This window comes from Schistocerca americana, chromosome 1, assembly GCF_021461395.2.
Source record: "Schistocerca americana isolate TAMUIC-IGC-003095 chromosome 1, iqSchAmer2.1, whole genome shotgun sequence".
Taxonomy (NCBI): domain Eukaryota; kingdom Metazoa; phylum Arthropoda; class Insecta; order Orthoptera; family Acrididae; genus Schistocerca; species Schistocerca americana.
In genome coordinates this window covers 1,040,465,730-1,040,716,566 of record NC_060119.1, presented here as the reverse complement: position 1 = coordinate 1,040,716,566, position 250,837 = coordinate 1,040,465,730, and the positions used below count along the sequence as shown (strand labels likewise).

General features: G+C 42.6%; 1 protein-coding gene across 1 annotated transcript; it reads right to left on the bottom strand.

The window, feature by feature from the left end:
* Positions 1–47,618: 47,618 nt before the first annotated feature.
* Positions 47,619–195,335, bottom strand: LOC124549402 (phospholipase B1, membrane-associated-like). Its single transcript, XM_047125242.1, has 8 exons — positions 195,314–195,335; positions 150,032–150,239; positions 119,591–119,804; positions 102,455–102,681; positions 97,652–97,814; positions 75,929–76,083; positions 62,692–62,857; positions 47,619–48,128 (listed from the first exon to the last, which is right to left on the bottom strand). Exons 2-8 carry the CDS (start codon positions 150,233–150,235, stop codon positions 47,950–47,952), a joined length of 1,308 nt encoding a protein of 435 aa, XP_046981198.1. The 5' UTR covers positions 150,236–150,239; positions 195,314–195,335; the 3' UTR covers positions 47,619–47,949.
* Between the last annotated feature and the right edge of the window lie 55,502 nt (positions 195,336–250,837).

The window sequence follows — 250,837 nt, the reverse complement described above, 5'->3', positions numbered from 1 at the left end:
TGATCCGTTTCGACCAATCGAATCATCAGAAATGAAATTCCTCCTCTATGTTGCGGGATTTTCATTGTTGGGTCATGAAATGAATACCGACGTTAGACAAGAAATAAATGCTGAAGATATTATAAATATAATTGAAAACGCCGACTGAAGTGGAAAGATCATGTGCAATGTATGTCTAATCATAGAACAACTAAAGCGACGGTACAACATAACGCAACCGGCAAGAGGAACGTCGGACGTCCATTCGTCGCTTATACGCTTGGTGTGAACAATTCTGAAGTAGAACAGGCCAAAAGTCCTAATCCTTGAAGACGATGATGATGATGATACTGCACTCGTGATTAAGTCTAATTCTCGCGTTTTCACTTGTCCCACGATCTAGTAACACCTGATGGTGTAATTTAGTCCTGAGATAGCAATTAGATCCAGTTTATCACGATGTATTTGGTTAGTTAGAAAGTTAATTCTTGATTAAATTTCTTTTGTATTTCATCTGTATGTTGACATCTTGTTTCCAAACTGATTATAATCTAGTAACTTATTCCAATACTGAAGAAGGGATTGAAATGCTATTTTCCAATCCACTTTGTAAATTATTATTCTCTCACAACAAAATAAAAAATTCTAATGGGTTCAGCAATGTAATTTTTCGCCGTTGCCTGTTACCTGTATCTTAAAACTGGCATAAATGTTTGTGTATCCATACATACCAATGCTGTATAAGAACTCTCATCGCAAATTTGTTCAAAACAACGTGAGTTCGCGCGATGGCAATATTTAATGCTATTTCCTTATGAGTTTCACAACATAGTCAGATTTTATGTAAAGCCTTAACTTATTGTGGCTAGTTCGTAGTTTCTCGCAAATCCCTTTCCCTCGTACCGCCCGAGTCAAATGCCAAGTGATTGTTCGAACAGGCTCGATACTTAACGAGAGCTGTGGCGTATCAGGGAATCTGTAGCTCCGTCCATTTATCCCCAGGTTGTAGTCTTCAATGTCAGCAGTTACCCCAGTGTTGATGCGGTAGAAAAATCATATTAAAAAGAGTGGCAGTGTTCGAAATACCGTTGGTATAAACATCCTGTGAATACATGGCGTAACTCCACAAACCAGTTTATTATCTCTTATGGTTACAGAATATCATGACTTTTGTCGAATGTTCGCGACCATTTAACACGTTCCGTCCAGTAACTTTCAGACAGTCCAAGGCTCGCTCTGAGAGAAGAAGTAACAAGTTAGAATATAGGACAGGTAGTGCGTACGTACATCTACCCGCCACTTTTTTTTTAGGTACTTGTCTTCTGATTGGTTTGCACCGGCCCATCACAAATTCCCGTCCCGCGCTAACCTCTTCATCCCAGAGTAGCACTTGAATCCTACATCTTAATTTATTTGTTGGATGTATTCCAATGTCCGTCTTCCCCTACAGCTTTTAGCCTCTACTGCTTCCTCTAGTACTATGGAAGTTATTCCCCGATGTCTTAAAATGTATCACATCATCCTATCCTGTCTGTTCGTCACTGTTTTCTATATCCTCCTTTCTTCCCCGATTCTGCGGAGATCCTCCACATTCCTTATGAGTCTACTTTATTTTCACGATTCTCCTGTGGATCGCCGCTAACGCTTCGATTCTCTTCTGTTCCGATTTCCCCACTGTCCACGATTCGCAGCCACACAATGCTGTTCTTCAACGTGGGTTCTCAGAAATTTATTCATCAGATTAAGACTTCTGTTTGATACTAGTCGACTTGTCTTTTTATGTTAACCTTCATCGGTTATTTAACTTCCAAGGTAGCATTATTCGCCGGCCGCTGTGACCAAGCGGTGCTAGGCGCTTCAGTACGGAACCGCGCTGCTGCTACGGTCGCAGGTTCGAATCCTGCCTCAGGCATGGATGTGTGTGATGTCCTTAGGTTAGGTTTAAGTAGTTCTAAGTCTAGGGGACTGATAACCTCAGTGCCATGTTTTAGCACTATTCCTGAACTTCGTGTGCTTCGTCATTATCAATTTTGATGTTAAACTTCTCGCAATTTTCATTTCTGCTGCTTCTCATTACTTTTCTCTTTTTCCGGTTTACTATCAATACATTGTCCGCGCTTATTAGACTATTCGTTCCATTCAACAAATCTTATAATTCTTCTTCACATTCACTCAGAGCAGCAACGACATCAGCGAAATTTATTCATGCACCATTTCACGACAAATTTTAATCCCGCTCTTGAACCCAGCTAATTCTCCATTTCCCTGCAAGGCGGTAGCGATGAAAATCCACAACGTTTCAACAATCGTTACAGCACCAAGCATATTACCTTTGAGTATTCGCTTCGGTGATGTGATGGTTTACCAAATACGTGTCTTTCGTGAGCAGATTGGACGCCCAGACAGCATCAGTCACAGATGCAGAATTAAAATTTGGGATCTAAAACGTGTGAAAACTCTTTGTAGATGTTGTAATCTTCAGCCCGAAAGTTGGTTTGATGCACTCTCCACGTCAGTCTATTCTCTGCAAGCGTCTTAATCTCTGCATTACTAATGCAGCCAACGTCCTATCTACGAGTATTTATACAGTGATTCTGGTAGGACACGGAGAAGTGTAGGTAGTACCAAAACGTGTTACAAAAAATTTGGATGAGTCACTCTCAAAACATACGACATGCGTTATGCATTCAATTAATTACTTGCACATTACTGGCTGTAGATCCAATCTTACTGAGTGACAGATTCTTGTCGCTACAGACAGTGGTTGTCTCTAACGTTATATAAACTATGTGTGAAATACAAAACGGTTGCACGTGTCTTTGCTGCGGCGGTGCTACACGGCGACCGCGTAATCACCAGGAGGAAAGTTTCCCACTCGTCAGGTGGGATAACACCTCGCAGGTCGACCGCAACCTTCAGCGTGCAAACACATTAAGAGGTGTCACCTCCGCGGCGGCACCACTGACCAATGATGGCTGCCATACTGATATGGATGCACATTTCAGTTTCGACACCAGTGTTTTCCTGTTCTGCGGACGGATTTTTTTCTAATGCATAGCCATCTTTTCAATTTAATGTTGCGGGTTATTAACTTCTCAAACGTATTTTCCTAGGCATGTCATATCTTTGAGGTGGGTTCCAAAGTAAACAGAAGTGTATTCCAAATTACGAGCAGGGATATTTTCATTTCTGATAGTCACGAGTTGAAAACAGGTTAGGCGTACTGACTTTTTTTGTTGTTTAAGTTTTATTTGTCATGAGCGTTTGTTGCTACTTGAATTATTCTTCTTCTTTCTTCGATTTCGGCCTCTATGGACCACATGAAGTAACTTCCTACTTATGTTGTCGTCTTTCCTGATTTTCCATCTTCCCCGTATTTCTTGATTCTCCACTGAGTTATTCTTTTCCTTCACCTGTCCATACACTGATGCGTTTTCCGACCCTTTCCTGAAAACTCCCGAACTTCACATTATTATTTCGAAAAGTTAGTCCGCTTAGAATTTATGCTTTCGTAACGGCGATTTCTGATAAAACTTTTTTTTCACTTCCATGAACCAGCTGATGCTCATTTTGAGATTTTTGTCGTAACAGCCAAGTACCTATTTAAAAGACTTTTTGGGTTTATTAGATCAATGCAACGAAATTCGCCTTTTAGCCCAGCCAACGAAGATCAAAAAATGTCGAATCGTGGAAAGAAACAGCGAATTTATTTTGCCTACTCACGTCACACAAATGGTCATGAAGTACAGGAGAGATGTAGTCTGTCTTCAAAACGAAAAGCGAGGAGCCCTTCTTGTTGGGGAAGTTGTCTTTCCCGAAATAACGCTACAGCTACCGTAAAAAATCACTAAGATGTCATAAGCGTTTTGTGGGCTAGTATTATTAGAAACTCGTATCCCTGTTTCATGCAGTCTCAATTCAATTCATGGAAAATAATTACCTCTCCGCATTTCTGCCCACTTTTGCCAGTGATTCAGAAGGTGCATTGCGAAGGTTTGGTATAACTTTAAGAAACACCCTATAGTTGCTTCTTGTGACGTAGTGGGGTAGAGTGGGGAATCACCTATTCCCTCTTCAGTTTGCAGACCTATAAAGGAGGGAGTCACATGGGCACAATCCGGTGACTTACCTTCTCACACGCTTCTACCTTCAACCCCTGTCTCTCCACCCTGATATGCTACCAGAACACAATTTATCCCTTAATACCGCTCTACTACACTTAAATGTGTTACCCACATTTTACATTTGTTCGTAACTCACTACATTTAAAGGTAAACATCAATTTTACACCATTTAAAAAGTATTTTTAATAATCTGTGGTTTTCCCATTTCCTGCGAGGAGGAAATTATTAGTCCCAGAGAAAAAATTAGTAGGACATTTTTTGCAGTAAACTTAATGTAGTTTAATTTTGTACTGGGAAAAATTTTCACTTTTCCAGTTATTCAAGATAAACATAACGTAGCGATCTTTGAGAGCACCACACTCACATCTCATCGGTGGGGATTTTTTTAGTTTGTTGTTCGTGATAAGCTCCCCTACCACTGTACAAAAATTTGTTACTACACAATTTTACTCCTAATTTCCCTCCGTTCACTGGACTATTTTCCTGAGAACATCAGATAGTTTTTCAGTCTAGGTGTATATTTCTTCGTTACTACGTATTGCCAACTTTTCTTGGATTGAGTTTCATGACAGTGTTGTATCAGTGAATTTTTGTTTTCAGTGAGACTGAATTTTTTATTGGAAACGTCCTTCGTTAATTGATAAGTCACTTCCGTTTTACGGGCTGTATTTTATTTATTTATTTATTGCTTCTTTATCTGCACCGTCCGGATGTGTTATTTTCCCTAAGTACATAAATCTATCCATTTTACTGGTTGTATCATATCTCCTAATTAGGGATTTTAGAGCATCATCATTGCTCGTTACAAATTCTATTATTCTCGAAAGAAACTCGTAATCCAGTCTCTTCCGCCATCTCTTTCAAAAGGTTGGTTTGTTCAGATGCTGTATCGATGTTTGCGGAAAATATTGCTAAATCGACTGCAAAGGGTAGCCAGTTGCTTGACATTCGACATTTTACAACTCAGTTTGATCTCCTAGATTCCTTTTTATTGAAGGTTAAGATACCATTCCCTTATTATATTTTCCAAAATGCAATTGAAGAGCAATGTCATCACCTTACACCTGTTTTTATTTCAAATGATTTCTAAATTACATCGTCAGTTACCAGCTGTTCTCTTAAATAGACATTCCTCTGGAAGAAGCATCCGCCCATTGTAGTTGATGTTCTCTTTGTCTTTGTGTGACCGTTCGTCTATTCTGTAATGTTGGAATTCTTTATGTAACGCCTCACTTGTTTTTTACTGTTCTCTGTGAGCGTGGGTTTGGCTGGAGGTGTGTGTGTGTGTGTGAGTGGGGGGGGGGGGGGGGGGGGGGCAGAGGGCTCAGTACGGGAAATTATATGATAAGACAGGTACGTCTGAGATCGGAATCGTGTGATATTTCTTAATTGTGAAAACAGCTTCCTGACAGAACAAAAGCTCGTTTTCAGCTAACTTAATTAGAGACGAAATATAAGTCTATTTAAAGAAGGAGTGGAGCAAGAAGACGGTGGGGGAATTTGCTGTTTTGGGACGGTCGGACGTGAATCAGAACCAGGCTGTTTGTGAATGGTTCAAATGGTTCAAACGGCTCTGAGCACTATGGCACTTAACATCTGAGGTCATCAATCCTCTAGAACTCAGAACTACTTAAACCTAACTAACCTAAGGACATCACACACTTCCATGCCCGAGGCAGGATTCGAACCTGGGACCCCAGCAGTCACGCGGACTGAAGTGCCTAGAGCCGCTCGGCCACCGTGGCCGGCTGTTTTGAATGATTTCCCACTCTGTCAGTCTTGCAACTTCAAAACTTCCCAGAAGCAGTTGTTAGTAACACTTATATAATTGGAACAGAAACCAATGGGAGGGTTTGAGATGTAAATGTAAATCGGTTTTCGGACTTTAAGTATAGTCTAGAAACATGTCATAATAGCTGTATGTGGCCGATCTCAAGTCATTTAGTGCGCCTGTGTTGACCTCCAGGAGAAAAGTGGTCTACCTTGACTTGACGTATGTGTCGGCTCCAAACATTAGCTTGATACTGTCGGATTTTTTTTTTTAATTTTTAATTCCTGTTGCTGGGTTCGTTCAGCAGTTATGTATATAGCGGACCAGTAAGTTGTTGGATTTCCAATATTTTTGTGTACTCAGAGTCATACCGTGTGAGGTGGTGCAGCGGTTAGCACCCTGGACTCACATTCGCCAGGGCAATGGTTCAAATCCACGTCCGATCATCCTGATTTAGATTTACTGTAATTGCTCTAATTGTTTCAGGAAACTGCTAGATGGTCCCCTTTGAAAGGGTACGGCCGATTTACTTCTCTATACTCGAAATAATCCGAGCTTGTGTTCTGTCTCAGATGACACAAGTTGGAGGGACATTAAGCCCTAATTTTCCTGACTTCTTCTTTTTTGTATTCAAAATTATGAGACGCACTATAGTAAAATAGAGAAGCAAGAAGTGCTTCTCAACTATCGATGTTTGTGTAACCATTACAAATATCGTTGAATATGTATTAAAAAACTGAAAACTCTTCGTTTGTCTCATATTTCGATTTTATTGTATGAAAACCAAATTGTACTACCATTTTTAGCACCATGGTACTTTGTAAACGAGCTTTCTATTACATCAATCTGTTAATATGTAGTGGTCCTTACACTTATCGTTATAATACACTCATGCTCATAAATTAAGGATAATTGCAGAATGTGGTGCCACATAACGTGGCACTACATAAAACTGGCGCTTGTAGCATAGGCACATAGCGAACACTAACACGACACAGATCTGTAAGTCCACGGTATTGGTGATAAGTTGAGAAACCCGTCCCGAAACAGACGTCCTACAAAACACCTCTGTTTCCTGCGCATGTACCCCGACTTCAGTATGGGATATGATCACCATGCACCTGTACACAGGCTGCACAACGGGTTGGCATACTCTGGATCAGGTGATCAAGCAGCTGCTGGGGTATAGCCTCCCATTCTTGCGCCAGTGCCTGTCGGAGCTCCTGAAGTGTCGTAGGGGTTTGAAGACGTGCAGCGATACGTCAACCGAGAGCATCCCACACGTGCTCGATGGGGTTTAGGTCTGGAGAACAGGCAGGCCACTCCATTCGCCTGATATCTTCTGTTCTACGGTACTCCTCAACGATGGTAGCTCGGTGGGGCCGTGCGTTATCATCCATCAGGAGGAAGGTGGGACCCACTGCACCCCTGAAAAGGCGGACATACTGGTGCAAAATGACGTCCCGATACACCTGACCTGTTACAGTTCCCCTGTCAAAGACATGCAGGGGTGTACGTGCACCAGTCATAATCCCACCCCACACCATCAAACCAGGACCTCCACACAGGTCCCTTTCAAGGACATTATGGGGTTGGTATCTGGTTTCTAGTTCACGCCAGATGAAAACCCGGCGAGAATTACTGTTTAGACTATACCTGGACTCGTCCGTAAACATAACCTGGGGTGGCTGATGGCTCTGAGCTCTATGGGACTTAACATGTATGGTCATCAGTCCTCTAGAACTTAGAACTACTGAAACCTAACTAACCTAAGGACATCACACAACACCCAGTCATCACGAGGCAGAGAAACATAACCTGGGACCACTGTTCCAATGATCATGTACTGTGTTCTTGACACCAGGCTCTCCTCTGACCAGAGGTCAGTGGAATGCATCTTGCAGGTGTCCGGGCCAATAAACCATGTCTGTTAAGTTCTCTGTAGACTGTGTGTGCGGAGACAACTGTTCCAGTGGCTGCGGTAAGGTCCCGAGCAAGGCTACCTGCAGTACTCCGTGGCTGTCTGCAGGCACTGACGATGAGATCTCGGTCTTCTTGTGGTGTAGTACACTGTGGACGTCCCGTACTGCAGCGCCTGGACACGTTTCCTGTCTGCTGGAATCATTTCCATAATCGTGAGACACACTTTGTGGCACACGGAGGGCCCATGCTACGACCTGATGTGCTTGACCAGCCTCCAGTCGTCCTAGTATTCTACCCCTCATAACGTCATCAATATGTGTTCTTTGAGCCATTTTCAACCCACAGTTACCATTAGCACGTCTGAAAGCGTCTTCGCGCTTAGCCGCTGCACCGTACTCTGACATGCACCAACACACCTCTGCGTATGAGGACTGCTGCCAGCGCCACCGTACGACGACCGGAGCTCAAATGCACCGCTTGGTCATACCCCGAGGTGATTTAAACCCGCAAACCACCAACCAGAGCATTTTTTCACCATGTATCAGCATTATCCTTAATTTATTAGTTTTAACTCAGTTCTTATCTTGATGTGTAAAATTACCATAAAAATTATTGTTACGTTTGATCTTCAGCAATTGTTAGGCTGTCTCTGTTGGATGCTAATGATACGTTGTCATTATTACCGCAATTTTATTCACATGTCGTCCACTCGTGGATTGCTGTAGGTATCGATACAGCGTGTCTGTGACAACTCTGGGCGTCTTATTAGTATATTTCTTTGATGTACAGCAGCCATTTGGGTTACCAAACGCCAACGGCGTCTCCTCTAATACGTATCAGTACCACTAGGGGTATTATATGACAGTTATATATCCATCTTCTAATATCTTTTCCCTTAGAACTTCGTTTGCTTTACATTTAGCACGATGTAACATCGATGTTTTGTAGTTTTGATATATGTATCTGCTATTAAGACCAAGATGGCGTATTTTTATTAACATTAGACTGTCTGTCAATATTTATTATTTACTAGCTATACGCCGTCATATGGTAACATCGTACACAAGCTGGTTTAGTTTCCTAGCTACACATATTGCTAGGAAACTAGCAAAGTTCTTTAAATATATCAACTATTTATTCATAGTTACCATGGTCACAGTCGGCGACCTCATATTCATCTCCCTTATTTCCTAGCTACCATTTTGGTCAGGATGGCAACAGCGTCTACTCTAGTATTTACTAGTATAGCTAGAAGGTACTGTGTAATACATACACATCCATCTTTTAATATCTTTTTCCTTTTTTTAGTACTTGGTCTGTCATTGTAATGAAATGCCAGTACCTAAAGACATTCTGCTTATATCTACTATTTAACAACTATACATCGCCACCACGTGGTAACGATGTTTTTCAGTTTTCCAGCAGCCTGTCTCATGGGTCTTCCACGTAAAGGTGCTGAAACTCATCGACTCGTACCGTTACCACGACTACAGTCGGCGTCACTATGTGTACTTCTGTGATTTCTTAGCTGCTATCTTGGTGTCTACATTACTGTGACAACGGCGTCACTTCGAGTACATACTAGAGCGTATTGCTTAGCAGTTACCCGGCGATACTTATACTTTCTATATTTTTCATCACTTAAGGCAGTTATTTGTTTTTGGTTGTCACGTTATGCCAGCACGTACATAAAAAACAAATATTTCTGTTTTGTTCATTTGGTTATCGACTTGAAATCAATAAGAATGACGTCTTTGTAATTCGCACCATTGCCACTAGGTCCCACTTTATCTTCTCTCAGGCTGCAAGCTCACTTATTTTAACATAAAAGAGGCTAAGTGTCTGATGATAAGTAGCTATTATCTCTTACATATCCGCATTTACGCTAACTTCTTTAGTAAATTTCAGATAACGTCGATATCTCACATTTTTGAGGCATTTACCATTGGAAGTGGCTGACGTAATCCGTTTTCGGAGCGAAATTTGCTCACAATTTAACCCTTAGCCCTGCAGCCATCGCCGCGCGGGGTAGCCGCGCGGTCTCAGGCGCCTCGTCACGGTCCGTGCAGCTCCTTCCATCAGAGGTTCGAGTCCTCCCTCGGGCATGGGTGTGTGTATCGTCCATAGCGTAAGTTAGTGTAAGTTCGATTAAGTAGTGTATAGGCTTAGGGACCGATGACGTCAGCAGTTTGGTCCCATAAGACCTTACCACCAATTTCCAAAGTTTCTGCAGCCATCATCATCAGTTAACGATCGTGCTGCCGCGTGATCATCCGAGATACTTTCCTCTGCCGCCATACTCATCAAACTTTCTGTAACTCTGCTGTTCTTGTTCTCACAGTGCTCATTTTCTGAAGATGACTTCAACACGAAGTTGAAATCGATCATTAATAACATATTATTGCGATGTCTTAACCCGATACAAAAGAAAACTTGGGCAAGGCACTGATAGTTAAAAGGAGAAATGTGATCATGTTTGCGTTGTAAGTAGGCTGTTTATGTTTTCTAATTGGCAACGTTACGTAGCGCTCTGTATGAAAATCACTGGCTGTGCTGTGTTCAGTCTGTGGCTAGTTTGCATTGTTGTCTGTCATTGTAGTGTTGGGCAGCGGCAGCTGGATGTGAACAGCGCGTAGCGTTGCGCAGTTGGAGGTGAGCCGCCAGCAGTGGTGGATGTGGGGAAAGAAATGGCGGAGTTTTGAAATTTGTAAGACTGGATGTCATGAACTGCTATATATATTATGACTATTAAGGTAAATACATCATTTGTTCTCTATCAAAATCTTTCATTTGCTAACTATGCCTATCAGTAGTTAGTGCCTTCCGTAGTTTGAATCTTTTATTTAGCTGGCAGTAGTGGCGCTCGCTGTATTGCAGTAGTTCGAGTAACCAAGATTTTTGTGAGGTAAGCGATTTGTGAAACGCATAGGTTAATGTTAGTCAGGGCCATTTTTTTTGTAGGGATTTTTGAAAGTCAGATTGCGTTGCGCTAAAAATATTGTGTGTAAGTTTAAGCACAGTCATGTATATTTGTTCAAAGGGGACGTTTCATATGTCGACCCTTAGCCGAGGATACCTCACTGGAATCTTCGGATTTTTTTTCTTGTAGTTTGTGTAATTAGTGTAGCTATTGTTTATTGATAGCGCGTAATTGTAGAGAGAATATCCTTTGTAGTTGCTTTTTGTTGTGGCATGCATGTAGATTTGCACCAAGTATTTCACAGCTGCGCTTGCAATTAACTAGATATTATTTTCAGTGCTATGTTAATGTGTTCTCTTATTTTTGCTCTTCAAATTGTGTTTTTCTGTGTTATCGCGTGAAATATTGTGACAATAATGGCGTGTGAAAAACGTAATACTAGGCTCCAAAGTAAACTGAGAAATGACAGTGGAGACGAAAGCAGTGTGTTAGCGCCACCATGTAATGAATTAACTAATATTCAAACTAGTAATTTGGTAACTGTGCATAGGGAAATGGAGCGGGCGTCAAATAATGGTGTAGACAGTGAAACAGGTAGCGAACAGGGAAGCATTATCGATCGATCGGTCGGCAACAGTTCGCCTCAGGAATCGGGAATGACAGAACACAATATTGCAAATACTGTAGACTCAGGTTTTGGGTTCTCACCGTTTTCTCAAATGAGTCAAGACACATTTTCCGCTTGTCAAAATGTGGAAGTTGCCGGTGCAAATTCACTGCTGAAAAGCACTGAGGAACATGTTTCAGACACCAGTGCATTGTTATTACAATTAATGCAACAAATGGGACAAAAGCTTCAAAAGTTAGACACAATGGAACAAAATCAGAGACAAACACAGCAAAAGCTTCAAAAGTTAGACATAATGGAAGTAAATCTTCAAAAGTTAGACACAATGGAACAACACCAGAGACAAACACAGCAACAGTTAGACGCAATGGAACAAAATGTTCACACCACGCTTGAACAAACACGTGAAGATTTAACTACTGAGTTACATAAAATCGAATCGAAATGTCAAAAAGTCTGTAACGACGTAAAAACACAAATTTGCGAGCATTTTAAACCTATTTTTTCGCGGCATGAAAATGCATTACAGAATCACGAAGCAGCCATAAAAGAACTGCAAACTATTGTTCATGAAAGTCATGAGACCTTGCAAGCTAAAATGGACTCAGTTGCATCTACCGATTCCATTACGCAACTTGCAGAAACTCAGGAAAACTTAAAGGACACAGTAGATAGACACATGGAGGAAATTAGTTCATTATCAGAGAAAGTAGTTGAACTTTCGGATCAGCTAAATAATTTATCTACGAAGGTACATGATAATCTGAATGACACAAAACCAGTAGTCTTTAATGACACAGAAGAGTGCGGACAAATTAGGAAATTCAAACAAAATCAGAATCAAATTGATACGCAACACCAAAGAGAAATCCGGGAAGTACAAGATCAGCTGACACAGGTAATACAAGAATTTCGTATTTCAGAGGCCACTCGCGCTCCAATACGGGAAGAGGGACATAGAAATACGGAACAGCCACAAAATAATAACTCAGGGCACTTCGGAAAATATGAACCAAATTGGCAAGGTACATCGAATTTTGAGATGGAACCGCCGAAACGACGTAACAATGACCGACATGCGACTCGCCGACATGATGATTTTGACTATAAGCTGTTCATTACTACACGTAAATTCAAAACATTTAAGAATTCTGGCAACGACATTCATCCACAAGCATGGCTCCATCAGTTCGCTCATTGTTTTCCTCCCAACTGGTCCTTAGAGCACAGATTAGAATTTATGTGTGGTTATTTAGAGAATGAACCAGCTGTAAGAATGCGATCAGTCATTCACGATTGCCACAGTGAAGGAGAATTTTACCATGCCTTCCTCTCAGCGTATTAGTCTCAAGCTACACAAGACCGAGTAAAACATAGCACCATAATGATGAAACATTTCGAACAATCTGAATTTTCCAGTCTTGTGAAATATTTTGAAGACATGTTGCACAAGAATCAGTACCTGTCAAACCCATACAGCCCCTCAGAACTTATCCGCATTAGCTTAATCAAATTACCTGAACCTCTACGACATATTATTTTGGCAGGACGTTGCAAAGACGACATTGAAGCTTTTCAGGGACTCTTACAAGAATTAGAAATTGACACTGACAATCGCGGAACGCGAAAACAGGAACACAAGAATTACAGGTCACATCTGTCGCAATTCCGCGATGAAAGAAATAATAACTGGTCATGACAAGGCTATTCTCACAACACAAATCGTGACCAAAACAGACACCAGCCGTATGACAACCGTTGGCAGAGTAGTAATAATTACAGGGAAAGATCACCTCTCCGCGGTAGTGACTATCACAGAGACAATCAAAGAAAAAGACAATTTGGGAACCCAAATAATTATTATCAAGGGCGACACAATACCTTTAGACGCAACGGTCCAGCGCGCAGTTCCGATTCAGGGAGAAATTCTCCACCACGTGACCGACAAGAAAGAAACTATGGAATCTACCGATTTGACGACAGACGATATTATCGTAACGACAGAGCTGAATTGCATCAGAACTGGCGGGATTTAAACAGAGCAGAGCCCTCTCGACAAGGTGAATTTGTAGAAGCTAGGTCTCCAAATCCCAATAACGACGCGCGCCAACAAAGACACAATAGGCAATGACTCATACCGCTGGCAGCCACATAACGTACTTGTGAAACTGACGACGCAGCTGCCGTAGTTAGTAATTACGTAAAATTAGAAGACATTAGGGACATCTTCCTCCAGGAGTACGACGTAAAACATAACAACATTGCATATCCTGTGATTCACATTACAGTAAATGACGTAAAATTTACGGCAGTACTTGACTCTGGCAGTCCCGTTTCAGTAACTAGTGAAACAGCCTTTAGCAAATGCAACAAATCGAAAGATTGTCCCACACTTCCGTTATGTAAGATTAAAATTACAAGGTGCAATCTTTGGAAAAAGTGTAGATGTACGCCAACAAACCAACTTAGAATTCTTTTCTCAAAGCCACAGCTTCTCTATGAACTTTCTTATTGTTCCATTATTGTCGACGTAAATTATATTGGGAGTAGACTTTTTGAATGAATACAAAGCAATCTTAAACTTTCACGATGCTGAAATAAGTTTAGAGAAAGAAGGTGAACCAATTGCTTTGAAATTTGAAGATTGGCTCTCAAACCATGACGAGGAAATTAACCGGCTTTACCTTCTGCTAGACAACAGTTCGGAATTTTCGACGAAACTTGACACTAATAATCATTCTGCAAGTACTGACAGGGATGATATCGACGACATATTTGATACGGATGAGTTAATTCAGAATAAAATTCAAACAATTGAGAATTGTAATGACACTGATAGGCAAGACCTTTTTGAGATTTTACAAGCACATTCCACAGTTTTTACTCACAAAACAGGCACAATCAAGGGATTTCAATACCAATTTCGTGTTCGTGAGTATACTAAATTTTGTGTTAGACCATACGTAATTCCAGCACATTATAGGGACCGTGATAGAACTGAAATACAATCTATGCTTAATGAGGGCATTATTGAGCCTGCAGTAAGCTCATACAACAATCCATTACATGTTGTTGAGAAGAAAAATGGATTGATCAGACTTGTCTTAGATTCGAGACAAATCAATACTATCATCATTCCTGAAACAGACAGGCCGCAAACGATGCAAGAACTTCTTCAAAATTTTAATGGTGTAAAAGTGTTGTCTTCTACTGATCTCAGATCCAGCTTTTATCAGATCGAACTTCATCCAGAACGTAGAAAATACACAGCTTTCCTTTGTTTCGGCGTTTGTTATCAGTTTCGGAAACTTCCTTTTGGTTTGAACATTTCTTCGGCAGCATTCATTCGCAGGCTAAATTCCATATTACCTGAGTTCTTAAAACGTCACATCACTTTATATGTGGACGATATTCTGATAGCAGAAGCCTCATGGGAACAACACAATCGCATTCTCAACAGCGTGTTACATATTTTTGCAGAATCTGGAATTACAGTTAACTTGGAAAAGTCTGAATTTGGTAGGACAAAGGTGAAGTTTTTGGGACATATTATTTCTTCTGAAGGTATTCAGCCGGAACCTGAAAAGTTAGAAGCAGTAAGAGCCATTCCAGTTCCATCCGCAAAAAAACAAGTCCGCAGTTTTCTAGGTCTTGTAAATTTTTACCGTCGTTTTCTGAATATGCAAATTCTAGTTACACCAAAACTTTGTTCTCTCACTGTAAAAAATACTATTTGGAACTGGGACGAACAAGCACAGTTGGAATTCAATTCTTTGAAAGAAATGCGCCAATACTAGCTCATCCAGATCTGTCACAAGATTTCTACCTTAGCACGGATTCTTCTAAAGTCGGTCTTGGTGCCCATTTATTTCAAGAAGCCATAGAAAATGACACTATTGTTCAGAAAACCATTGCTTTTGCTAGCCGAGTGCTAACAAAATCTGAAAAAAATTATTCCATTACTGGATTAGAAGCTTTAGCTATCGTTTGGGCATTTAACAAATTCCGTTTCTTTCTTTCTGGTAAGCACGTAAAAGTATATAGTGATCATTGTGCATTACAATGTCTTATGTCTTCAAAATTAAATCATGACAGGTTAAAACGTTGGGCATTGTTTCTGCAAGAATTCCGCTTCACAATAGTCTACATTCCCGGCAAGGAGAACATTGTTGCGGACGCACTGTCACGCGCACCGGCTGGGCTTGAGAAAAGTAACACAGAAGGCAACCTCGAGAAAAATTTCAGTATTCTTTACATTCAGAAAGTCGCCTTTGAAAACTTCATCACCACATCTTTAAAGGACATTGCTCATGAACAAGATAAAGATCCGATTTGGAAAGACATCAAGAGCAAATGGCATGAAAAGACACACACACAGATTCGGCATTATTACCTGGTTAGAAACAACATACTCTTCAAACGCTGCACTGTTGATGACAAGCTATGGGTACTTCGCATTCCAGACGATTTTGTTAATAAGCTCATTTGGTACATTTATTTCAGCTACGCACATTTTGGTCCACGAAAATGTTATCATATTCTTCGAACGACTTGTTATTTTAACAATATGGAAAAGAGAATTCGAAGAGTCTTGTATATTTGTAAACTTTTTCAAGAGGCGAAACCATCTACTGTCTCACATCGTGCTCCGTTGTTTCCTATTATTCCTTCTAAATTAAAAGAATTTGCTGCTGTTGATCTCTTGGGACCACTTGTCAGAACATCTAATGGATTTTCGTACGTTCTAGTCGCTGTTGAATTTACTTCAAAATTTGTTTCTTTCACTCCGTTACGTAAAGCCACTGCACGGTCTGTATCCAACGTCTTTGTTAAAAATTTCTTTCGTGAAGTTGGACACGTTAGTAAAGTCATTTCAGATAACGGACCGCAATTCAGATCTGCTGTTTGGTCACGCATGCTTCGGAATCATAAAATCAAACCTGTTTTTATTTCATTGTACTCACCACATTGTAACCCGTCTGAACGGATTATGAAAGAAATCAATAAGCTTTGCAGACTTTATTGTCACAGAAAGCATCAGCATTGGGACAGATATTTACACTTATTTCAAAACGTGCTGAATGAAATGCCTCAGGACCCCACTGCTTTACCACCTACTCTTGTACTAAAGAATGAAGAACCACCGAACAGAATCAGAGAGCTTGTACCTTTCCCGAATACACGTAAACTTCGACACAAAGACATAATTGATTTGGCTATTATAAATATAAAATCTGCAGCAGACAAAAGGAGAAAACTACATGGTAAAGCAAATGCAAAGAAATTATATATTGGTCAGAAAGTTCTCATTAAAGCTCATTCATTGCACATAAGAAGAAACACTTGAGTCACAAATTCTTTCTAGTTTACAATGGACCTTACAGAATCCGACATATACCACGTGATAATTGCGTTGAAGTTGAAACTCTGCGTACTAGGAAGAGTAAAGGTTTACACCACATTTCAAATGTAAAACCGTTTATTGAAAGATAATCTGCTTTTTAACTTTGTCTTTGCCATAAAACTTTTCACTTCACATTTCTAGTATGCTTTGTCAGACTTAAGAAACTGTTAACATGCAACAATGTTTGAAGTTAAATATCCAGTCTAGAACCTAGGGAACATTTTTAAACAGAAATTACGAATGCATTGTTATAGTGAACAGCCGACACAGTGTTGTGTTTGTACATTCTTGCTTGTTAGTTGCACGATTACGTAACGACTATCAGGCTTACATACTTAGGACATATACTGATACTGCTAATGAGATTTTAACGCAACATTTTGGTTTACTTGAAAATACATTCTGGATTTAAAGTACTTTCTGTGAGATACCAGATGACACAGTGGTTAGTTTATGTCACAACTACACGGTTTTATCATGACGCTACTAATGAATGACAATTTACAATGTTGTTTTTGCGGTGTATCTGTTTTATATCTGCACAGTTTTTCTGTATTATTCTGGAAAGTAAAACATGTTTTAGTAGTAACTTTTGTGGTATAGTTACAATGAGACTGCCTTTTCCGTAGCACAACAATACATTACAGCACAGTACTTTCTTCATCACGACAATAAGCGTAATAACTAAGATATCTATACGCAAAGCATTTCACTTTCGTTTATGATGAGGTAAGTACATTGACTTCAGCAGAACTTTGCTCACAGAGGACGATAACTACGACAGTTCCACAGAATTATCTTATAGCAAGACGCACATTTAGCGCTACAGGACACGTATTTGAGTGATTAATTTTATACTTAAAACATTTATTTTTAAAGATTTTTGAATTACAAAGAAGGTTTTCCGTGATACATTTCATTCCATTGCTGTAATCTGTAACACCTGAGGGTATAATTACATTAATCCACAGGGGGGTACACGCTTACTTTGTGTACCATGTGTTTGGCAAGCACAAGGAGCCCTAGCTAATATGGTATTTGCTTATACAACTTTGCACATCGGTACCATATTTCTCTAACACACAAATTACACAGCTATCTGATCATTTAACTGAGAGATAAACTTTTTTTACTATATCAGTGACACATGTTTATGCAACTACACAGTTGGGTAACTTCACACTTATGTAATTGTATTTTGTCTGTAATTTGTGAACTGTTCATATTTTTTCAGAACCATTGTGATACTATGAGAGCTTTGAATGATGTATTTTTAAGGTACGTTTGAGGTAGATGACACTATTGAAATGAGCAGAGAATTTTTTTTAGGTTTTGAAATTATTGGAGGAAGCTACGACGATTTTGAGAGTTGACTGAGGTGTTATGATGTTATTATTACGATGACTATGTGTATTATGCTGTTGCAGTATGTTTATGATCAATAAAGGAATAAGGTATGGAATAATGAGTAGTGGTTAGGGACTCTGGTTTGTGAAAAAGGTTTTTGGAAACCAAGAATCGTACTTTAAGAGTTATGAAGTGTATGTAAATGCATGAATGTATTACAAGGCCGACGAAAATTTTTTGGACTCTGTTATATCAATAGGATTTTGTTTCTACAGATTTGTAACGCAAATTCTTGACCTGTGAAATATTTTTATATGAGACTGTCACTGTAGTGTAAACTGGTGTCATAAATATTTCGGTAAGAAAGCCAAGTGACCTTGACATAATGCGTCTTGAGCGGCCAGCTGTGTCAGACGGCTGGAGAATAAAGCCATTAGTGTGTGCCTTTCAGAGGCACAGGTGGAGAAGAAAAAAAAAGAGGCCATTATCCTCGCTATTGACATTCCTTTGTAGAAAGCATCACAAATACGACATGCTCAAACTTGAAAACATATTATTATACTGTGGAGCTCTTAATTTATGATATTTACTAAAATGCCTAACGAAACGATGAGAAACATTTCACGGCTATTGTCTTGCTAGTTGAGAGAAATGCCATATGGTTTGCTTTACGTATTTATTTACTCATTTTGTTTAATATCTAGTTTCTAGCTGCACTGCAGCATTGGTTAAAACAGAATTTTATAGATGTACTAATACAAATATTTTCTGTCTACAGATCCAATAAATACTAATTTTGTAATACACTTCCCAAAAAATGAGGGAGAACAAAGACATTTCCCTTCACAGGAACTGCATACATAATTTACTTTTCAAGTACTTGGTAATTTTTATGGTAGAATAAGTTGTGGTGCACCACTTTAATTACATAGACATTAAGATGTGATTATACAGTTCCCTTATCTGGATTGTTGTCTTTGGTGTACTATTTTTACTGCTTGAGCTATATCATGTTTAGATATAAGTTATTGCATTTGCTGCTGCTGTTTGCCAGGCATAATGCTACTGAATTTGACTTTGTATTACGCTGTTAAGCCAGTTTTACTATGGATTTATTTTTCTTGTTTGCTGCACAGTGCCTTATATTAGTTGTAATATTGCAATTGCTTTGCCAATTTGAATTTTTTGTCATTGCTGTTTGTGTTAATTGTTTTGTACTGCTGCATTGCCTCGTCCCTTAGTTTAGCATCTGAGCTCAGTAGATTTAAGTTAGCTTAAGATGGGGTAGGCTGTATAAGAGAACGAGTTGTGATGAATTGGAAGAAATACATTGAGAAGCTATAAGAAATGGGTTTGGCCAAAAAAGTATTTTTGAAAGAGGATATGAACAAAAAAAGAAAGGTTTCAGGATAACAGGTTTAGGTAGGATTTTCTTGGAAATAAATGATGAGGTAAGATAAGGGAAAATAAATAATGAGGTAAGAAATGTGTGAACATATAAATACAGAAAGTATGCTTAGATAGAATTTTTTTGGTGGAAACAAATGTTGAAATAAGAGGAAAGATATATGGAATGAAGTTTTGGTGTGGACTGCAGTACTAAATGTCACACTGAAAACAAACCCTGTCCTGTATTTTTGTGTTATTACACTATGTGAATTTGTGTTTTTCCTGCCTGTCTGTGTTTAGCTAATAAGATTTATGTTCTAGAATTTTTCTGATAATATTTTATTTACTTTGAAAAGATGTTTAGACATTATTTATTCTGTTTTGTTGCTCATATGTGAAGGTGATGTTTCAAAAGTTATTCTAATCTTTTATGTATGTACTTATGTCATAATTTCTGTAACACTGATATATATGTTATTTCGATTCTTTTGTAAAGCCCATATTACTACAAATGTTACCTGTATTGTTATGTTCTTTAATGATGTATTTTGTACCTTTGTAATTGTATTCTTATGTTATAAAATTGTAATTGACACCAGTTCATCAAATTAAGTAACTTGTAAGTTCCATTTCACTGCACACATTTCTGTTGGTCATAGCATATGGACAATATGTGAGAAGTAGGGACTGTTAGTGTTTGCACATGTGTTAATAATTCAGCAAGGGACTGGATAACAGCATTGCTGGTTCTGAGGACAATTCCAAAAACTTTGTGAGTGCACAAGTGGTGGTTGATGGACTTGCTATATTCTCCGCAAGACACTTCGATGGTGATTGTGCACCTGCACAGTCGCAACAGATGGCTGCTGGCCATCTCTACAAGGACTACAGTCGGTCTGCACCTTTGATGACCCACCAGTACCATTATTTCTACAAGGACTGCAGTGGGTCTGCACCTTTCATGACCCACCAATACCATTATTTCTACAAGGACTGCAGTGGGTCTGCACCTCTGGTGGCCCACCAATACCATACTCTCTACAAGGACTACAGTGGGTCTGCTCTGTGATGACCTACCTACCAATATTCTTCAAAACGTCGAATGACTCTGCTGTGGGTTTGCTCTGTTGTGGCCCATTACCTGTCAGCATGTCAAGAGTCAGCACTGTCTTTCCGTTGGAAGGACAACACTACTTCTTCAAGACTGCATGGAAATCCACTACTTCCTTGTGCATTGTCTTTTACTGCTCAGACTTTGAGAAAAGAAACGGCAGTTTTACTGTGATGAATGATCAGGACTGTCTTTATGGACTGTGAGAAAATTTTAGCTTTTGACCAACATTGTATTAATAAGTGTGTGCATTTGATATCTTTCTTACTGTAATTATGAAATTTTTTTTCAAATCTGTATTGGCCAGTGCCCAAAACAATTTGTAAAATTTTTTGTGGGGAGCATGGGTGCTATGTAAGTAGGCTGTTTATGTTTTCTAATTGGCAACGTTACGTAGCGCTCTGTATGAAAATCACTGGCTGTGCTGTGTGCAGTCTGTGGCTAGTTTGCATTGTTGTCTGCCATTGTATTATTGGGCAGTGGCAGCTGCATGTGAACAGCGCGTAGCGTTGCGCAGTTGGAGGTGAGCCGCGAGCAGTGGTGGATGTGGGGAGAGAAATGGCGGAGTTTTGAAATTTGTAAGACTGGATGTCATGAACTGCTATATATATTATGACTATTAAGGTAAATACATCATTTGTTCTCTATCAAAATCTTTCATTTACTAACTATGTCTATCAGTAGTTAGGTCCTTCTGTAGTTTGAATCTTTTATTTAGCTGGCAGAAGTGGCGCATGCTGTATTGCAGTAGTTCGAGTAACCAAGATTTTTGTGAGGTAAGCGATTTGTGACATGCATAGGTTAATGTTAGTCAGGGCCATTTTTTTTGTAGCGATTTTTGAAAGTCAGATTGCGTTGCGCTAAAAATATTGTGTGTCAGTTTAAGCACAGTCATGTATATTTGTTCAAAGGGGACGTTTCAGCGTGCCCAACACTACACTGAGCCATCACACCAGATGTTGGTCTCTTATGACGACGGCAAACGCAGCGTGGTGACCTCACTTTTCCTCAGAGCCTCCACCGTGCATCATGATGTTAAATGTCAAACCAGGACACGTATGGAAAGATGACATAGTTGCCTCTCCTGTGTCCAGAATTTTCGTTGGGTGCAACACTGTCTTCACGCTTCTCTCTTTCCCCGTGCCAAGGGAAGTGGTAACACTTGTAGTCTGTGTGCTGATAGTCTGTGGTGCTCCATACATTATCGCTCACCGAGCGAAGTGGCGCAATTATTAGTACACTGACCTAGCTTTTGGGAGTCCGCCGGTTTAAGCCCGAGTCCGGCCATCCTGATTTAGGTTTTTCGCAATGTCCGTAAATCACTTCAGGCAAATGCGGGTGTTGTTCCTTTGGAAAGGCACGGCGACTTCCTTCCCCTTCCTTCCCTAATCTGATGGGACCGATGGCCTCCCCAAAATCAATCAACTATTGTCTTACTGTGAATGTGGATACACGTCTTTCTTAAACAAGCCCATTTCCTGGTAAGGCAGGGAAGACAGGAGATAATTGTTAGAATTTTGTCAATACTTTCTGTACAGTAAGGTTTTAGGGGTATTTTTATGCAAAATCCATATATATTATAAAAATGGCTCAATGTGTGTGAGTGTATAGTGGTATGTTGCACATCTCCTCTTAAACCACTAGACTTATTTCAAACAAACTTGGTACATGTATCCCTAACTGTCAGGCAACAGTACTTGTGAGGGTAAGAACTACCTACCTATCATAATTCAGGAGATACCGTATCATAAACAATGAGATGCGTGAAAATTGCCGCATACTGTATAACGTTTAAATTTATTACTTGTTGATACTATCTTCGCAACAGGTATTGCAGACAGTATCCACATATGCCACTAAACGCATCTACGAAAGTACATCATAGTACTACACATATTTCAGGAGATGTGACGTCATAAACACTGAGACGCTTGAAAAACTGCCGCATTGTACATGACTTTTAAATTTACTACTTCCTTGCTGCTAACTCAATTCGCAACATATATGACAGGCAGTACCCATATATGCAGCTGAGCGTTGCCATTGCAGGATTTTCTACACGATGTGTCCCCTCGCTTATGTCCCACAAATGTTCGATGGTGTTCATATCAGGCCACCTGGGTCGCTAAACCATTCACTCAAATTTTCCAGAATGTTCTTCAGACCAGTCGCGAACAATTGTGGCTCGGTGATAGGACGCATTGCCAGCCATAAAATTCCTGCATTGTTTGGGAACATGAATCCATGAATGGCTGCAAATGGTCCACAAGTAGCGGAACATAACCATTTCCACCAGTGGACCCAGTCCATTCCATGTAAACACGATCCACACCATTTTGAAGCTACCATCAGTTTGCACAGTGCCTTCTTGACAACTTGAGTCCATGGTTTCTTAGGGTCTACGCCACACTCGAATCCTACCACCAGCTCTCACCAACTGAAATCGGAAATCATCTGACCAGGCCACGGTTTTCCAGTCGTCTAGGGTCGAACCGATGCTGTCACGAGCCCAGGAGAGGCGCTGCAGGCGATTTCGTGCTGTTGTCTAAGACACTCGTGTCGGTCGTCTCCTGCCATAGCCCAATAACGCCTAAGTTCGCCGTACCGTCTTAATGGATACGTTCGTCGTACGTTCCACGTTGATTTCTGCGGTTTTTTTCACGCAGTGTCGGTTATCTGTTAGAGCTGACAAGTCTAACCAAACGCCGCTGTTCTCGGTCGTTAAGTGAAGTCCATCGGCCACTGCGTCGCCCTTGGTGAGAGGTAATGCCTGATATCTGGTACTCTCAACATGCTCTCGACTCTGTGGATCTCTGAATATTGAATTCCCTAACGATATCCCAAATGAAATGTCCGATGCATCCAGCTCCAGCCACCATTCCGCGTTCAAAGTCTGTTAACTTCCGTCGTGCGACCATGATCACATCGGAAACCTTTCACATGAATTACCTGACAACAAATGACAGTTTCGCCAATGAACTGCCTTTTTAACCTTGTGAATGCGATACTATCGCCATCTGTATAAGTGCATATCGTTATCCCAAGTCTTGTCACCTCAGTGTTTATCATTGTATGAGACACAGTTCAAGAAATGTGACGTCATGTACACTGAGAAGCGTGAAAAAAATGCCCCATCATAGGTAAGCTTTTAATACATTTATTCTTTACTACTAGGAAATTCCTAGAGTCGAGTCATCTGGCAGCGCTTGTGACAGCTTTGAAATGCAAAGCGCAAATGGCTGCAGGCAAAAAGAGTAGGCATTGTCATAGAGACGTTTAGAAAATTGCAATGTACACACGTGAAGCAGCTGGACATATACATTTTTGTACATTATGCATATTTCTTTGTACGACTACTTCGTAATTTCAAAGATGTTTTCACGAATACATGGAAATGAAATTTATTCTATCTTAAACTACAAATACTGTTCATTTTTTTTTGTTTTCATTTCTGATAGAAAACTAGCAAACTGAACGTGTGGGAAATGCTGAGCTTCTTACTTAGTACCTTATAATGTAGCACTATTACAGATTCAATGTGGATTTCTAACTTCATATTCAGCTAGTGTAAATATAATTGACTTGACGTTATTTACAGTCACACAAATTGTAATAATTTAATAATTTACCACATAAGGGGCTATGTTGTTACACAAATAGTGGGCTACAACGCATTGATCAAAAATGCTATAAATTTGTAATACTTATTGTTGCTTTTCTGTTACAAGTAATTTCTTATCAATATTATACAAAAGTTTTCTAATTTTACAAATTACTGGTAATCTGACATTCTCAAGAATCCCTCGTCTGATACATGTATTTCTACTTCTTATCAGAAATGCAGTTTTCGCAAGAGTAATATTTATCTATGTTTGCACAATAATCATGAGCTTAACTCTGCATGTAGTACACCGAAACCGCGCCCTCCTTCTGTGTCAGAGCGCTCCCTCCTACTTTGTCTTCCCTCTTCATCTCCTGCCCCACCCGTATCCTGCCTCTTGGTGCGCCCCGTGCCCCCCCTTTCTCCTCTTCCTCCCCCCATCGCCCCCCCCCCCCCCCGTCTACACTTTCCTCCCCTCTTTTTCCCTCCTCTCAGGCCTCCTGTCCCTCAGCAGGTTCCTACCAGCAGTTTTCATTCTAGTGCGTCGTTTCCACTGGTTTTTTAAGTGTCTCTCGCTCTGTGTGTTTTATATTGTGGCAGACTTAACTTTTGTGTGACTTCAGTGTATTTTAAGTGCCCCAAAAATAGCCGGCTGTGTTCTTTTAATTTTATGTCGACTTTTTTAACTGCCCCCCAGTGAATGTTCCTGTGTTAGTGTATATTTTAACTTACATTCTCTGTATACTCTGGTTTTTCATCCCCTTTTTAGCCCTTTTTATGTACGAGTTCCTTTTTTTATATTTTTTGCAAAGCCACTCGACTGAAGGCCGGCAGACTGTGCTGCTGCCAGCTCTCTCCTGAGGAAAAAAGCCTGGCGTCAGTTCTCAGCGGGATTCATCAGAAGAAGAAGCATTCTCCTGAACATGGTGAACAGTTGGATCGCTGAATATCGAATCGAGTTGATTTTAGGATCCGGCAGCAAACCAGAAGAGACTTTCAATACTTATTACGCTGGGAAATCCTATGAAGTCACTCCAAACAGAGTGTTTTCAGAAGCTTTACTTTATTTACACGGTGAGTTTCAGTATCTCATTAAGAGCCCTGCAGCTTAAAAACAACAGGTATACGTGTATACATGTAGCGTGTGCCAAGGTATACCGTAAGTTGACATTACAGAAAATGAAGCCTAATAATAACAGTTCTTAAAACCTATAAAATGCAACATCCAGGCTTCATTCGTTTGTGCGTCCGATTTATCATATTGTCTATTTATTTACTTTCAATGTTAGGAATGTTCTATTATAACTCTATTATGTAGAAATATTTAGTTTCGATGGTAACTAGTATGTGTAGATATTCTGCATTGTTGTGATTTGTGTGCACAGGTAGTCCTCTTACTGCTGCACATTGGATTTTGTAGTTTTTTAAGGACTTTTATTATTACGCTTCCTTCTCTATACTGTCAGTTAGTGGTATACCTGGATGTGCCCTGCATGTATATTGGTTGTTTTTAACATGCAGAACCCTGAAGATGACATTTGTGAGAGTTGGTCATGTAAATAAAACAACAACTTTTGGAAACATACGGCTATTTGGCGACTTTTCTTTGACAAAAATTTTTAATATTCTTTATATCAGAAATATGACACGGACAGAAATGTTGAGGGGGACCAAGGGTTGATTGGAGCAATTAGGTACAAATGGATGCTGAGCACAGTAGATAGGCACAAATGGAAATTTTTGCGCAATATACGTAGATTAGTCGAGAGACGCCCGTATAACCAGTCACCAGACTCACAACAGCAACAAAAATAGCCATTTCAAAACTACTCGCTTTTTACTCTGTCACCGGTTCTTGGAGCATTTTGATGTATTGTTAACATATCCTACTTACATTCCACGTCCTTATGAGATACATCTAAATAATCTAACGAAACCATTTTTGGAGGACAAGAAATAAAATCTTAATGCACTGGGTCAGTTTCGTCAGTCGATAAGAAATTATCATTCTGCATAATGGCGCTGTCATTACAGATCGAAACGTAATAAAGCCATGGTCGGACATTTTAGCCAAATCCCTCAACTCCCCGGACACAAATACCGATTCTATGCACTGAAGAAGGGGAGGCTACAGTAGCTGCTAAAAGTGTCTTTCGCCCTGCAGGACGTCGGACATGAAGCGTTGCCATTTTTCTTAAAAGTAAGTAAAGTAGTCGTTAATCCTAAGATTGTTTTTAACACGACAGTGCTTTATTAGGCAAGGTCCTGTCGGATGTGGTATGCCGATGCCTTCTTCCGACATCTGAATTGACTTACCCAGCCAGTTGCAGAACGGACCTACAGTTGTACGTGGATTCAGAGCCGCGGTGTTACTCGGCAACAGACACTGACAGATGTGCAAGAAGTGATAAGTGGCAGAAAAATATCCTGTCGTTGACTGGGGAACGAACCAAAGACCTTTAGATTTGTAGTCTGGTACTTCACCATTGTTTCTTTAAATTAGTTTTATTTATTATTCGGTATAGCTTACATAATTCTTACACATTCTGTATAACTTACATAAGTACTATCTAACATAAAGGATATTGACATTACCATTGTTGTTAATAAAATTTATTCTTAAGATAATGAGTAGAAAATTAGTAAATTATTCTCTGTACGAGGGGCGTTCAAAAGGTAATGCAACACTTTTCGTTCTCCGATAAATTTGGTCTAAAATGCCAAATTTGCTGTGGGAAATCGTGAATATTCTCGCTTCAATCGTTATAGTTTTATGAAACTCCAATAGGTGGCAGCTCTATACCTAGCCTTCAAAACTGCGTTACGGAGGCGCGTTCCTAGCAGAGAGCTGTCATTAAGTTTCTTTTGGTGGAAGAAATGTAAATGTCGTGTGACTAGGTCCTCCCATCGGGTAGATCGTTCGCTGGGTGCAAGTCTTTCAATTTGACGCTACTTCGGCGACTTGCGCGTCCAAGGGGATGAAATGATGATGATTAGGACAACACAACACCCAGTCCCTGAGAGGAGGAAATCTCCGACCCAGCCGGGAATCGAACCCGGGCCCTTAGGATTGACAGTCTGTCGCGCTGACCACTCAACTACAGGGAGCGGACCTTTTGGCGAAAAAGCAGTGCATCGCAGATATTCATAGGCGCTTGCAGAATGTCTATGGAAACCTGGCAGTGAACAAAAGCACGGTGAGTCGTTGGACGAGATCATCACCGCGTAGCCGCCCGGTGTGGCCGTGCGGTTAAAGGCGCTTCAGTCTGGAACCGCGTGACCGCTACTGTCGCAGGTTCGAATCCTGCCTCGGGCATGGATGTGTGTGATGTCCTTAGGTTAGTTAGGTTTAATTAGTTCCAAGTTCTAGGGGACTGATGACCTCAGAAGTTAAGTCGCATAGTGCTCAGAGCCATTTGAACCATTTGAACCATCACCGCGTAAGTCTTGCAAACCTGTCTGATCTCTCGCTTGCCGGCCGGCCACACACAGCTGTGACTCCTACAATGTTGGAACGTGCGGCCACTCTCACTCAGGGTGATCGATGGGTCACTATCAAACACACCGCTGCTCAACTGGAGGTCTCCGTTGGTAGTGCGACACACTCGTCCACCAGTTGGGGTACACAAAGGTGTGTTCCCGGGTCTTAGACCTTTCGGCTTTCATCTGTTTGGCCCCTTCAAGATGCACTCTGCGGGAAGCAGTACGTGGATGATGCGGAGGTCATTGATACAGCAAGACGTTGGCTCCCACGTCGGATAGTAGAGTAGTACCATGTGGGCATACAGGTCTTCTCAGGAAGCTGGGGTAAGGCCGTCGCACTGAACAGAGAGTATGCTGAAAAATAGTGTTTTATAACCAAAGATTAGGAAACGATGTGGAGTATTGGAATCCTGAATAAAGGCTACCTGCTTTCAGGAAAAAAAGTATTGCCTTACTCATGGAACACTCCTCGTAGTTTCTGATCTGTTGAAATTCATGTTGCTCTCACGTTAGGTACGCCCACAGGTCCTGTTCACTCTTTTCTTCATTTGCCAATATGAATTTGTCACCGTGCCGCACAATCTACCAACGCAGAGGTATTTGGTCATCGATAGCTTCAATGTTTGTGCAGAGCTCACCGTCAGTTAAAGTTTGTTCGTTAGTGTCAGTACATGGCCTTCAAAACAAAGATGAACTGTAATAAGAACAATACTCGGTGAAAGGAACTTGATAAATTGTCACAGGATTGAAACTTCCTGACAGATTAAAACTGGGTACCGGACCCAGATTCGAACTCGGAACCTTTGCCCTTCGCGGACAAGCAAAGCTGTGAGGACGGGCCGTGAGTTGTGCTTGGGTAGCTCATACGGCGCCGGCATGGTAGCTCAGCGTGTTCGGTCAGAGAGCTGGCTAGCCTCTATAATAAAAAAACTGAGTGAAGGTGTCAACAACGAACTTAAACGGATGTTATCTGACGTCCGCTCCGACCACATACAACGAACAATTACGAAAAAAATGGGAAAAAAGAGACAGAGAGAGATGGTAGAGCACTTGCCCGCGAAAGGCAAAGCTCTCGTGTTCGAGTCTCGGTATGGGACACAGTTTTAATCCGCCAGGAAGTTTCACATCAGCGCACACTCCGCTGCAGAGTGAATATTTTATTCTGTCACAGAATTCATCGTGTGAGACTACGTCACAAATCTCGTTAGTCTGGCAGAATTTAGAGTACAGCAATAGGCATTACGAAAACACTTGTACCTCTAAACGGAGACAGAAAATAAAAGAGACATATCTACTCATTTTTTCCACTGCCTGTTCAGTAAATAACAGTACCCCTGAGTCTTCCCAGTGAATATGCCTCGCGCCGTACGCGAGCAAATGTTCGCGGATGTGTTATAGTCTCCACCAGTTTTCAGGTGATACCGCCTCCTGGATCGCGTCCAGTTGTCACACAGGTAACACTGGCCAAAACGCTTTGGCGTGGTTCCTCCCCGCCGGAGCCGCCTGCGCTGACAAGTGAAGCGATGCGGCCTCGGTGCTCGTTCGCAGGAGTACGAGAAAAACATGCAAGCCGCGGCCGTGACCGATTTTCCGTGCAAAGCATGCGAACTAGATTCCTGTCTGTGCCTCTCGCGCTGTGCACCTTAGGCCGAGCCAGGCACCATTCGTCATCGCGCTACTTCACAGTACACAAACTTATCGGAAAATATTGTAAATATTACATTTTTTGCTAAGTACTGTGTTATATCACATCGACTGGTATTAAATACACAACTGGCCATTAAAATTGCTACACCAAGAAGAAATGCAGATGATAAACGGGTATTCATTGGACATATATATTATACTAGAACTGACATTTGATTACATTTTCACACAATTTGGGTATATAGATCCTGAGAAATCAGTAACCAGAACAACCACATCTGGCCGTAATAACGGCCTTGATACGCCTGGGCATTCAGTCAAACAGAGCTTGGATGCCGTGTACAGTTACAGCTGCCCATGCAGCTTCAACATGATACCACAGTTCATCAAGAGTAGTGACTGGCGCATTGTGATGAGCCAGTTACTCGGCCACCATTGACCAGACGTTTTTAATTGGTAAGAGATCTGGAGAATGTGCTGGCCAGGGCAGCAATCAAACATTTTTTGTATCCAGAAAGGCCCGTACAGGACCTGCAACATGCGGTCGTGCATTATCCTGCTGAAATGTAGGGTTTCGCAGGGATCGAATGAAGGGTAGAGCCACGGGTCGTAACACACCGATTCCATATTCTGCTAACAGGCATTGGATCTCGACCAACGCGAGCAGCAATGTCGCGATACGACAAACCGCAATCGAGATAGGCTACAATCCGACCTTTATCGAAGTCGGAAACGTGATGGTACGCATTTCTCCTCCTTACACGAGGCATCACAACTACGTTTCTCCAGGCAACGCCGATCAACTGCTGTTTGTGTATGAGAAATCGGTTGGAAACTTCCCTCATGTCAGCACGCTGTAGGTGTCGCCACCGGCGCCAACCTTGTGTGAATGCTCTGAAAAGCTAATCATTTGCATATCACAGCAACTTCTTCCTATTGGTTAAATTTCACGTCTTTAGCACGTCACCTTCGTGGTGTAGGAATGTTAATGGCCAGAACTGCAGAAAGCAGCCTGTCTGTGGGTGCAACGACGGAATTAAATGTGAATGCTAGCGAAACAGTATGACGGTCACTCTGTGTTGCGGACCAGAGTTATTTTCACCTTGGAGCGGGAGTAATTACTCTGTGCAACACTAATTACTCTTTGCTGCCGTGCGACTCTGGATTATGATAAGCGGTGGAGTGAGGGAGACAAATGTAAAAACTATTGTTGTGGTTCAGCCACCTTTATTTTTTGTGAATATAAGGACCGGCATTGTAAACAATCGGCAGAAGGAAAACTAGATGTAAAGAGAAATGTAAGTAAAACGCTGTAGTTAAACTGGAAAGTATATTCAGCAGTAGTTCAAACTACGAGCTATGTTTGGTGAACATTATTTTGATTAACACCTGAGGCTTATACAGGATTTTCCCGTAAGAGCGTACAAAAATGTAACAGGATATACAGAATGCTCCAGTGAAAAAAAAATGGTTCAAATGGCTCTGAGCACTATGGGACTCAACTGCTGTGGTCATAAGTCCCCTAGAACTTAGAACTACTTAAACCTAACTAACCTAAGTACATCACACACATCCATGCCCGAGGCAGGATTCGAACCTGCGACCGTATCGGTCGTGCGGTTCCAGACTGTAGCGCCTTTAACCGCTCGGCCACTCGGGCCGGCTGCCCCAGTGAAGAATTTGAGGTAGGGAATCTGGGGTCGGAGATGCCAGCTTAAGGAGATACGGAAGTAAACTTGTTTACGTCTTTATCTAACATTACTGTTTTCCAACTTATTCACAACTAACAAGCCTACTAATTTACTCATATTGTGCTATTTATTTAAATTTACAATTTTTATTTCCTGCAAGGATGCAAGGAGGAAGAGCCTGATTACTAGGAAGTCTAGCTGGCCGTCTGAATGGCCACTTGTTCTTGAGGTTCGTGCAAAGAGTTCTACCTGAGTTGTTGGAGAACGTACTCTTGGCTGTTTGTGGGGAAATATGGATACGACATGACGGTGCACGGCCTCACTTCAGTATGGATGTCCGCAACCATCTCAGGGCTGGATTTCCTGCTCGCTGGATCGGAAGGGAAGGTCCTCCTGTTCCATGCCTTGTGAGTCACCTGACATGAATCCCCTTGACTATTTCCTATGGGGATATCTGCAGTCGCTTGTATATGAAACCCCAATGGATACGAAGATTAATTGCCAAAATTGTAGCTGCCTGTGATGTGGTTCGAAATACATCATGGATATTTGTCAGAGTGCGTCAGAAACTTGTTCACCGATGTCATTCTTGCATTGAGGTTGATGGCCGTCAGTTTCAGCACATTTTGTAAGACACAGTACAAATGGTATGTTCATTGTATCAATGATGGTATTAGCAGTTAGCTGTAAGTAATGTAAATAGAAAAGTGAACAATAATGTGATTTTATACCTATTGTCTCCTTAAGCTGTCTTCTCCAACCCCAGGTTCATTGTTTCAAACTGTTCAGTGGAGTGCGCTCTATGTCCTGTTAAATTTTTACACGCTCTTACGAAAAAACCCTGTACCTTCAGAGTTTGGTCTTTTGCATGACTGAAGCGGATGTGAATTGAGTATAAGGATACGAACCTTCAAACATTACACGTTCAATCACTTGTTAAAGGAACTTTCGACGAGAAGAGGATAATGTGTACTTTACTTGGAGAAATCTGGTACCTTGTACCAACAGGCATCGGAAAACTATATTTCAATGAAATAATGTCAGAGTAGTTTATGACTGACTGCATATTTCAAGTTTCAGCAGAAGAACCTCCGATGCCGTGAACGAGATATCACCGTGCAGAATATGCCGACGATTATACAGACCTTCAAAAATTTAAAGCAAGAACGTTTCTGTCTACCGATTCTTAATTACTTTCATTGAAAAAGTATCAAATAGAAAATCAACAACAGTTACAGAAAGAACTTGAACCATGTTTATCATAAGAAATTCGAAGACTAATATAGACAGTTTTCGTATGCTCCTTCTCTTCTGCAACGACTGGAAAAAGACAAGGTTAAATTCAAGTGCAAAGCTTAAATTCAGTCGCGGATTCGTTAATGCTTTTCTCTCATTAATTTTCACATTTAGTGTAGGTATTTAAGTACAACATTCTAGGAGCAAAAGAAAATTAAAGAGATTTGTTCAATTTGTCTCGTTTCATATCATCAAAAATATATTAGAAGTGGCTTCCTTTAGTCAGAACCATAGATTTCCCAAGATAAGATAGAATAGAGTTTCAAATGGTTAAAAAGAATATTGTATTGTTCAATGCAATTTAGTTTTTTATTGTAGTATGTTAATTCGTTACTGGTAAATTGTGTTTCATGTGCACAAATTTTGGACCGAAAGAACGAGTGCTGTGCCCAGTGGTCCATCACAAATGAATTTCAGTGGCGGCGATCAAAGACAAGGCGGCCACACAAAAATTTTATTAAAGTGTGCAGTCTGTAGGCCAGTTGTACGTAGACATTCAACAGAAGCATAAAGTAGATCCTTTAACTAATTATTTGTGGCACTGCTATTTCATGTTATAGTACTGATATGTCATGCAAACAAAATGGGAAATGATTGACAAATAAGTACGCAAGCTATTGACGAAGCAGAATTGAGCGAATACTACTCCTGCCACTAGTCAAGCTGCAGCAGATCCACTAGCTGATATTTAATAGCAACTATCGCTGATATCAACCAAAATTAATGATATGGCTGCTAATCAGGAAAACACGACCACCTTGCAAGATTTTTTTATAAATATCGGGACCAATTTCAGAAGTAGTTAAAAGTCATGAAGAGTTATGTAGGGAGCTAAATGGACTTGAAATATTGCAAGAGAGTTCCTCTCACGAGTTAAAAAAAGTGAACCAATGGATAACAACGTTAAGTTTAGACAGCAGGGTGTAGAATCCACCAAGGAAATTTCAATGAGACTATAAACCATTTATCTAAGGGTAGTGAAAAGCTAATAGAACAAAAGTTTAACAAGCACAAACACAATTCGTCGTCTGAAATCGACGAGAGTGTTAATACGAAGGAGAAGCAATGCAGGAAAATTTCGTCAGTATTAATTCTTTTGTTGACTAAATACCTATCACTTATTTGGAACAACTTGATGGATGTCTTAATTATTGTTAACTACAATCAAATTTACGGATGATACACGTCTTATTTTTTCGCATTTGCAGAACGTATTTGATGTTGAGTATCACCCTGTGAAACACAAAATATGTTTCCGCTGCGGCTCTAAGATATATTTCGGTTCATACCTCTCGTATCTATTGTGGGTCTCTGTATTCGAAAGGAAAACCCTGTGTTGTTAGCTATTTCTGATGCTTCTTACCTTAATGCATTTCTTAATTGTATTAGTTCGCGCAGCTATGTCCATCGCAGCTAACCTACGTAACACTTGTTCGCCTAGACCGCTTTCGACTGCATCTTGGCCTTCCGACAGCGTTGCAACATGCTCGGCAGGCTGAACTTGGCCTCATCTGTAGTGTCTGCAAACTGAGGATTGAAATGTGTCATTACATCTTTAATCGGAAACAACCTGCAGAACCGAACACATAGAAGATGGTGAGAAAGCTAAACGCATGAAGAAGAGAAAATTTGTGTGTATAAAGGTTCGGTCAACTTAGAAGCAAGAGCGGTAACATTAAGAATGCAACGGGAATTCCACTTTCAAATGCAGAGCAGAGGGTGGATAGTTGTAAAGAGTATATTGAAAGCCTCTGTGAAGCGGAGGACTTGTCCGATGACTGAGGGAAGAAGAAACCGGAGTCGACAGAGAAGAGACAGGAGTTCGAGTGTTAGAAACAGAATCAGAAAGAGGTTTGGACGTCTTAAGATGAAATAAAACACAAGGGATATATAACATTCCACTAGAATCCCTAAAATCATTGGGGCTGACTTTTGGAAAAACATCATCCACACAGTTCCGAAGACTGCAAGAGTCGACAAGCGCTAGAATTATCACACAATCAGCGTGACAGCTCGTGCATCCAAGTTGCTGGCAAGAATAATACACCGAAGAATGGGAAACAAAACTGAGGATCTATATGAAGACGACCAGTTTGGCTTTAGAAAAGATAAAGGCACCAGAGAGGCAATTCTAATGCTGTGGTTGATAATGGAAGCAAGACAAAAAAAATCAAGACACGTTCAGTGGATTCGTGGAGATGGTAAAACCATCCGACCGTCTAAAACAGTGCAAGATGTTCGAAATTCTGAGAAAAATAGAGGTAAGCTATAGGGAAAATCGGGTGCTATCCAATATGTACAAGAACCGAGAGGAGACAACAAGAATGGAAGACCAGATCGAAGTGCTCGATTTAAAAAGTGTGTAAGGGAATGGTGTAGTCTTTCACACCTATTGTTCGATCTACACATCGAAGAAGCAATTATGAAAATAAAAGAAAGGTTCAAGAGTGGGATTAAAATTCAAGGTGAAATGATGTCAATGGTAAAATACGCTGATGACATTGCTGTCCTCAGTTAAAGTGAAGAAGCATTACATGGCCTGCCAAATGGAATGAACAGTCAGATGAGTATAGAATATGGATTGAAAGTAAATCGAAGAAAGACTAATGAGAAGTAGCAAATACGAGGAGAACGAGAAACTTAACATCAGAACTGGGGATCACGAAGTAGACGAAATTAAGGAATTATGCTACCTTGGAAACAAAATAACCCGTTACAGAAGGACCAAAAAAAAAAAAGCCACTGTAATGGACGCTGCGACTTTTCGAGCCCTGGTTCCTAGGGAGCAGCGGTGATCATCTTCACTAATTTCTAATACATTTCTTGTTCTTCTTGTCACCAAATTACATCAACTGACACATTACCATTAATTTTTGCAAGAAAAGTAAATAATTTGTCAGTACAATCATTTACTGTAAGAATAATGAAATCAAGAATACCCAAACCAGTAGATTTGACAGCAGACAGGATTCTTACAAATCTGAAACATGGGCATAACAAACTAATTTCTCTAATTTCTATTGGAAAATAGTATGAGCAAAAACCAGTCATAACAGCATTGATCAGGATTCGGAGGCAGCCTGTGGATGAATGTAAAAGTTGGTCGAAGAAAAGAGGGAAATAAATCAAACTGTCCAACAGTAATTGACCGCTACAGTAAAATAATGGGTGGGATAGACCTGAGTGACTGTACAATGTGTATTTACAGGATCTGCACCAGAACCAGAAAATGGATTGTAAAAACTAGTTTTCACTTCACAAATCTCGCAATTGCAAATAGTTGGGTTGAGTTAAGGATTGACTGATTTAAGAATAATGCCCAAAAACGACTATTCTGTAGTATATTGATTTCAAACTAAGAACTCTAGAGCATTCGATAAGATGCCTAGAGAAACAACATTCTGAAGAAGAAGGCGAGTCCTCAACTGCTAAAAAGATCACTCATGCTCACTTGCTGTCCCCATTTGTCAGAAACGACTGAGTTGAAAAATAGCGTGAAGTGTAAGAACACTGGGTCCATGAAGAGGACCAAAATTAAGTGATAAAGGCTGTTTTCATTTCCTCTAACAATACAAAACAACTATTTCATTGTGCATTATCAGAAATAAAACTGTCACAATTTAAGTACTTTTTTAAATATTTTAGTAAGTCTCTAATATAAGTGACATCTCCCAAATACGGCTGTATTATATAAAGCAAACTAGAAACAAACTACTAGTACTTTTATCTTTACATTTTTTATTTCTTTCTTACGCTTACTTATGTGTCACTCAGACTTGATGTCCATTGTAATGGACACTCCTGAAGATCATATTTTTTTAATTCCGAAATTTTTGTGAATTTCCTTTCACTATCTTTTGTCTAACAGGTACATAATATCTGTTTCAAATAATCTAATGAAAATTGCCACTAGGTCTCAGGAGGATAATGTCCCTTCAATTTCTTTTTTAATGTCTTCAGTCATAATTTTAGATTTTGTGAATGAAAAGTGTATATTGTTGTAATGCATTGTTCTTGGATAAAATAACACTGGAATACCGAAATTAAAAAAAATTGGTGTACCTCATAAAAGTTTTAGAACATGTTCAAAGTTAATACCATTTATATTAGAAACTACTGAAAATATGTGCAATATGCAGAAAATTTAATATTAAAGACCTAAAAGATATGAAAACAACGTCGCTGGAATGTGAAAATATAAGGACTTGTGGAATGTACTCCGACTGCTACATCGAAAACAGTACCTCGCTATATTGTGATGAAATACGATCACTTATTCGATAGCGTAGTGTCTATTAGTATAGTACAGCAGGGTCTAAACGCATTCTGGTCCAAAATTACTAAAAACAAACAGATATTACCTTTATTTTCCGATGACGTGCTGACACTGCGATGAACACCTTTTTTTAAGCATGTAGTGCAATCTTATGGGAACATTCAGTCACCTAAAACAAATGATGCACTGAAAGTACATGATGTACAGAGCACCTCACAATTAGGCACAGCAGGTTTGGTTATTCTATGTGTTATAAAAAATAAAATTTCGATGTAGTATATGTGCTACATGGGGACTGGTGAGGATAAACGAAACCGAAATATTCATACAACTGTTATGCGAGCTTCAGAGCAACCAATGTTATTAACCATAAAATGCTACTGCTCTATTCCTAACACGACGAGTACGAATGTAATTTCTAGTTGACGGCGAGAGAAAGCGGTCTAAGTCACTGCAATTGCTTCAGTAGGCACTTTTCTCTAATTTTAACCGTGTGTTCGGTAAAAGTTGTTAGGGAACTAACGTTTATCGTCTTAATTTCTGTTCCCCTGGATTTATTTATCTATTTGTCTGATAATAACATGTTATTGTACTTCATTTTAGTATATCATGCCAAAATCAATTCTTTTTTTCATAATTGTCGATCAATACTGTTTCACTACTGCTGATTTGCACACCTTGCATCCTTTTAATTCGGCATGAATATTGTTCTGGATCTCAAAAGGCAGAAGAGCCATGTTACTTCCCATCTCCACTGTTTTATTTATCGGGGTCAGGGATTTTCAGCTGCCTCGAGATGACTGGGTGTTTGTGTTGTCCTCATCGTTTCATCATCAGCCATGAAAGTGGCGAGATTGGACTGAGCAAAAGGTTGGGAATTTGTACGGGCGCTGATAACCGCGCAGTTGAGCGCCCCACAAACCAAACATCATCATCATCACGTTTTACTTGTTCTGTGTAACTGTACGTATATGTACTACTGTGACATTTTATGGTGCAACAGACATGCTTCTACTGGCCTCACCGATGCTGTTGGCCTTTCCGTGCATCGTTAGCAATACGAACGGATAAAGGTAATGATGCTGATGGCACACTAACCACAAGACTGTGGGGAAGTCGCGAAACCAGACTCTCGAAGCGTTTGAGATTTGGTATTATATAAGGTTGCTGAAAATTAAAAATTTGGTGAGAAAATAATGGATGAGAATCACTAATAAGGAGAGAGAATAGGACGATAGAACATTTTAAAATAATCAAGTGATATGTGGAGTCGTAGAGAGAAAAAGCCTGTTTGACAATATAGAGAAGGGAAAATAAACAACGATTTGTGATCGACGTTGGGTGTATTAGCAACTCTTAAACGAAGAGACTGACCAAAAATGAAAATAAAAATCATAGGAGATTTCGTTATTTCGTTAAGAAACAACGAGCAAGTTGTAGTCGATGCAACTTTGATCCATTTTTATGTCTTTCTGTGGTATTTTATTTTTAGTTTCATTTGACTAATAGCTGCAATAATGGGCGAAAACCAAAATTTTTAATTATCAAGTTACGACAGTTGTTTGGTAAAGAAGAAAACTCCTGTGAAGCGATTTGTGGTTGAATAGGTAAAACTTGAAATATCTAAAAAAGTTTCGCAGTTTGAACATGTTACAAGATCAATGTCAGCTACAGGAAAACGAGCAATGCTGTGTATAACTGAATTATTAGGCGATGGAGAAAAAATTAGATTAGGAAATGGAACAAATGGCTCTGAGCACTATGGGACTCAACTGCTGAGGTCATTAGTCCCCTAGAACTTAGAACTAGTTAAACCTAACTAACCTAAGGACATCACAAACATCCATGCCCGAGGCAGGATTCGAACCTGCGACCGTAGCGGTCTTGCGGTTCCAGACTGCAGCGCCTTTAACCGCACGGCCACTTCGGCCGGCCGGAAATGGAACACTTAAAATAGCCTATGAGCTTTGTTATTTCGGCAGCAGAATAACAGGTGATGGTAGACGTATAGGACGTATAAAATTCAGACTGCTATAGCAAGAATCTCGTTTCTTTAAAACAGAAATTTGCTGACATCGAATAAATAAGTGTTATAAACATTTTCTGAAGGTATTTGCTTGGACTGTAGCATTATATTTAGATGTATATAGAAGCAAAACAAAGGCGATAGACAGTTCTGACAACAAGAGAATATGTTTTGAAATGTGGTCTTATAGCAGAAGTACGCTGCACTTAGATTAGTAGATCAATAGATCAATTCACTACCGAAAAGGCACTGCATCAAGTACTGGATGAGGGAAATTTATGAACCAACCTGTCGAAAAAAAAGGGGGGTAGGATCAATTCGTAGGAAGAGTCAAGCAGCTATCAAATTGGTAAAAAGTACGGCGTTTAAAACTGTAGATGGATACCAGCGCTTGACTACAGTACGTAGTTTCATATGGATGTGAGCCGTAGTGGTGCAGAGATGAAGGGACTTGGACGGGATAGATTGGCGTGAAGAGTTGCTTCAAACCAGCCTGCGGAGTGAGGAGCGCAACAAAGTTTCTGCGTAGCGCAGTCACAGAACCCATGTCACCTGTGGGCAATTCACGATGTACAGCCACTCATACATAAAATGCTTGTCTGCTCTTGGGCTGCATATATTAGAGCCTTAGCAGAACTAAACCTACTGGAGGCGATTTATTTTTGCAATACTCGAAACAGAACCAAATTTTCCACAAAGTAGCTCACTGTTTAAAATAGCATCCGAACAAGCGTTCCACTCGATGTAGCTGCGATACACAATGTCGTCTCAAATGCAAGCTATCTCCATTGACAGAGAAATGATTAGCACCTACATTAACATTATAAATAAAATTAACAAATACTCGGTGCCCAACTGGCCACACCTGACCACCAACAAATCCAGATACCTCAAGCGGTAAGTGCGTCTATTAAGGGATGAACACGACGGTTCAGATTTGACATCTCAGGTGTTCCTTTGAAACAGTATGTCCTTTGTGTCAACACTCGATTGAGGATATATAGTGATCCGTCAGTCCCGCATCTGTCCATCAGAGAGAGCGGGCACTCCAACTATAACTAATAAAGTTGGCATAAATTAAGGCGTAAAATGCTCGAAGAAAACTGATCTATGTTAAAACAGCTATAGTCGCTTCTTTTTAGTTATATTTTTGTAGCGTAAGCGGCTCTGAAGACACAATAATTTACACACGGTATTAGTCTACTTGCTAATAAAATAGTTTTGGTTCTTTGAAGATCGGGTTTTTGTTCATCAGTCCTTGTGATTCCGATGCCCTTGTTCAGATGACAGCGTTAGCAGCGTCGATGAAGTAGTGAGCTACGTATGGCATCATTCATTGCGTGAAGTAAATAACATAGACCGTTTAAAGAACAGTTTTCTTGAATTGGTCGCTATAATTTCTCAGACACTAAGTGTAAAAATGGCTCTGAGCACTATTGGACGTAACATCTGAGGTCATCAGTCCCCTAGAACTTAGGACTAATTAAACCTAACTAACCTAAGGACATCACAAACATCCATGCCCGAGGCTGGATTCGAACTTGCGACCGTAGCGGTCGCGCGGTTCCAGACTGGAGCGCCTAGAACCGCTCGGCCATATCGGCCGGCCACTAAGTGTAAAATTAAATTATTTGACTACTACGCCTTCATCACTATCACCAATACCGACACTATTAAGTGCATCCCATTTATCTTCATCACCGGAAGCTTCCAGGGAGACATTAACAAGTCTAGCAGCCTTTCCTCTAACTTTTTAAATAACACTCAGTATTTTTTTACTTAATAATACACTTCCCCTCCTCAACACCTGATTAAAAGTGTACCCAGTATTCACGTAAACATGGCGGTAGGAAAGCACAGTAAATCTCTGTATCAGACCCAGCAGTGCCATAAAGGGCTCTCCGCTGCTTCCACTTCCCTCCTCTTCTTCCCAACCTTCCCCTCCTCTAAGCAAGGCTCCTTTCTAGGAAACAGCTCAGTAAGAGAGTTTGTAAGCCAACACACAAATATTCAGATATCTCAATCACGACACAGTATTTTATCGACATAAAAACTTTAACAGCCAGTCAGTATGTACTTGCAGACTATGTTTTCCTACTCGCGACATTATTAAAAGCCTAACAGCAAATTTACTGACTCCCCTGCACTAACACAAAGAGCGGGTGTGCCTGGGTTGTAAATTGTCCAATTTATGGAGTTGCCAGTAAACAAATGGAAAAAAACAAGAAAAGTGCTCGCTGGTCATTCAGTGAACTGTTCTCAGTTGTAGGTTTATGTAAGTACAATGTACATAAACGAAGAGAAGGAAGAAATGCACATTAGGAGTGCAGGAACTGCAGTAAAATTATTTACTATATGGTTTTATGTAGTACATAACTATAGCAGTTTTAAACGATATATTGTTTACAGTAAAGGAAGTCCTTGATTAAAAACTGCTTGCTCATAAATTTTCTTTTATTTTGGTTGAAGGTGGGCGTAATGATACTCAAACAGAGGAACTCTGCAGGGAGCGATATCCTAACAATTACCCACCCTCCTGACGGTTGTTTCCTCCTCTTGCTGCGCCACTTCAGGCAACGGAAAGTTTCAACAAGAAACAATGCAGTCGTGGTAGAACTTACACTGACGAAACAACCGAAAATAGTGTCCCCGCTTCCATTGCAGTGAATCTCCACATGAACACAGGGCGGCTTTAATAGGAGATTGGCATTCCTAAACCTAGTGTACATCACATTCTAACACGTCACCAGATACATCATTAGCAATTACACTTACACCAGGAATTGCATGTGAATGATTTCCGGAATCGTGTACAGTTCTGTCAGTGAACACAGCAGAAAATCCCCACCAACCACAGCTTCTTCGATGCGGTTTGGAACACCAGCTCTACATAACACTTCCTTCTCAACCGGTTTCAGTTTTAGCAATCATCATCACGGAGGGCTGTAAAATAAAGATACAGAAAAACATATATAGTATATATAGACAGGCTATTAAAATAAGGAAACACGTGTATGACGAAAAATCATCTGGAAAGTACTTAAAAAGCTGTACATCCATGGAACAAAAATACATTAAATTCAAACAGAATACAACTGCTCAATAAAAAAGTACATAAGCTCAATATCCTTCAAAACACTATCTACCATAAGAAAACGGTAGTGTGTAGTAGTGTGTAGTAGCTATTAACAACTAGTAACTTCAGACTTACAGAGGCATATATTACAGAGTAACTGTCAAAGACAACATTGTCGAAGATTACAAAAACATTTGCATCTTTCAAAATGTTGTCTCTGACGTTTCGTTCGTAATATATGCCTCTGTAAGCCTGAACCTACTATTTGTCAGCAGCTAAGAATCAAGTACTACACACTACTGTATTCTTATGGCACATAGAGATATGAAGCTTATTGAGCGTATGTGTATTTTTTGGAGCAAGTTCCATACTAGACACCCAGCTGTGTTCTGTTTGAATTTAATGTATTTTTGTTTAATTGGTGTACTCGTTTGTAAGTAATCCAGATGATTTCGTCAAACATGTGTTTCCTTATTTTGAAACCTTCTCCATGTAACTACGAATTTTTTTCTGTTTTTTTATTTTATAACTCTGCGTGATGGTCACTGCTAAAACTGAAACCTGTTAGCATAAACGTGTATATGTATATCTGGTGGTTCAAAATTCTTTTCTTGAAATACTTGACAGCCTAAACCGTTATCTACAAAATGCTTTAATACCTCGATGTTCTTTTTCAGAGAAATGTTCCTTCTCAAAGAACAGGCAGGTAAATACACAGATTGTGCATTATGCTCCTCGAAAACTCACGATGTCTTAGACTGGTGGAGCATCAGCGTCAATAAGGAGTTGATGTTTGGTGTGGGATGCTTGGTGCTACAATTATTAACCCTAATTTCATCACCGAGCGAGGTGGCGCAGTGGTTAGAGCACTGGACTCGCATTCGGGAGGACGACGGTTCAATCCCGCGTCCAGCCATCCTGATTTAGATTTTCCGCGATTTCCCTAAATCGCTCCAGGCAAATTCCGGGATGGTTCCGTTGAAAGGGCACCGCAGACTTCCTCCCCCATCCTTCCCTAATCCGATGAGACCGATGACATCGCTGTCTGGTCTCCCCCCTCAAACAACTCATCCACCCTTATTTCATCAATTATAAGCTAAACGACAGGGATATGCCAACTTTCTCATGCGAACTCTTCCTCGTCTCCTGGATGAAGTGACGCTAAGAACCAGAATGCTTATGTGGCACTACCATGGTGGATGTCCATCACATAACGCCTCATGTGCACATCGCGTTCTGAACTGAAGGTGGAGGAACACTGGACTAGCCTGCTCCGTCACCTGAATTAACCTCTCTGGATTTTTTTCTTTTAGAATATTTAAAATACGATGTCTGTCACGATATTTCAACAAACAACTAAACAGAACATGCAGGAAGGTATCGTGCTTGCTTGTAATTCACTTCAGCAGGTAACCTTAGAAGCAGTGATTAACGCCTTCAACCAATGCATCAACCGGTATATCAATGTCCGTGGACATCGGTCTGAGTACCATTGATTGTATTATCTAGTGTTTGGCCCACAATTGACTGTAATATTATTAGGATTAAAAATACCAGTAACTGTGTCCCACTGTTACGTAGAAATTTGAAATCAGGCCTATCGATGCCTAAAGTGTTCCTCTGTAACGGTGCAAAAGCGTCAATTTTGCATTGATTCTAATGCCATTTTGACGGTGTCGTTGAATCTATTTCAATACGTCATCTTCTACTTTTGGCCAGTTTGCATTCAGTCCTCGATTTGCACATTTAGTCTTCCTCTTTTTTTCAGTTGTTCTTTGCTAGCCCGCATCTCGCGAATGGTGTTTTTCTCTTGGTGGAGGACCGAAGTGCCGTTCATGTGCTCTGTTTCCTTGTTCTTCTCCGTATGCTATTACTTTCAATTTATAGACCACATCATACTAATAGATTTGGTTTTTTTCCATTACGGAACTAGCTACTAACAAAAATTTTGCACTGTTGCCAGTAACACAAATTACTTTCAATTCAAGTTCTTGGCGCTATAGGCTGCAATGACGCATCATTGGCTAGACAGCGTTCTGGTGTTGTGATGGCAGAGCGGTGAGTTTACTTTCAGAGGACGTCATGTTTCCAGGTAGAGAAGGAATTAGCATATTTCATCACAATATAAGAGGTATTAGAGATAAAGTTAGTGAGCTGCTTATAGATGTTGACTCTAAAATTATTGGTATGTCGGAGCACCACTTAAATAATTTGACAATTCAGAGGCTTGCTTTAGCAGGATACAGATTAGCTGACTGTTTTTCAAGAAATTCCCTGTGGGGAGGGGGAGTGGCTATGTACGTAAAAACCAATATTCCATTTGAGTCCATAAACTTCTCACGGCACTGCGCTGAACAGATATCTGAATGTTGTGCAGAGGCAGTCGAATATAGTGAAACTAAACTTCTAATTGTTGTTGTTTATAGATCCCCTAACTCTGACTTCAGAGAATTTCTGCTAAAGCTAGAGAGTGTTCTTGATTTACTTTGTAGGAAGTACCAGAAATTAGTTACATGTGATGACGTCAGTATAAATTTTGCATATGATGGTGCAAGAAAAAGGACGTTCGTAGATCTCCTAAATTCATATGATTTGATGCAGACTGTATTTTTTTCCAAGTAGGGTGCAGGGGTACAGTAGCACAGCCATAGACAATATGTTTATTCTTTCTTCATTACTAGTTGCACAATCTGTTAGTAAAAGGGTGAATGGCCTTTCAGACTATGATGCATATATTTTAACACTAAAAGGCTTTCGTAGTCAAACAAATGTCACATATAATTCAAACTATGTAGGAAGTTAATCCAACAGCAATAGAGAGTTTTTTAAACCTTGTCAAGGAACAAGAGTGGCAGGTTGTTTATAGTGCTGATAACATACGCTTTCCTTAACACATTTCTCATGCTCCTTGAGAGTTGGTTTCCATTAGAAAGTTCTAAACGGGTTACTAACAGTAATACGCAGCGCGGCTGGCTGACTAGTGGGATAAGGATATCATGTAGAACAAAACGGGAATTACATCAAATGTTAGAAGTAGTCACAATCAAGCTACAGTAGCCCATTACAAACAGTATTGTAAGATGCTTAGAAATGTTATTAGAAAAGCAAAGAGTATGTGGCATGCAAATAGAATAGATAATTCACAGGATACAATTAAAACCATGTGGTCAATTGTGAAGGAAGTGTTTGGTCAGCAGCAAAAGGTCTACGATATAAAGTCAGTTCGTAGTAAAAATATTTCTGTTACTGATAAATCAGATATATGTACAGTATTTAAAAATCATTTTCTGAGAAATGCTGGTGAATTAAATAAAAATTTAGTTTCTACAGGGAATCATATAATTTTCTTGGCAAATGCGTTTCCAAGATTGATGTCTGAAATATTCCTCTGTGATTCCGACAAGGGGGAGATTGAGTCAATAATTAAATCACTAAAAACTAACGAGCCTCATGGTTATGATGGAGTGCCTACCAGAATATTAAAGTACTGTGGCATATTTGAAATTTTTCCTTAAAGAGTGGTCAGTTTCCTGAACGATTAAAGTACTCAGTAGTAAAGCCGCTTTATAAAAACGGATAAACGGATAATGTAGAGACTTTTAGACCTATTTCTATGCCATCAGTGTTTGCTAAAGTTATTGACAAATCTATGCATGTAATGATAATTGATCATTTTATATCACGTGATTTGCTATCAAATGTACAGTTCCGCTTTAAAAGTCGTTTAAAAACTGAAAATGCTATATTCTCTTTACTCTGTGAGATTCTAGATGCGTTAAACAAAATGTTTCGAACACTGGACATATTTTTTGATTTAACTAAGGCATTTGATTGTATTGTGTGGTGTCACCGCCAGACACCACACTTGCTAGGTGGTAGCTTTTAAATCGGCCGCGGTCCGGTAGTATAAGTCGGACCCGCGTGTCGCCACTGTCATTGATCGCAGACCGAGCGCCACCACACGGAAGGTCTAGAGAGACGTACTGGCACTCGCCCCAGTTGTACAGCCGACTTTGCTAGCGACGCCACACTGACAAATACGCTCTCATTAGCCGAGACGATAGTTAGCATAGCCCTCAGCTAAGTCATTTGCTACGACCTAGCAAGGCGCCGTTACCCTTTGTTATATTGCTATTGCACTTGTGTATCATCAAGAGCGATGTTCTACAATTATGGATTAAAGTTAAGTATTCCAGAAGCTACGTACTTTTCTTTATAGCATTCATTACGTATCCTGTTTCAGACCTCACGCCAGCCTGCGTGAGTTTAAGCGCGTGCCTTTCGGCTTCCTCTCATTGTGTCTAGGCTGTCTTGTCCTGACACAACATATTGATCACAAAATATTGCTGCAGACGTTGGACCATTACAGAATGCAAGGAGTAGCTCACAACTGGTTCACCTCTTACATTAGCAACAGACAGCAAAAGGACATTATTCACAAAGTTGAGAATGGCTGTGATGTCGGGTGTGAGTTCGGTATGGTCAAGTGTCAAGTGGGGGGGGGGGGGGGGTGCTCCAGGGATCAGTGTTGGGGCCACTCCTGTTCCTTATTTATATAAATGATAAGCCCTCTAGTATTACGGGTAACTCTAAAATATTTCTATTTGTTGATGACACTAGCTGGGTAGTAAAGGATGATGTGTGCAGCATTGGCTCAGTTTCAGATAGTGCAGCTCATGACATAAGTTCATGGCTTGCAGAAAATAAACATAGCTAAATCGCAGAAAGACTCAGTTTTTAAAGTTTCTTACACACAGTTCAGCAAAACTTGTCGTTTTGATTTCACAGAACGGGCATATGATTAATGAAAAATGAACATTTCAAATTTCTAGGTGTTAAGGTAGGTAGTAAGCTGTCGTGGAAAGCCCATGTTCGGAATCTTGTTCAAACACTTAATGCTGCCATTTTTACTATTCGAACGGTACCTGAAGTGAGTGATCGTTCGGCACGAAAATTAGTCTACGTTTGCTTATTTTCATTCGCTTACGTAGTATGGTATTATATTTTGGGGTAACTCTTCCCATTCTGAAAGGATATTTTTAGCTCAGAAACGGACGGTTCAGGCAATAAGTGGTGTTACTCCCCGAACGTCTTTTGGACCCCCGTTCACGAGTCTGGGTATTTTGACATTGGTCTCTCAACATATATATTCCTTATTGTCATTTCTCATTAACAATATTAGCTTATTCCCAAGAATAAGTAGGTCTCACTGAGCCAACACTTGGCAGAAAACAAAGCTGCATTTGGATCGGACTTCCTTAAATCTTGTGCTGAAAAGTGTGCAGTATACTGCTGCATCCATTTTCAATAAGCTACCACTCGAATTCAAAAATCTTAGCAGTAATCCACGCGCTTTCAAATCGAAACTGAAGAGTTTCCTCATGGGTCACTCCTTCCATTCTGTCGAGGAATTCCTTGAAAAATTAAGTTGATTCTTATTGTATTGTTGATTGACTTTACTTAAACTTATTAATTGACTTTTTTCGGATTCATAAACATTTTATTTCTATCTGTCATTACTTTTATGTTGTAAATTCATGTACTGACACGATCCATGACCTTGGAGATTTGCTCCTCAATTTCGTCCTACGGAACTTGACGTGTAAATAAATAAATAAAAACGTTAGCAAGCTTGTGAATCCCTGCAAGTCAGGTTCACCACTTCGGTGCACTGGTGCTGCCAGTTGAATCCAGTGCTGCCAGAAAGAAGTAGGTTTCCCACGACATTGAATATACGAGCATTTTTCTTAAAAAAAAAATAAGCCACAGGATATTATTATATTAATTTCGAGTATAAGACGCACCTGAATTTTTCAGGCAATTTTTCGAAGGAAAAAGTGCATCTTATAGTCAGTAAAATACGGTATGGTATTGTATAAGGAAACAACGACATCAGATTGCGAGACAAGGAAAGAAAATAAATTAGTCCAACAGTTGAAAAGTACTGTAATTATTATGACAGCATATTTGGCACAGTCATATAAAACACCAAATTTCTGTCTATTTCGTGAAGACAGATTTTGAAATATGTTACTTTCAGTACAGGTAGGAGTTTATACATTTTTACATCACACAACTCTGCTCTGTGTGTCGAAATCACTCATGCCAAGAAAGGCGACCGGAATTACCGGAAACTTTACCGCCTATAAAAAAAATATAAATTACACTTCCTACATCGGAGTCTGCGTGAGACTCGGTCAGTAGCACTACGTCACGTGGCCAAACAAACCAGCGTTCGGCTGCGTCCATCACCGCAGTCACCGGCCGCGCTGCCGCCGCCGCCGCCGACGACTGCTCGCCCCCCGCCTGCTGTTCTCGTTGGTGTAGATGTAGGGGCTCTCCTGCGTGGGGCACAAGAAGCGCGAGAACGTCTCCTGCCACTCTACAGACTTGTTGCCTACAGGCTCCATCAGGTTGTTCCACAGGGCGTTTGCAGCTGCCAACACAATCAAGAAACTTTACAGTTTGGGGTGACAGTGAACTAAAACGTAGTCCGTAGCCGTTGAATCTGCTGTTTAATAGGAGTACATCCATTAAGTAAGTGAAGTGACTCGCCCCTCCCCCTTGGTGAGATTTGGTGACATGTGGTGGGAGCCCCCACCCCCAACCCCACCCCCACCCTCATCCTGAAGTTAGGTTTACCCGGTAGTCGGGTAGAATACATAAAAATGATTTTTTTGAACACTGATGAAATCACTTTAGTAAACCCACCTTTTATTTATTATGTGTATTGAACTATGTTTTTAACACATAATTAAAACATTATTTTAAACACGCCAGTCTTGAATAGTATTGGGACAGACAGACAGGCAGAAACAGACGGACAAAAACGCTCCCGAAAATAGTATTAACTGTTTCGATAACTAACATTTTACTGGTATATACTATATTCACTAAACGTCGCTGAATCTTTATATAGTTCGCAGATGGAAAACAATATTGTTTGTACCTTCCTTTGAACTGCACCATTACGTAGCTATGCAATCCCTTGAGTTATATCATCACTAAGAGAATACTTGTCGGTGAACTTCGGCTTATCTTCCTTCCACCAACGATTAAATTCTTGCTCAGACGTATGTTTCAACTCGTCGTCATACTTACGGATTTAAAACATTTGATACAAATTCATGTTGAACACAGTAACATCTGTTTAATATGCGTTGCAGATTATCACGACTGACTCACTGAATAATGCTCAGTGATTTTAACCAGTGCGACGGAGAACTCCCTGAATGAAATCTGACACTTGCGTGGCACTTATTTCAAATCGAGGAATTCCGGCCATGCACATATGCAACGCATTCACTTTATTTCACAGAATCCGTAAAGATTGCTGAGTACTTTAATATTGTCTACACTCAGCATTAATTATGCAAAGTGAAATGTTGTCCATTTTAATAATGTATATTCTCTCAGTTAACAAGTTGACGCGAGATTTTCATTGCCTCTTTTAAATGAGATTAGGTGAGATTTGTCGGATCCCGCACGTCACCATTCACATTTTGAGGTCACATAATTAATGGACGTCGCCTAAGGAGCCAATTTTTTAGGTCCTGAGTCTGTTACATTACAGCTTGGCTGAGAGACTTCTTTCACTACACAGTGTCCTTTGTCATTGTTTTGCCCTATATGTGTAGTTGCCGTAATTTGCTCTCGTACCCTACGTTGTTAATTACGACACTTCTGACGCTTTCCACGTTCATCTTATGGTGTATACTTGCGAGTTTAGTCAGTCTATCATCACCTTTTAAGAAGTTACGTAGTTAATCAGTTAACTGCTTGATCCTGGGACATCGTAAGATTCTCTCTGGTATTGTGAAGTGGGAAGTTCTGAGTAAAAACCTGTTCCTCCTTTCTCCCCATCGTATACTATGTATTAACAGCATTTTACAAAAACATGTTTTGTATTAAGTACGGAGTATCACCTAAAGATGCACCTACAATGGTGTTAAACCGGTTGTTTTGCCGAACCAAAGAACCCCTATACAGCTGATCTGGCCTTGAAGAGTTTTCATTCATTAAAAAAAATTACCTTGGAGATTTTTCTGGTATTTCTTTACAGTAACAACTAGAGAAATATTAAAGAACTTCATTCATCACGTATGACAGCTGGATTAGTCATCAGTTCGAAGACAAGGTCGCTGTAGCTCTCCATGCCACTGCATACAAAAACTTCAAGACCGGCGAAGTGTTACAGAAGTTGGAAATTTACTAATGACCTCAGCGCGAGATACTCTTGCTAGTTACAACAAAACTCTGTCTCGAAAGCTATCAGAAAATCCGAAGACATTTCTGTAGTGTGTAAAGTACCACCAGTAACATAGCTCAAGTAGGCTAAATATCAAATTGCGAATATCGTCATACATTCTGACAAATATTAGAGACAATTTAGATACAGAATATCGTGCCACTTGGAGGGTATACAGTCACGTTTCTGGATCAGGTGGGGTGCGTTAATAATGTGTGTGTGTGTGTGTGTGTGTGCGTGTGTGTGTGTGTGTGTGTGTGTGTGTGTGTGTGTGTGTGTAAGTGAGTGAGTGTTATATTTTTGACATAAATTGTAGACGTGGAAAAACTTTTTAGGTAGCCATTGCTCCGATTCAAAAATGTTGCAGCTTTCCTTGAAAGTGGAATTTGACCTCAACAAGGCCAACAATCGAAACTAATAAATAGCTACATCAGACAGTTAGTAATTTCGAATTTATTTTTATAATGTAAAATAAAATGCATTAACCTCATCTTCGCAAAATTGTTGCTCGGTGAGATAACGCTTTACTAAGAAGCTTTTAAAAATGTCAGGTGATTTTAATTTGATCTGCGGCAGGTGCGTAATGACTTCAAATTTCCTGGCAGATTAAAATCATGAAGCCTCCAACCTGGGACCTTCACCTTTCTTGGGTAAGTGCTCTACCGACTGAGGTATCCAAGCACGACTCACAGCTTCATGTCTTCCAATACTTCTCCTACCTTCGAAGCTTCACAGAAATTTTCCTGCATACCTTGCATTAGCTTCCGGAATAAATTTTCAATGTGCAGCAGTTTGTGCGCTGATTTCAAACCTATTAGCTGATTAAAACTGTGTGCTGGACTGGGATTCGAAGCTGGGACCTTTGCCTTTTGAAGAAAAGAGTTCTACCAGCAGAGCTATTAAAAAGCATGACTCACGACCCGTCCTCACCGCTTTACTTCCGCCAGTATCTCATCTTCTATCATCCTTCACAGAAGTTCTCCTGCATACCTTGCAGTGCTAACACTAAGGGAAGAAGGAATATTTCCAAGACTTGGATTCGCAAAAACCTATAAGATTGCTTCCAGAATGAATCTTCATTTTGTGGCAGTGTGCACACTTCCTGGCAGATTAAACCTGTGTGCCGGCCCTGTACTACGAGCTCTATGGGCTGGACTGAGCTACCACTGCAAGGTGCAAGGACATTACCACCCGCCCCCCCCCCCCCCCCCCCCGCTTTGCAGCAGAGTGTATCCTGATTTGACACTTCCTGAGAGCTTAATAGTATATTCAGAAAGGTGAAGGTCTACAGTCATGTTTTAGGCATCTGCTGAAATATGTTAATAACATTTCACGTTTGACATAAATGGGATGATGATGATGTTTGATTTGTGGGGCGCGCAACTGCTCGGTCATCAGCGCTCGTACAAAGTCCCATTGTTTACACAGTCCATTTTTTTTTCACAATCCAGTCTAGTCACTGTCACAAATGATGATGATGATAAAATGAGGACAACACAAACACCCAGTCCCCGGACAGAGAAAATCCCCAACCCGGCCGGGAATCGAATCCGGGACCCCGTGATCCAGAGGCAGCAACGTCAGACACTAGAGCACGAGCTGCGCACTGACATAAATGTGCTTTCTGTTGCTGAAGTATTTTTAACGTATGTCTTACGCATGTAAATGTTGTCAGTTACACCTTTTACGTATTTTGCTTACAATTTTAACTATTAACATTGTAATACATTACTTTCTCATTGTGTATTGTTATCTTCTTCTCCACTAAAATGGTGTTTGATCAGGTTCGCTGATGTGCATACGAATATTCTCATTTTGGCCTAGGACGTAGTAGGATGTAATGTCAGCCCCGTTTTAGCATGTGACTTTAGCAGAGCACATGTGTTTCATACAGTAACAGGTCAGATTAGATGTGCAAATACTGTAAGCTACACCCATTGTGTATTTTGCCAGATATTTTAGACCTGAAAACAATATCGTGACACATGGCGTTAACAATGCGCTGCTGACTTATTTTTTGCATACATTTTAGACGTGAGATTTCTTTAATTTATGCTGTTCATATGTTTTAGACATGGAAATAAATTGTGTGTGTGTGTGTTGTTGATGGTTTTCTTTAGACGTGGAATTTCTTTAATTTATGCTGTTCATATGTTTTAGACACGGAAATAAATTGTGTGTGTGTGCGTGTGTGTGCGTGTGTGTGTGTGTGTGTGTGTGTGTGTGTGTGTGTTTGTGTGTGTGTGTGTGTGTGTGTGTGTGTTGTTGATGGTTTTTTTTTTTTTTGTAAATAAACTTTAGACGTGGAATTAACACTACATTTATAACCTCTGAAAGTGTGTTTGTAGTGGCACAGATTTGGGGGCAGGAGCTTTATTTCTGATAAATGATTCAGGATATCCTGATATTTTCAAACACGGCCAATAACATTCATGTCGTTCAGACGTTTTTGAATCTCATGCCAAAATACTCCGTTCCGATGAAGCTTACCTACTTTCACACATAATACAAGTCATTTGGGTACCTTTGAACATGGTGAAAGAAACCTTCAGATCGTTCAGAAATTTTTGAAATGTCCGGCTGCATATTGGTTGGCTGTTTCGTTTTAATGGATCTTATTTTGAAGTTCCTGCGAATGTAATGTCATTGAAATAGGGTTTGGCTTGTAACGTCACGATTGTTACATTCATGAAAAAAGGGTCCTGGATTGTCACATCATGATAATGACGTCATAGAAAGGGGCATGGTTTATGATGTCGTGGGTAGGGCACTGACCTGCGCAAGTGACGACACAAATATTATGAAGTGCGCCAGGTTCTCTACAACCACTCTACTAACGTGTGTTATAACATCAGTGGGTATACACGTCCTCAAGAAATAAATTAACTAACGGCTTAAATTTCTAATCATTGGTACCTCAACTTTTACTTTTGACGGTATGGTAAACCACAATCATAAAACAGTTACTGGAAGTAGTAGATGAGTACTCTCCCTCTTGTTCTTCCATCTCAATTTAGCTATTATAATATAAATGGGCTTTGTATTGTCATATATTGCTGTTAAACGGTGTCCTGGCATATACTTTGTAAAATACACGGTGATTCAGCTAAGCTGTTTCCACCCAGATGAACTGTGACAAAACCATCATTAGACAACGTCCCACACCATTAGAGAGCCTCCATATGCTTTAACGTATTGTTGTTCTTCCGGTCCTGAGACTGGTTTGATGCAGCTCTCCATGCTACTCTATCCTGTGCAAGCCTCTTCATCTCCCAGTACCTACTGTAGCCTACATGCTTCTGAATCTGCTTAGTGTATTCATCTCTTGGTCTCCCTCTACGATTTTTACCCTCCACGCTGCCCTCCAGTACTAAATTGGTGATCCCTTGATGCCTCAGAACATGTCCTACCAACCGATCCCTTCTTCTAGACAAGTTGTGCCACAAACTCCTCTTCTCCCCAGTTCTATTCAGTACCTCCTCATTAGTAATGTGAACTACCCATCTAATCCCCATCATTCTTCTGTAGCACCACATTTCGAAAGCTTCTATTCTCTTCTTGTCTAAACTATTTATCGTCCATGTTTCACTTCCATATATCGCTACACTCCATACAAATACTTTCAGAAACGACTTCCTGACACTTAAATCAATACTCGATGTTAACAAATTTCTCATCTTGAGAAACGCTTTCCTTGCCATTGCCAGTCTACATTTTATATCCTCTCTACTTCGACCATCATCAGTTATTTTGCTCTCTAAATAGCAAAACTCCTTTACTATTTTAAGTGTCTCATTTCCTAATCTAATTCCCTCAGCATCACCCGACTTAATTCGACTACATTCCATTATCCTCGTTTTGCTTTTGTTAATGTTCATCTTATAACCTCCTTTCAAGACACTGTCCATTCCGTTCAACTGCTCTTCCAAGTTCTTTGCTATCTCTGACAGAATTACAATGTCATCGGCGAACCGCAAAGTTGTTATTTTTTCTCCATAGATTTTAATTCCTACTCCGAATTTTTCTTTTGTTTCCTTTACTGCTTGCTCAATATACAGATTGAATAACATCGGGGAGAGGCTACGACCCTGTCTTACTCCCTTCCCAACCACTGCTTCCCTTTCATGTCCGTCGACTCATAACTGCCATCTGATTTCTGTACAAATTGTAAATAGCCTTTCGCTCCCTGTATTTTACCCCTGCCACCTTCAGAATTTGAAAGAGAGTATTCCAATCAACATTGTCAAAAGCTTTCTCTAAGTCTACAAATGCTAGAAACGTAGGTTTGCCTTTCCTTAATCTTTCTTCTAAGATAAGTCGTAGGGTCAGTATTGCCTCACGTGTTCCAACATTTCTACGGAATCCAAACTGATATTCCTCGAGGTCGGCTTCTACTAGTTTTTCCATTCGTCTGTAAAGAATTCGCGTTAGTATTTTGCAGCTGTGACTTATGAAACTGATAGTTCGGTAATTTTCACATCTGTCAGCACCTGCATTCTTTGGGATTGGAATTATTATATTCTTCTTGAAGTCAGAGGGAATTTCGCCTGCCTCGTACACCTTGCTCACCAGATGGTAGAGTTTTGTCAGTACTGGCTCTCCCAAGGAGATGGTGTGCCCCATCGCTCGTACACCGACTGTAACACCACGTTCGAATGCACTTAAATTATGACAGCCATTGTAGCAGCAGCAACCGATCTAACGACTGCTCCACACACTTGTCCAGACACTTGTCAGGATTTATCTGGCCTGAACATGAAACAGATTGTTGTTTGGTGTGGATCTTCGTGATTTCATACCTGAATAAGGAATTAAGGCACTTCGGATTGTATGCAAACGCAGTGTTGCTGCGCCGCTACACCAGTATGAAAGGAGCACAGAAGTAAGTTACCCTTCAAACTGTGTCGTCCGCCTACGCTGAGTGCTGGTTAATTTGAAAACAATAAATCTGTACCAAAAACCAAGACAAACTAAGTATGCCACTTCTTTATGGAGGATGCAGAAGGAATGCTAAGAGAATAGCTGAGCTGTACGCACAAAGATATCCCGACAGACGGTAACCGACAATAATGACAATTCAGCGAGTGTCCAAAAAATTGTTATTGTAATTGCACTTGTATACTACACAGAGAGTAAGGAGAACCCTTCCAAGGATTAGAGCGAATGAAATATATGTTGTGGGAGCTGTTGCACAAAATGAGCATGTTCACTTCTGAGAAATTGGGAGTGCCTCTGGAATAAGTCAGCTCAGCATTCCTTGCATTTTACACACGAACAGCTTTCATCCGTATAATGCGTCACTTCAGCAGCATATTTACCAGCGGGATTGCCAAAGGCGTTTACCATTCCATCTCTCGGTTCTGATACGACATCAAGTAAGCACGTTCTTTCTTCAGAGAATTCTCTTTACCGATGAAGCTCAAGTCATGGGAAGTTTAATATAAGAGATAGGCATTATTGCGTCACAGAATCCACATGGCTGAGGCAGGTTGAATTTCCAACGCAATGGTGTCCGAGCATTTGGTGCGGTACTACTGGAGATTATGTGGGTGGTCCTAACATCATTGCAGACACTTACATGCAGTGGTTCCCATCCTGGGCTTAATTACCACCCTGAGGTGCAAAATGGAATTTTGTTATGGCTAAGAACAACAGGTTTGGATTGTTTTCAGCCGTGAAACTAAATTACACTCAAAGACAGAAAAAAGACGACACACTACGAAAGAGTTATGTAAATTGGTCACAAACTCATATTTGTAGAGGTGTCGACAGTAAATGCAAAATTGTAAACTCTGGCCGCCAATAGTTGAAAGTGTGAAGCTGCATCACAGTTTCACCGCGCAGCTGGCAAGGATACTAAAAATGGGATGTGTCGATACCACGACGTCAGGTCTTTGCAAATTTGATTCAGTTGGGCGGTAACTATGCTTTTCAGAAAGGTGTGTGAACAATATAAGCAGACGTTAGCACTTCAGAGAGGACATGTAGTTGGGCGCAAATACGCCGGTTGGAGTAATTACGACTCACTCGACATTCGAACAGAAGCGGTGTCACTGTTTTATGATGTTTGCAGGAATGGGTGAACCATAACCGAACACAGCGTCGAGAAGGAAGCAGTCGACATAGAGAGGGCAGTCGCCAGGGTCAGGATTCATCATTATCTGGCGTGTCCGCCCCGATAGCTGAGTGATCAGCGTGACGGATTGCCGTCCTACGGGCCCGGGTTCGATTCCCGACTGGGTCGGGGATTTTCTCCGCTCAGGGACTGGATGTTGTGTTGTCTTCATCATCATTTCATCCCCGTCCGGCGCGCAGGTCTCCCAATCTGGCGTCGAATGTAATAAGACCTGCACCAAGGCGGCCGGACCTGCCCCGCAAGGGGCCTCCCGGCCAATGACGCCAAACGCTCATTTCCACAATCAGATGTGCAACTGGTGCTTCGGTGACCACACGAATCGTTACTACTTGGCTCACAGAAATGGGGCTGAACTCGCAGCGCCCCTTGTGTACACTAAAAAGCCCATTTCCAATTGTGTCTGGCATATTCGGCCAGGAATCTCGTTGACTGAATTAGAATTGTCTTCCGTGATGAGTCCCGCTTCGAAGTGAGACCCGTGACCAGCGAAGCGTATCTGAAGACGCGCCGAAGAATGGTGTCATAGCAACCTGACTGCTGTCTGCCATACTGTCTAAAAACAAGGTTTGGTGGTCTGGGGTGTTGTTTCATTTCACATCAGGACCCGTTTGGTTGTCATTCGCGACACTCTTACAGCAAATCAGTACGTCGACGATATTCTACGGTCCCGTTTTGTAGCGCTTCATGGTAAGCCATCATGGGCTTATATTTCAGCAAGATAATGCCCGACCGCACACGCCTTGTCTTCGTGTTTACCAAACCATACCTTGGCCAGCAAGGTCGCCGGATCCCTCACCAATTGCGAACGTTTGGATCTCTACGGGCAGGACCCTTTAACCAGCTTGGAATTTTCACAATTGAACAGAATTTGATACGGTATCCCTCAGGAAGACATCCACCAACTTCATAAATCAATGCCAAGCCGAATAACTGCTTGGATAAGGGCCAGAGGTGGACTAACGCGTTATTGATTTGTTCCATTTGTGGGACTCTTTCTCGTAAATAGATGATCCAAGTTTTCTGAAAGTGTAGTCGTTTGTGTGTCTCTACATGTACATCTCATGTACAGATTTTCATTACATTCGGATAATTCCATTGCTGTGCGGCATTTTTTTTCTTGGAGTGTATTTTTAAAATACATTAAGGAATCACCAATTTAGTATTGGAGGGCAGCGTGGAGGGTAAAAATCGTAGAGGGAGACGAAGAGATGAATACACTAAGCAGACTCAGAAGGATGTAGGTTGCAGTAGGTACTGGGAGATGATGAAGCTTGCACAGGATAGAGTAGCATGGAGAGCTGCATCAAACCAGTCTCAGGACTGAAGACCACATCAACGACAACAACAACAACATTTTTAAAATATCACTATTGTCATCATTATTTCGTAAGAATGTATTACTGATTACGTAAATTACCAAGAATTTCATTTTTTTCTAATACTAGCATTAATGTCTGGGGCAATGTGATGAAGGTAACAGCTGGTGAAATGAAGTTATAAACATTCCCGCAACAGCAGAGAAACTGCTTCATGATTCACATCGCAACAGTAACCGAACAAATTGGCAATACAACACAACAGTAACTATATAACAGCTACTACGCTTCTGTAGAGCATAAAAAGCGCTGTTGTTGTCAGTAGAGTGATTAGACACAAAGTATTGGCAGCGTTCCATTTCCATCGTGACAGTTTCGCGTAATTACACGAACTTCCGCAAAAGAGAGCAACCAGTTTCGAGTTCAAAACAGACAAATCCCAAGACCTAAGTACTGTAAATCCTCTGAAACTACTAACCGGATTTTGAAGAGTGAAACGTACCTGAATTCACCTCTATTATAACTACAAATAATAGCACCAGAATTTATCGTAGTGCTATTTGAAAAAGCGACGCTGATACTGCTGTCTCTATAATTAACGTAGTTACTAAACGAAATTGTAACTCACTTAATTAGAACATTTTCACAATTAATTTGAGTGACAGAAGAATTATTACGTCAATTTTTGCTGGTGGGACATCCGCAGCAGTTTTACAGGGTGTTTGAGGAGGAAAGGTCAAAATTTTACAGAGTGATAATACAAGGAATTATGAGAAAAAAATGTGATATGAACATAGGTCCGCAAATGCTCCGTTATGGAGGTATGGATACTGAAAGGAACTTAAATTCTGCAAAATTGATGTGCACTACGTGAACGTATACGCAATACAACTGAACTGTAAAGTGATTTTCTTGAAAACAATGTTACAGAGAATACAGTTACGTTAGGCATTATACAGTTACGTTAGGCATTTCTACATAATGTTTATTTACTTTGCATTTAGTACATAATGCATTACAACATGCATTTATTCAGTTCAAAAAGATGTACCACGTCTTTTACAAACGGCTTTAGCTCTTATCGGACAGATGTTGTACAGTTCACAGAACAGCCTCGAATATCCCACCATAAACGTGAATGCACTTTTGCACTCTAGCGATAACATGTTGTATTGCTTGTTCAATTGCCTGTGGTTAGTTCCTAATCAATTCAGCAGCGTCCATGATGCGACGAGGCAGTTCATCTCGTGTATTTACTTAGTGCACCTCTGATTTCATCCAACCCTATAAGCAGAAATCTAAAGGTGTAAGGTCAGGTGATCTTGGAGGCCGGTTAATAGCACCGCCGCGGCCAATCCAGCGATTAGGGTAGGTGCGGTTGAGATGGTCCCTCGCACGTAAGGTACCATGTGGAGGGACACCGTCAAGTTGAAAGTACATTTCAGTTCGCTTGGCTAAAGGACCGTCTTCCAATAGCTCCGCAAATGAATTTTCCAAAAAATGCAGGTACCTCTCGCCCGGACCTATCAGAAGGTTACCGATCACGCCGCACCAAACATTTATGGCAAAACGAACTTGGAAATTGCTATCCAAAGAAGAGCGTGTATTTTCCCGTGATGATTATTGCGTGTGTTGTTTGTTCCATGTCGTGGAAACTGGGCTTTGTCAGTGAATAGTAAGTCTCAATTACCCAGTGACAGATTTGAAGTCGTTGGGCATTGTCGCCAACGTGGAGATTTTCGTCACGCTCTATGTGAAACGGATACAGGTTTCCCGCATGCAATGTTTCCCACACACGTGTCTGTGGGACATGCATATGCAGGGACATTCTTCGTAAGCTCGTACTAGGACTTCGCTCAACACTTGCGATTATTTCTTCCTGTTCTTGCAAAGTTTGTTGATGTAAACGATCAGACGAAAAATGTCTGCTTGGAAGAGAGTCTGTTGCACGCAAAGTGGTAAACACTTTGGTAAACAACCTGCGATCAGGTAATCGTCGAGTCGGAAAGCGCCTGTGGTATTCTTCTCTTGCAGCGGTACCACTACCGTCGCAGAAGCCATAAACATACACCATATCTGCTTATTCCTCATTACTGTAGACGTGTGGCTTTGTTAACATCGCTTGTACGAACACAGCTAACACCATACACTACACAGCTAACCGATCCGTCGCCGGTACACTTTACAGTGCGGCTTACACGGCACAACTGCGCAAACAACGGGTGATTGTACTACGTACATCACATGACCATCATGCGTGGTTGGTTGCATAGCGTAAACATGACATATACCCGTGCATTTTTTGGAAGAAAATCACATTACGGATCAGTCGTATTACGCATACGTTCACGTTGTGCACATCAATTTTGCAGAATTAAAGTTTCTTTCAGTACCCATATCCCCATAACGAAACATTTGCGGACCCTGGCGAGACGTCAGGTATGAGAAAAAGCATTGCACTACACCTGACGAGAAATTTAAGATGCTAAGGTTGGGAAGTAAGATGTCGAACTCGACATTTTCAAAGGCTTTTCTGGAATCTAATAATAGTATTTTATCCATCTTCAGAAACTGTAGTATTACATAATGAAACAAGAAGCAACCAGTTGCATATAACAAATTTAATTTCTTGATCGGTTTCGGGCATTTAGTGCCCTTCTTCAGAAGGCACTAACCTTAAGAAGGGCACTAAGTGCTCGAAACCGGTCGAGAAATTGAATTTCTTATATGCAACTGGTTGCTAATTATTTCACTATGGAATCTAAGGAGCACATGGTAGTCGCATCTTGTGCAACCCAGGCACTCTTCATTTCATCTGTTACCTTTATTGAGGCAGATGTTGTGCAGCGATGTTTACGGAAACCTGACTGGTATTCGTCTAGTACCTTTCATGTACTTAGGTTTACAGTGCCAGGTTTCTTATGCCGTGTTTACCACAGTGTGGCCTTTAGCGCCACTGCTCGGTTCTCCTTCGGCTGGCAGACGGGACGTTTTGGCGCAATGTGCAAGTATTTGGTAAGTTGGTAAGTTAACTGCAGAGCGGTAGCGTCGTCTTTCAGGTGTAGTTTCTCTATTTATGATACTTGAGCAGCGGTTCCATTGTTGCAGCTGGATGTTGTTTGCGTAGTGTCCCACAAAAACATTTCGATCGGTTGGTCCTTTCGTAAGTGTAGTTACAAATGCCTCTGAGCACTATGGGACTTAACTTCTGAGGTCATCAGTCCCCTAGAACTAACATAAACCTAACTAAGCTAAGGACATCACACACATCCATGCCCGAGGCAGGATTCGAACCTGCGATCGTAGCGGTCGCGTGGTTCCAGACTGTAGCGCCTAGAACCGCTCTGCCACTCCGACCGGCTGTAGTTACACGATACATAGTTTTTAGCCTACTGTTTGCAGCTTTCTGCCTCCCATACAGTGATTAATCTGGCTTTATTCGATATATTTAGACTCCGTGATCTTTCGCCGGCACTTTCAGGAAAAGGGTGACTTAACGTCAGTTAGATTTGAAAGATGCTTGTTGCGCGGACACATTGGGTATCAGTCTGAGGAGCCATGTACGACAGAGGTGTTGCCTTCTAAGTTGACATAGACACTTCGACCTATTATTTGTAAGTATGGTCAATGGAGTGATGAGACTTAAATCTTACATCGTGCCTGTTGACAGCGCTGAACAGGCGTGAAGTATAGGTCAAGTGGAGGACAGGTGGCGCCAGATACCCGAGTGTGTGTAGTTCCTATGCGATCTGGAAGAGGTCACTAGCTGATGGACACTGAGCTGCAGTCAAAATTCTTTCTTTATTATTTGCAGTTCTTTTTATTTAATTTTCTAATTGTTTATTAATTATTGCTATAATTGTGCTTAGTGATGAGAATGAATGAAGGTGCGAATATGAAATACCGTTTTATGTACAGCTTTTACACTACACATTGAAGTAACTGGTCTCTAAGGAATGTTCGAGAATAACGTGTGTGTTAGTCATTTGAATCGGGGAATTTATTATAAACTATTTCATCAGTTTGTGGCACTGGGGAAATGAGATCATGATTTCCGTGAGGTAGTATTGTTAAGATGAGGTTAATTTTATATTTTTGGATTTTAAAAATTGATTTATGTTAATTTACTGTTTAGATTCAGTGACAAACGTTGATTGGTTCCGTATACACGCATGGGATCGAGCGGGTTTGATGCTGCTTTCCGATTGGCTCTGGTGTTTCTCTGTCAATCAGAAATTACAATATTTGCGCGTATTTTGAAAACTAGAAACTTCTTTTGTGTAGAGACACTAGTAGAATCGGGGCTTGGAACTCATAGTGATCAGATCTATTGATAGGTGCTCCGATGACAATTATTAATATTGTCATATTTAGATAGCAATATGTCCGATAAGTGCCATGAAGTATGGAAGAGAATTCGATTTAATGATGCACGGTATGAAATTTACAATTTTTGTTGGCATTTTAAATAAATACATTCAACGTGGCGTGTTGCTTACTCGCGAACATGAATATTTTGCTACGTGAGTTTGATTATAGCAATATTTGAGCGAGATATTCTTAAAGGTTCTATCCATTTTAAAGTTTCTGCGAAGGATAACTAAAGGCTTGGTAGTAACTGGTGTACGAAAGCTTACAGTAATAGAAGGAAATTTTACGCATATAAATACTGTCATGTAACTATTACTATCCTTTCACACGCAAAACAATTTTTAGTTCGACTGTTTGTTTCGAGGTGTATAGCTGTTTTTTTTTCGATAACTTTTTCTGGCTAAGAACACCATTTCAGTAACTTCAAGGAGACGTGCGTGTGAGAAGACATTCACCACAAGGTGAGTCGAATTTAATTCGCAGCAGCTCCGCACTGCTCCGCCGCAGTGAGTTTATGGACCGCAATTATCGTTTTTCTCTGTTACTGTTAGTTTGTTTATGGTCTTGCAGTTTGGAGATATTGTTTTATGTTAAGTCACTGATACACCTACTGAGGGAGCTGATTCCCTGAAATCTTGTAGCATAAAGACTTCAATCAACGAATACTTGTACAGCTGTAGTGGACGTTTCACCCATGAACTGTTTAGGAGGTATGTGAGGTGAACAGCTCAGCGGGTCCATCGTCTGTAGTTGGACCGATGAAAGAGAGCCTTTGTAAAGATCTAGTCGGGGCAAGGTGAGTAACTGAGTAAGTAAACTAAAAGACATATTTTCAAAAGGTACTCCATTCTATTCACTAGCCCATTTAACAGAAATTTACATTGTACCCATTCTCCGTCCATAGGATTATGAATGCAAGCCAACTCACCTAGAGCGTCACCTTTCTGGCTCAAGTGGAAACAGTCCTGCGACAGAAAGGTGAAGTCGGTTCGAGGACCGCTGGAGGTGTTCACCGTCAGGAAAGAAGCGTTCAGCAGGAACGGCTGCGCTACCACAGTGAAATCTTCCAGTCCCGCGTACCTTTTATCTATTGCCTGTTAACAACAAGAGAGAGAAACATTAAACTGCACACATCTTAGCTCGGTAGTGCATCCTAGGACACGTACATAGAGCATTGTGGCTTCAACTACAGTTTCTTACCCAGCTTACCGAATATTCCACTGCTTTCCATATCCTACTGAGGGGAATCTCTCAATGGTTGCTTCTGTCCCATACATCAACTCAGCTTAGAATTAAACTCAACTATCAACATGGTAACACTTTTGATAAGATACCAGAGAGAGAAGTTTACAACGTGTCGAAAACTTATTATGCCCAATAGTTCACGGACAGAAAAGCTTTCCATTGTAATACTCAACTGTTTCATTTTATGTCAAATAAATGTGATGCACGATTAGAAAATGATCGTCTTGACTCCCACCGAACGTTGACGCAAGTCAGTTGTAGCGCAGCTATCATCGTCAGCGGTTTACGTATGTGGAAAAACACTCAAAACCCGTTTTTAATTTGAACGCGTTCTTACTATTTAAAACTAGTTTTTAATGAGCCACTTCGCCAAAACGCGTTTTGCCTAGTTAAAACTAGTTTTAACTCACTTTCGCTTTTGACCAGCAGTAAACTCTAGTTGTAACTAAGGCTATCAGTATCAACTAGTTTCAACGAGAAAAAGAATTAAGGTGGCTTCAGATTCAATGCACGCCACTGTAGAAATCAGTGACAATATAATTATACCGATTCCTGTTATTGACAGAGCAAAAGCAGATCTCCCCTATATTATTAGAGTTGTTCTTCAGAAACATGAACACGGCTTGCACAAGATTGGAACGAAATATGGGATACTCGACAAATTGTATTGCAGGTATGTATTTCTGAATTGATTTCAATAATTAAGGACCAATATCAGACATATTCATTACTTCATTGATTTAATGCTCTGAAAATGTTGCTAACTATTCAATTAATTAATTAATGTTTTAAGTTTTAATACATAAATTGTAATATATTGTATAATATGTATTAAGTACCTAATTGCCTTTAAAACAAGCTAATTAAATGTTCTCTTCGAGGTCCGAATTCGACGTGCCCAAAGAGAAATTCTTGCTGCTGGAAGACATGCCACAGACAAAGGTATCATTAAGAACTGCTGCCAAGATGGCAGCATGTATTTGAAAAAGGTGCTTTTATAGGAAAAAAGAAAACCTTTGTAACTCAAAATTTCATGAAAGTTTGCCTTGCAATAAGAAATAATCGAAATATAATTGTTAATTTTTTTCGTACGTTCCTCTTTCATTAAGGCTGTAGCAACTTTTGTCAAATATATGAGTAATTAATATACTTTTATTGTATGATTATTTTGTTTCCACTTCCGTAACTAATACTGTTAATGTGGCTTTGTAATATTCCTTCAGTGTATGGTTATTTTTTTATTGCTGTAGATATGTTAATGACTTAGATGTATGATCAATATTCTCAATAAATATTACATTACACAATACAAAGATGCTATTTTTCATTGCAATCAACATGCAGTTGCTCTTAATTTTAATATTTACCGCTAAATAATTTAGTGAAAACTAGTTCTGTCAAGTTTAGTTAGAACGCGTTCTTACTAGTTGATACTGATAGCCTTAGTTGCAACTAGAATTTACTGCTGGCCAAAAGTAAAAGTCAGTTAAAACTAGTTTTAACTAGCCAAAACGCATTTGGACCAAGTGGCTCAGTATAAACTAGTTTTAAGTAGTAAGAATGCGTTCTAACTAAAAACGGGAAAACGGGTTTTGGCTGTAGAGCGTTCATCTTGATCATAACATCAATCAGAATGATAGCAGCAAATTGAGGGAATCGTCTCAAACTACATTCTTCCTCGGGTATAACATCGTCTGATTGTAACACTCGATACGAATACTACTCTAGAAAACACAATGAACGTGTTCTTCGCTAATGAGCTCCCAGTAGGTGTGTCATCAACCAAATTTGTCGCCTTTTTTAAGGACAGCATGGAGCTGATAATATTAAAGATAAGGTTAAGAGAAAACTGGAGCGGGATCATAGCGCAAGAGTTGGTCAGTAATTCAATGTAGAATAAAAATGTTTAATTTTCCATTTAAACATTTGATTTTATGTTAGGAGATGTTGGAATATTTCTGGCAAATAGCAGCGATCTTGACTGCTACGTTAACCCGTTGTTCCAAAACCTCCACATAATTTCTATTCGATTACGATCGCATAATGTAGCGGGCCATTCAAGGTGAGATAAGATACCAGAGCGTTCTCCAAACTAGGAACATTGCTTGCAACCCAGTGAACATAGCTGTTGGCACCTTGGAATACAGGGGTGTCCACCGCTTACTCATCACGAAGTCATATAAGAAACGGCAATGCTTGCTCATCACGAATACTGTATTTATATAAACACCGCAGCCCGAATAAGTGGGCCTAAGACATTACACAAAAATGCCACCGCAACAATAAGAGCCACCTCCGTCCTGAACTGCACTCTCCATTGGCTCAACGCCTCATTGATCATGGAAATGGCGGGAACCATCTCAACGCTAACTCAAGAGAGGTCTAGACGTATACATACTGTCTACGGATAGGGGAGAACATACGCTGTGATATATTTGTACTGGATGTCAGTTTTTAGTAATAAGCACGATTGTTTTAGCCACACTAGGGCTTTCAGGTCCACTCTTACATCTCACTAGTCACCCGTATTGATCTGACATCACAACGTATATACGAGGATGGTGCCATAAGTACCCGGCCTGACCGAGAGATGGCAGCGTTGTTGAAAAATATCTCTGTATTAGAAAGTATACGATCTATGAAGCATATGTTTCAAGGTGGAAGACGCCACATTGTTTAGTACTTTTTGGCAGCCATCGATAGTGAACGTAGTCAGTGAACTTGTGAAAATGGAGAAAATTGGTGATTGTTATGTGATACTTTTCTTTTTTTTTTTTTTTTGAAAGGCCTTAGCGCAACCAATATTAAAGTTGAGCTAGTTTCTACTTTTGGAGAGTCTGCTCCTTTGTTGACTACAGCAAAATATTGGGTAGCTAAGATTAAACGAGGCAGTATGAGGTGCCAAAACGAGATCGCAGTGGTTGACCAACTAATGTGACGACTCCAGAAATGGTGAAGAAAACCCGCAAAGCGGTACTGGATGATCGTCAACTGAAAGTGCGTGAGCTAGGAAACATAGTGGGCATTTGGAAAAGTGCGGAACATCGCATATTATCTGAAAATTTGGACATGAGAAAACTGTGTGCTAGGTTTGTGCCGCGTCTGCCCACACTCGAGCAAAAATATTGTCGTGAAGATGTTCCAATTGAGTGTTTGGCGAAGTTTCGCAGCAACAAAGCTGATTTTTTACGCCGCTTCATAATCATTGATGAAACATAGGTCCATCACTTTACTCCAGTGACAAAAGAACAATCAAAGCAATGGACACAAATTGGAGAACCGACTCCACAGAAGGCGAAGGCCGTTTCATCTGCAGGCAAGATCATGGCGTCGGTTTCTTGGGATCCACGTGGAATAATTTTCATTACCACCTTGAAAAAGGAAAAACTATCATCGGTGAGTATTGTAACGTTTGGGCGAAGAAATCAAGCACAAACGGCCGCATTTGGCCAAGAAGAAAGCTTTGTTTCTGCAGGTCAATGCACCAGCTCACACGTCCGTGCTTGCAATGGCCAAAACTAATGCATTAAAGTTTTAATTGTACCTCATGCACACTTTTCGCCAGATTTAGCCCTCTCGGGTTATTTTCTGTTCCAAACTTGAAAAAATAACTCGGTGGTCGAAGATTTTCAACGAATGAAGACATGTCGGCACTTAATGGCTATTTTGAGGAGTTAGACAGTTCTCATTACAAAAAGGGCATCGAAGTTATTGAACATCGCAGGAAAAAGTCTATAGAGCTGAAAGGAGATTATGTTGAAAAGTAAATACATTTCTTCCAAAATTTTTGTGTTTTCTTTGTTGGGTCGGGTACTTATGTGACCACCCTCGTAGTACATGAGCAGTAGAGGAAAAGGGGTAAATATGGGCACCCCCATTTTTTTTCACTTAAAGGTACCTTCTTTTGTAAAAATTCTAATTTTACACTTCTATTAACAACTATATCAAGTTTAAGAAATGATGAGAGGTGAAACAATTGTTAGTATCCATTACTTCTGTTCGAAAACAAAGATTTACATAAAGCTTGTAAAATGGAACTTAAAATGAGAGGGTGCAAATACGGGCATCTACAAAAAAGGTGCAAGAAATCTTTTGAAATATCTTAATAAAATGGTTTAAAACAGTACAGAATGGTAGATTAATGTACAAAAAGCAACTTCCGTACATTTATGCATGAAATCTGAAATTATTTACAGCAATCGCAAAAGTAGCTCCTTCAGCGCCAGCACAATCTACGTGTGCCCACATTTGCACATAACACATTTAATCCACACCTCTCTTCTCCTGTCTTGAGAGAACTTTTCATCACAAAAGATGCAACTTGCATCGCTTGAGACTGCTGTATCCCCATCGTTCACATAAAGGTCATTATCGCTGTCCACAAAGTGAGGGCTGCAGGAGCCTGAAGAATCCGATGATGAATCAGAGAGTCTTGTGGAACAAATTTTCTTTTTTTGAAGGCCTTTGGATTTTGCACCTCTGTTCGCATGGCGGCCTCTAACCCCAGAAAAACTCAACGACTTCTTCTTGACAGCACTTTTGTCAAGCGACTTTATGAACTGGTCTTTGTACGGCGTTCCAGTGACGTGGCAGGCGGTTGCTGCTTTTCGTCCCGGCGTTGTGGTTCTCTTCTTGGGGACAGGAGATATGTCGAATGGTGAAACTGCATTTGTTGAAGTCCATGGAGAGCTTCCCTGTGTTTCACTGGCTTCATCAACTGGCATAGCTAGATCTTGATGTACTGTACATCAGGATAACCCGAAGAAAAAGCAGATGATGTCGATGGTCCAGAGAGGAGCAAGTAGACGAACACGTGAATCAGAAACATTAGTCTATGTTCCACTGTGGAGCAAGTTTTTCCTGCAACCAACTCAGCAGCTATGAAATCAGAAGTAACGGTTCATAGGGATTACCCAGTTACTTTGAATCTGTTTATTGCTATGTCAGCTGATTGAGTACGAAGGTAAGCTTGGCCAATAACCTCCATAACGTCGTAAGATGTGAGAGGACGCCCATTGTGATGCAACCATACTCTCACTGCCTCGCTGTACTACGTTTTCAGAGGTCCCATATACGTCTTATCTAGAGGCTGCAGTTTTCTCAATGAAGTGGACGAACCATTCGGTGAACAAATTGTTTTGAACCCATCCTGAACGACGGGTTCTACGAATTGCACCAGGGGCAGCCTCTCATTAGAGCTGCTGGTTCTAGGGAAAATTATCATTGGCGGGACATAATGTCCTGAAGCGCTCATACATGCGATAACTGTGATTGTAGCCCCTCTTTCTGCAGACGTTAGAGCTACCATTTGTTTCTTCCCTTTCATCTCTATCACTTTTGGAATTTTGCTCTGGGCAATGGGCAGGCTTGTCTCGTCCATGTTATACACTCGGCCTGCTGGACATGATGTTTGTTGAAAGTATCTGCCAATAAATCAAAGAAAACCATCACATTCTCTTTATTGAAGCCTAAGGCTCTGGCACAAGATTTGCGAATTGACAGCTGATCCTTCAGTCTCTCAAGAAAAAGGTCAGCTCAAGCTCGTCCTGCTTCTCCTCCTTTGAAAGGGGTTGTCGAACTATTTCCCTGGTCAAGTAAAAATGCCATTCTTCTCAGATCCGCCAAAGTGCACCCAAAGAATTTTTGCTCCCTCTCAGTGAGATAAGAAACTAGCTCTTTTTTGAGGTCTGATTTTTAATCGGTTTCCTTTGTCTCTTGAACCGCTTGCTCAGGGATTTTATCAAGTTTAAGAAATCTCTGCAAAGTGGTACGAGGCATTCCAAATGTTTTAGCAGCACCTTTCACAGAAGCCTCCTTGCTTTCACAGCTGCTATGGCACGTACCATCTGAGAGTCATTCCACTGATGCCTCTGGTTCTTACATTCATAGCGCTTCTTCGTCCTCGGCATTCTGCAAGGACGAACAAAAGCACTAGGGTCCGTTATCGCAATTTCAAAATTCTGTTCGTTTGTTTGTTACTGCGTGAGCTGTATATATGAACTTTAAACAAAATTCGACTAAGCGTATCCCCGTAAAATTATTTAAATTATTTTACATAGTTTAAGAGAAAAGGTGGTGTAATTACGGGCCGTCCTTAAATATGGGGCCAATTTTTACACCAGCCCAATGGGTCCATTTTCACACCAACCGTTCTTAAGCAACGGGGCCACCATCCCGTCTAACCTAAAAGCGTGTGTAACGCAAAACGTACTTCTAAATGTAGCTTAGGATTCCGTTATTCCGGATATCACTGAGAAATTCTTATAAACTGATCAGAAGGACATAAAAAGAAGACGATTTCATATACCTGCCAAACGTTTACAGTCCTGAACAAACACCGATTCACACAATAACCGACGCTGTAACTACACTGTTTGAAACAATGCTTCCAACTGTTCACTGCTACCTTCTATCGACAACAAGCACCGTTGTCAGTCCTGGTCGCCAGACTGCAGCACTTCCCGTACCCTCTTAGTGAGGTGTGCCCATAATTACACCTGTGCCCATTTTTACAGCTTTTCCTCGACATGATTCCAATAAAACAATAATAACAATAATAAAAATAGTAGGTACAGTATTGTATATCATAATATGTGTAGTTCATGAGCAGTACACAACTATAATTTCCTTATTACATTTCTGTCGAATGTGAGTTCTAATGGAAATGAGTGGAAGTAGTAGATAAGGAAGCGAATCATGAGAGGAAGCTGCTCTTGGGGACAGAAAGGAAAAATAGTAGGATAAGATCAATAGAAGAAAGAAAATAGAAGTGAATAGGGTTGAGGAAAACACAGACAGTGTTGAAGATGTAGCAGAAATACTGGTTCGCTATTGGACAGCTGCCAAGAGGAGAACTACAGCCGTTCTCTTAATTGCCTCGAAAAAATAAAGTCACGTAATTAATTTTCCTATTTGTTTGCCAGTAAGTGTCTACAGTCTTGCCACAAACTGAAATCCCAGTACCACAGCACCTAAGCACAAAACAAAATAGCGCAGCCCGTTCACAAAATGTATCGTGAAGTGATGCGTTTTCTGCATTTAGCGCGGAATATAATTGCAACAGGATGCTGACTTGATGGAACAGATAACAACAGGTAAATCTTTAAACCGTTAAACAACAGAGAGGGTTTGTATTACACACAGGTTACTGCGTAAGTTGCGCAATAGTTATATAGCTGAAATGGACAAGGAGGTAGAGATAGAATGTTTTGGATAGGTACAGCCTAGTCCTTCTTCTTCCATACTGAATAATGATGGGAATTTAATATGCTGTAACAGATGATAGCCTGTGAAAACCACGTCTGATAGCATCGACACTACATGAGCTTAGGAAGGGATGACATGAGGAAAGAAGGGAGTTTTTTGAAGATATACCGCCTGTTAAATACCACCCGGACACCCTATGTAGCTCTGAATCGACCACTAGATATCACAAGCAGAGGATCCGCTAGCATAAAAGGAGGCAGCGAGTATTGTGATGTCAGTAGAGAAGAAGAAACAGGAGAATGGCTCGTTCAGGAGAATTCAGTGATTTCGAACTTGGACTACTCATTGGATGTCACTTGAGTGACATATATATCAAGGATATTTTATTCCATCTAACCCTGCCTAAGGTGAAAAAACAACCACGGCTAAAACAACTTCAGGCATACCTCATGTACTAGACGAACAGGGACCGTCGAGCATTGTGGATACTGGCTGTAAAAAGTCGCGTGAAGTCAGCTGAAGAGGTCACTTGTGAGTTTCAAAGTGCTGCCAGCAATCCAACTAGTGCACTAACTGTAAGTTGGCAGTTAAAAATATTGGGGTACAACAGTCAAGCAGCTTCTCATTAACCTGGTATTCCTGTAGTCAATTCTAAGCGATGCTTGAGGCTATGAAAAAAGCGACGACAATGGACTGATTTGAAGCGATGAATGACGCTATACTCTCTGACGGTCCGATCGAAGGGTTTGAGTTTGATGAATCCTTGGAGAATGTTACCTGACAAAATGTGCAACAGTGATGTACGAAGGAGACGGTGTTGCAGTGTGAGGATGTTTCTCGTAGCTAGGGTGTGGTGCCGTTATTGCTCTTAAGAAAACGGTGAATGCGATAGGATATGAACACATTTTACGGAATTGTGTAGAGGATCAGTTTCTTATACGATGACTGAATCAGCATGACAAGGCATTCTGTCATCTAGCAACGTCTTTGAGGCAACGGTTTGTGGGCAATAACATTCCCTAAAACGGAGGACTTTGAGCAGAATCCCAAACTGAGCCCACTGGAATGCCTTTTGGATGAGTTACAGCGCCGACTTTGCTCCAAACCCCAGCGTCCAATATCACTATCTTCTTTGGTTTCGGCGCTTGACGAAAGATGGTCTGCCCTTCCTCCAAAGACATTCAAAAGCCTCATTCAGAGTGTCCCCAGCAGAATTTAAACCATCATAAAAATGAGGGGTGGACACACCCCATATGTACGACCACTAATAGGTGTCTTTGAACGTATACTGTACTCCATGCAAGTGTAAATGGCTATATCGCGTCAACTGTAGTTTTACGCTGTAGTTTCCACATTTTTGTCGTGTCGAAGTACAGCAGTAGAGATTCAGTAATAAAAATTTGGGAAGCGTGGAAGTAAGTTCTAGCTTTGGCCATTCAAGTTTTCTGCAGATCAGGTCAGTACCAGGAAATGTCCCTATGAAACTGTTGCGGCCGATTTCTTTCCCCATCCTTGTCCTATCCGAGCAGCTACCGCCTTCGCTTGAAGCGACAGTTCTCGAAAGACATTTCATGCCATACACACTACTGGCCATTAAAATTGTTACATCACGAAGATGACGTGCTACAGACGTGAAATTTAACCAACAGGAAGAAGATGCTGTGACATGCAAATGATTAGCTTTTCAGAGCATTCACACAAGGATGGCGCCGGTGGCGACACCTACAACGTGCTGACATGAGGAAAGTTTCCAACCGATTTGTCATACACAAACAGCAGTTGACCGGCGTTGCCTGGTGAAACGTTGTTGTGATACCACGTGTAAGGAGGAGAAATGCATACCATCACGTTTCCGACTTTCATAAAGGTCGGATTGTAGCCTATCGCGATTACGGTTTATCGTATCGCGACATTGCTGCTCGCGTTGGTCGAGATCGAATGACTGTTAGCACAATATGTAATCGGTGGGTTCCGGAGGGTAATACGGAACGCCGTACAGGATCCCAACGGCCTCGTATCACTAGCAGTTGAGATGACAGGCATCTTATCCGCATGGCTGTAACGTTTGGACTATCAGCTCGGAGACCATGGCTGCGGTTACCCTTGACACTGCATCATAGACAGGAGCGCCTGCGATGGTGTACTCAACGACGAACCTGGGTGCACGAGTGACGAAACGTCATTTTTACAGGTGAATCCAGGTTCTGTTTACAGCATCATGATGGTCGCATCCGTGTATGGCGACATCGCGGTGAACGCACATTGGAAGCGTGTATTCTTCATCGCCATACTGGCGTATCACCCGGCGTGATTGTATGGGGTGCCATTGGTTATACTTCTCGGTCACCTCTTGTTCGCATTGACGGCACTTTGAACAGTGGACGTCACATTTCACATGTGTTACGACCCATGGCTCTACCCTTCATTCGATCCCTGCGAAACCCCACATTTCAGCAGGATAATGCACGACCGCATGCTGCAGGTCCTGTACGGGCCTTTCTGGATACAGAAAATGTTCGACTGCTGCCCTGGCCAGCTCATTCTTCAGATCTCTCACCACTTGAAAACGTCTGGTCAATGGTGGCCGAACAACTGGCTCGTCACAATACGTCAGTCACTACTCTTGATGAACTGTGGTATCGTGTTGAAACTGCATGGGCAGCTGTACCTGTACACGCCATCCAAGCTCTGACTCAATGTCCAGGCGTATCAAGGCCGTTATTACGACCAGAGGTGGTTGTTCTGGGTACTGATTTCTCATTATCTATGCACCCAAATTGCGTGAAAATGTAATCACTTGTCAGTTCTAGTATAATATATTTGACAAATGAATACCCGTTTATCATCTGTATTTCTTCTTGTTGTAGCAATTTTAATGGCCAGTAGTGTATCTGAAGTGATTTAGAGAATCTGTGGAAAAGTTAGGATGGCTAAACAAGGATTTAAATCCTGCATGTAACAGCAATATCGATATTCTCCACACTTATGTAACTTATTTGTCTGTTCTTATTTAATGTGACCTCTCTATTACCATGATCTTTTATGTAACATTTATGTAAATGTTTTATTAATTATTTATGACCAATTATGTCAATGTAACTAATCTATGGATGTAATTTTAAAAGGAAGTTCTGTTGAAACTCTACTTGCAATACCGGTTCATGCATAGGATACTTGGGTTTATAGTCACGTAAAACATGGACGAAACTCCCTCTGCACCGAAACTGACTTGGAGGGAATAGGAAACGTGAATCTGGCTGTCAAACTGCAAAGTTCTTTCGTGCCAACAGTCAGTCGGTGGCTGGCACGAAAAGTGCCCACATCTACTGTGCTGGACAAGGCAAGAGCAGCAACAAGGTTATATAATATAGTCTCGGATATGGAAGCAGTTTGCCTTATTATTCATGGCTCACATTGTTTAGGACCGTGCTATGAAAGTCCGACGCTTAGAAAAAAATTTTCATAGCTTGCTACATAGCAATGGCCGTGGGTACTTCTGCCGCCTTCTTGAGTTGCCACAGGCAATCGCCACACCACCTTCGCCTCAAATAATCAGTTGAGTACTGTATTATTGCACGGGCCCGATAATTGGTTTCTTATCGAAACAGTAACGCTATTTTGTTTAAGCTTTGTGTCAAACATCCATTTTTAATCGTTGGTCGTTTACTTAAGCATGGTGCTTTTCCAAGTGCTGCAATGTTTCCGAGTATCCTGTTTTACTGAACTGAAAAGTAGTTGCTGCCTTTAACTACATTTAATAAGCTGTTCGGAGTACTAAACTTCGTAAGTATTCAGTTAGCCTTGTTTCTGAAGTACTCCAAGTGGTTTTTTTTTTTTTTTTTTTTTTTTTTTTTTTTTTTTTTTTTTTTTTTTGTAAAAGGATAGTTACATTTTCACTAAAGTACAATTCTACGGAAGTGATCTGAAATGGTTTCCTTAGACGTCAGTATAGCATTTAAATTATTCGCATAAAACTATGATCAGCCAAAGTAGTATTGTCTAGTGAACTTGAAGGGCCAGCTTAAGGAATAGTTAACGTAAAGGTTTCTAGTAATAATTATACTTCATGTGCCTGTAGTTAGTTATTTGGTAAAACTAGTCAGCCTTGATCTGAATCTACTGGGAGATTAGTTTTGGGCCCTCTTGCTACTTGTTGAGCCAGTTTTGGAATCTATACTCAATAACAGTACTAATGAAGTGCATTATTCGTTTTATAACATATGTATGCTATAATAAGTAACTGGTTACAGCCATTCAGTCTGTGCCAGATTTATGGTCCATCTGTTTAAATTAAGGTATATAATATAAAGAAGTGAATGATCCTTAAGATAAGAAATAGTAATCAAGATGGAGAATACAGTTGACAGTAAACGATTTCAATGAGAGTATTCAAGAAATGGCTTTAAGCACTATGGGACTTAACATCTGAGGCCATCAGTCATCTAGACTTAGAACTACTTAAACCTAACTAACCTAAGTACATCACACACATCCATGCCAGAGGCAGGTTGGTTCAAATGGCTCTGAGCACTATGGGACTTAACATCTATGGTCATCAGTCTCCTAGAACTTAGAACTACTTAAACCTAACTAACCTAAGGACATCACACAACACCCAGGCAGAGAAAAGCCCGAGGAAGGATTCGAACCTGCGACTGTAGCAGCAACACAGTTCCGGACTGATGCGACTAGAACCGCTCGGCCACATCGGCCGGCCTGAGAGTATTCTATAATAATAAAGCCGATAAAAGAACTTCTTGTCCACTTAAGTATTGCTCCACCGTTAGTAATATTTTGCCTGCAATGGTCATTGGCTTCCTACTATAGTTTAGAGACAGTAAGTGCTTTTGAGAACCAGTTGTTGCCAAAACATTTAATATTACTTCTTTGTTGTTCTTGTCAAAGCACTGGTACAATGCTTGGTAAAGTATACTACTGTCTCGTGTCCTATAATCAAAAATAGAATTTCAATATCTAGTAAAGTGAATACCATTCGTTAACCTTTTCTATGAACCAAGCTATCACGGTACAACTTTGCCTAATTGGGCTGGCGATCGTTTCTTTTTATGCACTTACAGAACCTTGGTTCGATTCCCGTTTGTTTTGCTACTAGCTTAACCATCAGTACACAGTCATGGCCATATCTAATTCCTTTCACAGGTGTAACACTATCGGTACACTGCTAATTTCGTAGTAGCCAGTAGTATTACATGCTCTCCCCAACCACCAAGCGAGGTGGCGCAGTGGCTAGCACACTAGACACGCATTCGGGAGGACGACGACGGTTCAATCCCGCGTCCGGCCAACCTGATTTAGGTTTTCCGTGATTTCCCTAAATCACTCCAGGCATATGCCGGGATGGTCCCTTTGAAAGGACACGGGCGACTTCCTTCCCCGACCTTCCCTAATCCGATGAGACCGATGACCTCGCTGTTTGGTCTCTTCCCCCAAACAACCCAATCCATGCTCTTCCCAAATACATTTTGAGTTTGTTTCATTACTGTAGCAGCTCGTTTATCTTAAAATGAAGTGAACTACATGGTGTAATCGTTTTGTAAATAATTACACAATTCCCCTGGTTCTTTAACACACGTGTACAGTACGAGAGGGTTTAGAGTCGACAACCTGAGCTTCACCTTCGAAAGATATAAAAGTTGGAACTTCCAGTCTGACTACTTTCCACTGTTGTCGTCGCTCTCGGCGAGGGCACTCACCACGTCCAGGTCGACCTGCTGCCAGCGGGACATGATGTCGAAGAACTGCTGCCGCTGCGCCAGGAAGCGCGACCCCATCAGGCAGGGGCACTCCACGTGGTGCGTCAGCCAGCACCTCCCGGGCATGTCTTCGGCTTCCACCAGGATCCGCAGGTCTGTCAACACGCAGAAACTTCCATTCTATACTCTGCTCTCTCAATTTTAGTTCACCAGTTACTGTCAACATTCGGAAAAGTGAAAAAAATACGCCACTTTCATTATTCCACTATCTTTTCATTGTCTATGGACTTGAACACCATGATAATACGTAACCGCTAACAATTTGGTTATAGGGAACCTCAAAGAATTGACGGAGATCCGAAATGTGAAATAGTTTGGGTGAAGGTCACGGTTAAAGCAGGCTCAGACACGGTAACTGGATGTCTCTATAGGAAGTTCACTGAGGCTTTTTGCTGATGATGCTGTAGTATATCGAGAGGTTTTAACAATGGAAAATTGTACTGAAATGCAGGAGGATCTGCAGCGAATTGACGCATGGTGCAGGGAATGGCAATTGAATCTCAATGTAGACAAGTGTAATGTGCTGCGAATGCATAGAAAGAAAGATCCTTTACCATTTAGCTACAATATAGCAGATCAGCAACTGGAAGCAGTTAATTCTAGAAATTATCTGGAAGTAGGCATTAGGAGTGATAGTGATTTAAAATGGAGTGACCATATAAAATTAATCGTCGGTAAGGCAGATGCCAGACTGAGATTCATTGGAATAATCCTAATGAAATGCAGTCCAAAAACAAAGGAAGTAGGTTACAGTACACTTGTGCGCCCACTGATTGAATACTGCTCACAGGTGTGGGATCCGAACCAGATAGGGTTGATAGAAGAGACAGAGGAGATCCAACGGAGAACAGCGCGCTTCCTTACAGGATAATTTAGTAATCGCGAAAGCGTTACGGAGATGATAGATAAACTCCAGTGGAAGACGCTCAGTAGCTCGGTACGGGCTTTTGTTGAAGTTTCGGGAATATACCTTCACCGAAGAGTGAAGCAGTATATTGCTCCCTCCTACGTATATCTCGCGAAGACACCATGAGGATAAAATCAGAGAGATTAGAGACCACACAGAGGCATACCGACAATCCTTCTTTCCACGAACAATACGAGACTGGAATAGAAGGGAGAACCGATAGAGGTACTCAAAGTACCCTCCGCCACTCACCGTCAGGTGGCTTGCGGAGTATGGATGTAGATGTAGAATTAAAAGGAGAAATGCTGGGCTGAAAAGTTGACTAATACAGATATTAGTGTCAGTGGCGTTTAGAAACAGCTTGTATCTCTAAAATTATGTCTTATGGGTCCCCTGTACAGAAACGCAGCTGAGTTAATCCTTCTCTTAACTATCGGGTGGTTATGATTAAAGTGCAGCTACTCACAGAGGTCCAGTGAGCGCTGTAATTACCATAAGGCAGCAAAACTTGACAGATATTCTACGGCGTTAATGCGGAACCGATTTACTCTGGAAAGAGAATAGTTAGAATTATGGACACCAGGTGTGAATCCGGCGCTGTGAATGCAAGAGCAAATTTGAGAGCAAATGTTGATTTTATTATTAACCGCTGCTTACGCAATTTGTTCAGTATGAGCAGTCGGATACATACAACCTACAGGAATTCTACACCTGGTAGTCGATTATGTCATACATAATGCTCCTGCAGATGAAGCAGCAAATATCGACCATCGGTGCATATTGTCTACATCTACATATACATTGATACTCCGCAAGCCACCCAACGGTGTGTGGCGGAGGGCACTTTACGTGCCACTGTCATTACCTCCCTTTCCTGTTCCAGTCGCGTATGGTTCGCGGGAAGAACGACTGTCTGAAAGCCTCCGTGCGCGCTCTAATCTCTCTAATTTTACATTCGTGATCTCCTCGGGAGGTATAAGTAGGGGGAAGCAATATATTCGATACCTCATCCAGAAACGCACCCTCTCGAAACCTGGACAGCAAGCTACACCGCGATGCAGAGCGCCTCTCTTGCAGAGTCTGCCACTTGTCTCAACATTCCACATCCCGAACAGCGCTTAAAAATTTTCATAACTGTGAATAACAAAAAAAAAAGGCCGCTCCGTCAGTTGACTACTTCTGTCTAACTTGTCTTCAGTTTGTCACCTTCTCGCTGCAGTTCGTCCTGTAAATTATGATTCGATGGTATTCTACGACTGCGGTTATCCAGTAAGGAGTGCTCAAATGAAAAAGTACGGAACTTCGTAACAACCAAACTGGCTTAAATTTGCATATGCCGCTTTGGTACAACGCTGTGGGACACGAATGTATTGCCACCATCTCTCTCTAAAAAATTCAGAGCTGTTCCCTCAGCAGGCAGGTGATACTGTCTTCTTTGACGTCCGAGGTCTCGTACTCGTCGAATTCCTCGAGCACGGAAAAACCATTAAAAGTGACGTGTATCCTGAGACGCTCCGTAGCCTACGAAAGTCCATCAAGAGCAAACTACATGGGCTGCTCATGGAGGGAGTGATAATGTGCGTCTACATGTCTCCAAGGCCAAACAAAATGTAGTGGCAAAGTTCAAGTGGGAACAGCTTCAGTACAGCTCTACAGCGTGGATATGTCGCCCTGCAATTCCATGTGTTTTATCTGTTCAAAAACACTCTCAGAGGGAAGCGCTTCAACGCAGAGAATGAACTAGAGGGCAAAGTGCAGGACTGACTCCTGTCAGAGCGACAGAAATTCTGGGAACAGGGAATCCTTCGGCTCGGCAAATAGTGGAACAGTTCTGCTCAGACTTCTGGTGATTAATTTTGAATAAGTACTTCAATTATACCCACAGTGTTGTTTCGTACTTTTCGCTTTTGGACACCTCTTTTATAGGTGTACTCTCACTCTTTGTAAGTACAGATGCCGTCTTCTAGTTGTCTGTTGCATATAAAGGACGCAAGCAGATTCCACTGCCGATGGCTTAAAGGTGGTAGAATCTGTAGCATTACTATGATCAGGAATTACTCGTCTCTTGCGTCTGTTGCGTTAGATCTTCTCCAATAAGTTACATATAACGTGTTTGTGCTATCGTGTATCGATGCCACCCCACGAGTGTCTAAGTTGGTAATGGAATTGAAAGTTTCCATCAGATGCCAACAGCAGTCCTGTGGGATCCAACAGATCCAATGGCGCGTGTTCGCTGAGCCACGCCTCCAGTGGCTCTGAGTCATGACGCCCAGTCGTGTTCGGACTCACTTCACCACGTGATGCAACGCAGACGCCACATAGTCGCAGCTCCAACACCATCGTTCGTGCTATAATTCAGAGAGCCTCATCCTTGTTGACACTGAGAAAGCTGGATTCTATTTCTTGCTACATTACTTGTAATGAGTCTTCATACGCTTTCTAAAATTATTTCCTTGTCATTTATCAAGTGGCCGTTCTTATCTCTAATGAAAAAAGTTAGGGTCTGAAATCCACGTTTCCGATTTTTTTTGTATTGGTAGAATTGCCTTGAGTTCTTGCTTTGGCTCTCTGCCTCAACTTTTTCTAGCAAACTGGTTAGATATATTCTCTTCTCTGCTCTTAGGATTCGCTTTGTCTCCCTTCTGATATCGATAAAATGTTCCCTTTTCTGCTCATTCTTCCTGCCAGCTAGCCACTTCTCTCTCATCTTCCTTCTCTTTTATGTAGCCTTCTGGCATGTCTCGTTGAACCATTTCCTCTTCTTCATTATTTTCTTTCTTCCCAATATATCCTCCGCTACACTTAGTACCGTGGACTTTCTTTCTTTCCACCTTTCCTCCACGTTCTCTCTTGGTTCTAGGGTCTCTAGGACCTCAAAACGGTTTTTGATTTCTATAGCATGTTGTTCTTTAATGGCTCTTTCTCTTAGTTTCTCAACATTCGAAGCAGGTTCTAGTGTCCCCTTCTTCTTATGCATGTAGGTGAACATGAGTTTAAGCCTGCACACAATAAGGAAGTGGTCTGACGCACAGTCGGCTCCTCTATACGACCTGACATCCATGACTCTATGGCTTTAGCGCTGTCCATAGAACTGTAGAAAGATGGAAAGAAAACTTCTCAGAACTGTTGAATCGCCCAGACCAAGACGGGATTTTACTTGCAAGCACTACGGAGGAATGGAAAGATGAAGAAGAATGGAAAGTTAGTGAAGAAGACGTGAAAATCGCAATCAAAGGACTCAGAAGCAACGAAGCCTCAGGGGAGGACGGAATAACATCAAAATTAATCAAGGAGGGAAGTGAGAGCTTACACGTTGAGATATATAAACTGTTCAAGTTGATTTGGGAGGAGACACTGCCAGAAGAATGGAAATTGGATATAATATGCCCAATATACAAGAAGGGAAGCAAAATGGAATGCGGTAACTACGGAGGAATCAGCTTGTTGAATGTAACGTATAAGGTGCTGTCCATAATTATCCTCAGAAAATTGCAACCATTTATAGAGAACAACATACAGAAGTACCGAGCTGGCTTTCGACCAAACCGATCAAAAACAGATCACATTTTCACACTAAGACAATTGTTTGAAAAACATTGGGAATATGATGAAGATATCTACAGCCTGTTCGTCAATTTTCATCGTGCATATAACAGCATCCACAGGAATAGCCTATACACTGCCATGCGGGACTTCAGAATCCCTGAGAAACTAGTGAGAATGGTGCAAGCTTGTATGGAAGGGTCAAAGGCAGCAGTACGTTTCCGAGGAGCCACATCAGAAACATTCGAGATTGAGACAGCCGTCAGACAAGGGGATGCTCTCTCATGTGTTCTGTTCAGCGTAATCTTAGAGAAAGTAATAAAAGAATGTAGGCAACAGGAGAGGGCTGGAGTAGAGATGGACGGCAACTTCAATTGTCTCGCATATGCAGATGACGTAATACTGTAAAGTGAATCAAAGCACAAGTTGAAAGACACGTACCAGAAAATAGACAATATTGCACAGAAGGTAGGGCTCAAAGTGAATCGAGACAAGACAGAGTTCATGCAATTGGGAAGAAGACAAGAGCAGGTAGAATTTCTTGAGATAGATGGCAAGAGCTTCAAGACAGTAGACCAGTTCAAATACTTGGGATCTTGGTTTACCACAGACAACAACATAAAAATGGACATCAAGGAAAGATTAGCAGTGGGAACGAAATGCATGCATTCCCTCAGAGAGACGCTTGGCTCTAAATCGATCTCAGTGAACACTAAGATGAAAATCTACAACACAGTGATATGCCCAGCAGTAATGTACGGTTTAGAAACATGGAGCATGACTGAGAAAGGAAAAAACTATTAACATTTGAAAGAAGAGTAATGAGGAAGATATGGGGACCAGTTTTAGATAACGAAGAATGGAGGAGGAGGAGAAACGAGGAAATTTACCTTCTGATGCGACAACCAACTATCCTCCAGAAGATAAAGTGCAAAAGAATACAATGGGTGGGCCATGCAGCCCGTATGCCAAATGGAAGACAGGCGAAGATGGCACCAGAGGGGAAATCAAACACCAAACGCCCAATTGGACGACCAAGGCAGCGCTGGGTGGACGACCTGGCGAAGGACCTAGCAGCCCTGGGAACTGAAGACACCTGGAGGAACCGGGCACAAAACGTAAAGGAATGGAGGCAGTTTGTGGAAGCAGCGCGTGTTCTGCAGGTCCTGTGATCACTGAATACCTATCTATCTTCATACGCTTGGAGAAATACAAGTAAATAAATCTTCTGTTTACTGTCCTGCTGTCATGCGACAATAGTTGCTGCACCGCTCTGTTGCCCACCTCTCCTTACCATTATGCACGAAGTCTTACACAACAGTATTGCTTTCAATGGCGTGTTAAGACACTGTCTGATCAAAAGTATCCAGACACTTGCAACTAAGGCAAAACTGATCACTAGATGTCGAGAAAGGCTGTCCCGCTAGTATGAAAGGGCTCTAGGAGTATTCTGCTGTCAACAGCGAAGCAATAACAGCAGAATGGGCTGGCAAAGAGAGCCAGTGACTTCGAAAGTCAACCTGTGATTGGATGTTACCTGAGTAACAAATCCATCACGGACGTCTCAGAGCTTCTAAATCTGCCCAAATCGGCTGTTTGCGATTTGCTTGTGAAGTGGAAACACGATCACAGCTAAACCAAGACAAGGTAGACCTCATGCTGACAGACGGGGACTGCCGAGAATTACACGTGGTGATCGTAAAAAACAACGTCGTATAAGCGGAAGGAATCACTCGTCAGTTCAAAAGTGCTACCAGCAGTCTATTTAGCACAATGATAGTGCATAGGGGGATAAGAAGACTGCATTACAGTGGTCGAGCAGTTCGTTATATGCCATACATTTCTGTAACTAATGCTAAGCGATTCTTGAGGTGTTGTGAAGATCGACGCAATCGGACGTGTGTTTTATGGTGGTTAATCACGCTACCTTGGCAATACGATAGAAGGGTTTGGATTTAGTGACTGCCAAGGGAACGTCACGTTCGATCATGTGTGGTGTCAAAAGTGAAGACAGGGAGGCGTTTGTATAGTAAGGAGGTGCTTTGTGTGATTGGTGTGCGGTTCTCTTATTGCACTTAAGGAAACGCCAAATGCACAGGCAAGGGAAGTCATTTTGCAGCGCTGTATACTGAGTACTGTTGAGGAACAGTAGGAAGGCGTGCGTTGTTATCACGACAATCCCACCTGTCATAAGCAGCATCTGTGAGGCATTGGCTGGGGACAATAAAATTCCTAAAATGGACGCACCTGCCCTGAGTCCCAATACGAAACCTATGTACACTGAGATGACAAGTCGTCGGATACGTCCTAATATCGTGTCGGACGTCCTTTTGGCTGGTGTAGAGCAGAAACTCGACGTGCTGAGGACTCAACAACTCGTTGGAAGTCCCCTGCAAAAATATTGAGCCGCGCTACCCCTATTACCGTCCATAGTTGAGGAAGTGTTGCTGGTGTAGGAGTCTGTGCACAGCCTGACGTCTCGATTATGTTCCACAAATCGATAGGATTCATGTCGGGGTTCTGGGTGGCCAGTTCATACGCTCGGATTGTCCAGAGTGTTCCTCAGACTAATCGCGGTAATTATTCCCCGATCAATTAGCGCATTGTAATTTATAACAATTCGATACTTGTTTGGGAACATGAAGTTCATGAATACCTGCAAATGGGGTTCAAGTAGTCAGACATAACCATTTCTAGTAAATAATCGGTTCAGTTGGACCAGAGCACTCAGTCCATTCCACGTAAACACATCCTACAGCACCCTCTGCCAGGCACTTTATTGTGAATACCAGAGTAATCACGTAAATGTTAAAGAGCCTCCATCAGCTTACATAGAGCCTTGTTGACAACTTGGGTCCTCGGCTTCGTGAGCTCTGCGCCACATTAGAACCCTACTATCAGCTCTTATCTACTGAAGTCGGGATTCATCTGACCAGACCACGCGTTTTTAATCGTCTAGGGTTTGCTAGCAAAGGCACTCGCGTCGTTCGCGGTCCCCTGGAAGATAGCCCTTTAACGCCACATTTCGCCACATTGTCCTAACGGATACGTTCGTCGTACATCTCACATCGATTTGTGTGGTTGTTCCATGCAGTGTTGCTTGTCGGTTAGCATGACAACTCTACGCAAAGGCTGCTGCTCTCTGTCGTCATGGGGAGACCATCGGCCACTGCGTTGTCCGTGGTGAGAGGTAATGCCTGAAATTTGGTATTTTTGGAATACGTTTGCCGCAGTGGATCTCGGAACATTGAATTCCCTAACGATTTCCGACCTAGAGCGAAATACTCGTATTAAAAAGGGTGCAAGATAGGGATCTGATCTTTCGCTCCTACTGTTCGACCTATACATCGAAGAAGCAATTATGGAAATAACAGAACGGTTCTGGAGTGGAATTAATATTCAAGGTGAAAAGATATCAAAGAGACAATTCGCTGATGACATTGCTGTCCTCAGTGAAAGTGGAGAAGAATTACATGACCTGTTGAAAGTAATGAACAGTATAACGAGTAGAGAATATGGACTGAAAGTAAATCGAAGCTAAACGAAAGTAATGAGGAGTAGCAAAATGAGAACAGCGAGCAACTTAACATCAGGACTGATGATCACGAAGCAGAAGAACATAAGGAATTCTGCTACCTACGATGCAAAATAATCAACGATGGATGGAGCAACGAGGATATCACAAGCAGACGAGCTCTGGCAAAAAGGGCATTCCTGGCCAAGAGAAGTCTACTAGTATCAATCATAGGCTTATGGTAGTGAAACATGGGCTATGGGAAAACCGGGACAGAGAAGAATCGAAGCGTTTGAGACGAGGTACTGCAGACGACTGTTGAACATTAGGTGGACTGATAAGGAATGAGGAGGTTCTGCGGAGAATTGGAGAGGAAATGAATATGTGGAAAACACTGACAAGGAGAAGGTACAGGATGACAGGACATCTGCTAAGACATCAGGGAATAACATCCATGGTACTAGAGTGAGCTGTAGAGGGTAAAAACTGTAGAGGAAGACGGGGACTGAAATACATCCAGCAAATAATTCAGGACATAGGTTGCTGTTATGAGATGAAGATCTTGGTACAGGAGAGGAGTTAGTGGCGGGCCGCATTGACCCAGTCAGAGAGGAAGAGAAAAACAATTTTCGAAATGAAATTTCCCATGCGACTAGCCCCAGCTACGATTCCACCTCCAAAGTCTGTTAATTCCCGTCATCCGGCCATAATCAGATCGGAAACCTTTTCACCTAAATCATCTGAGTACAAACAACTGTTCTTTAAATACACTGTCCTTTTATACTTTGAGTACCAGATAACACCGCTATTTGTACTTGTGCGTATCCATATCCGATAACTTTTGTCACCTCAGTATGATACCTATAGGTTGATGATGATGGCGGTTTTGGTTTGTGGGCACTCAACAGCGTGATTATCAGCGTCCGTACAAATTCGCAATTTTCTCACTTTCCATTTTCGCCATTTTCCCGAATGATGATGAAATGAAGAGGACAACACAAACATCCAGTACCCGTGAGCTGAAAATCTCCGCTGTGGGTTGAGAGAACGCCTCTCCCATCAACCTTCTATTCCCATCTACACCTCTACCTTCGCTGGTTTCAGCTCCTGAGGATGAATGTGCTGCCTTTCCTCCAAAGGCATCCAGTTATTTCACTGGTAGCGTACCCAGCAGAGCTCAAGCCGTCATAAAGGCGTAAGGTGGGCATATCCCATGCAAAAGTCCTCTAATAGGATCAAATAGCGCATAATTATTTGCATGCTGCTTCCTGACGTTACAATTTTCGCAGACAGTACTGGCTGTAAAATGGGCACTAAGCATAACGAAGAACCAGAAACCAAAATTAAGAAAGGTACAGCAAAACAACTTCATTCCAGTCGTGTTTATGAAAGTTACTGATATTGACAATCAAAACTGCTGAGACTTACAGCATTTATAACCAAGATCATCCGCTTGTGCCAGACTTCATCTTTTACATAAATGGAGATGAACTTTAACTTACTCACAGAACTACAAAGTTTTTTTTAAATAACCACCAAATTTTAAGCGGATATACGTATTACATACATGTACATAGAGTCATGTGGTTTATTTTAAGCTTAGAGTCATTGTTTTCATTTATCTCTCACGAATGATCAACGGGCCCTCAACCGAGCGCTCGACAAACATCCAGGAGGTAGTTAAGCTCATTTCATATTTACGGGAAAATAATGAGAGTTACTGCATTAAGTGCTGTTACTTTGCGACTTCGTAGTTCGCCAAAATGCTTGGAATTTTTCATAGATTCCCATAAAAAATCACATTCCATGAGATCAGTCAACTGTGGATGCAACTTGGCATTACGAGATGTGTACGTATCATCGTCGAATTATTCGAGCTATATGAGTTGGGATAGTGTACTCTCTGCCAAAATCGCGCTGCACACTTCTAACTAAATTGTAACATTTGAAAAGAGGACGCTAAATGTTTTTATTTCTTTTTTGCTGTGGTTATTGCCATTTCGACTCGTCACACATCAGGTAACGAGCGGATGAGCAAGCGAGCAAAAAAATGGTTCAAATGGCTCTGAGCACTCTGGGACTTAAACATCTGAGATCAACAGTCCCCTAGACTTATAACTACCTACACTTAACTAACCTAAGGACAACACACACATCCATGCCCGAGGCAGGTTTCGAACCTGCGACCGCAGCAGCAGCAGCGCGCTTCCGGACTGAAGCGCCTAGAACCGCTCACCCACAGTGGCCGGCTAGCTAGCGAGCAGCCAAGCGCTCCAGCTGCATCAGGTAGCCATCTACCGGCAGCCAAGTGAACCAGCTACCCACAACTGGCGCAAGGTGAACTAGCTACGATCCGTAACCCAAAACTCACACAAGTTTCTAACGTCATTCATGCGGGACATTGGTTTCCAACTTTTCTGAAAATATTTCCTGTGAGTGAAGTCAGACATTGGCTAATACTCATCCCCTCCCTCCATCATCAACAACATTGACGCCCAACTGAACTTCATAATGAAAAAAGAATTTTCTTTGAACGCTTTTGTTTTGTAAAATGATGGAAAATAAATATTATTTAGTTTTCGTAAGTGCATTATTAAATTCCGAAACAATGAGTCGATGAGAGAGTTGGTACCGCTTAATTCTAACAACATTATATTTGCATTTATAGAAAGATCTTAATCTAATTTTCAGGGCATCGCGACTGTTACCTAAAACTGCTCTGCAGAAAAAAAAGCTAATTATCCACATTGACTGTAGGTACTTACAAAACGTGCTTCCCCTGCACCACTGCTCTCGCTAGTAACAATTGCTTTACTCACACTCTGCAACCCCATTTTAAAATCAACCAAGTTAATGAATGTACACTATGTCTACTGCTTGTGTACCACTAGATTCTTGGACTCCTTTCCCCTGAAATGGTAGAAACTGGAAGGCTTCAGGCTGCCAATACTTTACGTAGCAGCCGTTACGTAATTACTGCTGTATTGTGATCTCAATTAGATCGTTTATTGTAATGAAGTAAATAATGAAGAAGTTTCTGGTCCATTGTGGGAACTACATACAACTCCGAAAAGGCATTTTTATGAGAAACTTGAGCATATATGTATCAATTTTAGTGTCACAGTGGATGATACAAATTATATGTGCAGTAGGTGGACTGTGTGAGGAAGAAGGAAGATGAATTTCCAACATTCGTTTCACGGGCTTTAACCTCTGCCACATTGTCTCATAGTGTCTGAAATAAAAATATAGTTGTTGGTAACTTATTTAATAAGTATTACAGTTTTACGAAACCCTGATGATAATCTGCCAGGATGTTTCATATCAGCGCACACTCCACAGCAGAGTGAAAATCTCGTTCTGGAGACTAATGATAATAATAATAATGATATTTTGAAAATAGTTCAGTTTCGAGACCAAAAACTTACTGACCCCTTTTTTTACCCTTTAGAAAAATTCATTTTACCACTCAGGGGATGGTTTTTGAAACAGCCTATCGTTCGTCTCCTAATTTAGCAGCTTGCAGAGCGTCACGTAGTTAATCGAGGTAAACCTCGCTGTAATCTGTAAGTACAAAACTGGAGCAAAAGTTACAGAAAGAAAGTACAGGAATTTTGTGAAGCAACAAATACAATATGATCAGTCCAGCGTGTAAGCACGACTGCCCAATGATCCCACTCTTTCCACTGTTGATAATGACTATATCGTTTGTAAATGGTTGATTATATGAAAGCAAGAACTTGTGAGGATACGGTATCGTCACACGGCAAGATATTTGAAATCACTTGTTAATTTAAACGGTAAAGTTAGCGATCCGCCGCGCCACAGGTTGTGTGTTACAGCTACCTCCAGTTTAGCTGAGGGCATAGATAAAAAAATAATTTGTGATCGTAGGCAATGCTTTTCATTGTTGTCGCTTGACACGAGCACGAGTGTGATCTTTGCAGCGAAAAAAAAATCTGGGAGCTGAGCTGAAATAGTGCACTAGCTGGCACTGTTAGGCTGGCCGCGCTCGGTTTCAGTGTGAACGCGATCGGCAACATATGGTGGCACGTGGAATGTGGCTTAGCTTTGTCTAGTTACAAGTGCTCGTAATTCTTTAGTATCCGCATTTAAACATACAGTTCGTGATCTCTTAACAATCATTGTTGTCAATCGATGGTGTCATCATCCGCTTCCCTAAATGATCAGCACTTGCAGTCAGTTGATTACTAAATTCATGGAGAAAAGTGAAGCCGAAATCCTCGTAGTATAACAGCCCAGTTAAACTTTCTGATCTCTCAACAATAATTGTTGTCAATCGATTCTGTCATCACCCGCTTCCCTAAATGATCGGCACTTGCAGTCAATTGATTATTAAATTCATGGAGAAAAGTGAAGCAGAAATCGTCGTAATGTAACAGCACAGTTACACTGCCCCCCCCCCTTCCTTTTCGTTGTTTATAATAACGATATAATTTTTAAATCGTTGTCTATATTAAAGCGAGGACGTAATAGGTGATAATTTTAATCATGATACTACTAGTTGCCTATGATATAGTTGTAATAGAAAAAACTGAATAAATGGTTGAAATTGCAGTACATAACTTGAGTCAAATTGTCCCTAAACTTGGGACTGAGCGAGGTGGCGCAGTGGTCAGCCCACTGGATTCGCATTCACGAGGAGGGTGGTTCCAATCTGCTTCTGGCCATCCTGATTTAGGTTTTCCGTGATTTCCCTAAATCCTTCCAAACAAATTTCGAGATGATTCCTTTGAAAGGGCACTGCTCACTTTCATCCCCATCCTTAACTCGTGCTTCGTCTCTAATGGCCTTGTAGTCGAAGTAACGCTAAACTCAAATGGCTCTGAGCACTATGGGACTCAACATCTGTGGTCATCAGTCCCCTAGAACTCAGAACTACTAAAACCTAACGAACCTAAGGACATCACACACATCCATGCCCGAGGCAGGATTCGAACCTGCGACCGTAGCAGTCGCGCGGTTCCGGACTGAGCGCCTAGAACCGCTCGGCCACCACGGCCGGCCGCTAATCTCAGATCTCCTTCTTTATGTGCAAAATGTGGAAAGACAATATCGACACATAAAATAAAAGTGATGACATTTCAATGTTAGAACCCATTAGACTCAAAATTGTTATGGGTGGACAAATATCTAGGAAGCCACTTTAAATTTCCCACGTCAGATAATGCAGAGATAAAATTGGCCAAATTAAGATATTTATGGGGTACCATACAATGAGCATTAAAACATTACGTACAGAATGAACCGTTAATAATTTTAGTTTGCTGCTGTGTGGTAGCGAATGGCGGGACAATAACATAGCAGCAGTTACAACAAAAGGATAATCAGGGTTGAAGTTCGTCCGCCTTGCAGCAGGATGATCTTTACTGGATGACAGAATAAACACTATATGTATAACCTTTAAAAACGAAATGTACAACCTTTTACAACTATAGTTGAAAATAAAGTCTGCAATGGAAAGACCATGTCCAACGTATACCTAACAATACGATAAAGAAAGCTCCAATATTATATAACCTAACAGCAAAGAGAAACGTTGGACGTCCCTTAAAGAGATGGTGTGAACAATTCTGAGGCGGAACAGGCCAAAAAGACTGATGGTTGAAGACAATGATGACGATGATGATAAAGCAGTATCATTTATTATAAAGACATTAAAAGTAGAAATAATAGAATAAACAATATTTCTAATTTATCCCGTTTTTACATCACTTATGAAAGCACCTTAGAATACAAATAAATCGCTCTCGCTTCCTTCAAACGGCAATTCGAACCTTTTGCAAAGCTGAAATCTTCCTACAATTGAAATACGTACTCAGTTAAATTCTGTGGAATAACAATCTTGCAATGTTGAGATCAAGGGACAAACATAAACAGTATTCCAGAATGAGATTTTCACTCTGCAGCAGAGTGTGCGCTGATATGAAACTTCCTGGCAGATTAAAACTGTGTGCCGGACCGAGACTCGAACTCGGGACGAGATACTGTCAGAAGTAAAGCTTTGAGGACGGGGCGTGAGGCGTCCTCGGGTAGCTCAGTTGGTAGAGCAATTGCCCGTGAAAGGCAACGGTCCCGAGTTCGAGTCTCGGTCCGGCACACAGTTTTAATCTGCCAGGAAGTTTCATATCAGCGCACACTCCGCTGCAGAGTGAATATCTCATTCTGGAAACATCTCCCAGGCTGTGGCTAAGCCATGTCTCCGCAATATCCTTTCTTTCAGCGTTGCTAGTTCTGCAGGGTTCGCAGGAGAGCTTCTGTAAAGTTTGGAAGGTAGGGGACGAGATACTGGCAGAAGTAAAGCTGTGAGGACAGGGCGTGAGTCGTGCTTGGGTAGCTCAGTTGGTAGAGCAATTGCCCGCGAAAGGCAAAGGTCCCGAGTTCGAGTCTCGGTCCGGCACACAGTTTTTATCTGCGAGGAAGTTTCATAAAGAGTATTGCCGTAAGGTACATATAATTATGTAGATACAACTAGAGTTTTAATGTACATGTGTATCCATACCTGACTTGTTATTGAATACTACTTGCATTTCCAAGTGCGCTGTTAAATGCTGTTTCCAACAAGCCGGCACATTAGGGAAGACCTGAGTCAGCAGTTCGCACAGTAGCGTTCCGTCGCAGCAGGTGGGTAGTGGGATTACTGATCTGTATTCTGGAGGCCGTACAGTTACGCGGCGAACGGCGGACGTCGTGCCAAGATGGCACTTGGTAACCAGCATCGCGACCTTGGTACTACATACGGTTTACGGTCACGTCGGCTCACGTAACTCGTGAGACTATGACGGCGCACAAATGACTCCTGTGATGGAGAATAAAAATACTGTGTGCCATAGTTTTCAGTACTATCATCGTGCAGTTTCGAAGCTTAACATACAAACTGTTATCACACAAGCAACATTTACAGTTTTTCTAATGCTTAAAAAATTAACTGTTGGAAGAATTCAAAAATGGATCTAGTATTCTTTATCTCTGTCTGGTATGCAAGTACTCTCAGTTTCTAACTTGCAGACTTTCTTGATCTGTCAAGACTGTGACAGATGGAGCCGTGTGACAGTGACAGTCTCAATGAGGGAGCTCATTCAAAGTCTCCGACACCCTAGCCCACAGCTATCTCTTCTTTACTGTGGTTATACCACTCATTAAAATCCCATTAACTTCACATTTACCTAAGATATATATGAAAATGGTGGACGGGGACCAAGGAGCTCTCGGGGTGTTATACCAATTCCCCTAATGAACGGGTTCGAGGTGCTGTCCTTCACTGAAACTGAAACCAAGCCACGAAGCCAGTGCCTGTTTTGGCGAAATCTATTTTGTCCATTGTCAAGAGGAGGCAAACACAAAAGGGTGGGGGTCTATTAACCGTCGCCAGTTCAAATGTACGGTGAGTGATCGTACCCTTTATGGCAATGGCAACCAGGAACAGGAAAGGACACTAGGTGCACTCGGTGTGTACGCCTGGGACCTCATTCAACATGTCGAAGAGGCCATTCCGGCAGCCATTGAGGGAACAGGTGCAACCAATTGCAGATTGTGGCTAACAAAGAAACAAATGATGCCTGTCGTCTGGGTTCCGAGTTCACACTTGGATCATTCCAGAGATTGGCAGAGAGGGTTGAGAAGACCAGCCTTGGACACGGAGTTTCAAAGATCTCACACATTTGTCCCCAGAACCGATAGTGCCACCTTGGTTCTGAGTCGTATGGAAGGTCTGAATCAGAGACTTCGAGGGTTCTGTGACAAGCTAGTCGGCAACTTCCTGGACTTTTGTCATATTGTTGAGAACTGTAGGGTCTCCCAAATGGGTCATGTGTGCACTACATGTCAGAGGCTGTTACCCAGGTAGCTGACTTTGTGTGGGGTGCACACAGTGCCTTTTTTTAGATTAAAAGATTTCCCATCCAGATAACGATAGCTGTTGGAAATCCAAAATTATCAGAGTAAATCCAAAGTAATGCCTCCCACAAGTAAGAGTATTAAAATCCTAGTGGTTAACTGCCGAAGCATTCGGAACAAAGAGCCAGAGTTCGAGGTATTTCTGGGAAGCAGTAAAGATCAGGTAGTACCAAGTACGGAAAGCTCATTGAAACCTAAAATTGATAACAGTGAGATTTCTGGTCAAAATTTAACTGTATATCGAAATGATATCATAACGGGAAATGGAGGTGGTGTATTTGTCGCAGTAGACAAGAAAGTTAAATCCACCGAGATAGAAACTGAAAATGTATGTGAGATTGTTTGGGCTTGACTCAGTATCGGAGGTGGGCACAAAATTATAACTGGATCCTTCTATCGCCCACCACACTCGTCTCATGATCTAACCGAAAACCTTATAGAAAACCTCAGTTCGCTAGTACGTGAGTTCCCCAATCATACTGTAATCATCGTGGAGACTTTAATCGTCCAACAATCAATTGGAAAAATTACAGTTTTGTTACTGGCGGGCGTGATAAGATATCCTCTGAAACGTCACTAAATGCCATCTCTGATAACTACCGTACCTAAGGCAGATAGTTCGGAACCCTACTCATGATGGAAATATATTGGATCTAATAGCAACAAATAGATCTGACATCTTCAACGATGTCCAGTTGAAAATAGTATCAGTGACAATGACATGCTTGTGGCAAGCCGGCCGTTGTGGCCGAGCGGTTCTAGGCGCATCAGTCCGGAACCATGAGGCTGCTACGATCGAAGGTTCGAATCCTACCTCGGGCATAGATGTGTGTGATGTCTTTAGGTTAGTTAGGTTTAAGTAGTTCTAAGTCTAGGGGACTGATGAACTCAGGTGTTACGTCCCATAGTGCTTAGAGCCGTTTGAACCACTTTGCTTATGGCAACAATAATTGCAGGATTACAAAAGGTAACTAAAACAAACACTAAGATATATATCTTCAGTACAGTAGATAAAAAATCAGCATTGTGTTATCTCAAAGAGGAAATTGAAACTTTCGGTACAGGGTAGGAGCATGTTGAAGAACTATGGCTCAAAAATAAAAGGATAGTTGACCATGCACTGGATAAATAGGTGCCCATTAGAACAGTTCGTAATCGAAATGACCCTCCACGGTGTGCATTCACTGTAAAGAAACTTCTAAACAAACAAATACTATTGTATAATAGGTCTAAAACAAAGCACAGGAATATAGATGGAGAGACGCTGAATAAAATGCGTTTGGCTGGTAAAAAAGCAATGCCTGAAGCCATCAGTGAACACCGTAGCAGAATACTGTCAAATGATTTTTCACAAAATGCAAAGAAAATCTGGTCCTATGTAACGGCTATTAGGGGCACCAAAAGAAGTGTCAGTCCCTAACGAATGAGACAGGAACTGAAACTGAGGTTAGCAAAGAAAAAGCTGAAATGCTCAACTCTGTTTTCAAATGTTCCTTTACAAAGAAAAACCCAAGAGAATTGACCCAATTTAATCCTCGAACTACTGAAAATATGACTGAAATAAGTACTAGTGTCAGTGGTGTTGAGAAACAACTAAACTGTTAAAATTAAACGAAGCTCCAGGGCCTGGTGGAATCACTTTCTATACCCAATTTTCGGCTGAGTTGGTCCCTCTTCTAACTATAATATACTGTAGATTCCTCGAACCATAAACCGTATTTAGTAGTTGGAAGAAAGCACTGGTCACGCCCGTATACAAGATGGGTAGTACCTTGATCCACAAAACTGCCATCCAATATCTTTCACTCCGATTTGTTGTAGAATCTTAGAACATATTCTGAGCTCAAACATGATGATGTACCTGGAACAGAATTATCTCCGCCATGCCAACCAACACGGATTCCGAAAGCATCGATAATGTGAAACCAAACTCAGCTGGCCGCGGTGGCCGTGCGGTTCTAGGCCCTGCAGTCCGGAACCGCGGGACTGCTGCGGTCGCAGGTTCGAATCCTGCCTCGGGCATGGATGTATGTGATGTCCTTAGGTTAGTTAGGTTTTAGTAGTTCTAAGTTCTAAGGGACTGATGACCTAAGATGTTAAGTCCCATAGTGCTCAGAGCCATTTGATCAAACCAAACTCACACTTTTGTCACACGACATATTGAAAAATTCGGACGAAGGAGGTCAGGTAGATGAAGTATTTCTTGATTTCTGAGCAGCATTTGACTCAGTACCACCCTTACACTTATTGTCAAAAGTACTATCATGTGGTGTATCAAGTGAAATTTGAGACTGGATTGAGGACTTTTTGATAGGGAGTACCCAGCATGTTATCTCGCATCGTGTAACGTGCAAACATCGACACGCCCATGTAACCGTCTATTGCACACATTATGCTGGCATAGATGCCTGTTACCCTAGAGAGTCCACGAAAAACTAGGGAGGAAATGGTACGTGATAGCTTCATGGGTAATCTTCGTGCAGTTTGAGGGGTTATATCGTAACCGTTGCTCATATGCAATTGGTAGCAGGGCACTAATGAATCCCCAAAGGAAATCGACTCTTCAGACGATGAAATGAAAGGATAGTATTGCATTTTTGGCCAAGAGACTCCGTCTTGGATTGTTCGGTAGCCTAGTGCAAGACTTTTTTTTTGACGCAACTTTAGCGAGTTGCGCATCGACTCTCAGACGATGGCTCTGGTCGAATTACCCCGACGCCTCAACCAGTGCCGCTTATTCAGGATATTCAGCGACATCTCCTGACTGCGGGTGGCTCCCCCTAATGTGTAAAGCAACAACGGGCTGAGCTTAATTTTTGTCTGTGTTGTAACAAACTAGAAAAGACGTTCATCTTACCTTGGTGCAAGCGTTGAGATGTTTCGCCACTTCAGTGGGAAATACACTACTGGCCATTAAAATTGCTACACCAAGAAGAAATGCTGATGATAAACAGGTATTCATTGGACAAATATATTATACTAGAACTGACATGTGATTACATTTTCACGCAATTGAGAAATCAGTACCCAGAACAACCACCTCTGGCCGTAATAACGGCCTTGATACGCCAGGGCATTGAGTCAAACAGAGCTTTGATGGCGTGTACAGGTACAGCTGCCCATGCAGCTTCAAAACCATACCACAGTTCATCAGGAGTAGTGACTGGCGTATTGTGACGAGCCAGTTGCTCGGTCACCATGGACCAAACGTTTTCAATTGGTGAGATATCTGGAGAATGTGCTGGCCAGGGCAGCAGTCGAACATTTTCTGTATCCAGAAAGGCCCGTGCAGGACCTGCAACATGCGGTCGTGCATTATCCAGCTGAAATGTAGGGCTTCGGAGGGATCGAATACGGGGTTGAGCCACGGGTCGCAACACACCTGAAATGTAACGTCCACGGTTCAAAGTGCCGTCAATGCGAACAAGAGGTGACCGAGACGTGTAACAATGGCATCCCATACCATCACACCGGGTGATACGCCAGTATGGCGATGACGAATACACGCTTCCAATGTGCGTTCACCGCGATGTCGCCAGACACAGATGCGACTGTCATGATGCTGTAAAAAGAATCTGGATTCATCCGAAAAAACGACGTTTTGCCATTCGTACACCCAGGTTCGTCGTCGAGTACACCATCGCAGGCGCTCCTGTCTGTGATGCAGCGTCAATGGTAACCGCAGCCACAGTCTCCGAGCGATAGTCCATGCTGCTGCAAACGTCGTCGAACTGTTCGTGCAGATGGTTGTTGTCTTGGAAACGTCCCCATCTGTTGACTCAGGGATCGAGACGTGGCTGCACGATCCGTTACAGCCATGAGGATAAGATGCCTGTCATTTCGACTGCTAGTGATACGACGCCGTTGGTATCCAGCACGCGGTTCCTTATTGCCCTCCTGAACCCACCGATTCCATCGTTTGCTAACAGTCACTGGATCTCAACCAACGCGAGCATTAATGTCGCGATACGATAAACCGCAATCGCGATAGGCTACAATCCGACCTTTATCAAAGTCTTTAACGTGATGGTACGCATTTCTCCTCCTTACCCGAGGCATCACAACAACGTTTCACCAGGCAACGCTGGTCAACTGCTGTTTGTGTATGAGAAATCGGTTGGAAACTTTCCTTATGTCAGCACGTTGTAGGTGTCGCCACCGGCGCCATACTTGTGTGAGTGCTCTGAAAAGCTTATCATTTGCGTAACACAGCATCTTCTTCCTGTCTGTTAAATTTCGCGTCTGTAGCACGTCATCTTCGTGGTATAGCAATTTTAATGGCCAGTAGTGTACGAGGGCGTGCTGAAAAGTAAAGCCTCCGAATTCCTTATATGATAATTCTCAAGTATTATTAAATAAAACAAACGTTATTAACATTCTAAATCTTTGTACGTCAAGTCGACATATTTGCAGCCCCCTGCCGCTAGAGCGTATAACATGGCGGTGTATAACATAACTATGTCGCTGCGTGTGAAACAGAGAGCTGTAACCGATTTTCGAATTCGAAGAGTTCGTTCACACACGGAGCACCCTCTCCTTCAGCATGAAAATGCCAGACCACACGCGAAGGCTGCGACTTCCGCAACAATCTACATCTACATTTATACTCCGCAAGCCACCCAACGGTTTGTGTTGGAGGGCACTTTACGTGCCACTGTCATTACCTCCCTTTTCTGTTCGAGTCGCGTATGGTTCGCGGGAAGAACGACGGCCGGAAAGCCTCCGTGCGCGCTCGAATCTCTCTAATTTTACATTCGTGATCTCCTCGGGAGGTATAAGTAGGGGGAAGCCATATATTCGATACCTCATCCAGATATGCACGTTCTCGAAACCTGGATAGCAAGCTACACCGCGATGCAGAGCGCCTCTCTTGCAGAGTCTGCCACTTGAGTTTGCTAAACATCTCCGTAACGCTATCATGCTTACCAAATAACCCTGTGGCGAAACGCGCCGCTCTTCTTTGGATCTTCTCTATCTTCTCCGTCAACCCATCTGGTACGGATCCCACACTGATGAGCAATACTCAAGTACAGGTCGAACGAGTGTTTTGTAAGCCACCTCCTTTGTTGATGGACTACATTTCCTAAGGACTCTCCCAATGAATCTCAACCTGGCACCCGCGCTACCAACAATTAAATTTATATGATCATTCCACTTCAAATCGTTCCGCACGCGTACTCCCAGATATTTTACAGAAGTAACTGCTACCAGTGTTTGTTCCGCTATCATATAATCATACAATAAAGTATCCTTCTTTCTATGTATTCGCAATACATTACATTTGTTTATGTAATCCGACGTCATGGGTTCACAATCATCTATCATCCTACATACAGCCCCTATGCGATCCTATACGTTTTTATCTGCTTCTAAAATTTAAAGAATACCTTCGACGACTTCCCTTTGATAGTGATGAAGCGGTAGAAGCAGAGATGAAGTTGTGGTTCTGTGAACATAGTCAAACATTCTACAGTAACTACATCAAAAACCTGGTCTCTCGTTTAGAGAAATGTGTTCATCGCCGGAGTGACTATGTTGTGAAATAAATATGTAGACATGCAGAAAAAGATGTAGAATGTTAATAACGTTCGTTTAATTAAAAAATCTTTAAGAGCTTTTACATAAAATTTCTGATACATTGCATTTCAGCACGCCCTCATGTGTCATCGTCGTGTGTCTTTTTGTTGCCATGTGAGAGGTAGGTATTCATGAATCAACCGCACGAGAGGACGAAGGCATGTGTTACGTGACGTCTTAAGGAGAAGCAAAGTCGGATACTTGCGAGGAGCGACCACCAGGTTGACGATGGTACGCGGCAGGTTGGCCCGCAGGTAGTCCAGAGTCTCCATCAACTCACGGCGGTGGTTCTCGACCGCGCCGGCCGCCTTGCCTTCGTAGCACATGTCGATGCAGAAGTCGTTGCCACCGATCAGTATCGTTACCATCTGTAACAAAACATTTCACTGTGTTTCGTGTCTGTCTCCACATTTGTTCGACGGTGTAACTACTGAACACTCTTTTGGAATATACTGGATCTGTATGCAGGAGCACCATTCCTTTTGTTTCATTGTTACAGCTACTCATTACACTTGTAGATGGAACGTGCTTGATCTGAACTCGCAATGACTCCTCCTTTTTTTGCAATGGTCTATATTGTTTGTAAAATCAGTGTCACCTTAATAGTGCTGTAGGAAAATACTTTCGGTTCTTTGTATAATAACTTCAACATCGGGATACCAAATAGTTTTTTTTTACATTAGCACTATAATTAAAATAATATTGTCCTCTTACCGAGTGAGGTGGCGCAGTGGTTAGCACACTGGACTCGCATTCGGGAGGACGACGGTTCAATCCCGCGTCCAGCCATCCTGATTTAGGTTTTCCGTGATTTCCCTAAATCGCTTCAGGCAAATGCCGGGATGGTTCCTTAGAAAGGGCACGGCCGATTTCCTTCCCCATCCTTACCTAATCCGAGCTTGTGCCCCGTCTATAATGACCTCGTTGTCGACGGGACGTTAAACAGTAATCTCCTCCTCCTCCTCCGATACTGTCCTCTTACACCTTCTGAAGATCTAGCCCATACAAACTTAAAAAATACGAGAGTTGGAACTTTAATAGCGGCAACTATTTATTTACAGCTCGTACAAAATAGATATGCGTTTCAAAGTTTTACTAATCTTCAGAGTAGTCATCAGACAGAAGTGATGACACTTTCTGCAGGACCTGACCATCATTTTGCAGCACAATGCTCAAGCACGTACAGGGCAAGCTGTTACTGATTTGTTTGACTGATGGGACTGCTAAGTGCTATACCATTTACTGCACACCCCAGACTCAAGCCCCCGTAAGTTCAACTAGATTTCTAAACTGAAGGAAACACTTCACGGCATTCGCTTCAGAACTGCTACAAATTCGTGGGGCGACAGACCTCGCCGCTCGAACTGTCAACACAACTGGCTAAGAGTATCCTACGACTTCCACGCTGCTGGCAACGGATTATACACAATGCTGGTGACTACTTTAAAGGTCAATAAAACTTTGAAACATGTTTCTATTTTTTTGCGAGCTGCAATAAATAGTTGGCATTATTAAAGTTCCAACCCTCGTATATGGAATCTATAAAACTTATTATTTCAAGAAGTACAGCAACCAGAGAATTTTTTGTTGTTTAATTATGCCGACTGCAACATGGCGGATAGTGCACTGTTCTGTTACACGATACAAGTCAAAAAGTGTTTGTGGCGCATCTGTAAATACGAAAATTGGAGGAACAAGAAGCAGTAGAAAGCCAGCAACTAAACTGCTTTGATGTTTTAACGATGTACTTACTGACAATTCAAATATGCATTACGCCAATTGAAGAAGGGTGAAAGACCGGGACGCATATTGGTATAAATAAAAATTCACAAATCGGGCTGGTTGCTGCATTTCTTAAAATAATGTAATCCACAGAAATAATATAATCCACAACAGCGGAGCTCAACAACCAGCAGAATGAATTTATTATTGTTGAATACACAAAACCTTGTCTCATCCTCTGCTATATCTTCTTTTGTCATGCAGTTATCCAAATCTTCTACAGGACAACAATGAAACAAGCAAATAATCCTACTGAACACAGGTCCTAAGACCAACGGTTTCTCCGATGTGATGAGTTACCACTGGGTATATGAAACCTTATACCAGAGTCCTCGACCATACCTGCTGCAGATATGCACTTAAGGACAAGCACATTACAATAAGGGTTCCACACGGCCATCGTTCACATGAAGGCTGGCATCAACAGATCTCTTCGTCGATGCCTGTACACTTTCAAATATCCCAGACACGTTTTGAATGAATTGACAACTATAACTAATGCTTTTGCACGGCCCATCGACACTACGAAAAGGGTAGTAATGCTCCAAAACCTTTAAATATCCTCACAAACAAAAATCCAGTGGGCTTAAATTGGGGGTGGCACGACCGATACACTTGTCGAAGATTTGTGGTAGATTTTTCCGAGTAGCCACACGAAAACGTGCCGACTCAACGTCGTATATGTACCACATACCAATCCTTTAATCATAAAAAATGCCATCCAAATAGTCTATTAGCTTTATGTTGCAGGAAGTCAACGTACACACGGCCAGTACGTCGACCAGGTAGAACGGCCAGTACGTCGACCAGGTAGAAAATGTGGCCCTATCGAAGAAACCACTGCTTTTCCGGACCTCCGCTATACATCTTTTGTTAAAAATAGATATAACTTTTTCCTTGTTGAAGGATTTGGGAACAGCACACTATGATAACTGAGTATTATTGTATTGGCCCACGGGGGACTGCTGGGACTCCATAAAAACTATGGAATAGTACCGCATATTGTAATGTCATGTTTATTAAAAACACATTCCACGAGAAAGTAGTTTAAAACCTGCTCACCCATAATTTGTAATTGATGTTTGTTATTTGGAGATGATAATTACGATAAGGTATTGATAATCACGATAATGTATTGAAACACGACCGAATGCAATCACCAACAGTGTACACTACCATCACAGGTTTTAAATAATAATGAAGACATACTCGCTGGTGAAACAACAGGACGCTATTTCATAGAGACAGCAATAATCTACTTCTAAGAGCAACTTTTATTTAAACCCAGAAAAGGATGTTCTAGTAAGCCATGAATTGCATTACTTATAGAATGGCACATTTCAACTCCAGTTACTTTTACTGTCTAATATTTATTAGCACAACACATTTCGGCAGCCTGGCGCCTTCATCAAGTGGCTATCTTAGTCATACATCAATTCATATATTAACATTCCTGTGAAAAGTGAAAGCTATTTTGTAAGTTAGGCTAGCGATGCTATGTCCCGAAAAAGTGGTGTCCGCATCTGGAAGAAACATCAAAGTAACAAGAATAAAAAAAATAGAAAATAATGTATGTAGTGTACGTAGCACATTATATGGTTGTTCAACAACACAACAGCTGTATGAAACGTGTGAATTGATGAAGCTGTTTCTTGTACTATAATACAATCACTACAATTACAATCAAAATTTATCTCGTTTATTCTCCGTATTTCCACCAGAAAATAGTTTTTCCCAGGTTCGTTTTAATTACTCTCCGATTTCTTCCTAGTTAAATGAAATGATTCCACGTCTTTAATGCTGTATTTCAGGATTTTTGTAAAATTCTGCTAGTCATTGATACTCAGTAAGCCATCATACTTCTCACCCTTGAAGTAAGCTTGTCTTCGACAATCCAGAGAGTAAATTTTTCCTGTTTGTTAAATATACTGCCTTTAATTCAAATGTACTTTATCTCCGTATCTGATTAATTCATTGCAGCTTTACTCTCATTGCATAGCGCTTATTTCTTGTACATAGTGATGTTCTGAATCTAGAGTGTGGAACTACATGATCTTCACAACGCATCATCATCTAACCTCCTAGTTGGTGGCTAGGAGACAATTTGGTCAGTACATAATGAGTGCACATCATTTGTGGAAAAAATAATTTCTGTTATTTGATCGCAGGGTCTCCTATGGCTGTATCCTAGGAGCTCACAAATGACTACAGCGTCAAATATCTGACTGTTGCTGCAGTTGGAGTTCAACGAAGGGATGCTACTAGAGACGACCGTCGATTCAGTAACTGTTAGGTCCAGACAGTCGCAACGTTACGGAGTAGTTGGAAGTCCAATCGCAAAGACGTCAGTCTGACGTCATACCCCTGATAACTGTCACACACTCAAACACCAACAGCTCACACGACTTAATCGTGTAGCTCATCACCGAAGTTAATAATTTAAAACTTCTAACGAGGGCTTTAAGGCTCATGAGATGATATATTTGATCAGTCAAAAACAATGAGACGTTAAGATTGTCGCTTAACACTAAATTACACGAGGGCTATGTTTTTTAACCATCCGATCGGTCGAGAAATGGAAATCATAGTGAAATTCAAAAGTGTTTTATTTGCAACATTTAGCCTCACCGTCCAGTTACTTCTCTACATAGTCGCCACTGCAACTTGGACACTTATCCTAGCGTGGTATCAACTTTCCAGTACCCTCGTCAGACAACGCAGCCACTTGATTTCCGCCAATTTCCTACGTTGGTCTGCGCCAAAATACCGTCATCATAGCCAGCGGTTGACGTGCCGAATAAATGAAAATCACAGGGAGGCATCTCCCAGCTGTATGGTTGGTACCTTTCCCACCGAAAACGCTTCAGGAGAATCTTCATTGCCCCTGAAGTATGCATCAGAAGGAAATGCAAGACAGTTACAGTATGTAGGTTGCATGAAATCAGGCGAAATACCTCATCAGAAATTCACGTCTAGCAGGAGATAATATTTTCTAGGCACCTTTATGTGCTCTTTGTGATCTCAGAACTGGAAAGTGCGACGGTACGCGATAATTGTGCATACTAGAAACATTTCACAACACATCTGCGCAAAGCTTCAGTGGATTCTCACTGTGATTTTAATTTTCCTACCGATCAGAGTTTGAAGAAAAAAAAGAAATGGCTTTCGTATGAGGTGACTGAGTGGTGAGCACACAGAGGTTGGGGAAGCGGAGCCGGTGACGCACCTTCCAGTGCCTGCTGACGTCGACCTGGGGGTGCGCGCGCATGCGCCGGACGAGCAGGTTCGCCTGCCATGGCAGGTCGCGGCTCATGGCGCCGCCCTCGGCCACGTTGAACTGCGACGCGTGCTGGTGCGACAGGGAGTCGTTGAGCGAGTAGCCCACCAGACGCGGGTTGAACTCCTTCAGGATGTTAGGCAGAGTCAGGAACTGCCGCCAGCTGCCCTCGCCTCCTGGCACAACAAATCATGGCTTGGTTAAAAAATAAATAAAAAAGCACCTGCTGTGCCTCTTGAGCAATATGGGGTGTCACAAACTTTTAGGGTCAAAATTGCACAGACACTAAACGATCCAAAACTGATCAGGATCGCCTTGAGTGCGAGTTCGCAGGTTCAGTCTTTAGTAAGACCCATTTGAAAGTGTTGTGTTAACAATTATGACATGAAATATATTAGCTGCTAATAACTCACCATGTGCATCAAAAGGGTGACAGAAGATGATTGTTCTGGAGGTGCAGTGATCAAGCTTCTGTGGCAAGCTGGACAAAATGGACATCGTCGATAGTCAAGAAATGACTAAAACAAACTATTAACTTGCACCATAAACAACGAATGAGAAACGGTGCGCCACAGTGGCCACGAAGGTTTGCACCATCGAGGTCCAGGGCGACCTCCTCAGGAGTTACAAACCGTGCAGGACGATTGAAGGTATTCAATCTTAAAAATGCATATACACTCCTGGAAATTGAAATAAGAACACCGTGAATTCATTGTCCCAGGAAGGGGAAACTTTATTGACACATTCCTGGGGTCAGATACATCACATGATCACACTGACAGAACCACAGGCACATAGACACAGGCAACAGAGCATGCACAATGTCGGCACTAGTACAGTGTATATCCACCTTTCGCAGCAATGCAGGCTGCTATTCTCCCATAGAGACGATCGTAGAGATGCTGGATGTAGTCCTGTGGAACGGCTTGCCATGCCATTTCCACCTGGCGCCTCAGTTGGACCAGCGTTCGTGCTGGACGTGCAGACCGCGTGAGACGACGCTTCATCCAGTCCCAAACATGCTCAATGGGGGACAGATCCGGAGATCTTGCTGGCCAGGGTAGTTGACTTACACCTTCTAGAGCACGTTGGGTGGCACGGGATACATGCGGACGTGCATTGTCCTGTTGGAACAGCACGTTCCCTTGCCGGTCTAGGAATGGTAGAACGATGGGTTCGATGACGGTTTGGATGTACCGTGCACTATTCAGTGTCCCCTCGACGATCACCAGTGGTGTACGGCCAGTGTAGGAGATCGCTCCCCACACCATGATGCCGGGTGTTGGCCCTGTGTGCCTCGGTCGTATGCAGTTCTGATTGTGGCGCTCACCTGCACGGCGCCAAACACGCATACGACCATCATTGGCACCAAGGCAGAAGCGACTCTCATCGCTGAAGACGGCACGTCTCCATTCGTCCCTCCATTCACGCCTGTCGCGACACCACTGGAGGCGGGCTGCACGATATTGGGGCGTGAGCGGAAGACGGCCTAACGGTGTGCGGGACCGTAGCCCAGATTCATGGAGACGGTTGCGAATGGTCCTCGCCGATACCCCAGGAGCAACAGTGTCCCTAATTTGCTGGGAAGTGGCGGTGCGGTCCCCTACGGCACTGCGTAGGATCCTACGGTCTTGGAGTGCAACCGTGCGTCGCTGCGGTCTGGTCCCAGGTCGACGGGCACGTGCACCTTCCGCCGACCACTGGCGACAACATCGATGTACTGTGGAGACCTCACGCCCCACGTGTTGAGCAATTCGGCGGTACGTCCACCCGGCCTCCCGCATGCCCACTATACGCCCTCGCTCAAAGTCCGTCAACTGCACATACGGTTTACGTCCACGCTGTCGCGGCATGCTACCAGTGTTAAAGACTGCTATGGAGCTCCGTATGCCACGGCAAACTGGCTGACACTGACGGCGGCGGTGCACAAATGCTGCGCAGCTAGCGCCATTCGACGGCCAACACCGCGGTTCCTGGTGTGTCCGCTGTGCCGTGCGTGTGATCATTGCTTGTACAGCCCTCTCGCAGTGTCCGAAGCAAGTATGGTGGGTCTGACACACCGGCGTCAATGTGTTCTTTTTTCCATTTCCAGGAGTGTACATTAGCTGCTAATAACTCACCATGTACATCAAAAGGGTGACAGAAGATGATTGTTCTGGAGGTGCAGTGATCAAGCTTCTGTGGCAAGCTGGACAAAATGAACATCGTCGATAGTCAAGAAATGTTTAAAACAAACCATTAACTTGCACCATAAACAACGAATGAGAAACGGTGCGCCACAGTGGCCACAAAGGTTTGCACCATCGAGGTCCAGGGCGACCTCCTCAGGAGTTACAAACCGTGCAGGACGATTGAAGGTATTCAATCTTAAAAATGCATATAGAATCATACTGGTGCAACAGGGTGATGAGAACTGATGGAACGTTATGGTAAGCAACCAAATGCGAAACAGTTTGTCGTGGAGCTTATCGTGAAACTAGTTATCCTTTAAGGCACAGCTACAAATAGTGCGATAAAATGTGTTATAGGCATGAAAAAAAAAAAATATTCAGAGGCCACATTTGTCCAGTTGTTCCAAGTTTATTCAGACGTTATTGGTCAAAAGAAATGCTCCTACCATAGCTGTATTTCTCCTATGTCCATTTTCCCACTTTCACTTGCTGTGCGTAAATACCCTCCACTCCTCCTGCAAGATCACACACATGAACTTTACAGGCAACTTTTTTTTTTCATCAGTCTTCTGACTGATTTGATGTGGCCCGCCGCAATTTCCTCTCCTGTGACAACCTTTTCATCTCAGAATAGCACTTACAACCTACGTCCTCAATTATTTGCTGGATTTTTCCCATCTCTGTGTTCCTCTATTTACCCTCTACACCTCCATCTTGTACCATGGAAATTACTCCCTGATGACTTAACTGATGTACTACCACCGGTCGAAGTGGCCGAGCGGTTCTAAGCACTACAGTCTGGTGTGTGATGTCCTTAGGTTAGTTAGGTTTAAGTAGTTCTAAGTTCTAGGGGACTGATGACCTCAGAAGTTAAGTCCCATAGTGCTCAGAGCATTTGAACCATTTGCTGTACTACTATTCTTGTTGCCGGCCAGGGTGGCGGGCTGGTTCTAGGCGCTACAGTCTAGAACCGTGTGACCGCTACGGTGGCAGGTTCGAATCCTGCCTCGGGCATGGATGTGTGTGATGTCCTTAGGTTAGTTAGGTTTAAGTAGTTCTAAGTTCTAGGGCACTGATGACCTCAGCTGTCCCATAGTGCTCAGAGCCATTCTTCTTGTTGTCAGTGTTTTCCACATATTCTTCTCCTCGCCGGTTCTGAAGAGAGCCTCCTCATTCGTTACCTTAAGAGTCCACCTAATTTTCAACTTTTTATATATTTTTAGGTTTCAGATACATATTTAACCGGTTTTTGTAATATTATTTGCTATGCAAGTGACTTATTAGTGGTTTCTTCATTCACCTCTGCCTTTCTTGTGTTGTGACCTGATATTTGTGAGTGTTTCGTATCGAGCAACTTAACCTCTTACCTGTGTTTACATTCCGCGCTGACCAGTTGCAGCTGTAGCGGCGCATAGAAAACTAAGTACAAATTAATTGTGTGTGTATAGTGGTTTTATTTAGGAACTTTAGTAGTCTTCAACCGGTGTTCTTGGTGTTTTCTGGTGAAATAATTTCAATAGAACCTTTTGGGGACTGTTTTCAGTTTCGTTACTGTGTCAGTAGACGTTTGATTCTCTTTCTGTATTAGTCTTTTGTTATATTCTCATTTGTTGTTCGTTAATACTGTTAATAATAGTAGTTACTTCCCTTGCAGAGTAAGTCTGTGATTATTGTAGTCAGGTTTTTAAATCTTCTTATTGTAGTAGCGGAACTTAGATAAGTAGTTTTCTTGTTTCAATAAGTGTAAAATTTTACCATGAGTGAGAAGTGTGGGCTTTGCCGTAGGTTCGTGAGTAGTGGATTGCGGTGTGAGACTTGTTCGAAGTATTTTCACTGTGGGGAATGCAGTGGGGAAACCAGTGCGCATTCTGGTGAGATTCTCTCCTGGAACTGCAGATTATGTAGCAAGAGTAAGTTGATAGAGGAGCAGGAGCGTAAGATCTGTGCCCTTCAGGTGCAGTTGAAAAACGCACAGGAGGAGCTAGATAGGATGAGGAGGGAGAAGGGGGTTTGGGAATGGGAGCTGGCTGTTGGCAAGAGATCTGCTAGGAGAAGAAGATTTTCAGATAGTTTTCCTATTGGTGTTTGCAATAGATATGACCAACTGTCAGAGTCTAGTGGAGAGGAATCTCTAGTAGCTGTAGATGTAGGAAGTATGCAGCAGACCTCAGAAGTTACGGTGGCTAGGGCAGTTGCAAAGTCGAAGAGGAAGAAGAAGGTTCTGCTGTTAGGTAGTTCTCATGGCAGAGGTGTAGGCCAGCAGTTGCAGGAAGTGTTGGGGAGTGAGTACCAGGTCACCAGCATTGTGAAGCCTAATGCAGGATTGGCCCAGGTGAGTGTTAACATAGGGGGGTTGTGTAGGGATTCTGCTAAAGAGGATCAGGTAGTGATTGTGGGTGGGGCTGGTAATAGTATGACGTAGATGGCGACTTGGAAAAGATAGCCATTCAGACTGGCAACACGAATGTGCATTTCGTGGAACTGTTTCAGCGTCAGGATCGGCCTCACCTTAATACAGCCGTCAGGCGTAATAACATGAGACTTGGGGGTGCGCTGATGACAGAAAGCATGAGTCACATTTCAGTGGTGTCGGTGGAGTCTATCAGCAGGACGGGTTTCACTAGACATGGCCTGCACCTCAACAGGTATGGGAAGGGGAGGTTGGCAAAGCTTATAGGCGACAGCATAAGTGGGGGTGGTGGGATCACTCATGGGAAAATTCCTGCAGTAGTGGGTGTTAGAGCTGCACCTTTTTTAGATTGAAATCTGCTGATAGGTATTCCTGCTTAAGGGAAGTCTCTCTAACAAAGGAACCACGTTCGACAAAGCTTAGGTATCCGATTAATGAGATAATTAGTATATTTCATCAAAATATACAAGGTATTAGAGATAAACTTAGTGAACTGCTTATAGATGTTGACTCTGAAATTACTGGTATATCTAAACACTTCTTAAATAAGGAGATAAATCAGAGGCTTACTTTACCAGGATACAGGTTGGCTGGCAGCTTTTCTAGGAGCTCTTTGCGGTGTGGAAGAGTAGCCATGTATGTGAAAAACGGCATCCCATTTGAGTCAATTGATGTTTCAAAGTACTGCACTGAAAAGGTGTTTGAATGTTGTGCAGGTGTGGTTAAATTTAACGGAGCTAAATTTCTAACTATTGTTATTTATAGATCCCCAGACTCCGACTTCACAACATTTTTGCTAAAGCTAGAGGAGGTTCTTGGTTCACTTTATAGGAAATACAAAAAGTTAGTTATATGTGGGGACTTCAACATTAATTGTATAAGTGATTGTGCAAGGAAAAGGATGCTGGTAGACCACCTCAATTCATATAATCTTATGCAAACCATATTCTTTCCAACGAGAGTGCAAGGGAACAGTAGAACAACCATAGACAACATTTTGGTTCATTCCTCATTACTAGAAGGGCATTCTGTTAGCAAAAAGGTGAATGGCCTTTCAGATTATGATTCACAAATTTTAACTCTAAAAGATTTTTGTGCTGCAACACATGTTAAATAGTTATCAACTGTTTAGGAAAGCTGATCCAGTTGCTGTAGAGACCTTTGTAAACCTTATCAAGGAACAAGAGTGGCAAGATGTTTATAGCGCTGATACAGTTTACGATAAATATAATGCTTTTCTCAAGACTTTTCTCGTGCTCTTTGAAAGTTGCTTTCCGTTAGAACGTTCAAAACAGGGTATTAGCACAAACAGGCAGCCTGGGTGGCTGACTAGAGGGATAAGAATATCTTGTAGAAAAAAGTGACAATTATATCAAAACGTTAGAAACAGGCAAAATCTAAATGCAGCAGCCCATTACAAACAGTATTGTAGGGTGCTTAAAAATGTCATTAGGAAGGCAAAAAGTATGTGGTATGCAGATAGAATAGCTAAGTCTCAGGATAAAATTAAAACCATATGGTCAGTCGTAAAGGAAGTGGCTGGTCTGCAGAGACAGGTCGAGGATATAGAATCAGTGCGTAGTGGGAATGTCCGTGTTAATGATAAGTCGCGTATATGTACAGTATTTAATAATCACATTCTGAATACAGCAGGTGAACTAAATAGAAACCTAATCGCAACAGGGAATCACATAGCGCTCTTAGAAAAAAGTGTTCCGAGACTGTTACCTGAAATGCTCCTCCATGATACTGACAAGAGGGAGATTGAGTTAATAATTAAATCACTAAAGACCAAGAACTCTCATGGATATGACGGGGTATCTAGCAGAATACTGAAGTATTGTTCTATGTATGTTAGCCCAGTACTTAGCCATATCTGTAACTTTTTCTTTAGGAGTGGTCGGTTTCCTGACCGATTAAAGTACTCGGTAGTGGAGCCACTTTATAAAAAGGGAGGCAGGGATAATGTTGACAATTTTAGACCTATGTCTATGCCATCGGTGTTTGCTAAAGTTATCGAGAAGATTGTATATACAAGGTTACTGGAGCATTTAAATTCACATAATTTGCTGTCACATGTACAGTTTGGTTTTAGAAATGGTTTAACAACTGAAAATGCTATATTCTCTTTTCTCTGTGAGATTTTGGACGGATTAAATAAAAGGTTGCGAACGCTGGGCGTTTTCATTGATTTAACAACAGCTTTTGACTGTGTTGACCACAAAATATTACTGCAGAAGTTGGACCATTATGGAGTAAGGGGAGTAGCTTACAATTGGTTCGCCTCTTACTTTAAGAACAGAAAGCAGAAGGTAATTCTCCGCAATACTGAGAGTGGTAGTGATGTTCAGTCCCAATGGGGCACTGTTAAGTGGGGCATTCCCCAAGGGTCGGTGCTGGGGCCACTGCTGTTTCTTATTTATATAAATGATATGCCTTCTAGTATTACAGGTGATTCAAAAATATTTCTGTTTGCTGATGACACCAGCTTGGTAGCGAAGGATCTTGTGTGTAATATTGAAACATATCAAAAAATGTAGTTCATGAAATAAGTTCGTGGCTTGTGGAAAATAATCTGATGCTAAATCACAGTAAGACTCACTTTTTACAGTTTCTAACTCACAATTCAACAAGAACCGATATTTTGATCAGACGGAATGGGCATATTATAAGCGAGACGGAACAGTTCAAGTTCCTAGGTGTTCGGATAGATAGTAAGCTGTTGTGGGAAGCCCACGTCCAGGATCTTGTTCAGAAACTAAATGCTGCTTTATGTACCGTTAGAACAGTAACTGAAATAAGTGACAGTTCAACACGAAAAGTAGTCTACTTCGCATATTTTCATACGCTTATGTCATATGGTATTATTTTTTGGGGTAATTCTTCTGATTCAAAAAGGGTATTTTTGGCTCAAAAACGGTCTGTTCGAGCTATATGTGGTGTAAGTTCCAGAACCTCTTGTCGACCCCTATTCAATAGTCTGGGAATTCTGACATTGCCCTCACAGTATATATTTTCTTTAATGTCGTTTGTTGTTAGCAATATTAGCCTATTCCCAAGAGTTAGCAGCTTTCACTCAGTTAATACTAGGCAGAAATCAAATCTGCATGAGGGATGCACGTCCTTGACTCTTGTGCAGAAAGGAGTGCAGTATTCTGCTGCATCCATATTCAATAAGCTACCACAAGAACTCAAAAATCTTAGCAGTAGCACAAACTCTTTTAAGTCTAAACTGAAGAGTTTCCTCATGGCTCACTCCTTCTATTCTGTCGAGGAGCTCCTGGAAGAGCTAAAAAATTAAGCAAATTCCAGTGTTACATTGTTGATTTTCTTTATTTAAGCTTATGGCTTATCGCCTGAATATGTTTTTTATATTTCATTTTATCTGTTTCTACTATCGTGTTATAATTCCATGTATTGACTCGTTCCATGACCATGGAGACTTGTCCTTAATTTGGTCCCACGGAACAATAAATAAATAAATAAAATAAATAAATAAATTGTAGAGTGCAGCAATTATTCGCCTTTTTCTAGATTTTATTCCGCAAATCCAGTTCTTCGAGAACTGTGACTGATGTCCGAACGACAGGGACTTACATGCATTGAGAATTTGAAACAGTGCATTGAGAATGGCTAGCTGCTAGCCGAAATCTGGAATTGCGGGATAAAATCTAAAAAAAGGACGACTGATTGCTGCACCCTACAATTTATAACTCACATAACAGTCGCTGAGTGCACCCACTTTCCGAATGGAAGGTAACCTGCTGACATATCAAATGCTTCGAGTCGCTTCTTTTCTGGCTTTCCCACAATCCATTTTTCACTTCCATACAGTATAGTGCTCCAAACGTACATTCTCAGAAATTTTTTCCTCAAATAAAGATCTACGTTTGATACTAGTAGCCCTCTCTTGGCCAGGAACGCCTTTTTGCCAGTGTCCTCCTTGCTCCATCCATCATGAGTTATTTTGCTGCCTAGGTAACAGTATTCCTTACCTTCATCTACTTCGTAATCACCTGTCCTGATGTTAAGCTTCTCACTGTTCTCATTTCTGCTACTTCTCATATCTTCCGTCTTTCTTCGGTTTACTCTCAATCCTTATTTTGTATTCATCAGACTGTTCATTCCATTCAGCAGATCATGTAATTCATCTTCACTTTCACTCAGGATACCAATGTCATCAGCGGATCTTATCACTGGTACCCCTTCACCTTGAATTTTAATTCCTCTCTTCAATCTTTCTTTTACTTCCGTCTTTGCCTCTTCGATGTATAGATTAAACAGTAGGGGCGAAAGACTACATCCCTGTCTTACACCCTGTTTAATTCAAGCACTCTTATTTTCCCCATTTGGTACTTGTACGTGTTGTATATTACCCGTCTTTCCCTGTAGGTTACCCCCAATTTTTCTCAGAATTTTGAACATCCTGCATCATTTTACATTGTCGGACGGTTTTTTTCAGGTTGACGGATCCTGTGAACGAGTCTTGATTTTTCTTCAGTTTTTCTTCCATTATCGATCGCGTCAGAATTACCTCGCTGATGCCTTTACCCTTCCTAAAGCCAAACTGATTGTCATCTAACACAACCTCAGTTCTTTTTTCCCTTTTTCTGTTCATTATTGTTGTCAGTAACTTGGATGCATGAACGTTTAAGCTGATTGTGCAATAATTCTTGCACTTGTCGGCTCTTTCAATCTTCGGAATCGTGTGGATGCTGTTTTTACGAAAGTCAGATGGTATATCGCCGATTCATACATTCTACATATCAATTCGAATAGTCATTTCGTGTCCACTTCCCGCAGTGATTTTAGAAATGCTGATTGAATCCCGTCCCTTCTGTCATATTTAATTTTAAGTCTTCCAGAGCACTTTTAAATTCTAATTCTAATAGTAGATCCCCTATCCCTTCTGTATCGACTCCTGCGTCTTCTTCTATCAAGTCACCAGAGAAGTTCTCCTCCTCACAGAGACTTTCAGTGTATTCTTTCCACCTATCCGCTCTCCCCTCTGCAGTTAACAATGGTACTCCCATTGTGCTGCCCATTGGGCTGTTAATGTTACCGCCCTTGCTTTTAGTTTCAGAGAGAGTTGTTTTTATTTTCCTATATGCTGAGTCAGTCCCTCCGAGAATCATTTCGTTTTCGATTTCTTCACATCTTTCATGCAGCCTTAGCTTCCCTGCTCTTCCTACTTATTTCATTCCTAAGTGACATGTATTTCTGTATTCCTGGGTTTTCTTGAACATTTTTGTTTGTACTTCCTTCTTTCATCGATCAACTGAATTATTTCTTCTGCTACCTTTGGTTTCTTCGCAGATACCTTCTTTGTACCCAAGGTTTCCTTTCCAACTTCTGTGAATGCCCTTTTTAGAGATACCCATTCCTCTTAACACTGAGCTGCCTACTGATCTATTCCTTATCGCAGTATCTATAGCGTCAGAGAACTTCAAACGCACCTCTTTATTCCTTACTACTAACGTATCCCATTTTTTTGGGCTCTGATTGTTTCTGACTAGTCTCTTAAACTTCAGCCTACTCTTGTCACTAGTAAATTGTCATCTGAGTTTACATCTGTTCCTGGATACGTCTTCCAATCCAATATCTGATTTTGGGATCTCTGCCTGAAAATCTAACTGAAATCTTCCCGTATCCCCCAGCGTTTAACAAGCATACCTCCTCCTCTTGTGTTTCTTGAACAGAGTATTCGCTACTACCTGCTGAAATTTTTCGCGAGTATTTCTTAACAACGAGGTGACTCAGTGACGGATAGAAAACAACTGGCATACGGATCTCGGATTGCACCTTTAAGCCTCGGCCAGATGGTATATGCACTTTTTTTTTTTTTTTTGGTACATTGAGTGACTTGGTGTATGTGCCTACCCTTCAGTCAGCGTTGAATCAGCTGTGGCGCAGCATAGAAGAAGCAATGAGTACAGCAAACCCTCCGTACGCTTGCAAAAGTATCGGAAGAGGTTGACTATCGCCTGGGTACTTTGCTCTGACTCATTGACTTCTAACGCCACGTGAGCTCGCGGCATGTGGACTTTTTGCTGGTGATTTATGAAAGAGCCCACCTATGTGTCACCTCTTTCAACAACTTTAGATGCACTGAGACGCAACCTAGCAACTGCAGAGAAAGCAGTAAGTCAGGACATGCTCGCAAAAGTATAGGATGTTTGTCGTAAGTCCGGTGGAGAGCACTCTGGACATTTTCGAAATATAAATGAAAGCTTTGGTCCTAGAAGAATTGAATGAAGGGTGTTCAACGGGTAATGCAACACATATAGTTCTGAATGCAGGTTGGTTTTATTCAGAATTCCACTACATAAAAATATTCACCACTATTTTGGCTATAAGACCCTGTTTACCAAAACAATCTGCGTTCAATGAGACGGCCTTACGCCACCTTCCTGGGAGGGCCTGTGTGCTCACATGGTACTACTTCACCGGTCGACGTCGGAGCAAAAGTCTTCCTGCATCAGAAACCTCCCCATCTCCACGTACTGCTTCCCGCGGAGTGCATTCTTCATTGGGTGAAACACATGGAAGTCGGAAGGTGCTGCATCCAAGCTGTAGAGTTCATGATTCAATAATTTACCGACAGCCGTATGTATTGTAGAAATTTATTTTATTTTATGAACTTCTGTGTGCTACAAGTTTCGGCATTGTATTGATGCCATCCTCAGGCCCCACTCGTCATAGTTGTAAAATCGTTATGCACGGAAGGAGCCATATAACTGGGTCCGTGAATCAAATCGTCCTGCAACAGCTCTTGGTGGCCAGGCGACACAGTCTGAGACCTTTACGACTATGACGAGTGGGGTCTGAAGATAACATCAATATAATGCCGAAATTGGTAGCACATAGAGGTTCACAAAATAAAATAAATTTCTACAATACATAAGGCTGTTGGTAAATTCTTGCATCAAGACGTTCATGCTAGTCGTCGTCCCACGATCCATAATGGATCGACGAAGATTAAGCTGTAGAGTGGATGAGACAGAACAATCAAATGACATTCTGTGAGCATGCAGACTTATGTGAGTCCTTGCGTTGTCATGGAGAAGGAGAAGCTCGTTTGCATTTTAGTGAGGGTAGCACAAAATATTTCAGAGATGATCGTTCACCATGAGGGAAGATATCAAACAGAATAGCCTCTTGAGCCTCAAAAGACCGTCGCCATGCAGGCCGTGGTAGCTGTTCGGTTCTAGGCGCTACAGTCCGGAACCGCGGGACTGCTACGGTCGCAGGTTCGAATCCTGCCTCGAGCATGGATGTGTGTGATGTCCTTAGGTTAGTTAGGTTTAAGTAGTTCTAAGTTCTAGGGGACTGATGACCTAAGATATTAAATCCCATAGTGCTCAGAGCCAACCAGACCGTCGCCATGACTTCACCCGCTGAGGGTGCGGCCTTGTACTTTTTCTTAAGAGGAGAGATGGTCTAGCGCCACTCCATGGATTGCCGTTTCGTTTCCGGTTCGGAATGGTGAACCCATGTTTCACGGTCTGTAATGATATTCGACAAGTCTTTCACGGTCAGCCTAGTAACAGGCAAGCAATTCTACACAGTTAGTCCTCCGTTGCTCTTTATGGTCTTCTGTAAGGCGGCAGGGACTCCAGAGAGCACACACCTTTGAGTACCCCAGCTGGTGGATGAGTGTGTCAGCACTACCAACAGAGATGTCCAGCCGAGCAGCGAGGTGTTTGTGCTCCGTCGATCACCTCGAATGACAGTGTCCACGCACTCCAGCATTGAACGAGACACAACAGTGTGCGGTCGGCTGGGATGTAGGGGATTGGAGAGGTTTGCGTTACCTTATTCCGATGACGACAAACGCCTCGCCCAATGGTTCATCGCGTTTTTGCTCACCGCCAGGTTTGTGCACACATTCTGCAAGCGCCTTTGAATATCCGCTCCGGTTCGCCGCCAAACCTAACTCAGTGAGAGCTTTCTGATTGGAACTCACCTCCATTGCAGACGCTATTTAGAAAGCTACGTATGGCGCTGCCACCAATCGGAGCTTCAAGAAACTATAGAGGTTGAAGCGTGAATATTCCATATGTTCCACAACAAGTTTGTGTAGACATTCTGCAAGCGCCCTTGAATATCTGCTCTGGTTTGGCGCCAAACTTAACTCAATAAGAGCTCTCTGATTGCAACGCAACTCCATCGCAGTCGCCATTTTGAAAGCTACGTGTGGCGCTGCCACCAATCGGAGCTTCAAGAAACTGTAGAGGTTGAAGAGTGAATATTCCATAATGTTCCACAACAAATTCCGCATTTTTCAACGAAATTGATCGAGGAAAAAGAAGTGTTGCATTACCTATTGAAAAATCCCAGTACAATTAGTTTTTTGTGGCCATTCCACTTCAGATCCCCACAGATGTTTAATTTTCGGTATTTTACGGTTGCTATTGTTTCTAGTTGTTTAACACGAATAATGTAACTGAATAGTACATCTACATCTACACAGTTACTCTGCAATTCACACTTAACTGCCTGACATAGGGTTGATCGAACCATTTTCATACGACTTCTCTTCCATTCCACTGTCGAATGGCGCGTGGGAAAAAGGTGCACTTAAATCTTTCCGTTAGAGCTCTGATTTCTCTGATTTTGTTATGATGATCATTTATCCCTACGTAGGTGGGTGTCAACAAATTGCTTTCGCATTCGGAAGAGAAAGATGGCGATTGAAATTTCGTAAATAGATCTCGCCGCAAAGAAAACCGCCTTTGTTTCAGTGACTGCCACCCCAACTCGCGTATCATATCACTACACTCTCACCCCTATTGCGCGATAACACGAAACGAGCTACCCTTCTTTGCACTTTTTCGATATCCTCCGTCAATCGTACCTGGTAAGAATCCCAATATTCCAGCAGAGGACGGACAAGTGTAATGTAGGCTGTCTCTTTAGTGGGTTTGTCGCATCTTCTAAGTGTTCTGCCAACAAAGCGCAGTCTTTGTTTCGCCTTCCCCACAATAGTATCTATGTTGTCTTTCCAGTTTAAGTTGCTCGTAATCCTAATTCCTAGGTATATAGTCTAATTGACAGCCCTTAGATTTGTGCGCTTTATCGAACACCCAAAATTTATCGGATTTCTTTTAGTACCCATGTGGATGACCTCGCACTTTTCTTTGTTTAGTGCCACTTGCCACCTTTCTCACCGTACGGAAATTCTCTCTAGATCATTTTGTAATTGGAATTGATCGTCTGATGATTTTAATAGGCGGTAAATTATCTGCAAACAGTCTAAGGAGGCTGCTCATATTATCACCTAGATCATTTATGTAAATCAGGAACAGCAGAGGGCCTATAACACCACCTTGTGGAAAGCTAGATATCACTTCTCTTCTACTCGATTATTTACCGTCTGTGACTACGAACTGTGACCTCTCTGAGGGGAAATCACGAATCAAGTCACACAACTGAGACGATACTCCATATGCACGCATTTTGATTAATAGTCGCTTGTGAGGATCGGTATCAAAAGCCTTCTGGAAATCTAGGAATATGGAATGGATCTGAGACCCCTTGTCGACAGCACTCATTACTTCATGGGAATAAAGAGCAAGCTGTGTTGCATAAGAACGATATTTTCTGAATCCGTGTTGGTTATGTATCAATAAGTCATTTTCTTCAAGGTGGTTCATAATTTTCGCGTACAGTATATGCTCCAAAATCCTACTGCAAATTGAGATCAGTGATATGGGTCTGTAATTCAATGGGTTACTCCTATTTCCCTTCTTGAATATTGGCGTGAGCTGTGCTATTTCCCAGTCTTTAGGAACAGACCTTTCGTCAATGGATCTCTTCGGCTTGTTATGAGCAGTATGTCATATTTAGTAACGTTGAGAGTCAATTACCAGTCCCTGCGTCAATTACTGATTCTCTGTAGGTCTTCCTCCATTGCGCTGCAATCTTCTGTTGTTGCACCCTTCGTCTGCGATCAGCCTTTGGAGCTTCGTGCGTTATTGTATCAGTTATATATAATGCAAGCAGGAAGCCGCTACAATATCCCCTTGCTGTAATCCCGAAATTACTTTTCTTATCTGCCGATCTCTACCCGTTAAGAACGACGTGTTTAGCTCTGACTGCAAGGGAGTCTTGAAACCACCTCAAATCTGGTACCATACTCGGTAAGCTCTGTTGTGCTGTCTCCATTATTGACACGAGTTTCGCGATCTGAAATTGCTGCCTAATTATTGCTGAAACACGCGAAGAAACAAATCGATGAGAACCCAGATCCCAAGCCACCGAATCTAGAGTAGATCAAACAGGTAATCAAAGAGCATAAGGATGACAAACACCAGGGGAAGATGGCCTTGAGGCAGGAACATGCAAAATCGGAACAGAGATCACCGCAGAAGGAATCCAAAACTTTACAGAAGAAATATGTAACACTGGACAGAACCCAAATGACTGTAAATGTGTGCTCACACACCCTCGTCGTATGAAGACGTAATCGAACAGATTCAATTCAGTTCAATTTATTACTACGAATTATAGACCTGTTATATGGAAACTCTAAACAGGTCATACATATTCGCTAATCATGGTAACATACAATTTTTTATATTATGTATGTATTATAAATTATGGTAACAGCAACCATCGGTATTATTGATGTAGAAAGAAAAGAGAATATTTGGAAAATATGAAGTGAGTAACTTCCATCTTACATGACTAGATGTGTTCTGGCATCCTCGAAAGAACTCGAGGTTTGCCAGCTAATCACAACCATACCTACTTCTGAACCTGTTGTTGCTATATTATTCTACATCAACCAGACTGGTACGTGCGTGTCTCGGTGCCTCGGCAATCATCGAGTGCCTATCATTATCTATAATTGTTGTTGACATTATTTTGATATTTTGAGCTTCCACTTGGCCTTATAGACCGAATGTTAACGAATTGCCTTTCATGTATCCGGTGTGCTATAGTAGTGACTTTAGTCAACAAGTTTTGGTCCCTTACAATTGTTTGCAGATCGCAGTCTGACTGTCTGCAGTCTCTCTCTTCCCGAAAAAGGGGGCATCTGAGAATGACATGATCAGTGGAACCTTCTCTCCAGAGTCACAGATTGGCGTGCTACTACGTTTCACCCGATGCAGACGTTTGGAATATTAACCGTGACCTGTTACTAGGTGCACCATATCTCGAGTAGGGGCAACGTCGTGCAGTTTGAGCCTATTGCCGATGCTTGGGAATATGCTGTAAACACACCTTGCAGTGCTCCTAGTGTCCCAATCATGCTGCCATTCCTCTAACTTCCAGGCTCGTAAATGTCTTATCAGGAATATGCGTTCCTGTGACCTCGTACACATGACCTTATTGCTCACGCCCCAACCAATACGCCGCTGCCCTGTAACGTACCACGATATCCATCGGACATATCCAGAGAATCTCCAGTAAACTCTCTACAGGTGTAGCCCGAAAGGCATCGGTCATCGTCAGGAGCACGCTCCACTAAATTTGTCGCAGTATTGTTTTGTAGCTGCCTAGACTACGGCGATGCACCCAGACGCTGGCAACGAAGCCCACAATGGCGCTGAAGGTAGGTAGCTTCGAGGTGTTACCGCACCGTATGCAATGGTAATTTACAGTCGGCAGTGCTAGCACCGGTCACCTTAAGCATAATTTTTGCCACTTTCTGAGTAACAGATTTTAGGTGTTCTAGAAACTTTCTCTGCTCGTCTAGACGAATGTCTAAATATTTGTAAACAGTGCTGCGTTTTACACGTATGCCGTCAAGCCTCATGGAAGGATTTCTGGCAAGAAAAAGCCATCCCTTCAGAAGTATGTATGTGGTTTTCTGAACAGCTGTAGTCAGTTTAGTTACTCTTGTACCAATGCTGCACCTGAGCAAGCACATCATTCGCCTTTTCGTCAAGTCTCGCCCTGGAGTCTGCAGACACAACTACCAGGATGTTATCTGCGTACGCGACAACGCCTTCAGGAGCATCTGCCCCGTCTAACAGATGTAATAGGGGTTCAGTACTAAGATTCCAGAACAGTGGACCACTTATGGAGCCTTGACGGCAGCGCTTGGTAACAAAACGAACTCTACAAGTATACTGTAAAGACAACACATACAACGAGGAAGTGGAAGGTCTACGGATGCCTACCAAGGATGAATGAATGCACACTGGAAAAAAGGATCGTCAGCTACATCGCGGGTTTAAACTCCACATCTAAATGGGTAGATGAAGAGAAGACGGATGTAGGGCATTTGGAATTACGTCACAGATGGTCCACAATAGAGCAGAGTTAACAGTATAGCATCGTTCAAAAGAAACCACCAAACAGGAGGCCTAAACAGATCATTTCCAAGGAGGAAAGAAGCGAAAGAATGAAGAGGATATGGGAGGAGGTGAGGAAAAAAAGCCAATAAATCTTATTAAGTTCTTTGTGGTCAACATTTCTCCAAAATAAGAGTTTACAACAACAACAAAATGTTGTAAGAGTACTTGCTACGTGACAAAACATAGGCGCCCTTACCAATGGACCAGGACATGCCCTTATTCTCGATAGCGACCTGCAGAAGGTTGGCGGCGACGTTGCCGTAGCCGGCGGTGAGGCTGTCGCCCAGTGCGGCGATGACGTCGATGTCTCCGGGCCGCAGGCGGTGGACAGAGTCCGGCGGGGAGGGCGAGCGGCCGAGGCGGGTGTCGCACGGGAAGGGCCGGTCCGAAGGGACCTCCGGCTGCAGCATCTGCAGGCACGCCCAACAGCAGTCAGCGCAGCCGCTCCTGGAATGTCTGTCTGCTCGAGTTACTTCTAATACCTCAAGTAGCATTCAAGCATTCTACTTGCACAGGACGGAAAAAATAAAATTGGCACCAAAAATATCTAACGCACATTTATATGGGCAATCCAACTTCCACCTACCCCACATGCGGATGATGTTACACTACTGGCCAGTAAAATTGCTACACCAAGAAGAAATGCAGATGACAAACTAGAACTGACATGTGATTACATTTTCACGCAATCTGGGGGCATAGATCCTGAGAAATCATTACCCAGAACAACCACCTCGCGCCGTAATAACGGCCTTGATACGTCTCGGCACTGAGTCAAACAGAGCTAGGATGGCGTGTACAGGTACAGCTTCAACACGATACGCCAGCTCATCAAGAGTGTTGACTGGCGTACTGTGACGAGCCAGTTGCTCGGCCACCATTGACCAGTCGTTTTCAATTTGTGAGAGATCTGGAGAATGTGCTGGCCAGGGCAGCAGTCGAACATTTTCTGTATCCAGAAAGGCCCGTACAGGACCTGCAATATGCGGTCGTGCGTTATAATGCTGAAATGTAGAGTTTCGCAGGGAACGAATGAAGGGTAGAGCCACGGGTCGTAGCACATCGGAAATGTAACGTGCACTGTTCAAAGTGTCGTCAATGCGAACAAGAGGTGACCGAGACGTGTAACCAATGGCATCCCATACCATCACGCCGGGTGATACGCCAGTATGGCGATGACGAATACACGCTTCCAATGTGCCTTCACCGCAATGTCGCCAAACACGGATGCGACCATCATGATGCTGTAAACAGAACGTGGATTCCTCCGAAAAAATGACGTTTTGCCATTCGTGCACCTTGGTTCGTCGTTGAGTACACCATCGCAGGTGCTCAAGGGTAACCGCAGCCATGGACGACAGAGTGAATACGTACATGCGTCGACCGCCCATTGCCCTCTTTAGCGCCGAAAACCGAGAAATGAAGGCTTCAAAATAAGAGAAAAGAGGGATGCTGCATTTCCTTACAGCGGAAGGAGTGCGAGGAATGGAAATTCGACGAAGAATGGCACAATTGTATGGAGAGCACTGTAATACCGTTCTCCCCTCCCTGTCTCTGTCCATTATTTCCTCATTACTTTCGCTGTCCTTGTCCTCTCCTCTCTGTCCATTTTCTCCTTCCCCTCTCTGTCCATCTCCTTCTCCTCATTTTCTGTCTACCTCTCCTCCCCTCCCTGTCTCTGTCCATTATCTCCTCATTAGTTTCGCTGACCATGTCCTCTCCTCTCTGTCCATTTTCCATTTTCTCCTTCCCCCTCTCTGTCCATCTCCTCCTCCTCCTTTTCGATCTACCTCTTCTTCCTCCCCCCCCCCCCCTGTCTCTCTCCATTTTCTCCTTACCACTTTCACGTCCTCTCCTCTCTCTCTGCCAGTTTCCCGCTCCCCCTTTCTATCCATTTCCTCCTTACAGCCCATCTGTGTCTATCTCCTCCTCTCCCTTTTCTTTGCCCATTTCTCCCTCCCTCTCTATCCATTTCCTCCTCATCACCTATCTGTTCTATCTCCTCCATTCTCCACTCTCTATTTCCATCTCCTGCGCCCCTCACCTCTCTCTGCGTTATCACGCCCGCTGCAATAGGAAGCTCGTGTTTGTTTCTTACCCCACACTAAGACATTCCAGATGGTATCTATTAAGATGGTAACTATTACCACATATGTACCAAATTTTCGTGGCTTTTTACCACTGGCTTTGCCTACGTATGCACATGTCAAATACTTTTCGCATATATTTAAAACATTTCATACGCATTTGTACACATATTTCACCCGTATATCTAGCGGATTTCGCCCTCCAGCCTCATTTTCGTGCATCTCGATGTTTATGACGTTGAATCTCCTGAACTACGTGTCGTACAGGTATACGTTTTTCTAGGCACATTCAGCGGAATATTTCGATGGTGACTGCGAAATGAGAACAGCGAAAAACATAGTAAGTGATAAACTTTTTTCATTGCATCATTTTGTGGGGGTTGTTAACGAGAAAAACCTTTGTAAATGTTTTAAGTTATGGGTAGAGTTTGTTGCAAACCACTAAGAGCTCACATTCTCAAAAATTGTATGACTAAAATATGAGTATTCATGTGTCATGGGCTACCCTGCTTCTTCACTCCAATTTTCACTCATTTGATAGGTAGGTGGTTCTTATCGCCAGAGTGATTATTTCCAGACAATAACTGATATTTGTACCAAGTGTGGTTGAAATCGGTGCAGTGGTTTAGGAGGCGATGTGGAACATACATACATGCATATGACGTACATCCGTTTTTATAATACATATATGGCTGACGTGACAGGAACTGCCAGATCGTGGTTCATATCGTATCAGTTTGACAAGAATCAAAGCTCCCTAATATCGTAACAGATCTGTGGGGCTACCAAAATACAATGTTGTGCAAGGATGAAAGTAACTTTCGGATGATGTGTCATTGTCAAGTAACATCACTTGATGAAACTTGGACCACACACCGGAAGAACTGCTACAGTGTAGGACACAATGAGACGATGAAAAATGACAGTTTCATTCAAAGACAAAAATTACACTGAAGTCACCGCGATTTATGATGGTCTCCTTGGCATTACAAAAGGCAGATCGTGGTTCTTAATAGGATGTGTGGTGACCACGAACAGCAGTGTATGCTCTGCAGCGTGCTCCCATGCTGGCCACGGAATTGATAAGGAGCTCTTGTGGTAAGGTGTTCCACCATCCACCAACGGGGTTAAAAACTGCTGGATGGACGTTAGTGTATGTGGACGTTCTGTAATACGTCTCCACAGCGCATCCCACTTGTGCTCGAAGGATTAAGCCGGGGAAATGGGCCGGCCCGTCCATTCGCTGGACATTCCCTCGTTCCAAGAGCTCCCACACCTGCGCTGTCCGATGCGATTGCGCAATGTAATTGACAAAATTGAAGTCACAGGGACCGAACGCACTCTTGAAATAATGATCATTGGGAAAGAGTACACTGGCAGAACAAATCTGATCAGTCCGTGTACTGTGTTCAAAGATTTCAAGCTCAGTGCACACAGGCAACATTATGCCTTATCACGCCATAACATCTGGACCACCAAAACGATCGCTTTCGACAGTGTTCCTGGGTGCATTGTGAGTTCCCACCTGTCACCCCATCGAGATACGTCTAGAATCAGTACTCAGACTGTATACGCAGTCTTCCGAAGAGAGCGTGCGACCACGATCCCATTCACTCCCAATGCTCTTGGCACCATCGTTAACGGAGCCTCCAATGTCCGGATGCCAATGGAAATGGCGTACTGATCGTGGGACAAAGAGACCACCCATATGCAGTCGCCACATTGCATGCTTACAGTCCTCTTAATTCTGCTTTGCAATTGCAAACGCCATTTGAAGAGAGTCCCTTTTTGAGTGTTGCTCAATGTAACGGTCGTCTGCTGCTGCAGTTGACCGTATTATACCACCTCTTCTCATTTGGGCAGCAGTGCCTGTGGTTCGGAACGCTCCCCATGCACGTCAAACATTGCAATGAGCAATACCAAACTCCTGGGCCACAGTCGTCATCACACTTCATCCCGCTGCCAGTTTCTCGATTATTTTCTTTTTGGAGTCGTCAGATGGTCTTCCCGAACAATGTTGTAATTAAGAACATCACAAAAGGGCACCATAACTGCTCGCCAATACGTGGGCACTGTGGGCACAGCCCCATACTGGCGCTATAGTCACGCTGATCTCACGCAGGGGCCCACGAGAAATATAAATCCGGCAACGATCTTATATATCACACTAGTCGCCTTGTCCACCATACTTCGCGAAGCTCAGCTCTGTTCAAGGTTGACGGGAACTCAGAATGTCACCGGAGAGGTACCTACTAAAGGTCTTAATTTTGCCGTGTGATTTCGAGAGCTTTCACGCATTTAAAAACGCAATTAAGTATTATTAAACTTGCCTGAAAAAGTTACGCGCTCCCATCCTGTGTCGGCTGCTGGCACTCGTAAGACCTACAGTGTCACCTGCTTTGACGTACTCGTCGTGGCCAGTCTATCGTGTGGCCCTCGCCTCACGTCACGTGACGTCCACTTTTCTATGCACGACTGGGAGACCCCCGACAACATGCTCCCGCACTTCCATTCATTCCCACCAAGTTTTCTCACTGTATTTATGTCGTCCTTAAGTTATACAGAGCAGCATCTAACAGGTCAAGAAGTTAGGCTGACCTTCCTGGGTGTTTGGTCATGTTAATGCGTCCGCTTCCAGGATGGGAGGTACCCCTAGGTAAAATCTACGACGAGGGGTCGACGTACCGGCCTGCCAGTTGTGGTTTTTACGTAGTTTGTCACATCCCACTAGGTGAATAACGGCCTGGTACCAATGTTCCATCTCAGAAAAGCGGAACACAATAATTTATAATACTTTCTCACACTTGCACACGTTATTTACTCTGTACTCAAAAAGGTACATTGCTTTTGTACTGGGAAAGGGGAGTGTACTATAACTGATTGATTAAATACTGAGGAAAATTCAGAAGATGCTATGGAAATGAAGAGTCTTTAAGTCCAGCGCATCTTGGAGTTTCTTGCTGTGTATGACAGTGACGATTATTTTTCAGCACTTGTGCTTTTCCAAAGAGCAGAATTTTGGACAGACCGCTGGACTTACGACTAAAGTGTGTAGAGGGAATGGGAAGTCGCCGTTACGGTTTAATTTGTGGGAGGCTAATAAAAAAGGAGTCTGTGGATATACCTGGCTACATTTCCATCCAAGAGCGCTTGAGTTTTCTATGCGCTATTTTAGGTGAGATAACATACAGGCTGCCATAAAAAAGCTGCCGTGTTTGTTGAAGTTATTGAACTTCGCAGTTTCAATGCAAACCGCATTTTAAAAATCAAAATCATGTAACATTTCGTCTGTGAAACACCGTGCTATTTTATCCCAGCGAATATATATCTCTGGTCTACAAGGCGAGGAACATAATGGCTTTCATTTTGTGCTATTAGCGGGAAGAGCACGATTGACATCATGTTACAAACCAAGACTTATTTCTGTTGCTTCATTCTCAAGAACATCAAATAAATGTGCTCGGAAAGTGGGCCTTTTTTTAAAGTTGGTAACAGAAGCTTGTTATAAACTGCAGATTTTCATAGCTATAGCAGACGTAACTGAACCGTGCTATGGCTGGCGTTGGTGCCGTGTGAAGGTTTCTGCTCGTATCGTTTAGTTGGCATGGTTGCGTTGTTCGTCTGCTTCTCGGGTTCACTGGCGCCACTCGGATTCCTAAGCCTTGCCTGTCCGCTAGTGGCAGGAGCAGCGCTTATCGATATGTAGTTCTGTTGCCCTATCTTTGGAGCGACGTCGTTCCTTTTCCGTGTGGTGTGAATGGGAGTTCGGTTGGGGACGCAGGAGCAGCGAGGTCCGCGCAGAGCGACAACACGCCGGGACCATTGGCGGCGTGTATGGACTGCCGGATCGAAGGGCAGTAGTCACGAAGGTGCACGACCTCGTAGAAGCCGGATCCTGCATGTTTAAGTTGATGGCATTGCAATTCGAATAGAGAAACCTCCACGATTGTGAAATCTCACGATTCTCCAGTGACTTGGGTTCGTGTTACTGTTTGTGGTGTTGCCGAGCCGAAAAGCAGCGAGTGGAGTGCCTGGGGAAGTGGAATCTGATTAGCCTTTCTGAACTTCTAATTACTATTTACTATTTTCAGCGCCTTACATTGTTAAGTTCAACCAGCGGAATTTTTTCTGTTTTTTGGCCGCTAACGCCCCGGTTGCCTGCACTGGGGGTTAGTATGTGTAACGGCAGTGTACGTTTCCTGGCCTTGCCTCCGCTGTCCGGTGAGGCGTGTAAGTTTGACAGCTTTTTTCTTGACTGTAGGTTGGGTGGCGCTCTTCTACTTTAGTGGCAGTCATTCCTTCTTGTTCCGGACTCTCTAAGCACAGTACTCTGCAGGAGGAGCCCAGACCACCGGTTCCGGCTTTGGTGTAATTTCACATCTTGCATTTGCTTTGTCGGATGTCAGGTAGCTTCACCAAGATTATCATTAGTCTATGGTTAGACTGCCACTAGTCCGAATTACCATCTTGTGATCTGAATGCAACTCTTGGCTGCCTTTCTCTTCGCTCACGAAAATGTTTTTGTTGTGGCCTACTCAGAGGTCGATTCCTGGAGCACCGTCTGTACCTGTACCTGGCCCTTGTGTTTTATTTCATTATTGTATTATTAAGTTACCATCATTTGTCTCATCTGTTTGATGATCTGTTGTTTGTTTTTGTAAAATTAACTTTTTCTACACAATTCGGCGTTTGACAATATATTCTTTAACATTTTTATACACTACTGGCCATTAAAATTGCTACATCACGAAAATGACGTGCTACAGACGCGAAGTTTAACCGATAGGAAGAAGATGCTGTGATATGCAAATGATTAGCTTTTCAGAGCATTCACAGAAGGTTGGCGCCGGTGGCGACACATACAACGTGCTGACATGAGGAAAGTTTCCAACGAATTTCTCATACACAAACAGCTGTTGACCGGCGTTGCCTGGTGAAACGTTGTTGTAATGCCTCGTATAAGGAGGAGAAATTCGTACCATCACGTTTCCAGCTTTGATAAAGATCGGATTGTATCCTATCGCGATTGCGGTTTGTCGTATCGCGACATTACTGCTCGCGTTGGTCGAGATCAAATGAGTATTAGCAGAATATGGAATCGGTGGGTTCAGGAGGATAATACGGAATTCCGTGCTGGATCCCAACGGCCTCGTATCACTAGCAGTCGAGATGACAAGCATCTTATCCGCATGGCAGTAACGGATCGTGCAGACACATCTCGATCCCTGAGTCAACAGGTGGGGACCTTTGCAAGACAACAACCATCTGCACGAACAGTTCGACGATGTTTGCAGCAGCATGGACTTTCAGCTCGGAGACCACGGCTGTGGTTACCCTTGACGCTGCATCACAGACAGGAGTGCCTGCGATGGTGTACTCAACGACGAATCTGGGTGCACGAATGGCAAAACATGATTTTTTCGGATGAATCCAGGTTCTGTTAACAGCATCATGATGGTCGCATCCGTGTTTGGCGACATCGCGGTGAACGCACATTGGAAGCGTGTATTCGTCATCGCCATACTGGCGTATCACCAGGCGTGATGGTATGGGGTGCCATTGGTTAAACGTCTCAGTCGCCTCTTGTTCGCATTGACGGCACTTTGAACAGTGAGCGTTACATTTCAAATGTGTTACGACCCGTGGCTCTACACTTCATTCGATCGCTGCGAAACCCTGCATTTCAGCAGGATAATGCGCCACCGCATGTTGCAGGTCCTGTACGGGCCTTTCTGGATACAGAAGATGTTCGACTGCTGCCCTGGCCAGCACATTCTCCAGATCTCTCACCAATTGAAAACGTCTTGTGGCTCGTCACAGTACGCTAGTCACTACTATTCATGAACTGAGGTATCGTGTTGAAGCTGCATGGGCAGCTGTACCTATACACGCCACCCAGGCTTTGTTTGACTCAATGCACAGGCGTATGAAGGCCGTTATTACGGCCAGAGGTGATTGTTCGGTTGTTCTGGGTACTGATTTCTCAGGGTCTATGCACCCAATTTGCATGTAAATGTAATCACATGTCAGTTCTAGTATAATATATTTGTCCAATGAATACTTGTTTATCATCTGCATTTCTTCTTGGTGTAGCAATTTTAGTGGCCAGTAGCGTAATTGCCATTTGCGCGTTAAAAGGCCTTCTGGCGTGATTGTGATGATTTGCGTTAAAATTCGTATTGTGATCACATTGCCGTGTTTTCAAAAATTATTTTCTTTCTGTATTTTATGTATGTTTGATAATTTTTTTTTAATAATTGCCATTTTGGGCGTTAAAGGCCTTCAGCCGTGATTGTGGTTAAGTGCCTTAAAAGTCTAATAGCGACCTCATTGGCTTGTTTTCAAAAAAATTACTAAAGTAAATGAGTGAAAATGCAAAGCAAACCAATAGTAATTGATTCGGGCCCCCTCCACAGTCGTAACCCAATCCTGCCAGCCTTAACGATCAGGTTTCAGTAATACTTTCTGCTTGATTTCCGTGTTTACAAAATTGAAACCATTGGACTAGATAAACTTACTGTAAAAAAATTAGTACAAGCTTTTAGAAGTTTCTGATTCACTCAAGATTTGTTGTTGGAAAAGGGCATACGGAATGAATGAAGTGATTGCAATTACAGTTCAATAACACAAGCGTTTCTGAGGTATCAGGTATTGACTCATGCTGAAGCCCCATATGAGCAAGTGGCGTAGCCTCCACGGGCGGCAATAAAGTGCTGGCTCTGGCATCCAGTCTGTCGAACAGATAGCGAGTAGAGTACTTTCCTGGAACGAGTTATACTACGCCTGCTCGATCTGTCCAAGTAGTTTCTTAAGAATTGTTGGTTGGCGAGTCGCTCGAGTCACTTCTCATATCCCTCACGTGCTCGATTGGAGACAAGTCCGGAGATATTGCTGGCCAGGGAAGTTGCTGAACGTCTTGCACAGCACGTTGAGTTTCACGGGTGGGCGAGCAGGATCCTGTTGGAACAACAGATCGCCTTCCTGTTGCAAGAACGACAAAAGAATGGATCTAACAAGATTCTGCACGTACCGAGCGCTGGTTCGCGTGCCCTCCAGAAGCAACAAAGGCGAACGAGAGTTGTAGCTTATTGCGTCCCAGCCTGCCGGGGTGGCCGAGCGGTTCTAGGTGCTCAGTCCGGAGCCGCGCGACTGCTACGGTCGCAGGTTCGAATCCTGCCTCGGGCATGGATGTGTGTGATGTCCTTAGGTTTGTTAGGTTTAAGTAGTTCTAAGTTCTAGGGGACTGACGACCTCAGAAGTTAAGTCCCTTAGTGCTCAGAGTCATATTGCGTCCCAGACCATAAGGCCTGGGTGGGGCCAGTGTGTCTTGCACGAATGCACTACACGAGACAGCGATCACCCGGTCTACGCCACATGCGCAAACAATCATCTTTTGCGCGCAGACAGAATGTGTATCTCTGAAGACCACGACGAGCCATTCCAAGTGGTCCTCTGACGGCACAGGTGGAGCAGTGCACATTTATACTGTCGAATGAGCGGAAGACGGACAACAGGTGTGTATTCCCATGCTCGTGTTGCGTCAGTTGTGCATCGATGCTGGTGTCAGTGGTCACGTCAACATTTTCACACCCGTAGACGGAATTCTGCACAGCCACGCAGCACAGATGCCCACTAGGATCGTTGCACTGTAACGACAGCATGGCATATCGTACAGCCACCACAGCGCAATAAGAGGGCTTGTGAGCCCAGACGTGTCGACACGAAATGTTGTGAACCTGTTATTAACAGTGAAGTAGACCCAGACGGCACTCTGGTAGCTATGTCGTTATGCTTGCTATCTTTTGGCGGGCGACATTATCAGTACATCCGCTATCCCCAGGTGGCGTATGCCATCATCGAATTAAAGTGCCGTCTTTCTATGTATACTAATTCTTTTTCTCCGGCAGTGTATACACAGTATTCAGGGCAGCGCTGGTTTCCCGAAAATGGCGTGATTTATTAGATAATTCGACTCCGATGTAGTGAGTACTTCGGTAGGCACTTGAGCGAGTGGCGTTTTCGCCTTCTTTAGCGCAGAGAAGATCCAACATCTGAATGCGTAAAGGAGGTGACGGTTTTGCTGAACCAAGGATTTCCTGTATGTAGTTTGGTCTGCGTCCCCGTAACAGTCCCTTAAGAGTATAAACCGCGATGATTGCTCCTGAAACTTCACTGAGGGCGACGATGAAAGTACTATACAATAAAAAGTGCGCTAAGCATGGGTAGTAACCAGGAACAGAACATAAAGAAGAATATTGATAAAGGTTCGGCGACTTAAAACTGAATAACCATTTGTTTAGCAAACACTAGCATGCTGCTACAAGAAAACTTCTATAACCTATAACAATATTCGGTTCAACACTACAATCTACATTTAACGGGACAGAGACTGTTTAGAATTGAGTGAGGAAATAATACTAAAACAAAGGCAAGGTAATGAAGTCTGAGTAAATATTCCGTATACAATGTACATCAGTTCAATCACTGTTCAATAACTTTACTTCTTTACGGTCCTGTTTATAGAGTCAACAGTTTACTACCTCAAGGAAGGATTGTAAACACAATCACGACCTACAATAGTATATGCCAAGGTCGCTTCTCTCAGCAGCAGCTGCATCAAGGTGCCTCCCCGTTTCGTTCGGCACGTGCAGGATCGTGACTGCGTACTGGATTTTCCTTATTTGTCGAGGAGAAACCTGTCAGTTGCTCTGTGTTAGTAGATATTCGAACCTGTCAATTCCTCCGTGTCGGTAGTTATTTGAAACTTAGCAGTGTTGCAACCTTAAAACCTCCGAAGAAAACTATATAATGACATTATGTCCCACTGTTTTCTGATTAACCTAATAACCTAAAACATCGTTCGTGCTACAAATAAGCTACTAATACAGGGTGGACGACAAGTCAGTTGTCGAAAATGCTTCTAGTACAGTTATTAATGTTGAACAAATGAAAATATAAATTTATTATCAACACAGAAACGCGTGTACAGTTCAATGAACCTATAGAAAATGCTCAAAGTTGTTTCCATGCTGTTCTAAGTAAACATTGCATCTTTTCAACACTGATTTACAAATTTTGTCGAAAATGTTGCGGGCCTGTAGGTTTTCAAATTCTCGTCGGATTCGTTCCTTCAAATTCTCACCATCACGAATCTTGACGGAATAAACCTCATTAAATTGTATAGCCAGGAGTGAAAAATTCATGAGTATGGTATCTGAGCATCAAGGAGGCCAGACACTAATACCCTTTGTGCCAATCCATTCACAGACGTTTTCATTTAGGAAGTCTCGCGCAACAGGTCCATAATGTGGAGATGCTTCATCTTGTTGCCACATCAGCTTTTCCTTAACCAGTTGCAGATTTTCAAAAAGTGGATTAGTTTCCAGTTCTAACAATACTTATTGAAGCGTATCTTGGTAAGCTACAGATTTGACGGTAAGGTCAGAGAAAAAGGCCCTAGTAACTCACCGCTGAAAACTCGTACCCATACACTCATCGACTGGAGTAGAATTGTCTTCAGTGATGAGTCCCGCTATGAACGAAGACGCGTCTAGAGATGTCCCAGACAGCGCTGGGATACCAATCTCACTGTCACCCGCCACATGGTCCGACAAACAGGAGTGATGGTGTGGGGTGCCATTTCTGTTCATAACAGGACCCTTTAGCTGTTATATGCAACGCCTTTATAACACAGCGGTACGTCGACAATATTCTACGCCCAATTTTATTGCCTTCATGGCAAGCCAACCTGTGCTTATATTTCAGGAAGGTAACGCCCGCCCGCCCACGGAGAGAGTTTCTACTGCCTTCCTTCGTGCTTCCTAACTCTACCTTGACCATAAGGTCTCCGGATCTCATCCCAGTTGAGAAATTTTGGAGCATTATGGACAGGGCCCTCCTATCATCTCGGGATTTTGACGATCCAGCGCAACACTTGGAGAGAATTTGGCATTATGTCCCTCAGAAGGACATCCCATAACTCTGCCAAGCCGAAAAAACTGCTTGATAAGTGCCTGACTTGGACCAACCCGTTTTGTTGAATTTGTGTTCTTTCTCTTGAATAAGTCATCCACTTGTTCTGAAATTGGGATAATTTCTTGTCTGTATATGTGTGTCAACTCTACGATTTCTGTCCCATTATGATAATTTCTTACCGGAGCGGTTTTTTTTTTTTTTTTGTCTTAGAGGGTATTTTCAGTAATCATCCCACATGCGCACTGTCAGCGGCAATGCATTTTGGAGATCATTTAAGAAACATTATTATCTGCAGTGTTCATTCTTCACTAGAAGCAGCAGTTCCAGCATATTATCAGTTTAGCTGGATGTAATCAGGAGCTGAATCACGACAATCTGTTTGTTTCCATTTACGTAGTGGAAGAAAACTAAACTAAGTGTAAATATGCCTGTACACGATTTAAATATTCTTAAATGCTATTCCCGTAGAAAATGTTCCTGTGAACTACACGTACCATCGTTTGTATCAGAAGTTGTCAGATCAATAACCCACAGGTAGCAAATGCTAACTGGACACAAAACCAGCTCTCAAGACGAGTGCCTCGAAGACCATTGGTAAATATTTTTACCATTATTCTCTTTTTACCGGCATCTCAAACCTACCAACCTAGAAACATACAAATGGTTTTTACATTCAACGGAGAAATTGTTGTGCATATATTAATACCGATAAAATCGATTTTCTGTATTAAATAAAGTAGGCCATAACATGTATGATGAATGGTATACACTTCCACCAGTGGCACTTAAGTGGTTAAAGCTGGGTATTGAAACTTTATAAGCAAGCTTTCAGAGGATAGTTTGCATCTATCTTTAAGCGCTTGGCAGTTCAGTTTTTCCAGCATCAGCATGACGTGAGTCGAAGCAACTCTGACCATTAGCTCTACCCCTGTTCGTTGACGCAAAATAGCTACCTTTCTCTTTCGTACGGAGCCCATACAACTGATCAGTATTCTAGGATGGCACCCACGAGTGTTTTACAACAATTTCCTTTTTGGATTGATTGCAGTTCGCTAGTATCACACCATTTACCTACGCCTGACACTATGTAACTGTTCTATTTCATATCCCTATAAATTGTTACATCCAGGTATTTGTATCAGCCGCCCTGGGCGGCCGAGCGGTTCTAGGCGCTACAGTCTGCTGGAACCGCGCGACTGCTACGGTCGCAGGCTCGAATCCTGCCTCGGACATGGATGTGTGTGATGTCCTTAGGTTAGTTAGGTTTAAGTAGTTCTAAGTTCTAGGGGACCGATGACCTCAGCAGTTAAGTCCCACAGTGCTCAGAGCGATTTGAACCATTTATTTGTATGAGTTGCGCAATTCTACTTGTGACTCTTCGATATTGTAGTCTAGCGTGGTATGTTATTTTCGTTTTGCACAATTTTACATTTCTGAACATTTAAATGAAGGTGACAGTCTTTGCATCACTTCAAAATCTTATCAAGCTCTGACGGAATATTTGTGCAGAGTTTATCAAGTAGCACGTTGATATCTCTACCTATAAATATATATATATATATATATATATATATATATATATATATATATATATATATATCATGCAGAAGGGGAGAGGAATGTGACTTTATTGCAGCCAAGACTCAAATTTCCAGAGAACTTGGCACTAAGAACCCATTTTTCAATATGAGGTAGGTTGCATCTCCTCTGGTCTAGATGCTGCAGTGTTTCGATTAAGGTTGGTTGATATGGGGGAGTGGACGAAACAGATTCAACTGAGAAGGCTGTTATATCCTATCCCGAGACAATCAGTTTCCTGCTCGCATATCGCTGTTGGTATTCGAGTACATAGATAGCGATATGTGTCCGCCTTGGCGAGAAAAACTCCATTAATTTATACAGTTCCAGGAGATGGAATCGTTTGGAGGTACTCAGTCCTGTGGATATCTAAACAGAGACCAAATCTTTGCAGGCGATCGGATCATGTTTTGACTTGAGTTTTAAGAGTCTCCGTGGATCTGCCGCAAGCACCACATCATCAGCGTATGGTAATGTCCACGGTAAACGCACCTGTAAGTCGCGCGTTCTCGTGTCCATTACGGTAACAGAGAGCAGTGGAGACAGATGTCGGAAGGTTTCTACCAAGGATTTTCAACTACGTGCGCATCCGGTCTAGGTTGTGCCTATAATTTTGAGGCACATATCGCATAGACGCATTCCCGAGCTCCCAAATATTGTAGGGTTCGATTAGCGCCCTCTACGGTAAAACTATATATCAAATAACAACTAAAGCAGGGCCGGTTACGGAGTGCCAAACTTCACGCGGGCGGGGCGTGCAGGGCGCGAGAGGGCAAAAGCCAGAGTGTCTCGACTTTGTTCGTCCTTGTCTCTAATACCCGGAACAGCACGACTGTCTTCAGTCCCTCAGAATCGTCGTGTCACCGCTGTTTACCTTTCGCTATTTGTTCGTCGTATGGAGGACGTTCACAGATACAGCGGCTAGTAGCACGAAAAGAGGCACTAGCGATCTGTCGTCACAACACTTTAAAAATGAGGAGATTGACAGAAGAGGCACATAAGAATTCTCAAGATATACTATGCAGTCACATAACCGACGCGTACTGCAAACTTGCCTTGAACGATATTACAACACCATGCAGAAAGATTTTAGAGATGTAGTTGGCAATGAAGGAGCAAAAGATTACAACGTTCGACAGATGGGATTCATTCTTCTGTACATCAATAAGCATCTTGTTTCAGATTTGCTTGCATGGAGCACGTGAAGAAATTGGCGGTACGAATAATAAAATTTCTAAAGTTGCGCATAATTCCGCTGTCAGCTGCAACATTTTTCGTCGGAACTAAACGAAGACTATGGAGACTTAATATATTACTGCAAAGTCAATTTTCTAAGTCAAGGAGCATGCCTGAAATGATTTTTCGATTTAAAACTCACTGTTGTTGAATCTATGATGGGAAAATGGGTGCAGAGACGAAAATCAGAACATCCAGAATGGATTGCAGACCTTGCATTTTAAGAGGACTTTAGAGAAACCGCGAGGTGTGAAGAATTCATTATGACCTTGAAAGAATTAAATGGATAGTTTCCTAAATGTTTTGAAGACGCTGCCAATCTGACATCTGTCTTCGATCTGTTTTCTAGACCGATTGCCGCTTCAATTGAAAGCATGCGCATGTGCAGATGTAACTGACTGATATGCAAGATAATTCCCGTTTTAAAGACAAATCCTTTAATGTTATTGTTGTGTCTAGACAAGACAGCCTAGACACAATGAGAGGAAGCCGAAAGGCACGCGCTAAGCTAAAGCAGGATGGCGTGAGGTCTGAAACAGGATACTTAATGAATGCTTGTGGTGGCGCTCGGTCTGCGATCACACAGTGGCGACACGCGGGTCCGACATGTACTAATGGACCGCGGCCGATTTAAAGCTACCACCTAGCAAGTGTGGTGTCTGGCGGTGACACCACAGTTATAATTGTCCAGCACGTTTACATCGCTTTTCTCATAGTTTCGACGTCTCCATAATGATATACTTATATGGATGTGGTGTCTGTTCTTTCGGACATGTCCGGAAGAAAACAGGCACCATTGATGACCTGCAGCTGTCTAGAACGAAATTCGAATTAATTGAACACCTTCAGCTGCTGACGAACGTTGGTGTATATCAAGGGACACAGGTGAAAATGTGTGCGCCGACCGGGACCCGCACCCGGGATCTGCTGCTTACATGGCAGACGCTCTATCCATCTGAGCCACCGAGGGCACAGACGATAGCGCGGCTGCAGGGACTACCTCGCGCACGCCTTCCGCGTATGTCCACACTACATTCGTAATGTCCCACCCAAACACACTCATTACTCGTGGAAGACATTCTTACCAAGTCCCGTAAGAGTTCGGGGAATATATGTGCATCCGCACAGAAGAAGAAGGTCATGGCCGGTATTGCCAGAACTATATACTTAAATGGATATGGTGTCTGTTCTTTCGGACATGTCCGAAAACTTATAAGTTAACAAACTGGAACTAATTAACATTTACTCTATTCAAGGCAGGTCGCTGACCGCTGAAATACGATTTCGCATTGGTCAAGCGATTTCCTGGTTCGTATTTCTTCCACCATCGGAATATCGGTTCGTCACATTCAACAAACTGTATCTTGTATGAAGGCATGGTCTCCTAGGTGAAATGAATGCCTGTTATACCACACCAACAGGTAAGTTCCAAATCTTTATTTATAATTTGAAGGCTGTTCTATATCGATGAGAATATTCTAATGCGCTACGGAACGTCTGTTTCGTATACCTTTCGTGCTCAGACAGCAATGATTATTCCTCAACTAAAAGCATCTAACGACAAATCACATAAGTCGTGAAAGATAGATCCAAATTTGTGTGGGTCATGCACGTCCTCTGATAGTGTTGACCACGCAGGACCCATAACCTGCTTAATTCAGTCTGTCAGTACCTCTATCATGTGATTTACAGAGACTCTCCGGCGTAGTATTCACACAAATGTAAGGGAATGAATCGACACCTGAGCCTCTATCGTTACGTGTATGGCCCATAGCCTGGGACACACGGCTCTGGCGTACCCAGGGACGTAGCGCTTCGCGAGTAGATAAACACCCCCGTGTGACCTACGGTGAAGGGTTGGTTGTTCATCAACAGCAGTACTGTTACTTGTGGCCGATATTTTGTTAACGTACCCCGTTATGGCCGAGGGGCTGCATTCGGCAGTTGGGTCCGCTTGGTGTATGTGGCGGACTCGTTGACCGTCAACGGAGCGGCTATACCGTTGGAAGAGGGTGTTTGCTTCCTGATTTGGCAACGGCGAGTCACTGGTTGTATCCCTGAGTATGCTCGCTCTTAATTTCACCCAGGAACTATGTGGAAACCAAAGTGAGCATCTGCTTTACAACCATCGCGAGATAGGAAGGAGAATTTTGGAAGATCTCTGTGTTCTGCGTAACGTTTTGCTATACGGGTTATCGTGACACATTGTGATGCAATTTTGTGTGGTCCCGACCGGTGTGGGCGCATTGGCTATGTTATGTTCTTGTAAAAAGCAAATGTGTTACTTCTTGTTAAATCTTTGCAGGAAGTTCTGCCTCACATTTGGAGGAGGATTACCTTGTCAGTATACATGGTGTAGACCGGCGAGTTTGACATTGTCCGTATGTAATCTGTTTTATTTGTGTTTACAGTGTACAAAAAATTGCGTGCCGTCGGTGCCACTGACAGAAGTACTGCTCACGATTATTATCACTTGACTTTTCACCAGTTCCATGCAACTTCGGCCTTACCTGGTATTTATGCTTTTGTGGCTCCTCACACTGATGGCTGTTTAATGACTGCTCTTTGGTGTAATTTTTACTTTCTTTATTTTAATATCTGGATATTAATATTTGATTTTCTTTATATATTTAAGTCCAAATTTAATTCTGTGTGTCTGTCTAAGTTGTATTTAAAAGAGTAACGACTTTTGGTCGTCCGTTTTGGGCATTGCCATTGTAAGAAATTTAAAGCCTTGAAAAATAGCCTAGTGGCCTTGTTTCCTAAAGCTTTCTGTTCAAGAACTGCTTGAGGCGAATAGTTAGATTTTGATGTTTCTTGTTTTAGCCTAGCAGTCACAGGTAGTTGGCAAATGCGAATTTTTTAAAATTTTGTTTATCTCGGCTGCCGACTAAGATGAGCTCCTAAATGCAGTTGTTTTAAAATTGTATTTAAACGCCTCGGTCGCCGTCAAGGCGCTTATTTACTTACTGTGTTTCTTTATTCTATTGCTGTTTAAAGCGGCTAATAGTTACAATTATTTATCATATTTTATTGCTTGTGCCCTCTTTATTCTGAGTGTTTGCCAGAGCGGAAAAGTTAACAGGGTGTAAATTGCTTTTCTAAAGTGTGCGTCTGGATCATCAAGAGAGCTAAAACTTCGTGATTTTTTTAAAAATTTGATCTTGTTGTTAAATGAAGTAACTGATACTGTATCAATTTTTTCATCCAACTGCTTACCACTTACCAGCCTAGCAACCCGACCATCTAAAAATTGACAAGATTGACAAAAGTGCCGATAATACTGAAAGTTAGTCCCAGCAAATCACTGCACGTACATGGATGTAGTTGGGTACTCCCGGTAAAACTGTTTAGCTTGTCCAAGCGATGATTCGTAACTTTAAGATAATCATCCGTAAGGTGAAGGCTACCTCACCCAAGGCCACAGTTTATGGTCTTCTTATTACGTATCTTATATCATATTCAGAGTGCAGCAGCCAAAATATATATTCCGGGAACGTCGTCATCGCCACTTGAGCGTCCGGCTGCTTGTTAAGTCTCCCTTTATGCAGATATAAGCACTTGTGAAGCCTTGACAGTGAGTAAGAGCAATTGCTGCGCTCTCCTCGAGACATTGGCGTTCGTAGTAACAAATCAGCACAAACTTTGCTCTGTAACGCTGGGTAAACTGTTGATGGAGGACTTCTCTACTTCTACAATAGTTCCTGTTAGAGTTGCGCTCTACCAAAACTTCGGTTTAGTAGTTTTGCTGCAGTACATAATTGACGTTGTAAATGGTACGATTACCGTAGGTATTGGTAGTACCGGTAGGAAAAGAAACGTAACTGTGTAAGAGAAAATCAGGGAGCCGACGACTTCCCTTTGTTTTCGTTTGTTCGTTTGTGTTGGACGTAATTAGAGCCACACAGCAATCAGTGTTAGTTCACCGTTTATTTTATTTCCTTAGAAAACATAAATTGCATTTTAATATGTAATAAAAATAGCTGATCGCGCTTTTATGTACCAAAGCTAGTACTTCTGATGCAAGCGCAGTTTACATACACAAACATAAAAATATAGAATTATCGATATTATTTTGTATGCAATAGAACGTTCTTCATCATCATTCAAGGAAGGAGTTTCCTTTTATTATTGATAAGTCGAGAAATTGTTTATCAATAATAGAAATATGTTTAGTATAAGCTCAACCAAGTATTGAAGCGAAGTTCGATGTGTTTTTTTTTGCATATTTTTTATTTTGCATTTTTGAGGTAATTGAGTTTTCTAGAACTATACGACAAACCTGTATTTTTATTTTTACTACATGTCTCTCTATTCCACTCTACAAACTAGCATTTTCCGATAAACCCTGAATTCTACATCGATAATTTCAATTTTACTATATTTTTAAGTAACAGACGTGGGGGGTATCCATGTTGTTGTTGTTGTTGTTGTCTTCAGTACTGAGACTTGTTTGATGCAGCTCCCCCATGCTACTCTATCCTGTACAAGCTGCTTCATCTCCCAGTACTTACTGCGACATACATCCTTGTGAATCTGCTTAGTGTATTCATCTCTTGGTCTCCCTCTACGATTTTTACCCTCCACGCTGCCCTACAATGCTAAATTTGTGATCCCTTGATGCCTCAGAACATGTCCTACCAACCGGTCCCTTCTTCTTGTCAAGTTGTGCCACAAACTCCTCTTCTCCCCAATTCTATTCAGTACCTCCTCATTAGTTATGTGATCTACCCATCTAATCTTCAGCATTCTTCTGTAGCACCACATTTCGAAAGCTTCTATTCTCTTCTTGTCCAAACTATTTATCGTCCATGTTTCACTTCCATACATGGCTACACTCCATACAAATACTTTCAGAAACGACTTCCTGACACTTAAATCTATACTCGATGTTAACAAATTTCTCTTCTTCAGAAACGCTTTCCTTGCCATTGCCAGTCTACATTTTATATCCTCTCTACTTCGACCATCATCAGTTATTTTGCTCCCCAAATAGCAAAACTCCTTTACTACTTAAAGTGTCTGATTTCCTAATCTAATTCCCTCAGCGTCACCCGACTTAATTAGACTATATCATTATCCTCGTTTTGCTTTTGTTGATGCTCATCTTATATCCTCCTTTCAAGATATTGTCCATTCCGTTTAATTGCTCTTCCAAGTCCTTTGCTGTCTCTGACAGAATTACAATGTCATCGGCGAACCTCAAAGTTTTTATTTCTTCTCCCTGGATCTGAATACCTACTCCGAATTTTTCTTTTGTGTCCTTTACTGCTTGCTTAATATACAGATTGAATAACATCGGGGACAGGCTACAAACCTGTCTCACTCCCTTCCCAACCACTGCTTCCCTTTCATGCCCCTCGACTCTTATAACTGCCATCTGGTTTCTGTAGAAATTGTAAATAGCCTTTCGCTCCCTGTATTTTACCCCTGCCACCTTTAGAATTTGAAAGAGAGTATCCATGCAGAACAAAAATGTTTGGTAGATTATGTACCTTTTTATGTATCCTCTCTCAATTTCTAGGCGGTTCAGCGCTTCTGGCTTCTAGGGGAATGTAATACAATTCTGATCGGATATGCAAACAAAGGGATCGGAATGAGATAACGACTAATATGTATGCAGCACGCCTAAAGTACTGTAAAACGGTTATTATCTTAGCTGACGGAAGTTACTAGGAAAACTACCATAGTCTACGCTACGTAGAGTAGTTTTACAGTAGTTCTTGCATCCAAGAAACGCCATCAGCTTGCTAGCTTCAGAAAAGCAAGAAGTCGTGAAGCTCTCTTCGGTAGGCAGCAAGCGCTGTAAAGTCAATTAGCTCCTATAATCCTGAAATTAGCGTCTGTTACATTATTTATTATACACTAAAAACGTCACAGTTGGATAGCTATAAATTATTTGGTGAATAGCAATAAATTATTTGGTGACTTCATAGAGGCATATCCCCCTTGTCAGTTCACCAGGTATTGGTCACACTAGGAAAGAGCTCAGTGGTCGCGCCCAAGTGTTGTAGATGGTGTAGAGTTCGTCTCTTGCCATCTGGTCCTTCATAGCTGACCTAGTCTGTATGTGTCAGTCTGGTCTAAGGCACTAAGACGGACAACAGAATCGCAGGAAAGAGCTATAGTTTGGAAGCGTCCATCACCACATTTTCCGGATTTGTTGGTGTATCAAAGCGAACTACCCAGCGTGGCTACAGAGGACGATGCACCGTTCGCAGTCGTGCAACAGCGTAGGGAACAGTGGGCCTAAAAAGATCCTAAGGCACGGGGATTGGAGATAAATGTCAGGGTTTCTACCCCTGACAGGACTTTATGCGATCAGTGAAGCAGGTCGATCTCAACCACTTTCCGAGGGAAGATTGCGGATGGAACTGCATTCATCAAGAGCACGATAAAATATTGTTCAGATTGTTCTGTACAGAGTCAGATTGGTATCGATAGCTGCATGTGGTTGTTCTGTAAGTCAGTCAGTATCAAAGCCTTTATTGTTGAAAAGTTATCAGTCACAGATGCTAGGTCAAACTTCTTATTATTTTGAGCCTTATTACATTCGGAGTAGTCTGTACCTTCACAGTCTGTGCCTTTATAGTATCGTACAGGCACGTTTAATATTCACACAGCCATATTGTGTTCATTTCCCAGTATCCAGGCTACAAAGCTTAAAGATTACTCGGAATCACAATTAGAACCTTATTTCTACGTTCGGAGTATTATGCTGCAAAATTATGTAATAAGAGTGTTAGTGTTGTTAAATAACTAGAAGTTTAAGCATAAATTTTGAGGTTTCAACTGTACCTCATCCAATTCCATGAGTTACGTCATTAGGTATTATTCCGATATATTCATGTACTCACTATTATTGCGATATATTCATTTACTCACCTCCGGTAATCTTGGCGAATAAATGCAGGCCAGTATAAAAACAAAGAAAAGTAGTACTTCTCAAAGCCCCATGTGCAAATTTATTTCTATTGACATCTCCGGACAAATTAGCTATTCATCAGTCACGATTGAGTCCACTGAACACTCATCCTATGTAGAAATGGTCATAAAACACTAAAAAAAGTGATTCACTGGGTTTCACTTTATATACCGGTCGTAACTTGTACAGCATGCTCAATAACAGTTTTGAGCATCTCCCTTGCCATCGTTACCGAAAATATTGCGTATGGTTCCGTAGTGAAGTTGCACACATATTCGACCTATACTGTCTACACTTAACCATGAAGAGCGTCCTTTCCCTAGACGACAAATCCGTTCTATGTCTGAAATCACTTTATAGGTTGTCATAGGTTTACATGTATGTATAACTGAGTGTAACTCAACTCTCTTTACAGACTTTGAGGATACGTTACTTAAATCAAAACAACATAAACTCTCACAAGGACTGTAAAACGCATGTCTTAAGAGCTATGAACAATTTTTCATCTTCGATGCTGTCAAACACATCTACTACAAGTTCTTTGCTTTCCATATTTCTGGAGGAGGGAATGTGGATCAAAACATAAAAAACTATCCGGTAAACACGTGCTCTAAAGTCCATACTCTAAGAGACATTAGTTCTCTCTCATCTTCCCTGCTGTAAAACACATCTCTTCTATGGAACAAGTGCTCATACCTCTTAACGTATGCCTTTTAGAGCCCATGTTTGCTGGACGTGTTTTTTATTGTTTTGGTCCGTATTATCTTCCCCCAAAATGTGAAAAACAAAGAGCTCGTAGCAGAAGAGATGTATTTCGCAGTACGTACCTAAGATGAACAAGTGCTCACATCTTATGAGGTATGCATTTTAGAGAGCATGTTTACTAGACTTTTTTTCTTGTTTTCGTGTAAGGCAGCAGTCGTCGAAATCTATAAAGGGTATTTAGCTACACACAAACATACTGCAACAATAATTCTCTAATGTACGTGCAAAACTGTGAACATTGGGCTGCATAATTCCTCATTTACAGAAGTGAATCGTAGTAAAATTCATATATTTTCCAGCATCACGAAAATACGTTTCAACACGTCGTACGGTGACCTATTGCAGTCACTCAAAAATCCTAGGCTATTTGCGAATTGTTTATTAGAACTCTGTCATGTGTTCCGAAGTAGTATGGCGAATGATTTACCGGCTTCTCTCCTGTCTGTAAATAACGTGAGGTACAGCATCCGGAATAGGATTCATGTATACACTACCTGTAAGACGACTTTGTAAAAGATGTATCTACATTATCAGCAGGACCGCCCTGCAAATCAATCATAACCATTGGCAGAAATCTAGCTTGAGTGACTGATTCTTGTCTGCCCACATTCGTCGGCTGAATCATTTGTAATGTGCCTGGACGAAACAAACAACGAATCAGCAGCTGGCGCCCCCACAGGTAGTGATTTACGTGTTGTGGGTTGCGGCTACGCACGAAAGCCTGTACAAATAGAACATGATATGGATACCCAGGTTACTCTTTTAATATCGTCCATGCGGTACTTTGGCTGACTGATGTCTTGTACCGCTACGGGGCGAGGTGGTTCAAATGGTTCAAATGGCTCTGAGCACTATGGGACTCAACTTCTGAGGCCATCAGTCCCCTAGAACTTAGAACAACTTAAATCTAACTAACCTAAGGACATCACACACATCCATGCCCGAGGCAGGATTCGAACCTGCTACCGTAGCGGTCGCGCGGTTCCAGACTGTAGCGAGCGAGGTGGCGTTCTGTAAGACACTGGACTAAGTTTTCCGTCGTCATCCTTAACACTTAAGGGAAAACCCAGGATGGTTCCTTTGAAAAGAATGCAGTAGGATTTTCTCCCCCAATCATTTGTGCTCGTCTTGAATGAACTCGTCGATGATGCATTGTTAAACCCCAGTCCTAGATGGATGGCAACAAACTACTGAATTCGCTTCTCAACGACAGTGGCACAGCCGACTTTTGGACTACTTGGAGCCACTATTTATCGTGTTACACAAGCCTTCCATCGCAAGTTGCCTGAAATCACTGAAATCGCGATTGTTTGGCTGCTGTCGGCCTGGAAAAGATTTTCGATACATCTATGGCGCCTTGCGTCCATTGCTGTCAGCACGACCCTACACGTAAGTAACATCTGCATGATCGCGTAACTTTTACCTCACCATACTCACACGTATCTGCACTTTGACGCTGCACTGGCTGAGTTCACTCAAATTCATTCAGCATATTGCGGGCGGCTGTCAAAACAGTGTTGTCAAAACATATTTGCATAAGACTCTACGTCATTTGATTATAAACCAAACAGGAACAATGGACAATTATACAGACAACTGAAAGAGTACACTCCTTAACACACACCAGAAAAACCACTAGCCGTGATTTTCGACTGGAATACTCTCCTTCAAATTCTGAAGGTGGCAGGGGGAAAATACAGGGAGCGAAAGGCTTTTTACAATTTGTACAGAAACCAGATGGCAGTTATAAAAGTCGAAAGGAAAGCAGTGGTTAGGAAGGGAGTGAAATAGGGTTGTAGCCTCTCCCCAATGTTATTCAATCTGTCTATTGAGCAAGCACTAAAGGAAACAAAAGAAAAACTCGGAGTAGGTATTAAAATCCATGGAGAAGAAATAAAAACCTTAAGGTTCGCTGACGACATTGTAATTCTGTCAGAGACAGCAAAGGATTTGGAAGAGCAGTTGAACGGAATGGACAGTGTCTCGAAAGGAGGATATAAGATGAACATCAACAAAAGCAAAACGAGGATAATGGAATGTAGTCGAGTTAACTCGGGTGATGCTGAGGGAATTAGATTAGGAAATCAGACACTTAAAGTAGTAAATGAGTTTTGCTATTTGGGAAGCAAAATAACTGATGATGGTCGAAGTAGAGATGAGGTAAAATGTATAGTGGCAATGGCAAGGAAAGCGTTTCTGAAGAAGAGAAATTTGTTAACATCGAGTATAGATTTACGTGTCAGGAAGTCGTTTCTGAAAGTATTTGTATGTGGCGTAGCCATGTATGGAAGTGAAACATGGACAAGTAATAGTCTGGACAAGAAGAGAATAGAAGCTTTCGAAATGTGGTGCTACAGAAGAATGCTGAAGATTAGATGGGTAGATCACATAACTAATGAGGAGGTATTGAAGAGAATTGGGGAGAAGAGAAGTTTGTGGCACAACTTGACTAGAAGAAGGGATCGGTTGGTAGGATATGTTCTGAGGCATCAAGGGTTCACTAATTTAGCATTGGAGGGCAGCGTGGAGGGTAAAAATCGTAGAGGGAGACCAAGAGATGAATACACTAAGCAGATTCAGAAGGATGTAGGTTGCCGTAAGTACTGGGAGATGAAGCAGCTTGCACAGGATACAGTAGCATGGAGAGCTGCATCAAACCAGTCTCAGGACTGAAGACCACAACAACAACAACATGCATAAAACAGCTTCAAGTTTCTGGTTACTTCACAAATGAATTAATGTGTTAAATATTTCACATTAAGCATGTAAGCGAGAAAAAGATTAGAAAATGTTTGAAATTTTGTTTAAAGTTTGTTATAAGTCGCTAAGTGTTCTCATGATCACCTTTCGATGAATATAGGCTTGGTAACTGGCGCTCCATTTAAGAAAAGCTAGTTTATCACGCGTTTCAATGTTTATGACGCCCTATCTCTTGAACTACATGTCGTACAATGACGTAATTTGCACGTACGTTCGGTGGTACATGTGGTACATGTGAAGACTGTCTGCAAGGAGTGCCGCAAACAGAGTTAGCAGTAAATGATAACCTGATGCTTGATGCCGAAGATTTACTGTAGGAACAGCTAAAATGCAGGAGGCAATAATTTTTTTTCCTTTCATCATTTGGGGAAGGGTTTGGTAGGGGGTGGGGGGATGGGCGGTCAGCGAGGAAAAGTTTCGTAAAGGTTTGACATTGTGTGTAAAGTTTGATGGAAGTCGCTAAGTGCTTTCATCCTCAAGTACTGGGTGAATATAGCCTGGGTAATTTAAGCATCGTGAGTTTTGCTGCCTCAAAACGTGTACACGAGTTCAAAATGGTTCAAATGGCTCTGAGCACTATGGGACTCAACTGCTGTGGTCATAAGTCCCCTAGAACTTAGAACTACTTAAACCTAACTAACCTAAGGACATCACACACATCCATGCCCGAGGCAGGATTTGAACCTGCGACCGTAGCGGTCGTGCGGTTCCAGACTGTAGCGCCTTTAACCGCTCGGCCACTCCGGCCGGCGTGTACACGAGTTCTGACTGTAATACTCGACGTATTGCGTTAAGCTTTGAGGTACGATCACCCTTCTTAATGAGTACATTATGACAACATTTTAAAATTTTAATTCCGGCCATTCACTATACACTGACAAAAGTCATGGGACAGCGATATGCACATATACAGAAGGCGAAAGTATCGCCTACAGGAGGTATGAAAGGGCGTGCATGGGCAGAGTTGTAATTTGTACTCTGGTGATTCACGTGAAAAGGCTTCCCACGTGATTATGACAGCACGACGGGAATTAATAAAGTGTGAACGCGGAATGGTAGTGCAGTTAGACGCATGGAACATTCCATTTATTAAATCGTTTTTGGAATTGAGTATTTCGAGATCCACAGTGTCAAGAGTGTGCCGTGAATACCAAATTTCAGGCATTACGTCACGACACGGACAACACAGAGGCCGACGGCCCTCACTTAGCTAACGAGAGCTGCGGTGTTGAAGTCGAGTTGCCAGCGTTAATAGATAAGCAACACTACGTGAACCGCAGAAATCAATGTGGGACGTATGACGAACGTATCCATTAGGACACTGCGGCGAAATTTGGCGTTAATGGGCTGTGGCAGCAGGCGATCGACGAGAGTGCCTTTGCCAACAGCACGGCATCGCCTGCAGCGCCTCTCCTGAGCACGTGCCCATATCAGTTGGACCCTACACGAGTGTAAAACCGTCGTCTGGTTAGATGAGTCCCGATTTTAGCTGGTAAGAGCTTATGGTAGAGTTCGAGTGTGACACAGACTCTCGAAGACATGGACGCAAGTTGTGAAAAAGGCACTGTGCAAGCTGATGATGCCTCCATAATGGTGTGGGCTGTGTTTATGTGGAATGGACTGTGTCCTCTGGTCCAACTGAACCGATCATTGACTGAAAGGGGTGTGGTATGGTACTTGCCCGCAAACAACGATGGAATTTTTACAGATGACAATGCGCCATGTCAGTGGGCCACAGTTGTTCGCGATTGGTTTGAAGAACATTCTGGACGATTCGAGGGAATGGTTTGGTCACCCAAGTCACCCGAGATGAACTCCAACGAACAGCTATGGTACATAATCGAGAGTTCAGTTCCTGCGCTGTAACACTTTCTCAATTATGAAAGGCTGTAGACGCAGCACGGCTCAGTATTTCTGCAGGGGACTTCCAACGACTTGTTCAGTGCATGCCAAATCGAGCTACTGCACTACGCTGGAAAAAAGGAGGTCCGACACGATATAAGGATGTATCCCATGACTTTCGTCACCTCATTTTATGAAATACTGAAAATCTAGTTTTTGTACCTCTGGAAGCCGATACATAGTGCATCGAGCACCGGGCTACCGCTTAAATAATTTAGGTAATAATGTCATCCGCTTTCAGTAATATTTTTGCATTGCATCGGGAAAGCAGACTTTCGCAGGTGCCCATTCTTTAGTGACCAGACCACTCATTTGTGCTGCATGCAGTTAAGACAGTGGCGCATACTCATATAAAACTTCGACTTCAGAGGAGTACCCATTACAAGTAGCTGCGTAAACTCCGTCTGTTATCACCTCGTTGTCTACTGGAAATTGTACCTCAATCTTCTTTCCTTTTCCCACTATTGGACTCATGTCACAATACAAGCATATTCACTGCCTCTCAGTGAATTCCAGTGACAATGACGTAAGTAGTTATTGCTAATGCAATGCAGAAGAAAATGTTCTACATCCTCAATCAGTGGATCATGAATGCTATTTTGAAAAACAATAACCAACAATCATTACGTTTAGAAGTGTGGAGAGACATATCCATGAAAATGGCCACTGGCAATGACATGGTCTGTTACTCATCCAGTGACGTACGGCTGTGTTGGCCACTGCTTGACATAGCTCGCACGCCATCACACTGCCATCTAATACAGGATTTACCGCTGGTATATAGATAAATCACACCACCTACAAGCTCGAGAAGCTCCACTGTCAAGATTTTGACGCGAAAGTAGTTTTCTGTAGATGCACCTCACACGATGTCAACTATAGTACAGTCTGCTTACCGCATACCCTATTTTCTGATGATTAGTGGTTTCACAATATCACATTTGTTGCATCACATGATGCATTACTGCAGTGATAAATCAATAAATAAATAACAAGAGATCAAGAGTTTTTCCACAACTGTTTACTATGCGTGTGGCCTTATGAACTAACTGCTCGAAATTATTTTCAGAGAATGCGTTTAGCATAATTTCGGATGATGTTTTATGCATACCTCCAGAATTAAACATGTATTTTCGCCAACATATCGAGGGTAAACTCAAGTCATCACCAACTATAATTCTATAATTCTATAAGCAGGGTACAGTTTTGAAATTAAATTCAAATTTTCTTTGAACCTTTCAGCGACAGTATCATCTGAACTGAGAGGACGGTAAAAGGATCCAATTATTATTTTATTCCGGTTGCCAAGAATGACCTCTGCTGCAGACAAGAAGGAGAATACAGTGAAGAACACTGCAGCTACTGCACTTGTCGATGGACCATGTGTCTTCTGTGGATGCAGACTTAATTTTAGCATTGACATTAATGATTCTTTTACACATGGTAATGGATGGCTTACTGTAGCCATTGTACGAGGTGGTACTGGAGTTCCTAACGTGCCTGGCCTTGAAAGTTTTGTAGACATTATTGCCTACCGTACCTATCATATTGGTGAACTTGCAAATAAAAACTTTGGTAAATCTTTGTATATGTCACCTTCTGCATTGTCTTTGTATACTCGTAGCAACAAAAACGCCACCGCCGACTGTGTTTAGCCTATCCTTTCGCAAAAATTTCGGCTGAGCTTCTATCCGGCTTTAGCCGGCTTTCAATGCCTATAACGATTTGAGGATCAATGCTTTCTATTATCGCTTGAAGCCCTGGTGCTTTCCCAACACAGCTACGACAATTTACAACTGTTATATCGATGGTTCCTGTATCTACGTTCTTCCTGCGTTCGGCCTTTACCCTTTGTGACTGAAGCCCTTTTTTGTTTTCCCTAGACCCTCTATCCAAAACAACGACAGTCTACGCCACACAGCCCCTTCTACCTGAATAGCCGCCTCCTGCGTATAGCGGACTCCTGACCTATTCAACAGAACCTTAAACCCAACCACCCTATGGCGCAAGTCGATGAATCTACAGCCTACCTAGTCGCAGAACCGTCTGAGCCTCTGATTCAGCCCATCCACTCTGCTCTGTACCAGAGGTCCGCAATTGGTCCTGTCGGCTATGCTGCAAATGGTGAGGGCTGGTTTCATCTCGCAAGCAAGATTGGCAGCCTTTGCCACCTCTCTCAACAGCTCAATCCAGAGAGAATCTCTTCCAATCCAAAGTGACACACATCACTGATAACGACGTGAGCCACCATCTGCAGTTGGCTGCACCCTGTGCTCTTCGTGGCATTCGGAAGGACCCGTTTCTTGTCTGGAATGACTCCACCCGTTATGCACGTGGAATGCACATTGGCTTACTGCATCGACATCTACATACATACTCCGCAATCCACCATAGGGCGAGTGGCGGAGGGTACCTCGTACCACAACTAGCATCTTCTCTTCCTGTTCCACTCCCAAACAGAACGAGGGAAAAATGACTACCTATATATGCCTCTGTACGAGCCCTAATCTCTGTTATGTTATCTTTGTGGCCTTTCCGCGAAATATAAGTTAGCGGCAGTAAAATTGTACTGCAGTCAGCCTCAAATGTTGGTTCTTTAAATTTCCTCAGTAGCGATTCACGAAAAGAACGCCTCGTTTCCTCCTGAGACTCCCACCCGAGTTCCTGAAGCATTTCCGTAACACTCGCGTGATGATCAAACCTACCAGTAATAAATCTAGCAGCCCGCCTCTCAATTGCTTCTATGTCCTCCCTCAATCCGACCTGATACGGATCACAAACGCTCGAGCAGTACTCAAGAATAGGTCGTATTAGTGTTTTATAAGCGGTCTCCTTTACAGATTAACCACATCTTCCCAAAACTCTACCAATGAACCGAAGACGACTTTCTTCACCTTCTTGGCAGCCATGTCCCTATGGGGCTCCTTAAGGCGCTTAACATTGGAGCTCCCATCTACCAAAAATCCGACGCTTTTTGACTTCCTGTATCTTGCAGGCTGAGAGATTTCCTCTGAAACAGAACTGGCTGAGCGACAGTGTCGGCTACAGACAGCACCTGGAACCTCATTGTCAGATAACCCGAGAAGCCTTACGTGCAGCCCCCTGGGTAGCCTTTCACTGCCTGTCACGCCCTGAGGCGACCTCCCACTCTACCACGGGTGAGGTGTCAACCTCAGTGCGAGCAGTAACTAGGCTGGTCACCGGTGAGGACCGATCGGAGGGCTCGGACGTGCTGGACGTCCGCTGGATCCCCACGGCCGCCCCACAACAGTGATGCCCATCCACTGCAGCTTCCAGCTGTGTAAGCGACGCCATCACAGCCTTGACCTGCTCTTTTTAAGAACCACAAAGCATCGTCCTTTGGTTGGCGTGAAGTGCTGGCACGAACAGATACCGCATGGCTACTCACGTTGAGCTTCTGCGCGTCGCGCAGTCCGGCGAGCCGGTTGCGTGGTGCCACCGCCTTGGCGACCGCCTCCCGCAGCGCCTCGTAGTAGCCGAGCAGCGCTCTGGGGGAAGACGGCAGCCGCAGCAGCCGCTGCCGCCGGCTCTGCGCGTGCGCAGCCACGGCCCAGCAGCACAGCACCAGCGCCGCACCCTCCGCCACACGCATCCTCCTGTAACCGCAACGCCACTGTCACCTACCTCCTGCCATCAAGTGGATTACACTCCTGGAAATGGAAAAAAGAACACATTGACACCGGTGTGTCAGACCCACCATACTTGCTCCGGACACTGCGAGAGGGCTGTACAAGCAATGATCACACGCACGGCACAGCGGACACACCAGGAACCGCGGTGTTGGCCGTCGAATGGCGCTAGCTGCGCAGCATTTGTGCACCGCCGCCGTCAGTGTCAGCCACTTTGCCGTGACATACGGAGCTCCATCGCAGTCTTTAACACTGGTAGCATGCCGCGACAGCGTGGACGTGAACCGTATGTGCAGTTGACGGACTTTGAGCGAGGGCGTATAGTGGGCATGCGGGAGGCCGGGTGGACGTACCGCCGAATTGCTCAACACGTGGGGCGTGAGGTCTCCACAGTACATCGATGTTGTCGCCAGTGGTCGGCGGAAGGTGCACGTGCCCGTCGACCTGGGACCAGACCGCAGCGACGCACGGATGCACGCCAAGACCGTAGGATCCTACGCAGTGCCGTAGGGGACTGCACCGCCACTTCCCAGCAAATTAGGGACACTGTTGCTCCTGGGGTATCGGCGAGGACCATTCACAACCGTCTCCATGAAGCTGGGCTACGGTCCCGCACACCGTTAGGCCGTCTTCCGCTCACGCCCCAACATCGTGCAGCCCGCCTCCAGTGGTGTCGCGACAGGCGTGAATGGAGGGACGAATGGAGACGTGTCGTCTTCAGCGATGAGAGTCGCTTCTGCCTTGGTGCCAATGATGGTCGTATGCGTGTTTGGCGCCGTGCAGGTGAGCGCCACAATCAGGACTGCATACGACCGAGGCACACAGGGCCAACACCCGGCATCATGGTGTGGGGAGCGATCTCCTACACTGGCCGTACACCACTGGTGATCGTCGAGGGGACACTGAATAGTGCACGGTACATCCAAACCGTCATCGAACCCATCGTTCTATCATTCCTAGACCGGCAAGGGAACTTGCTGTTCCAACAGGACAATGCACGTCCGCATGTATCCCGTGCCACCCAACGTGCTCTAGAAGGTGTAAGTCAACTACCCTGTCCAGCAAGATCTCCGGATCTGTCCCCCATTGAGCATGTTTGGGACTGGATGAAGCGTCGTCTCACGCGGTCTGCACGTCCAGCACGAACGCTGGTCCAACTGAGGCGCCAGGTGGAAATGGCATGGCAAGCCGTTCCACAGGACTACATCCAGCATCTCTACGATCGTCTCCATGGGAGAATAGCAGCCTGCATTGCTGCGAAAGGTGGATATACACTGTACTAGTGCCGACATTGTGCATGCTCTGTTGCCTGTGTCTATGTGCCTGTGGTTCTGTCAGTGTGATCATGTGATGTATCTGACCCCAGGAATGTGTCAATAAAGTTTCCCCTTCCTGGGACAATGAATTCACGGTGTTCTTATTTCAATTTCCAGGAGTGTATATGCGCTCATGCGGGGGAGTATATCTCTCTATGGTATTAAAAGATCGAGCTCTTACACTGACGTGACAGGTCGTATGATAGTGATACGTATACATACAAATGATGGTAGTATCGCATATACAGGGTGTTGCAAAAAGGTACGGCCAAACTTTCAGGAAACATTCCTCACACACAAATAAAGAAAAGATGTTATGTGGACATGTGTCCGGAAACGCTTAATTTCCATGTTAGAGCTCATTCTAGTTTCATCAGTATGTACTGTACTTCCTCGATTCACCGCCAGTTGGCCCAATTGAAGGAAGGTAATGTTGACTTCGGTGCTTGTGTTGACATGCGACTCATTGCTCTACAGTACTAGCATCAAGCACATCAGTACGTAGCATCAACAGGTTAGTGTTCATCACGAACGTGGTTTTGCAGTCAGTGCAATGTTTACAAATGCGGAGTTGGCAGATGCCCATTTGATGTATGGATTAGTACGGGGCAATAGCCGTGGCGCGGTACGTTTGTATCGAGACAGATTTCCAGAACGAAGGTGTTCAAAATGGTTCAAATGGCTCTGAGCACTATGGGACTTAACATCTATGGTCATGAGTCCCCTAGAACTTAGAACTACTTAAACCTAACTAAACCAAAGACATCACACAACACCCAGCCATCACGAGGCAGAGAAAATCCCTGACCCCGCCGGGAATCGAACCCGGGAACCCGGGCGTGGGAAGCGAGAACGCTACCGCACGACCACGAGATGCGGGCAGAACGAAGGTGTCCCGACAGGAAGACGTTCGAAGCAATTGATCGGCGTCTTAAGGAGCACGGAACATTCCAGCCTATGACTCGCAACTGGGGAAGACCTAGAACGACGAGGACACCTGCAATGGACGATGCAACTCTTCGTGTAGTCAGCGTCAGAGAAGTTGCTGCTGTACAAGGTAACGTTGACCACGTCACTGTATGGAGAGTGCTACGGGAGAACTAGTTATTTCCGTACCATGTACGGCGTGTGCAGGCACTATCAGCAGCTGATTGGCCTCCACGGGTACACTTCTGCGAATGGTTCATCCAACAATGTGTCAATCCTCATTTCAGTGCAAATGTTCTCTTTACGGATGAGGCTTCATTTCAACGTGATCAAATTGTAAATTTGCACAATCAACATGAATGGGCTGACGAGAATCCGCACGCAATTGTGCAATCACGTCATCAACACAGATTTTCTGTGAACGTTTGGGCAGGCATTGTTGGTGATGTCTTGATTTGGCCCCACGTTCTTCCACCTACGCTCAATAGAGCACGTTATCATGATTTCATACGGGATACTCTACCTGTGCTGCTAGAACATGTGCCTTTACAAGTACGACACAACATGTGGTTCATGCACGACGGAGCTCCTGCACATTCCAGTCGAAGTGTTCGTACGCTTCTCAACAACAGATTCGGTGACCGACGGATTGGTAGAGGCGGACCAATTCCATGGCCTCCACGCTCTCCTGACCTCAACCCTCTTGACTTTCATTTATGGGGGCATTTGAAAGCTCTTGTCTACGCAACCCCGGTACCAAATGTAGAGACTCTTCGTGCTCGTATTGTGGACGGCTGTGATACAATTCGCCATTCTCCAGGGCTGCATCAGCGCATCAGGGATTCCATGCGACGGAGGGTGGATGCATGTATCCTCGCTAACCGAGGACATTTTGAACATTTCCTGTAACAAAGTGTTTGAAGTCACGCTGGTACGTGTGTTTCCATTCCATGATTAATGTGATTTGAAGAGAAATAATAAAATGAGCTCTAACATGGAAAGTAAGCGTTTCCGGACACATGTCCACATAACATATTTTCTTTCTTTGTGTGTGAGGAATGTTTCCTGAAAGTTTGGCCGTACCCTTTTGTAACACCCTGTAGAAAGTACAAAAGGGCAGTACATTGGCGCAGCTGTCATTTGTACTCGGGTCATTGTGGCCCAACGACGGGAATTAAGGGGAGCAAACCCTGTCTATATAACCCATGTTAATTTAGGCAGGCATTTGACCCATTTCTGAAAAAACTATTTGATGCAGGACCTTAATATTTTTACTCTGAGTTACATGATGCTAATAGAGTCAACTCTACTAAAATCTACTTTATCCATTTTATAGTTTTTAAGAAGTACATTTTCAAATTTATTAACAAAAAGTATTAAGTTTTTCTGCAGAAAGAACCAGAAATCTACTCTGTAGGAATCAGCATGGGTTTCGAAAAAGACGGTCGTGTGAAACCCAACTCGCCCTATTCGTCCACGAGACTCAGAGGGCCATAGACAGGGGTTCACAGGTAGATGCCGTGTTTCTTGACTTCCGCAAGGCGTTCGATACAGTTCCCCGCAGTCGTTTAATGAACAAAGTAAGAGCATTTGGACTATCAGACCAATTGTGTGATTGGATTGAAGAGTTCCTAGATAACAGAACGCAGCATGTCATTCTCAATGGAGAGAAGTCTTCCGAAGTAAGAGTGATTTCAGGTGTGCCGCAGGGGAGTGTCATAGGACCGTTGCTATTCACAATATACATAAACGACCTTGTGGATGACATTGGAAGTTCATTGAGGCATTTTGCGGATGATGCTGTGGCATATCGAGAGGTTGTAATATTGCAAAATTGTACTGAAATGCAGGAGGATCTGCAGCGAACTGACGCATGGTGCAGGGAATGGCAATTGAATCTCAATGTAGACAAGTATAATGTGCTGCGAATACATAGAAAGAAAGATACCTTATCATTTAGCTAGAATATAGCAGGTCAGCAACTGGAAGCAGTTAATTCCATAAATTATCTGGGAGTACGCATTAGGAGTGATTTAAAATGGAATGATCATATAAAGTTGATCGTTGGTAAAGCAGATGTCAGACTGAGATTCATTGGAAGAATCCTAAGGAAATGCAATCCGAAAACAAAGGAAGTAGGTTACAGTACGCTTGTTCGCCCACTGCTTGAATACTGCTCAGCAGTAAGGGATCCGTACCAGATAGGGTTGATAGAAGAGATAGAGAAGATACAATTGAGAGCATCGCGCTTCGTTGCAGGATCATTTAGTAATCGCGAAAGCGTTACGGAGATGATAGATAAACTCCAGTGGAAGACTCTGCAGGAGAGACACTCAGTCGCTCGGTACGAGCTTTTGTTGAAGTTTCGAGAACATACCTTCACCGAAGAGTCAAGCAGTATATTGCTCCCTCCTACGTATATATCGCGACGAGACCATGAGGATAAAATCAGAGAGATTAGAGCCCACACAGAAGCATACCGTCAATCCTTCTTTCCACGAACAATACGAGACTGTAATAGAAGGGAGAACCGATAGAGGTACTCAATGTACCCTCCGCCACACACCGTCAGGTGGCTTGCGGAGTATGGATGTAGATGTAGATGTATAAAATATTTTTTGTGAACTTCCTAATGTGGAAATATTAATGAATGTAGTACCAGAGGTGGCTTTTATGCATAGTCTCTGAAAATTTCATTCATTTATCTATGATGGTTTCTGATATAGTGGGGCATATGTGCTGAAAACTTTAGTTTGCGGGAAATTGACTTTAAAGAAAAAACTTTTGAAATTTGTTACTTACACTTAATTAAAACTGTCCTGTTGCCTATGATGAACCTCCTTTGGCCTCTAGCAGATCTTCCAGCTTCTTTTTCACCTTCCTGGATGTTTGTCTTGCTTTCTTGGCCATATTAGATGCAGACCTGTCTGCATCGGCTATCCTCATTTTATCGCAATGTTGCAGCCCAGTGATAATATTTTCACCAGGATTAATTCCCAGCTTTTTCAGTACCCAACAATTTCCAATATTACCACAACTGAATGTAATAACAGCATCATGAACTACTAGTTTCATTGCATGCATGCCTACAAATACAGCTTTAGGAAGGCGGTTCCAGATTATGTTGTTGAAACATTCATTTGGGTTCTGTGTCTGCCCATGCAGACATTTCCTTAGAAGATCAGGATGAGCCAAGTTGCTGATAATAGGTTTAATTGCTGTAATAACAGCAGCAGGGAGAGAATGCTGGTAAGAATAAGATTCTCCAGTTGCCTGGGCCCTGTTGTATTTGCACCACGAATTTTCTCCTGATGGACACAATCCATGACATTGCATATCATCATTAGAGGACGTATGGAAGAATATGGCCCCAACATATCTTTTCATTGCCTTCATATTTTCTTTATTTCTCCTAATTGCCTACCCATAGTATACCTGCAAGTTTTCTATAACAACTACTCGCAATCACACTTGAACAAAACTCCCCTCTGCCAGGTACTTAAGTGTGATTTGCAGAGTATCCATGTAGATGTAGAACCGCGTGTTTGAAACCGTGTTGCCGGCCGTTGTGGCCAAGCGGGTCTAGGCGCTACAGTCTGGAACCGCGCGACCGCTCCGGTCGCAGGTTCGAATCCTGCCTCGGGCATGGATGAGTGTGATGTCCTTAGGTTAGTTATGTTTAAGTAGTTCTAAGTTCTAAGTGACTGATGACCTAAGAAGTTAAGTCCCATAGTGCTCAGAGCCATTTGAACCATTTTCTTCAAACCGTGTTATTTACAAACATCAGAAACAAAAGAATATCGACCGTTGCATTCCACGAATAGCCAATACACTCGGGACTAAAAAAAAATCCCTAACGTGCAATGTAGTGGATATAAAGATCTAAAATATATGCAGAAGAGTGGGTTGCAGAAAAGTGGGCGTGGCACATAAACACACGTGGTAGGAAAATGCTCTTTAAATGCTCGAAAAAAAAATTTTCCGCAAAATCCTTTTAAGAGTACTTAAGTAAAACCTTAATCTATCGAAATATGATGAACTAAAATCGATTTTTTTCGACCTGAACCACGGTGTGGTCCCCTTAACAGACTCTGAACCCAGAATGGTAACTAGAGCTACACACATGAAATACTCTATTTCGGAATTCGCTATGAAATTCAATATTGCGAGATCCACAGTGTCAAGAGTGTGCCGAGAATATCAAATCTGAGGCATTAGCTCTCACCACGGACAAAGCAGTGGCCGACGGCCTTCACTTAACGACTGAGAGCAGCAGCATTTGCGTAGAGTTGCCAGTGTTAACAGACAAGTAACACTGCGTGAAATAACCGCAGAAATCAATGTGGGACGTACGACCAACGTATGCGTTAAGACAGTGCGTCGAAATTTAGCGTTAACAGGCTATCGCACAGACGATCGATGCGAGTGCCCTTGCTAATCGTCTACAGTGCCTGTTCTGAGCTTGTGACGATATCGGTTGGACCCTAGACGACTGGAAAACTGTGGCCTGCTCAGATGAGTCCCGATTTCAGTTGGTAAGAGCAGATTGTAGGTTTCGAGTGTGGCACAGACCCGACGAAGCCAAGGACCCAAGTTGTCAATAAGGCACTGCGCAAACTGGTGGTCGCTCCATAATGTTGAGGGCTGCGTTTACATTCGTGGACTGCGTGCTCTGAATGTTCGGCTGCTTGCAGACCATTTGCAGCCATTCATGGATGTCATGTTCCAAAACAACGATCGAATTTTTATGGATGATAACGCACCATGTCACCAAGCCACAGTTGTTTGTGATTGATTTGAAGGATATTCTGGACAGCTAGAATGAATGGCTTGGCTACGCTGATCGAACATTTACGGGAGATAATCGAGAGACAGTGTGTGCACAAAATCCTACACCGGAAACTCTTTCGAATTTATGGATGGCTATAGAGGTAGAATGGCTCAGTTTCAGCTGGGGACTTCCAACGACTTGTTGAGTCCATGCCATGGAGTTGCTGCGCTGCTCTGGGAAAAAGGAGGTCCGACACGTATTAAAAAGGTATCCCATGACATTTTTCGCTTCGTTGTAAGTGCAATATCCACCGTGAGCAGGTTATTCAGTAGTACAGTAAAGAACAGATTGGAAAAGAACGCACAGATTGTTGTATCGCTGGGACAGTCTGGTTCTTCCACTGCGAAAAGCTGTGGACATAACATCTTTTGTCTACGCCAGCTGTATCAGTAAATGATCGCAAAAACTCAAGATCTGCGTTTGATGGTTGTTGATTTAGAAAAGGCCTATGATTCTGTGCCAAGGTGATTACTACGGATAGTACTAGGAAAAAAATTGTGAGTGGGTGGTTTATTAATAGAGTTGGTGAAAAGTATGTACGAGGGCTATTCGGAAAGTAAGGAACGATAGGTCGCGAAATGGAAACCACAGTGAAAACAAAACTGTTTTATTTGCAACGGTTAGCTACACCCTCCAGCTACTTCTCTACGCAGTCGCCGCTCGGACTTAGACATCTGTCGTTGTATCACGTTTTCATTTGACAGCCGCCAGTGCCTTTCGACAATTTTCTACACTGGACTGCAGGTTGTTGTCTATGTCAAAATATTGTCTTCATAGCCAGCGGTTCATTTGAGCAGACGTGAACCTCCGGGGTAGCCAGTCACGGGCTGTATTGTGGGTGCTCAAACACTTCCCATCGAAAACGCTGCAGGAGCATCTTCATTGCCCCTGTAGAGTGCGGCCAAGAATTGTCATGTAGAACGAACCACGTGACAGTTATGTGGATTGCATAGCTTCAGGCGGAATTTTTCGCCAGGCCCTAATACTTGGCAGGAGACGATAATTTCTAGCCATCTTTACGGTCTCACTGTGAGCTCAGAAAAGAGCGACATGATGTGATCGACGGGTGTACTAGACACAGTACGAAACGCATCTGTGCAAAGCTTCATCAGATTTTCATTGTATTTTCGATTTCGCTTCTACTAGTTTTTCCATTCGTCTGTAAAGAATTAGTGTTAGTATTTTGCAGCTGTGGCTTATTAAACTGATTGTTCGGTAATTTTCACATCTGTATGGAATGAAGTCGAATTAAGTCGGGTGATACTGAGGGAATTAGATTAGGAAATGAGACACTTAAAGTAGTAAAGGAGTTTTGCTATTTGGGGAGCAAAATAACTGATGATGGTCGAAGTAGAGAGGATATAAAATGTAGACTGGCAATGGCAAGGAAAGCGTTTCTGAAGAAGAGAAATTTGTTAACATCGAGTATAGATTTAAGTGTCAGGAAGTCATTTCTGAAAGTATTTGTATGGAGTGTAGCCATGTATGCAAGTGAAACATGGACGATAAATGGACGAGAATAGAAGCTTTTGAAATGTGGTGCTACAGAAGAATGCTGAAGATTAGATGGGTAGATCACATAACTAATGAGGAAGCATTGAATAGGATTGGGGAGAAGAGAATTTTGTAGCACAACTTGACCAGAAGAAGGGATCGGTTGGTAGGACATGTTTTGAGGCATCAAGGGATCACCAATTTAGTATTGGAGGGCAGCGTAGAGGGTAAAAATCGTAGAGGGAGACCAAGAGATGAATACACTGAGCAGATTCAGAAGGATGTAGGTTGCAGTAGGTACTGGGAGATGAAGATGCTTGCACAGGATAGAGTAACATGGAGAGCTGCATCAAACCAGTCTCAGGACTGAAGACCACAACAACAACATTTCGATTTCGCGACCGATCGTTCCTTACTTTCTGAATGCCGGTTGGAGTGGCCATGCGGTTCTAGGCGCTATAGTCTGGAACTGCGCGACCGGTACGATCGCAAGTTCGAATCCTGCCTCGGGCATGGATGTGTGTGATGTCCTTAGGTTAGTTAGGTTTATGTAGTTCTAAGTTCTAGGGGACTGATGACCACAGAAGTTAAGTCCCATAGTACTCAGAGCGATTTGAGCCATTACTTTCCGAATAACCCTCGTACAACCAATGCGAGGCAGTTCTGAAAGTTGTAAGACGTTGGAAAGTTTTAATCAAATAAAGAAATAATACAGTGATGTTATACGTCACCAAACTTATTTAATTTGTGTTTAGATGTCGTTCTTGGTTACTGAAATAGACAGTGAGTATGTATGGGTGTGACAGTAGAGCGTCTAAATTTACGTTCATTACTGTTTTCTGACATCAAATACTCATGCCTCTGGACAAGGCTGATGCTGTGTATCAGATGATAAAGTAAATGGATGCTTATAAACAATGAGAACCAACAGTGAATATGGATCAACCAGAATACCTTGTTGTTGGAAGTGAGAATTTGGATTTTGAGTCTGACAGAGTAAGAAATGTCGAAGAGTTTAAGTATCTGCTTTCAATAATCGTGCTTCAGTTGAAAGCGTTCTGACATGTGGCTCTGAGTGTTGGACACTGAACGAGAGACAAAGGGGGAAAATTGATGCTGTCGAAATGGACGGTTTACGGCGGAACGTGAAAGCGACGAGCTTGGTCGACTGAGGACTGAATATGTAAGAATGGAGAGGGACACTATGGAACCAGCCACAGATAGCACTGATACTCGTGCGCTGAGGTGGTATGGACCGATGGAAGAACAATGATGGCCGCAGTGTTTTGTGAACTGGTCTCCACCAGGGAGAAGAAGCCGAGGGAGGCCAGGTGAACGTGGAGGGAAACCACAGCCAGAGCCTTAGAAAAGAGAGAAGAAAATTGGCAGGACAGAATTTTGTGGCATCTGAGAGCAGGCTGCTGCTCATAAGTGGAAACGCCTGTTAAAGTAAAAGTAAGTATATTCCATTCCTAAAAGGCTATTCTGGAAAGTCCGCAAGATATGGGCTGAATACACGACTGTAGCCTATATGAAGGTGTCTGTGCCATTTCACTCACTACAGAAATATCAAAAAGTATTTCGTTTCGAGCTCAAAAAGTTCGTAGAGACACTCTCCATACCTGACTAAGGTGATTTCATCCTCAAGCACTTTCGTGCGAAAGGTCATACTTGCTGGAACTGGCAATGAATGCTTGTGTGCGATACGGTTGTCGACCATATCACACCAGCCGACGAGTAATTATCGTGGCTACGTGCTGATAATCATAGATACTATGTTTGCTCTATCATCTTCTCAATCACTGCAGTCCCTCTTATTTAACTCTTACTTTACTGTCTGAACAGCACAGCAGAAACTGGAAATTTGTGGTAAGTTCTATGGGACCAAACTGCTGAGGCCGTCATTCCCTAGGCTTACACACTACTTAATCTTACTTAAACTAACATACGCTATCGACAACACACACACCCATGCCCAAGGAAGGACTCGAACCTGCGACGGGAGCGGGGGTGGGGGGGGGGGGGGGGCGAGAACTGGGGCAAGGTGCCCTAGACCGCACGGCTACCCTGCGCGGTGGCACAGCAGAAATATTCGTTCTCAACAAAGTAAAATTCTCTCTGCACCACCACACAACACTGCAATGTTCTATCATTTTCTGTAAGAGGACTCCGACTATGAAACACTCTTCCTTCAAACATGTCAGAAATTACATTACCTCAAAGACAGGTCCACCCTTTATCACTACAGCCATCTCTCCCATTTCTGTGTAGCTCACTCTCGTCAACCCCCTCCCCTACAATTTTTCCCTACCCCTTGTCTCTTCATTTCTAACAGCCACTGTCACCGTCACTTCAGTCTTCTCATCTTCCTTTATCCATTTCGCTTGTGATAATAATTAACGCGGCTTCAGATATGAGTAGATCTGTAATTAAGCTGGCTAGGTCTCATAAAATGTCTTACAATAAGGGAAGAATGACTTTATTGATCATAAAGTTTGCATTGTGCATTTCGGAATTATCTCCATTTTCAGAACCCAAGTCCAAAGATAGCACAAGGATAAGAGTGTTAACAGTTGTGCTATCTTTGAACTTGAATTTCTGAAGATGGAAATAATTTCGAAGCGCGTCATGCTCACTTTGTAATTGCTAAAGTTATTCTTCACCTGGTGTGTGACTTAACTAGAGATCTACGCATATTTACTAGAATGATGTAACAACTTTACTATGGCTTCACATGTGCTAAGCTAATCAGTATCATTCTAAATTGCCCTTTATTATTACTATTATTGTGAAAGTTTTGTAATATCTTATCTTTATGTTTTTCGTGGTTAGATGTAAGAGAGGGCGTTAAGGTCCTGACCTAGTCAGGTTAAAATTTTTTGGAACATGCTTCCAGGAAATAACGACCTGATAGTATTATAATTATTTAGTAAACACAGTCATGGTCGCATGTAAGTCGTTGCTGAGCAGTGTTCTCATCGCCAGCATGGATGGACCTGCTTCACTCCAGAGATTCCTACTACCACCAAGGAATGTAGATCTGATGATCATCTCTGTAGTAGATCGAAACCGGTCATCCACAAATAAAAAGTAACAAATTATACGCGACCACAACTGTATTTACTAAATAGTTAGTCAAGTTAAGCAATAAATAAACAAAAAATAAATACATCAGTCTACAGCTGTAGTTATCTCTTTATTGAGCACATACCGTTTACCAGACAAATATTCCCTCAGATACTGAAAGATGACAGAAATATGAGATCTCCATATCTGGAGAACCTCTCGATTTTCCCCAACAGCGAATTGCCTTTTTGCGCAGGTGTACTGCGCTGCTCAAAAATTACTTTTATAGACTTCAAAATTCAGGCTCAGTCTCATAAATGTTGAACGAAAAGACTTACTTAGTACTTTCCAGTTACTGATTTATGCTTACAAAGTAAATACATAAATCAAAAAAGTTTTGCATTACCTTGGTTCCGAGAGTTCCGGAATGTGTACAGAAAATTGGAATAGAGACCAACAGAAACATCATTTCCGCTCTTTTTATTGCTTATGAAAACCACACATTGCATGTTGTGCCATCATACAGCGATACCTTCACAGGTGGTGGTCCAGACTGCTGTACACGCCGGTACCTCTAATACTCAGTAGCACGTCCTCTTGCATTGATGCATGCCTGTATTCTTCGTGGCAGAATATCCACAAGTTCATCAGGGCACTATCGGTACAGATTGTCCCACTCCACAGCGGCGATTCGGCGTAGATCCCTCAGAGTAGTTGGTGGGTCATGTCGTCCACAAACAGCAATTTTCAATCCATACCAGGCATGTTCGATAGGGTTCGTGCCTGGAGAAGATGCCGGCCACTCTAGTCGAGCGATGTCGTTATCCTGAAGGAAGTCATTCATAAGATGTGCACTATGTTGACGGGAATTGTTGTCCATGTAGACGAATGCCTCGACAATATGCTGCCGATATGGTTGCACTATCGGTCGGAGGGTGGCATTCACGTATCATACAGCCGTTAAGGCGCCTTCCATGACCATCACCGGCGTACTTCGACCCCACATAATGCCACCCCAAAACACCAGGGAACCCCCACCTTGCTGAACTCGCTGGACAGTGTTTCTAAGGCGTTCAGCATGATCGGGTTGCTTCCAAACACGTCTCCGACGATTGTCTGGTTGAAGGCATATGCGACACTCATCGGTGAAGTGAACGTGATGGCAATCCTGAGCGATCCATTCGGCATGTTGTTGAGCCCGTTTGTACCGCACTGCATGGTGTCGTGCTTGAAAAGATGGACCTCGCCATGGACCACCTCCGTCTAATAGGGCCTGCTCATGCATGGTTGTTTACATCTTTGCGTGGGTTTAGTGATATCTCTGAACAGTCAAAGGGACTATGTCTGTGATGCAATATCCAGATCAACGTTTGTCTTCAGGAGTTCTGGGAACCGGGATGATGCAAAACTTTTTTTGATGTGTATAAATCAGTTGTGACTACCACTTTTGCATCCCGTAATTGATAGTTGCGAAAGATGAATGCAATTGCTTTTATTAGCGCAGGGTCATAAGCTGCTTGAATCACTTTTAGCCTCATAGACTTAAGCTTCATTCACAAAAATTAAAGTCATTAAAAACCAGTCGGACTTTTTTTTCATTATTTAAAGTGTGGCTTTGAATGCAGTTTTCACATCTGTATTCGACTGTTCGGTCGCTATTCACGAAGTGTGCAATCCTCCGTGTACAGACTTTTGTCATTTACTAATTCACCCTGTAAAATATATCTTACTTGTATTTCTCTTATTTCTATGGCACCAGCTCACTGTAGCATTTGTGTGCTAAGTCCTCAATTATTTACTGGATATATTCCAGTCTCAGTCTTCCCCAAGAGTTTTTACTCCGTGCGGGTTCAGATGGTTCAAATGGTTCTGAGCACTATGCGACTTAACTTCTGAGGTCATCAGTCACCTAGAACTTAGAACTAATTAAACCTAACTAACCTAAGGACATCACACACTTCCATGCCCGAGGCAGGATTCGAACCTGCGACCGTAGCGGTCGCTCGGCTCCAGACTGTAGCGCCTAGAACCGCACGGCCACTCCGGCCGTACTCCGTGCGAGGCAACTACATACGTGACTAATCATCTTGGTGACTAAGAAGCTGCTTCAGCTGTATTTTGTGGCACCGAAAACCATACCCTCAGATTACATGTAATAAGTCACAAGAGCTAAGTAGCCAGGAAAGTGGATCCTGCCGTTCACTGTCAGATCAAACCAATAAAAATCGCTTAATGGCAGTACGTTAGTCAATCACTACCAGCCGGATATACGTATCCAAATCCTAAACAGTCGTTCCCGTTCCGGGAATGCACATAGACTGGACCTGTGGCTCCATCGACCATTTTGGACTTGGGTCCCTACGTCCAGATGATTTTGATTCACTGACATACCGAAATTTAGCAGTTTATTAGTTGGGTCTGAGAACGAATGTTGGGCCCCATATTTTGGGCTCCTTAACTCTTTTGACTTACTTGCATGTCACCTGAGGATGTGGTTTTCAGTTCCACGAAACCGGTTGTGAGCTGATAATAAAAAGATTAAATATAGCTAAAGCGGCTTCTTAAACCTCAAGAATTCAACAAGATAGTCGCTAAATAATAGTAAAAAGGTGAAAGAGTATTTGTATGTGTGTTTAATATTCGAATGTCTGTCTAACATGATCACAGCCAACAATTCATAGCGTTAAACACGCTCCATTTTTTTTTTTTTTTCCGAAACAGCCTGTATATCTACTAATGATGAAGTATGCACCTGTCTTCGCAGCGCAGTTTTTACCTAGTTAAACTGTAATTAGAGGGCAATAGAAGTGAAATTACGCTGTTTTGATGTATTTTGTCCTACAGTATTACACAGAATGTGCATGTTTATAAATTTCCTGGCCTCAATACTCCCTCTGCCGTGTACTTTCCATGATTTTATTTGATGTGGTAAGCCATAAATATTTATATTATTTTATGTACACTGATCGACCAGAAGGTTATGACCACCTGCCTACTAGCCGGTACGTCCACCTGTGAGACGGATAAAGCGGCGACGCGCCGTGATGTGGAAGGAATGAGGCGTTGGTAGGTCGCTGAAGGGAGTTGGCACCACATCTGCACACACAAGTCACCTAATTCCCGCAAATTCCGGGGAGGGGATGATGAGGTCCGAAGCCACGCTCAACCACTTCCCAGATGTGTTTGATCGGGTTCAGATCTGACGAGCTGGGGTTGTAATGGTTCATTATTTACGTGACCATTACGGCACTCCAACCCCAGTTCTCGATACCAGTATTATCGAGCTACTTTCCTGCGAAGTAACAGACATTTTTTGTGACAATATTCACATTTGGTTTTATTAATGTATGGGTACTCCAATGTATTGATAAATTACAGTGATATGGTTCTTGTGTGTATTCATTTCTGTGAGACTGTCATAATCTTTGACTTACTTGTAATCGTTTTGGCGTGAATGCGCACAGAGCAGTCTTTGTTTCTCTTTGCAGAAGTTATGTTGTTATTTCGCTTTGTAAAAGAACAGTCAAGTCTTGTGTCTAGTTAAAGTGGAAACTAAATATGTGAAGATTGATATAAAACTGTTTTCTTGATGATGTGACAATTAAGAAGAAGTATATGTGAATTTACAAGAAGTGTATTAAAATGTTGATCGTGAACACCAAGTCAAAAATTATTTCTATCATGCCATTGTTCCGATCTGGGATTGTTTGATCGTTAAGAATTTCCTGAAAAACGCATTTGTTAGGTCTTCAAATATTGCTAAAATACAGATCCGGACCTTCCAGCAGCCAAAGTGGAATCACCCTAGAATCAACAAGATGAGCCATAACGACTTCGACGAAATCTACATGGGAATCCATTCAAGATAAATGCCAAATTAATGACTTCTTTATAGCAACCTCATTATTTCGATTGTGACGATACCATCCACAGTCAATAGTTTTGTTGCTGCCCGATAAGGCGAACAGCGTGAGCAACATTATTAATCTGATTTCTAATCTACTTTCAAGTGGTGGTATTGTTAGAGGGTGACTAGCACATCCATTGGAAATGGCCACTATGTTCCTCGAACCACTCCATCATACTCCTGGCCTTGTGACATGGCATGTTATCTTGTTGAAAAGCACTCATGCTGTCGGGAAACACGATCGGCGTAGATGCCGATGCCGTGGTGTTAACGTTGCCACAGGTATGGGTCGTCGGCTGCGGAGGCCCATCGTTAGAAGCGTTCGGTGCACCGTGTGTTCAGACACACACGTACTCAGCCCAGCTTTAAAGGGTGATGTTAGTTCTGGGAAAATTCGCCTGTTTTACCAGTCTGCCCAACCTATGATGTCCGACATCTGTAAGGAGGGATGGCCGCCCAACTTGACGACGTCTGGATGTGGTTTCACCTTGGTTTCGCCAAGTGTTGAAGACACTCACCACAGCGCTCTTCGAGCACCCGACAAGTCGCGCAGTTTCCGAAATGTTCTCGAGTCCCCTGCCCCTCACAATCCGCCCTCGGTCGAACTGGGATAGTTCGCGCGCCTTCCCCATTCTACAAACTTACAGCTCTCCCATTGCTACTACATGCACCGTGCATGTATCTGACTAGCAGTCGTTTCATGCCAGGGGACGATACAATCGTCTTAACTGTTTTATATCGATAGTAGGTCGGTGGTTACAATGTGCTCGCTTATCAGTGTATATAATTTACGACACTGTTCGTTCAGAAAGAAATTCTGGAACTTGATTAGTAGATGAAGAAAATTCAGAAGGAACCCTTTCGTGACACAAACTGTACACATGCGCATTATAATCAGAAGTACGCGGTCACCTGTTACTGGTCAAAAGGGGTATGTACACCGTTCGTCTTTATGACTGCATGAACTCTGCTGTAGAATCTGTCAGTGAGATAACTGAATGTTCGTGGAGGAGTGGCAGTCCATTATTCTACAAGATGCAGAGAAGGTAGCGATCTTGAACGATGGGATCTGGAGCGAAGTCGATGTTCTAACTCATAGCACCAGATTGAGGTCGCGATTCTGAGCAAGCCATATAGCATAGCCTCCGGTAAAAAAGAGGATAAATAAGTTATCGATACTGAGCAATGGAAGCGTGATCTGCGCTCTCAGAATGGCAAATTGTATTATGAGAATGAGCGTATTTTTTTTTTTTTTTGTTTGTTTGTTTTATTGTCTTATCGATTCTGGTGTTCTAGCTGAGGGACGCTTATTGTTCACGCTCTGTAACTGATACAGTTATTTGCAGTAATAACAGCATTTTGTTCAATATATATGAAATTAATATAAACTTTGGGAAATAATAACGAATCGCGGATATCCAAACCATCGAGTAAATGCGATAAAAAGTTTATATCAAGACACAAATATCACTGTAGATGAGGTACCAACTAACAATGGGGTACGACAAGGCTGCTGCATCTTTCCAACTTTGTTCAACATCTACATTAATGAAATAACACATATATGGAAATCAGAACTTCAGAAAGGCATCTACCTAGATAGGAACATTATATTAAATAATTTACTATACGCTGATGATCCAGTGATCCTAGCAGATAAGGAAGATGACCTTCAGAAAGGACTCTACTTGCTAAAACAAATAAGTGCAAAATTTAACACGGAAATTTCAAAAGAAAAAACTAATACCATGGCGTTCATGGGGAAAGGACCAATCAGAACCAAAATAGTGATATATCTGAAGATTTTAGAGCAAGTAAACCATTTCAGTTACCTCGGATGTGAAATGACATATGGCTACAGCAGAGATATTGAAATTAAACTTAGTAAATTCAGTCAGGTATGTGGAACAATCATCAGGAACCTAAAAAACAATACCAGGGAAGACACTTAAATTAAATTTTATAAAACTGTTGCATTTCTCACACTGCTCCATGGAAGTGAGACACGGGTGATAACCAAGAAGCAAGAAATCCGGATTCAGGCACAAGAAGTGAAATTCCTTAGAGGTGTTAAAGGTTGCACAAGAGAAGATAGGATAAGACATCAAGCGATTAGAGAAGAACTATAAATCTTTCGCCTCAATGATAAAATTCGAGATCAGAAGAAAATGGAATGAACATCTACAAAGAATGGAGAGTGCCACGGGAGAAAAGACAGAGGAAGACCGTGACAGAGATGGGCACCGTAACAGGCAATTCCTGCCTAATACCTGAAGAGAAGATGAAGATAAAGATGAAGATATATGAAATTAATTATGGTAATATCTGTTTTTGTCAGTAGCGAGTACCTATCCCGCATATGATTCAGTTACCTAATAATTAAATGTTGCCACCGGCCGCGGTGCCGTGTGGTTCTAGGCGATTCAGTCCGTAACCGCGGGACTGCTACGGTCGCAGGTTCGAATCCTGCCTCGGGCATGGATGTGTGTGATGTCCTTAGGTTAGTTAGGTTTAAGTAGTTCTAAGTTATAGGGGAGTGATGACCTCAGATGTTAAGTCCCATAGTGCTCAGAACCATTTGAACCATTTAAATGTTGCCCTGGCCATTTTGCGCACGCTCATTATTACAGCGAACCCATTGAGGACATAAATCACAAAGTTGTTTTAACAGTCAGTTAATGCTAAAAGTATTAAAAAGAATAATCACAATAAACTGAAAACGGCGTCTTGTAATATTTTCCAATTCATATTAGGCCAGAGGTACAGTTTTTTATCAATAGTAATATCTATAAATGTGTACGCTGCCAGTTCACATAGGCAGCTATCCTGGAGCATCAAGCCCCACAGAAAAAATAATTAAGCATTGTGTTTAATGGATTATCGCGTTATATTAAAGAAAGACTTCTAATCCATCGTGAGTAAGACGGATGTCTTCACGTTGGGATACGTTTGATATTTCTGGCGATAGCGCCCTGAGAAAGATTAGCTTTGGCTTTTAACAAACATTTCATACAATAGGAATAACGGCACAGTCATCGCCGGCCGCTGTGACCTAGTGGTTCTAGGCGCTTCAGTCCGTAACCGTGCTGCTGCTACGGTCGCAGGTTCGAATCCTGCCTCGGGCATAGATGTGTGTGATGTCCTTAGATTAGTAAGGTTTAAGTAGTTCTAAGTCTAGGGGACTGATGACCTTAGATGTTAAGTCCCATAGTGCTTAGACCCATTTGAACCATTTGGCACAGTTATCGTTGTATGAAGCAGTATTAAATTTAATTTCATTTTAAAAATTACGCGATAGCCAGTCCCTTTTAGGAATATTACTATCTACAAACTGCTGTCCCGCAGACGCTGCTTTATAACAGGGTGAGCCGTGGTGGTTCGTTTCGGGTCGATCCACTGATGCCTGCTCATCTTTGGCACGCTGCGAGCGGTTTGGCTAGGTGGCGTTCCGGGCTGACCGAGGGAGAGTTGCCGTAGCAGAGGGAGGCGGGGGCATCGAATTGGCAGGACCGCTTACGAGGAATTGTGCGTGATTGGGCACACTGCACCGTGGTGGGACCTCCGTGGGCTGTGAGGGTTGGCAGCATTTTACGGTGGTCACTACCGTGGTGGTCGTGTCGTATTTTGATTGCGCGTTGGCCGACGGGCAGAAATGATTTTTGACGCCTTCCGTTTGTCCACTGAAGCCATATTTGCGGAGAACGAAGGCGATCTTGTGGATGCGAAGTTATTACTGTACCGAAATCTGGATCCAAGCATTGTAATTGATTCCGAAATGGCTCAAATAGCTCTGAGCACATTGGGACTTAAAATCTGGGGTCACCAGTCCCCTAGAACTCAGAACTACTTAAACCTAACTAACCTAAGGACATCACACACATCCATGCAAGGAGGCAGGATTCGAACCTGCGATCGTAGCAGTCGCGCGGTTCCGGACTGAAGCGCCTAGAACCGCTCGGCCACCACGACCGGCAATTGATTCCCTCTGCATTTGTATTGCTGGCGTCGCTGAGAGCTGGTTTGGGGTTGCATTTTAAATGATTGTCTTCGCCTGCTTCGGCTCAATCTGCTTGTAGTGTGACACTGAGTTTGCGTGTGAACGATTCGTTTTAAATTCGTGCATTTATTTGTATTGAAAACTGATGGAAATCTTGGTGTGTTCTAGTATTGCACATGTCGACTGCTAAGTTTAAACTACTGCTACATCACTATACTGTTGTTCCGCTGGGTGTATATAATCTGTTATTTGCTCTTGGGCTCACTTCTGGAACTGTTGCAACCACTAAGCTATTGAAGCTTATTTTGCCCTAAGTTCTGGAATTTTACGCGTAGCGTGTTGAGCAACATTGCAGGTCTTAGAGATCTAGCTAATATTTTATTGCAAATTATATACTAGGTCTACAACTTTGCTTCCAACGTTTTTTCTCGAAGTTCGGGGCTTTATTGTGAAAAACTTACAAAAAATTATGATTCATAGTATTGCCCATCGCTGATCACTACATTCTCCCATCTTTAGAGTAGCACACGAATCCCGTGGCAGAAGAACTGGGCGTCTTTGAGGGAATCCATGAACCGACTCAATTTTGGACTTGTTCATAAGATCGGAAGTGCTAGTCAGCCAGACTGTATGCCACTGATCGAAAAAGGTAGTAGAGAGAGCAACGTATGTAAAACACGGCAGGAGGGATAGGACTTCTCATTTCAACGTTTCCATGTATATTTTGACGGGTTTTGCGACATGGGGGTCGAGCACCGACCTGCTGCAAAATTACCTTTACGTGTCTATCGCCGTATTGTGGTCGTTTGTGCATCCGTGCTAGGCTCGAATACATCAATTGCTTTCTAAAATGATGTCCTGTGACTGTCTTTGTCTGTTTCAGTAGCTACGAAAACGCTCTGTCTTCCACCGCCATGCCGGTCTTCGACATCAAAATCAACGTTTTTAAGGCGTTGAAAACATTCTGTGCACGTTCTTCCACTAATAGTTCCTTCACCATTGGTCTTACCCAGCATGTTAAGAGTCACCGTCGCAGATTTCTTCATGTTAAAGCAGAAAATTAAACCTTTCCGCAAATGGCGAGAAATGGGTACGTAAGTTGACATACTTAATCGAGAATAACCTTATGATGCAACCACAAATCGACTAATATACACTCCTGGAAATGGAAAAAAGAACACATTGACACCGGTGTGTCAGACCCACCATACTTGCTCCGGACACTGCGAGAGGGCTGTACAAGCAATGATCACACGCACGGCACAGCGGACACACCAGGAACCGCGGTGTTGGCCGTCGAATGGCGCTAGCTGCGCAGCATTTGTGCACCGCCGCCGTCAGTGTCAGCCAGTTTGCCGTGGCATACGGAGCTCCATCGCAGTCTTTAACACTGGTAGCATGCCGTGACAGCGTGGACGTGAACCGTATGTGCAGTTGACGGACTTTGAGCGAGGGCGTATAGTGGGCATGCGGGAGGCCGGGTAAACGTACCGCCGAATTGCTCAACACGTGGGGCGTGAGGTCTCCACAGTACATCGATGTTGTCGCCAGTGGTCGGCGGAAGGTGCACGTGCCCGTCGACCTGGGACCGGACCGCAGCGACGCACGGATGCACGCCAAGACCGTAGGATCCTACACAGTGCCGTAGGGGACCGCACCGCCACTTCACAGCAAATTAGGGACACTGTTGCTCCTGGGGTATCGGCGAGGACCATTCGCAACCGTCTCCATGAAGCTGGGTTACGGTCCCGCACACCGTTAGGCCGTCTTCCGCTCACGCCCCAACATCGTGCAGCCCGCCTCCAGTGGTGTCGCGACAGGCGTGAATGGAGGGACGAATGGAGACGTGTCGTCTTCAGCGATGAGAGTCGCTTCTGCCTTGGTGCCAATGATGGTCGTATGCGTGTTTGGCGCCGTGCAGGTGAGCGCCACAATCAGGACTGCATACGACCGAGGCACACAGGGCCAACACCCGGCATCATGGTGTGGGGAGCGATCTCCTACACTGGCCGTACACCACTGGTGATCGTCGAGGGGACACTGAATAGTGCACAGTACATCCAAACCGTCATTGAACCCATCGTTCTACCATTCCTAGACCGGCAAGGGAACTTGCTGTCCCAACAGGACAATGCACGTCCGCATGTATCCCGTGCCACCCAACGTGCTCTAGAAGGCGTAAGTCAACTACCCTGGCCAGCAAGATCTCCGGATCTGTCCCCCATTGAGCATGTTTGGGACTGGATGAAGCGTCGTCTCACGCGGTCTGCACGTCCAGCACGAACGCTGGTCCAACTGAGGCGCCAGGTGGAAATGGCATGGCAAGCCGTTCCACAGGACTACATCCAGCATCTCTACGATCGTCTCCATGGGAGAATAGCAGCCTGCATAGCTGCGAAAGGTGGATATACACTGTACTAGTGCCGACATTGTGCATGCTCTGTTGCCTGTGTCTATGTGCCTGTGGTTCTGTCAGTGGGATCATGTGATGTATCTGACCCCAGGAATGTGTCAATAAAGTTTCCCCTTCCTGGGACAATGAATTCACGGTGTTCTTATTTCAATTTCCAGGAGTGTATTTATGGCATTATGTTTATAGATGCCTAAGCTTATTGTATTACACTTATGACCAACCACCCGAATACCACTTGCCGCTACTGCCGTCTATTGCTAAACAGCGGAAGCAAAGTTGCAAACCTAATATATAAGATTTCTGTAAATTTATTGTGCTGTCTAGTTAGCACATTGCATTTTATCGCGTTTGTAAGGTTTTTCATGTTACTGAGGTTTCAGGGCAGTAAGGTCCAGATATTTCGGGCGATTGCTTAAATTTGCGTCAGTCCCAAGCGTAGTGGCCTGGTGAAAGGTTTTGCTAAGGAAAATTTAATATTGACACTGCAGTTCCAATTTGGCCTATCCCTCTGTGCACTTAATGCGAATTTTCCCTCTTGTATCTCGACTAATAATTTTTCTGTCGTACGTCTGCCTTCCATCCACGTTATTAATGTACTTGCTCGCTTGGGGCTACCTTCTTTGCGTTAATCGCCCACTCTTGGGACGCTGAGAGGCTCGCACTGGTCAGTCCACGTATCTACTATCCGGAAGTGACATCTAGACATCGCGTGATACACTCAGCTAACTGGCAAAGCTGTTGTTCACTGTGGTTGGAAACTGTTCTTGGGCCTTCATTACTCCATGTAATAACCATAACGTATTTTAAAAATGGTTCAAATGGCTCTAAGCACAATGGGACTTAACATCTGAGGTCATCAGTCCCCTACACGTAGAACTACTTAAACCTAACTAACCTAAGGACGTCACACAAGTCCATTCCCGAGGCAGGATTAGAACCTGCGACCGTAGCAGCAGCGTGGTTCTGGACTGAAGCGCCTAGAACCGCTCGTCCACAGCAGCCGGCTAAAACTTATTTGTTGCTCATGTTCCAAGAATTGCCTGCTGTACTGTTTGAAGTTCTTACATCTGGTCTGCTACTGCGCTGATTAATATTTTTACAGGCCTTGTCCTCCCTTAATTATTTCTCTAAGGTAACACTAACAAAATGTCAATTAGTCTCGTAATTTTGATCCAGTTAATTTTGTTTAAGGGTACAATTTATTATTCAACCAGTTGTGCTTAGAGATGGTTTTTATTCTGAGCATTAGCTAACCTTTGAACCTTGATTCTGATGTTATTAATTTGAGTCACACTACATGGTCATGAGATGGTAAAGTAATTTCTAGATTAATTGATGATTTTTAGTAACCTTCTCTTATTGATTAATTATTTCATTAAATTGTTGTATTGGGAAAGGTTAAGATAAATATTTATTTGTGTTTGAAATTAAACGGTAAATTTTGTTAAACAACTTGTGATAATGTCCTTCCATGTGAGTGTTTTCCTAAAAATTCCTCGGGACGTAATTTTCCCGTTTCGAATGGTGCATTTTCATGTTGATCCAAACAGTAATCGTCTCCGAACTGTTCCTCAGCAGTACGCAGTACACAGTGATGTGAAATGTGCCGTAGGATTTTCTTAAACGCAATAAGATGGGCACTGGCTCAAATGGTTCAAATGGCTCTGAGCACAATGGGACTAAACATCTGAGGTCATCAGTCCCCTAGAACTTAGAACTAATTAAACCTAACCTACCTAAGGACATCACACACATCCATGCCCGAGGCAGGATTCGAACCTGCGACCGTAGCGGTCGCGCGGTTCCAGATTGTAGCGCCTAGAACTGCTCGGCCATCTCGGCCGGCAGATGGGCATTGGATAATCACTAGAAACTCCCCCACACAATAACACCACCTCCTCCGTACTTCATTGTTGGCACTACACATAATGGCAGGTAACTTTCTCCAGTCATTCGCCAAACCAAATCCTTCCATCGGATTGTCACTGGATAGAGAGTGATTCATCACTCCAAATCCCTTGCTTCCTGTAATCCACTGTCCAGTCGCGTTGCTCTTAAAATCATCTCAAGCGTCGCTTAGCATTGAATACAGAAATGGTTAGTTTAGTCATTGTGCTATGTGCGCTGCTGGTACCACTTTGGAATTCACGAGTGAGTCCTTAGGCTGATTTCAAGCCGTTTTTTACAACTGCTCTCTGTTCGACGGTCCCTGTCTTTCGGTACCACGATGTAAGCCTGGTCTTTGTTTAGCTGTGGTTGTTCCTTCGCGTTTTTACTTCACTGTCACATCACAGTCACATCAACAACAATACACTTGGGTAGCTTTAGAGGGCCTGAAATGCCCCTGATCGACTTGTTTTTCCGGTGACGCGTAACTATTTCTTCTTCGGTTTCTGCATTCTCCTACTCGCAGAGGAATTGAACGTAGACGTTTAGGGTTTGACGTCTCGTAGAAGACGAAACCGTTAGAGACGGAGCACAAGTATCTATTATGGAAGGTAGAGGAAAGAAATTGGTACGACATCTTAAGCGATTTAGAGATTCGATCCGCCATCCTCCAGATGTGACTCCAGCGAAGTACCACTATGCCCCCTCACTCGGTCATGGAACTTTCGCTGTCTTGTGCAAAGTAAGTATTTTGATATCGTGCTAGGGTGATATCGATAAAGTTATTACAAACGCAGTTTAGAAACTCTGTATTTCAACTGCAGGAGTGCTTGAATAATTTTGTAATTATCTCCGTCATCATAATAGCCTTGTTTCTATCCCACTCTTCTCGCATATTGTGTTGACCGACCGCCATTTTTACACTACTGGCCATTAAAATTTCTACACCAAGAAGAAATGCAGATATTAACGGGTATTCATTGGACAAATATATTATACTAGAACTGACATGTGATTACATTTTCAGGAATTTGAGTGCACACATCCTGAGAAATCAGTACCCAGAACAACCACCTCTGGCCGTAATAATGGCCTTCATACGCCTGGGAATTGAGTCAAAACAGAGCTTGGATGGCGTGTACACGTACAGCTGCCCATGCAGCTTTAACACGATACCACAGTTCATCAAGAGTAGTGACTGGCGTATTGTGACGAGCCAGTTGCTCGGCCACCATTGACCAGACGTTTTCAATTCGTGAGAGATCTGGAGAATGTGCCGGCCAGGGCAGCAGTCGAACATTTTCTGTATCCAGAAAGGCCCGTACAGAACCTGCAACATGCGGTTGTGCATTATCCTGCTGAAATGTAGGGTTTCGCTGGGTCGAATGAAGGGTTGGGCCACGGGTCGTAACACAACTGAAATGTAACGTCCACTGTTCAAAGTGCCGTCAATGCGAACAAAAGGTGACCGAGACGTGTAACCAATGACACCCCATACCATCACGCCTCTTGATACGCCAGTATCGTGATGACAATGACGAATACACGCTTCCAATGTGCGTTCACCACGATGTCGCCAAACACGGATGCGACCATCACGATGCTGTAAACAGAACCTGGATTCATCCGAAAAAATGACGTTTTGCCATTCGTGCACCCAGGTTCGTCGTTGAGTACACCATAGCAGGCGCCCCTGTCTGTGATGCAGAGTCAAGGGTAACCGCAGCCATGGTCTCCGAGCTGATAGTCCATGCTGCTGCAAACGTCGTCGAACTGTTCGTGCAGATGGTTGTTGTCTCGCAAACGTCCCCATCTGTTGAGTCAGGGATCGAGACGTGGCTGCACGATTCGTCACAGCCATGCGGATAAGATGCCTGTCATCTCGACTGCTCGTGATACGAGGCCGCTGGGATCCAGCGCGGCGTTTCTTATTACCCTTCTGAAACCACCGTTTCCATATTCTGCTAACAGTCATTGGATCTCGACCAACGCGAGTACAATGTCGCGATACGATAAACCGCAATCGCGATAGGCTACAATCCGACCTTTATCAAAGCCGGAAACGTGATGTGATGCCTCGTGTAAGGAGGAGAAATGCGTACCAACAACGTTTCACCAGGCAACACCGGTCAACTGCTGTTTGTGTATGAGAAATCGGTTGGAAAATTTCCTCATGGTTCCACGTTGTATGTGTCGCCACCGGCGCTAACCTTGTGTGAATGCTCTGAAAAGCTAATCATTTGCATATCACAGCATCTTCTTCTTATCGGTTAAATTTCGCGTCTGTAGCACGTCATCTTCGTGGTGTAGCAATTTTAATGGCCAGTAGTGTATTTGATGTTTGCTGCTGAGCGGTTACCAAGAGATCCTGCCCGCTCATAACACCACGAGTCACAATAATTATCGCAGGGCTGGGTCTCACCTCGATAATACTGCTCTTTAACGTTAAGCAGGAGCCGATAGATGTCGCTTAAGGATTCTCGCAAAAGTTTTTCACACATCTCTTCGAGCTTTGAGCCTAGGTGCAAGTCACGGTAGCTCTCCTCGCGGTTTAAGGTTACGCTTGCGGCCGTTACGTCTGTCCCGGGCGCTGTTCTGCGCTCAGAAGCCCGTGAAGGGCAGCAGCGATTCCCTGTGTTGTGCTAGTGAAACTTTTTCCCCAAGTAATTGCCGCAAATTTCTGTGTTCCGGGTAGCGCAGGAGGATTTTGGCGGTCGCATCTCGGTTTTGACTAGGTAATCGGGTCACTCTTTAACCGAACGAGATGGCTCACTGTTTCGATCAGTGTACTCGCGATGGGTAAGATGTTGGTTGAAATTCCTGGCGACTTTCCGGATTTAGACTTTCCGTGATTTCCTTAGGTTGCCTAAAGCAAATTTCGAAATGTGGCAGAGCACGTAAACGCCTTCACACACAACAGACACACTACGTCAGCCATAGCAACACATGTACACAATACAGGACCCTATTTGGGAAAATAGAGCAAAATGTCAAAGTACTTCACCGACTAAATACAGGACATAAATTGGATTTGCTAGAAGAACTGGAGATATATTCACATTACAGAAAATATGAAGATAAAGTATTAAACGAAAAACTTGAAAGTGAATCAGTGAATTTCTTCAGATGTTTCAATAGTATATTTAAATTAAAAGTAGTAACATTTAGAAATAAGCACAATTGTAAAATAGACATAAGTAAATTATGATCCGAATTGTTAAGGTAAATAACCTCTGTACAAAAGCATATCATGCTCTGTGAAAGACCTATAATATCATCTCTGTTGACTACTTGTAAGAAGATCTGTGTCACTGTTTTGTTTATGTAAAAATTTTCCGATGTTTAAAAATGTACAACAAGTTGTGTGTGATGTTTAGTGTGTGTGAGACTCTGCACAAATGGATCACAAAGGAAACTGTAAGTACCAATTCCTCTAAATTTCGCCACTAACTTCACAAAAAGATCGACAACCAACAAAAAATCGCGTGTTTTCTTATATATTGCAGCAAAGTTAACAAAATGAAGCAGAATCTCACACATCGACAACATCACATAGGAATGACATAACAAACACAAAAACGCACTTGAAAATGGGAATCATTTCCCGAAAAGCGTAGTGCGAAAAGTAAAATAAAGAAAATCGTCACTGGTAGCAGTTATTTATACACAAACCTATTGTGACAACCTAATTTTTCGCGATCAAAAAGTTTCCATATGAGCAAGTTGCTGCTGTGTGTATGCGACGTATTGCGACTCCGATGCAGGTATATAAGCACCGACATGTAGGCAAGCGCATTCCTAACTTACCGACGTGCCATAAATAAGAATACGTGAACGGTGACGACATTATTGTCAAATGCGTCCAAACAGGACTAACGTGCTGCTTTCCTTGGTCGCCGAAGGACAAACACCGGTAGACATTCATTGGAGAATGAATAGTGCGTATCGGGCAGCATGTCTGTCGAAAACCATTGTTGTGAAATGGAGCGCCAGGTTCCGTACCAGTGGCGATTCAACATAAAACGCCAGTCGATCTCGAAGGTCTACTCCATCCATTACGCCACTTCAAGTGGGAGAGACCCGAGCGCTCGTTCTACGGTCCTGATGTCTCCCATGTGATTATCACACCTTCGGTCCCTTAAAAAAAGGCTTTGAAGTGTCGACTACTTCCGTCGGACGAGGATGTACAGCAGGCAGGCAGTTGCCGCCTTCTTCACGAACAAAGAGACGGTGTTTTACCAAACTGGTATCTTCAAGCTGGTGCGGCCATGGGATGATTGCCTCAAAGCTCAAGGCGACTTTTCCTGATTGGCATACCGATTCTGGAGTCTACGGCTTTCGAACAGAATGTTTTTGATCACCCCTTACAAAATAAAAGTAGATGTATGTAAGAATGATCCACATGCCTCCAAAACTGTTGGATAGATTTCAACCACACTAGTCACCCATAGCACTTATTGTCCGGAAAGCATCGCTGTGAGTGTAAGAACCACTTACTTATCAAAGGGGTAGGGGTGGGGTGGGAAAGAAGGTTAGCCCACAACACGCAAATAGTAAGACTGTATGTGTCCCGTCTTTGAGAGTGAGAGCACTTAACTACTTGTAGCAAACTTTACAGTCAATTTGGAACCTTGACAAAATTTTTCTCGCAGCCATCCCGCACAAAATAATGAAAAAAGTTTATTGCTTACTACATTTTTTTCTGTTCACGCACTAAAACTGCGGCATCGGACATGGCGCTTTAATTTATTATCTCTTTGTATTGTATGGTATGCTAACCGGTGGCCTAGAAACGACGGAGAGGCTCCGCCTCCGACTCCACCGCAGTGGTCCGCAACCAGACGACGACTACCGCAGTCCACTTCACCCCTCCGCCGCCCCACACCGAACCCAGAGTTATTGTGCGGATCGGCCCGCGCTGGACCCCCCACCCCCCGGCCCCCCAGGCACCCACCAGGGAACGTCTCACACCAGACGAGTGTAACCCCTATGTTTGCGTGGTTGAGTAAAGGTGGTGTACGAGTACATGGAGAACTTGTTTGCGCAGCAATCGCCGACATAGTGTAGCTGAGGCGGAATAAGGGGAACCAGCCCGCACTCGCCGAGCAGATGGAAAACCGCCAAAAACCATCCACACACAGCCTGTCCGTCTCACCGGGCCTCGACACAAGTCTGCTGGGCGGATTCGTGCCGGGGACCAGGCGCTCCTTCCCAACCCGGAAAGCCGTGCGTTAGACCGCACGGAAACCAGGAGAGCGTATGATTTCTTTACTACAAACTCTAATCGCAATATGCTTTTTTTTTTTTTTGTCATCAGTCTTCTCACTGGTTTGATGCTGCCCTCCACGAACTCCTCTCCTGTTCCAACCTTTTCATCTCTAAGTAACTCTTGCAAACTACGTCCTAGATTATTAGGTCGACATATTCCAATGTCTGTCTTACACTACAGTTTTTACCCTCTGCAGTTCCCTTAGTACCAAGGAAGTTGTTCCCCGATGTCTTAACAGATATCCTATCATCCTATTCCCCCTTCTTGTCAGTATTTCCTATATATTCCTTTCCTCTTCGATTCTGCAGAGAACCTCCTCATTCCTTATCTTATCAGTCCACCTAATTTTCAACTCTCCAATATTCTTCTGTAGCACATCTCTAATGCTTCGATTCTCTTCTATTCCGCTTTTACTACAGTCCATGTCTCTCTATGGTACAATGCTGTGCTCCAAACGTACATTCTCAGAAATTTCCAAATTAAGGTCTATGTTTGATACTGGCAGACTTCTCTTGGCCGGGAATGCCTTTTTTACCAGTGATAATCTGATTTTTAAGTCTACCTTGCTCCGTCCGTCATGGATTATTTTGCTGCCTTGACTTCAACTACTTCGTGATCACCAGTCGTGATGTTATACTTCATGCTGTTCGCATTTCTGCTACTTTTCATTACTTCGCTCTTTCTTCGATTTACTCTCGATCCATATTCTGTACTTGGAAAGCCCATTCCATTCAACACATCCTGTTACATTTCCTCATTTTCACTGAGGATAGAAATGTCATCCGCGAATCGTATCATTGATATCCTTTCACCATGAATTTTAATCCTACTCTTAAAATCCATCTTTTATTTCCATCATTGCTTCTTCGGTGTATAGATTGAACAGTGGGGGCAAAGGAGTATATCTATGTCTTACAACCTTTTTAAAATCACCGTCAGAACTTCCTCTCTCGTTTCTTTACCCTTCCCAAAGCCCAACTCATAGTCACCAACAGTTCCTGAGTTTTATTTTCCATACAATAAGTAGACAAAGTCGCTTAGGGATTGCTTAAACCATGAAGTGAAATAGCAACTATAGGTTAGTGTGTAGAACCAGAGATGTAGCTCTGATGTTGCGCTTGATGCTTTAGGCATCGAGACCCATTTACCGGATCTGTCGGCCTGTCGGACAGCGTAAAATGGCGCAAGTTGTCTGAAGTTCTCAGAAAGATATATACAGTATATGTTGTAGGGAAAGATGATTAATACACAGAATGTCCAATGAGAGGGAACAACAAGAACGGAAAATCAAGGGACATGATTTATGTTAAACTGAACAAAGATATCTTGAGAAATAAATCAGATTTAACTAAAACTGTCAGTATTATGAACTGTGTCTTCTTCTCTGCACTCGTCTCTAGTGTTATAAAGACACGTAAGCTACCGAGAATACCCATTATTTGCTGATTAAGATGAACATAGGGAAGTTATCGACGACGCAAGTCGGTGGCTGAGTCATTAACATGAGTTCTTCCTTCCCACTCACGCTGCGGTTGTTTACAGCTGCTGGAATCTCGCTCACCCAAGGGCAAGCATTGAATGAACCCTCACGGTTGTCATTGTGAGCCTGGAAAGGAATCCCCGCACTTAAATTATGTGGCAGAAAAAAGTAGCGTGTTAGACGGGGACCCAAACCCAGAACTTCTCCTTTGTGGATAATACTCTTACCGACTGAGGTTTTCAGGTACAACTTAGACTGAACATAACATTTTGTGTTTACGGTATCCACAGTCCAAATATTCCATGTTGAATAACAAGGACCACGGTGACTGTTAAAAATCTTTATTCAAAGACAGGACCCGCTTTGCAAACTATACTTGCTTCATCAGGTGGTTATAGTCAGTCCACAAAAGTGATCTGTCTTTAAGCCGAAATAAGCACATTCCCCAAAATTCTCATTAAGATGTTTGAAATTTGCGTGTTAGAAATTCTTAAATTTCTATCTCGTGAATGTTAAATAACTTAACGACAATGTCGGAGAATGTACTTCTCCCGGCTTTTAAACAGATTGTTTATATGGATTGGCTGCAAATATCTGATGGTGCAAGTATAGTTTGCGAAACCGATCATGTCTATGAACAAAGTTTTTTAACAGTCACTGCAATATTTGTTTAACACTACTCAGATTCTTTTCTGACAATACCTGTCTCCTACTTTCTGAACACTTCACAAAAATCTCGAACATTCCTAGCCGGACTCCTGGAAGAGAGGGCACCGTGGAGAAATCGATTAACCACAACCTAGAGGTTTATGTTTAGAATAAACCACCTTAACAATGAACTTTAAAAGTGTCATACCAACACTCTCCACTGAACGGAAAGATGAGCACGTCACTAGACTTTAATAAGAGTATCCATGTGGTTCATTTAACGGAAAAAAAAGTTGTAGTAAGACACTCTTAGCATCCTTAGTAGCGAGGATGGGTCAGAGAACTCTACAACGCCCCAAGAAATTGAAATAAACTTGCTACACACGGATATTTCCAAGAAAAACAGTGCATGTCGCTCCATTACACCCGCTACTGTATATAAAGCGTGTTGCATACACTTTAAAAACTTTGCACACGCTTTAAATCTTTGGAGGTTTCTAACTCTCTAACCAAAACTGACAGCAATTTGATTTAAATTAATTTGTACAGAGTCGGTTAAAATAAGTCAGATAAATTAGAGAAAAAAATATTTAGTTTAAAAAATTGTGTTGTAACCCTGTGGAAAAAAACTAAATAAACTACGTTCATAGCTACGTTTCTCACGTTTGCCCAAATATACCTTTAACTGACTATTTTTTAAGTTACAGAAGAAAGTATCTTCTGTGAAACAAACTGCGTAAGTGCACTTCCTCTCCATAAAGTCAGTTCAACTGCTGCAAACCAAAGTACAAAAACAAATGAACAGTGAAGCTCTCGAACCATAACGATGTGCCACACACACCGAATATACGCATCAAAATAAAATATGAGACAGACCTATAAGTATATTCCATTTCATTGGAACAAACATGTAACAGTTTCCCGCAACATCTGCCCTGTGTACTGTGTGAAGGAAAACGAGATATCGGAAATATTTGCTTGGTGTTGGCGCTGTTTGTGCCGTATCGGTTTTTCATTTTATGTAGAAGTTCCGTCGCGATAAAGCCATCCGCAGTTACAAAACTACACATTCGTTAGACGAGTTTTTCAACGTCGTAAAATTTGTCATTAGTTGTTTCAGAACATCTCGTTTCTTACTTTTCGACGTTGTAATGATTCCAGAGTACTGTCGGGGTAGGAAACTGACGGAAAAGAAAAGAAAATGAAAACGTACATTTTTATCATACGGTAAACATATTCGCGAACAGAGCTCTTGTTGTCCATGCATTAAGAGACTAGTGATGACAGCAGAGTTTGCTTTCGAAATATAACTAAATGCTAAAGGACAGTTTCTGCATATCCAGCAAGACACCAACAACTATATCGCACGTCCAGATGGCTTTTTCACAGCACGAGAAAAATGCAAACATAGATTATTTCAACAGTCTTTCTTGTCGATCTTCTTTCAGGTTAGTTCTCCAGACTGCGAAATTTTGACGATGTTCGCGTCTCTAATCTCTACAAGTTCATTTCGTGAGACTATATGCTCAGTGAAAGTAGCAACAACTCAGTTGTTCCTTTGGCGAACCTTGGAGCAATATAACCAGTATGGCAGAAGCAAGGAAGAGTAGAAAAAAGCACTGATAGCGCTTCCTGAAGGGTTTCAAAGTGAGGTAAAGGTAAAGCGAGGTTTTACCAGACAGGATATTCGAGTAAAATCGTCAGTTAATCATCATCACAAGAAACACGATCCACTGATTTGTTTTGGGGGTGCAAAAGGTTATTTAATTTGTTAATAGGGGGTGCAGTAAGGGGGAGAAATTCTGGGCCCGATAAATTTTGGATTCAAAATTGATAACTCTGGTTGTTAACTGTTCAGATACGAGGAGGTAAGGAGACAGATACTCCGTAGAGGGAAGTTCAGCAAAACTAAAATGAATCGAGTGATACGTGACTAGAAGCAACGGAGAACGCATACGCTCCATAAATTTATGTCTAAGTTGTTAGACAACAAAAAACCGAATTTAATGAAATCAGAAGCTTTCCCGTATTAACATTAGTAAACAGTTCTTGTCCGTTGTGGATGCATTAGAACTCCGCAACTGTCGAAAATGTAGGTAATTTATAATGAGCTAGCTGAGTACCCGGTGTTGATGGGTATGTATTTTTTCCAATCTTCTATTCGTCAAACTCCTTCCTTCTCTTCTCCAACCCACCCCCCCCCCCCACCCCCCCATTGTCTGTACACCTTGCTCTCTCTCCTCTCTGTCTATTTACTAGCCCTCTTCCCGCTCACCTTCTACTCCCCCTCTCGGTGCCTCCTCTTCCTCCCCCCTCTCGCTATTCATCTCATCCTCTCCCCTCTCTCACAGTCCCCTCCTCTTTCCTTTCTCTGTCCACCTCCTCGTTCCCCCTCTCTGTCCATTTAATCATCGCCCTCTCTCTGCTTATTTCCTCGTCCCACTCTCGGTGCCATCTCTTCCACCCCCTGCCTCTGTCCAACTCTTTCATTTCTCTGTCCATCTACTGCTTTCCCCTGTCCATTTCTCTCTCCCCTCGTTCCGTTTATCTCATTCTCCCCCCACCCCTCGCCGATATCCGTTTCCATTTCCTCCATCCCCCTCTTTGTGTGTCCATCTCCTCCTCGTCTCTACTATCACCACGTTATCACTCTTCACCCCACTAGGACACTTGTTGTTCTCACCGCCAAAGTATTTCTTTCATGATCGTAACTAATACGTATACCAAATTTGGTTGAAATCTTTCCAAGGGGTTTAGGATGAGCTTGCTACCCGTGGCTTTGCTCGCTCACACAAATGTCAAATACAACTCACATATATGAAACTTATTTCACAATACCTGTATCACTATTGAATTTCCCCCTGCAGTTTCATTTTCACACATAACGTCGTACTTCCTGACCTATGTGTCATATGATGTTATATCTTTGATGTACATTCAGGATCATATGTGGATACAGTCTGCGGAATGTATTGAGTATAGGTCGTGCATGATGCGGCAGTTTTTCAGGCATCTCATTGTTTACGGCATCATACCTTCTCAACTATGTTTCCTATACTGATATAATTTTGCTGTTACATTCAGTGGTATATTTGCATACCGTATGCAAAATGTAACGCGAATAAAGTTAGTAGTAAAGAAGTAATAAATTAAAACTTCATGCTTCATGAGGCAGCTTTACTCTGTCAACAGGCGAAAATTAGTAAACGATGAACTTTTTTCTTTTCATCACTTTGTGAGAGTTGTCAACGAGAAGAAGTTTCGCAAGGGCTTGAAATTGTAAGTAAAGTTTGTTACAAGTCACTAAGTGCTCTCATTCTCAGATACCGTATGAATAAAATGTAGATATTCCTGCATCTTGGGCTGCAGTGCTTTCTCACTCCAACCTCCACCCCTCTGATAGGTAGGTGGTTCTTACTCTTACAAAGATTCTCTCCAAGTGATATGTGTACCAAATTTGGTAGAAATCGGTCCAGTGGTATGGGAGGAGATGTGGAAAACACATACATACGCGTTTCCTTTAGCTGCATCAGTTGCTTTTACAAGCATTTATTTTTCCATTGCGCATTTCAAGATACCCGGCAAGCCAGCTTCAGATGATGACATTTATTTATGAGTCGTGAGCACTGCAGAGCTTTGCAACGAAAGTCTTAAGAGACAGCTTTTGTAAAATGTCGTAAGTAAAGGTACAATGTTCACGACTCGTAAGTAAATGTAAACATCTGAAGATGGGGTGCTCACAAAATGAATATACTCCCAAAACCGTGTGTTTTGAGGCATAATCTGTTGGCGTGACGTGTCAGTAAAGGGGTGCCATTCATAGAGATGCGTTACCCCATCAACATTAACGTCACGAACACTACAGTTGTGACTTTTTGTGCTAGAAGCGCTGCTGCCACATCATGTGAGGAGGCAGCACGCGAGTTTAAGTAAGTCTATGAATCAGGCCCACGGGTCAGCAAAGCTTGCCCATGCCTGTTAATTCACCATCATTTAAGGGAACAGCTGCTCAGAACTCAGTCCTACCCAAAATTCATCACCGAATGCCACAGAGGTCGGACACAAAGAATTATCCAACATAGATACATTGTGTTTAGCTCATAATCTAGTACATGCCTCTCTCTCTCTTTTTTTTTTTTTTTTTTGTCTCACCTCCCACCCACATCTGTGTGTACTCTCAGTGGCTATGACAGATCAGATACAGTTGTATAGTTGTACAGTTTTACAGTACTTAATAAATACTAGAAATTGTGGTAGATCTTTGCAAGAACTTTCTAATCTATGTTATGATATTTGATTAATTCGTGTACACTGCCAGCCGCTGTTTCGTTGTTGTTGATTGAGTTAGGTTGTTGGGAAATAACCTTCAGAACTCCAAAACCAACTACATGTCTTAAAACGGCAGAACATCACCATTAAAGACGCTTGCACTGTCACGCAATATGATGCTGTGGACAGATGTTGAATTTATCTCGACGCCTGGTAACCAGGAAACTGTCAAACTGGCGTAGCACCTACGGTATCCCACCGTTATGAGTGTATTGGTGGGCTCGTTTCCGCAAACACATCCTAGCCTGGCTTCCATACTCTCAACATCTGAGTAAGAAATTCTATGTACCAAACTTTTACTCTCGACAACAGCGTTCTCTCTCTATCTCTCTCTCTGTCTCTGTCTCCGTACGAGCATGCCTCGAAAGACCCTAATGGTACTGTCCGACCGCCATGTCATCCTGAGCCTATAGTCGTCACTAGATGCGGATATGGTGGGGCATGTGGTCAGTACACCGCTCTCCCGACCATTGTCAGTTTTCGTGACTGGAGCCGCTACTTCTCAATCAAGTCGCTTCTCAATTTGCCTCACAAGGGTTGAGTGCACCCCGCTTACCAACTGCTCTCGGTAGACCGAACGGTTACCCATCCAAGTGCTAGCCAGCACCGATAGCTCTTAACTTCGGTGATCTCACGGGAACCGGTGTTACCACTGCGGCAAGCATTCTGCTAGCAGTAATATCACGAAATCTGAGCTACAAATGACAGAAAAAATATAATGAGACGTCTTATTATCAGAGAATCCCACGTCTTGAACTTTGTGATGAAAGTAGTGTGCTGTTCTGCTGGCCGTATTGATAATTTTCAGGAAATAAATTTAAAACCTAAGGAGTCAGCTACAAATTATGGCACACACATAATAACCTGTCAAGAAAATTTTGTTTTAACGGATCAATGAATGTATAGAGAAAACTCCGGGCGTTGGATTAGCCGTGTCTGCACGACTGCTCATGCTTGAATAAGTTGATTAGGTAATGTCGTTGAACCTGAATTGAGATCTGATCTCCCAGTTTCTATAACTATTTGAAATCATGCCATGCTCGAACTCCAAGTCAAATATTCACAGGCGGAGATTCTCTAGAAAGACACATCAAAGAACCAGGAGAGAACAGGAAGCGCCTCCTATGATAACTATGTGCAAGTAGGATTTAGGCACAAGCTGCCAAAGTAAATTACAGTAATGAAGGCAAACCTTACGGTCATCTTGGAAGCCCATAAGTACTGCTGTACGGAACCGGAGGAAAATATTATCATCTTCTAGGACTCTAAATCTGCGCTCGCTCTGGCTGGCCGGAGTGGCCGAGCGGTTCTAGGCGCTAAAGTCTGGAACCGCGCGACCGCTACGCTCGCAGGTTCGAATCCTGCCTCGGGCATGGATGTGTGTGATGTCCTTAGGTTAGTTAGATTTAAGTAGCTCTAAGTTCTAGGGGACTGATGACGTCAGACGTTAAGTCCGATAGTGCTCAGAGCCATTTTTTGCGCTCGCTCTCTTTAAATACCTCCGTCGATGGCATACAAAGCACCCGGTAGCCCACAAGATAATACAAACGAAAACTAACAGGAAAGGTAAGAACGCAGTGTGTCCATGTACTGTATTAAATCTCACAACAGTGTCCTGAGCAACGAGATGGCTGTCACTCTTGCTAAGGTAGTGATGCTTTCAGATACAGAAGACTATACACAGGTTCCAGCGGATGATCCATTATAGATCTGCAGGATTGAGTGAGGCAAAGAATGGCACTCTACCCAGACAACTGAAGGAAAATACTACACACAAATAACACCAGTGCCACCAACTAGACCTTCACAGAAATCTGCAGTTACCATAGAACGGTTGAAGTTCAAAACCGTCAATTTGCGCAGCACCTACACCGCATCCACTTCGTAACTGTGGCGAAGTGGATGCGTCAGCCGTTGGAATCTTACGTCAGTGTTGCTAAAGAATGCTGTGAATAAGAAATACAGTTACCAGCGTCTATGCCAACGTTATTGGCAACCACAGTCTTGACGTATAAGAAAATTTTACTGCTTTCTAATGGAAGTGAAAAGAGAGATAGAAATCAATTCACGCAATCAAAAAACTTTGTGTAATCTCATTATGTGATTTGCTTTTGTCTTTGTTTTATGTCATCATCTTTAGACTTTCTTTTTATCAGTTTGCCTATGTATCCATTCCAGTTTTATATCTCGCTGCAGTGCACGTTATGCTCGTTCGGTAACTGTGTTCAACGAGGTATGTCAAACTACCATTTTTATCTGCTCTTGGGGAGACTTGTTTACATGTCATGCAGAAGCCAACCGTAATGTTTACCAACTCTCGGTAATGCAAATGGTTCAAATGGCTCTGAGCACTATGGGACTTAACATCTGAGGTCATCAGTCCCCTAGACTTAGAACTACTTAAACCTAACTAACCTAAGGACATCACACAAATCCATGACCGAGGCAGAATTCGACCTGCGACTGTAGACGTTGCGCGGTTCCAGACTGAAGCGGCTAGAACCGCTCGGCCACACCGGCCGGCTCTCGGTAATGCCTTGAAGATGAAGGACACTGGGGGATTGGGTTCAAAGTCTTAGAATGTCTAATCTGCCTTCTTTTAGTGACCTTGATTCAAGAGGGCGTATTATATCTTGGGAGAAAATCATGTTTGTTATCATTGCATTATGTTATTATGTAACATTTCTGTTATGACGTAATTATTGTCTCTAGTGGTAGATCTAAAATATATTCCACGACTATGTTAAAAATCTCTGTTTTTGCTCTAGGAAACTAAGATTCAGGTCGTGTCAGAAGAAATGAATAACAGCGTGGACTTTGTCCTCACTCTACCGTTGTTAATAGATTGGATCGACAAACTTAGAAATAATAAACCTTCAGGCTGATTCTTTCCTCTGCAGAAAACTGTAAGCTCCGATGAAGCTTTCTTACAGTTTAAAACAGTGTGCTAGACTACAGCTTGATGTAGTATACTTGTCTTTCGCAGTCAATACACATACCAATGGAGGAGTAATGGCAGCTAGGAGCTTTTGGGCAGGCTCCAGCACTTCCACTATTAGCAAGGATATGTGTTGGAATCTCAATCTGACAATCAGTCTTTATCTGTAATGAAGTTTCAGATATTACCTGAACTCTAGCCGAAATAGTTCGTTGATTCATCGCTGAGTACCGACGAGCTCACTTTCACCATCTCCGAGAGAACATTTTCATAATGTATCGATATTCACAAACGTCAAAAGAAAACGATATGTCGCTAACCGAACCTAGAATACCATATTTTTCCATATGAGGAAACCTAAGCCTAAAGTAACGGTGATGAAGTGCAGAGAAGCTGTCAAAAAGAAACGCAGAAACTTCATTACCATACGAATGAAAAGATGCTTCACAGAGAAACAAAATGTTACTGTTTATTCCTGTGAAAGTGGATTGAGGGAAACCACACCAGTGGTAAAAGCATCATACGACATTTCCGTCTACACAGTTAATCTGAAAACCAGAGTATTGTGCCGGCCGCGGTGGCCTTGCGGTTCTAGGCGCTCCAGTCCGGAGCCGCGCTGCTGCTACGGTCGCAGGTTCGAATCCTGCCTCGGGAATGGGTGTGTGTGATGTCCTTAGGTTGGTTAGGTTTACGTAGTTCTAAGTTCTAGGGGACTAATGACCACAGCAGTTGAGTCCCATAGTGCTCAGAGCCATTTGAACCATTTGAACCAGAGTATTGTGTATTATCACACTAACATCATGCCGGCGCCTTTCTCTTCCGTTCACACATTTTACGTGCACAAATTGATTACCTGTGCTATTTGAATGCACCTTAATTTCTCCTATTTCATCATTAAGGTTTTTGGTACTCCTGTGACACGCGTGTGGCCTGGTAAATTGTGCGAGGTTCTTTGGAGTTCATGTCAGACAAAAAAATGTTTGTCGGACCGATTCACAGACATGACCTCTCCAGCTGAGTCGCACATGGTCTTAATAACTGAATATGCAAGTGAGTCTCACTTTGAAACTTCAATCAGGCACTACTTTTCTCTTACCTCCGAAACTGATCGGACCTTGCTAGCTCTTCTGTGAGGAAGTATTTGATGAAAATGGTCTGCCACAGCCAGTTAGCTATTTCTAGAACGTGTCTTTCACTCTGCACTAAAATTTACACTGCATATATATTCCCATGCAATCTGCATGAATCATAACACGAACTCCGAGCATTTTCTTTCTTGAGCGATGCTCCCACAAAGAGAGAGATACTGATTTATAAACACTTTGCCTGTTGATAAACGTTTGTTTCGTGATTTTAAGAGTCTGGATTCGAGTACTTGGTCCGGTGCATAGTTTTAACGTTCGGAACTTTCGGATCATCAATGACGGAGCTACTTCGTTGATACATTGCTAAATCAAGACGAGTCTGTACAAACCGTCTACAGATGGAGATCGTCTACCGATGGAGATCGCAAGAAGATAAGTCCGGTATTCATCAATATATTGTGATGGAAAACCAAGAAACCTGCGTCCTCTAGACACCGGAAAAATTTGCATTCGCTTTTTAAATCTGAAATACTGCTATGAAAGAGGGAACATCAAGGTTCCATTCTAATGAAGAACTTAAGAGACAAAAACTGTCTCTGTTTATCGAGAACTTAAGAGACAAAAACTGTTTCTGTTTATCGTATCAGATAAAACTATATAATTCAAAGTGCGTCAAGATATTTCAGATCAACGTGTTTATTGATATTTCTCGATTTTGCGCCGTTTATGATGAGAGATAACTTGTTCCGTGTTATCTTTTACTAATCCGTTCACGCGAGGTCCGTTGATGAAATGAATATCTGTGCTTTACTGTACGTAATCTTCCTCTGAATTTCATCACACTGGCCACTGTGTTATGTGTATGTGCAATTGTAGATAAGATACTGTCATGTTCTTTTACTCCTCTCTAAGGATGCTATTCTAACAGAAAGCATTATAAATTCATTCCTCTCCGTCTTTCTGTTTTCTGTAATGCTCTTGAACAGATATGACAAACCTGACACGAATCGGATGCCTCTTCATCACAATGTCATTATCTCTGTACTTATTTGGCGTTATTTAATTGAACCATATTACAGCTGTATTCAAGCGTACATTTTGAAGCAGTCGCTCTCAGTTTCTTTTGTGACACAATGAAAGCGCGTACCGGGACTCGAAGTGACGTACCTGCAGTGCCCGGGACGCGCTCTGCCAGTTGCGCTACGTGGGCAGCCCGATGGACTACCTCATAATTTCAAAATGTCACTGACCGATCTCCATAAACTTCGAGTCTGAAGAAACTTTGAAACTAGCAAGTCCGTAAGAATGGCTATGACACTACTTATGGCTTCTTCCGGATCTCCAATAAGTATTTTTAACTTTTCTGAGGCAATCAGTACGAAATACCACAAAAGTTCCGTCTCATCGATTGAAGGGCTTAGTGAAATAATGAGGTATCCATCCGTTTGTTGAACATTGAACTAGGTGCGTATTATTTCAGCTGGGTCCATCTGGCGTCAGTTTATTGGATTACCAGAATGTGGAATAGCTTCACTTACATATTAAAAAGGAGAAGACAACAGGCCTCACAAAATAGTCTCAAGCTTCCGAATGGAAGAAGAGGTTGTTCCATGTCTCTCTGATCCCTGGATTCCGACAGGCTAATTGACCAACATGGCTAATCGACCAACATGGCTAACACAGAAAGTGATAATTCCGGTATAATGAAGAATACACATACAATACCTGATTGCCTTGTGATTCAGATTTTGGCGTAATTGAAAAATAAGTGACGTACGAAATACGTTTACAGCCCTCAAGAATGGGCAAACCTAATCCGAAGTGCAAAGGAAAACAGTCCGTTCGCTACATTTTTGGAAAAGCAGAAAGAGGATTTTGTTAGTTTACCTCCATAACTCCATTAACAAGAAAGCTAGCAAAAGAAACAAAAATCTTTGTGGCATAAGCGTGGACTTCCGAAAGGATCTCTTCTAATTTTGCAGGGAGGGCATATAGTCCATGTACGGTTCACATACAACAGTAAGTCTGAAGAAGGGCAAACATAAGGCACAGAAAATGAATGGCACTGATCTTAAACCAAAGTATTTCAAAGTATCCCATCGGAGCTGCTAAACTCTGTGATACAATGTCGATGTTGTAGTTGGTATCTTCCCTTCACCATCGCTTTTATCAAAATTTTAAATCAGACAACGGAAATGAAACAGAAGAAAATAATGAGCAACAGGTTATTTCAAGTACCGACAACTATATCATTTAGATATTTTTTTCTGTTGTATTTGAAAATGGGCGTTGTGCCTGCAATATTTCCTGCATCTCATTCCTCAAGTAAAAGTTTTTACAATAGTAATCAAGGTGTCCTGCCCCACATTTCCAGGAAGTTAATACAGATCTACCATAACCTAATCCATAAAATATATTCTGATAATAACTATTTTGGTAAAGCTTTAGGCAATCTAATAAAACGTTTTTTTTTTTTTTTTTTTTGCAGACGTTCCCCTCTAACTGAGCCACCTTCACTAAAACACAGTCCTTACAATAAACGCTGCAGGTGCCCATCCGAAACAGACTGACGTGACTCCTATGTTAATTTCTCATTAACATTATAGTTGGATGGCATTTGACCTTCCCGACTTTTTTACGCTCGATCCTTCGGATGTATTGAGCTTAAAAGCTCAGAACCAACTAGTGTGTCGTACCTAAACGGTACAATTATACGTTCGAAAGCTGGTAACCACTTCTATGATTAGCAAAGTCAGTTTGGTGAGACTGAATAAGCAAGCGTTTGAATAAATAAGCAGCGGCAGTGACTTAGGATCAGCACTCCGCTAGCCACTTTGTAGCGTGTGGCGAAAAGGATCTTGTTGTCGACAAGAATTTCAGCCGTAATCTTCCTTTTCTAATGGTATCAATGAACTTATACAGCTCTATTACCCGCGGAACAACCGAAGATAACTGTAGATTGTTCATTGGTTTATTTTCTCAATTGATGTGCGGTTTTCACACAATGGATTGGTAGTGTGGCGTTAATATTGTTAGCCAATCAATAGTTTATAATAATACCTAGAAAGTTTATTTTTTGTGCAAACATACACTTTTTTAAATGGAACAATTTCTATTGTCGTTAACAGACTAAAAGCAGGGCAAATTAGAATGTCAGTGGTGTTTGTTATAGGATTCTAAAGCTAATCGTTTAAGAGATATTATTTTGAAAAATTTCCACGCCTACACTTGGCTGTGATAGTACACATAAAGAACAAGAGCATACACTAGTTATGTGGATTCTGCCAGCCGGTGTGGCCGTGCGGTTCTAAGCGCTTCAGTTTGGAACCGCGTGGCCGCTACGGTCGCAGGTTCGAATCCTGCCTCGGGCATGGATGTGTGTGATGTCCTTAGGTTAGTTAGGTTTAAGTAGTTCTAAGTTCTAGGCAACTGATGACCTCAGAAGTTAAGTCCCATAGTGCTCAGAACCATTTGAACCATTTTATGTGAACTCTGATCAGTAACGACAGTACTGATCACCACAAGTTTTGTACAAAATGACCATCGGCAGGGGCAGTACATGTTTCCTAGTCTGGTTTAGCGGAAATGTCCGAGCAGACTGCAGTAATACGTCGTTGCATATTATTGGATGTTATTAGTTTGTCCTCATAGACAGCATCCTTTAGTTTTCCCTACAGAATCTACAGACTTCAAATCCGGAGAACAGGCTGGCCGAGGTACGGGTCCTCTGCCTCCGAACCAAAGATTTGAAAACGATTCGTGAAGACACGCTGTAGTGCCTGGTGCACTATGGTCCGGACAGCCATCACGTTAGTGCTACACATTCGTCCTAGTACGCAGAAGAACGTCTTCTAGCATCAGTGGAAGATGGTCTGTTCGGCGGCTGCGATACTTGTGCGCGATTAGTGCTCCTTCTATGAAAAACGGGAGAATGAGCTGATGATTCACTACCCCATGATTGGTAAATGTGGCCTCATCACTAAACAAGATACACCATGCATCTGGAGTATCTTTCCTTAATGCCCAAGTACAGAAATTAGCACGATTCTCCACTTCCATGCAGCTCGTGCTGGAGAGAAATGTGATAGAGATGGAACCTATGACAATGGAGAATGCATAGGACACTTCGAGGACTCGTGCCACTTCCTCGTACGATTGCGCGGGAGCTAACGCGCGGATCAGCTGCAACCGCAGTAGGAACATTAATTTCTTCTATCGACACTTGTTTCCTTCTATCGGGGCCGGCCTGTGTGGCCGAGCGGTTCTAGGCGCTTCAGTCTGGAACCGCGCTACCGCTACGGCCGCAGGTTCGAATCCTGCCTCGGGCGTGGATGTGTGTGATGTCCTTAGGTTAGTTAGGTTTAAGTAGTTCTAAGTTCTAGGGGACTGATGACCTCAGATGTTAAGTCCCATAGTGCTCAGAGCCATTTGAACCATTTTTTGAACCTTCTGTCGCGTCGGCTAAGTGTTGCAGCAACACTTTCACGTAACTGGTTGAAGAGGTTGATGAATAACTGCAGAGATGGTTGACGTCTGTTAGGACATCTTGCCATAAACACCGTACAAGAATGAACTGCTTTCTTCCTACACCCTCCACAGACCACTAGTATGTCGGCATTTTTATATCCCGTCATCTACTCACGACCTACGGCTCCAACTGAAACACGCAGACCAGCAAGTCGCAGTGCACACAAGAGACACACAAGCAAACATAACAATATCGTGCCAAACAACTACGCAGGTCGAATGGTACAAACTAGTGTCGACGTGGAAACTTCAAAATATTATATCTCGTAAACGACTCGCACTAGAATCCTGCAACAAACGACAATGACTTTCTAATTTACCATACTTTTTGTTTACTAGTGTCAATAGGCACTGTTCCATTTTAAAAAGTGTATTTTTGCACAAAAAATACACTTCCTACGTATTAATACAATCTGTTTATTGACTAACAATACGAGCCCATAACTACCTGTGAAAACTGCACGTAAATAGCACTTTCCATTTTCGCAATATTTGCGGTGCAAGTTTTGGTGATTAACACCGTATGATCGTATCGTTCAAGAAAATGTAATACGACAAAAACAAATCCCATAATCAAAAGTTGGGTCAAAATAAAATGGTTCAAATGGCTCTGAGCACTATGGGACTTAACATCTGAGGTCATCAGTCCCCTAGAACTTAGAACTAATTAAACCTAACTAATCTAAGGACATCACACACATCCATGCCCGAGGCAGGATTCGAGCCTGCGACCGTAGCGGTCGCGTCTAGAACCCCTCGGCCACAACGGCCGGCTGGGTCAAAATATAAGGCCTATGGCGGGACAACTGGATATAGATGACTGCAGGTGGTTGCGCCGAAAGACATTGTTGGTGAGGGCAGTGTGACGTGCGGGGTGGTCTGCCGGAGCGGCGGGGCACCAGAAGCCAGAAGCCCGGAGCAGCTTACCTCGTCGGGCGATCCGGAAGACGCCGCGTGCAGGACTGACAGTGCGACGGCGGTGGCCAGCGCGCTGGTGATTTCCATGCCAAGGCCAGGCAATGCCACGGCTCCCCGGACACAAACGCCCTGCCGGCTTCATTGTCGACCAGGTACTCCGCGGGCTCGCTAAACGAACCTGTGGAACAGGATTCCAAAAGCAAAATTTCCGCATTTCAGAAAAGCACAAAGAAGATAAGGACATTACGGTATGTTGATAATTTTTACTCTTGGGTCGTCTAATTGCAGCAGAATGTCCGCCCCCGGTAGCTGAGTGGTCAGCGCAACAGAATGTCAGTCCTAAGGCCCCGGGTTTGTTTCCCGACAGTGTCGGAGATTTTCTCCGCTCAGGGAATGGGTGTTGTGTTGTCCTCCTCATCATCATTTCATCCCTGTCGACACGCAAGTCGCCGAACTGGCGTCAAATCGAAAGACTTGCAACTGGCGAACGGTCTACCCGACGGGAGGCCCTAGTCACACGACATTTCCATTTAGATTACAACTGAATGAATCACAGGTTCTGAGCCGTACCCCTTTCGCCTTTATTCTTTGCAAGGCATAGTCAATGGCCTATAATATGTATATATTTTTGTTTACATTATTTAGTTTGCACTTGAGGTAATGTTATATACGATTCTGCAAGTTTGCTTTTCTATAATGCGGTAATAATTTGTAGTTATACTTACAGCTTTCGTGGATGTTGTTCTACATCGTTTGTCTTTGTTCCAATTTTTGCGCTATTGTTCTACTTTTTACAACTACCATCTTAAATTTTGTTTCTCAGGCTTAACAGCACTAGGAAGTGAACACTTGTTTTGATGTTTTGTTTTGGTTGGTGTTGCCAACTGTCGAAAGTTATTGCCAAAGATCGAACGTTATTGCCCACTATTGAATGTATTTTTGTGGTATCTGTGATCTGTTTGTGTACGCATGTTTCATTCATTAGACTGTCCAAAAGCAAAAATTATCAAGATACCGTAATATTATACGCAACTGAGACCGACAGGGCTGCAAAAGTTGAAGATGTTGGTAGAAGGACAATTTGCAAATAAAGACAACTGAATATAATTGGTTACAATACATATACTATAAGATACTCTGGACACGCATAGCTACAACACTAGAAGAAAGGATAATATTCACTATGGTCATTTGCCAAATAGTATGAAAAGTCAGATAGTAAACCAACATTTATAAGCAAATTAAAAGAATTTCTGAATGACAACTCCTTCTACTCAATAGATGAACTCTTAGATATGAAGTAGTAACTGTAAAAAAAAAAAAAAAAAAATTAAAAAAATTTAAAAAAATAAAAATTAAATTAATTAATTAATTAACTATTTTCTGTAAGGAAAACTTATGTTAAAGGGATACGTTCCACATCATTACGAAATGTCGTATTCATGATCTATAGAACTAGGATTAATGTATTTATGTATGTATGTATGTATGGGTGCCGAAGATACGCAGATGGTCCTGTCTGAGCCAGATAAGAACGTAGACTTGATAATGCTGTAGGAACTACAAGATGGAATCACGTCTATCAAGAGCAGGTCACACCCTGCAGTCTTCCAAGATGTGACAAAATCAATATAGAACTGATAAAATAAGCCTCAAATACTGAAAAACTAAGAAAACTCGATTTTATGAATACACGCTGGCAGAGTGTCTGTACAGAGTGTTTCAAAATTACATATTTCGAGGGTATGTAGAAGATGTTCTGAGCGACAAAATGAGAATACGAATCCGTGTCCGGAAAAAGACATCCAATGATGCTACAGGGAGTCAAAGTTATGCGCGCTGCCGCTTGTATCTGTATGTATATTTACAGGATGATTCTGTGATAATGTCACAGAAAGCCTTCTTAATTCACGTTATCAACTGTATGCAAGAATTTTAACGGCTATCGCCAATCGATGATACAGTATTATCTGATGCCCATCATGGTTTTCGAAAAGGCAGATCACGCTCGCACAGTATCTTCGCCATGACACAACTAATAGAAAAACATCGTGAATTCGTTAGCCAATTTTTCTTGTCTCCGTTGACTACTAAATGGCGTTTGGTGGAATATATCGAAACAAACTGTGGGAAACTTTAAGAAACAGAGGGATTCTATCTAACTTTATAAGAGCTGTACAGGGCTTATATACGAATTACAAAATACAGATAAAAATAGCAGGTAGCAGACATAATATGGCTGAAATAATCCAGCGAGTTGGACAAGGGTGTGCTCTCTTACCCACTCTTTTTAAGACGTATCTCGACGATTTAACCAAAACTTGGGTACAGGCAATAAAGCATTTTAAAATTAACGATGTGGATGTTAGCCCACCACCTTTTGCTGAAGAGAAAGTAATTGTTGGTGACAATGAAAACAAGAATCTGTGTTAAGTAAGACGTTTCCATCACAAACACAAAATCAATGGCATTTTTAGGACACCAGCCCACGCGAGTTGAGACTCACAATGACAAACAGAGCATACAGCAAATAAATAAAATTAAATATTACGGGTGCAGTATTACATGCAGAGCAAACAATGAAATACATAAAAAAGTAGTAGCTGAGCTGTTCAATTATTTCTGTGGAACTTTACACAGAGCATTGGGAATGGCCAGCCGGTGTGGCCGAGCGGTTCTAGGCGCTTCAGTCTGGAACCGCGCGACCGCTACGGTCGCAGGTTCGCATCCTGCCTCGGGCATGGATGTGTGTGATGTCTTTAGGTTAGTTTGGTTTAAGTAGTTCTAAGTTCTAAGGGACTGATGACCTCAGATGTTAAGTCCCAAAGTGCCCAGAGCCATTTGAATCATTTTGAACCACTGGGAAAGAAAGTCACAGAGATACTCCATTAACGTTCTACAAGTCTGCGGCTGTACCAGCGCTGTTCTATGGATGCGAAAACTGGACTCTGAAGAGGAGATACGAAATGAGTATAGAAGCGCTGAAATTAATTTCTTTAGGTGCATGCCTGGATATACGCCGACGTGACATATGCCGTGGGTTGCCTCCTAACATAATGCCAGACCTCCTTTTACCCGATGTAGTGCAGCAGCTCGTCGTGGCATGGACTGAACAAGTCGTTGAAAGTCTCCTGCAGAAGTATTGAGTCATGGTGCATTTACAGTGGACTATAATTGAGAAAACGTTGCCGGTGCAGGATTTCGTACAGTAACTGATCTCTCGATTATGCCCCGTAGATGTCCGATGGGGTTCATGTCGGGCGATCTGGGTGGGCAAATCATTTGTTCGAATTGTCCAAAATGTTCTTCAAACCAATCTCGACCAATTGTAGCCCGGTGACATAGTGCACTTTCATCCATAAAAATTCCGTGTTGTTTAGGAACATGTAGTCCATGAATGACTGCAAATGCTCCTATGTAGCCGAACATAGTCACGTCCAGTCAATGATCGGTTCAGCCAGACCAGAGCACCCAGTGCATTCCGTGTAAACACAGCCCACACCATTATGGAGTCACCGCCAGCTTGCACAGTGCCTTGTTGACAACTTGGGCCCTTGGCTTTGTGGGGACTGCACCACAATCGAACCCTATCATCAACTCTTACCAACTGAAATCGAGACCCCTCTGAACAGGCCACGGTTTTCCAGTTGTACAACAGATACGGTCACGAACCCAGGAGAGGAGCTGCAGGCGATGTCGTGCTGTTAGCAACGGCACTCGCGTCGTTCGTCTGCTTCGCTAGCCCATTTACGACAACTTTCGCATCACCGTCCTAACGGACAACTACGTCGTGCGTTCCATATCGATCTCTGTGGTTATTTCAAGTAGTGTTGCTAGCCTGTTAGCAGTGACTGCACTACGAAAACGCCGGTGCTCTCACTCGTAAAGTGAAGGCGGTCGGCCACTGTGTTGTCCACAGTGAGAGGTTAATGCCTGAAATTTGGTATTTTCGGCACGCTCTTGACACTGAGGATCTAGGAATATGGAATTCTCTAAAAATTTCCGAAACAGAATTCCCCATACGTCTAATTCCACCTACAGTTCCGTGTTCAAAGTCTGTTGATTTCCGTTGCGCACCCCACATGGATTACCTTGGTAGAAATGACAGCTTCGCCCATGCACTGAGCTTTTAAACCTCGTGTATGCGATACTACAGCCGTCTGTATATGAGCATATCGCTATCCCATAACTTGTCACTTCAGTGTGCTTTGATGGATAAAAAGAGAAATGATGACATCTGAACTGAATATGCAAAATATAATCCACATAATAAAACGATATCAGTTAAAATGGAAAGATCATACAGCCCGTGCCAGATACAAGAATGATTAAAGCCATAAAACAGTATAAAACAAGAGGGAAAAGATCTTCAGGGAGACCAATGAACAGATGGCGTGAGCATTTTGAAGGAAATGGAACGGATCAAAGGCCGCAGTGCTTGACGTATAGGATAAAGATGACGACGATGAGAAAAAGATATTTTCGAAAATATTCACATTAACGCCTAAAAGAGGTAATTTCTGAGATTTTACTGATTTGTAGCAGCTGTCCATCTAGGTGTTCCGTGACGTACATGTTCCATTCTGCCCTACAATACTATTGCGACTTCAGTAGGGCTGATTGGAGAAATGAGCAGAATATTAGTCGGAAAGACTTCGCTGTTAAACCTGTCGAAAGCTTCTGTCTTTCACGTTATCTTTTTTCCTGAGTCGCTTACCTTCCTAATTCTACTGTTCCGAAATAGACGAGACTACAAACTCAAGTTTGTGCCAACCGTCGATCCAGAGGTGGACAGTTCGAACCCCGTGGGCGGAGGAAATTTTCACCACCACAGTTTCTCTCGCCCACAGTAAGTACGTCTGAGACTAGAAATTTTCCTCTGTGACGGAAATGAAAGAATATAAGGTCGAAACTGGATTACAGCAACAATCAGAACGTGGTGATCTGCAGTTCAAATTACGTACATCTATTTAAAATAATGTACTGACTTTAAGCATATCAAATCTCAGAATTATCCACAATAATACTAAACACTACTAAATGAAATGGATCATAATTCCGATTTAGATTTGCCCTACAGATCGTCTTTATGTCTAAGTAGCAACTGGAAGAAACGCGTAAAATAAAATGAAAAGTGCAACACTTTTGTAATTCCTATTTCGTCGCCTTTTTTCCAACTTAGACCTAGATATGATCTGTAGGGCAGATCGAAACTGGTAGCCGTTAATAAAAAAGAAAAAGAAAAATAAACAGTTGATTTAGGCGGTATTTCTTCATTTGCTATAAAAACTTAGATAACGGTTCCTAAAATGTATCGTCAGTTATGGAATAATACAAAACGGTAGTGAAACTATGGATAATTCTAGATGATCACTTCACATTCAAATTCCACTGCGACCATAGCGTTACTCAATAAATATTAACAGCAAAATTCTACATCTACATCTATATGGATACTCTGCAAATCACATTTAAGTACCTGGCAGAGCGTTCATCCAACTACCTTCACAATTCTCTATTATTCCAATCTCGTATAGCGCGCGGAAAGAATGAAAACCTACATCTTTCCATACGAGCTCTGATTTCCCTTATTTTATCGTGATGATCGTTCCACCCTATGTAGGTCGGTGTCAACAAAATATTTTCACATTCGGAGGAGAAAGCTGCAACGTGCCACACAGCTCGGAGTGTACGTACATGGTTAGAAGAGCAACAGGATGAGTTTACCGTACTGTCCTGGTCCTCAGACTCTACGGATTAAAACCCAGTCGAGAATCTGTGGGACCATCTCGATCGGGCTTTGTACCATAGATCCACAACCGCCTAGCGCAGCTGAACACGGCACTAGAGGTGGCTTGGTTCCACATACCTGTCGATACCTTCCAGAATCTCACTGACTTTCTTGCTGCATCGTCTCGCAGCGGTCTGCGATGCAAAAGGTGATTATTCAGGCTTCTGACAGATGGTCACCTTAATGTGACTGGACAATGTGCAACACAGCATTTTAATTTGCCGTCAACAGAATCTACACGCATAGCAGCCGAAATTTTGAGTGCCATCTGAGGTTTCGCAGTGGTTTACAGACTGGATTACCATTCGAGAAGAGTTGGTTTCTAGTTCTTGTTGACCATCTAGATTTACGTCCTCTGTAGTTTGTACGACAGATGACAGGACGGTCCCTTCAGCACGACCCAGTGGTTTCCCTTCATCAGCATTGTCAAATCTGTCTTCAATAGCAAAATTTTGTACATGGTTTCACGTTCAGAGACCGTGAATAGTTACAACTGAAAGAAAAATGGACCTCGGTCACTAATTTTTAACAAATTAACTTGGTTTCAACACTGCTCGGAGTGTCTTCTTCAGAATTTAAAACAAAGAATGGTCTACATTCTACAACATGGTCACAGAATTTTAGTCATTATTCTGTGACCCTGTTATAGAATATAGACCATTTTTCGTTTTAAACTCTGAAGAAGACAGTCCTCACAGTGTTGAAACCAGGTTAATTTGTTAAAAATTAGTGACCGAGAGCTGTTTTTCTTTCAGCTGTCTCCAATAATCTCTTTGTCGAAGGGATGCTAAAACATAGTCTGCATTTCTTTGCCTCAAGGTTGAGGGCATTACGAGCGTGCAAGGAGAGGTTTTTAAGGAGCAAACCCAATGTTCAGCTCAAGAGATTTAGGGAGACCAGTTAACATCTAAAGCAGGATAGCAAGATAAGTATTTGAACACTTTTCATCCCTAATAAAGTTCTAATCACTCTAGTTAATTGAGATCTGACTTTGTACTGTCCAAAATTTACAGAAGCGTCTGTTACTTTACGCCCCTCCAGGCGAATACAAAACGGGCCTATGGCTGTGTGATACGGTGAAAGAGTGTTCATGAAAAATACTTCACAAAACTGCTTCACAGATTGTCGAAAGGCGATAGAAGGTATTTTTTCAGTTCTGATATACCTATCACTTGCAAAGCTGCGAATTCTCTTACCTTCAACAAGAACACGGCCAGTTTTCTGCTCAAAACATTGCAACTCCAGCACGTTTTGTGTTATCGCGAAATATGGGAGAGAGTGTCACAGAAATGATACAGGATTCGGGCTGGAAATCGTTAAAAGAAAGGAGTTTTTCGTTGCGACGGAATCTTCTCACTAAATTCCAATCACCAACCTTCTCCTCCGAATGCGAAAATTTTGTGTTGACACCAACCTACATTGGGAGGAACGATCACCACGATAAAATAAGGGAAATCAGAGCTCGTACAGAAAGATATAGGTGTTCATTCTTTCCACGCGTTATAAAAGAATCCCTCTTTAGCGATTGTAACGTCTAACGTACCGTCCTTCTCAAGAGTTGGCAGTCATGCCGCAAGCGGCAAAGCGGACCTCGTGCCGACACGGGACAAACGCCAACGATAGGAAGAAAAGCTCTCCATACATTACGACTTCAGTATGCAAGACATCTGTTCCGACGTTGAGCTCACGGTCGCGGGAACCTTGAGCTGTTGAACTGCACGACAACACCCAAGTAAGTCAAAACAGTAAGCAGCACTCGTTTCTTCACCACATAGCACGTAGCGGGTTGAAACACAAACATATTCGAGGTGATTGTTTGTCAAAGGCGTACGTGCGTCCCGCACTTCTTTTCCAGCTGTTTTCAGCAGATAAGAAAGCATGGCTATAGGAGGTGTATGAAGACTCACATCGGGATCGGAAACGTTGTAGTATTATAGCTAAAGTATTGTACATTCTACATCTACATCTACATCCATACTCCGCAAGCCACCTCACGGTGTGTGGCGGAGTGTACCTTGAGTACCTCTATCGGTTCCCCCTTCTATTCCAGTCTCGTATTGTTCGTGGAAAGAAGGATTGTTGGTATGCCTCTGTGTGGGCTCTAATCTCTCTGATTTTATCCTCATGGTCTCTTCACGAGATGTACGTAGGAGGGAGCAATATACTGCTTGACTCCTCGGTGAAGGTATGGTCTCGAAACTTTAACAAAAGCCCGTACCGAGCTACTGAGCGTCTCTCCTGCAGAGTCTTCCACTGGAGTTTATCATCTCCGTAACGCTTTAGCGATTACTAAATGATCCTGTGACGAAGCGCGCTGCTCTCCGTTGGATCTTCTCCATCTCTTCTATCAACCCTACCTGGTACGGATCCCGCACTGCTGAGCAGTATTCAAGCAGTGGGCGAACAAGCGTACTGTAACCTACTTCCTTTGTTTTCAGATGCATTTCCTTAGGATTCTTCCAGTGAATCTCAGTCTGGCATCTGCTTTACCGACGATCAACTTTATATGATCATTCCATTTTAAATCACTCCTAATGCGTACTCCCAGATAATTTATGAATTAATTGCCTCCAGTTGCTGACCTGCTACATTGTAGCTAAATGATAAGGGATCTTCCTTTCTATGTATTTGCAGCACATTACACTTGTCTACATTGAGATTCAATTGCCATTCCCTGCACCATGCGTCAATTCGCTATAGATCCTCTTGCATTTCAGTACAATTTTCCATTGTTACAACCTCTCGATATACAACAGCATCATCCGAAAAAAGCCTCAGTGAACTTCCGATGTCATCCACAAGCTCATTTATGTAATTTGTGAATAGCAACGGTCCTACGACACTCCCCTGCGGCACACCTGATATCACTCTCGCTTCGGAAGACTTCTCTCCATTGAGAACGACATGCTGCGTTCTGTTATCTAGGAACTCTTCAATCCAATAACACAATTGGTCTGATAGTCCATATGCTCTTACTCTGTTCATTAAACGACTGTGGGGAACCGTATTGAACGCCTTGCGGAAGTCAAGAAACACGGCATCTACCTGTGAACCCGTGTCTATGGCCCTCTGTGTCTCGTGGACGAATAGCGCGAGCTGGGTTTCACACGATCGTCTTTTTCGAAACCCATGCTGATTCCTACAGAGTAGATTTCTAGTCTCCAGAAAAGTCATTAAACTCGAACATAATACGTGTTCCAAAATTCTACAACTGACCGACGTTAGAGATATCGGTCTACAGTTCTGCACATCTGTTCGACTTCCCTTCTTGAAAACGGGGATGACCTGTGCCCTTTTCCAACCCTTTGGAACGCTATGCTCTTCTAGAGACCTACGGTACACCGCTGCAAGAAGGGGGGCAAGTTCATTCGCGTACTCTGTGTAAAATCGAACTGGTATCCCATCAGGTCCAGCGGCCTTTCCTCTTTTGAGCGATTTTAATTGTTTCTCTATCCCTCTGTCGTCTATTTCGATATCTACCATTTTGTCATCTGTGCGACAATCTAGAGAAGGAACTACAGTGCAGTCTTCCTCTGTGAAACAGCTTTGGAAAAAGACATTTAGTATTTCAGCCTTTAGTCTGTCATCCTCTGTTACAGTACCATTTTGGTCACAGAGTGTCTGGACATTTTATTTTGATCCACCTACCGCTTGGACATGACCAAAGCTTCTTAGGATTGTCTGCCAAGTCAGTACATAGAACTTACACTTTCCTACAGGGGTAGGATACTTCGCAAGCACATGACATCAAGAAAATTGAAGTTCTACTCGCAGCATAGCACTTAAAAGACTTTCAACCTTAATCTAACGGTCTATCTCCTATTCTGGCAATTAAATCAATGTCACACGGTCACGTATTAATTGTCCCACCATTATCACTCGTAACTCAGTATCCATTAACAGTGTACTCGCGGAGTATTATCCCACAAAAGCAGAGAATACACCTTCCTAAATGGTTATTCTAGTCTACAACAGTTTCAGAAAAGCGAAACTGTGCTGCGAGGATTTTCAACATTTGCCCGGATATATAAAGTTTTCTTTGAGACAGTAGTGCTGATATGCAGCATGATCTCCGTACAGTCGTTTAGCCTGTAATGTGCTTTTAAATAATTGTGTCGACGATGCTGTAAAAGTACGATACGTATTAAATTCCTTTATCCAATTTTTAATTTAACGCGAATCATTCTACATAGTCCGCCCCGATAGCTGAGTGGTCAGCGTGACAGATTGCCGTCCTCCGGGCCTGGGTCCGATTTCCGGCTGGGTCGGGGATTTTCTCCGCTCAGGGACTGGGTGTTGTGTTGTCTTCATCATCATCTCATCCCCATCCGGAGCGCAGGTCGCCCAGTGTGGCGTCGAATGTAATAAGACCTGCACCAAGGCGGCCGGACCTGCCCCGCAAGGGGCCTCCCGGCCAACGACGCCAAACGCTCATTTCCATTTTTTCCATTCTACATTGCCACTGCAGGCGCAGAATGGTAGTAATCTACGTGCCAAGTTATTAGAAGTCAAATGAGGCACTCCGACAGCAAGATTTACGTGCGTGACGTTATTGTACACTTCGCAAACACTTGCCTACTTTTCTTTTACAGTGCAATAAACAGCAGTGAAAACAGAAAACAAACTGACACGTGCAGCCGCATGAAGACGACCTTAATATCTCCTGTCCAGCAAGCTCGTAGCTTAAATTTGTAATTCTGTAGCACAGGCGGGAAGTTTTATCATGAAATGTTACATAATTATCTTATTAACAGATTTATTGACCTGCAACATAAATGTACAGTGTACATTCTACTAATACCTATGTTAACATAGTTTCTTTAACACTTCTTCTCTGTTTTTTCATATGCACCGTAACTCCTCAGGAACACAATGTGTCTCTCGGTGATATAAATAATTCCTGTTTCCCAGTGTTAGGCAGTCATCCCTTTTTATTTTCTTCTATTTCATATCCATTGCACATTTTGGAAGTGCTTCTTCACGCTTTCTTTTAACATGTTCATAACATTGCAAGTCTTTCTGTTGAAAAAAATCAGTAACTGAATTCTGACTATCCATTCTATCTCCTATTTTCTTCGTGTCCCTGAAGATCTCTCTGTTATTAGTAATTTCACATCCGAATCAAATGTAACTAAATACAGAAATCGTCATCTTTACCGAATTCATGTGTGATCAAATTTCATCATGTTGTTTCTGATCAGCTAAACATATGAAGGAAATTGACGTAACTCCTCAAACTTCTACTTCGATTTCACACCGTTTCAAATGAGTTCCAGTTTCTTGAACATTCTATGAAAAAAATTTCTCCTCAAAGCAACACAACAGTAATACTTTGATCAGAGTACTCCACTGTGTCCTGAAGAAGGAATATCCTCGCATGTTGGCGATTTGGGTCGTATCGCGATGGAGGCATTACTTTGTAAAACAAAGGTCGCGGTTGCGAATGGCACTTCGGGCATGGATTTGAGTCATAAATGTATCATTACTATCTACGTGTTGTATAGATGCTGGACAGAATCAGAAAAACGGTGATTGTACGAGGGCAGTTCAATAAGTAATGCAACACATTTTTTTTCTCGGCCAATTTTGGTTGAAAAAACCGGAAATTTCTTGTGGAATATTTTCAAACATTCCCGCTTCGTCTCGTATAGTTTCATTGACTTCCGACAGGTGGCAGCGCTGTACGGAGCTGTTAAAATGGCGTCTGTAACGGATGTGCGTTGCAAACAACGGGCAGTGATCGAGTTTCTTTTGGCGGAAAACCAGGGAATCTCAGATATTCATAGGCGCTTGCAGAATGTCTACGGTGATCTGGCAGTGGACAAAAGCACGGTGAGTCGTTGGGCAAAGCGTGTGTCATCATCGCCGCAAGGTCAAGCAAGACTGTCTGATCTCCCGCGTGCGGGCCGGCCGTGCACAGCTGTGACTCCTGCAATGGCGGAGCGTGCGAACACACTCGTTCGAGATGATCGACGGATCACCATCAAACAACTCAGTGCTCAACTTGACATCTCTGTTGGTAGTGCTGTCACAATTGTTCACCAGTTGGGATATTCAAAGGTTTGTTCCCGCTGGGTCCCTCGTTGTCTAACCGAACACCATAAAGAGCAAAGGAGAACCATCTGTGCGGAATTGCTTGCTCGTCATGTGGCTGAGGGTGACAATTTCTTGTCAAAGATTGTTACAGGCGATGAAACATGGGTTCATCACTTCGAACCTGAAACAAAACGGCAATCAATGGAGTGGCGCCACACCCACTCCCCTACCAAGAAAAAGTTTAAAGCCATACCCTCAGCCGGTAAAGTCAAGGTTACAGTCTTCTGGGACGCTGAAGGGGTTATTCTGTTCGATGTCCTTCCCCATGGTCAAACGATCAACTCTGAAGTGTATTGTGCTACTCTTCCGAAATTGAAGAAACGACTTCAGCGTGTTCGTAGGCACAAAAATCTGAACGAACTTCTCCTTCTTCATGACAACGCAAGACCTCACATAAGTCTTCGCACCCGAGAGGAGCTCACAAAACTTCAGTGGACTGTTCTTCCTCATGCAACCTACAGCCCCGATCTCGCACCGTCGGATTTCCATGTGTTTGGCTCAATGAAGGACGCAATCCGTGGGAGGCACTACGCGGATGATGAAGAAGTTATTGATGCAGTACGACGTTGGCTCCGACATCGACTAGTGGAATGGTACCGTGCAGGCATACAGGCCCTCATTTCAAGGTGGCGTAAGGCCGTAGCATTGAATGGAGATTACGTTGAAAAATAGTGTTGTGTAGCTAAAAGATTGGGGAATAACCTGATGTATTTCAATGCTGAATAAAACAACCCCTGTTTCAGAAAAAATATGTGTTGCATTACTTATTGAACTGCCCTCGTATATCTCATACTGTGTAATATGGTAATATGTTCATCCAAAAATGGCTGACCATTTAGCCAATGAGCTGCTCTTATGCCCCGGATGAAATTTGCCAAAAAGTAAAATAAAGTAAAATAAAAATAAAAGTCTTCTATGTGTAAAACTAAGAGGGAACTATGTTCCAGGATTTCTGTGTCAGGTTGGAATAGCGCCTCGAAAATCTATTCATCTGATTTAAAATTTTCTGCAGAGACAGTAAAATGCAGTCAAACCAGATTTTGCTCGCGAATCCGGATCTCTACCAATGTTGACCAGCAAGCTTCCTGCTCTTCAAGTTGAATTCGCATCCCATAATGACTCAAGGCTTTCAACTACAACTGATTTCCTCTTTCGCTTTCAAAAACCACACGCCGCTGAACTGCAAATCGCAGGCAAACACATTGATTCCAGTCTCAGCGTGCCAACTAATTTTGACCCAAGGTGAATGACTTCGACTACAGCTCATCTAACCACTCTGCACAAAAAGCTGACGCCTCTGGGTAAATAAGCCTTCAAAAGAACAGCAGTCCAACATTCTCAGTGTAAACACGCTGCCCAAGAGCGCTTCACTATTCGTCGCGGCCGTCCGCAACCGCTCGCGGAATGCCTGATGTCGACATCACGGAAGTTGGTTTGTGCAGTCCCAACATCACATGGTGTCCTCTCTCTCTCTCTTAGACTTCTGCCCGCCTTTCCTTTTCTATAGGATATTCTGCTTTACCGATACCAACACATGCTAACAAATCAGGCTACACCCACATCCTGCGCTAAATTCCCAACCGAAGTCTCAAGGAAAGAAGGCGTGTCACACTATTAATTTCAGCCGTTCGCCGTACAGGGACGAGTCTGACGGATTCCATGGCGCTGTTCGAGACGAGTACGGTATGTGCCGACACCAGTTTTCACCCATTCCACGCTCTCTCACTGGTGTCGATAGCACAATCAAATTGTTCAAATGGCTCTGAGCACTATGCGACTTAACTTCTGAGTTCATCAGTCGCCTAGAACTTAGAACTAATTTAACCTAACTAACCTAAGGACATCACACACATGCATGCCCGAGGCACGATTCGAACCTGCGACCGTAGCGGTCGCTCGGCTCCAGACTGTAGCGCCCAGAACCGCACGGCCACTCCGGCCGGCAATAGAACAATCACTCCACACGTAACCATCAAGTTCTCAGCTCGTACACGTACCTCACAACACTCATTTTCAGAAGGAAGGCTGCCAACCTGCCCGCAAAAAGGAAAGCTTTCCGATTAATCTTAACCTACACTGTCCGTCTAAAAAGATCACAGACTTATTTCGTTCCTGACATGCAACAGACGCCAGCGCAGCAACTACGGTGACAGGCTGAACTGGTTCAAAATGGTTCAAATGGCTCTGAGCACTATGGGACTTAACATCTGAGGTCATCCGTCCCCTGTAACTTAGAACTACTTAAACCTAACTAACCTAGGGACATCACACACATCCATGCCTGAGGCAGGATTTGAACCTGCGACCGTAGCGGTCGCGCGGTTCCGGACTGAATCGCCTAGAACAGCTTGGCCACAGCAGCCGGCAGGTTGAACTAACAACTGTAAACAACAGATGTACTTACCGATAGTCAATTGTGAGCAGACAGTTAGAGGACTTGCGACCGTAGCGTGTAAACGTTGTTGCGCCACGAATAACAATGGACCAACTTCTCTACATCAAGGCTTCAAAACATTGTAGAGAATGTTTGCAAAAAGAGAAAAGAGTGTGCAAATCTAGTCCCGCAGATCTCGACTTATAACACTCTAGGCAGTTCCATCCTAAAATGCTACACTTTTGGCAGGATTTAAGGTTGGCCGTGGTCGTGTATTAATGGAAAGTAGTCGGACTATTAATTCGTCATCTGAAGGGTTACGTATTGAAAGGATGCGGAAGTTGTTCTAGCGGAAATCGAACCAAAAGTGTTATATCTGAAAAGTATAGCTGTGGTCATGTAAATGAATGCGGTCGCTCTAGGCAAAAGTAATTTCAAGTAAGTGTACAACTAACAAAGCAAAATAATTACTTACTTAAACTCCGCTTCACTGGGAAATTTGTTTGGAAACTGGATACGAAAAACAACAGGAAAAACTGGTATGTGTTAGCAAAGTAATCAGTCATAAGTGAAGCTGCTATCTGGTTAAGTATAGTGGAAATAAGTTATCTCACACTAACGTACACTGCCTGCTTTAGTGTTTAAAGAATAATGCTAATTACACTGTGGCACTTGACATGGGAAAAGTACAGATAATATTGTTATGTGGTGGTTCTGAAACTTTATCACTGACGCTCAGCAATTATGATATAGTTGCCAAGCTACGCTAAGCTAACACTTTTTGCTTTCATGGAATGTGTACAAGCTTTTTCACTGCGTAGAACATGAGTTACGTATGGCGGCCCTGAATCTGTGATAGCTTAATGCAGTTTTTGCAAATAAACTTTATCACTGACGCTCAGCAATTATGATATAGTTACCAAGCTACGCTAAGCTAACACTTTTTGCTTTCATGGAATGTATACAAGCTTTTTCACTGCGTAGAACATGAGTTACGTATGGCGGCCCTGAATCTGTGATAGCTTAATGCAGTTTTTGCAAATAATACTTTCAAGCGCACAGATGTTTCAAAATTTTAATTATTGAGCTTTACACTGACTTTCAAAATGTAATCATCATTACACCGACTAACCAAAAAGGGAAATTCTGAAACTGTTCTGTCTACTAACACATTTGTCGTATGCCACTTTTAGCGTCAATCAGAACACGTAGAGAAAGAAACAATAGATACACAAAACATCAGTTACAAAGGTGTGACGCATGTATGATTGATGCAGGCCTTTGAACTGCTGTAACCAGTGTTTCACTATGACATTAATGTCTCGTGGAATGATTTTCATAAGAATTGGAAATTATCGCTTCAAACAGGAACTTTAATCAGTTATCCTTTACAAGGCTTTGGCTTATGAACTTTCATTACCTCGTGGAGAGCTTCACACAAAACATTCCTTGCGAAACTAAATACTACTCCTCCACGAAATTTACCAGTATTTTTAATAATTGTATTGATTCAGTTCGACACTTTCACTTCGTTTTAACATGAAAACTCCCAACATTCCTGTAGCATTCCTACGAAGATAAATGACTAGTCTGCTGCGACGTGGGTGAAATGCGTAACGCCGTCAGTTACTTTCCGAAAATAAATCGTTGCGGGAGACGAGACTTGATGTTTTGAGTAAGAACCTACCACAGAACGACAAGCTGCAGAGGTACCCAAGAAGGGACAATGCTTTGACAATATAAACGACGCTAAAGCCAATGTGACGCGTGAGTTGAATATCATCCATAATAACGACCGTTCTGTCGGTTTCACATGGCTGTATGAAAGTTTTGTGCCTTGTATTCAGCTGGGAGGAGGGGAGGAGGGGCGACTCAGTAGAACACCTGACACATTGAAATCATCATAACGTTTGTCTATTTCTTTAAATCCAGTCTCGAAACATTTTGTACTGACGAGGATACACGTCAGGGTCTTCCATCCAACAATGCCATCAGACTTCACTCTACGTTGCAGCCACCTTAATCCGCTGGCCCTTTTTATGTTTCAGGGAGAGCTATAAAGCCAACTTTGCTATTCTTACAAGGGGAACGATGTCATATACTAAATGAATAGAAAGATTAAATAATGATCCACATTTCTGATAAACAACCTTTCTCGCACATTGTCGTTCTGCCAATATTTACTTGCGGTGTGACGTACGCGAATCCATTTCTTGCCTAAACAAAAAAACTGGCCACTTTAATTTAGATATTTCATGTTTTCATAGAAATCTAACGCCTTCTCAGTCATAGATTTTCGTCCGCACGTGTAATCTGGCACCTTAATTTTAAAGTGTAGTTCAAGGCTGCATCCCTCCCGTGAACTACAGAACACCGTCTTACATTCTGTTATCACTTCTCCGTATGCGCTGTGTGGCGCTGTTCTCTCTCGGCTCGATGGTGATTGGTGTCCCAGTTGAGATGACGTGGAACGGCGCCCGTCGATCACGACAACGCCAATCTGTAACTATTAGAAAAAACTCCTCGCGTGGTTTGGTTATTTTCAGATACTGTATTTCGAAAATGATATCACTGTCTCGGTGGAGCAGCACGCTGGAGAGTTTGCGCCACCCTTGCTTGTAATGAAAGCAGTTGTGTTCGTTGTCTGTCGATCTTCTTCACTTATAAATGCAGCGACTGCACCACTCGACAACGCGATGCCTCCATTGATCCAAAACTCCCTTGCGTGTTCGCGACAGACTCTTCAGTTTACGCGAACTTGCTGACTATAGTTCTCATACGCGGTTTGAGAATGGTTACTCAAACATTAAAATTTAGTGTCTTGAATCATTATTCCATCACCCAAGCCGAGGCCACATTGTGAATTTTGCGAGGATGTTAAGTTAAATATTATTCCCTCGTCTAGGTGTCACTATGTTGCGTATTCAACAACTGAACGACGTAACTCCAGAGATAACATACCCTTGAACAATGTTCAGAATGCGTCGCAATTATGGTGTACAGTTATTGCTGTTCATATTTAAGTTATCACTAATTCACTTGACACTATTATGTTATCAGAGTAATCAGTTAATTTCAGGAATACACTTTAAATGTCCATGAAATGATTTGGGTGACACGGAGAGTTAAAGTTAGATTAAGGTTTATTGTTCTTCTTAATTATTGTCTGTCCCTACGCTGAGCACACACACCGATATGTCATTTAGGGAACTATATCCGTTAACATCAGTAATTTTGACTTTGACGTTAACTTCTGACAATACGGCGAAATTGTAATTTCTTCGTGATTGCGTTTAGTTGTAGCCTACTCAAGTCTAATAATCGAGTTTATGTCAGCGATCAGTCCCTTCCTGTGTTTGAAGTTCGTGACTATTAAGTATCACGAAGGCTAAATCCCATCACAAATCAGTAATCACACGATTCACTTCTATGTCACATTCATCAAAATCCCGTTATTTGTCCAGACGGTAAAGATGATTCTACTTTAATCCGACTTTTCACTGATACTTCCAGGCTTTATCGTAAAACTGTAAGCTTCAGATCTGTTTTTAAAAAAATCTAGTAGCTCTTAACATGCAAACTACTGCTGCCCAAGTACAACAGAGAAGTGAAGTTAACATCTCCTTTGCCGAGTTACAGTGTAGTCACAGCGAACTTACAGCTCGATGCGGATACAACTCTCTTCTAGGATAAACGTTATCTTTGGTCGATTTATGGTCTGGGCTTTAACCTTCGTAAACAATAATTTTTGAATTCTTTCTTTTTGTATCACATGGTATTCTTTCATCCGGTCCTTTCTTTATGGCAATCATAACTATTTATATAACATCCCTGTTAATCAAACTGACAAGAGTGTAAATTTTGTTGTCAGGGGCTACCTTCACTGTCAGGATGACTAATATTGCTATTTCTTTTGCAACAAAAGGGTGGTCATTATGGGTTCTGTATTTGCGGTGTTACAACTGCCACTATTTTCTTCTTCGGACTGATAATATGGAGTACCTAAAATGCTTACGGGCAAAATTATACAGTTGGTAGAGGATAGAAAACTTAGTGAGGATTCAGTAACCCAAAACGAATATTTCAAGCTGTACTATCTCTAGAATGGACAATATATTTGACACACATGTTTGTAAATTACACATATTTCATACCAAACAACAGACAGCTCCGTGACTTACATTCATCGAATAAACCCATATTTGAACTTCACTGTCCAGTGGCATTAATGTAAGCTTCTGTCACGGCCTAAATAGCCACCTTCGGCAGCGTGATCCGCTGAGAAACGTGCAGGAACACAGTCGGTGAGGAACTCGAAGCTGCCGAGAGGGATGTTGGGCCACGCCGACTCCAGTACCGTGTCCAGCTGAGCTAGGTTTCTTCGCAGAGGATCCGTGGCGCGAACAGCCCGACCGAGTTATCCTAATGATTCTCGATTAAGTATAAATCCGGAGAGTTTGGTGACCAGAGAGTATAGCGAACTCATCCTGATGCTATTCGAACCACGCTGTGTGACACGTTTCGCTATCCTGCGGGTAGATGCCATTGTACCGAGGGAAAACAAACTGGATGTAGTGGTAGACGTGGTCCAAATGACAGACGCATACTTTTTTTTATCTAGTATGACTCCTAGAATGACGAAATCATCCAGGGAATTCCACGAAATCGCTCCCTCCATGCTGGACCCTTCCGACGATTGTTGTTACATGTCGGCGGTCGGTTGCACGACAGTTGGACGTCTATTTGCCCACACACATATCCACAGCCTTCGATCACCCTTGCCGTCTACGGCTCGTGGTACACCACAATTGTCTCGGCGCCGGTTTTGTCCCATAGAGTTTGTAAACTTAGCCTTTTCGGAAATGCTTCCAACCTTGGTCTGAAAGCCAATGATCACGCTCTTCTAGACATTAGATAAGTCACTTCGTTTCCGCATTACGACGACGACTGCACTGTTTTTGGCGTTCACCCGACACGTTGCTAGTGCTGCCATCTGCCGTCTGTAAGTGGTTATTGCAAGTTGATGTAGAACATGGGCAGCGGTCACATTAATGAGACCGGACTGTGATTGTTTGTCATTATGTGTTGTCATGATCATGAGAGTTGCTTCTTTGCCTCTACGTTGTACCATACGTGACACCTTCCTGCTAAGCGACGTCCCTTTTAAAATCCGATCAGTAAGGTAAGCACTTTCCATAAGCACTGTACCTGCTACAAGATTGAAACTAGACGTAAATCAGTAGCAGCTATAATGAAACATTTATTTTGCAGCTGACTGCAAACAGCAGTCGAACTCCACAACAGATTTAAACTGTTGGGCATCGCTCTTTGCTAACGAGTAACTCAGAAAAACTGAAGAACAATGCGCCTGATAGCTGTGCTCAATGGGTTACTCGAGCACTTTGGAATGAAATCTGTGAGAGCAAGTACTGAATAGCTCTGCAATGTGCGCTCGAATGTCTTCACCGAGTGAGGTGGCGCAGTGGTTAGCACACTGGACTTGCATTAGGGAGGACGACGTTTCAAACCCGCGTCTGGGGCGCCCAGATTTAAGTTTTCCATGATTTCCCTATATCGCAAATGCCGGGATTGTTACTTTGAAAGAGCACGGTCGATTTCCTGGCTCATCCTTGACACAATCCGAGCTTGTGCTCAATTCTAAGGACCTCGATGTCGATGGGATGTTAAACCGAATCTTCCTTCTTCTTCCTTCGAATATGCCAGGTAGTAAGGACTTTGTGAGAAAATGGCTAGGGTCCGGGTTCGAAATGGACGATATCAGACGGTTTCATTTTGGATGATACCAGACGGTTTCGTTTTGCAGCCGTTTTCAGGGACACTTCGTCTGAACATTTCCACTGGTAAAACAAAAGACTGCATTTTTTGCAACCTATCTAGCAGCTGACGCAGCCATCTGCTTGCTTTAAATTACCATTCAGTAATGTATTTTACATCATTAATCAGCTTCGCACGTTATTATTTATCTTATTACTCCCAGGTTTCGCCTTATGAACGATCATAAAAGTGGGCAGATTTAATTATTCGGCTGAGGAGAGAAATAGATAACTGGCCAAATTTAGCTCATTCCACATTTTATCGTTAAATTCTATCCCATGGTCTACGTGCTTGAATTGTATTTGATTCGCGATATTGCATTGATAATATCAGTGACTTATCAAGATTATTTCTGCTAAAACGCTTAATAACACATCATTCCCTGTTTAAGCGTACAGCGGAAATCCTACATACAACATAATGCCTCTTGCTTATAGCTTTTGGTTGAAAAAGTGCGCAGATGTTATTAAGATGTGACCTCCAGGCGTAGAAGGGTTGATGGTGCGAGAATGACGCTCACGAAGTGTCAAAGGCAGCTGTTATGCTGACGAAGCAACGGTCACTAATGAGATCGTTAAAGGCGGAACTCCGTTGGCGTCGGTCAACTTCCGTGTGTGGCTCGTTGTGGACACAATTTAGTGACCTCCCCCGAGGTCCTTCTTGTAATTAAGTAAACTAGCAGGAAAGAAAGCGAAATTGGAATATGTCAATAAATCCAACGAGTATCCAATCCACCACAAAATTTGACAGTCGCAGAACATTTTTATTAATATATCCTCTATAATAAGTAATATTAATCTCGAAATATTCACTCACCTGCAAAACCAATCTGCAATTAAAAATCATATTCCTTCTCTCTTGCAAGATTTGTGAAATAGTTACAGCAATATCCGCAATACTTTACCTCGAATGAACTGAAATTGTCTTTTTTAGATGCAGGATTCTTTGTAAAGAGCCATTCGAAGACATAGGCTTAGTTTGGCCCTTACAATACAGTGAAACATTTTATAAGTTTCATGATTATCACTGGACACCAGATGTAGCCGCCGACGATTAGCGAAAGAAATAATTGTTCAGAAAAAGATTTTTTTCAGTTTAAACTGTACTCGAAGGTAAGTCATGGGCTTACGAAAATTCTCTTGTGATGACTAATAAATAGCTGTTTTAAGTCTGAAATGATTATCCTTAAATTATTTAAGTGATCAACTCGTAAAACTTAAAGCACAGAGCGCTACTTCGCAAGATAAAGAGGTGAACTAGATACGATCGAATTCACGCAATGGACTAACGGAACTTTGTTTGGTGCACTGGCCATCCAGAGTGTCGTTTTTGGAAGTTTTCTGTGTTCATATAAACAAATGTTCGGCTGGTTCCAATTTTCTGCTTCGAAAACTAGAGTGCACGAACAGTCCATATAAACATCCAGAAAAAAGATCACACGATTCACAGCTGGCGCGCACAGCATCCCTCCCTTAGGTTCATTGACGACTAGGAATAAACGTCAGGACAGAGGCCTTCTGTCATTTGATTAATTGGTCACTTTATACCAAATGAGTGACAGTGTAAAAAAAGTGATTATCCGAGCTCCACATCGATACTCCTCAAGCCACTTCACGGCGTGTAGTGGAGGATAATTTGTGTACCACCGTAATATGCCCCATTTCCTCCTCCAGTCGCCAATGGTCACCAAGAAGAACGATTAATGGTAAGAATCCGTATGAGACGTAGACGGAAAGTCATTGAGTAAAACAGAAGTAATATCCGGCGTTCCCAAAGGAAGTATTATAGGCACTCTGTTGTTCCTGATCTATGTTAACGACATAGGAGACAATCTGAGTAGCCGTCTTAGATTGTTTGCAGATGATGCTGTCATTTACCGTCTTGTAAAGTCAACAGATGATCAAAACGACTTGCAAAATGATTTAGATAAGATATCAGTATGGTGCGAAAAGTGGCAATTGAACCGAATAAGGAAAAGTGTGAAGTTATTGGCATGAGTACTAAAAGAAATTTCGATTACGCGACAATTCACACAAATCTAAAGGCTGTAAATTCAACTAAACACTTAGGGATTACTATTACAAATAACCTAAATTGGAACGATCACATAGATAAAATTGTGGGTAGAGAAAACCAAAGACTGCGATTCACTGGCAGAACACTTTGAAGGTGCAGCAGGCTACAAAAGAGACTGCTAACACCACGCTTGTCGACCCTATTCTGGAGTATTACTGACTAGTAAATTTTGTGAGAATATCCTCAAGAAGTTCTATTGAATTATTTTTGTAGATCAGAACTTTGTGTGACCAAGTCGTCAGGCATGTTTAGCAATCTGTGTGCTTCAATTTTATTGTTCCGAGAGAGAAAGTAGGGTACGTTAAAGTAACTGATTTGAGTCTATTTTGGGTCATAGCGCCGGACAGAGTTTTGCTACGATCGTATATGTGGAGGAATTGATTTATTGACGCTGCAGTAGCGTGGATAAAGTTCATTAGTGATCACATTGTGTCGCAAGTAACGGGCTAGCGTGCCGTTGTAAAGATACGCTCTAAATTTGGTGAAGTGCGGTCCGTATTTGGAGAAGCTGATGTCTCACATTGTCAGTCAGTTGTTGGACTGGACTTACAGTGCGATTCGCGATGTTCCTTGTGCTCAGAAGACTCTAGAAGTCGTTGTGGTTTAAGTTGGTGGATATTGTATTCACGCACTCTCTTAGGTAATTGAGCGTTTGCTGTATTTCTGTGGATTTGGACGCTCGCTCTAAGGTAGTTGACTGTTGAGTGGTTTATGTTGGTGTACATTTTGGGTATGCACTACAGGGTTAGTGCGTAATAATTGTGATTTTTGATACCATTAAGGCTAAGCCTCAAATGGTGTTCTATAAAGCCAGGAACCAGGATCTACATGACTTACGTAAAAGAGGACCCTAATCTTTGAAGATAGTCTTTGTACCCCAGCGAAACCAATTAATACAATTCGGCGATATTCAGTTCCATTGCTTTGTAGGGTGACGAGTGGCAAATGTAACTTAAAGACTGTTAGAAGGAACGCGACTGCCAGCACCTAAAGTGGATGGGCCTTGATTGCTGTATTGTATTAATATTAGTACAAAAGTGGTGGTGGTACTAGATTTTTGTTTGTGTTTTAGTTTTGTCTGTTCTACTCCGATTTGTGTGGAGTTTACATTTTTTGAATGTACTAGTTCACATGAAAGTCGTATTTGAGGTACTAATTTGATTCTAATAAAGAAAAATCAGACTTAATTCAGAGTTCGGAGTATAATTTTACAGTGGAAAGGATTGAATCTCCACTGATGAAACGCAAGTGTCGTAAATAAGAGCTACATTGCTGCAAAGTAGACAGTCTTGCAAAGCTCTTTTCCCCATTCATCGGACGACAGGTTGTTCCGTATCCATTATCTTCCTACTTTCCTCATTTCTCCTCTCTGCTCTGGATATCCTGGGTGCCCTCCTTATTCAATCCCTCTCTACTACCTGTACTCTACGTCTCTTATCCAGAGTCCATCCATGTGTACCATTTGTTCGTATAATTTCAACTACTGATTGCAGAATCCTCTTCTTTCCTTATTTTGAACTTCCCCTACCCCACAGAACGCCGTTTAATACATTAATAATAACATCCACGATATACATATATTTTTTACTTATAATGTGACGAGTGGAATATGAACGTGTGGAAAATTACCTAACTCAATAATATTCATTCAATTATGCAATTATTTCTTAAAAAGATAATAATTATGTAAAACAGAGACAATATTTGTCTCACATTCTTTGTTTATGTCATTCTTTTCTTTTGTTTTGTATCCTTTTGTAGTCTTCTTCTGATCTACGTCGCCGACGCAAGACGCGAATCGATTTGAGGTCTGTTGAATGAAAAACATTTAACGTAAAATTATTGTAGTTTTATGCTCATTTGCTGGTAAAAAACAAATAGAGCCTAATGCGTTAAAACTATTTATGATTAATTATTGAAAAATTACTTCCTCTTTTGATTAAAATTTTGTATTAATTGTTTTGTCATAGCTGCAAGAAGCGCAGCCATTGTTAGTTGCGATTATATAGCAACTTCGTCTGTACTTCTGGTCGAAATATCATGGGTTTGTGTTAAACTAATTTGCAAAACAGTATTAATAATTTTTTTGATGGTGTCAATTTAAATTATTAATTATCTACTGAGCAAAGGAAATTTTAATTAAAATGAAATGCTTTATCTTTTGTTGGCCGCCATCTTAACTTTTATCTCAGCCGCAAATTTCAATTACTTGAAACTGCAAACATTATTCCGATGTGTAAGAAATAAATGTGCATCGGTGGTACTGAACTCTGCTTATAAAAAAAATTAATCGAATCAGACTGCATATTCTAAGAACAGTGCTGATGGTATTTATTGTTGAACAAGATTTCATTGCTGATGTATGAGGCAAAAATTATGCTACGCAAGAATCACGGAGAAAAATATTTCTGGTAACATACGTCAGTGTTGTGTGCGGGTGGTATTCTGTGGTTCCTTTTCATCATCAATTTGCTAAGAATAATTAAATCCATCGAAGACAAAAATTATAAAAGCTCTGATGTACGATCTGTAATTTTAGTGATATGAACACAACTTACAGTCAACATTATTACTACGTCAGGTGGAATGCTTGCGCAATTTGAACAAAATAATTATCCGGGAGAAGTTGTAGTATGAATATTGCATTATACATGTGTATAATATTGTCAGTATCATTTACAAAATCAATTCAATGCAACTGCTAAATATCAGAGTGAATTCAAACCGCAGAATACCATAGAGTATCGTATCATCCATATTCATTGCAGTTGTCCATGTAGATGATACGCAAAACCGCCACAAAATAGCGTTGCTGTTACCTTCGACACTACATGAACGTTCTTAAGGTTTCTTGATCACAGTTTATCACTGTTCACATTTTTCGCTAAATAAATCAGTGTCCACTAGACTTTTGTACAGTACCTGTAAGACACAGATCAACTTTCTGATTGCTGTGAGTACATGTCCATAGTACTTACACACAGTCTATATGCGAGCAACACCTTTCTTTCCTTATTTTGAACTTTCCCTACCCTACACAACGCCATTTAGTACATTAATTGCTCTTATTGCCTGCTGAATCCTACGTTCCACATCTGCTTCACGGCTTCCCTATTTATTTAAACCGCTTTACTGCTTTAACAGTTCCTTGTGGCAATGCTATATCCTTTCCTTCCCTTGTTTTGATCATGTTTATTCTAAGACCGCCTCGTTCAAATGCTTCCATGAACTTTTTCATTATAAGCTTGACATCCTCCCTGTTCTGTGCTACCGGTACTTGATTTTCGGCTAACAGTAATGAATAGATAGTTCCATGCTGGAAAGCAATTCCCTTTCCTCCACACGACTGATTCCACTGTTTCAATATATACTGCCAATATATACACTCCTGGAAATTGAAATAAGAACACCGTGAATTCATTGTCCCAGGAAGGGGAAACTTTATTGACACATTCCTGGGGTCAGATACATCACATGATCACACTGACAGAACCACAGGCACATAGACACAGGCAACAGAGCATGCACAATGTCGGCACTAGTACAGTGTATATCCACCCTTCGCAGCAATGCAGGCTGCTATTCTCCCATGGAGACGATCGTAGAGATGCTGGATGTAGTCCTGTGGAACGGCTTGCCATGCCATTTCCACCTGGCGCCTCAGTTGGACCAGCGTTCGTGCTGGACGTGCAGACCGCGTGAGACGACGCTTCATCCAGTCCCAAACATGCTCAATGGGGGACAGATCCGGAGATCTTGCTGGCCAGGGTAGTTGACTTACACCTTCTAGAGCACGTTGGGTGGCACGGGATACATGCGGACGTGCATTGTCCTGTTGGAACAGCAAGTTCCCTTGCCGGTCTAGGAATGGTAGAACGATGGGTTCGATGACGGTTTGGATGTACCGTGCCCTATTCAGTGTCCCCTCGACGATCACCAGTGGTGTACGGCCAGTGTAGGAGATCGCTCCCCACACCATGATGCCGGGTGTTGGCCCTGTGTGCCTCGGTCGTATGCAGTCCTGATTGTGGCGCTCACCTGCACGGCGCCAAACACGCATACGACCATCATTGGCACCAAGGCAGAAGCGACTCTCATCGCTGAAGACGACACGTCTCCATTCGTCCCTCCATTCACGCCTGTCGCGACACCACTGGAGGCGGGCTGCACGATGTTGGGGCGTGAGCGGAAGACGGCCTAACGGTGTGCGGGACCGTAGCCCAGCTTCATGGAGACGGTTGCGAATGGTCCTCGCCGATACCCCAGGAGCAACAGTGTCCCTAATTTGCTGGGAAGTGGCGGTGCGGTCCCCTACGGCACTGCGTAGGATCCTACGGTCTTGGCGTGCATCCGTGCGTCGCTGCGGTCCGGTCCCAGGTCGACGGGCACGTGCACCTTCCGCCGACCACTGGCGACAACATCGATGTACTGTGGAGACCTCACGCCCCACGTGTTGAGCAATTCGGCGGTACGTCCACCCGGCCTCCCGCATGCCCACTATACGCCCTTGCTCAAAGTCCGTCAACTGCACATACGGTTCACGTCCACGCTGTCGCGGCATGCTACCAGAGTTAAAGACTGCGATGGTGCTCCGTATGCCACGGCAAACTGGCTGACACTGACGGCGGCGGTGCACAAATGCTGCGCAGCTAGCGCCATTCGACGGCCAACACCGCGGTTCCTGGTGTGTCCGCTGTGCCGTGCGTGTGATCATTGCTTGTACAGCCCTCTCGCAGTGTCCGGAGCAAGTTTGGTGGGTCTGACACACCGGTGTCAATGTTTTCTTTTTTCCATTTCCAGGAGTGTATTTTAAACAGGACTGGCGACATACTGCAGCGCTGTCTAAGTTCTTTCAATCTTTGGAATGGATCATTCAGCTTTCTCCCTACTTCAGCTACTGCTTACTATTGCTGGTACATTCTCCGAATAACGGATGTTTGCCATTCTTCTATAAATATTCATTCAGTCTATTCCCATGGCGCCTTGATGGATATAGAATCGTACGCTTTCTCTGAATCCACAAATATTACATGTACTTCCTGACCCTTAGAAAACGCCCCCCCCCCCCCCCCCCACCTATCTGTCTAAGGCTAAAAACATGGTCCATACAAAGTCGTCCAACCGTAAAACTTGCCTTGTGTCTCACATCTTTCCCTCAATCTTACTTTTCAGTATAGCGCTAATAAGTTCGTTGATAGATGTCATAACACTAATCCCCGTGTAATTGATTGGGTGTTTCTTGCTTGCTTTTTTATAGACAGCAGATGTGTATGATACACACCATTGTATTGGTATCTCCTTTTCCCCCACAATCTGATAGGACAATTTACATATAAGTCTCACAATTTCATATGGTCCATTTTTCCACAATTCTACCACAACTCCTCCCTGTCCACTTTCCATTGTTGCCTTTTTCAGCATATATTTTACTTCTTCCTCTAGTATAGGTTCTGTATTACCAATGTACTGCTTTTTTGTAGATTTCTGTTAACTGATCTCTTCGTTACCCTACCAGAAGTTATTCGAGTTGCTTTTCCAACTATCCAGTAGATATACGTTTTACTGTTGGTACCGGACTGCTAGACCTTTTCATCTTCCTTATTGTTCTCAAGACTCCGCCAGTCTCCAGTATCCAAGTGAATGCTCCATTTCCTCACATACTCTTTCCCCTGATTATTTCTTGCTATATTTTGTTAATTTTTTTGCCTTCTTTTTCTATTCCATGTGTCTGTTCAAATCCTATTCACTCCCAAAGCTCAATCGTATGGGATATCATTTCTTCTTCTCCTCAATCACCAATAAACCAATAACTCCATAGTCGTTCACAGTTCTTACTCTTTCCCCCTTTCCCTTCCTGAAGCCTCATCCGCTGCTTGCTTAATCGATTGTTCAGGAAACCGTACAATTCATCGACACTCCAGTCCTCCTCCACTGCATCCAGTCACAGATTTAATCTTCGATGATAGAAAGTTTTCATACATCCTACGTTTTGGACCCGCTGTACTTGTACTGTGAATCTCCTCTCCCTGATTACTCTTTCATTCGCTTCATTCCAGTTAGCCGCGCTGGGTAGCCGCGCGTCTAGGGCGCTTTGTCACCGTTCCCGCGGCTCCACCCGTCGGAGGTTCAAGTCCTCCCTCGGGCATGTGTATGTGTACCGTCATTAGCGTAAGTTATTTTAAGTTATATTAAGTAGTGCGTAAGCCTAGCGACCGATGACCTCAGCAATTTGGTTCCATAGGAACTTACTACCACCTTCCAGTTAATTAAATCTTTTTTTCCTTTTCCTTCTTAAAAAAGTGCTAACCTCCGACTTTGCTCATTCAGTCTTCTCCACTCCACCCCAAAACACTATCCCATCACCTCTTGTCCACATCCTTTCTTTTTCCCTCCTGTCGTTACGAGAGTATCCCTTTACAGTACTTCCATTTCTTTGATTGTGTTGTCAGTTATTCCTGCCAGTTCCCGTACACTCCACATTCCACAAATAAGAGGTCTTGTTCTCAACCAGATTCGACCGCTTTTGATCGACACGGATTTTTCCTCTCTGGGAATCACAGAAAATCGTGTTTTTACCGGAGTAAGATACCAACACCCCGCCGATCCCCCAGCATGTAGGAACAGTATTTTTCCTCAGAGTTTACTCCTCCCTCCCCTATGGTGGCTGCTTTCACCACATCAAGAAAGGAGAACTCAGGCTCGGGTAAAGGAAACAATGGGACGTTGTGAGGCACTGTCTGTCTGGCATCTCTGTAAGAGGCCTGTCCGGTAATGGAAGCCTTCCAGTAGTTGCAAAACTGCCCTTTTCTTCATTTAAACACACACGGGAGGTGCTACGTTAAGACAAAGTCTCCTCGAGAGGTGTACACGTGTATTTCTTTATTTATTTACAGGTCCAGCTCTATAGGACCAAACTGAAAAGCCAGTCTATGTGGTCATGAAGCGACTCAATACATGAAATTATTTCAGAAAAACTGTCCAAATACAGTCTCCTGATCCATTTCCTTTATTTCCAATTATTGACCGGTTTCAGGCTAGCTGCCCATCTTCATATATGTTACAAAAAGTTTAATTGAAATTGCTACTTTGAACCCGTTGTAATCAAATTTTTTTTCATGGAGGGTCTGAAGATTAGCAGCTGGCCCGAAACCAACCGTATAGCAATAACGGAAAGCGACCTGTAGACTGAATTCGAACAGTTTTGTATAAGTAACGATGGCGAGCTTTTTTTTGTGATTTTAAACACCTTATACAAAGGCGGGCTGTCAGCAGCGTAGTACGCCGCTCTTCAGCCTTGAGTTTGACAATAAGCATTACACAGAGAGGTGGCACAGAGAATACAGTCAAAACGGCGGGCGAAAAAATGTAGACACTAAAAAACAAAACAAAATACATGGAGCCGTTCACGCTGGACGAGAAACATCACTAACACTAGTTGACACGGCGCACATAACATGGATGATGACACGTGAACGGTGGTGGCGTGACGGCGAACAAACACTAAACACAAACGAAGGCACACACACGAGACATTGATGGCGATGATCTCCGGCGCGCAAATGTTCACTGAGCGTGTGCGAGTCCGGGGACCTGCCAAGAGAGGAGGAGGAGGAAAGGGAATGGGAGAGTGAGAGGGGAGAGCAGAGATGCCATGGGCAGGGGAGATAGGGGGAGGGAGGAAGGGGGAGGGGAAGCCTGGTGGAAGAGGGAAGGAGGGAGGGGACGGTGGAAAAAGAAGGGAAGGGAAGAGAAGGGAGGGAGGGTGGCTAAAGGAAAGGACACAGGAAGTGGGGGGGGGGGGATCAAAGTTGATAGGAGGGGTAGATGGAGGGGAGGAGGACATCAGCAGGGAGGGGGAGCTGGCGAAAGCCATCTTGGAAGAGGGTAAGTAGGGTGGAGAGATGGAGACCGGGTGGGACGTGGGAATACAGGCACGGCAGTGGGCGGGGGTGGGAGAGGATGGGTGAGACAAGCGGATGAGGAGGATCGAGTTTGCGGGAGGTGTACAGGATCCGTATCCTTTCAAGGAAAAGGAGGAGGTGGGGGAAGGGGATGAGATCATACAGGATCCGCGTGGGGGAGGGGAGACGGATGCGATAGGCGGGCGGAGAATATGGTGTTCAAGGATTTGTAGGGATTTATAAAAGGTAGAGAGGGGGGGGGGCGGAGATCCAGGCCTAACGGGCGTAACAAAGGATAGGGCGGATGAGGGATTTATAGGTGTGAAGGATGGTGGAGGGGTCCAGACCCCACGTACGGCCGGAAAGGAGCTTGAGGAGATGGAGTCGGGAGCGTGCCTTGGCTTGGATTGTCCAGAGATGGGGAGTCCAGGAGAGGCGACGGTCGAGGGTGACGCCAAGGTACTTAAGGGTGGGATTGAGGGCGATAGGACGGCCATAGACGGTGAGATAGAAATCAAGGAGGCGGAATGAAGGGGTGGTTTTGCCTACAATGATCGCCTGGGTTTTGGAGGGATTGACCTTGAGCAACCACTGGTTGCACCAAGCGGTGAACCGGTCAAGATGGGATTGGAGAAGGTGTTGGGAGCGCTGCAGGGTGGGGGCAAGGGAAGGAAGGTGGTGCCATCGGCAAACTGGAGAAGGTGGCCGGGGGGTGACGGCGGCGGCATGTCCGCCGTATACAAAAGGGAGATCGCGAGCACTCCCTGAAGACGAATATGTCTAATGTCGATATACTTCAGAAACGGTAATAATAAAAGAACAAAATTTACACGAGTCCTATGTTGACAAGGTGCTGAGTATAGGGCATCCATAAGTAAAGTTCCATTTTCACAACTCGGTAGAAGGAGAAGCACTGTTCAAATTGACGTCAAATTTGAACGGCCATGGAGCAAAAAAAAAAAAAAAAAACGACGGCTATGGTTTGAGTTGCACATTGCACCAAAGTAACTGTTCAATGTGCATGACTGCACAATTTTGGCAGTCAATAATAGTGTCACTGTTACCTAGGTAAGCCCATCCAGCACGGCAAAATCGTGCTAGACATGGGAAAACCGGTTTTTAATAGTCCTGAGGCCAAAAAACGCACAAAAAGTAAAATTGCATTGGTTTTTAGGTGTCCTGGGCCCAGAAAATGCATAAAAAGCAAAATGACATCGGTTTATAACTTGCTGTCCACCGTTTTCTGCTACAAGTTGAAATCGAGAAACTGCATGTTCCACAACAGATCAGAATGTCTCTGGGGTCACATTCAGTATTCGTTGGGCAACGACTGCCTTCAATTTAGCTACGTTCGTAATTGAAGCAATGCACACAGCACTTTCAAGTAACCCCACGGCCGGAAGTCACACGGATTAAAATCAGGTGATCTGGACGGCCAGGCTGTTTGGAAATTACGGCTGATAATTTTAGCATTTCCGAAATGCTTTTGCAACAGCCACTTCACTGGCTGTGCAATGTGCAGAGGACTACCATTTTGCATTAAAATGATCCTACCCACACATCCCTGCTATTTTTGTAGGATTGTCATGTTGCTTCTGGAGTGAAAGGATCAGCCGGTATACAACAGCCCAGGGGACGCCCGAGTATGTGTATTGCATTCACATACTCTTCGTGGAGGCTCCTTTCTTGTCCCTGTTTGACGCAAACCCTCTATCACTGCGGGCGAGCAGCTAACCGAGTCACTAGCTAAAACCAGGAGAGAGAAATGGCTGAGGACAATAGAGGAATTGGACATGAAAAGGAGCAGTCAGAAAGCCTGGACACTCCTTAAACGTCTCAACAATGACCCGACTTTCTCTCCAGGACATGCTCCCGTCACAGCCGACCAAATAGCCCACCAGCTTCTCAAGAATGTGAAACCCGACACCAAAATCAAGAAGTCGGAGACCAAAATAGACAGGATTGAACACCAAGAAAATTCAACTCTGGCCACCCCTCTCACAATGGCAGATCTGGACAAAGCCATAGCGAAATGCAAGCTAAGGAAGGCCCGGGCCTGGACGGGATTTTTGTTGAACAGATTAAACACTTTGGTCCCAGCGTTAAACAATGGCTACTGAAACTGTTTAACAATTGCATGGAAACAGGTCAGATTCCCACAATCTGGAGGAAGGCTAAAGTTATTGCCATTTTAAAACCAGGCAAAAATGCTGATGGCCCCAGAAATTTCCGACCCGTATCACTTCTCTGCCATATCTTTAAAATCTTTGAAAGAATACTCCAGGATCGCCTCTCTAGTGCCATAGAACCCTACCTAATCCCCCAACAAGCAGGTTTCCGCCCAGGGAAAAGCACTACATCTCAGGTAATTAACCTCACGCAGCTGATTGAAGACGGCTATGAGAACTGGAAAATAACTGGTGTCGCCTTTATAGACTTGACAGCCGCATATGACACCGTCAACTTACGTGTGCTAATGAAGAAGCTGTATGCCATTACCAGGGACTTTAAATTCACATCCACAGTTAGAAGTCTGTTAGAGAACCGTAGGTTCTCTGTGGAATTCCAAGGGATGCATAGCTGGTGGCGGGCCCAGAAAAATGGTCTCCCTCAGGGCAGCGTACTGGCACCCTTACTTTTTAACATATACACCAACGATCAACCACTGCCAGCTGGTACGGAAAACTATATCTACGCCGATGACCGTGCTATGGCCGTACAGGGTGACTCTTTGAGGATGTTGAGACAAATCTCACGGATGCGCTAGACATGCTCTGTCAGTACTACGCCGACAATCAACTCAAGCCGAACCCTAGCAAAACACAAGTTTGCGCCTTCCATCTCCGTAACAAGCAGGCATCCCGTAAGCTGCGTGTCTTCTGGAAGGACACACTCCTCGAACACTGCGTTAACCCCAAATACCTAGGAGTAACCCTAGACAGGGCTCTGACGTATAAACAGCACTGTATTAACACCAAAATGAAGGTGAGCGGCAGAAATAATATTCTTCGGAAAATAACGAACTCCTCCTGGGGCGCAAAGCCAGAGGTAGTGAAGACCACAGCACTAGCAGTTTGCTTCCCAGCAGGCGAATATGCAAGCAGTGTCTGGTACAACTCTACCCACGCTAAACAGGTCGACATTGCTCTGAACGAGACCTGCAGGCTCGTCACTGGATGTCTGAAACCGACGCCAACAGACAAGCTCTACCATCTTGCTGGGATTGCACCTCCTGCAGTGCGAAGAGAAGCGGCAGCCTATAGTGAAAGAGCGAGGGCTGAGATGGCAGAGAGTCACCCCCTCCACAAAACTCAGCCAGCCGCCAAACGCTTGAAATCTAGACGCAGTTTTCTCAGAGGAACCGAAGATTTTAGCGACCAACCTGGTTCTAGGGTGGAGAGATGGAAGCGGTCGGGAGAAGGGCACTGGATGGAACCAAAGGAAGAATTGGCACCAGGTTACGATGAGGATTGGGTGGTCTGGAGATCACTAAACAGGCTACGCACCAACACTGCACGGTCAAGAGATAACCTTCTGAAGTAGGGATATTCTACTACATCTAATCTCTGCGACTGTGGAGAGGTGCAGACGACCCAGCACATGTATAACTGCCCTGAATGTCCTTCACACTGCACTTTAGAGGATCTGATGTTGGCAACCCCAAATGCTGTCGACGTAGCCCGCTTATGGGCCAAATGCCTATAACGTTTTGTTTCTGTGCACACATATTTGTATATATATTTTATATATATTTTCATATGCCTGTAATTAATTTTTTTCTGTGTGCTATTCATTTTTTTTTATATTCCTGTATCCATGGTGCTTCTGACACGAATAAAAAAAAATCCCTGCTATTGAAGGGTTGGAATGACGCATGTGCGCAAAAGAGCCTCATAGCGTTTACCAGTGACGGTATAGGTAACAATACCCGCAGGACTCATCTCCTCGAAGAAATACGGCGCAATGATAAGCGATGCCATGAACCTTTACCACACTGTCACCTTTACAGAATGAGTGGTACTGGCTGATGTCAGTGCAGATTTTCCGTTGCCCATATTCTGCAATTGTATGTATTGACATATCCTTCAAGATGGAAATCGACTTCGTCTGTCCACAGAATGTTCCGTGACCGTTCATTGTCCACTTCTATGCGAGCAAGAAATTCCAGAGCGAAAGTTTGTCTTGCTGTCAGGTCAGCAGGAAGCATCTCCTGAACATGCGTCACTTTGTATGGATAGCAACGCAGGGTCTTTCGTAGGTTTTTATGCACCGTGTTCTCAGGCAGGTCCTACGTTCGGGCAATTCTGCTTACACTGCATGTTAGCACTCCACCACTCGACACCTCCGACAATGCTGTGGCTCCGTGCTCAACAGACTCTGGTCAGCTGCTTTCTTCCCTCTGCCGCACTGCACACCAAAAGAACTTGTCTTTTCGAATTTCGTAATGATTTTCTCCAGACCATTAACAGACATCGGACAAATGCCTGCCGGCCGCTGTGGTCGAGCGGTTCTAGGCGCTTCGCTTCAGTCCGGAACCGATCGGCTGCTACGGTCCTAATCCTGCCTCGGGCATGGATGTGTGTGATGTCCTTGGGTTAGTTAGGTTTAAGTATTCTAAAGTCTAGGGGACCTCAGATGTTAAGTCTCATAGTGCTTAGAGCCATTATGCCTTTTAGCGTACCCCGAGTGTGCCGCACGGCTGTTGAGTTGCATATCCTGACGGTTACAGTTCCATATATTATGCCCATTATAATTATCCGGGCTGTTATGCCGTGGTCGGTTGATGAATTCTGAGGTGATTCCCAACGTTTCGTCTCCGACTGCGGGAGACATCTTCAAGGGGGGCCATAGCTTGATGGAAGGTCCAACACACACACTGGCTCGCTACTGACTGCCGCTAAATTCCGTGTCCGCGCGCCCCCGCGCTGCGGCGTGACGTCACGTGTTTTGAAAACGTCAGTGCAATTGGCCGCTGTTCGTCGCCGTCGATCGCCGTTGCCATCACCCAGTAGTGGACGAGTGGTACACATCTTCTTTAACACCGGCATCCATATACCGTTTAATTTGACGCCCTTCTCCTTTCGGTTGAAATTATTTGGGTGTTTAGCGATTTCGATTGCCTCCCTGTAGAGCCTTCCGTAGTATCCGCTCGTGGCCGCTAGTACTTGCGTCTCCTCGAAACGAATATTGTGGTTCCCTGGCTGGAAAGCATGCTCCGCAACACGTTTAGAAACAGTTTATGTGGGTACCACCAAAAGAACTGTTTCTAAACGTTTGGAAGAGCACAAGGGAAATTGTAGAAGAGGAGAAACGGAACGATCAGCTGTTGCGGAGCATGCTTTCCAGCCAGGGAACCACAATATTTCCATTGCTGGAGAGATCTTCAGTCGGTTTAACGACTTAGAAAGCAGTTACATTCGCAGACAGGCTCAGCAAGCCGAACTATTTATACCTATTCACGCAACGATCGGTTCGTGACGTCATCAGACCGCTACCTAAAGGCGCGTTTACACCGAGTTCGAAACATGTTCTTCAATATTGTTCGCAAAATTCTTCGCGGATGTTACTAGACTATCAAAGTTCCCAACAAGTTGTCGGCATGTTGCCAACACAAAACCAGTGTTTCACAGTCGTGTCGGTACAAATTAAAGGAACGTTATTCGTGGGCTGCTAACACTAAATACCGGTAACCAGTGCTAGTGTTTGTTTTTGCTCTGTCTGTAGTATTGCTTGTTGTGTTCCCGTGTGTTCCTTACGAAATGGAGTGAACAAGAAGCAAAATTTACGAACTTGTCACTCTCTATGGGACAGAAGATTGCCTCTAGAATTTTCGAAGTCATAGTAATAAAATTATTAACAGAATCATGTCTCCCTACAAAAAATTGCTGAATTACTTGGCATCAGCAGGAGTGACGTAATTAAAGTCACTCTTTTCTCAATACCGCAGCAACAACAAAAAAGACAACAGTATTCGTTATCTGACTTCGGAAAAAATTATCGTCAGCAAGTTACGTGAGCTGCTGCTCTCTGAAAAGGCGGTGACGACAACAACAACAACAAGAACAAAAATTACGACGCTTTCTATGAAGCAGAATGAATGTATGTAGGAGGCAGCAATCAGCAGTAAACGTGGATGTGGCAGGGGGATCATCAGTTGCTGAATCCCCCGTTACAATCACTGGAAGTGTGAGTAACATTCAGGCTGAAGAAGTTTTCTTTATTGAAACTGGTAATTTGGATCAATTTTATTATGAAAATAAAAATAAATATATGGTCAATTAAACACGTGCTGCAGTGCTATTAACTAAATTAGTTCTTCTGTCCTTTAATCAAAGCTTCACAAACTGCAGGAACTATTTGAAATATGAAAGGCCTTGAAATGTGAGATTAATATGCAAGGCTTTGATACTAAATCTCCTGTTGGCAAAAAACGAAGAGTAACAGCAAGTCGTTGCTTCACAGGAATTGCTTTTTTGAAATTTGTGCCCTGAAACAATTGGCCCCTATAATCATCGGAATTTCAATATCAGACGGTGAAATCCCAGTGAAATTACAGAAACCAGAACCGTATTCTAAATTCAGCTCAAACAGCATGCATGCCATTCTCCGACGTCTTCTATGCTATGTCTTCGTCTACCAGTGACGACTATGTCGTTGTCTTAGTCGCTTATTAATCTTATCAATTCAGCACCTCATATCGTTAATTCTTTCTTTTCATTGGTCGTAGCGCAGCTCTTGATGCAAACGCACAATACGAAATGTTTGATGCCAGTTCAGTGTAGCAGACGATTCGAATGCATATAGAGAAATGTTTGTCGCTTGTGTTCAAAAATGGTTCAAATGGCTCTGAGCACTATGAGACTTAACTTCTGAGTTCATCAGTCCCATAGAACTTAGAACTACTTAAACCTAACTAACCTAAGGACATCACACACGTCCATGCCCGAGGCAGGATTTGAACCTGCGACCGTAGTGGTCGCGCGGTTCCAGACCGTAGTGCCTAGAACCGCTCGGCCACTTTCGCTAGTGTAGAAGGGGACGTGGACACCGAACAATTGGGACGAAATGTTGCGAAACAAGTTGCAAATAAGTTGCGAAGAGAAACACGTTTTTAAAGTGTGTGTAAACGCGGCTTAAGATCGCGAAGTCGCGCCGACGTATGTTACAGAACTTTTTTATTTAGTCCTAAGGCCCACAACTAGTCTAATTTCAGTCATTTTTCCTGTTATAGTCGTCTTCGTGCTTTCAAAAATTAGGTAAGTTACAAGCCTTAATACTAATTAACACCAACAGCACCCAGTCTTCCCCATTAATGGTTCAAATGGCTCTGAGCACTATGGGACTTAACATCTATGGTCATCAGTCTCCTAGAACTTAGAACTACATAAATCTAACTAACCTAAGGACATCACACAACACCCAGTCATCACGAAGCAGAGAAAATCCGTGACCCCGCCGGGAACCGAACCCGGGAACCCGGGCGCGGGAAGCGACAACGCTACCGCACGACCTCTTCCCCAATAAAAGTTCCATAAATACGTTGGCGCGACTCCGCAGTCTTAGGTAGCGGTCTGATGACGTCAAAAACCGGCTGTTGCGCGGATACATAGAACAGCAGTTCGGCTTCCTGACCTTGAAACTGCTTTTTAAGTCGTTAAAGCCTCTGAAGATTGTAACCTCCCCCTCACTTACCGACCTTAATGACAGTGAAAAATTAAACCGCGTGCACCTAATGGAAATTTGGAAACAGCAATCGTCAACGAAGTTAATTTGTCGGTAAAGAGGGAGGAAAGGGTTACATCTAAATGAAAGGAAAATTGCAAATAAATTGGTGGAAATTAATTTTGAGAAAGGGTAAAATTAATAAAGAAAGTAAATGTGCGGTCGTTACGTTAACAATTAACTGGCGTTAATTAGATATTTGAGATTTGGGGAAAATTACGGTCGCCAGCCCTATGGACAACTACTATAATAACGGAAAATTAAAAATTAAGGCACATATAATTAGCACTAAAAGCGTGGCAACTGAAGGTTGACACATGTTGTGTGAAAACTGAATGTTTGTCAGAAGTAATAAATTTCGCTACACTCTGACTTAATTTAGCAAAAGAATTAATAAAACCGGAAAATTGAAAGTTAATTTAGTGACTGAAATTAATAGTGAACTGTGTTTCTGAAGCACAACGAAATTCAATAAAATAAGTTTAGTCTTGGGCTACCTCAACAATCATTTCAAAAGCTACTTGAATCTACGCAATTTAGAAATAAGAGATTTAACTTTGAACATGAATTAAATGATTCTGAACAATTAACAATAGTAAACTTTAGTACGTACCAAGCTGAGCTGCAGTCACAGGTAAGCTAAAATATGGTAACAAAACTCACACTCTGAATTTGTAGCCAGCTATGAATACTTTAACTGAACTTTGAAATTAAAGCAGTGAAATGGAATGATATTACTTTAAAGCTGGCGTTTGAATTTCAATGACACTCGGGTTCTTTCCAACAAAGGAAAGGACCCTGCTTGGTAATGCAATTGGGACAATGAGCAACAAAGGTTCATGCTATGTTGCTGTAATTTAGCGAGAAAAATTTAACAGTTCGAAAAGCTGAGGTCTGCCATACAGTTCTAAGACTTTACGTGCTTCCAGTCTTCCTTGTTGGATGAATGAAGGTTTGAAGTCGTCGATCGAGGAGGTGGCGACAGTCACTCATTGTCGGCCGTCGCTGTTGCAGAAGCTGGATGTTGGCGCGCCTTCTTCTCGACACGGTCACCAGGCGAAACGGGCTCTTGATGTGCTCCAGTTAATGCTTCCCGTCCGCGACACCGTATCAGAAACTATCATAGCAAGTCGAGCGCAATTACATTCTGCCAAACTTCCAAAGCGCGGCAACTTGCGGGAGCGTCACACAACACACCTGCTCCACCACCCTACTCCAGCCAGACTCCCTCTGCCCGCGCTCCATGCGGCAGAGTTCACACTACCAAAGATCCTAAACACTTTGGTTCTCCACACGACCTATCAATGTAATCGTTCGATAGCATAGTTCTCCCTAGGCCAGACCCAGCGTAAAAATACAAATAATATTTACAAAACAAACCAATTATACATCGACATAAATGCATATATATATATATATATATATATATATATATATATATATATATATATATATATATATGGAAATAGGAGGATATGCATTTCCGGCGTTACACGTGCCCCACATTGTCTGAGGATGCTTGTGTAACCTAAACAGACTCAGAAAATGTCCCAAAAAGGAAAAAAAAACAGCGGAAATGCACATGCTCAAAGTATCAAGAAAATTTAGTATGCTAATTAATCATAAACCAATTTTAGACCATAATAATTGAGTGGAGACACTCCTAATCTTATTCCAGTCTGTCATCTTACACAAAATAAAACAGGTTGACAAAATATTAAAATTCGTAGAAAACATAGAAAATGGTTCAGCTATTCGCCAGCCGGTGTGGCCGTGCGGTTCTTGGCGCTACAGTCTGGAACCGAGAGCCCGCTACGGTCGCAGGTTCGAATCCTACCTCGAGCATGGATGTGTGTGATGTCCTTAGGTTAGTTAGGTTTAAGTAGTTCTAAGTTCTAGGGGACTGATGATCTCAGATGTTAAGTCCCATAGTGCTCAGAGCCATTTGGTTCAGCTTTTCTAAATCAGCAAAATTCCTAACAGTATCAAGAAATGGAATAGTATTTACAAAATTAACCAGAGTACATGGTCATAAAAAACAGGTATATCAAAATACGCAAATTAATAATTAATTACATAGAATACACATTTTTATATAACCTTTTCATAATTAATATTCTCGTCATGAGAGTCCACTTAACGCTAAACAAGATAATGATATACAGCAGATCGAAAAAAAAAATATTGACAGCAGAATTCTTTCACATCAGCTGTCCGGGAAGAAAAACAACTCCGCCTTCCGTACCCGCAAGTACAAAGAATGCCGACCGACACAAGAGCCGACAGCGGCTCCGCCACGCCAGTACTGTTGCGCCCGCCTGTGCGGCACGCTTGATCTTATTCGCCTGTGTAGCGGTATTTCCAGAACGTCCGTTTCACTGAATTGTTTCGGAAAAACTCACTCCCGAGTAATCTCAAGGAGTCCATTAATACTATCACAGTGGATAACTCAACACTGTCCATCATCACACGCATATACTAGCCTGAAACTTAAAACAGCGTGTAAGTACATGGGCAATGACTAGTAAAACACACAGTCATGAAATCTTACAGCAAGTTACAAAATCATATTTACATTCCTTAATCTACTGTGAATCAGCTGAAAACTTAAACCAGCAGCTTGGATTTTTCAATTGATTAATAATCAGTTACTCTTAAATCATTTAATCAAAATTAGTTATTTATTAATTACAACTTCTCTAATGACCTCTTGGTCAGTAAAAAGCATGACAACCTAGCAAATCCTTAAATCTTACACTCTATATTTACATACTGTACAAATTACACATTCTGTGGTATTAATCAATCCTAGGTTGGTACAATTTCAAGTCTACAATTTTCCGAATACCTAATAGTTTTCCAGAGCTTGGATACTCTATGCAATAAGCATTTGTGTGAGGTATACCAATGACTTTATATGGTCCATTATAAACAAACTTAAATTTAGAGATTTCACTGTCTATCTCGCTCGATTTCTCATGAGCTTTTACTAGTACTAAGTCTCCGATTGCAAACTTAGCAAAAAGCGCTTTAGCATCATGACGACGTATGTGAGCATCGGCTTTTAGATTCATTATTTCTCACAAACGATCTTTTTTCACCCCAATACTAATGTCAATCCGTGGAGGGAATTTGATTATCTCTTCCACTAAACTTTTACTTTTGCCATCTAACAGGATTTCCTCTGGAGAAAATCCTATAGACTCATGTCTCAAGGTGTTCGTAATTCTCTCAAATACTGCTACATATTTTCCCCATGCCCTATGGTTGTGGTGGCAATAGGTACGGCAAAGTCGGCCTAGCTCGCGCATATACCTCTCAGCGGGATTTCCAGCCGGACAGTAAGCTGAAATATGGATCACTTAGACCCGATTACTTGCCATGCCTTCATGCCACAACTTAGAAGTAAGTTGTGCCCCATTGTCTGATAGAATCGCCTTGGGCTTACCAATATGAACAAAATAATCGTTCACAAGCTTGCTATAGACCGCTTTGGCTGTAGCTTTCCTAATCGGGTATAGTTTGACGAACTTGGAAAAAGCTTCTAGCACTACTAAAATGTAGGCAAACTTTCCTGATGACTTGGGCAAAGGTCCGTACAAGTTCACGCACAGTAATTGAAAGGTGTCGTTAGGCCTTATACTTTGCATAGGACCACGACTCGTACAGTTGGTAACCTTCACCTTCTGACATAAATCGCAAGTTTCACTCTGTCAGCAACGCGTTTTAACGTGTTGTTAAAATGCACTGCTTTACTCAGCTTTTCCGTACATTTCTTTGGTCCACGGTGACCATACGCCAAATGGTAGTAGTCTATTATTTCCGTGACGTATTTGGTGGGCCAGCATACCCGCCAAATATTACTATCTTCACCCTTACGTATGTACAAGATATGATCGTATATCTTGTAATACTTCCTTAATTTCTCTCCTTCTGGACTCCTTTCGTCATATCGGGTTTTCACCATATTTAAACAACCGTCCTCATTCTGATGACGACGTAGATTTTTACAGATGTTCACTATTAATTTACGTCCCTCAACGTCTTTAAAATAGTATAATTTGACCACTCCATCTGACTCATCTTTCAATACATCTTGATCAGACTCGGGCAACCGCGATAGCGCATCAGTTAAGCAATTGTCGGTCCCTTTTGCGTAACAGATGTTATAGATAAATTACTGTAAATACAGCGACCACCTAGTCAGTCTTTCGTGAAGTAGTTTACAATCCTTCAGATGAGTGAGCGCCTTATGGTCCGTATGAATAATCACCTTACGGTCCCATAGCTAACCCTTGAACTTCTTGCATCCCCACACGATAGCGAGACACTCCTTCTCAGAAATCGTGTAGTTTCGCTTACTTTTTGATAAAGTCCGACTCGCGAACGCTATCGTCCGGTGTTCCTTATCCTCTCCTTCACCAACTTCTTGGAACAGTTCTACCCCCACCCCGTAATTCGACGAATCCGTCCCAGATGGAAGGGTAGTGATAAATCAGGATGAAACAGTATATTAGATCTTAACAACTCGTCTTTTAATCTCTCGAAAGCGGCCTGACACCCTTCAGCCCACACAAACGGAACATTTTTGCGTAAGAGGTTATTCAAATTTTCATCATTAAACACCTGTCCTTTACGGTAAAATCTTGTGAGCCCTAGAACACTTTTTAACTGTTTCCTAGACTTGGGTGCAGAACAATTCCTTATTGCCTCTAGTTTCTCTGGGTCTTTCGTAATACCAGCAGTGGTAATTATATGCCCTAAAAATTTCAGTTTCTGTTTCACAAATTCGCATTTCTTTAACTTTAGAGTCATTCCGCCACGGCGCAATGCTCTAAAAACTTCATCCAACAGGTCACAATGGTCATGCCAAGTGCCATTGGCCAACAATAGGTCATCAACATATACAGTTATCTTGAACTCAAAACCGGGCCTAGCACTTCATCTAATCACCTTACTACTTAAATTGTTCTCACTGACAGCGAATGTAGTTTCTACTGCCGTGTCTACAGCTTATCTACTACTTGTGGCCGCACTCCTTTCTCCTACCACTGGCACACTCTCCCGCCGTTGACTATTCCATACGGAATTTTCATAACGACGACACCTGGGTTTTCTCCTGTCATTGGGCCGCCAAAATTTCTCCACGCCCGGTCGGCCCTTCACCGGCGCGGCTAATGGTTTCCCTTTCTCGTCCCAGCAGATCTGCTCCACGGATGCTGCTGAGGCAGCTTATCACACCCTCTGGCGTTATTACTATTCTGTGTAGCCCGTATCACTTTAGTATGATACTGGTTTCCGTCATTCCTATTATTATTTGCATTGTACCGATTGTCATTACGATCCGAACCATTATTCTTATTGCTGCCATGGTTGCGGTATACATTATTCCCATGGTTATCGTTATTGTGATTGTTATGGTACCCGTTGTTGTTACCACGGCCTCTACAACTGTCGCGATTATTGCGCCAATTGACCTCGTCCTCAACTGTTCCCGGGAAATCATTGACTGTCTTGTAATTGCTTCCTACGTAGCGTTTTGTATCATCTGGAAGCTTCTTGTAGAGTTCCCAGACTATTTCGGATTTCGTGCGGCGATCAGGCAAATATTCCAACTTGCGGATCCAGCCCTCGCAAAACTCCTTCATCGAGCCACGCGAATTCGCATCTAAAGGCCTCGATACGACAAATTCGCGCCAGATACTTTGTTGTTTTGGCTCTGACCAGTATTCAGCCAGAAACAAATTTTTAAACTCGCCAAAAGTCAGGTTCGTGATGTTGAGGTTTAAGCCCCAACGATTGGCATCACCAGTCAACACGTCAATAACCGCATTAATTTTTCTCCCATTAGTCCATGATCTGGGTAAAACTCTTTCACAGTTTTTAATGAAATCCGTAGCGTGAATGCCCCCTTTTTTCATGGGGTCGAACCGCTCCACTCTCGTCAACAATTCCTAACTATGTGCACAGATTGGCACACAGCTCTGTTTTTCGTCAAGTTTCTTTTCTAATTCCGACACTCTCGTAATTACTTGGCAAGTGGTTGTTGCAAGCGTTTCCACTTCCCTCTTTTTCTCTTCGCAGGTATTAGTCTGCTTCCTCACTTCAATATCTACTTCGGATACTAAAGCCTTTAAAATTTCCACCTTATGTTGATCCTCTTTTTTTACTAATTGAATTTCTTCCGTCACCTTATTCTCGATGATCGGAGCCACTGCTTCTCCTACACTTTTCTCGATTCTGCTAATTTCGGAATTAAAACGAGTATTTATGCTCGCAATTTCCGCCAGAACGTCTATCATTTCCTGTTTAAGATTACCGATTTCGGTGTTAATCACAACAATATCTTCTTTGATTTTATCAACTTTTGTGTTAACAACCCCAACATTGTTGCTAACAACAGTAATAGCTTTGTTCTGATTGTCTAACTTCCTGTTAATTTTTTCAGACTGAGCTTCTTGCTTGGCAGACTGAGCTTTAATTTCGGACGATTGAGTTTCTATCTTGCTGGACTGAGCCTTGATTTCGTTAATCAAAACATTCAATAAATCAGTTAAATTCCCGGAAACCAGCGGTTTTACTTCCGTAGCTGGTGCCTCTTTAACTGTCCCCCCGTATTCGTCATCAAGGGGTTCAGGCTTGATTTTCACTTCCGATTCGGAAAAATTTTCTAAAGTTTGGTATTCCATTTCTGCTCTTTGCTGCGTTTCGGCGATCGCGTCTTTCAGTCTAGCCTCCTGCCCCAGAACAATGGGTTCCGCGGTGTGCATTTCCCACTGTTCGACCGATTGTTCCGTATCCAAGTCTACCAAATTTTGGTAATTGTTGCCTTCACTCATTTTACTAATTTTCAATATAAATACCAAATCTCAAATCTAATTAGGGTTCCTCCCACTACTTATTCTCGCTGACGTAACGACCTGTTCGTAACCAGTACTTTGTTACGAGATTTGCACAATGCAAAATTCGTGTCCAGAACAACCTCAAATCCGAAGATTGTCCTGTCACCAAGTCGCCACGTGTAACCTCCCCCCTCACTTATCGACCTTAATGACAGTGAAAAATTAAACCGCGTGCACCTAATGGAAATTTGGAAGCCGGCCGAAGTGGCCGTGCAGTTAAAGGCGCTACAGTCTGGAACCGCAAGACCGCTACGGTCGCAGGTTCGAATCCTGCCTCGGGCATGGATGTTTGTGATGTCCTTAGGTTAGTTAGGTTTAACTAGTTCTAAGTTCTAGGGGACTAATGACCTCAGCAGTTGAGTCCCATAGTGCTCAGAGCCATTTGAACCATTTTTTGAAATTTGGAAACAGCAATCGTCAAGTTAATTTGTCGGTAAAGAGGGAGGAAAGGGTTACATCTAAATGAAAGGAAAAATGTAAATGAAATTGGTGGAAATTAATTTTGAGAAAGAGTGAAATTAATAAAGAAAGTAAATGAGCGGTCGTTACGTTAACAATTAACTGGCGTTAATTAGATATTTGAGATTTGGGGAAAATTACGGCCGCCAGTCCTATGGAAAACGACTATAATAACTGAAAATGAAAGATTAATGCACATGTAGTTAGCACTAAAAGCGTGGCAACTGAAGGTTGACACATGTGTGAAAACTGAATGTTTGTCAGAAGTAACAAATTTCGCTACACTCTGACTTAATTTAGCAAAAGAATTAATAAAACCGGAAAATTGAAAGTTAATTTAGTGACTGAAATTAATAGTGAACTTTGTTTCTGAAGCACTACGAAATTCAATAAAATAAGGTTAGTCTTGGGCTACCTCAACAATCATTTCAAAGGCTACTTGAATCTACGCAATTTAGAAATAAGAGATTTAACTTTGAACATGAATTAAATGATTCTGAACAATTAACAATAGTAAACTTTAGTACGTACCAAGCTGAGATGCAGTCACAGGTAAGCTAAAATATGGTAACAAAACTCACACTCTGAATTTGTAGCCAGCTATGAATACTGTAACTGAACTTTGAAATTAAAGCAGTGAAATGGAATGATATTACTTTAAAACTGGCGTTTGAATTTCAATGACACTCGGGTTCTTTCCAACAAAGGAAGGGACCCTGCTTGGTAATGCAATTGGGACAATGAGCAACAAAGGTTCATGCTATGTTGCTGTAATTTAGTGAGAAAAATTTAACAGTTCGAAAAGCTGAGGTCTGCCATACAGTTCTAAGATTTTACGTGCTTCCAGTCTTCCTTGTTGGATGAATGAAGGTTTGAAGTCGTCGATCGAGGAGGTGGCGACAGTCACTCATTGTCGGCCGTCGCTGTTGCAGAAGCTGGATGTTGGCGCGCCTTCTTCTCGACACGGTCACCAGGCGAAACGGGCTCTTGATGTGCTCCAGTTAATGCTTCCCGTCCGCGACACCGTATCAGAAACTATCATAGCAAGTCGAGCGCAATTACATGCTGCCAAACCCCCAAAGCGTGGCAACTTGCGGGAGCGTCACACAACACACCTGCGCCACCGCCCTACTCCAGCCAGACTCCCTCTGCCCGTGCTCCATGCGGCAGAGTTCACACTACCAAAGATCCTAAACACTTTGGTTCTCCACACGACCTATCGATGTAATTGTTCGATGGCATAGCTTTCCCTAGGCCAGACCCAGCGTAAAAATACAAATAATATTTACAAAACAAACCAATTATACATCGACATATATATATATATATATATATATATATATATATAAATTGAAAAACAATTACAAATTTATAGTACAATAGATGGAAATACGAGGATATGCATTACCGGCGTTACGTGATCTCCCCACCACAGGAGGACGAAACTTAGGGAGAGAATGATGCCTTGGACCACGACTTACTACCCATAAAACAGCAACCAACAAATCAGCTGTGTTTCAAAGTGTGAGTTCTGCAGCAATTACAATACAACAAAAAGTCAGAAAGATCCAATTTGACAAATCTCTTTATTTCAACACAACCTGCAAAATACTTGAATCACTTGTGGGGAAAATTATGATTCGCCTTAGAATTGTTTGCTCGCACGAGCAGTAAATTATGTGCACAACGAAGAGTATGCGCAGGGAGTTATTCTTCTTCTTCAGTAGCGCTACAGCCCTTGGTGAGCCTTGGCTTCTTCAACAATCTTCCTCCACACTTATCTGTTGTTTGCTGCTCTTTTCCACCCACGGACTCCCATACTGGTGATATCCATTATTACCTCGTCGATCCATCTTCTTCTGGGTCTACAGCGAGTTATTACTTGTTGTATAACAAGAACATTGGCTCAGTCAGTTATTGATCAAACATCTGTAATGTCAAATTAACGACATGGAAAAACTGGGTGTGTCGCGTTAAGCTGAAAGTACTGCAGCCATGATCCACTGCATTGAAAAGTATTTTGAAGTGGTAAACGCTACAAACTTGAGGAAAAAATACTCTCACCATACCAAACGGAGCAGAGCAGTAGGTAGCTCGCTGGACTCGCACTGTGGAGGGCGACGGTTCATCCTGATTTAGGTTTTCCGTAATTTCCCTACTTCACTTAAGGTACATGCCGGGATGGTTCCTTCGAAAGGGCAGGGTTATGGGGTAATGTCAGTACACTTGAGCCATTAAGCGTCCCCAAAGAAAAAAATTACAAGATGATAAATCGGGGACATTGGACGCCAGGTGATGTCTCTATGCGAAGGGAGATTGCCGAGAACAGAGAGCTATGGCTCCGTGTCGTTGCAGCCGGAATTTTCCCTCTTCATGGTCCCCCACAACCTGGTTTAGTTTAAGCCGGAGGAAGGTCTCTGTCATGTGATAGCGGTTTCAGTTCACCGTTATCGTTATGCCATGTTCTTTGAAAAAATACGGACCCCCTACACCAAATTCAGCAACGGTGCACCGAACTGTCGCACGATGGCTGAGAAGTGTTCGCTGCTGAAGTTTCTGAGGGTTTTCTGCTGCCCAGTAGTGGAAATTTTATTCATTTGCAGTATCTGACAAGTGAAAGTGGGCCTCATTTGAAGAAATCAAAACAGCGACAGGGGAAATGCTATGAAAAATTTCTCCACACACAGCTCTGCAACTTTCAGAATTTCTCTCACTTAATACTTGAACAACCGTCATTTAGTGTAGGTTCATTTGAAGATCTCTGGGCAGGATTCTTCTTACACTCCTGTCAGACAAGTCCAAGGCAGATGCATGTTTAAGCGCGGAACTCTTTGTAGATTGCTGGACGAATGGTCTCACATAGGCACATTTTCCAGCGTTGTTACAGCCCGTGGTCGGTCGGGAGATTTTCCTTTTGGCACAGAACCGGGTGTTCTAAAGTCTGATACCCAAACTCGAATAGTTTATCAGAAACAGAATCGCGTAGGTCAAGTTCCTAACGAATGCGAAATACTCGCTGCTTAGTAGTCACACAACCACCGTTTCGAATATACTCATCCACAACAAAAGCACGATGTTCATCTAGGGAAGCTTCTGCGCCCATTGAGTCGTCCGATGTGACCGAGCGGTTCTAGGCGCTTCAGTCTGTAACCGCGCTGCTGCTGCTGTCGCAGGTTCGAATCCTGCCTCGGGCATGGATGTGTGTGATGTCCTGAGGTTAATTAGGTTTAAGTAGTTCTAAGTCGAGGGGACTGATGACCTCAGATGTTAAGTCCTATAGTGCTTAGAGCCAGAGCGCCCATTGAAAATGGGAGGTATAGATCTTCCACATAAGTATCCTCACCATAGCTCAAACAGGGGCCTCTCCAATTACGAGAGGTCTCTTTGTCGGACCCTGTCATGAGAAACACTCGGTCACTGTGCAGTTTCCGGCTTTATAACTCTGATGTATATTTGTTAAATAATTCTGAGTAATCTGAACAACGAAATGCATTTTGTTATAAACACTGAAGGGGTGTTCAGTGTGAATAGACAGTAGCTGTTCTCAAGCGAGAATCGTGAGGAAGCCGGGGAACCTGCAAACGCCTGAACAGAAACTCTCAACTCAGAACATTATAGGAGACACAAGAGTTATAACTGAGTGTTGTTAAATAGTAACGAGAATCGGCAATGTCAGATGACTAGGAACAGACAAACTCTTTAAACAAATTTACAGTAAATTGTTGATTCCCATCGCAGTTCAATGGTTCGCTGGCAAGTTCCATATTACAAAACCAAAGCGTGACGGTTCGATCCCAAGTCGGTGCTATCAGCTTTTTGTCGCTTACCAGGGGTCCGCCTCTTGACTACTAACCAAGGCCTGACGCGTTGCAACTTTGAACACATTCAATGCATAAATTTTGAATTAAAATAATCAACAATGGTGGTCGGAGATTTCCAGTGTAAGCAGTCACCCCCGTTCTGCCAACGGCTTTATCAAAGAGGGCTGAGGAGTGGATAGAAGTTTAGGACAACTCTCTTGTCCTTGGGGAGGAAAAGTATCCCTAAGAGGTGGAAGAATCAGTAATGATCAACGACATGAGGACGCAGAGGACAGTGTAAACTACTGCATTAAAGGCACACAAAGGCTATCCATAGGGCAAATGGTCTATAATTTAAAAACAAAGAAGATGATGATCTTTCCAAGTACACGTGTAGATCTTCCATTAGGCTCTCCGGCAGAGTTTTGCCAAGGGGAAAATAATCATGAGAAACAGATTGAGTAGCCAACAAAAGAATAACGTTCTACGAATCAGAGCTTCTGAATGGAAAAGCTAGAAATTCTGGAAAGAAAAATGCGAAGGCTCAGTCGAGATAGAGTGGGGTTAGTGCAGTGGAGTGCTTGAAAATAAGGATTTTTGAATGTTGACTCAAGTGGGAAGTTATTCATCAAACACCTTTAATGTCCAATTAGCTGCATGAAAGAACTTGCTTGTCCTATTAAGCTGAAAGTACTGCACCCATAGTCGAAAGCACTGAAGAATTCTCTGAAATGATAAATGCTATGAGCTTGAGAATACCGAACGTAAGTGAGTAGATTCAAGCGAGTGGTTTCAGTGTTGTAACGTCCACTGATTATTGGTCATGCATGTCTTTGGTACTTTGTCAGCCACACAAAAAAAAAGAAAAAAAAAACAAGCATAACAACAAAGTTAAGCGTCCCAGCGTCATCGAGTTTATGAGAGCTCACATCTGTACAGGGTTCTATAAAAAGACCTTCTGTATTTCAAAAAGTAATTACGAAAAAACAAAGATACAAAGAAAATGCTTTTATTTGGTTCAACAAATGATGTGCCATTTTACAGTAGTGGTCCGCAGCTCGTGGTCTGTTGGCTAGCATTGCTTCCTCTGGATCACAGGGTCCCGGGTTCGATTCCCGGGCAGGTAGGGGATTTTTCTCTGCCCGGGGACGGGGTGTTTCCGTGTTGTCCTCATCATTGCATCATCATCATCAACATTCGTGACAGAGGCTAGACTGGACTGTCTAAAAATTGGGACTGTATGGGCACTGATGACCGCGCAGTCGAGCGCTTCACAAACCAAACATCATCATCATCATTTTACAATAGTAGGTTTTTAATATTATATCCTCCATTGTTGATACATTGTCGAAATTTTTCCAGGAATTAAAATAGTTCTTCATGTCATTTTCGGTGGACTAGCAACCAGTTCTTCGGTAATTGCTTCCTTAAGTGCTTCAAGGGTTGTGAGGCGGTATAAATGAACTTGAGGCTTTAGGTGTCCCAAAAGAAAAAAAATTACAAGATGATAAATTGGGTGACTTTGGGGGCCAGGCGATGTCTGCCAGCGAAGCGAGAAAATGTCTAGCAAACAACTCTCTCAAATTTCTAGAGAATGTATGAGAAGTGTGAGCTGTGGCTCCGTTTTGTTGGAACCAGGCTTCTCTCTCTTCATGATTCCCAACAACATAGTTTACTTTAACTCGAAGGAAGGTCTCTACCATGTGACAGCAGCAATTTCCATTCACCGTTAGCGTTACGCCGTCTTCTTCGAAAAAATACGGACCCTAACACCAAACTCAGCAATGGGGTACCAAACTGTCACATGATGGCTGAGATGTGTTTCCTGCCGCAGTTCCTGATAGTTGTCTGCTCTTGCAGCAGTCGAAATTTTGTTTATTTACAGTGCCTGGCAAGTGGAAGTGACCTTATCAGAAGAAATCAAAACAGCGCCATGGAAATATTCTTAAGAATTTTCTCACATACATCTCCGCGAGTTCAAATTCTCTCTCACTTAACTGTTCGGTAACCATTATTTAGTATGGGTACTGTGGTATCCACCACTATTAAATCTCCGCACCGAGCAGCGGCGCGCCCATTACGCACGCCCGAAAAACGCATCGCTGGTCGCACCTCTCCGGGCGCGCTCATCGTAGGTCGCCTTTGCGCTCGTTCGCTTCAGGCCACAGCGATTGGCCACTCATAACTCTCAGCGACTGGGCGCCCAAAATATACAGCGACCCCAGCCGCCATAGTCCATTAGCTATGGAGCCTTATTTAACGTAGCTACTGGCATCTACAAGCCAGTTCTCGTCGTGCTGTGTTCTACTCCACAACTCGGAAGTGCTACGCTGCGGTGGACCTGCTGTTCGATGTAGATCTGGCTGCGTTCGGGACTTATAATCCGAATGCTCTACTGGAACTTGGACTTCAACGTTCACTAGGCTTAGTATGTCAACGGACTTGCGATTTCCGCCGGAATTATGCACTTCGCTTGCACTTCCTGGACGTTGGTACAACCACCATCAACTTACATAATTTTCCGTAAAGTCTTCATCTACAACTTGGCGCTTGGCAACGGAATTATTTGTATTATCGTTGTATCAATAAACCGTAGAACGGTGATATGGTTCAAATGGCTCTGAGCACTATGGGACTCAACTGCTGAGGTCATTAGCCCCCTAGAACTTAGAACTAGTTAAACCTAACTAACCTAAGGACATCACACACATCCATGCCCGAGGCAGGATTCGAACCTGCGACCGTAGCGGTCTCGCGGTTCCAGACTGCAGCGCCAGAACCGCGCGGCCACTTCGGCCGGCACGGTGATATGTCTATTGTGTTATCCCTGCTTACAACACGTGCACTTGAAGATCTCTGTGCACGATTCTTCTTACACTCCTATCAGTGACACGGCGACTGTATGTTTAAGTGCTGAACGCTTTGTAAATTACTTGAGCAGAGCTCTCACTTGCGCGGCATTTTCCGGCGTTGTTACACTCCGCGGTCGGCCAGTATATTTCCTTTTCAGTGCAGAACCTGATACCCTAAAGTCTGATACCAAAACTCAAATAGTTTCTCTATCAGGAACAGAAAAGTATCGGTGAAATGCGAAATCAATGTGAAATTCGCGGTGATAGTTCTCACAGAAACACTATTAGGAATATACTCATTCACAAGAAAAGCACGACGCTCACCTAGCCAAGCCATTGCGCCTATTAAAAATGGCAGTCATACACTTCCACATCAGTATCCCCGCCAGTGCGGCCCTTCAATTTACGGGTGGTCTTTTTGTCGGACCCAGTTCATGAGAAACACTCGGTCACTCTCCAGTTTCCAGCTGTATAATTGTGACGTATAGTGGCTGAACAATTTTGAGCATCTAACTGTATTTTCTTACAAACTCGCAAGAGGTGTTTAGTGTGCATAGAGACTGCAGTTGTTCTCATGTTTCAAGCCCAGTTACCTGCTCACAGCATATATCTGGATCTGCATCGCCCAGCGAGAACAGTTAGGAAGCCAGAAGAAACTTCTCAGCAGAAGATCGCAACTTAGAACGTAATCAGGCACAAGAGTTATAGGTGAGTGTTGTTAAATATTAACGATAGAACCATGGACCTTGCCGTTGGTGGGGAGGCTTGCGTGCCTCAGCGATACAGATAGCCGTACCGTAGGTGCAACCACAACGGAGGGGAATCTGTTGAAAGGCCAGACAAACATGTGGTTCCTGAAGAGGGGCAGCAGCCTTTTCAGTAGTTGCAAGGGCAACAGTCTGGATGATTTACTGATCTGGCCTTGTGACACTAACCAAAACAGCCTTGCTGTGCTGGTTCTGCGAACGGCTGAAAGCAAGGGGAAACAACGGCCGTAATTTTTCCCGAGGGCATGCACCTTTACTGTATGATTAAATGATGATGGCGTCCTCTTTGGTAAAATATTCAGGAGGTAAAATAGTCGCCCATTCGGATCTCCAGGCGGGGACTACTCAAGAGGACGTCGTTATCAGGAGAAAGAAAACTGGCATTCTACAGATCGGAGCGTGGAATGTCAGATCCCTTAATCGGACAGGTAGGTTAGGAAATTTAAAAAGGGAAGTGGATAGGTGAAAGTTAGATATAGTGGGAATTAGTGAAGTTCAGTGGCAGCAGGAACAAGACTTCTGGTCAGGTGAATACAGGGTTATAAATGCAAAATCAAATAGGGGTAATGCGGGAGTAGGTTTAATAATGAATAAAAAATAGTTGTGCGGATAAGATACTGCAAACAGCATAGTGAACGCATTATTGTGGCCTAGATAGACATGAAGCCCATGCCTACTACACTAGTACAAGTTTATATGCCAACTAGCTCTGCAGATGACGAAGTAATTGAAGAAATGTATGATGAAATAAAAGAAATTATTCAGATAGTGAAGGGAGACGAAAATTTAATAGTCATGGGTGACTGGAATTCAGTAGTAGGAAAAGGGAGAGAAGCAAACGTAGTAGGTGAATATGGATTGGGGCTAAGAAATGAAAGAGGAAGCCGCCTGATAGAATTTTGCACAGAGCACAACTTAATCATAGCCAACACTTGGTTCAAGAATCATAAAAGAAGGTTGTATACATGGAAGAAGCCTGGAGATACTGACAGGTTTCAAATAGATTACATAATGGTAAGACAGAGATTTAGGGACCAGGTTTTAAATTGGAAGACATTTCCAGGGGCAGATGTGGACTCTGATCACAATCTATTGGTTATGAACTGTAGATTAAAACTGAAGAAACTGCAAAAAGGTAGGAATTTAAGGAGATGGGACCTGGATAAACTGAAAGAACCAGAGGTTGTACAGAGTTTCAGGGAGAGCATAAGGGAACAATTGCCAGGAATGGGGGAAAGAAATACAGTAGAAGAAGAATGGGTAGCTTTGAGAGATGAAGTAGTGAAGGCGGGAGAGGGCCTAGTAGGTAAAAAGACGAGGGATAGTAGAAATCCTTGGGTCACAGAAGAAATACTGAATTTAATTGATGAAAGGAGAAAATATAAAAATGCAGTAAATGAAGCAGGCAAAAAGGAATACGAACGTGTCAAAAATGAGATCGACAGGAAGTGCAAAATGGCTAAGCAGACAAAGTAAGGATGTAGAGGGTTATTTCACTAGGGTTAAGATAGATACTGCCTACAGGAAAATTAAAGAGACCTTTGGAGAACAGAGAACCACGTGTACGAATATCAAGAGCTCAGATGGAAACCCAGTTCTAAGCAAAGAAGGGAAAGCAGAAAGGTGGAGGGAGAATATATAGAGGGCCTATACAAGGGCAATGTACTTGAGGACAATATTATGGAAATGGGAGAGGATGTAGATGAAGATGAAATGGGAGATACGATACTGCGTGAAGAGTTTGACAGAGCACTGAAAGACCTGAGTCGAAACAAGGCCCCGGGAGTAGACAACATTCCATTAGAATTACTGACAGCCTTGGGAGAGCCAGTTCTGACAAATCAGGTGCTGACAGATGTGAAAATTACCGAGCAATCAGTTTAATAAGTCACGGATGGAAAATACTAAGCGTATTCTCTACAGACGAATGGAAAAACTGGTAGAAGCTGACCTCGGGGAAGATCAGTTTGGATTCCGTAGAAATGTTGGAACACGTGAGGCAATACTGACCCTACGACTTATCTTAGAAGCTAGATTAAGGAAAGGCAAACCTACGTTTCTATCATTTGTAGACTTAGAGAAAGCTTTTGACAATGTTGACTGGAATACTCTCTTTCAAATTCTGAAGGTGGCAGGGGTAAAGTACAGGGAGCGAAAGGCTATTTACAATTCGTACATCAACCAGATGGCAGTTATAAGAGTCAAGGGACATGAAAGGGAAGCAGTGGTTGGGAAGGGAATGAGACGGGGTTGTAGCCTATCCCCGATGTTATTCAATCTGTATATTGAGCAAGCAGTGAAGGAAACAAAAGAAAAATTCGGGGTAGGTATTAAAATCCATGAAGAAGAAATAAAAACTTTGAGGTTCGCCCATGACATTGTAATTCTGTCAGAGACAGCAAAGGACTTGGAAGAGCAGTTGAACGGAACGGACAGTGTCATGAAAGGAGGGTGTAAGATGAACATCAACAAAAGCAAAACGAGGCTAATGGAATGTAGTCGAATTAAGTCGGGTGATGCTGAGGGAATTAGATTAGGAAATGAGACACTTAAAGCAGTAAAGGAGTTTTGCTATTTGGGGAGCAAAATAACTGATGATGGTCGAAGTAGAGAAGATATAAAATGTAGACTGGCAATGGCAAGGAAAGCGTTTGTGAAGAAGAGAAATTTGTTAACGTCGAGTATTGATTTAAGTGTCAGGAAGTCGTTTCTGAAAGCATTTGTATGGAGCGTAGGCATGTATGCAAGTGAAACATGGACAATAACTAGCTTGGACAAGAAGAGAATAGAAGCTTTCGAAGTGTGGTGCTACAGAAGAATGCTGAAGATTAGATGGGTAGATCATATAACTAATGAGGAGGTATTGAATAGGATTGGGGAGAAGAGAAGTTTGTGGCACAACTTAACTAGAAGAAGGGATCGGTTGGTAGGACATGTTCTGAGGCATCAAGGGATGAC

What these genes read in the sequence shown, in the direction of transcription:
- LOC124549402 (XM_047125242.1), bottom strand. Translation starts at nt 150,235, where the DNA reads ATGCGTGTGGCGGAGGGTGCGGCGCTGGTGCTGTGCTGCTGGGCCGTG. An exon ending in CAACCTGGTGGTCGCTCCTC is followed by an intron (nt 76,084 to 97,651) that starts GCAAGTATCCGA and finishes GCGTGTTGACAG; the next exon opens with ACCTGCGGATCCTGGTGGAA. An exon ending in AGCAGGTCGACCTGGACGTG is followed by an intron (nt 62,858 to 75,928) that starts GTGAGTGCCCTC and finishes TGTTGTTAACAG; the next exon opens with GCAATAGATAAAAGGTACGC.